Consider the following 288358-nt stretch of genomic DNA (forward strand, 5'->3'; position numbering starts at 1 on the left):
CTAGTTAGAGAATCTCTATTCTGCCCCTTATTTTATTGTGTTTTACCAGATATTTGGGAAATTATTGTTCTTAAAAGTATATTTCAATAAATGTTTATATCCATGGACATGCCTGGAAATGTTTCATTGAAATTCAAGTTAATGCTTGGGACATTCTGAAACCCACAAAAGACAGTCCTAAAGGACCAGGTGTTCTGTTAAATAATGATTTCCCCTGGAAGATTTTGAAAACTATAGAGATGTGTGATTTTAGATAAGTTACTCACCTTCTCTGCCCATCAGTTACCTCTTCGGTCAAATTCAAGGCTCTAGTTCTATGTCATGAGGATATAAAGAAGTGAATGTATAAAATAAAGAAGGAATATAAAACTCTTAGCCTAGTGCCTGGTACATGGAAAACACTCAATCATCACCATCGTCCTTGCCTATCACCATTAGAAACGCTCCCATCAAGAGCATTTCTTACTTTTAACAAATAAGTCAACATCTATAGAAAGAATCCTGCTGAAACCGGTTTGGCTCAGTGGATAGAGCATCGGCCTGCGGACTGAAAGGTCCTGGGTTTGATTCCGGTCAAGGGCATGTACCTGGGTTGCGGGCACATCCCCAGTGGGAGATGTGCAGGAGGCAGCTGATCGATGTTTCTCTCTCATCGATGTTTCTAACTCTCTATCTCTCTCCCTTCCTCTCTGTAAAAAAAATCAATAAAATATATTAAAAAAAAAAAAAGAAGAAGAAAGAATCCTGTTTCCGGAAACTAAGTAATAGTCTCAAGGTTAAAAGTGATTCAGTAAACCAATTTCATGGCTTATAATCTGCAGACCCACTAATTAGGTTAGGCTTAATTAACATAGTATTTTTTTTTTTTTTAATGAATTTGAGCCACAACTTTTCAGGTACCCACAGCTCACTGCTATCTTGATAGGAAGTAGCTACACAATGCCATGTTATCATTCTGGCCCTGAAGGCATTTGAGTATCTGACCTCTTGTCTGAATTTGTGATGCTAGGTTTTACTATTACAACCCTGGCTTCTCCTGCCATGATCTCATTGCCATCAATATATCTGGAGGAAGAGTCCTTATCTTTTCAAAAACATATGGCCAGTTCCCAGAACTAATGTCTTCCAAGGCTGCCAACAAATGATGTAATGAGACAGGTTAACTACAAAATGAGATGTTTCCTTCCTTCCCTGCTTGTAGCTGCCAGACCTCACATATAAAAACTGTTTGAGACTGTTGCGCGCGCGCTTGCACACACACACACAGAGAGAGAGAGAGAGAGAGAGAGAGAGAGAGAGAGAGAGAGAGAGAGAGAGAGAGAGAGAGAGAGAGAGAGAGAAATTTGTTCCTTTAAAAGTATTCATTTATTTTGAAAGTTATTGCTAATATCTAGGACCACGGGGTTTTTGAGGACATACTCACAGGAGATTATCAGAGGAAACAATCATTGTGGGGTAACCTGACTTTGGCAATGGCTCAGGTGGGACCTGAGGTTTTCTCTCCCATGATCAGGGTCAGACAAAGAGGCAAATGGCAGAGGTCCAGGGTGCATGTTCCCATTGTATGATTTTCTGTGCATTCCTCCTAAAATTGCCTTAAGGTGAGCAGATGGTGCAGCCATTCTGAGCCCACCATCACAGCAAGCAGGACGAGGCCCTGGCTGATACTTGCTCAGGTCTTCTTGGCCCTGTACCTTTCAGCTGGTGAGTACTCGGTGGGTGCTGGCGTCCTGGAGGCCACACACTGGTCATTTGATGAATTCACTCCATACAAACAGCAGAGTCTAGAGAATAGTAACATTGGTAATTATAGTCTTAATGTGAGCAAGGAATAATAAGCAATATTTTTAGAATGTAAATTAGATCGTATCACTTTCCTGCTCTGAAATCTCCAATGTTTTCCTGTTTGCCTGAAATAAAACCAAACTCTCTGTGAAGTCTAAAGGACCCTACAGGATCAGGCTGGCCCTTCCCTGCCCACCTCTCCAGTCTCACACCCCCCAACCCCCATAACAGTCTTATTGAGATGTAATTCATATCCCACCCAATTGATCCATTTAAAGTACACAACTCAATCGTTTTTAATATGTTCCCACAGTTATTTAACCATCATCACAATCAATTTTTGAACATTTCCAGCATGCTAAAAATAACCCCATACCTACCCAGCCACTTCTCCTTCTCCTAACCTCATAGCCCTGACGACCACTGATCTTCTTTCTGTCTTTATAGATTCATCAATTGTGGATATTTCATATAAATGAACAATATATGGTCCTGTGTGACTGCTTCCTTTCATTTAGCACAATGTTTTCACGGTTCATCTACATTGAAAACTTCATTTCTTATTATGGCTGAATAATATGTCACCATAGAAATACATCATGTTTTGTTTATCCATTCATCAGTGGATGACATTTGGGGTGTTTGTACTTTTTGATATTATGACTACTGTGGTGGTGGACATTTGTAAATAACTTTTTGTGTGGCTATTCTCTTGGATATGTATGTACCTAGGAGTACTACTGCTGGGTCATATGGTAATTCGGTGTTTAACCTTTTCATTGATTTGGGGAAATTTTCAGCCATCATATCTTCATATATTCTTCCTGCCCTTTTTTTCTCTCTTCCAATATGCATATGCATAAATAACCTGGATTTCATAAAAATTAAAAGTTTTGTCTTCAAAGGACTCCATCAAGAAAGTGATAAGAACTGTGTCCCAAGGTGGCTGCACCATTTTACATTCCCACCAGCAGTATCTGAGGATTCCAACGCTCCACATTCTCACCTTCACGAGTTACTACCCACCTCTGTGGTTAAAGCCATCCCCAACCTCTCCTAGGGCTGCCTCCCTCCTGGAAAAAATCTCTGAGTCCATTCCCCGGACCTGGTATCAGGGACAGTGATCCGTTTCTCTGAGTGACAGCCCTGCTTTAGGAGCAGGGTGCTGGGTGGGGTGGCATCTGATCCTTCCGGCCTGCCTCTCCTGGTGCGGAACCTCCGCTTACAAACAAGGTGGGTGAAGGTAATAGGCCCTGTGGGGGAACTCATTCAGAGATGCAATGCGTCTCCAGCAGCAAAGGCATCTGGGAAATGCTGGACTCTGTTTAACCTTCTGTGACTGTTTAACTCTCTGTAGCCTCAGGTTTGGCTGACTACCCAGAAAGCCAGAATGCCACCCAAGATAAATGTCAGGCCCCAGGAAGGAGGTTAATGAACCTATAGAGCAGCGGTTCTCAACCTGTGGGTCGCGACCCCTTTGGGGGTTGAACGACCCTTTCACAGGGGTCACCTAAGACCATCGGAAAACACATATATAATTACATGTTGTTTTTGTGATTAATCACTATGCTTTAATTATGTTCAATTTGTAACAATGAAAATACATCCTGCATATCAGATATTTACATGACGATTCATAACAGTAGCAAAATTACAGTTATGAAGTAGCAACGAAAATAATTTTATGGTTGGGGGTCAGCACAACATGAGGAACTGTATTAAAGGGTCACAGCATTAGGAAGGTTGAGAACCACTTCTGTAGTGTGTGGATAACTGCCTGACGTTATCTGTTAACTTAGAAATGCATTGTTCTTCCTGGTGGCCTACGTGACTCCCCACCATATAGTTTTACTATTAGCCCCCTAATAAGAAAAGAGCTTGTCCTGGGAGGAGGTGATGTCTGCCGGGCCGGCCAACACTGGTAGCAAGCAGTTGCTTTGCCAGTGTATCTACGTTTCTCCTATTAAAAGCCCTTATGAATTTGAATAGGCTACTTACTACCTCTCAGTTCTTCTGAATTGATCCTGAATTTAGACTTTTGGGTCTTTCCTCCAAAAGGCCCCCTATTCTCAGCCTCTACCCTATGAGTGGGAATTGGATGGAGGAAGGGAGCCCCAAGATCTTGGCAACACTCACCTGAATTTTAACCTCTGCAACATGAAGCTACGGGGGATGGGAGGGAGAGGATGAGTCCTGGTTCAAGTGCCATAGAAGCTCACTGTTCTTACCAAGATTTAACAGTGTTGCAAGCAATATATATATATAATATATATATATTAATTTCATTTTTACAACAACCCTGTGAGATAGGTACCATTATCATCTTCATTTTACAGAGCAAGAGAAGTGAAACACAGAGAGGTAAACAAACTTGCTTAAGGCACACAGCTAGTAAGAGGAAGAGCTAAAATTTGAACCCAGGCAGTTTGATTTTAAATTCTCAGCATTAATCACTCACTATGTTGACATATTCATTTACTTACTGGTTTTATTGTGTAAATTGCCCATCTCAGATCTGAGCCATGATAAATGCCTCCTGGACTCGAGAAAGAAATGTTTGTAGCTCTGTACACCTGTGGGTAATAGCAAATACCCCAAGTCATTAGAGAAATAGCAAGTAATCCAACTTATCTGTATAGCATGCACTATATTAACTGCTCTGTGTAAGCATTTTAAATTTTTCATGCATGCATTGCACATCCCCCTTTAGTGAGTTATAGGATTTGAGCTTCTTAAACTTGTTTGGAACAATTTGTTGTTGGTAAAAGTAGGTTCTGGGTGAGACACAAGAAGAGACTGAGAATTACCACAAGCAAAGGAAGGAGACTTGCTCTAATGAAGGCCACACAGTAATGCTGAACCCCTTAAACACTGCCATTCTTTCGTTCTTTGAATGATAATAAGTGAATGTCCTAGTCAATCTTGACTCTGAAATTGGAGGGAAACACACAACCATGTGCCCTGCTACATATGTTCAGGGAAAATGAGTAGGTCATGCACAGGTCTGTCGTACTCATTGGTAAAATAATGAGAACATAGAATAATGATCCCCAAAGATATCCCCGCCCTAATCCTTGGAACCTGTGATTAGGTTAGTCTACATGGCAAAGGGAATTGGGTTGCAGATGGAGTTAAAGTTGTGAACTGGTGGACCCTATGATCCTGCATCATGCAGCTGGGCTCAGTGCAATCAGAGTCCTTCCACGTGGACAACGGAGGCAGGAGAGCCAGTCAGTGAGAGGAAGACATCACTACGAAAGAAAAGCACGAGAGGTATGACCTTGCTGACTTTGAAGATGGGGAAGGAGCCACAAGCCAAGGAATGTGGGCAGCTTCTAGAAGCTGAAAAGAATAAGGAAATAGATTTTACCCCTGGAGCTTCCAGAAAGGAATGTAGCCCTGCCAACTTCTGGACTTCAGCCCAGTCCAGTGAGACCCATGTTGCACTATAAAACTGTGAGGAAATAAACTTATGTTCTTTTAAACCACTATGTTTGTGGTAATAGAAAACTAACATGGTCTGAGGCGTGGCAAGAGCTAAGAATGTCCTGCCAAGGGGAAGTTTATAATCTGCAAGGCTCTTCCTTCCTGGCTGAGTATGACCAGAGAGACCAGTTGTACGCTGATCTCGAGCATCCCTCCTGCCACTGGAGGACCTTTCACAGCTCAGTGCAAAATCAAAGGCACAAAATACATTTCCTGTCACAGGTTGAACCTTCTAAATTGTAAGGACAATTTAACACAAAAACAAAACAACAAAGCCCCCGTTTCTTATTCAAGGAGCTGGAGTTCCTGAGACCTAAATTCTCTTCCACTTTGCCTAATAGACAGCTTTTGGGAAACCCTACAGCAGTGGTTCTCAATCTTGGCTGCATATTAGAATCACCTGGGAATCTTTTTAAAATCCTGATTTCTGGGCCTCATCCTCTGGAAATTTTGTTTCTTTGTTATGGGGTGGGGCCATGACATTAGTAACAAAGAAACAGAATTTCCGGAGGATGAGGCCCTGCAATCAGGATTTAAAAAAGATTCCCAGGTGATTCTAATGTGCAGCCAAGGTGCAGAACCACTGCCCTACGGGAATAGCTCATGGCAGAATCCTTTCTCTCTCGTGTGTGTTCACTCTGGGGCCAGTGAGATTGGTGTGGGAGAGCAAAGACTTATCCATGAGGGAGGCTAGAGCCCACAGCTGACAACCATCCTGCTGGCTGGCTGCCCACAGAACACGTTCAGAGAATGTCTTTGATCAGGTGCTGTTTGCAGAGGAAGACAGACTTAATGGAGGGGAGAGGCTGCTGCCTTCTGACCTCGGCTGTGTGTTTTTCTCCGTCTCCTGTCGAGTTTAGTCCTAAGAGCAAACAATTGCGGATGAGCTGGTACATGAGAACACAAAGGACAGTCAGCAATGAGGGAACTCCCAGGTGAGGCTGAGTCGGGTCCTAGGAAATGTTCTCTCTTCTATCTACCCAGGGACAGGGGCCTGTTTCCAGAGACTTTAGGGCACATGCACGGACCGGGGTGTGGAGCCAGGCACCGGGGTGTGGAGCCAGGCACCAGGGTGTGGAGCCAGGCACTGCTGCGTGTTAGCTGTGTGATCCCAGGCAGGTCATTCAACCTCCAGGAGCCTGTTTCGTCTGTTCAGCCGACGTGGTTACACCTGGCCGATGAGTTATGATGGGTGCTCTGGGAAGGCACTGCAGCCAGCTCAGGTCAGGGAGGACGCTGGGAGTGATGCGAAGATACACACAGAGCCTCACAACACCGGAGCACGACTTCTGATGGGTTCTGGGTTCAGATTCTGGTTCATTCCAGAGCCCAACTACCTGGAGTCCATGAAACTTTTTTTTTTTAATCCTAATCTCTTAATGGATTTCTTCTCCCTTCCCTGTTTTTCTTTTATTTTCTCTTGTTTTCTTTCTTTCTTTTAACTGAGATATAAATGCTGTACAATAGAGTACCTAAGTCATAAGTGCTTGACTCAGTGAATTTCTACACACACCTTGTAACCACCACCCACATCCAGATACAGAGGAGAGGTCAGCAAACTCAGGCCTGTGGACCCAATCCACTCTGCCATGGTCCTTGCAAAAAGTTTGATCAGAATATAACCACACCATCATTTGCATCTTGTCTAAGGCTATCTGAATAATTGCCATAGAGGCCCTATGGCTTCAAAGCCAAAAATCTTTTTTCAAAAATAATTCCTTATTGTTGAAAGTATTACATATGTCCCCTCTCTCCCCATTGACCCCCTCCAGCCCGTTCCCACCCTAGGACTTCAGCACCCTATTCTGTGCCCATGGGCCATGAATATATGCACACAGGTCTTTGGTTGATTACCTCCCATCCACCCATCCACCCCTGCCTTCCCTCTGAGATTCTGCACTCTGTTCCATGCTTCCATGTCTCTGGGTCCACTCTGTTCATCAGTTTATTTTGTTACTTAGATTCCACATATGAGTAAAGCCAAAAAAAAAAAAAATTAACTAGCTGGTCCTTGAGGAAAAACAGGCCAACCCCTGAGATAGATCCACCGCACCTCATCTGTCCTGTCAGGGTCCCTCCAAGACAGCCACTCTTTTGACCTTTGTTACTGTAGATAGTTCTGCTTGTTCTAAACTTTATACAGTTTTAGTCAGTGTACACTGGATATGGGAACCTTCCACGGTGTGTGGCACTGTCACTCTAGAGCAGTGGTTCTCAACCTTGGCTTCACATTAGAATCACCTGGGAATCTTTTTAAAATCTTGATTTCTGGGCCTCATCCTCCGGAAATTCTGTTTCTTTGTTATGGGGTGGGGCCACAACATTAGTAACAAAGAAACAGAATTTCCGGAGGATGAGGCCCAGAAATCAGGATTTTAAAAAGATTCCCAGGTGATTCTAATGTGCAGCCAAGGTTGAGAACCACTGCTCTGGAGCATCTCCCCTCACGGGACTCAGTGACAGTCCAGGCCTCCTCCGCTCTGTCCCACAGGAGGGGCTGGCTCCTCCCACTGACAGAGGTGCTCCCTCCTGCTGCCTCCCATAGGCCCCTGGGCGCTCTGGACCTCTCTCTGCAGTGGTGCATCCTCTCTCTCTCATCTATTTCTGAACCATAAATAACACTGAAAAGCTGGTTAGAGCTAGGAACCCTGCTCTCAGATAAGTGTGGTTGGTGAAATGCTCAGCTAGATAGTATAACTTGTTGGTTTTTTCCTACCTGTGTCAGCGGGAGGGATGTCAGAAGCCCGGATTGACTGAGAAGCTTTGGCTCTATTAGAAAAGGAAGGGGTGGGAGAGAGATTACCTGCTGTCATTTAGCTTCACCTCAAGGGGCAGATGCAGGACATGCACTCCTGTGGTGGGGACAAAGGGCTGGGGCTGGATGCTTTGTATCGAGGGCCTGGTCCGAGGTCATGTGCTCTGGAACACATAAGGGCAGCGCACTGACCTGGCCCCCTCGTTGCCGCAGAGCCGGAAGCGTGAGCCTGGCTCAGGTCCCCCGCCAGGACACACAGGTGTCATTACAGCAGGAGGAGGATGGCCGGTGGCTGACGGCGGGGACCGGCTTCCGCCCAGTCTGCATGGCAGCAGGTCGGGCAGCAGCCACTGGTCGGTTCCCAGAGTTTTCCTGGCCTGCCAGCAGGAGCTGGACTCAGCCCTGTAAGACGGGGCACCTCAGGCTTGGTGGGTTACTCAGGGGTAAGGGAGATTTAAGAGGGTGCAGTAAAACTTCAATGAAGGAGGTAACAGAGCAGTTCATCAGTCAAGAAAAGATCAGATCATGCTTACAACTCAAATTAGTGAAGCTGTTCATACCATGTAACACACACAAACCCCAAATTTCACACAGAATCTAAATGGGTTTGTGGACTCCAGGCTGTCTCAGTTCCGGTCCGGTCCTCTCTGCCCCAGCTCCCACCGAGAGCCCGCAGAGCCCGGCTGTGCTTAGGTCAAGTTCCCAAGAGAACGTTACTGGCCACGTTAATGTCTTTAATTAGCCTCACAAATCAGTCTCTAGCCGCACCCTGGAGCGTTGTCCTTCCTTCAGGCTCTCAGCCCTGGTTTCACCAAGCGATGGGTGGAGAAGGGGTGAAGCAGTGGAGCTGGGGGTGGGCAGCTCCCCTTAGAAGCAGGGGTGAGCAGCACACCTGTGACCCTCACAGCCAGTCCGGGAGCCTTGGAGATGATTGATGGACTCTGCTGAGTGAATGCAATGCTGGAACCAAGTGTAGTCAATAAATGAACTCAGCTGTGAGGATGACGAGGAGGAGGAGGAGGAGGAGGAGGAAGATTATTACTCAAGATGTGAGTCGACCCCCAGAGTCACTTCCATCTGGAGGACTCTTTGCTGATGGTGTTGGCAGATGTCCAGAGTGGATGTTCAATGAACACAGTTGAGAGGCTTGTGAAATATGGGCATTTGGTGAGGGCCCCATTTAAAGAAATCAGAGGAGAAATTAAAAGAGCCCCTTAAGTCATTAAAATGCAGGTAGATTTGCGGGGTTTTAAAAAATGAATTGTTTTAATAAATACCTAACTGAAGACGAGGTAAAGAAATTGCAGAGCCATCGGAACAGAAATATTATCTAAATGATTATGAAAGTTGTTCCTTTCATCTCATAAATTTAAGTAATTAAACTAATGCTGCAGTTTCCTCTTGCATGGCGGCAACATGACAGCCCAGAACTTCTGCCCCACTGCTGGCTAATTAGATGGCGTGTGATTCTATTTCTTATTTTCTATGTTCTTTTGAGTTCTGTACTCAAAACTTCCCCCCCTTCCTCTTTCAAAACCTGATGTCTAAGTAGTTATAAATAGACCTCCTGAGTCAGAACTTGAAATGATTTCACTTTATTCTCTTTTCATCCCAAATAAGTTAGGCTTTAATAACAATTAAAAGAGAGTTCACAAAAGAAGACGGAACCTGATACTGGAGAGGGCACGGGAGGTCTGCTTCACGCAGGTCTCAACTAAGAGGGACCTAGACTGGTTCCATGATGAAAGAGAAGTCCAGGCATCTGGGGATTTTATTTGTATTCTCTTGCTTTGGGGAATTCCTTTTAGAGAAATACAATTTTCTTCCAAAGACGGCAAGATGTTGTAGAAGTTCAATGATCATCTCTACTTGAGCCCCCTGCTCATGTCATTTATCCCATCTCAGTCCTGGTTGGGATCTCTGGCGTGAAGGGCCTACACAGATCCATCCATCCATCCTCTGGTTCATTAGTCCTGCTAGCATTCCCTGAGTGCCTGGAGCATTCAGGCACCCATGAATAAAAGATAGTGTTTGGCTTCAAAGAACTCACTAGCCTTCCAGAGAATACTGCATAGAGGTTAAAAGCCCAGATTCTGGAATTAGATGGCCTAACCCAGCCCCCTCTTCTTGCAATCTGTGGACACCTAAATAAGTTCCTTTACCTCTCTAAACTGTTTCTTTATATTTAAAACTAGAGGCCTGGTGCACGTCATTCGTGCATGGGGGGGGGGGGGGCGGTCTAAGTCAGACATCCCCTGAGGGGTCCTTAAGCACTGCTGCAGAGGCACGAGAGGCTCCCGCCCCGCTGCACTCGCCGGCCTTGAACCCGGCTTCTGGCTGAGCAGTGCTCCCCCTGTGGGAGTGCACTGACCACCAGGGGCAGCTCCTGCATGGAGTGTCTGCTCCCTGGTGGTCAGTGCGCATCATATTGACTGGTTGTTGGGTCGATTTGAATATTAGCCTTTTATTATATAGGATAGGATTATACTAATATACTATCATAAGATAGCTGTAAAGGTTAAACAGAATGATAACTTATAAAACACATTGCCCAGCAGAACATCCATATTAGCTGCCCAACTGTTATTGGTAAATGTGTTTAAATTGATCCATCATAACTATGTAAGTAATGCTTGAGGAGCACTGGGAAGGGAGGCTTTCATTCTTTCTGGGATGGACAAAGGAGAGCTGGCGGAATTTCAGAGGAGGCGATACTGAGTTGGGTTTTGTAGGATGAGTAGGAGTTTATAACACAGAGAGGAAGATAGGATAGTGAGGGCAGAGAGGGCCAAATGTGAAAAGTAATACTTTAAGACTAAACCATTGGTACATACAGGAAACCACAGAGATAAATCTAGAAAGGAATTCAGAACTACTTTATAAGCAGCATATTAGTCAGAGGCTTTTAGTTGCTAATAACAGAAAACCCAGGTTAAACTGGCCCAAACAATAAAAATGGTTTAGTGTTTTTGGGCATAAGTCTGTGTATAGCTTTAAAAAATAAACGAATACCTGCATGGCCAGGTTTAACACTGGTGAAATCCCATGGCTCAGTCATGTTCCCAAGGAGCCGGTTTCTTTACCTTTCTACTCTTCACTCTTTTATCTCCTTCATCCTAATACTGTGCCTCCCACAGTCCCAGAGTAGCTGCCAACTGCCCAGATTACATGCTTCCCAAGAAACATCCAGGGAAGCAAGGAAGCCTGTTCCTGAGGCCATCGGACAAGAGTCCTGGGCTTTTTGGTGACCAGCCCACTCCTGAACCAATCTCTGGAGCTAGAGAAAGACATGGGCCAATTGAATTAGGTCTGGAACATCTCAGCCAATCAGTGACTAACAGGCACAGGGTTATCCTCTTGGCTTAGGCCAATCAGAGCCACCTTTGAAATTGGACAATCAATCTTTGTAACCCATGGGGATGTTTCAAAAATGAGAGAGGAATGGGATGGATGGAGAAAGGCTGGCCCCGTGGTTCACCCCAGAATACTGGTAGGCCATAGTTTAGGGTTTGGAATTTAAATTGTGGACAAGAAGATCCTTATAGGCAAGGAGCCACATCTAGAAATAACTCTGGAGGCAGTTTGGAGACAAATAGGGGCAAGGAGGCCACATCACACCTAGTTCATCTCTTAGGTTCCCTGTAGAGCAAATAACCTAACACCTGAGCACATGCCACGCTCCTCGGAAACCTTACTGCTCAGGTGGAGTTTCAACCCAGACTGTGTAACTGCTCACAGCTCCTAAGCTGCCCACAGTAAGGATCTCTGGTGATCAGGATGACATACTTTGTCACGCTCACAACAGTGAAGATTTGAGGACTATCCAGATCCTCTGAGGTCACGGGCAGAAGGCACATGGTCACAGATAGAGGCTACTGGCATTTATTCACTCCCTTGGTAAAGAAAACGATTCAGGGTTCCTCACTGCTCCCCTAATCTTGGAGTGACCCCAGAAGTCCTCTATTTGATTCTCACCAGCGTGCCATTTAACTAGTATTTCAACCATACGCAGAGAATGAGCTTGCTTTCTTAAGAAAAGCAAAACAACTTTGAGGACTTGGATTTTTCTACCCATTCTACTCAGGACTGAAATGATGTATTCAGGGTAACATGTTTCCAGAGAACTTGGACAAACTCACATTTTTAAAGTAGACCATTTTGCTACTGTGCTGTGCTCACAGCAGTGCTTCCTCGGTGTGTTTCAAATGATGGCCGTGCCACCACCACCCCCGCCTCCCCCAGAGCCCTGACGAGAAAGCCTGGGAGATGAATGAGCTCCATGCTCCACAGCACGGGGAGAGGGCTCCTCCCAGAGAAGGATGTTCGAGGGGGAGGGGGCTCACACATCATTTTTCCTCCGTGTACTAGCACCAGGGAGAAGATGGCTTAAAGTGCTATGATTTGTGATCAGGAAATGAATATGTATTTTATTGCCATATTCATTATATAGAGTACAACAAGTTTGCTTAAAGCAATCCCTATATCATTGGATATGAATGTTATATTGTATTTTGCAATGCACAACTTCTTGAAGAAACATTTTACAAAGAGATTAATAATAGGGAGTTTTAATGTATGCTTCCAGCGCTCATTGATGAAACCAGTCTATTTCCATCTTTCTGCCTGGAGCCAGTTTGACACTGGGATGACATGTTGATGACAGTGCTTCACAAATGAAGACTTTGTGCTCTGTTATAGCTCTACTCTGGCTGAAGTAAGGAGCCTACAATTGAATGAGAGAATGCAGGGAAAGCAGCGATAAGCTGAAGGCAACACTTTGTAGCAGGATAATGGAAGGGAAATGTGGATGCTAAAATGGCATTATCTTTAGAATGAAATGATTAAGTGAATTAGATGTACCCCAGGTAGGTGCAAATCAGGAAACACAGGAAATGAATTTTTCCACCAAAAATGTGTATGAGGCAACATCCAAAACTTTCCACTCAAATCTGTCCTGCCTCAACGCCCTTCTTTTGCTGAAACTACCCTGTCCACAGTCCCAGATAAGGTAAGCAGCACAGCCCCTGGGTACCGCTCTGAGAACAGAGGTGGACACTGGCCCAGGGCTGGCCAGAGACTGCCTAAGTGGCCCAGTATAGAGGGATCAGCCCATTAGCCGAAAGACTGTCTCTGTCCTCAACAGAAACAGAAGTTCCCAGAGGCCTGGAGAGGTAGGTGGTAAATGGAGGAGGAGCAGCTGGGCCCCTCAGCAGCGGAATGCCAGACTCATTGGCAGATGAGAGGAAGGTATCAAGGAGTCCAAGGTAAGAGAGTAAATAATGCCATCTAGACTAGGAGAGAGGGTCAGGACGGCTCCCTGGGATGAGGCATTTGAGTGAGGCTTGGAGATGATTGAAGTTCACTAGGCAGACAAAGGAGCAGGGTCAGATCCCTGGGAACAGCATTCCAGGCAGCACGTCAGACATGAGCAAAGCCCTGGAGGTGGCACAGGTTCTGCATCGCAATGGGAGGCCTGGGTCACTCCAGGAGAGGGTAGAGGATTGATGGGGTGACAAAGCTGAGCCACGAAGAGCATACAGCAAGGAAGGAACATATTCTGATCTGGGTTTCAGAGCATTATTTTGGCAGCTGGAGGGAGGGGCAGAGAATGGATACAGGGGACTTGGTGCTGAGGGCTGGGTGAACATCCTGGGGTGGGATAGTGGAGGGGGAAGGGCTGGGAGTGGGCAAGTCTGCAGCTTCCTGAGCAGGAGGAGCAGGAGCAGCTCTTGAGAGCTGACAGTGTGCATCTCTCCCAGCTCCAGTTCTGTGCTTTACGCTGGAAGCTTGAACTCGACCATGACGGGAGTATTTAAACCACAGAAGTTGAATAGCTTGCCCCTGTCACAGAGCCAGGTTTGGAGAATGATTTGAACTCAATCTGTATAGCCCCATGACCCACTCTTCTAGCTACTACAGAGTAAGGCTTTTACTCCAAACAAAGTAAAGTGGGGTTCTCAGAAATACATGTGAACACCCACTCTGGGCACACAGGCATGTGAAGAATCTAATCCAATAAGAGACAAACATGCAAATTTACTGTACCTTCGCTACACCTTAAGCCATGCCCACCAGCCAATCAGAGCAATTATATGCAAATTAACCCAACCAAGATGGCGACCGGCAGCCACGGAGCTGGGGCGAGCAGGAGACTTGGTTGCTCCAGTGATGGAGGAAGCCATGCTTCCCGCCTGCCATGGCCGGCTCTAAGCTCCACTGAAGGCAACAAAGTTTCAATTATAGAAGATAAATAAATCCCAGAATTAAAAAAAAAAAAAGAAAAAAAGGAAAGGCTAGGAGCTTCCGTTGCTGGGGGCGCTTGGCCAGCCTGAAAATGGCCCTCAGCCCCTCACCCAGACTGGCCAGGCACCCCAGTGGGGACTCCCCACCCTAAAGGGGGTGTGGCCAGCCTGAAAACAGCCATCAGCCCCTCACTCAGGCTGGCCAAACCTCCATGGAGTGAGGGTCTCCACTGGGGGGGGGTCTTGACCAGCCTGCAAACAGCCATCAGCCCCTCACCCAAGCTGGCCAGGCACCCCAGTGGGGACCTCCACCCTGAAGGGGGTATGACCAGCCTGAAAACACCCATCAGCCCCTCACCCAGGCTGGCCAGGCACCCCAGCAGGACCCCCACCCTGATCTTGGACACCCTTCAGGGCAACCCAGCTGGCCTCCACCCGTGCACCAGGCCTCTATCCTATATAATAAAAGGGTAATATGCAAACTGACCCTAACAGCAGAACGACTGGGAATGACTGGTCACTATGACACACACTGACCACCAGAGGGCAGATGCTCAATGCAGGAGCTGCCCCCTGGTGGTCAGTGTGCTCCCACAGGGGGAACTCTGCTCAGCCACAAGCCAGGCTGATGGCTACCAGTACAGCGGTGGTGGTGGGACCCTCTCCCGCCTCCTCAGCAGCACTAAGGATGTCAGACTGCAGCTTAGGCCTGCTCGTCGCTGGCAAGTGGACATCCTCCGAGGACTCCCGGGCTGCCAGAGGAATGTCTGATTGCCAGCTTAGGCCCAATCCCCCAGAGAGTGGGCCTAATCCAGCAGGTGGTCATCCCCCGAGGGGTCCCAGACTGCGAGAGGGCACAGGCCGTGCTGAGGGACCCCCCCCCCCCAAGTGCACAAATTTTTGTGCACCGGGCCTCTAGTCCTATATAATAAAAGAGAAACATGCAAATTAGCATCCCTCCGCTACGCTCAAGCCACACCCAATCCACACCCACCAGCCACGCCCACCGGCCAATGTGGAGTGGGTATGCAAATTAACCCAACAAAGATGGTAGATAATTTGCATACACAGAGCAGAGTGGGAGAGCCGGCAGCTTGGAGGAACGTGGCTCCCTTGGTTGAGCCCTCGGTCTCTCCCTTGGGGGGGATGTGGCTCCCTCAGCTGGAAAAAAAAACAGAGCATGGGGAATACCAGGAATTCTGGGAATAGTAGTTTTGGTGGCAGCCCCAAGACCAGAAGCCCAGAGCATTGGGAGCACCAGGAATGCTGGTAATCGTAGTTCTGGTGGCAGATGGCTCTCCTAGACACTAGAGCAGTGGTTCTCAACCTTGGCTGCACATTAGAATCACCTGGGAATCTTCTTAAAATCCTGATTTCTGGGCCTCACCCTCTGGAAATTCTGTTTCTTTGTTACTAATGTTGTGGCCCCCATAACAAAGAAACAGAATTTATGGAGGATGAGGCCCAGAAATCAGGATTTTAAAAAGATTCCCAGGTGACCCTAATGTGCAGCCAAGGTTGAGAACCACTGTGCTAGAGCAAAGTGAGCCTGGAGCACTGTTACGGTTGGGGATAGAGGGAAAGCAAAGGTGAGAGACATAAGTAAAATCAGAGAGCCTAGGTAAAATTAAAGGGAAGATACCCTAAATCTTCCAGGAAATCTCTACCAATGGAGCAAAGAAAAAAAAATGCCTCTATTATTCTGTGAGCAACAAACCAAACTGGGTTGGGGGTCTCAGACAAATCGCTCATATGATTGCAAAGACAGACAGAAACTCCTGGATTGAGGAGGGCTCCCCTGAGGGCTCCCATATTGGAGAGGGTGCAGGTCGAATCTTTGTGCACCAGGCCCGTAGTCCAGAATAAGAGAGAACATCCGGTGCTCAGAAACTGGCCCTCGGTGCATCCACAGGCAAAATGAACAACAATGAGGGAGCTCAGGGACAACACCCAGCCCCGCTGATGGGAGCTCCTGGGATGGGGGACCCTGTCTGTCATCTCTGCATTGCGGTGCCTAGCTCAGAGCCTGGCTCAGCACGTCTGCACAGTGACAGCGTGGACTTGTACTGCAAGGCTGGACTGGATGCTTCTTGCCAGAGAGAAGTCTAAAAGTCCTTGCAGAGGGGACAACCACAGGGCCAAGGTTGTTCCCTGTGTGTGTGAGGAACAGAAACGTACCAGCTGGGTCCTTGTAGAACAGACCTCACTTTCTGGACAGACACATTTCCAAGTCAACTGAGCTTTTGTCACCAGGTGCCCTTTCCTTCAGCTCTAAAGTCCGGATGACAGTAATGACTCCATTACCAGTGAGTTACAAACCTTCTCAGGACTAAGGAACCCCTGATGGATTTAGAAGGTTATGGCCGAAGCTTGCTCAAGGGAAAAAACAAAGAAGGGAGAGCGAAGAGATACTTTTAAACCCCGATTCTTTGGTCAAATGGAGATAATAACTAACAGAATGACAAAAGTGGCTCTGGGGTGATTTTAAAACAAATATTCCTTTTCTTCGGGTTCTAAAGCTCAGAGATATCTTATACTCACTCTACTTCATTGTCTTCTCTATGCAACCAGCCACCAAGTCGTATGTGTTTGTAATGTTCTCACAGCCACCCTTTCCTTCTGCTCCCACTGCCCTGCACTGAAATAAAGCCTTTGCTGGAGTCCAGGGTATGGTTCAATGTGGGCTCTCTTGTCAGAGAGACGACAGCGAGGCCCAACGGTGGAGGACTTCCCTGAGATGACAGGTTAGGGCGGAGCTGGGGCCTCTACCCAGATTTCCACTCCCAGGTTGATTTTCAAATGTATCAGCCAGGGTTCTTGGCTGTAAGCAGGGAAGTGACTGATGATCTCACCGAGTGGAGATTTAGTGGAAGTCCATACAAATTGCAGGAGGTTGCGGGTCCGACTGAGAACAGGAAAGAGCCAGAGGGGACCTGACAGCCAGGGCCACAGTCACGCTGCCTGTCCATTCAGGGTGTGCTGCCCTGCACAGCTGCCCCTGCCACACTGCACAAGTGATGCTCTAACCTCCACTCCCCCCCTCTCCCCCCGGCACCGAATGCTTGAGTCCTAGGTCGATACCTGGTTCCCCCCACAGTGGGAAGGAGACAGTGGAGAGACCACAGCACCAGGCATCCAATGGTGAGCTGACCCCCCCCCCCCCCCCCACACACACACACCTTAGGGATCTGAGGACGAAGAGGGAGGCTGCGAGAAGGGAATGGATGCACGGATGCTGGCAGCCAGAATACCAGAAAATGTTGAAGACATCAAACACTGTCTGTCTGGGGGCTCTTCCCCAAATGATCCTCTGTCTCTGCACTTTGAACCCATCTATATACTGCTTTATACAACTTACAATATACGGCTCCAAAATCTTGAGTGCTATAGAGGTAAAACTCCATTAAGCACCATTCTAAACCTCCTTCATACCCGCCCGACTTTACCCTTATCCCCAGTAGGACCTCACCATAGCTGTTCTCACCTCGTATTCTCCACTTCAGTTAGGCTAGTCTGATAGTTAGCTATTCCTCTCACCTTCACCTCTTTCCTCATGCTGTTCTCTTTACGGGAATGCACTCCCTTTTCTCCCGGCATCATCCAAGTTCTACCTCTAATTCAAGGGACACCTTGAGATTTACTTTTTACAAGATCTTCCCAAACAGTCTAACCCAGTGGTTCTCAACCTTCTGGCCCTTTAAATACAGTTCCTCATGTTGTGACCCAACCGTAAAATTATTTTAGTTGCTACTTCACAACTGTAATGTTGCTACTGTTATGAATCATAATGTAAATATCTGATATGCAGGATGGTCTTAGGCGGCCCCTGTGAAAGGGTCGTTCGACCAATACAGATGTTACCTCTGAACTCTTACCTTTACCTCTCATGTTACAGTATATGCTCTCTCAAGCTCACTGCTGGCCCAGAGAAGGCACTGAGCACATATCTGTTGGATGAATGACTTGAATCTTACCCATTCTTCAAGGCCTATCTCAACTTTCCTTACATCTAAAAAGCTCTCCCTGATCCCCAAGCACAAGTTCCCTTCCTCTTTGGATTCCCACAGCATTTTCTCTATAGCTACACTATAATACTTATCATGTCTGCTAATAACTTGCTTGTCAGACTGTCCCTCCTCTAAACCATAAGCTCCCGATAAATAGAAATTAATCTTTTATCTATTGTGTCTGGCACATACTACACCTGTCTGTCCAGTATGGTTGCCAATAGTTACATCCTGCCATTCAAATTTCAACTGTAATTAGTTAACATGAAATGAAATGAAAGATCCAGTTCCTCGGTTGCACTAGCCACACTTTAAGTTCTCAATAGAGGCTAATAGATACAAATGTAGAACATTCCCATCACCACAGAACTCTAATGGACAGCATTGTACCAGGCATTCACTGTATAATAAAAACAGCCATCTTTGCAGAGTTCATTATGCATCATGCATTGTGCTGAGGGCTTTCTGTATATTATCTCATTTAATTCTGACAGCTACACTCAGAGGTCAATACTAGGATCATTCCCATTCCACAAATGAGAAAACTATGGCACAGAAAGGTTAATTTGGCCAAAGTCATACAACTAGTAGATGGCAGGGTCCAATTTTACTATTCTCATGGGCAAGTCTATGCCTATAACCACGGTGCTATGTCTCTTTTGTACAGTACAGAGTAAATACAATGGACTCAAGTCCAAATTCAAATCCCTCGTGTTAGCTATGAGACTTAAAAAGTTAATTATTTTCTTCCTAAAATAAAGATAATGATGGTTATTTCTTAGGGTCATTGTAAATATTGAATATGTAATATACATGGTGGACCACATATAGTGCCCAGCACATCATAGGTATCCAATGAATACTAGTATTAGCCATGTTCTCACTTAAACTTTTACCTTTCAGGGTGTCAAAAATGTCTTCGTTGAGTTATAAGTGCACAGTAAGGCTTTATAAGTATTATTTTAAGAGATGGATTCTGATTCTGAGATATTACCCTTTGCTCCTTCACAGTATTTTTTACTTTTACAAATCCTTTGATTGATTGCCCCCTAAATTTGTGTCCTGTTATTGCTATAACATGACGGGGCAGGAGGGTGAAAATAAATGCTGCCTGCCACAGCGAGGAAACAAGAGCTCTCTGGAAACAGAGGGAAGTGGCAGAGTTTTAAGAGGAGAATTTCAAGCATCAACCCCAGGATGGGTACAGGGCCACCCTTCCCAGCTGAATAACTTAGTGCCCTGGAGTCCTTGAAAGAAGGCAAACCTGATTCTTACTGACCTGAGAAGAGCTTGCAGTGAATAATAAAGGCCACAGTTTGATCAGGACATTACCATACCGCTGGAAGGTGAGAATGAATCAAATTACACAAAAGCAAGGAATAGGTCTGCCACAAGGGAGTAGGTGGTAAGAGGAAGGATGGTTTGGTTTCCTAAGGCAAGCATTTGGAAAAGGAAACTATCTCTCTAGGCTCATTGCATTGCTTTTCCCCAGTGTGCTATGTTTGTCCACATCTCCGGGCCTTTGTTCTTAATGTTCCAAGATAGTTCTGAATTGGGAGAGTTTCAGCTGCAAGTAACATAAAATCTACCTCAAACTTGTTTGAATAATGTCAAACTTGGCCAACATTACTGAATTCCAGAGGTCAGCTAGAACTTCAGGTTGATTTGATCTTGTGGCTCCAGTTTTCCTGGGGTCCTATCAGAGCCCCTGTCTTCTCTGTGTGTGTTGGCTTTATCTACAGGCTGAAAGGGAGGTGGGTTGCCATTCTTCGAGGTCTCACTTCCATGCATGTTCCTGTGCTAGATTAGAGTATTGCTCAGAAATATTCATCGCCCTCCTCATCACTCCCAGGAAGGGGCAGACTTCCTAATCCTTGGTTGTTGGTCTTGGCCATGTGATCTACTATGGTAACTTAGTGGGCATTCTTGATGCTAAGCTTGGTCATGTGACCCTCTTTCGCCAGTGAGGTGTTGGAAGATGTGGTGGAGCCCCGGCTTGCGATAAACTTGTGCATTTCCACTGGCGCTCTTACACCTTGGCCGTTGTTTGAGAAGAACATACATAGGCTAGCTCACTGGTTCCGGAAAGGAAAGGGAGACTTAGATGTAGAACATAAACTAGCTCAGCTGATCCCAGACTCATTAGTGAGCCCAGCCAACGTCAAGAGACCTGAATTACCCTAACTAGAGAGGCCTAGATAAACTAAATAAATGCTTATTGCTGCTCTATGGTGCTAAGATTTTGCTATGAGGCATCGCTTCTGAACATTTTCACATAAGCACAAAGTAAAATTGTTTCATAAGCTCCCCAGAAATCTTCTTCTTACATCTCATTGGCGCAAATTGAATCACATGCTCAGTTACTGGCAAGAGGGATAAGTTTATCCTTAGACAAATAAGGTCTTTCCTTAGAGGTCAGCCATCCCTAGCACATGGACCACTTGGGGAAGGGATGGATATAGGAATACAAATCAGGGATTTGTTTAAAGGAGAAAATGGATGGTAAGATGGTAACATCCTCCATCTCTTTCTTTCTCTGGCTCAATTCATCCTGACTCATCTATGAAAAATTCCAGACCCTCTAACCTACCTTATTGGCTTCTTCCTATAGATTCTTAACTAGACTGCTCTCTAGAAATAATATTCTCAGGTAGCATCCAGAGTTTGCTTTCAACCATTGAATTTTGGTTTCAATCCAAGTACAACAAAATGATTGAAATCTTGGATCTGTAGTCACATCTGGGCCCAAGTCTTGGCTTCACCATTTACCAGCGCTGTGACCTAAGGACAGTTATTTACACTCTCTATGCATCAGTTTCCTCATATGTAAAGTGGGCCAATACTAGTATTGGCATTACTGGTTGTTAGGTGACTGCATCAGTTAGTAAATATAGTGAGGCTTTTAATTTTTTTTCCTATTAGTAAAATTGGGATGATTTTTCCATGGCAGGCTATTCAACACTCACTCAGTTTGGGCTATATTAAAATTGTCTAGATGTTGATGAAATATTCTTTAAAAGTCAAGGAGACATGTCATCTAAAAAAAAAATAGAGACTTCCATAGTGAGTCCACAGGAATAGAAGACATGGCTGTGAGCTGACCAACTCTCCCCGTGCAGCCATTAGTTCTGTATTTGGTTAGGCCCCTTTGGGTGGCTGGCAATGAAAATCTACTTTAGCTAGGTTAGACAAAAAGAGAACAGCTACCACATAGGACATACACTGTCTCATGAAACTCCAGGGTGGAAATGCAGAGACTGGAACCAGAACTAGAGAATCATTGCAGTGGTTGCTTTTACTCTCAAATCTCTAAGAGCGTACCTGCTTCTTTCTACTTCCTCTGAAGACCATCTTTCTCTACTCTTTATCTTTATGTCACAATTTGATGCCTCCCTTTTTTCATGTCATACTTCTGGCCCCTCTCAGAGATTAACCTGTGTCTCTACGTTCATATCCAAATTCTAAGAAAAAGACTCTGCTTGGCTTTGTATGGGCCAGATGTCTGTCTATTCATGACGCTAGTGCCAACCTAGATGCCAGGAATCCACCTCTGAAGAATAGGTGCTTTCCCATTAGAAAGGGAAACCTGTTAGCTGAGTGTGCTCTTCATAAAGATCTCAATAATTTATTTATCCTGTTTGAGAATTGAAATGCCTGCCCAAGCTACAAGCCACTTTGCCGCTATAATTCTTATGCAGAAAGTCTGGAGAAGGATGTGCAATTTGCTATGTTTAGAAAGTTCTTCAGGTGAGTCTAATGATTAACAAATTTAAATAAACTTTTTTTGGTGAACATTCCATATGGCAAAAAAAGGGGGAAACTAGACTTATAAAAAATATTGCAACTGGATTTTTCAGCCTAGATAAAGTCAGACCAAGAATGTTTGAAGCATAGGGAAGACTCACCCAGAGATCACACCCAGCTGTTTTCTGTCTCCACAAAGAGCAGTACAAAAGCATGAGGTTAGATATAAAGAAACACTTCTTAATAGGAAAAGAATATTTTTTAAAAATAGAAGAGCTCTGTACCCTGGGGCCGTCTCAGTGTACCTGAGGGTATGTAAGCAGGATAGGTGACCTTTCAGACTATTATTCAGTTCAGACTCTATGATCCCAGGGCCAGGATCAGAATCAAACCAGGCTCAGAAATGGAAAACCAGCTCTTCCAGATGGGGCTCTAGTTACTCAGAGAAAGAAAGGAGTGGGAGAAACAGCTTATTCTAATCTCCTCTGACCCATCTACTAGGGTCAATCAAATTGCACACTCAACTCCTTTAAAGGACTGGAGACATACCTATGTGAGTTCACTCAGTAGTCAAAGAAGGGGGCTATGGCCCCGACCCTGTCTCCTCTCATCTCCTAGGCTTGGCGCAGGGAGGATGCTTTTATGGAGCAGGGGCAATTCCCCCTGTCAGACAGGAGCTGGTGATTGATGTGATGTTAGAGGTTACCATAGGGACATACTAGGGCCTCAGGTGCTTGCATGTGAAAGGGAAGCAAGGGGTGGAATCACGTCCCCACACATCATCCTATGAGCAGGGTCAAATCTGCTGACTCTTATTTTTCTCTTTGTTCATATCAGAGGCTTATCTGTACTATGATCTGCACGTTTGCGCCCCCCTTCCAATTCATATGCTGAGATTCTAATGCCCAATGTGATGGCATTAGGAGGCAGGGCCTTTGGGAGGTGATTAGGTCATGAGGGCAGAGCCTCAGAAATAAGATAAATGCCCTTATAAAAGAGGCCCTAGCTAGGTGGAAAAGGTAAAGGGATTAATCAAAACAAACAAACAGAAAAACCCTCATAAACACAGAGAACACTATGGTGATTACCAGAGGGAAAGGAGGAAAAAGGGGTGGGGTGAGGTAGAAGAGAATAAAGGGGCGATAAATGGTGATAGAAGGAGACTTGACTTGGAGTAGTGAATACACAATACAATATACAGATGATGTATTATAGAAGTGTACACTTGAAACCTGTACAATTTTCCTAATCAATGTACCCCAATAAATTCAATAATAAAAGAGGCCCTAGGAAGCTCCCCTTTTCCTTCCACCACATGAGGACACAGCAGTCTGTGACCTGGATGAGGGTTCCCACAGAACCTCACCATGCTGTCACCCTGATCTCAAACTTCAGCACCCAGAGCTGAGAGAAATGTTTGTTGTTTAAGCTAGCCAGTGTGTGGAATTGTGTTACTGCAGCCAGAATGAACTGAGACAATCTGCCTCTTAGTTCTTACATCAGATGGAGCGGGGCCTATTTCTTACAGGCTTGATGCTGACCTGCCAACCTTCCCTCTCTTGCTTTCCCAGCTCCTCCAGGCTCACAGCTGGTGACTACACTGAGCTGAGCATATTCTCCAGCCATCTTGCTCCCCTTCCCTTTCAATGTCGTCTTCTGGTGGCCGGACAGTAGTAACTGGGACTTAGGTCTGTGAAAGCAAAGGGACCAGAGGTCCCACTTAGATCTCGACTTTTACCAGAGCTCAACAGCCAAGTAAGTATGGTGATACCTTCAAACATGTTCTTTTTGTTTTTATGTTTTCTGTGTATTTTTATCTGAGGATAGTTTTTGCATTGATTTTTAGAGAGAGTGGAAGGGGGGAGGGAGGGAGGGGGAGAGAGAGAGAAAGAGAGAGAGAGAGAGAGAAACATTGATGTGAGACACATTGATTGATTGCCTCATGCATGCACTGTGACCAGGGCTGGGGATGAAAATTGCATCCCAGGTCCGTACCCTTGACCAGGAAAAGAACTTGTGACCCTTCAGTATGGGGCCAGCATTCTAACCACTGAGTAACACCGGCCAGGGCTTCAAGCATGTTCTTGTTCCTTAGGCATATAAAGTCTCCAGAACTTTGTCATGGAGAGCAGCGGAAGGTGATTGACAAGGCGTATTTTCAGCATCCTAATTCCCAGGGGACTATCATCCCATTCAAATCCCAGCAAAGTCAATGTTTGTGAACACTAGGATTCCACCACTCTGGCTGAGGTATTTGGGGGGAAATATATATTTCTGAATTGTACTTCCTTTTCACAATGTGGATAGAAATTGGGCATTTGTTTTCTGATCTTCACATTTGCAAGGGAAACAACATTAAAGATTTCAGACTTCAAAGAACACAAGCAAATTAACCTGATATTTTGGAGCTGTAACCTATGCTTCCTCCTGTGGAATCACTGTGGATTGTTCTCTGAACTTCAAAAAGGAAACAGGAAAGCAATGGTTTCCCAAAGTGCCAGCCCAGGTGCCAGACCACTGAGTACCTCAATAGGACCCCCACAGAAGCAATACAGGAATTCCCCCAAGCGGGTTCCAGAATACTGATCCCTTGAACTGTCCCTCAGAAAGACTTTCAACGTTCCATCAAGTTTGGGAAGTGTTCTGTCCCATGTTCTCAAAGCAGTCTAGCAAATTAAAAGCACTGAGATCCCCATACATCTTAACAAAAGGAAGATAAATGATCCAATAAAAAAAATGGGCAAAGAACCTAAATAGATACTTTTTAAAAATGGACATACAGAAGGCCAAGAGACATATAAAAACATGCTCAAAGTCACTAATCATCTGAGAGATGCAAATCAAAATGACAATGAGGTACCATCTCACACCTGTCAGAATGGCTATCATCAACAAATCAACAAATGGCAAGTGCGGGTGAGGATGTGGAGAAAAAAGGAATCCTCCTTCACTGCTGGTGGGAATGCAGACTGGTGCAGCCACTGTGGAAAACAATATGGAGTTTCCTCAAAAAATTAAAAATGGAACTCCCGTTTGGCCCAGTAATCCCACTTCTAGGAATATATCCCAAGAAATCAGAAACACCCATCAGAAAGGAGATACACACCCCTATGTTCATAGAAGCAGAATTCACCATAGCTAAGATTTGGAAACAGCCTAAGTGCCCAGCAGCAGATGAGTGGATTAAAAACGGTGGTACATCTACATGATGGAATACACTGCTGCAGTAAAAAAGAAAGAACTCTTCCATTTGCAACAGCATGGATGGACATGAGCATTATGCTAAGTGAAATAAGCCAGTTGGAGAAAGATAAATATCACATTATCTCACTAATTTGTGGAATATAATGAACAACATAAACTGATGGAAAAAAATAGACCCAGAGACAGAGAAGAATTGAACAGACCTTCAAACCTCAGAGGGAAGGCAGGGGTGGTGGGGGGGGCGGGGGGCAGGGTGGTAAGAGATCAACCAAAGGACTTGTATGCATGCATATAAGCATAACCAATGGACACAGACACTGGGGGGGGGGGGGGTAAGGGCATGTGCTGGGGGGTGGGAGTGGCCAGGGAGGGGTCAGGGAGGGAAAATGGAGACATATGTAATACTTTAAACAATAAAGAATTTTTTTTAAAAAGCACTGAGATCCCTACAATAAGATAACCCTTTGGCTTTGTTTAGCTCAGAGAATCTTAAGTTTATCTTACCACAAAGCCCTTCTTGTTTATTTTTAACACTAGAGGCCTGATTCATGACCTTCATGCACTGGAGGGAGAGGGGATCTCTCAGCCTGGCCTGCGCCCTTTAGCAGTCTGGAGTCCTTGGGGGATGTCTGACGGCTTAAGCCTGCTCCCCATGCTCCCTCGGACATCCTCAGCGCTGCCATGGAGGTGGGAGAGGCTCCCTCCACCGCTGCTGTGCTCGCCAGCGGTCAACAGGTCAGCCCCAGCTTGTGGCCCAGCAGCACTCCCACTGTGGGAGTGCACTGATCACCAGGGGGCAGCTCCTGCATTGAGCGTCTGCCCCATGGTGGTCAGTGCATGTCATAGCATGTCATTCTGCCCTTCAGTCAATTGCATATTACCCTTTTATTATATAGGATAATTCCTATTAAGATTCTGTGAAGCAAGCATGCTACCAAACACAACTTGGAAACACCAACTCACACCAATGCCTTCAGTTCAAATAAGAAGCATCCACCTTGCATGAATTTTCTGCATGTCACACCTCTCTTTAATTTGACATTTGTTGACATCACTATAATACTCGGAGTATAGATTTTGTAGTGTTTTATAAAGTGCTCTACACCAGCGGTCACCAACCTTTCAGACCTCATGGACCTCCAGTGGTCCGTGGACCACCGGTTGGCGACTGCTGTCTAAACTACCAGTTTTTCATGCCTCATTATTAGGGCATTGATGGCATCTCAGTCCGTCTACAGCCGGTCAGCTCTAGAGTTGGGGCATTTAAACAAGGCACCAAGAAACCTTTCATAAAAACATGCAGACTTTGAAAGTTAGGGCAACACACTCTTGGAAATCCATTTAGAACTACTTGTTGGCCTGGCCCATGTGGCTCAGTGGTTGAGGGTCCACCCATGAACAAAGAGTTCACCGGTTCGATTCCTGGTCAGGGCACCTGTATGGGTTTCAGGCTGAATCCCCAGTAGGGGGCGTGCAGGAGGCAATCGATCAATGATTCTCTCTCATCGTTGTTTCTATCTCTCACTCTCCCTTCCTTTCTCGCTAAAATCAATAAAAACATTTTTTTAAAAAAGAACTACTTGCTCTCTTATTTTACTACTTAGTTAAAATACTATGTCTGAAGGAAATATATGCAATTTTCATTGTCAGTGTTAAAAAAATAGCAGTAATTGTAACTTCCACAGTGGAACAATCTGTTATAGAAGAAATGTTAATACTCTTAAAAGTCTAAAGCCTTTAGAGTGGGCACAGCCCATAATTTGTCTCTGTGTTTGAATGCTTTCCTTTAAATTCACCATATTTATAACTCTATACACAGATGCAGACACCCTGTTTTTAATGTGTCTCCTGAAATTGAAATTTGGTGCCATTTATGGACAAGAGGTAATCATTTTTGACTAGTGACCTGTCACAGTCTCCCTAATAATGAGGGTGGCAGGGTGATTTTTCACAGCTTCTGCTCAATGTGGCTGTTACAGACACGTGGGCACTAACTGAGGGGTGAGCGCGTGCTCCCAGCTATGCATCACGTTTGGTTCTTTATAGTGTGAACATGTGCGGCGCATAGAGAAGCGACTGCAAACCACTCACCGACACAATGTTGGCAAGAGAAGACAATGGCGATGATGTGTCAGAGATGGGGGGACATCATGTCTGAAAATGGATGGTTGCTAAATGAAGGGGGGACCAGAAATTGGTATTTATGGCAGAGTTTGTCCCCAAGGATAGCTCTGACAAAGCGTTTCACAATTGTCCATTTTTTGTTTCTGTCAGCCTTCTTAGGGGTGCTGAAAGGAAGCCTGGTGATCCCCACAGAATCAAAATGTCCCACCAGGGGGGTGAGGGCATGAACGGGAGTGGGGGGGGAGGTAATGGGGGGATAAGGACACATATCTAATACCTAATCAATAAAGAAAAAATAAATTTAAAAAATGTCCCTCGAAACCGGCTAATAATGGGCTGAACTCACAGTACTTGGTCCCCTACACCGTGCCTTTCTGTCAGGATATAAGCTGCAGCAAGGAAAGTGGCTGTACCTGTGGCTCTTCCCAAGTCTGAACTTCATGGAGACATTCTCCAGGTCCCACACAGCATTGCTAGGAACACTGCTTCCTTTATCTTTTTTTAAAATATATTTTTATTGATTTTTTTACAGAGAGGAAGGGAGAGGGATAGAAAGTTAGAAACATCGATGAGAGAGAAACATCGATCAGCTGCCTCCTGCACACCCCCTACTGGGGATGTGTCCACAACCAAGGTACATGCCCTTGACCGGAATCGAACCTGGGACCCTTCAGTCCGCAGGCCGACGCTCTATCCACTGAGCCAAACCGGTTAGGGCTGCTTCCTTTATCTTAACCCTCACCCTATCCCCATCCCCATCCCCATCCCCATCCTCACCCCTAAGGGACACCTCAAGCCTTTCCTCCCAGCATGGAACATATTGTCAGAATAACAGAAGGGAGAATTGAGGGCTGTCTTGGGTCTCCTCAGAGGCTGATGCAGTGAGTGAGCGCAGCTTGGAGGAATTTGTAGATGAATGGGGCAGGGAGGGGCGCCTGGGCTCCTACAGACAGAATAGAGGGGAAACTGCCATGCGATCTGGGTAAAGCGGAACCACCTTGAGGCCCAGCCCAATCTGGACTTAAAGTCAAAGGGTCTACAATTGAACACCACCCCTGCCCTAAGTAACTGAAAGCTGTTTAAATTTCCAGAAAGCACTAAAAAGAGATTACATTCATGTTTGCATAGCAAAGGTTCACAAATCTTTCCCAGAGGCAAGACCAGCTTCATAACTTGGCCAGTATAAAATGACAATGTAGGGCCCCCTGTTCAAAAACAAAGAATATCTAGAAGACATTAGCAGAGCTTTAAACCCAAGCCTGGGGCCCTGTGTGACCTCACAGATAACTGGCCCAGGAAGCTGGTAAGCTGGTGCTGCCCTAAGGGGGTCTCTCTCTCTCTCTCTCTCTCTCTCTCTCTCTCTCTCTCACACACACACACACACAAGGGCTATCTCCAAGTCTTTGTCTTCTCCCTTGTCAAGGTTTCCCCAGGATCTTTCTGAATCCAGGTCTGCAGCTCCCACCCCTTTCCACGCTTGTCATGCAGCCCCACTTACCCTCTTGCTTCCTTCATTTCCCTCCACCAGGTCCACACTTAGTGCTGCGAAGGATGCTGTTCCTGAGGATAACCTGCTACAGCTTTCCTTCCGACAGAGCAAGTCTTCCTCACAGGGACAGATTTGAGACATTTAACTTTTAGTATTTTTATTAGTATTGGATGTATTTGTACTTATTAATTATTGACACATGTCACTGGTTAACAGGTAACATAGGCTGTGTGTCATCCATAAAATACAACTGTCTCTGACCTGTAAGAATTTCTATTCTAAAACTGGCAATGAGGATGATGATGATGATGATGATAATGATGAAAGAAAGCAACTCTTGTGCTAGGAAATATGCTGGATCTTTTATTCTCATTATCTTCTGTAGTCCTCACAGCCATGTGAGGTTATTATTATTACTAGAGGCCCGATGCATGAAATTGATGCAAGGGGCTTGCCCCGCCCTCCCCTCCCCTGCCCCTGCCCCCGCAGCTTTGTCCAGAAGGTCGTCCGGCCTAATTAGCATATTACACTTTTATTATTATAGATGATGATGATGATGATGATGATGGTGATGATTATTATTACCAGGTACAGATGAGGACCTGGAGCTTAGAGAGGTGTCTGTGCACCCTCCTCATTTGGCTCTCTAGCCTGGGTTCTTGCTACTACCAAGCTGAGCTACACAAACGAAAGGAAACAGTAGCTTTTCCCTCCACATTGCCTCTCTGCTGGGCATACAATTAAATCCTTAGTTGACATTTCCTGAACAACTTAGTGTGTTGGTGATTAGGTAAAGAAAGGAGATGAAAGATTTTTTTAAATGGAAAAGAATTGGCCAAGTCTGGTCAGAGAGTCTGAATACGATTTGCAATATTGCCTTAATCCTAAAGTTTATGGAGCTTTAAGCAGCAATTGCTGAATAGTCACTTAGCTTTGGGGGGCAGAGGCCTGGTCCAGTTCATTGCTATATTGCCAGCGGACCTACCGTGGGACCAAGTAGTTGCTCAACAAATGTTCCTTGAATTGAATTAATTTGAATGGAATGGAATTAAATCAGAACATTTTTGTAAGAGCCTGGCTTTAAGCCGAGAGAGCTGTAAATGGAAATTAAACACACTCAATTGTTCTTTAAAAGTGCACAAAGTAACCATGGACAAAGCCCAAACAACCACAGATACCGAGCCTCAGCCTGAGGGAGCCGGAGGTCCTGTGTTCCCCATCCCAGCCTGCAGCCTGCTCATTTCCAGCTGTGATGAAGGAATTAAATGAAGTCTTTAAACCGCTGCCATGCTCTCATGGGTGGGCATTAAATAACATTCCTTTAAGCTACTGAAACTGCTGCGTGGGGATTCTGCCTGGTCTTTATGGATGCCTTGTCATAATTTCTAGAATTATAGAAGCCATCCATGACTCCATAGATCGCAAGGAAACATTATGTGGAGTTTTTCTTCCCTCTCAGCTTGGAGCACGTAAAATGATTTTTAACTACCCTGAATCAGAGCAGATGAATTTAAATACATTTGCCACATACAGTTCTGAATTGGGCTTAAGAGAGGAGCTCACCCATCTGGCAGGTCTCAACTCCTGAGAAAAATCATGAAGCCTGGGATAGATGTCCCACACACGGAGGCCGACATATCCCTCACAGCACATATTGTCTCATCTCTCTCCCTGAACAGCACAAGGAGAGGGGAGGCAAAGCTATTCTCATCACCTAGTAGTTGGAGCCATCCCTCCCCGCTTCCCGCCCTCCACACCCAGTCCTCCGGTGCCCTGCCCTTCATTTTTTCTCAGCAGGAATTTACAAAGCAAGATCCAACCCAGGTTCTAACTCAGTCCTGTGAGGTGGGAGCATCACTTGTTCTGATCGCTCTTACCCTCCACATCCAAACATGCTGTCCCAGTGCAGAAAGCAAAGCTCAGCCCAGTGAAGTGGTCTCACACCCAGGCAACAGCAAAGGTGGGGCTCCCACCAGCTTTGGACATGTGTCTCTATTTCTGTAAGTTGGGGTTTTTCCCCAATCTGAACCTTAGATTCAAGTCCCAAAATCCCACAGGACCAAACTTAGTAAAGCTAATAGACATACACTCCACCATTGTCTCTCCCAATTATTGAGAGTTTACTGTGTGTGAGAAGAAATAATATGCTCAAGGTCAAATAGGTAGCAGAAGGTCACATAGGTAGCATATAGTGGAAAAGGAACTCAATTCCAGGTCTGTTTGATGCCAAGGCTGTGAAGGTAACCACTCAGATACATTGCCCTCTGCAGAGACACTGACCTTTCCCAAGATAGCTACTGAGTGCTTGTATGTGAAACTCTGATCTTGGAGGAGAAAGAGTAGGACAATCACTTACAAAGTAAAAAACTCATCAGCTGGTTCATCTCTCCTGTGGGCTCTGCTCACCTCCCAACTTCCATGATGGGGCGATACAAGTACCTGTTGGCTTCCCTCCTTCCTTCAACCAGGCCAACACACATACATACATATACACACACATATATATACACACATACACACAAATAGACATGTACACACCAGAACCCCAAAGAGTGTTTCCATAACTCCTTTATTTCAACCTCTACTGAATTCAAAGGACGGCAAGGCTCTGAGAGTGGTGCCCAGGCTCGGTAATTGTCCCCTTGCATTTTGTAGATGGTTCTTAGCCTCACGAGAGATTTGTAGGGCATCCTCACAGGACCAACACTTGAGCTATAGGCCCTTTCCACATTTTACTCCATCTCATAACCTCCCTCTTTACTTTCACTCCTCCTTTTCCTCCACCCTGATACCACCTCCTATTTGTGAGTTGGCAGCCATTCTTTTTTTCTATCAGTTCCACTCCTAAGAAGAAGGGAGCTTTCCATCAGGAGGATGAAAGTAGGGATGGTGGGTGGAGAAAACAGCATTATAGTGGCTGGACTCTAGGTGGATTGTTTTAAAGAAACAAGTTGACCTCTTGTCCTGTAAAGGTTAATTTCCTGGTAGGCTATCTGGTATACCTCATTATCTGCATCCTTTCTTGGAGTTGTATTACATGCATTCCTTTCCATTGCTTTATCCATGAAAAGTGCCCAGCTCCAGTTAACATGGAGGACAGCAAAGAAAAAAAGAAATCCCATCTAGACATACTATGTATGTAAAACTAACTGAGATAGACATTTATTATTTTGTGGCAACCCAAGACCATTTTTTCTTCTTTTGGTAACAGTACCCTAATTTTCTTTTATTGCTTAGGAAAGACAGTAAGGGCTTCTGACACCATTTGAATCATGTTATGCCTGAAGCCATATCTACCAGGGAATATTTGGTTGTAAGAGCAATAAAATCCTCTGCTTTAGCTGCCCTGAGTTTGAAAAACAAGTCACTGATGAAATTATGCTTCCTTCAAATTGTAATACTGGCCAGATCTTTCTGATCAAGACTCTATGGATGTTTGCAAGGCTTTAACTGTGACATCATAGACTTGATCAGAAAAGCAAGGTTGGCTTTTCTGGTAGTTGCTAATGTGGGACCAGCAATGCCTGATCAGGAGAAAAGGGTCCTTGAGCCAGTGAGATGGTTCTGATCCTAATACCATTCTTCTCCTGCAGTAAACAATGAGCATCCACAGAATGCTCCTTGGGCTAAGAGCAGGCCCAAGATGGGATTCCCGCTCCAGCTTACAGCTGCAAAAAGATGAACCTGGGAAAGAAGGAACAAAATGAAAAGATTGCAGTGCAAGCTTCCCAGCACTCTTAGAATACACCCCCACTGTTCTGAGCAACAGAGAGCCTGGAGCACTTGTCAAGACCAAAGCCCCTAATTTAAAGGGAAAGGTCACTGTACCCATCCATTCTCTCTCTCTTCTTCCCACCGTTCTTTCTCTGTCAAGCCTCTCTACTCTCTGAAAAGGCCAGGTCTACCTCTAAGGGGATGATTTCCAGGATAAAGGGCCAGGTATCCAACTGTTTTTTATTTAGCCATCATACAAGCTTTCTCTTCCTTTACCTGAAAGCCTGGTTACCAGAAGGAACCAATGCAAATGCAAACAGTGAAGCAAGCCCCATGGGGCCTATTGCTTAGTGGGCTCAGATAGAATCAAACTGAGCTTGGAGACATGATTCAACTTGTTTGGCAGATAATTAAGTGCTCCTGGAGTCTTCTGGAAGGAAATACAACAGTGTCCCAAAGAAAAATCAGGGAAAGAGTAAGAATCTTTGTAAGAACCCCTGGATGAACTTTTTCTTTTATAGGGAGAGAATTAAAAAATCTATGCTTTGCCCTAACCGGTTTAGCTCAGTGGATAGAGCGTCGGCCTGCAGACTGAAAGGTCCCAGGTTTGATTTCGGTCAAGGGCATGTACCTTGGTTGTGGGCACATCCTCAGCAGGAGATGTGCAGGAGGCAGCTGATCGATGTTTCTAGCTCTCTATCCCTCTCCCTTCCTCTCTGTAAAAAAATCAATAAAATATATTTTAAAAATAAACAAAAAATAAATAATCTATGCTTGTGTATTTGTTCAAATAGCTTATTTTTTATGCTCAACCTGGTGACTAGAAGAAGTTTGAATTATTTGTTGGGGGAGGAAAATGGAAGTGAGGGGGAAAAATTTTTTAAAATAGCAGTAGAAGCCTTCAAAATATATTTTCAATCTAGATATGGGAGGATTACAGCTGGCATGGGACCAGATTATAACATACTAGAGGCCCAGTGCACAAATTTCTTGCACAGGTGGGGGGGAGTGTCCCTCAGCTCGGCCTGCACCCTCTCACAATCTGGGACCCCTCCGGGGATATCTGACTGCTGGTTTATGGGCCTAAACCAGCAGTCAGACATCCCTCTCACAATCCGGGACACTACATGCACCAGTGACCATACTTTTCATACAGGTGAAAGGTATCTTGCTGTTGTATGGGCAGCTACATTTTTTGGCCCTTCTTATAAAAAGTAGTACATAACTTGATCCTTCTGAGGCAGTAGTACCATTATTCCCATCTTGTGGGTGTAAAAACTGAAGCAGAGAGAAGTTAAGCAATTGGCTTTGTCACACAGTTACAAGTGTCAGAATCAGAGCTGACCACAAATTGTGCAAGCCAGAGTCCATGCATGTCATTGCTGAATCATCCTGTTTTTTCAGTGTTATAGTAGCCTTGCCAGGTTTTAATTTTTAAATCTAAGAGACTGTTCCCAATATATAGGGTAGGTCCCTAGGCCTGGCCGGCGATCAGGGCCAATCTGTGGGGTGACCGGCGGGACTATTGGGGGGGGCCCTACTAGCACCGGCCGGCACCGCCCCCCACTGCCACCACTGGTCGCCTCCCTCTGCCCTCTGGCACCTGCCTTGACTGGCCTGGTGCCGCCCGCTCGCTGGCCCCGCCCCCTGCTGACCAGTCTTTCCACAGGTCATTCCGCTGTTCAATTTGCATATTAGGGTTTTATATAGATAGATAAGCATTTGAGATTATTTTTATTGTCACCACATTCCTTTGCTTGGTCAGCATCTACCCCTCTTTCAGTTGTCAGATAAATGATCTTTTCTAAGAGAGGCCTCCCCTGGCCTTCCAGAAGGAACCAACTCTTCTTATTATTTTCATAATTCCTCTCAAAATTAGCTTTTTTTTAGCTCCTGTCACATTATAATTTTACATGTATTTCTGTAGTTATTTGACTAATGTCATTATTTACATCTGTTTCTATTTGCTATTGAGATCCTTGTGCCTAGTACAGTGGTTGACTCATAGTAGATATTCAACAAATGTTTGTTGGTTCAATAAGTAAATGAATAATAAAAAATGGATGGGTGGATTACATTGAACTTCATTCTCGAGCCTGTGCTGGAAGACTTACTCATATATTGCCACCTGAACCCACTGTGATCTGGGCAAGGCATGGTTTATTCTAGGTGGTCATCCTATATAATAAAAGTCTAATTTGAAAATCAACCAAATGGCAGAATTACTGGTTGCTATGATGTGCACTGATCACCAGGGAGCAGACACACAATGTAGGAGCTGCCCCCTGGTGGTCAGTGTACTCCCACAGTGGGAGCACCGCTCAGCCAGAAGCTAGGCTCACAGCTGACAAGTGCAGTGGCAGTGGTGGGCAGCGTTAAGCCATCAGTCCGACATCCCCTGAGGGCTCCTGGACTGCAAGAGGGTGCAGGCTGGGCTGAGGGACTCCCCCCAAGTGCAATAATTTTGTGCACTGGGCCTCTAGCATGATAATAAAAAGTTCTGTACTCAATTTGAGCATCAATAAAGTTAACAACAGTTTTTTTAATAAAATTATACATTCCAGTTATTTACTATAAAATAATAACCAAATACCACCATTTTGAAACTCTTGAGTAATTAGTTGGCCATGCAAATTATTTTTCCCCAATCAAAGCCATAACAACATTTAGGTCCCCAAGTCATGGCATCAGATGAAATCCATTTCTCCTCTCCTTGAACTTGGAGGATATTTATGGCTGCCTCGGAGAATGGAAATGAGTTTACCACCCACCTCCCATGCCCTGCTCAAACTCAAGGAAGCCTGAAATTCAGAAATGGGTACAGGGCACAGAGCAGTCTCCAGGAGATGCTCTCTAGTTCTGATATGAGAAGTAGGAAAGCCAGAAAAAGAGGGGGGAAGTCTCCCAGTTTTCCTTTTTGTCTTCCTCTCTCTTTTCTCCATTCTCTTGCACATGGGCTGCAGTGATCTGTAGTACCCAAAACTCTGAGAAAGAAAGTTTCTTCTCTAATCAAAGGAGCAGTGGTTTCCAAGACTTAGGGGCAAACCCTGGTGCTGGTGTTTGTTTTTGTCCTCTGTCTTTCTGCTGCAGGGCCCTGGACAACACATTCACGGGACATTGCAGGAGAGCAGGATAAGTAAAGCCTCCATTTTCTGAATAGAAGATGGAAAGAGGAACCTAGGGAACCAGAAAGTACTCAGGAGATCATGGGAAAAAGAGCTTGGGGAAATGAATCCATGAAGTTGCTTATGAATTCTAGACTTAGCCCAGGTGGCTCATCAGAGCTCTGAGCCTAAACGATGTACCATAGTTAACCACCCAGGTTCCAACCTGGCTTTCCATATGAACTTGGCATTGAAACCAGTCTCCAGCTGGCTGGTTGGAACTTGTGACTTGAACCTAACCAGTTTAAAGGTCTGCTAGAATTTAGCTATTAACATTCCTTATAGGATTTAAACAAGGACAAGAGTCTCATAACATTGCATTCAAAATGTCCAGGATATGATACAATATTACTCAACATTTATGAAGAATCCTAAAAATCTCAACTCAACAGAATACAGAAAATAGATCAACAAAAGTATGACCAGTTGATTTTTACAAAGGTGCACAGAGAAAGGTTAGTTTTCTCAACAACTGTAATTTTTTGGTAAATATTTACCATATTTATAATTGTGTTGGAATAATTGGACATCTCTTCGATCACTGGATCTAGGGAAAGCCAGCTGCCATGTCCTAAGGACACTGTGGAAAGGCTCACATAGAAAGGAACTGAGGCCTCCTGCTAAGAGCCAAGCGAGTGAGCTATCCTGGAAGTGGATCTTCCCATCCTAGCCACGCCTTCAGATCACTGCAGCCCTACTGACCTGCTACCCACAACCTCATTAGAGACCCTGAGCCAGAGCTACTTAGCTAAGTCATTCCTGATTCCAGAAGCTGGGAGATAATAAGTGTTAGTCAGCTAAGATTGGCGGTAACTTGTCATGCAGCAATACTAACTAATACAACAACCATGCTGATGTTAAACTCCTCTTTGATTTAGAAAGAAGAAGAAAGGAAGGAAAAGCAGGCATTGAGACCAGGATTTGGTTCAACATTTTTACCAAGCCAAGTAACACTCATGTTATCTGTACTTCTTTCCCTAATCGTACAAAGATACAGGGTATTTCCAAGAAATGATTTTTTAAATTAATCATCTTCCTACATAGACATCCTGAGGCTGATATCCTACTGGAGAGTTGAGGAAGATACACTGAACATCTCACCTACCTCCTACCAGGAATTTCCAAAGTACTATTTTATGAAGCAGTCTTTTAAATAGGATATGTTGTATAAATTGTCCCAAAATAGAGTCCAGCAAAGGGATATGCATAAGGTAGGCACTCAGTGATGTGTTTCGATGTTAGCAATGGACTGCTGTGCTTAGTCTTTTAATTAGCAGACACTGAGCTCATACCCAAGTCAAAAAGACCAAAACAAAACAAAACCCACAAAAAAGGTTAAAATCATACCTGTATTTCCCTGCAGTCATTAACTTTCTTTTCAAATATAGCCCTGCAGGTTAGCCTGTGCATGAAGCAGTTGCATGAGAAGTTACTCTAAGAGACAAGTCAGTGTTTGCGTCTTCTAACACTGAAAATCTGCCCAACAACTCACAAATCAGCGAACAGAAAACTATGCTTTGGCAGCACTGCTTGTCGTAGTCTTTTAAAGGAAAATTGAAAACATGAGATCACAAGGGTCAGATGGTTATTATTGGAAGCTGGCTCTTATAAAATGTAATACATCCCATTTCCTCCGTCTAAATTGCATTGTTCTGTCCAGGTCATCCGATGGGGCCCAGGATAAGGTGTTTTTCTGATGTAGATACTACCTCAGTTTCCAAAAGCCTGTCTGTTTAAAAGTGGGGACCTGAAAAACACCAACATTGACAGGAAAATAATATTTTTTTGTAACCTCAGCAACACAGAAAATGGTTTCACAAGAAATAGTTTACAAAAAAAAAAAAAAGAAAACTTTATTATTAAACACACAGAGTACTACTATTCAGCAAAGTCCACTGCTGATGGCAGCTTCCCAAACTAGGCCATTCAGAGAGTTTCACTCTGTTAGGATTTTAAGAACTCTGAACATTTTATCGATCAAGGTATCTTTATAACATTTTTTTTGTGAATGGATCTATATGTCAATAAGAGAAAAAATTTTAAAGTACCAAATAAATAGCAACTATAAAGGAGGCAGAGAAAGGAGGTGCAACAAAGAACAATCAAACTGAGCCACAATTTCACATAAAGCTGCACATGTGGTTTAACAGAATTTCTAAGGTCAGCTCATTACAAAACTCTGTAGGCCTAATAACTGGTCCAGGTAAGCTGTTAACCAGTGTCACCTGGATGCCCTGACTCTAAACACCTCTAAAGCCATCTTGGTGTGAGTATCCAGCTTCCAGCTTTAAAACGAAAACTGAGTCTAGACTTTAAAATGTGGTGGTATTATTGTGAAAACCTGGAAGGAGAAAAACTTTTAGTGCCTCCTGCTTGACCTCAAACAACATTCAGTTGTAGAAAATGAGGAGGGAACATCTTCCTCCAGGGGGCGCACAGGCTGCGCCTCCCCCTGCCCCACCCAACCATGAAGCCTGCTCTTGTTGCTTCAAGACTCCTGCCATTTGCCACTGATGACCTTCCTCCTCTTCCTTTTGAGGAAGACAACTGTAGCTGAGAGGTTCTTTGTTTTGTTTTTAAAAGGGGGTGATAGGAAGAGGGGACATCTTATATACATTAATGGTGTCCACAAATTTAAAGCAAACGAAAAAGATGCGTGTGGAGCCAACAAAAGCAAGTGTTTAGCAATCCATTTATTTCTAAGAGGCAATTGGAATTTCATATCTCTGAGAACAAAGGGAGAAGAGTTAATGCCCATTTGGAAGACAATGAAAGTTTCTGCTAATTAACCTGGGCAATGCTGTATGAAAGAACCTTTCTTCTCAAAGCAAAACCAGTCTACTTATTACCCTTCCACACAGTGGGAGATCCCACCCTCACCTCTCAGTGTCGCATATGCCTCTCACCTCCTCCCACATTGAAATCGAGGCCCAGCTTCCCCTTTCCTGACAACACCTGTTAGGATCACACCTTTGCCTGGATTCATGCAGCACGTTGGTGCTTCATCTTTCCAGAGTCAGGCACCAAGTGAATGCTTAATAAACACTGTGAAAGTGAAGGCACTGGACCCAGAGGTAATCAATGGCAATAAAGTCATGAAGTGCCATAGGAAATAAGCACATGAGCTAATTTCTATGTAAAATTCCCAGAAGCCACTCAGACAGACTTGAATTCTTCCTGAGCTGAAGGACTCACCATCCCTGAGGCAGTATATTCCACCCGTAGATAGCTTTAATTCTTAGAAAACACTTAACTACATTAAGCTGAAATTTTCCTCCCTGAGATTTCCTCCCATCAGGTTCTGTTTTGGCCCTGGGGCTCTAGGACAAATCGCATCGTATCTGTATCATACATCTGTCAACTGGAAGGCTGCTGTCCTGTCCCCCAGGAGTGGTCCTTTCCCAGATGATCATCACAGATCACCAGTGGTTCTTCTGGCAATATATCTTGAAATGTGGTCCAAAAACATTACCATCATCTAAGGAGCACATTAATCATGCACATTTCATGAACCCTCATTCAAACCCACTGAATTGGATTCTATGGAATGGGGCCCTAGAATCTGCCCAGATTTAGCAGTTGCCCAGATGATTTTTTTATTAACTCATCACTCACCTCTGGATGGGCCCCTTTGCATCAGTCAGGACATTTTCCAATAGTCGAGGTGTGGTCCAGGCATTGTGTTACAAACACTCTGTAGGCAGCTCAAAGGACTATGAGAGAAACAAAACTAGACGTTGGGAAAGGTCTGTACAGTTAGAGCTGTTATGAGCTCTGATGGCATTCACCCAGCGGACCAGGCAGTGTGGTGCAGTGTCTCCTATATGTCACGCGCTGAGCTGGATAACTGGATGAGTGCTGCCTACACAGTCTTCATGACTGCAAGATTCTGTTATGCTCATGTTACACAGATGAGAACACAGACGCTCTGAGGGGATGAGTGCTTTATTGTTCAGTATCAAAGAGCTGGGATATTAGAAGCCAGATCCGACTCCAAATTCTATATTTCTCCCCCATTGAGCCTCCATTCCCAACCTAAAAGTACTGAAAGAAACATTTATGATTTGTGCAATATTATTGTTGATATGGGCCCTTAAAGACCCTGCTAAATGTTTGAGCAGAGGACATTTAGGGAAGATTACATTAGTTTACGCTTTTGTTTCTGGCTCATTCACCAGATTCCTGAGTGACATATTTAAGATGCAGCTGACATCGCTACAGCATGATGGGCAATTACTTGCCATTCCCCAGCTCAGGACTCAACTCATCCAGGTGAAAGGGCTGAGATAAAGTGATGCATAACATGGAGCTTGAGGATGTCAGTGCGAGGTCCAAAAACATGTCCCACCACGGTGCACAGGATTGGAAACTTTCCCCTCTCACACCAGTTTTTCTACAAGGTTATTTTTAATCCCTTTATATGGCATCAGGGAAAAAATACTTAATAGGAGTAACTTTAGGTAGCAGTAGGTAAGAGATGAAATTTCTGTGTTAAAGGAGTACGTGCCTTAGAAACAAGATTTTCATTGGTTCATCTCCTGATGCCCCAGGCCAATAATTTGAGCATGCACAGAAGGCAAAGCTACCACCTACATAGGCTATCCCATTTAACCTCCTGCCCCATGAGGGAACACTCCAAGCAAGCAAAGACACCCATGCAAACAGCTCATGTCTTTATTTAGAAATGTCCAGTCCACTGTTGGGAAAAGTTCTGGATCAAGACAGCCAGTGGCTCAGTAGAGATGAAGCTGTCAAGTGGAAAGAGAAATCACACAATTAAGAGAGATGCAAGTCCCAGTTCCTAGGGGCTCTCACTCCTGTGGTGGGCATGAGGGGTTCTCCCCCCAGAACATCCATCTCATCAGATCTGCGAAGCTGAGCACTCTCAGCTCAGCCTGGGGCCATAAATGCCACATAAAGATGCTTGGGGACTCAAGACCCTACCAGCATTTCCTGACGATGTTAAGGATGTGAATTTTGTTTCCATCCTAAATTTGTTTTCCTGTCCTTCTGGGAATAGCAAGGTTACCAGAAGAATGCTAGGAGGTGTGACCATTACAAAGAAAGCGGAAAACAAATAACTCCTAGTGCTCCATTTATGTGAAGTAACAGCCATGCTACATTATAGTAAATGGACTTTGCCAGTCTCCATTCTGGCAGGGCCAAATTGGAAGTAAGAAGGAGTTGCAATGAAGAATCAGTGCAGCTATTTCTGGAGACAAAAGCAGGCCAAGAGCAGCAGAGGCCATGTTAAGACAAATGGTCCAACTCTGGAATGGCGTACCGGAACGTCACTACAATTAGATGGATTAGAGGTTGCAGTTCGCCATAGATAGCCATGGGATACCCACTGATAATCACACATTTTGTTCTACTGACAGATAACAGGAGTCCACAAATGAGATGAGCTTCCTCTGTGTACACACGTCTCATGAAATCAATACTTAATTACAACAGGGTCTCTTGTGTGTGATTGGTGGTTGATTCTGGTGAGGAGGCAGGTACAAAGCTGTTGTCCTAGGTGGAGAGTTAAGTTGAAAGAGGTTGGTGCACAATGGCAAGGTAGTACCATCCAACTGGCCATGCCTGAGGTCTAGATTTAAATGAATCACTGTTTGGACACTGGGCTTGGGTAGGAGAACAGAACCGAGACATGAAAAATTATGCCATTAGGGAAGGAGCAGATTCTGCTGTGAGGGCAGTTGCTAAAAAGCTACTACAGATCACATTTCTTTGTGGATGTGCAAGGCCCATGATACAGGAAGAAATGGACAACATCCGAGGAGGGCTCCCGGGAGAAGCTGTGTGGGCGAAGGGAAAGAGCAGAGAACAAACAATCAAGTGACCTGGGATGGATCCTAGCTCTCCTGCACCTAGCCAGTGGCACAGTGCCCTGCAGCTCAAGCTACTTATCCAAAAAAGGGAATGGCTTCTATTGTGTCTAAGCCAGAGGGCTACTATGCGGATGGAGAGAAACCAGAGAGGCAGAAAGTGCTTCGTAGACTTTGAGCCTCCAGACCATTGTAAGAAAAGGTCACTTTTAGAAAGTAATAAGAACTAGGGATGCAATGTCCTGAATGACCAAATAAAGAAGAGGTAATAGCTTCATTAATTAAGTTCTCAGTGCAATTTTAGTTGAGGTCACATTGGAGCCCACACACACAGCAAAAGCATGGAACCCCAGATATGGGCAGGGGAATCTAGAAAATGGTCCCATAATTCATCTATGCCTTGCTCACGTGACTCCACACTAGAGAGCATTCTATCTGAAAGCTGTATGTTCATCCGAGAATTCTCCTATTGTCCTTCCTTGGTTAATTTTAGTTTATTTCTATAACCACTTCTTTTTTAATTTACTAATTTCCTATACTTTATTCAAAGGCCTACAGGTTTGTTTGTTTTTTGTAATCATTCCTCAAAAAAGATTAAGTTTGTGGGTATAGCACTGAGAATTATTTTTAGAAAATAACATAAAAAGATATGGTAGGGAAAGAAAGTTGGAGAGAACACAAAAGGAGAGATTTCAGGAGTTACAAAATAGCTTAAAAGTCTTGCCTTCAAAGAAGGAAGTGGGTTGTTTCTGGATGAGAATTCCGCTCTGCAGCAGGCCCAGTCTCATCACTTCGCAGCTGTGTGCCTTTGGGCCTGTGAGTGGACTTCCAGGGACCTTCGTTGCCTCACCTGCTAAATGGCAAATGTGCACATGAGGATTTCAAAAGTTTACGGTGCGTGGCCCAAATTCTTACAAGTGGTTCTGCTGTTTTTCCCATCAGCCCTTTGGTGATGCCTACCTTAGTACAAAGCCTTCCTTGAAACTAACCAAGCAAATATCTCTTGATGGGACAAGGTCTACTTGCTGGATTTGTATCACTCACCCCTCAGCAAAAGCAGAGACGTCATTTCAACACTGAGAAACTGACCTGGCAATAGAAAGAAAAAACCCTCCGTTCAATTCACAAAGGTTGTCCTAGGTGAAAGCAAGACACTGTCATCAGACACAAGTGTCCAGGTATACTAAAACCAGAATTGCCATCGGTAGGTCAAGAGAAATGCACACTGAAGTGTCCTAGCTTTCCTGGGCTCCTGTCTCTGTATTTGCTAATTAGGGCACATTTGACAATGGCTGTGTTACTGGGTTACATCAAGTACTGCACTGGGGCATTCTAGTAGGTATAGACCAAGCATGTCAAACTCACGGCCAGCGGGCCTTATGTGGCCCACAGGGAATATTTTTGCAGCCCAGCCAATATAACGGTATGTAAGAAACATTTTAATAAAAATTTTCTAACTTAATTTTTACAATGTCCTGTTATAAAAATTATTAATAATGAACTACAACGTTCAGTAAGGACTGATTACTATAATCATGTTGCATTCATTTCCCTTATGCACCGGCACACCATTTCTCTCCACTAATACAAGCAGTGAATATTTTAGCAGCCGACTGCCACATCATTAGTCTTGTACTGACTTGTTTGGTGTGCGCAACAGGAAATATTTTGCTTTCAGAGAAAAAGGAAAATAGGTTTATTTGCATTATGCTTATTAATCTGTGCAGTTATTCAGTGTCTGGTAAGTTAATGTTCAAGAAAAAATATCAATTTTTATTAAAATATTCTATTATTTTATGTTAACGATTACTCATTTATTTCAGTCCTTTGTATTCAGCATGTCTCTATCGAAATAAACCTAAGTTTCTATGAAAATTTAAGCTTTTGTTTTTTTGCTGCCCACATAAACTTAAACCTTGTTTATTTGGCCCATGTTAGCCTTTGAGTCTGACATGCTTGGTACAGACATTAGAACGCTGGACCAAATTACAGAGCTACCACATCACATGCAGATTTGAATTTTGTGAGTTTATGTATCATAAAATACGTGCAAATTTTGAAATAATGCAACTCCAACCCCCAGTTAAAAGTGTGTCGACAATCACATAATTTAATCTCAGATCTGAAGGAGGCAAGTGAACTGTAGACTGAATCTATTCTGGGGAGCATGGGGCCGCTCATTTTCAGCTGGTAAACCAATCTCCCTTCTGTCTACTGTTGGAATTAGCCTCAAAATAGTGGAATTTTGAGTCATGCAAGGACTCCAGGAACATAATGCTCAAATAAAGTATGGCCTCCCTGTGTATGTTTTTCATTTATCATTTAAGAACCCCAAATCCAGACAGATGCCTGATGCCAGGAGTGCTGGAAAATTGTTCTATTTCTTAAAAATATGGTATTGATTTTAGAGAGAGAGAAAGGGAGAGGGAGAAATAGAAACATCAATGCATCTACATCAATCAGCTGCTTCCTGCCCACCCCTTGCTGGGGATCAAGCCCTCAACCCAGGCCTGTTCCCAGACTAGGAACTGAATTGGGGACCTCCTGGTATATGGGTTGATACTCAACCACTGAACCACACCAGCGGACTGGAATAGATTGTTCTAGACTGAAGATAATGAAAAGTTTGCTTTAAAAGGTATGGCCCAAGTCAGGTAGAAAGTAGACTTAATCTAAAATCATTAAATTTATATAATCTCTCAAGGCCACACATTCACACAGTGACACTGATCTTAGTATAGCAGCCCCCCCTTATCCACAGGGTTACATTCCATGATCCCAGTGGATACCTTGAACCTCAGAAATGTACTAAAACCTCTATCTACTATATTTTTTCCTATACATACATACCTACCTATTATCAAGTTTAGTTGATAAATGGGGCACAGTGAGAGATTAATAACAATAACTAATAATAAAATAAAGCAATTATAACAATATCTATATATAACTATATATATAAAACCTAAGTTACTGTTATGACCGAACGACCAGAACGACCGGTCGACCAGTCACTATGATGCATACTGACCACCAGGGGACAGGCACTCAATGCAGGAGCTGTCCCCTGGTGGTCAGTGCGCTCCCAAAGCCAACTTTCCCTGGTCCCTCCCCACTGCCGGCCAACCTCCCATGGTCTCTCCCCCCATCCCTATCCGCCCCCCCCACCCCACCCCCCCCGCCGGCTGGCAGGCCCCAATCAGCCTGGCCCTGAATGGGACTGGGCGAGACAGCCCTGATCAGCCCTGATCACCAGCCAGCCCTAGGGACCCCACCTGTGCATGAATTTGTGCACCAGGCCTCTAGTTCTATAATAACAGTTATGTGAAAGTGGTCTCTCTCTCAATATCTTATTATACTGCACTCCCCTTGTGCTTAAAGGACACACTTATGGCTTCTGTTTGTCATGTCTGAATTGCCAACATTACTGCTCTTGCACTTGGGACATTAGTAAGTATAGTAGGGGTGACCTGAACACAAGCACTGTGACACCGTGACAGTGGTAACTACTAAGTGACTAATAGGCAGGTGGCATATACAGTGGGTTTACGTGGACAAAGGGATAGCTCACATCCCAGAAAGGATGGAGAGGGACAGTGCAAGATTACATCATGCAATTCATAATGGCGCACAATTTGAAACTTACAATTTTTTTTGGTATTTTCTATTTAATATTTTCAGACTGTAGTTGATCTCCAGTAACTGAAACCACTGAAAGTAAAACCCAAATAAGGGGGACTATAGTGCCCAGGGTATTCAGGATCTCAAACACGCTCCCAGGCCTCTGTCTATTTGGCCTCCTGCAGTACCAACAGAGGATTTTCAAACTCACAGGAACATTCAGAAACCACTTTCCAGTTTTAGAAACTCCTTTCACATACATTAATGTACATTGTTCTTGCTGTCTGTAATAACTTTGTGACATAGGTATGATAAGGGAACTAGGTCACAAAGAGGATAAGAGAGTTGCAAAGTCACAAAACGAAGCAGTATGAAATTCAGATCTTCATACACCCATTCCAGGAGCCCATTCTATCACACCAAGCTGTGCTCCTCTTTGGAAACGGTCTAAGAAGAGATGGTCACTCAAGGTTAGGAACCTTTCTCCAAGGAGTGCCATTTATTCAGCTTCATGTCCTGGACTGTTTGCTTGCTGGGTCTGGCTGCCCAACATCTAACCCCCACCATTGGATACAGGCTAGTGGGATGGATATAGATGGAAGTGCTCTCTTCTCTTCTAAAGGTGAGCATGTGAGCACATAGGCCAATTCGATGCTTGCGCTCTTCTAGGAATCTCCCTTTCAACCAAGAAAGGCGCAGGATGAAATGGTTGGGGCTCATCCAGTGAGCTCCACTGCTGATGCTACAAAGTAATTCCTGAAAACCAGAGATGTCCTGGTTCATTCCATCTCCAGGCCTGCTTCTCAGCCTCCCACCAATTCTGTAAGCAGCCCCATCCCTTCCAATAAATTTCTGCTTGGTTAAATGAGTCAAAATTCATGTGGTTATTTGCAATCCAAAAAGTCTAGTGTAAAAGCCAACTAAGGCTACATTTGTGCATGTGCACTGATACCCAAAGACTAAGAGATGAGAGTTCCAGTGTATGCTTGTGCGTGTGCGTGTGCACACGTATTCTTACTCTCAAAAACTTAGAGTACATATCCAAAAATGCTTTGCAATTTTTATTTCTGTTACATGGTATCTTGTACAATTATTGCAAATAATATGGTAACTTTTGAATGAGCTAAATGGGGACTTAAGATTGCTCTTGTGAAATGAACAAGATGATTGTCTTAATCTGATGTCCATTTACTATTTGATTTATTGTTTTATTGTTCGCTTCCTCTCTTAAGATTTTTTCCCCACCAAAATCAAAGTAATTACACTTATGTAATAAATGGATTATTTTTTTTGCGATGACATATTGTTCCAAACTACCGTCAAAATTCTGATAACATATTACGTCTGCCTTTTTGTGTGTGTTGAGAAGCAACAACAATAAAAATGGGTAAAAATATTTCTCTGGCTTTGCAAAGGTTAAAGCAGCTACCTAGAAGTTGTGAATCACAAAACCACAAGCTTTCTGTCAAACTTAAATTGACTCCATCACCTTTCCCCACTCTACAGCTTACTCTCTCGATGGTGTGCTTTTCCCCATCATCCCAGTGATTCCAAAGCAATTACATTTCCAAGAAAAGAAATGCAATAAGCAAAGTAAATTCATAAAGTGAGGCTCTGAATGCATTCCTGCCATCTTTGGCTTAATGTCTGATCCTGGAAGATGTACCCTGAGCAGCAGGGAGATCATTTGTAATCTTTATTATGATGACAGCCACAACTGCTGCAAATGCCCTTCCACAACTGAAGATGCTTGCTGAATTCTTTGAAATTTTCCAAAAAATATTGTATTGGGTACCAATATATGCACAGCATGGCATCAACATATGCACAGCATATTCCCTTCAAGTTTATGACCATGTTCTTAGCAGGTTTAGGCTAGAAATGGGCTGAAGTACTTCAGTTCCTGTGGAGGTGAGCTTGTCAGCTGCTTCCCCAAGGTTGACACTGAACATTTCTGAATATAGAATAAACAAATTTATATTAGAGAAGAGAGGAAGGGAGGGAGGGAGGGAGGAAGGGAGAGAGGGAGGGAGGGAGGGAGGAAAAGAGAGGGAGGAAATTTCTTCTTTTCAAGTTATGACATATGAGCTAATGAGTTATTTACATATCTATTGTCACTGGAAAAATGACCACCCCAACCAGACTTCCCCATTCCTGCTATATTCTCTTCCCTGATTTACATCAGCCATGTTTTTCTTTCAGGAATCAAGCTCATGTTAATATTATCCCACGAACAGCATCACTAGAAAAGCAAATGCCAGGCATTGCCCAGGGCAGACTTGATCACACAGCTCAGTGGAGATGGGTTTCAAGCTTTGGTTCAGGGAATTACTTATGCTGTTTTTTCCTCTCATTAATGCAGACATTTAAAAATTAACTATATCTACAGAGTGCACTTTTGTAAAAGGGGCATGCAGAACTTAAGAATTTAGCTGTGATTGCTACTGTAAAAGAATTACTATTGTGTCTAATGTGAAAGGTTTCAATTTTCCCCATCTAGTTTATTCATTATTTAGGTAAAATTATGATAATCGGGTATTATATACCAGATTACATAAAAGAATGGTATAAATGTAAATTTTTAAAAATTATCATATACTCCAGTTTTTCATTCTACCAAATTTAGGTCATAAATATTTATGAGGCTTTATCATCATTTAAACCTGCCAACTAACTATAGACAATTATTTTGAAAATACAGCTCTGTATTCAAGCTACCTTGATACTGCCAGCAAGTCCCCAGCAAAGTGTAACCTTACTGCTTACAAATGCCACCCCATTACCCCCGTCTTGGCACAAAGAGGCTCTCTGCAACCGCCACTGCCTCTGGGAGCCTCCCCACCCTCCCTTGCCCTGGATTTGGGAGCCCTGATACAGCTCCCCTGGGGAGCCATCCTTCCTCCCCAAGAGCTCATCATAGGGTGGAGAACGTCTCTTTCTGCCGGTGGGCTGTGCACTCAGCGTACAGTGGCCAAGTTGCCTCCCTGCTGTGCCCTATGCAATGAATAAAATAGTGCTCAGTACACCAGTGCTCGGAGAGTGGCTCTGGTCAGTGTTTGCTCCTCCGCATGCCAGAGGAGTTAGATGTATTCCTCTCAGCTCTACTCATCACCTGCAATAGCAACCTGCCATTCACTCCTGGCTCCTGCAGTCTGTTCTCCACACCACAGCCAGAATATCCTTTAGAGAAGTATGTGGGTATCAGAGAACCCCACTGACTCAAAACGCCACACTTGGGAAGTCCTAGCACACCCTGAGGGCTCGCTGAGCACGCCAGTCTCACTCCCAGGCCTCACCTCCCATTGCCCCCGCTCTCACAAACACTGGCCTTGCCACTCCGTTCTCAGAGCAGGTTCACCACGCCTCCAGCTCAGACTCCCTCTGCTGATTACACTCCAGGCTTTCCTACGCTTGGCTTCAGCCTCTGCTCAAATGTCTTTCCTCAAGAAAACCTTTCCCTTGAAACCTCATCAGAAATAGTCTCTACCGCCCTTCCTCTGCTTGCTGGCTGCATTTTTCTTCAAATTACCTACATTCTGTGTTTATTTGTTTACTAGAGGCTGGAAGAACAAAATTCATGCAAGACTAGGCCTTCCTTCCTCTGGCACCCGGGACCCGGGCTTCCCTCGAAGCCCCGGCTTCGTTGGAAGGTTGTTTGGAAGGATGTCTGGAAGGACATCCAGCCTAATTAGCATATCATGCTTTTATTATTATAGATTGTCTATGTCACCTCTTAGAATGTAGATTCTATTAGTGAAAGCACTTGATCTCTGTACCTTAGGGCCTACAACAGTGCCTGGTCCATAGTAGATACTCTCTCATATATACAGTAAAATGGATACATGCTCTGCATGCCAAGGTCTCGACCTGGTTAGCCTTCAGAGTATCACTTCCTCCTGATTTCCCAGGACTGTGTTCTCCACATCAATTCAATCGCCATGATGAACTACTGCTTGCCACACCTGCACATGTGGCACCTGAGCACTTGAACTCTGGCTAGTCCTGAGATGTATTGTAGGTGCAAAGTACACATCAGATTTTGAAAACTTAGTATGAAGAAAAGAATGTAAAATATCTCATTGAGAATTTTTTATTGATTGCATGTTAAAATGCTATTTTCTACATATTAGGCAAAATAATTATTATTAAAATTTGTTTCAACTGTTTTTTATTTTTAAGTGTGGGAACTAGGAAATTTAAAGTGACACAAGGGCTCATATCTGCAGCTCGCCTTATATTTCTGTTGGCGAATGCAGCTCGAGACCAGGACCATGCTCTAATCAGGAGCTGCCAGGTAAAGTATAAGGGTGCAGGCTTTACGTCAGATAGACAGGCTGGGATTCTGGCCTTTTGGGCCTAGGCTCATGGCCATGAGCAGGATGCTTAAATTCTCTGAGGCCCAGTCGCTTATCTGCTCAGTGTGTGTAATGGAAGTTACTTCAAAGGGCAGTTATAAGAAGTAATAAAGGAGCCCTAACTGGTTTGGCTCAGTGGATAGAGCATTGGCCTGCGGACTGAAGGGTCCCCGGTTTGATTCCGGTCAAGGGCATGTACCTTGGTTGCGGGCACATCCCCAGCGGGGGGTGTGCAGGAGGCAGCTGATCGATGTTTCTCTCTCATCGATGTTTCCAACTCTGTATTCCTCTTCCTTCCTCTCTGTAGAAAACGAATAAAAAAAATTTTTTTTTTTTAAAAAAGAAGTAATAAAGGAAATAATAATGACTCATGAAAAGGCCTTATGGGTCCCAAGGCATTCAGAACATACTGCTCCTTTCCCTTCTTCCATGAGCTCCAGATCCCCACCATCCGGACAAGAAACCTTTTCAGTCAATTCCCCAAGCTCTTCCCCTTACCAGCACCTAATGGCCAGACTGAATTTTGTGCTGTGGCAAGTATGAAGCATCTATGTGGCCATTTCACAAACATGTTGGAGTACCAATGCTGTATGAGAAATTCGACTAGAAGCAGTGGGGGTGGGGTAAGCTTTGAAAATAAACCCAGGGGCTCTGAATGTCCTTGTTTGTAGTGAGGTGGTAGAGCTGACCGTGTGTGCTGTGCACTGGCCACCCTCCTCCGAGCACCAGCTCGAGGCTCCCCTGTGATGCCCTGGCCCTCCCTTCACTGGTAGCCCATCACCAGGCATGGCTCACTCCTCTGGGACTGTGGCCTGCCTCTCAAGGACTGTAACTCACAAATTTCAGGAGCGCTAAGTATACGAAAAAGCAAAGGCCAGGGTTTCCCAGACTCCTACCTGGAGGTGTTAGGGTAAAACCCAGGAGTCTGCATTTTTTTAAACTCCACAGGAGATATGATGTATACACTCAGAATGAATGAGTATTCCAGGAAGGGTGCTCACAAATCAGGCATTAGCATTTGCATGACCTCCCACAAAAGGAGCTCCTTTGGGCAAAGTGCAGAGCCTCCTCACCTTCAGATTCCTTCTCTGTAAATTGACACCTATGAAGGCGGGAGCTATCAGGATCAAGTGACATGTGTATGGGAAGCCCTTCCGTACCCAATGGACTACATGACTGGCAGCCATGCTATACTGCTGTTAAGAAGCCAAAGACGGAACAATGGCACCACGAGGAACAAGAGCTCTACCATCATCGCCTCTTTTCTCTGGCATTTTTGACTTCCCTCCAAATTTCAAGCTCTCCGTTTTTTGTCAGTTACTCTAAAGTATTTGGGACAGGTGTTTTAAGTACTGGCCTAGCTGGACATTTCATATTGGTCCAGCAAAGCAATTACCACTAATATGCAATTGAAATGTCAATATTTTAGTCAAGATTAATGAAGACATTTCTCCTGTGGACACGGTTCTTTGTTTCACGCTGTGCATGGTTTCAATTCTGCAGTTGAGATGTGACTCCCTCTCCCCAAGGAAACCTTCATGCACCTTCCCAAATAAATGCACATGGGCTGGCACTGAATTTCTCCACCAGGCATAAGAGAAACGGGTTGCAGAGTGGTCAGAAGCTACCCTGCAATGGTTAATTCAGAATTGTTTGTGCAGTAGACAGCCTGAAGTTTTTTAACTTCCCTGGAGATTGCAGACAGGAGTTTCAGCCTGCCTGGCATTTGCTTCATCTTGAGAGTGAGCCTCGAGCGAGCTTCTCCCCCAGCTCCCGGTCCTGGGGCTTGGCCAGGAACCCATAGAGCTTAAGAGAGAAGAGGGGAAATTACAGAATGCCTCTGAGATTTATGCAGCTCTCAGAAATGTCAGAAGAATTCCTGGAGAATCAGGTGCCATTTCCATCCAATTATTCCTTTATGATTTTAAATCACAGAGAAGTTGCTTAACCATGTTTACAGCAATTTCTTGAAACGTCTCCTCTCCCTGTTCTCTCATGAATTTTTTCCACATAGTCCAGGTGTCAAAGAAAACCAAGTGCTTTGTTTCCTTCCTAGGTCCATTGTCTAGCTAATTATTGGGTAACTACGTGGCCTGGTAAAGGAAAATAAACAAACAACCATGAAACCATCTCGTTTTTATGCTGAAAAATATAGAGGTGAGAAATCACAATTGTATTATTTTCCCTGGGATGCTAATACAGATGTAACAAATGTGACATGAGTAAAAGTCTATATTTATAAAATATATATAAAAGGCTACATGCTAAGTGTCCCTCCCACCGTCCAACCGGTCACTATGATGCTCACTCACCACCAGGGGGCAGATGCTCAACACAGAAGCTGCCGAGCTGCAGTGATTTGGCAGCGGTGGTTCTTGGGTGTCGCACCCCGAAACCAGAGAGGAGGGAGCCCGATTCCTCACGGGGCCTCACAATTCCACCTTCGGCCGTGGGTTATGTTGTTGCTGGGGCACCGTCGCCCCGAATCTGGTTTACTGCTCACTTGCGTTAGTGTTCCACACCCTCTATGATAGCAACTTTGCAGAGTGCCCTCTCACACTCCGGGACCCTTCAGGGGATGTTGGAGAGCCAATTTTGGCCCGATCCCTGCAGGCCAGGCTAAGGGACCCCACCTGCCGAAGGGACCCCGCTCACTCTGCTGCAGCGCCACCCAGGTGCAGCCGGCTGGGGAGAAACCGCTGGGGGTTGGCTCCAGGGCATGTCCTGGCCCATCTTGCCCAGTTCTGCTTCACTGGCCACCCTCTAATTAATTTCCTTTCAATGTGCATGAATCTGTGCACCAGGTCACTAGTCAATACTATAACCACTGGAGCAGCCAATCAAATACTTCTTCCAGAACACAAATATCCTGTATTGTGATGGTGACAAGTGCCTGTCAGAAGACTTAAATGCCAATCAAAGCTCTCTGCAGAACAAGCAGCATGAGGCAACTTGACAGCAGGCACACCACCTGGCTGGCACAGGTTTTAAGTAGCTGGGAAAGCCATCGAGGCTCCTCAATGTTCCCTTGCCTGAAGCTTGGGCTCAACATTCTGATTTCCTTGGTTCAATGTCCTTAGGTGACTAGTTTTCGTGAACATTCTCTCTATTTCATGATATTATTTCTCTTGCTGTTTCATTTTCTTCTATTACTTTGGTAGAGTGAAGGAGATTTTCTAGAGCTTCAATTTTTTTTATTTAATTTATGTTTCTTAGTGGAAAGAGTCCATTTTGACAGGAGACCTCAAGGACTGAGGTGAGTTCCAAGGCTAGATTAGGAAAGCCGGCTAGATTTCATTTAATAAGAGCTCAATACCTGAGCCCCACTTCTGTGGCCACTCAAGGGCAATTAAAATGGATTTTAAATGTTGGGCCCATTTTTAGCACTCTGACTTTTGCTTGAAGTTTAAGCAGCTGACATTGATCCAATGAAAAGTGTTTAATATTTTAAAAGAGTCAATATTTCTTGGGCCTTAAAGGACAGAGTGGTATACATATGATGAACTAGATGGATACTTAGTTCATTTCCATATAGCTCTACAGCACATAGAATCTAACAACATATTAGTGTTGGAAATCACATCGAAGAGAAAACTGTGCACACTCTAATGTCACTTTTTAAAATAATTTCATGCCAAAACCGGTTTGGCTCAGTGGATAAAGCGTCGGCCTGCGGACTGAGGGATCCCAGGTTCGATTCTGGTCAAGGGCATGTACCTGGGTTGCGGGCACATCCCCAGTGGGAGATGTGCAGGAGGCAGCTGATCGATGTTTCTCTCTCATCGATGTTTCTGACTCTCTATCTCTCTCCCTTCCTCTCTGTAAAAAATCAATAAAAATATATTAAAAAAATAAATAAAATAATTTCATTTGGATTGAGATATAATTATGATCTTTAAGAGAAAAGGTGAAAAAAAAGAGAAAAGGTGATCCTTTTTAGGAATTTTTTTTAGTAGGTTGAAGAGTAAGCACAAGGAATAAGTAATGTAGAATTGAGGACCCTCCTATGTCCATTCCCTCTCTAATTGGGTAAAAAAAAAAAAAAAATTCATAGGGCTGGGTATTAAATTAAGTATGTAAAATACATAGCAAAGGGTTGTGTCTATCCTCACCTGTCTGGCCACACATGGTAAGGGAGTTAAGTACAGCATTCCCTAGTCCAGTGATGGCGAACCTATGACACGTGTGTCAGAGGTGACACGCGAACTCATTTTTTTGGTTGATTTCTCTTTGTTAAATGGCATTTAAATATATAAAATAAATATCAAAAATATAAGTCTTTGTTTTACTATGGTTGCAAATATCAAAAATTTTCTATATGTGACACGGCACCAGAGTTAAGTTAGGGTTTTTCAAAATGTTAACATGCCGAGCTCAAAAGGTTCGCCATCACTGCTAGTCAGAAGGCATTGATCTCAAATGGCTTCATGTTAGAACTGATAGGTGACACCCAAAAGTAGATAAGCATTGGGATGATTGGACATGGACAATCTGGAAGCCCCTAGGCCAAAAGAGGAAGGAATTAGAATTAAGATAAAACAAACTAATAATAAGAGTAAATGTCTATTAAGTTTTTTCTTTCATTCTTGCTTTGATCAATTATCTACTTTTTTCAAACCTTCTTACAGAATGTACTTATCAATGCTTTTATTTGTGTTTTAATAAATGATTTAGTCAAGAAAATACAAAATTTCTGCTGACTCAGCCTTCAGTTCTTGAGGAGAGAGAGTGAACCAACTTATCTACTTCCATGACCTATTATCACCTTCTACTGAGGTGGGGATCAACACTTCCTGAGTACCTACACTATGCTAAGAAATTTAAAGACATGAATTCATTTAACCCTCAAAACTATCCTGTAACATAGGCTGCCATCTCCATTTTGAAAGTGAACTGGAGCTGAAGGAGGATGGGCAGTTTGCTCAAGATCAGGCAACTGGTAAACGGCAGAAATGGGATTTAAGCCAGATCTTTCATAACTCCAAAGGTATGTTTTTACTACACCAAACTATAGTCACAAGTCCTTAAAATTCTAAAAAGCCTCTGAAAAAAATATGTCCTATAGAGCTGACCACATAGAGTGACATACATCTTACAGTAATACTATCTGATCCTATGTTGGAAATATTTCTCATTTTCCTAATGTTACAGAAATCTCATCCTTGTACTCCAGACCAAAAAGATCCTATATTCAAGGAAGGAGTAATTCTTTTAAGTCAGCAGAAGCAAGTGCAGTGCTTGTTGTACTTTTCTAAATTTACTGTTTCTGCTAATTTTCTTTGACTTTTTTTTTTTTTTAACAAAAGAGGCATAATGAGCTCTACCAAAATCTGAATTCAAAATCATCTCTTTGTTTCTTGTTGATTGCAACTTTTCAAAAATGAACTCATCCTTTTTTTCACTGTAGGAACATATTTGCAAAACCAACTTTAACATTCAATGACCATATAAACACTGCCTGAGGAAGATTCAGTTTCTTTTTTATTTATCCTTTGAGACCCATCAAATCCAATATACTGACCTCCATTACAGATCAACACATCTGACATTATCATTGCCATAAAGATTCCTGGATTATAGACAAAAGGCTACCTGAATACCCACAAGACAACAATTTTTTTAAAATTTATGAGATAATTTCTAGGATCTCCCTTGGTATTCATTTGTGTTGTATTTCACACTGGACATCACAATATTAAAATTCAATAAGATACTATTTAACATTCAAGCAATGTCATAGAAGAATGTTTAATAACATCTAAAAGTAATTCTATATTGATAAAGGAAAATAAGTCTCAAAAAAGTCTTAAAGGTATTAAAGACTATAAATCTCATTGAAAGGATCTGGAAGGATATGAAGTAAGCTATTACTAGTGATTGTCTCTGTTCAAGAAAAATTAGTGGGTTTCTTTTTTCTTTTCTGATTTTTTTTATTTAAAGAACATGTAGGGCTCTCAAAATAAGAAATAATAATTATTTATGAAATATATATAATAAATTATATTCCTTGTACCAAGGAAAATATCGTCTTCTTTGGCTGTGAGATAGGCAAAATGGGTGTTAGCAACTCCTTGAACATGTGGAGAAATGGATATTAAGCAATTTTCTACTAGCTCCCAAGTGGAAGAGGACAAAGTGAAAGTTAGGCCTGGTGTTATTTCCATAACTTCTCCATATGTTGATGTGCTTACAATTTTAGGACAGTTGGTTTTCATTACAACTATATGCACCCATTTATTCCAACTTTCTACCAACATGGGAACATTAGATACGACATGACATAAAATTTCTACCTTTCTATCAATTCTGGTACAGTGGTAATGGGAGACATCACTAATCAATCACAGCGCTCCATCCTACTGGCACAGACACAATGTCAGAATCCTTCTCAACTTACTTTCCCAGGTAGACACCTGTTGGTTGGGGTTGGCACATGAGAAGCATTTCACCACATGCACCAGTAGGACCATGAGGGCCTTCATGGCAGAAATTTGCCATCCCAGTGTATCAAATAATGCATCAACAGCAGTCATATATACATGCACTACTGCCTTCAAATCCATTCATCTAGCTGCCTGATGTGTGTCAGACACTGAGGAAAAGTGAGCATAAATCTTACCTTCAAGTGCCTACATTGTATCAGGGAAGAAGACTCCGGCTCTAAAAGCCTGCACTGCAGAGGGGAGAATCTAGGCACCAGACAGCCTCTGCTCAGAGAAAGCTAAAGGAATCTGGAGAAAGGCAAGGCTGCCTCCAGCTAGAGGGTGCACAGATAAAGCATTTGAGCTGGGTGCCAAGGTAAGGAGTTTGGGATTTATCTCATGGGCAATGAGGAGTTAATGATGGCTCTGAGAAGACGGGCACCAGGATGAAAGCTGCGCAACAGAACACACCTGGTAGTATCACAGCGTGTCCTGAGTGGAAACAGGCCGGGAGGCAAAGGACATCACAAAAGGAGAACGGCACCTCCCAAGCCCAGGTTTGAGGACGCTGGTGCCTTTTTAGACAGCACAGCTGCAGGAGAAATAACCACCTCTGACCACTGTTAATACCTGATTCTCTCTCCTGCATTCAGACTCTGCATTGACCTGGCCTGGAGGGATCTGGCTGCCACTTAAGGGAAGATAAAATATGGCCAGCTCGGTAATGGAAGCCAGGCGCTCCAACGCAGCTTGCTTCCTTGGCTGCAGGCCAAATACATCAAGGATTCTCTCTGCTTTACCTGAGCGGGAGCCCAACTTATCTGCCAGCTGGCTCAGGGCTTCCCCATCCCTACAGAACTGGAAAGGAGGAGGAGGAAGAGGAGAAACCAGAGGAGAAGGAAGTCAGGGCAAGTCTGAGTGCTCCACTATAGAGATCTCGGGAAGAGATGGCAGATTCCAGAGAACTGGCAACTAGCGTTTACTGAACACTTTCTGTGGATTAGCACTTTATAGGTGCTATCTCAATCCTCAAAACAACACTGTGGGGAGCATACCTTATACCTACATTACAAGTAAAGAAACCCAAACTCAGAATCAGTCCCACGGACCAGAACCAGCTGAAAATTTCTCGATGAGCAGAGGTGAGAAGCTGTTTGCCCGCGATACTAAATCCAAGGGGCAAGTGGGTGAGCTGGGTCTTATCTTAGGTCTGCCATGTTTCCCCGCTGCACAGCTCAGCCTGTCAACACCAAACATCTGCACTTGCTGGGGTTAAGGTTACCATCAGGAGAGAGGGCAGGGGTGGGCACCATCCCTCATTAACTTGTTTTCACTCATTCCCTTAGCCCGTCTCTCTATAATGATTTGGATTTTTTGGCCTTTCTGAACAATGTATTTATTTCCAAAGAGTTTCCCAGCGCAGCGTCAAAATGACTTGTCAATTGTCAAGCTCCGCTCCCCTGTCAGCTGCTTGACACAGCAGAGCAGCCCTGCTCTCCCCTGGAAGGTCTTTTCAGGCGGCTGATGCTTACCTCTCTCATCCAGATTTCTGACACGAGTGTGACAGCTGTGTGCACCACTCGATTTCTTTTCCGTGCTTTACTTTCCACTCCACCAAACCAAGTTTCATGAATCTACTTCTTGGTCTGCGCAGTAAAGCCCTCCAAGGAAGCTCTGGCAGCACAGGCCTATCACTGTTATTTATTGCTTGTCTCCTCCATCCTGCATATGGTAAGGGATATACCGCCATTGCTGGAATGTTAATGCTGCATCCCAGGACTCTGAGGAAGCAGCGGACAATGGGCAGGGGAATGGTAATGCAAGCTAGGGAAATAAATAAGTCAGGGATGGGCCAACGGCAGACCCAGAAGCCCAGACCACAGGCCATCAACCATCCCATGCAGACAGCACTGGCTTTTTGTTGTTACCCTGGTTAATTCCATCCTATCCTAGTTGCCTCTAACCTTGGGGATCACAGTGCTCCCGCCCGGCAACTCTTACATTTGCTCGAGTAGGAAGATAATCCCTGTAAGGCCTGCAATGGGAACATTTTGATGAAAGGCTATCAGGTCAGAATCAAAGGGCATTTCATGCTTAACCACAGGGTGCCTTGTTAGTGGCTGGGATCCTCAATCCCATAATGCAACAAGGACCACAGAGACCTGTCTTTTTGTTTTTCTCCAAAATGGAATTATCTTCATTGATTTTTGTACTAACTTAGCAAAGTAATTCAAGCCCATTATAAAAATTGCAGAATTATATACATCCTCTCGATTTCATAAAATGACTTCAGTTATCACTGAGATAAGTACTCTTAGTAATATGTTATGAATATAAAGTATATTTTTAACTCAAAGTATTGTATTTTGTTTTCATGTGTTGGACTCTATATCAAGGTTATAGCTCCATGTCAAAACAGTGGTCTTTCAGTTAGAGATAACAAAGTGAAGACATTTTGATTCCACTTTTCTCCCTCTAAACCCATCCAAAACAACTTTAAAAAATGAAAATGGAAGGGAAGTATAGCCCTACAGTAATGATAGAGATAAATATACAAAATTCAAAACCACAGGCCATGAACCACAAACCACAAACTCTAGGATATGCTTTGAAACATGGCCCCAAATGTGAAAAGCCATGAGCGCTACACATAACCTCCAGAGAAATTAGGCAGGAGAGAGAACTCCCTCAATATGCTAATGACCCAGGTCTGAAAGGTCAATGCAAGAATTCACAGATAGAAACAATGAGATCTAGGGACACAGGCAGGCCACAGAAGTGGGGGCAGTCCCGGAAGAGTCCCATCCTTCTATAGAGAAGGAGGGCTCAGCAGGTAGAGCTCAAGAAGGTATATGACATTTTTATTGTTGACAACCCAGGCTTAGAAACAAGGTGGTTTGAGGACCTGGTATGTTCACTTTGTACCTACTATCCCAGTTCAGTTACAAATAGCACCTCCTTTCACTATGGAGTGAATGGTCATTTGAACAATAAATTCCATGGCCTCTCTACTTACTGCTGAGAGAACTGCTGGAGATGATGTGAGGTAAACAGGGGAGAAATAACATTAGCCACTGGATTACAAACAAAGGATTTTGTACTCTGAGCCCCAGTAATACTAAAAACAGAGAAACCCAAAGAGGGACATCATCACTGGGCAGAGGAAACTTAGTGGTGAACCCCGAATCAAAGGGGCTGCAATTATCCATCTCCATTCATTACCACACATTCTTATATATAAGCAAATACTTGGTTTTATATGAATTTCTAATTTACTCAATTACTTTGTTGAATTATTTGATTATTAGTAATAACTGGAAAGGATTCAACATGAAACAAATCCTATATAATAAAAGCCTAATATGTTAAGTGTCCAGTCATCTGGTTAGCCATTCAACTAATCAAAGCATAATATGCTAATAATATGCTAAGGCTGCTTAACAGCTCGCTATGACATGCACTGACCACCAGGGGACAGACCCTCCAACCAGTAGGTTAGCTTGCTGCTGGGGTCCAGCTGATCGGGGCTGAGCGAGACGAGCCGAACATGCCCTGGAGACCTCCCGCAATCCCTCCCCGGCTGGCCAATCTTCCCTGTCCCTCCCCGGCCCCAATCGTGCCCAATGGGGTCCCTCTGCCTGGCCTGCGCCCTCTCACAATCCAGGACACCTCAGGGGATGTCGGAGAGCCGGTTTCGGCCTAACAGCAGAACTGGTTGCTATGATGTGCACTGACCACCAGGGGGCAGACGCTCAATGCAGGAGCTGCCCCCTGGTGGTTAGTGCACTCCCACAGGGGGAGCGCTGCTCGGCCAGAAGCCGGGTACATGGCTGGCAAGAGCAGCGGTGTTGGTGGGAATCTCTCCCGCCTCTGCAGCAGCGTTAAGGATATCCGACTGATGGCTTAGGCCCGCTCCCTGCAAGCCTGAGCCAGCAGTTGGACATCTCCTGAGGGCTCCTGGACTGCAAGAAGGTGCAGGCCAGGCTGAGGGACCCCCCAACCCCCCGAATGCATGAATTTCATGCACCGGGCCTCTAGTGTATAAATAACTGGTGGGGAGGTTGTGAAGAGGATGAAGGAAAAAAATATATACACCAAGAAATATATATTAGGAGGAATTGGCCTCCCAAAGACATTTCCAACAACATGATGGCTACTCAAAGAAGAAAGTTAAGATGCTTCAATTATCTATTGGTGTATAACAAAGTACCTTGAAAGTTAGTGACTTAAAATGTATTTTCTCACAAATCTGCAATTTGGACAGGACTTGGGGAAGACTGTTAATCTATATCCCACATAACATCAGCGGGAAGGCTCAACTAATGCTGGTGAATCCACTGACAAGATAAGTTCTCAGATGCTGAGGTGCTGAGAGCTCAGCTGGAGTTGTTTCCTGGGCCCATGGTTCTCTTCCATGCGGTATCTCTCAGGCTAGTTTGAGTTTCCTTACAGCATGGCAGACAGTCGTACGGCAGTTGGACTTCTAAGAGTACACAAGTGGAAGCTGCCCAGAACTGACACAATGTAACTTCCAATGTATTTTACTGGTTAAACTGAGTGACGCAATCAGCCAAAATCACAGAGAAGACACTACACTAGGGCACAACTACTGGAAGGCATGACTCATGAAGAGACACTTAAGTAACAGTCTATCGCCGTGAGCAATATTCATTACAGCATCGGTCTAGATTTAAAGTCCGGGATATTGTCATTTAAATCAGTTCCAGATGTGGATGAGGCGCCTCAAGTGCAGCTATTAATCTGAAGGTGCATGAGCTAAAGAGACAAATTATATAATGGTGATATAATTCCTATGAAAAAAACTTTGTGGAATTCCTAGCCATCAAAGTAAAACTCATTCCATTAGACAAGAGCAACATCCACAAAATTGCTCTCTACTTTGGGATGAGTCCGAGTGCTGTAAGACTCAAGAGTTTTAAAAAAATCCTGTTGTCTGCCCTGGCCGGTATGGCTCAGTGGATAGGGCATCGGCCTGCAGACTGAAAGGTCCCAGGTTCGATTCCAGTCAAGGGCACATGGCCAGGTTGCGGGCTTGATTCCCAGTGGGGTTTGGGGGGGGGGGGTGCGGGAGGCAGCCAATCAATGATTCTCTCTCATCATTGATGTTTCTAACTCTCTCCCTGTCCCTTCCTCTCTGAAATCAATAAAAATATATTCAAAAAAAGAATCCTGTTGTCCAGGTGGAGGGTCTACAAGTCACACTCAGAAAAATACTGAGTCTTTTTTTTTTCTCCTTGAAGAGAAGGGTCTACAAGGTACTACCTTTTGTCTTTCTAATGTCTTAACAATGAATCTCATAGATTCTTGACCACAAAGCCACATTTCACAGGCAATAGTCTGTATTTTATATTAGTCCCGAGAACATTTTGTATTTTGAGAAATTTTCCCTGGCTAAGAATATTAAAATAAAATAAAAAGTTTTCTTGTTTAAATGAGCAAATTCTGGGTTGAACATACTTCCTCTAATTCTGTTATAAAATGAAACAGTCCCTTTAGTTCTTCTCTCTGTAACTGTACTTTATCATCTATATTATAAAAGGCCCGTGGCCCTAACGCCATAATGATCAAAGACCGGCCGCGGGTGGGGCACGGCCGCACGCACAGGTCGGCGGGGCTGCGCGTTTTCACGCTGGGCTTCCAGTATTTAATTAAAAGGATAAATTGGCACTTTTAAAATTCTATCTGAAAATACCCTTAGACAAATACGTAAGTTAACTAGGTACATTTTCTATTTTCTATTTATTACAGGCAATAGCCTGATCAGTTTTCCTAATGGAACATGCGGCCCCCTTCTGTGAAGCTTCCAAGTGTATTCCTTTCTTCCTTTGAAGACTCCAATGACAGTCTCCCAAGACCTTCTGATCTCTGCCCACCACCAGGTTCCAAGAAGTCTTTTGAAAGAAATTCCAAGGGGACAATTTCTACTGGGCAAGAATATTTTCCTGAAATAAAGGTTTGAATCTACAGTCAAAAGAACACACTATAACTCAGGAAAAAGTAATACAAAAAAAAACATAGCAAGAAATACCCCGATAAAGCTATCAAACTTCACAGATATACATAAATGATCCTATGGATATATAGGCCAAAAAGTAGTTCATGTACAAAAGGGAAATACTAGACTTTGTTTCAGATTTCTCCATAGTAACTTTAGATGATAAAAGGCAATCGAGTGATGTGTAGAAAGTTTACATCCAGCCAAATTTCCTGCAAGTACAAGGCTAAAGACAGAAACTCACAAGGCTTAAGGACTCAGAATACTCAGCTCTGAGTCTTTAGTGGGGAAAGAAAGATTGGTGATACATCTAGCCAAAGAAATGATAACTTAAAATGAACTCAAAAAATAGACATGTTGTGATAAAATACCAGTGAGAATCAAGTCCAATTCAACATAGGCCTAAGATATATCAATATCATGAACTGTGGTTACAGAGCAGAAAGCAATGTCATACACTTTAATGATGTATAAGTAAAAATATAAAACGATCAGTGGAGGAGCAAGACAGAAAGAAGTAGATATTCCCAACTTCCCCATCTTTCAGGCTAGAGATTCTATAAATGATAGGTTTGATATATATAATGAAGAGCTAATTACTTCAAACTCTTAAGCTTTTTCATATTTTTAAAACTTAGAGTTATCATTTACAAATTGCAGCTGTTTTTACCCAAAGTTACACAACATCTTTGATTTTTCATCTGTTAAATTCAACTTTATATACCATAATAAAAGGGGACTTATTCTAGGGATGCAAGGATAATTCAACATCCACAAATAAGTTAATGTGATATAAAATGAAGGAGAAAAATCATACAATCCCAATATTTACAGGAAAAGCATTTGACAAAATTAAACATCCATTTATGATAAAAACTCTCAACAAAGTGGGTATAGATGAACATACCTCAACATAATAAAAGGCTATATATGACAACTCCACAGCTAACATCATGCTCAATAATGAAAATCTGAAAGAATTTGCCCTAACATCATGAAAAGATAAGGATTCCACTCACACCACTTTTATTCCACATAGTATTAGAAGTCCCAGACAGAGCAATTAGACAAGAAAAAGAAATAAAAGAAAATCAACTTAGAAAGGAAGAAATACAACTGTCACTATTTGCAGGTGACATAATAATATATATAGAAATGTCTAAAAACTCCACCCCAAACAAACTGTTAGAACTAGTAAACTAATTCAGTAAAGTTGCAGGATACAAAATCAATATATAAAAGTCTGTTGCATTCCTAGACACTAATAACCAACTGTTAGAAAGAGAAATTAAGAAAATCTCATTTACAATTGCATCAAGAAGAATAAAATACCAAGGAGGTGAAATGTTTGTGCACTGAAAACTATACAACATTAATTAAAGAAGACACACATAAATGGAAAGATATTTCATGAGTATGGATTTAAATAATTAATGTTATTTAAATGTCCATAGGATACAAAGCAATCTACAGATTAAATGCAATCCCCATCAAAATTCCAATGGCATTTTCCACAGACATAGGACAAACAACCTTAAAATTTGTATGGAACCCCAAAAGACCCTGGATAGCCAACACAATCTTGAGGAATCAAAGTAGGAGCATCACTACAGATTCCATGAAAATTAAAAGGATAGGAGAATATTATACATAAACAATTTTATGCCAACCAATTCAATGGACAAAATCCTCAAAAGATGCAAATTACCAATGCAAAGACAAGAAGAAATTAAAAATTGAATAACCCTAAATCTATAAAGGAAATTGATTCCATCATTTAAAATTGTCAAAGAAAAGTAAAGGCCCAAATAGCTTCACTGAAATATTCTAACAGCTTACTAAGTTAAGCTCTTCTAATGAACTCAAACCTGAAGTGCAGGCATGACCAGTCAAAGAAGGAAGAATTCCCTGCTACAGTCGAAAGACCAGGAAGAGCCTGGGAGTGAGAGGACATGAGTAAGTGCCAGTGCGGCCTCTCACTTGCTGTTTGAGCTGGCAAGACAGTTCCAGCCCCTTCTCTGGGCCTCAATATTGTCTCAAACTCAGTACTTTATGTCCCATCTTCATGGTATTTATCATGTCCATATATTATTTTTCTCTATTTCAACTACATCAGCAAATTTCCTTTACTTAGCCTTGTCCTGTACAATAATATCTATTATATAATAGTATTGGTACACGAATTATATTTGTTCTATTATACATCATAGTAAGTATACACATACCTATTAAAATATCACCTATAGTTATTATAACTCCTTAAAGGTTTGTATAAAACTTGGCAGTAAAGAGGAATAATTGGAAAATCCCTAAAAAGAAAGTATACCACCCACCAGAAAGCCAGTCCTGACCCTCTTGCCTGTTTTCCCACTGTGAAGACTGTACTGGACCCAGGGTGAGGTCAGCAGCTTTCCTTCAGAGAAATCAACTCATTTAGAGGGTGTGGAGTCACCTTGACCCTGAGCTTTTTGCTGTCCCTTATATCAGGTCTTGTGTTTTGGCCCTCACAAACACTCACTGATACGTTATCTGGCTGAATTACTATACGGAAAGTCATGGGACTCCAGGCAACTTCAAGCCATTATTAAAGCAATATTTTTGATAGCATTACCAAGCCTAACGCTATGTTGAATCTGCAGTTATGGAGTTCATTCCAAAGCACTTGATTGTGCCCAGAAGAGAAATAGTCTCACAAGTAATTTTCTAACGCATGCTTGAAAAGAGGGTAGTGCATGGCTCAGTAAATACAACAGCCTAGACAGTTATGAGCTACCAAACTAGGCTGAATTGACTTACTGACATAACCTGCAATGAATGTGTTCTTGCTATGGGAAGCTCTCTGGAAGGCTACAGAGCCTATTATTTTATGGATGTGCTTATCAGCTTATCAATACATAGAAAGACTGATGTCTGATATCTGAGGAGAGACTATAGGAACTATACGACTTTCAGTTTAATTTTCATGATTAACTATTTAGTACCATTAAAATTACTTAACTTTTAATATCATTATTTGTTTACATAGTGATTAGCTGTTCTCTTTATTTAAGATGTAACTGATAGAAGAAAAAAAAAAGATGTACCTGCTAGTAGATTAGGGGGAGAAGAGGGTGTTTTGCAGAAACCCTTTCATGTTCTTTTACTTGTTATGGTCACATGCCACCCATTATGTAACCCAGAAGTCTCAAACTACTCCGCACGTCAAAGTGTGTCCCAAACAGTGATTGAACTGGATCTCTGAGTGCTTTCTTAAGGGGGTCACTTCCCTGCAGCCACATACCTTACAGAGAAAGTTGAATTTCTTAGTAAAAGACATTGGGATCCTGTGTCAATCATTTTGCCACTCACTTATCTGAGTTGAGTTCTGCATCATCCTTGCCAATTTATAAGTCATCACTGAGTGCTAGAAAGTTCAATGCAATAATGTATTCACATTATCTCATTTTATCCTCACATGAGTGATCTGAGGAAAGCCTGGATACCATCTTTCTCTAACAGTTGAAGTTCAGGGAGGTTGAGTAGTTTGTTCTGCAGTCACACACCATTGTGATTTGGGCCAGGGTTATTGGATTCCATAGACAAAAGGTATTAACTAGGCCAGTGGTCGGCAAACTCATTAGTCAACAGAGCCAAATATCAACAGTACACCGATTGAAATTTCTTTTGAGAGCCAAATTTTTTAAACTTAAACTATATAGGTAGGTACATTGTTATTAACTTAATTGGGATACTCCTAAACTGGCCTTTGCTAAAAAAATCCTCAATCTGATTGAGGTACCTTCGCTGAGGTCGACCCCTTCCAACTCTCCCATCCACACTCGTCTTGTATACTTGTTTTGTCTGTCTCCTTTCGTTCATCCTCTCTGTATGTCCAAACCATCTCAACATACCTTTCTCAATCCTCGACACTACATCTTCTTTCACTTCACAACGTTCCCTAAAATTAACTTAATAAACTTTACTTAAAGTTTTAAGTCAACTTCGCACTGTACATGCGTGCCCGCACGTGGTATTTTGTGGAAGAGCCACACTCAAGGGGCCAAAGAGCCGCATGTGGCTAGCGAGCTGAGGTTTGCCGACCACTGAACTAGGCTAAACCACACTGGCTCAGCTACTCCTTCAGCAATTCCTCAGTCTCATGGGGTTTCACCAGAGGCAGGCCTTACTCAGCCTCACATACCAACAAGAGTGACTCCAGACTGAAACATGTCCCTGGGTGGGGTTGCAAGACAGGTGAACACGAAGAAGAGTTTAAGGGAATCAGTTTCTAGATCCTCAACTCATTACTAAAATTAATCTAAGTAGGCACCTGAGGCTAGGGTTCTCCTTTCCCAACCAACCTCTCCCACAATCTAGATGGAGATCTCCAAACCTTCTTGAAGAGAAGCTTTCTTTCACCTCCATAAGTGAGACTGTTGTTAGGCAAGGGACAGGCCCTGCCCCTTCTGACCCCCAAATTCTTTGCTGAAGAACCTGTTCTCTGAAGAGAAGCCATGGAGTGGCAACCACCTTCACCTTGGGGAACTGAACTACCTGTGTATGTTAGAGGTGAAACTGGCAAAACGCTGTCTGATGGAATTAACATCTCTATTTCTGTATTTAGCAGGTCAATGCTATCTCATTTGAGTGTAGGTCACAGACAAATGCATCCGGTGTACCAATTTTATTTTCTGCCCAGAGTGATCATTTCCTAGGATTTAGTTACCATATGTATATTATATTCCTTTATAAATGTTTTCATGTGAATAAGAAACACCTACATCAGTGCTATTCTCTTTTAAAATTAGCCTCTTTAGTTTGGGGTTTCCAGGATTAAAATACCAATAGGCCACACAAAGCTAATTTAAGTCGTTTATTTTCATTCTCCAGGCAGCTGATAGATTTTCTATCACTTCCTCCAATTAAGAACTTAAACTTCTTATCTTAGAATCATTATCCAAATCTTAACATTTATTAAAAGGGTTATTTTTTGCCCTTTGTCTTTTGCCTTTTCACCTTAAGTAATGGTGGAAATGGACAATTTAAATAAAGAATATTGTTCACTTTTTTCAGTTTTGGTTTTTTTAAAAAAACTTTCAACTATTTCTTAACACAGAAAGAAAACTAAGGTATATTAAGACTGGTTCCTATCCTTCATTTAGGAAACAGATACAATTAGCAGAAGCTGAGTTAATTATTGTCCAGGTTAACACCACTAACTTCCTATAGAATGAGGCCGTCAGTCATGGTTAATTAAAATTGCAGATCGCCAATTACAGTGACCCAGTTGATTAACAGCCACTACCAATTTGCAGTTAAGTCTAAAGTTTGGCCCTGTGCAAAAGACTGAGAAGGCAGCTACAGGCTGCTGAAGCATTCCACCGGGTCAAGGTGAGCTCCTTGTGGTCCTAAGGGGCTGGCCACTTTTGAGCTCTCCTGAGAAGTGTTCGCTGGTGTGGTGTCTGTCTCACAGGCATCCTTTGCAAGCTGGAAGCATGCGCCATCAGGAAGGGCTCTGGATAAGAGCAGCAGAAATTATTCTCACCCATGGGGAGGGCTGAGGTCTCCAAGGACTGGATTTGGTTTGTTAGAGTTGCTCTTCTCTTGAGTTGTTTTGTTGGCCATCTTAGTAAAGAGAGTAGAAAAGGGCAGAAGAACCAGGATATGGAGCTGGGGATTCAAGAGCTTCTTCTCCCTAAACAGTGTCCCTTCTACTAGACTCCGTCTGTTGGGAGACCTTGTGAGTCAAACAGGCTTGACTTTGAGTTCCAACTCTGCTGAGTGACCTTGCAAAAGTTACCCTCTCTGACCCTCAGTTTGCTCATATGAAAAATTATGATAATAACAGCATTCGTTCCTTAAAGTGCTGTAAAGAACAAATGCAATCATACACATAAAGTGCTTAAAACAGTGCCTGGCATGATGTGAGGATTCAGAAAAGGAGTAGCGCCCTAACCGGTTTGGCTCAGTGGATAGAGCATCAGCCTACGGACTGGAGGGTCCCAGGTTCGATTCCGGCAAGGGCACATGCCTGGGTTGTGGGCTCGATCCCCAGTAGGGGGCGTGCAGGAGACAATCAATGATTCTCTCTCATCATTGATGTTTCTCTCTCTCTCTCCCTCTCCCTTCCTCTCTGAAATCAATAAATATATATTATTTTAAAAAAAAAGAAAAAAGAAAAGAAAAGGAGTAGCTATTATGTTGTTTCTGACATATGCCTCTAGGCCACCATCCTGACCAAGAATAGTGCATTCCAATGCTTTTTCTTGATTTGTCTGGACCTCCTCAGAAACCATTAATACACGCATTTCCTAGCTGGCCTAGAATGCTCATAGAGGCCTGCCAATCTCCTTATTACACACATTTACCTTTTTTCCTAACTAACCTTTGTTATTCCTGTTCATGAGGCCAACAATGTGCTTAGTTATACATTCCACAAAGCATTGTTGGGCACCAGGATGGGCCACACATTAGGATAAGCCCAATGGTGAGCAAAGCAGACAGAGCCTCAATTCTTTAGGAAATTAAAGTTTAGCAGGAAGCACAGAACAGTCAACAGAAATAATAATCAAGTCAGGAAATAGCAGCTGCTATGGGACCACACAGTAGGGCCACCTATCCTAGTCTTGGGTGGGATGGGTGAGGAGTTAAGGGAGCTTAGCTTTGCTTTTTCCATCACAAAGTCTTTCAGCTTTCTCCAAAGCATAATCCTCTGATTATCAAAAGGATAATCAAGTGGGAGATGTGCTAATATATGTACATTTCTTGTGTAGTTGGCAGCACCTTCTTGGATACAAAGCACAGGGTATTAATATGATTATGTCTGAAGAATAGTCAGTTATTCCTTATTAGCAAATACATTTTCAACTTCACAGCTTAAATATGAGTCCTGATAGGAATGCCCTGGGTGATCTCATGATTTCTAATACATAAATTTAATATGTTTAGACTTTTAATCCAATATTTCTATAAATAATGGAAAATAGGGACTTTTTTCTTCCCAGATAGTCAATATTCCCACATCACTTGGTGAATAATCAGCCCATCTTTTCCATATCTGTTGTAAATGCCAACTTTCTCATACACAATATTTCCATTTATTTATTGGTATATTTCTGGATGCTCTGTTCTGGTCCATTTGTCAATGCTATACTTTTCCAACTGCTATAGCTCTAGAATGTGTTTTCCTACATGATAGGGGAAGTTCCTTCTTTGTTCTTTAAATTTGTCTTGGATGTTCTTTGAGATCCATATTAATTGTCTTTGAAAAGAGGCTGAGTCTCAAAGTCTATTGTTTTACATATTTCTTAATGTCAACCTCTAATTTATAGATTATGAACTGCTTTTCATTATTTACTATTTCTAGCATTATCCTATGCTATTCATCTCAGATTCTTTCTGCTTGTGTAATAAAAGTGCTTTGGTGAAAACACTAGCTTAGTAATCAGAGGATCTGGACTTCAGATGAGTCTCTGCTATTGGCCATGTACAACCTGGAGAACATTATTTTTGAAGCCTCAGTTCCTACATTTATAAAATGTAGGCATTGTTTGGATTACATAATAAAAGGCAATAAATATTTTAGCAAACTTCCTGGCACATACTCACAGAGATGCTTACTGGAAGCTTCAGATGTGAAAAACAGGCTGTGACTTTTAAAATGCAATGGAGTATTCAATGTCATTATTGGAGAAACTGGCTTGAATATCTCACAATTGAATCAAAGCTTGTCCTGGAACTTGGAGTCTTTGTAGTCTTTGGTTTTCAGGCAATGGAAATTTTGATGGCCTCATCTTTTTGTGAGTCTTCTATTTTTCAAATGGTGGAGTAATAGGCCACATCTCTAAATCCATGACTCTTAGCTACAAGCTGCAAAGGAAACCCCTAGATTTCAACCTGTGTATCTGCCAAACTCAGTTGGGCAGTGGTTCTACCTAGGGTGTCATGTGAAATTAAGACAATACATAATGCAATATGTGAGCAGAATAAACCAAGGGGGCCAGAGTCTTCATCTCAGGAAAATTGACTTATTAATTGATTATCAGGAAACCAATCATCTTGGTCTATAAATAACTCCACGTACAGTAATGTGGTTGTCACTTTGTGTTTGTTCCTGCTCAACTAGAAGAAAAGGAAAATGCAGAAGTGTGAAAATGAGTTCATAAATATCTCCAAAGAGACTACTGTAAATTTAATTACCTGAGCAATTGAGTCTGACTTCTTTAAATTTATATCTGAACTATGAAAGGTTCCTCCGGAGCTTTGTTCTTGTTTGAATAGGGCACGGCTGAGTAGGGTGGGAGAGAAAAAACACACAAAACAAAACAAAAAGCTCCACTAAATTTTAGCTCAGTGATGTTTCATCATTAAGAAGGGACTAAAAGGACAAATCGGCCGAAACCGGTTTGGCTCAGTGGATAGAGCGTCGGCCTGCGGACTGAAAGGTCCCAGGTTCGATTCCGGTCAAGGGCATGTACCTGGGTTGCGGGCACATCCCCAGTAGAAGATGTGCAGGAGGCGGCTGATCGATGTTTCTCTCCCATTGATGTTTCTAACCATCTATCTCTCTCCTTTCCTCTCTGTAAAAAATCAATAAAATATATGTTTTAAAAAAGGACAAGTCGTTATGTCCCCTATAACCCAATAGAGTATGAATTTTAATGGGTCCAATAGAGTACACATTCTAATGGGTCTATTTCTTCCAAGAAATAGGACAGTTCTCAGTAAACAATTTTACTACATTAAACAAACATCATGATCCCTACTAAGTATAAAGCACTAAGCACTGTGGTAATAATATGATGCCTAACACATGGTGCAAAGTCTAGAGAAAGATACAGATGTGCTGCTGTATGTGGGTCATTGGTTCATAGGGCTCAGTCCCCCTGGTAAAGGCACAGGTCCCATGGAGAGAAGAGGATAGAGATGAGGAGAGGATCTTCAATCATCATTACAGAAGTGGACCTTCATTCCCAACATAGTACACCCCCCTGCAACCTCTTGCTCCACACAATAGCAAGTTGGGCCACCCACACCCACTGAGAGATAATGGGTGGGGGTGGGAGAAGCTTATATTATCTTCCTGAGGCAGCAGGTTGGATATGTGACCTTGAAGTTGGCAATGTAAGTTCAGGTCTTCTCCCCCTCTCTCCCTTCCCCTCCTCTTCCTTTCTACTTTTCCTTTTTCCTTCCCTTTGTTCTGTCTTTACTTCCTTCTAATTTTTCAGGAGTCAAAAATAATTAAAAATCTAAGGCATCTTTAATTAATTCCTGTGTTGCCTGAAATCACTCTATAAATTCTGCATCTTTGAGTCCTATACTTATGTCAGGTGAGAAGACTCAGAAACAGTGCTAAGAACATATTTATTCCCGGATGAGTTGGGTCAATGTTGCCATAGTGATACTTGATATCATGACAAAATCTGGATAATTCACAAAGAAGTACCTACCACCTGGGTCTGAGAGTTCTCAGGACATTTCTAAATTGAATATTTTGAGCATCTGCTTTAAGCATCTCAGTGATGCCTATGTCATCCTTCTCAGGCCTCTGGGAAATGGTACATTTCTTTGGGGCCTATGGTCCTAGTTTAGGACAGTTGGCAAGAGCTTGTCAATAGCATTTGGCGATCGAGTGTGTGTGACCAGGAAGAGGGGCACTTGCAGAGCTCTGACCATGTGCTGGGCACTGGTTTTATGTTTCATCCTTACGAGATCCCTGGAAGCTAGGTACTGCTAATGGGCTCCCATTACAAGCCAGGAAACAAGGGACATATCGATTATTAATCACTCAGTCAACTGACTTAAGGCACAATGCCAAGTCCATGAGGACAGAGATCTTTGTTCTTTTCCTTGTTTCCCTAGCACCTGCACAGTACCTGGCACATAGTAAATGCTCAGTAAATACTCTGTGGGTGAATGAAGTGGCAAGACTGTGATAGAAACCTAGCAGTCTGGTTCCAGTGTCTGTGCCCTTGTGTTGAAGGAGATCAGAATATGCCACACCAAAATATGACACTTTGACATGAGGATTATTTTGGATGAAAGGTAATCTATATACATAAAAGTCTGTGTCCATCCATCCAACCCGTAGCTATGATGCGCACTGGCCATTTAAAAATAAATGACACCGTGGACCTGGCATTGACAAACCAACACTCAGCTTCCCCCAAGTGGGACACAGGCCCCACCACCAGAGTGACATCCCACCAAATCGCAGCCAACACTGCCAAGACCCCCTGGCGCAAAATGCAGCCCACAGCCCAGCCCAGCCCAGAAACGGTGGCTGTGAGCGCCGGGTAATGACTTCACGTAGCAATGCCTGGCTTTCTCTCCCGAGCAACTAGCCTCCTTGGAGTTTCTTCAGCCGAGGAACCCGACTTGCTTTATAGTCAGGTGCAAACATTTTACAGTTTAAACAAATGTTTGTGAAGTGTCTTCCCATCCCTCATCTCATTTGATCCGCACAAAAGTCCTGGAGTAGGTAGGTAGGAGACTCGGTAGAATCCTATTTTCTTTGCATTAGCAAGATGCAAATAGTGATATTAAAATATTTCTTCTAATTAACTTACTTTCAATGTGCATGAATTCGTGCACTGGGACACTAGTTAAGAAATAACAGATGCAGAAAGCTCTCCCTTTCCATATAAAAACAGGGTATTCATTTTCCTTTCCTTTGTGTCCTCTCCCCTCTTCCGTACCAGGAGGAAGAGACAACTCATGTTACTGGAGACAGCATTAACTTGATTCTGCATAAACAAATTTTACTGAATTCTTATCTTCCATTACTTTCCTCCCTGTATTTTACTTTCTAACAATTTACTGCCCCTAGAAGCCCAAACTCTTTTCCTTTGTTCTGTCACTTCCCACAAATGTGTGGCTCTTTGTTAAAATGGTATGTAAGCTCACAGACCTATCTGCTTCTTTGGATTTTCACTTCTTTTTCTGTGAGACCCCCAAATTAAATATTAATATCAAGCAAAGTCTGTAAGCATTAATGTACATAGCCCCAGGTTCTGAACCTAAGATGACAGAAAAAAATATTGTTCCTCCCCATAGGGCACAATGCCATTTCTTGCTTCTCTATTATCCTCTGCATTTCCCCATCCTCTCCCTAGACCTGGGGGTTCTCAAACCTTAGCTGACATTGGAATTACCCAGGTGCTTCTTACAGTATAGATTGCTGGGCCATCCCAGGGTTTCTAATCAGTAGGGCCCGGTAATTTACATTTCTAACAAGCTTCCTGCTGCTGCTGCTGCTGCTGCTGGTCTGGGGACCACACTTTTGAGAATCTGTGCCCTAGGCCAGTGGTCGGCAAACCGCAGCTTGCGAGCCACATGTGGCTCTTTGGCCCCTTGAGTGTGGCTCTTCCACAAAATACCACGTGCGGGCGCGCACATACAGTGCAAAGTTGACTTAAAACTTTAAGTAAAGTTTATTAAGTTAATTTTAGGGAACGTTGTGGAGTGAAAGAAGATGTAGTGTCGAGGATTGAGAAAGGTATGTTGAGATGGTTTGGACATATAGAGAGGATGAACAAAAGGAGATAAACGAAACAAGTATACAAGACGAGTGTGGATGGGAGAGTTGGAAGGGGTCGACCGCAGCGAATGTACCTCAATCAGATTGAGGACGTTTTTAGCAAAGGCCAGTTTAGGAGTACCCTAATTAAGTTAATAACAATGTACCTACCTATATAGTTTAAGTTTAAAAAATTTGGCTCTCAAAAGAAATTTCAATCGTTGTACTGTTGATATTTGGCTCTGTTGACTAATGAGTTTGCCGACCACTGCCCTAGGCCATAAAAATCCCCTTTAAACACCACATTTTTGTACAAACACCCTTTTCCTTTTCCACTACAAGAAGGAAAACTTATCCTAGTCACAATATTGAAGGAATGAAAGAATAACTGAAAATTGCTCCATCTCCATTTCAACAGAAGTAAATCCCAGAAGGAGATATTGCTGTAGTAATAGAGAACAGCCAGAATTAACAATTATAACACCTGGAGTCAGGTTCTAGCTCCTCCTTGCTCTAGCAGCATGGCCCTTGGCAAGTCGGTTGATCTTTCTGCTCCTCATTCTATAAAAGGAGCAGGTGGGCAACCCCTGCTTTTTCTATATCTCAGGGCTCTTGTGAGAAGAAAAGGATAAAACAAGGACAGCACTTTGCAGACTCTAAAGGACAATGGGACGGGTGCCAGTTAGTCAGCTCATGAAGTCACAATGTTGGTCTTGAAGCTAAAATGAATGCTTGTGGGTGATGGGTGAGTTCAGAAAGAAGCTGGGTTCTCTTTATATACTGTACAGCTGAAACAAAATGAAACAGCAAGATGTTTCAAAGTAGAACATGAAAATTAAAGCTATACACTTCCAGATGAAATATACTTCATTATCACAGGCTAACCATAAAGTAAATAGGGCAGAAATACAGCTATCTGTTCCCATAAAGAACAGAGAGGAAATTTGGGGAACAATTCCTGAGTAACTTTAAATGCCTCTTCTATCTTTTTACTGCAGAGCCAAGAAGGGCAGAAAATTATGACAAACTAATTATTATGATGGATGGGGAGCCAGTCCCTTCCTTTAGCTACACTGCTGGAGCAAAGAGCAGCTCTCCAGCCCACATACTTCAATAGGCAAGGCACTCTAGATGATAATGGGCAATACAGATTAACAACATTATGTTAAACAGGATAATTACTCTTTTTCATTTCCTACTTCTTCCCCAGGAGCCTGGTCCTGCCTCCCATTTTTCTGTTTCTTATTTCCAAGGCGTTATCTGTGTATATCAGGCAGGCTCCTCTCCTGCTAATTAAAGGTGATGTGGTGCTTGCCTTTCCTGCAGTTTCCAACAGCAGGAGTCCAGGGACCAGAGATTGATGGAACCACTGCCGGGGAACCGCCCTTTCCAAAAGCAGGAGGAGGTCACAGGAGCGGGGATACAAAGCAAACAAGCTCTGCAGAAACAAGTTCTGTTTCTTTTTTTAAAGTGCTTTTTAAAGAATTTTAACAATGCATTAAGCAATCTGGAGTGAGGGTAATGAGCTTAGAATTAGGAGGTGGTCTTTTTACTTCAGCGGGAGATAAATTCCAAACAGCATCACATAATTGACCTATGCAAAGTAATAAACCCATTTCTTCATTCATTCAGGTAACCAGTCAGTCATAACCAGTATCTGTTAGGTACCTATCATGTGCTAAGCACTGAGGACACAACAGTGAACAATAGAGACATGAGCTCTACTATTCTAAAGAGGCAGACAAAACAAAAATAGGCAAATGTGCAGTGGATTGCAACTTGTAACTGAATGCAATAAATGGAAGAAATGGGAGCTGAGATGGAGATTGACAGAGGGGCTACTTTAGGTAGAGCACTCAGGAGGACACGTCTGAGGAGGTGGGGAATTAACTGAGACTTGAAGAACTAAAAAGAGCTAAGAATTCAGAGGGGAGGAGAACTGTCCAGGCAAACAGCAGCATTTGCAAGGCATGCTTGAGGCCTTGACGGTCAATGACGCTGGGGAAGAAGGGCTGAGATATTCAGGGACCGGTTTTGGCAAGACCTTGAGGATTGTCCTAGGTGTGTCGAGTCTGGCACTTATTCTCAGTTTAAGGGGAACAGGTGGGAGCTTTTTAACAGAAGAGTAATGTGATCTGTCTTCTGGGCGGGCACTGTGGAAAATGATCAAAGGGTGCACAGTGGAAGCTGGGAGCCACTAGGGGGCAGTAGTCCAAGTAAGGGCTGGTGGGTGGTAGTGAAGAATGGAGGAGCCAGAAAGACTGAAGATAGAATGTGGAGGTGTGCTTGATGGGACTTAATGATGGATTGGGTAGAGGTGGGACTCAGGAAAGAGGAGACTCGGGATAACCTGGCTGCTGGCTTGAGTCACTGGGTGAATGGCAGCTCCTTTTACTGAGGTTGGCTAGAAACAGATTGCGGGGGAAAGAAAATCAAGTTCTAGAGTAGAAATCTCTACTGCTTTTGGAATCCACAGAAAATGTCAGTATTCTGACAGTACGTGTTGTGTTCACATAGACATTAGGCCACTCTCATTCCACATAAAATTGTATATGGTTGTTGGCTGGTCCTAGGAGAGCATTTCATTCTCACTCATGAGGCCCCTCTACCAGCAGCAAATAAAGCAGCCACATTTCACGTAGATGACACCCCCAATGGTGGCAGAGTGTTTTGAGCCCAACAGCCTGGCAAAAACGTGAGAAACAGACACAAAATGCTGGACGTCTTTCCACAACAGTAACTATATTAATGACAGTTTCTAATCTTTGTATCTCACTTTATAATTTACAATGTATTTTAAGACAGTTCTTCTAAAATTTTAGCATACCTACAAATTACCTGGGCATTTTATTAAAACACAGATTCTGATTCAGTAAGGCGGGGGGGGGGGGGGGTTGCATTTCTAGAATGCTCCTGAGTGATGCTGAGGCTACCAGTCTGCAGATGACACTTTGAAAAGCAGGATTAGAATGTATCTTGTTTCATTTGATCAGGAAAGTTTAACCGTCTCTATCATAATGATGAAAAAATAAGACTTAGAGAGTTTTAAATTTATCCTGCCTAAACAAAATACAGTCACTAGGCCTAGGAATAAACCACAGTTCACCAATACCAGTTACAATGAGAAAGTCTGTGAGAATATGCAAGTTTTCCTTCTTTTTTAAAAAATATTTTTATTAATTTCAGAGAGGAAGGGAGAGGAAGAGAGAGATAGAAACATCAATGATGAGAGAATCATTATCGGCAGCCTCCTGCATGCCCCCCACTGGGGATGGAGCCTGCAACCCAGGCATGTGCTCTTGACTGGAATTGAACCTGGGACCCTTCAGTCCATAAGCCGACGCTCTATCCACTGAGCCAAACCAGCTAGGGCATGGTTTTCCTTCTTATTTAATCAAATTGTCATTTGACAAATAGGTCAAAAAAAGAAATATTTAAACCAGAAATGGTCAGTATATTTGCATGACAGTAAATTCAGAAAAATAACAATGTTTGAATCTAACTATATTTAACAGATATCTGTGAGTATATGCAATTGTATTCATTTTTTAATTGAGGTATAATTTACATATATTAAAGTGCACAAATCTGAAGTGTTCAGTTTCATTCATTTTTTACAAATATATTTTTATTGATTTCAGAGAGGAAAGGAGAGTGAGAGTCAGAAACATCAATGATGAAAATCATTGATCTGCTGCCTCCTGCATGCCCTCTACTGGGGATCAAGCCCGCAACCCAGGCTTGTGCCCTTGACTGGAATCGAACCCGGAATCCTTCAGTTCGCAGGCCCGAGGGTCTATCCACTGAGCCAAACCAGGTAGGGCTTATTCATTTTTAATTGAGGTAAGTTTGCATACATTAAAATACATGGATCTAAAGTGTAACCACCACCCAAAACAAAGTATAGAGCACTGCCATCATCCCAGAAAGTTTCATCATGTCGTTTTCCAGTTATTCCTTAATTGCTATCTGCAGTAACCAATTTTGCCTCTTCCTGAACTTCATATAATTTATCATATAATACAGGAGTCCTCAAACTTTTTAAACAGGTGGCCAGTTCACTGTCCATCATACCATTGGAGGGCCGGACTATAGTTTAAAAAAAAAACTATGAAAAAATTCCTATGCACACTGCACATATCTTATTTTGAAGTAAAAGAACAAAACGGGAACAAATACAATATTTGTATTTGCATGTGGCCCCCTGATATAATATGTACTGTGAGGCCATGGCCAGTGTGGCCTGGGTTCAAAGACCGGGAGAAAGGGCTGATGCACAAATTAATCCACAAGACAAGAAATATAAATTTGGAAATTATGGGGGAAGCCAGTTGTGAATTTGGTTCAAGGGACCAGGTTCCACTGAGTCTCCATTTCCATCTGCTTTTTATTTACTAGAATACACAATTGCCTTTTAGGAATGCAAACAGACATATCAAAGGTGATGTTTTGTAAACACTAAAGAGATCACCAGGTTTGGGGGATTGCCTTCGGCTATTGAGTCAGCAGTAGCTAATGACAATGCAGACATTCAGCCTTCTGAATATCAAAAGCCCCACTCAGCCTTCTGACCAGACTTCTCACATTTATATTAATTATTGTTGATCTTGGCTCCTGGCAATGTACTTCTCTCACACAACATTTTGAGGTTCATAACCAGTATTTTTATCAAGAAATATCCTCTCTCTCACTGTATAATATCTGCAGTTTTTCTTCACCATGATTTTATGATTCTCCCGCAATTAGAGGTTTCCCATTTAGGAGTGAAATTATAGAAATTACACACCTAGCAACTACTGAGAATTTGATTGCAATAATAAAGTTTGGCTAAACTTTATTGGTGAGTAAAAAACACTTTTGAAGCTAGTTTACTTTGCCTTTTGCTGACTGACCTTGAGTATATTGTGGATTTTTCACAGTGCCTCTTAATATTGAATCCTCTAAAATAAGACATTTTCTCAAGTAAATATGAACAGGAATAGCAGCAACATTTTAAGACAAAGAAGTATTATTCAGTCTACTTGCATTCAAGCATGCACTTTTCCCCAACTACCTTTTTTTATTGTTGGCAGTAGCCCTAGCAAAGGTAGAAATTGTATTGAGAACACACACACACACACACACACACACACACACACACACACACACACATAGTGATTAGTATATGCAGAGTTGGCAGAGCCCCTGGCATTTAACCCCTCCCATTTACCTGAAACAAACCCTGGATCTCTATCTTGCTGACTGACCACCACCATCCATGTCAGGGTCTATTACTTTTGCATTTGTTTTTGTGTGTGTCCCTAAGGGTAGGTTGTAAAGCATATTTCTCCATTTACCATGTAAATGTAGGGATAAACTGCTGTAGGAACTAGTCCTATAGTGCTGAATAATTTTAGGGGCTAGCAAATTTTAAGTTGTCTGTTTGTCACTAGAAAGTTTTCTCTCAGAAGCATGTAGCAGCATTTCCAAGAGGATACACATTTTGTCCTATTTGTCTTTGTACTCCTGCCACCTACCCAGGACTGGACATGGAGTAATCTACATTAATAAAAGACAACATGCAAATTGACCGTACCTTCGCTATGCCTTAAGCCACGCCCACCAGCCAATCAGAGCGATTATATGCAAATTAACCCAACCAAGATGGCGGCTGACAGCCACGAAGCTGGAGCAAGCAGGAGGTTTGGTTGCCCCAGTGATGAAGGAAGCCAAGCTTCCTGCCTGCCATGGCAGGCTCTGAGCTCCACTCAAGACAACAAAGTTTCAATTATAGAAGATAAACCCCAGATACCTGCTTTCAGCCAGCTGTGGCCACAGAGCTGGAGCGAGCAGGAAGCTTGGGTTGCCCCTGGCGATGGAGGAAGCCAAGTTTCCCGCCCGCCCTGGCCGGCTCTGAGCTCCACTCAAGGCTACAAAGTTTCAATTATAGAAGGTAAATAAATCCCAGAATAAAAAAGAAAAAGAAAAAAAGGAGAGGCTGGGAGCTTCTGTCGCCCGGGGGCTTGGTCAGCCTGAAAACAGCCCTCAGCCCCTCACCCAGACTGGCCAGGCATCCCAGTGGGGACCCCCCACCCTAAAGGGGGTGTGGCCAGCCTGAAAACAGCCCCTCACCCAGGCTGGCCAGGCACCCCAGTGGGGAACCCTACCCTGATCTGAGGCACCCTTCAGGGCAAACCAGCAGGCCCCCACCCATGCACCAGTCCTCTATCATATATAATAAAAGGGCAATATGCAAATTGACCCTAATAGCAGAGTGACTGGGAATCACTGGTCACTATGACACACACTGACCACCAGGGGGCAGACGCTCAATGCAGGAGCTGCCCCCTGGTGGTCAGTGTGCTCCCACAGGGGGAGCTCTGCTCAGCCACAAGCCAGGCTGACAGCTGCCAGTACAGCGGTGGTGGTGGGAGCCTATCTCGCCTACTCAGCAGTGCTAAGGATGTCCAACTGCAGCTAGGCCTGCTCCTCGCTGACAAGTGGATATCCCCCGAGGGCTCATGGGCTGCCAGAGGGATGTCTGATTGCCAGCTTAGGCCCAATTCCCCGGGGAGCGGGCCTAAGCCAGCAGGTGGACATCCTCCGAGGGGTCCCAAACTGCAAGAGGGCATAGGCTGGGCTGAGGGACCTCCCAAATGCACAAATTTTTGTGCACCGGGCCTCTAGTACTCAATAAATATGTGTGGAATCAATGGCATTTTATAAACCTAAAGTAAAGTAAAATAGCACAAATGTTTAAAAGGTGTGGTCAAGCAAACAATCCCTTCCCTGACGAAGTATAGAATAATTATGGAAGAAGCAGCAAGACAATAAAAATAGACTTAGGGGAAAATCTTATATCAAGAAATTGTCTTTCAATTCAACCTAATGCTTTGTAAGACAAAAAAAATCAAGCTATAATTTTTATACTTTGTTCCCATTTTCAAATTTAAATATTCATAGCACATCATTTCACTGTAGATAATTGCTGAGTAATAGTCACATACACGTATATTCAGTCAAAATTCAATATATACACATATATTTAGTCAAAATTGGCTCCCACTGCTCATGCTACTATATTAGAATCACACGTTGGTATTATATTCTTAATCAAGAAATGACTACCCTTCTCATCAATACTGGTTTTGATGGCACAAATAGTAAAAGATGTGAAGAAATACTATTTTGAACGGTATGCTGCATTTCTCATTAAAGAACTGACATTTTATCTGCCATATTTTATTAACTTTGCTTGATTTGGTCCTCTGTTTTCTCACAGAGCCACTGGACCAACTGAGGCAGGGAATGGCGGAGAAGGGAGAGAGAGAGAAGCACAAGGCCTCCTCGCTATGTCTCCAACACGGCAAGCAAGCCCTCACCTGCTTCTGGGCCCTTGTATTTGCTTTCTCCTCTCCCTGAAATGTCCCTCACACTTCATGGGACCAGTTCATTCTCATCCTTCTGGTTTTTGCTCTAATGTTCTCTTTAGAGAGGCCATCCCTGACTGCTCAATCCACAATAGCGGACCCTCTACCTCATCATATTCAGCTCCAGGGGTGGGGAACCTTTTTTCTGCCAAGGGCCATCTGGATATTGATAACATCATTCGAGGGCCATACAAAATTATCAACTTAAAAATTAGCCTACTATATTTGGTCAAACATTTAACTAACTCACCCCTAATGCCTTGGCAGGGCCAGACCAAATAATTTCATGGGCCTTATGACATTCTTGATGTCTATGCAGTTGTCTTATCTATCATCTATTGACTTGTTACTTGTCTGTTTTCCTCATTAGAATGGAGGCTCTGTGAGGTCAGGGCTTAGGTCTATCTTGTTCACCTGTGCTTCCCAAGTTCCTAGCCCAGTTCCAGGCAGCCAATAAACATTTGAAGAAGGAATAAATAAAGGTATGAACCCACCATTTCTATTTACAGAGCACTTTAACTTGAAGAATCAACATAAGGCAATGTATAAACATAAAGCTTAATGAATGTGGGAGGCAATTAGCTGCAACCTTTCAGGTTCATCGGCTATTTCTTAGCATCCCTGTGGTGACAGGACAATTACACAATAGAGAGCTGCTCAGATGGCATGGGTTTGGCTCATATAGAACTTGGGTGGGAATCAAAGTGCTGCTTCTCTGCCATTTCTGGGGGATTTACATGGGTATCGTGCCATAAATCATAGCAACTGCAGTCAACTCTGTGGACAGCTCAGAGGTTGGCAAACCAGATGTGCTGATAGGAGGTTAGAGTGGGTGGCAATGGCATCTGCCTTTATTTAAAGTGTCTAGAGTGTCTAAATGCATTCACAGTATTTTTTTAGTTACATTAATTATCAGAATAATTCATGCTCATTATATAAACTGAAACCCCAAAGCATTAAGATGATTATAACATGTTTCAGTAATATAACATGGCTTGGCAATGAGACTACTTAGATTCTAATACCACCGTGGCCACTATTGATGCTGTGAGTACTAGATTACAAATGGCCACAAGTTCCACCCATCTCTATATGCATGTCCTCTTGCAATGTGACTATGCCACTCTGCCAATCCAGAGGGACATCCATTTCTCCACCCCTTGCATTAAGATTTGGCCTGATCTAGATTATTTTGACCAATGGGACATAAGGGAACTTGACACCAGCAGAGGCTTGAAAAGTGCTTAGCTGTTTGAGAGTTTAGCCTCTCTTGCCGTTGGGAACTCCTCCACTACCATGCGAACAAGCCTGGGTAGCCCTGGAGGATAAGTGACCACATGGAGAAAGGCCCAGCTGTGCTATCATCCCACGAAGGCCCAGAGATGGAAGTGAAGCCATCCTGACCATCCAGTCCCAACCACATAGTCCTGGTCCAGAAGACTTGCAGCCAAGCCACAAGATTATGGCAAATAATAAATATGTCTTTTTAAATGCTATATGTATTTTATTAGCAGGAACTAACTGACACAGTGATTCTAGGCAAATTGCCTGATCCCTTTAAGCCTCAGTTTCCTAATCTGCAGAATAAAGTTACTATCACCTTTCCTATAGGCTTTGCTTCGAGCACTAAATGAGATAATGTGTGGGAAGGACTAGCATCATGCCCAGCATACATAAGTGCTATATACATTTTTACTGATTTCCTCCAGGCTTCTTAGAAAATGAAGAGTGTGCTCTATTATTTTCTTCTCTGCTTTGTTGACATAATATTATACTACCTAACATATAACTGTAACACAAAATCATCTCCTCATTGTTTATAGTGTAGGTTGTTTCCAACTTCTTAAGGGTCTCCTAGAAACACTCCTTCTGCCATACTGCACGGGAAGATAGTTTTTCCAGAGCATTCAAGAACGTCCATGAAACTACTTCAAGGAGAAATAAGGAAGAGTCTTCCCGTGGAGCAAACAGGAAGATTCTGGTGTATCCTGTTAGGTTGGAGAGAGCCCAGGATCGGATACATGCAGACATGTGATGAGACTGGACTTCCCCTGGAATTTCTCACAGGTCAATGTGCCAGACACAGATACCAGCTTCTTCTCCCTTAATCCACATACCTCCACACAGATACTGACTTCTTTCTGAATACCCCCGCCCATCCCCTGCGGCAGAGAATTCCTCAGCTCATGTCCCTGCCCCTCACCCAACCGCAGTATAAAAAAAGCGCCCCCCCTCCCTGTCCTGGGGGTACTTGAGTCTCTCAGGGACGCAGAAATAAACCTTTTCCTTTCCTTTCTTTTCTGATTCACTGGACTCTCTATTTCTTGTGCCGCCTCCTGAGCCACCTAACCTAACATATCCCATATAACAGCTATTTTTAAGCAATCGGCTGGGAAAGGCAGGGGTCCTCAGGGTCTGAAAGCAATGTTTTGGGAAGATCTGTGCTCCAGGTGGCACAGAAAAAAAAATCCCTTCTTGTTCTGCATCATGTGCATTTGTTTTAGACTAAGAAGCTCCTGCGGGCTTGGCTTGTAGCAACCATAGAATGAAGGAGCGATTCCCCAAATTAGAAGAGACAGCTCTATAGACATTTGGAAAGCTCCTGCCTGGGATGAGATACCTGTACCAGCTGCCAGAATGTTTGCAGATCCCTGTTGGTCAGCAGTGCAGAGGATGAAAGGCTGGGGCTAAAGGCCGAGGCCACAGCTAGCTGCACACCAACTTTCTGTGGTGACTCTAGTGACCCACATTTCCTAGGGTCCTGAAGGAAGCCACGCTCCTCTGGTGCAGGTTGCAGGCTAAGAGGATCCCAGAAGGTGCACTTCAGCTCCGACGTCTCATAAAAGTGCTCCCTGAGGTTTGAAGCAGCAGGAAACAATCAGCTATTGTCCAGAAAAGAAGAAAAGGTGAGGACCCCGCAAGGAAGGGAAAACTGTGAGCTTCATGACAAAAACCAAAAGAGCTGGAGATTATTTCTGGTGTGTGTCTCTATCCTTAGGATTAATGATAACAGAGATGATGATACAAAACTAAACATTCCATGCACTCATGAATTGGTAAGCTGGTTCTTCACATAGTCTTCACTAAATCATTTTAGCTCCTACTTCTTAGGCGCTTGTTATGCATTCCAGAAAAGCTATCTGCTTTGACCTACTTTTCTTACTTTGTAAGAGGGCAAAATCTCTGCAGGAACTAGACTCAATCAATATCCAAGTTCCAACCAATTATCTAGTCTGCCAAACCACAGTTTCTGCCTCCAATTTTTGCAGCAGACCTTCAAGAAAAATACCTCTTATTCTTTGGATTTATATCGGGTTGTCATAATTTGTGGAATTTTGCTGGTAAACCCAGTACAATGGAAACAGACAATAGTGGGTTTACTCAGCAACTGCTATTCTTAGTTCTCCTTAGACAGTAGCTTCTCCAAAAATACTGGGTCTCAAAGCCAATGACACAACTGTTATTGTCAATCATATTGCACTTACATGCAACAGACACACTTGCTGAATATTTTCTTTGATGTATTTATTTTATTTGAAAATTATTTCCTGCTGATTTAAAAAATATCTGAGGCAGCCTACTGTAAGAGATGTATAAGATAATGGAAAAAACAAACAATAGAAAGGGGATATCAAAAACCTTCCTGAGAGAGTGGAAATAGAAATATTACAGCTTTATCTTTGACAGAACAGGAAATATTGTGATCTTTTGAAACGGTCAAAAGATTTAGATTCAGACAGACAGGGTTTGAATTCCAGGAACTTCACTTGAAGTGAGAACTCAGGCATGTAGTAACTCTTCCTGGGTTCCCTTTTTTCTATTCCCAAGGCTTATAAAATACATGTCATAGATTGTTGTGAGGAGTAAATAATAATACATATGGAATAAATATAAATACATGGGTGATAACTATGTGCCAGACACTATTCTAACCAGTTTACATATAGTAACACTGCATTTAATTTTGACAAGGGTTATATGATCCTAAACTACCAGTTCACTTTTAGTAATTTGAAAACTGAGGCAGAGAAGGGGTATGACATGCCTGAGGCTACAAACCAGTAGCAGTGATGCCAGTGTTTGATGCTGTGGTCTGTTTCTAGAGTCCATACTCCTAACCACTCTGCTATTAATTTAAATGAGACAGCATCAAAATAAAAAGTGACTAGGTGGTATCCCATTACTCTTATCAGATTCCTGGCAGCCAAAGCAAAGAAGGAAATATTTCATATGCAATATATACATTATTCTATAAACACATGTGTAATAAAATAAAATACTTTTAGGCAATACCCCACTCTCCATACTAGGATTAAATTACTATTCCCTGAGATGCTTGCTCGCCAAAGTCCTGGCCCCCAGCCCTGACCTGGTAAAGCCGTATCTTGGGGCAGAGGGTGGAGGGATGATGCCCCTGGTGATCAGGATATTAACAGGTTCCACGGGACATTCTTGGGGATGTGAACAACTCAACCACCAAGCTCTGCCTTTTGCCAGCATTTGGTGTGTTGGTGAGTTGGAATGCGAGTGGACTAATCCACATCCACAACTTCACTCGCTGAAAAATAGCTTCCTAGACTTCCTCATGCCACAGTACTCCCCACAAGATGCCCTTATCTATGGAGGCTCGTCAAACAATGTTTTGGTGAAATTTTACCATTGTTTAAGTGACATGGAGGCATAAAATGAGGGAGTTTGGGAAGAAGGAAATTTGACAACTTCTGCCATGTGTTAAACAGGAATCCCTCTTACCAGCAAGAGGATAACTCAGCTCGGCACCACCTTTGGTCACCACAAGCCACGCTGTGGACGTAGTACAGAGACAGCTTGGCACCACCAGGATGAGTTTAAGCATTTCTTCTGGACCAGAAGTCTGTACTATGCACTTGAGGGTTTTCTAAAGAACTGAAGGTAAGAGCAATTCATTTGCCCACTCTCTCCAAACTTACAAAATTTTGGATTTCAGCATATCTGTGTCTAAAGGATTATTGCTGGAAGAAACTGAGTCAGCTCTTTCTCTTAGGAAATTATTCAAGGAGAAAGGAAACAGCTGTACTTGATGCTGCTCTGGACAGTGTGGTCCCCAGTGACACTGCTAAGCAGCATGCCTAATAAACACTTCCAGTTCAAAGAAGGAACTGACATTTTTTAAATCTATTCCAACCCCACCCCAATACACACTCACACACTGATTATTATGCTCAATTTAAGCTTTAAAGTATTAAGAGAACACAGAAAGGTTCAAAGTCCTTGCACATTTTGAATTTACTGCAATAAAAAGAGTTATTTAAAAAGTCATCAGCAAGTATGGGTCACCCATTAAGATCTGCTTGGCACCTTAAATGTGAATATAGCCCAACCCTAACCCAGTAGTTGGCCTATTAGGCAATTAGTAATTATTGTTGAATAAATGAATGGGTGAACAAATGAATTAGCGGATACCACTTTTTTGTTGGGCAAATGCCGAAGGCTAAGACCAATGAGCAGTTAACATATAAATGCAAGAAGTCCATTAGAAGACTGATGGACTGTGATATTCAGCAGGGCTGAAAATCAGCATAATATTGCTGTTGGCCGAATTGCTGAAGGCAATCCCCTAACCCGGTGGCCGGCAAACTCATTAGTCAACAGAGCCAAATATCAACAGTACAATGATTGAAATTTCTTTTGAGAGCCAAATTTTTTAAACTTAAACTATATAGGTAGGTACATTGTTATTAACTTAATTAGGATACTCCTATGGCTTAGGAAGAGCCACACTCAAGGGGCCAAAGAGCCACGTGTGGCTTGTGAGCCACAGTTTGCCGACCGCAGCCCTAACTTGATAATCCTTTTACTGTTTACCAAACTTTACTTTTGATACACCTGTTTGCTTTGCTAAAGGGCAAATGTATATTCTAGTAAATAAAAGCAAAAGGGACAGAGAAGTCAGAGAGCCTGGCTCCCCATGCCTTCTAAATTTATATTTCTTGTCTAGTATATCCATTTGTGCACGGCCCCTTCTCCAGACCTCGAATGCTAGCTGCAAATGGATGCAGTGTTCACAGTCAAAATTTTAACATATAAATAAAAGACAAAATTGAGAAATTTATATAATCTCTAGGAAGAGGACGCTGGTTCTTAGAGTGGTAAGAAAAATAATTTGGTTTAGCTGCTTCCCCTATTATGCTGGGCATGGAGTTATATTATGGGTATAATTATGTAGACTATAAAGCTTTAAAAATATGTAGAAAATACAAGAAAATGCCTTCACCATAAAACATCACTGGAAGAATTGGAAATTCAAAATACAGTAGAAAATTTGCAAAAAAAGAAAACACCCTCTAACACTGGATTCTCAAAACCATATTCTTTAAATGTTAAGATGGAGCTATTTGCTGTTTTTTCAATAGTTTGATTTAATCCTGTGACTATTCCTTCCTTCTAATAGTTTTCTGTCTTTTCTCTACATTCCACTCCCTGCCAGTTGTATGACATTAAAGAGAATTAAAATAAGAGTTTACATCAAAACTGTGTGAGACACAACCATAAGGGAAATTTCTATAACATATCCAAGTTGTCTTACACTCTCTTTATACTCAATGACATTCATTCATTCACCTCATCTTCTTTATACTTCATGGGTATCTCAACAAATGTTTACTGAGCCCCCACCAAGTGACAGGCCCTGTGTGAGGCACTAGAGATGGGACAGAGCACTCCTTCCCCACTAGATTACAGAGATCATAGGCAGATTAACATGAAGTGATCACACAATTAATTAGTTCATTGAGATTGTGAAGTCAAGTACAGATTGAGTCCTTTAAATAATAATGTCACTTGATGAAGGACCATGACCTTGATCCTAGAGTTATGGGCAACCACTAAAGGGTTTTCAACTGAAAGTGACATGATAGGATCTACTTTTATAAAAGGCCACTCTGGCCATGCTAAGAAGAAAGGATTTACACTGGGGCAAAGGCCAATGCTGAGTGACCAATGAGGAGTCTATTGCAGTATTAACATCCAACAAATACCGTATTCCAGGTGATAGATGATTGTGGCATGGTCTAGAGTGGCACTGAAGATGGTGAGAGTAACTATTATAATGATGACAGTATCCAAGGCTGCCATTTGCTGTGTCACTGTGCTTATGCATTCTCAATGACTGGCTTATTTAATCTTCAATCTTATAAATGAGGTACTAATATCATCCCAATTATATTATCAAGGAAATTGAGCACAAAGAGATTCAATGAACTGTCTATGGTCATACTTCTAGCACCTAGCAGGGACAAGAACTCAGAGTCAGTCTGCAGAGTTCAAGCTCTTAACCATTCCATTAGCTTGCTAAACTGAATTAGATCTTCTGGATGCTCAGACAGCTACCTGGTTTTCCATTGCACTGGCAATTTATTCATTTCCTGCCTGGTCCTTCCACTGTAATTCAACACATTAAATATTTTCTCAGGTCAGTTCAAAAGAGCACCTTCAGTGGGAATTCTCTCTGCCTTGTTCTTTATTTCCTATGCTCTTCCTAGTCTCAAAAACGAATGTCTCGAAATTGTATGCATTGACCTGTTCTGAAAATAGGCCTTGGAACTTCTTTATATGAAATTCTTTTCTGCACCACAACTATAGGTCATAGAATAGAGCCCAGTTGTGAATTCTTATGCCTCTATTTGAAGCAATCTCTTAATGTTGAGAATAAATACAACTCAACTATCTTGGGTAGTGGATGTTGGCTGGAGAAAATTGTTAATTTATAGGGTCACTTCACTATGGGAGCCTGAATAGAAATGTCAGTTTAAAAGTTGTGACTCTATTACTGAATTGACTATTTTAGACTGTGTCCCATTAGAATGGACTTGATGGACAGAGGCTGGGCTAACTGTTAGTCAGGTCAGAATTTTGCAGATATAGGGGTCAAAGAGACTCATAGAGCCTGCCAGGTACCTGAAATGCTCCTGATGGAGTCAGAAGGGTCTGCTGTTCAGGGAGGGGTGGAGAGGAGATGGGATAGGATAGGAGGGGAGGGGAGGGGAGGGGAGGGGAGGGGAGGGGAGGGGAGGGAAGGGAAGGGGAGAGAAAAGTTGAGGTGTCAGGCAGTCAGAGATATCCAGGAACCTGTCACTGAGCTTCACTTACTGAAGGGGGCCTAGGCAGGAAGATGGTTCAGACCTGGGCAGGAACTGGATCTTGAAGAAGAGAGTGTGCCAGACAGTTTCATGATAGGACTGAAACACGTGAATGAAACACACCCCTGCTTTAGTAGCTGCAGTAAAAACTGGAACTCGGTTACATTAAGCATAATCATTCACGCAATTAGCATTGTCATGTGCCAGAAACCACGCATAGGTTTTGAGGTTCAGAAATGAACCAAGACACCATTTCTGCCTGGGAGAAAGTCACTAGGCTAAGTCGGGGAGAGGGCTCCTTTCTGAGAATTGAGGCACATCATCAAGGCAGGACTAACAGTAAAACGGGCCTGATTCAGCACCACCTCCTGCCCATCTTAGGTCAGGATAAAGCTTACTCGGTGCCTAAGTGGCCCTTGCTCAGGTTCTAGATTCAAACATTTCCCAGTCTTTTGGACAACGCCTTTGCTATGAAATGGAGTCAGACCAGGAACACGAAGCACTCTCACTATAGATGAAACGCTGTGGAGAGACCGTGATTCTTACCGGCTCCCTGTTCTTGGCCACTGGGGTGACCCTACCTCAGTCTCAGCTCCTCTGAGCCTGTCTCCACCTCTGAGAGTCCTAGACTTGACAAAGGGGACAATATATGTGCCTCCTCTGACATGGTTTTCCTCCTAATAGCCCGGCTCTTAAAGTTCATGGGTTCCCCCTACTCCTCCGCCTTTTCTGCCACCTGGCTCTGGGGCTAACTAGTGGGTGGGTTCTCTGGCCATGCTCCATAGCCCTCATCTGCTTCCCACCCTGGCTCTCTGCTGCCCCCGCTTGCCTCAGAGGCATCACAACCGACCTACTAAAATCACCAGCAGAGCTCTGATCCCTCATGTTCCAAAGCTGGGCAGGAAGTGCATCCTTGGGAAAATTTCTTGAGGTCCAGAGAATAGACTTTTTAAGTTATTGGAACTGGTAGCAAACAAATGGTCCAATATTCTGAAGCCCAAGGTTAGGAGAGAACATAAGGCAGAATTAGTCTAGTCCAGACCTCTCCCCACAGGCCCTGCTCTGTCAAGGAAAATTCTTGGTAGTAGTTCTGACAATCCCAGTAATAAGCCCCCTGTTCTGAGGCCATCTTACACTCCCTGCTCTCATTTCTCCTCCCCATCGAGTCCGTTTTCCACCTGAAAGCCAGAATGATCTTCAAAGACCCATCAGATCACCAGTCAATCACCTGCTCAAAACTCACCATAAAGCCCAGATTCATGACCAGGGCCTACCTGAGCTGCACCCCGCAACCCGCCCGGATCTTCCTACAGTATCTCCTGCCACTGTCCCGTCTCGCCGTGCAGCAGCCACAGGACGTTGCTTTCTCTCTAGTCCTCAAATACACTAAGCTGACCCCCACCTCAGGGTTGGGAACACCCTCTGCAGCCTCCCGGACCCCACCTTTCGCAGTTACTCGCTTCACTTTTCCACAGAACTGGGCACCAGCTAAGCTGGTTTTATGCATAGATTTTTGTTTGTCTTACCCTCCTACCAGGTGTGCCCCACAGGGCTGGAATCGGGTCTCACCAGCACTGTGACCCAGCACTGAGCAGTGCCTAGCCTAGCAGGCGCTTAAATAAATACTTGCTGAATAAATGAAAGAATCACAAAATGACCACAGGCTCCTCCTCTGGAATGAATGTTATAATAAGGTTTCATATGGAGTCAGAATGGAGTCAGTTTACAAGTTCTGGAAATAGACCATATAAAGAACAGAAACAAGTTGGGGGGGGAAGCAATTTGTCCATGTAGTTGTTTTAATAAGAACTAAAATATGCAGTTACTAAGCCCCATCTTGTACATGATATTTTAACTCCATACTCTATAAAAAGAAAATTGTTGCTGCCAAAATTACAAAAATGTGGTTTTGATTTATAATAATGTAGAAACAATTCTAATAAGTTGTTAAATCTTGTTTATTTCTGGGACTTCACTGAATTTTCCTTTTCATGAAATTATTACTTAAAGTTCTAGTTAGTGAATTAATGTCAATAATTCAAATGAATCTCTTTATATGCAATTATCTTGGACTGGGAGGCAATAAAACAGTTGGAAGTACTTTTAACAAACTGCACATTCGTTCCCTTCATGTACTCTACTGTTAACAGTAGAGGAAGTTACTACTGCAATTTCATATTTAAAGTGGAAGTATTTGGTTTAGAGGGAAGTACGGAGGAAAAATATCCACATGCTCCTCACATTCACCTTAAAAAAATAAAAACATCAAGAGTTCAGACTTTCCTAATAACTGGCATTCAATCACGCTCTATGTATTTGGATTTTGTTTTAAAGAAATTAGATTGGGGAGAAAGCATCCCAGAGAGAAAAGCTGAACTTTAAGAAGATAAATAAATTAATGCTTAATACATTTTAAAATTCATGAATAGTGAATCAGTTTCTTAACCTGTAGACGTACTGGGCATTTTTCCGTGGGAGAGGTGGGGTTTATTTTTTCCTGGGAGGATGGGTTTACTTAGTGTCTGGAATGTTAAGACAGTTATGGGAAAGAGTTAATGATTAAAGGAGAAGAAAGTAGATTTCTGCCTCTCAAAAACTCACACGTGAAATTTCTAATTTTAACCAGTGAATGATTTAGTCAAACTGGAGATGATATTAAAATGTTATAGACAACAGCTGAGAAGTTGATGTACCATTAGGCTGAAAATCATGTTCCAGAAACAGAAAAAATTAATGATGACAAAGTCAATGAGCAAATGCAAAGAAAAAGACTTGAGAAACTGATTTATCTTCTTTGAAAAAGTAGAGTAGACAATTTATTTACTTATTTTGAGGGTATTGACATTGATTTTTTGGAATTCAGAATCAAATTATAGTAAAACAAACCCTGAATATGAAACAGGACAGCAAAATTGATTTTTTTTTAATGGGGCTCTGGTTTGGGTACCCAGCACATTACAGCTTTTGGTGAACACAGATTTTTTCTGTTAATAACCATTCCTACCACTAAATTACCAGGGGCACATCCTACTCTGCCCACCCACAAGATGAAAGCCACGAGAACAGAATAATGTAACAGATTAATGAAAGCAGCACAGATAACAGGATAATGTAAAGGACAATGGATGCCATTTGGATGCACTCCATCTGGAGCCAAAATTAGCCTAATTCCTGAATCAACCTCTTCATATCATTTAGCATGAATCATATTAACTCAAAACCACAAAATATACATGTACCTCTCAACACAAAATCTTGCAGGGGCATACAAACATCAGCCCAAAGCAAATAAATCCAATCCTGAATCTACTTGGATTAGCAATGAGATCTAAAATTGCTTAACCACACGACCCTGTGGAGTAGACACCAATATTACCCCCAATTTGCAGAGAGTAAAACAAGACACAGGGAGTTCAGGAACTTTCGCCAAGAACAGAGCTGATACCTGGCAAAGCCGTATTTGCACCCAGGCAGACTCCATACTTCATACTCCTAACCATGATGCAATATGCCATCCAGAAGGAGACTTTGTAGTTGTTTAATAATTATCATTTTTACATGAATAAAGTTAGATTTTTATGGGAAGCATGGAACGCTGGTGCACAGGCCCAGGCAAGGGAGTTGGAGCACTTTGCTCAGCTAGAAGTTCTGCATACCCACCCAAGTTCTTCTCAGCAAAGCACTTAGCGGACCTTCCCCCTGCAGAGCACTGCTCTCAAATATTCATTAATAATTAAAGTATTTTCATTGAATTTTCAATTTTCAAAAAAAAAATTTTGGCCAAAGATGTTTATTTCACGCACATGCACTGAATTTGCACCTGAAACTTAGAGACTGATTTGATACCATTTTTATGCAGGCAATTAAAGATCTTAAGAATTCAGTTATTATTTCAACAAATATAGCCAATGTCGCTATATTTTTGTTTTTTTAAAAAAGTGACCTGAAAGTCACAGTGTGACTCACATAGTGGCACCACAGATGAAATGATCAATTCCCAATATGTCCAAAGAATCTAGACAGCCTTTAGGGTCTGTTGTAATGATACGGAAGCTATGTTTAGTGAAAATGTTTGAAATGTCCTTGAGTTGCATTTGACCAATACAACTCAACATTTTTCAACAATATAAATTAAATAGGCCTCTGAAACTAATGTGGGTGTTGATTAAAATGGAACTGCCTAATGTGTGGCATTCAGTATACCTTTAAAAATATTATTTCAATTATTCCTGGAGGAGGGAGGAGAACAAAAAGCTCTTTCAAGGAGGTGCACACAAAAGGAGCGCCTCTGCTTGAGGTCTTTCTTAAAAGCACTGGCTGCACGGGTCTCTCCCAGCTCCTGTGCTCAGGCATCTCTGTAATTCTGGGAGAACAGAGCGCATATGCACCATAGCTACTGAGTTTGATGAATCACCTGGGCTCTAGGGAATGCAAAGGATATTGTAAGGAGAAATGCAATACTGTCTGTGATAATACTTTGAGGTCTCCAGAGAAAGGCACATATTTAAATATGGCAAGAGCCTAGTAGTGAGAATATCAGAATGGTTAGGGTCTAGTTTCAGCTCTACCAAGTGGCAGGTAGTGGAGATAGTGGCCTATCTGCATCCATGCTTCTGAAAACTGACCACATGCAGACCCATGCATGCATTTGGCCTGTAGATCGTCATCCGGCTAATCTTCTCTAAAGGGCTTGTTTGTTTTACCATTTGTTTTAACACTAAAACCATAGAGATGGATTTATGTGTACCAGTTTGTACTTACAGTAGCATGTAGCCAATTCCATCTTCTTGTCTTGGTTATGAACTCTTCTATACGTTAATGAGGTTGGAGAAAGAATGTTGCACTAAGTGTCAAAATATCAATTCAGGGCCTAACTCATCCACTAATTAACTGTATGGCCTTAAACCTGACCTCTCTAAGGCCAATAACCTCTGCTTCATCTGCCTTTCTGGGGGATACAATGATCTAATGAACTAATAATGTACTAAAAGTATTTTAAAAAGGTAAAGTGGAATTTTTCAGTATTAATGCTGCTATTGAAAAAAATACTGATTAAACATAAAAAACTAACCTAAAATATGTCCCATATATAACTTTACACATTAATACACATGCACACATGTAACTGAAATATAAGTTTTCAATGTAGTCTCTCCATATGCACTCATATGTCCTGAACATGTTCTGAGCTCCAGGTCCTGTATATCCTGTGCATGTATAACCATGCCCAGCCCAGGCTATTATGGAAAATTTTATTTTCAGAGTGATTAACAGTCATTTAACTGAGCTAGAGATCATCTTCTCAGAGGAAAAAAAAAAATCCTTAAAAACTATTCATTATGTTCAAAAATAGCCACAGTCCACTTTAGAACTGAGTTAATGATAGATTTTCCTGAGCAGAATTCCCTCTTTAGTAATTTAGTAGCAAAATGTTTACTTCTGGAAAATGCCTGTTTCCCAGGGATTATTAATCATACTTTATTGGGAAGTAATCAGTTACATAGTTTGTTTTCCCAACCCTTTTAGAATTTTTAAATGCTGAGCTACTCATTTTTGCTATGAAAATCTACCCAGTAATTACCATATTTACTTTTCATTTATGGGGGAATAATCTGTTTTAATTAAGCCTAACTGAAGAACTTTTATCAGATGTAATTATCCCTTTCGATAAATATGTCTCCACTAATTACATTTAACCATGGGATTTATAGCTCTTAAGTCATTTAGTAGGAAACATAATAAATCTTTAGTAATACATGCTAAATTACTATAAATTAATTCAGATCATTAACATAATAAACAAATTAGGATAATTTTGCTTAATTAGTTTGGCTGGTTAACTCAAAATCCCATGTAAGCTTCATGGTAATTTTGATTTTCACCATTATTTCTGGAATGACAAAGTTTGAAACAAATCTATTTTAATATTTAAATATAAAGCAGATCCTTTCTCTTGTCTTAATCCTTTGATGACTGATTATTTTCCAAGAAAAAATACAATTGACTGTTGTTTAGGTTTTGAACTTTATAAAAAATTTGAATAAAACTTTACAGCCTAAATGTAATTCAAGTAAAACTATTTTCTATTTCCTCCTTAAGAAAGCTGATATTTTTCTTTTTCTGCTTCAATAAATGTATTCCAATAAATATATACAAATTCGTCAGTGTGTATAAATGTACAATAATATATTTGAGATACTTCTCCAGGAAGCTTGGGCCTCAATTTAGGTTAAAGAAGGAAAAGTAGCAACAGGAAGGGAATATTAAACTAGGAAGCACTTAAAGACATTTAAAACAAATAAACAGAAATACGTCTTTCATAATGAATGGAAACTTTATCAAAATCTATTATCCCAAGAGGTGGTGAGACGAAAAATGCAAAATAGCTCAGCTAAATTCAGAGATGCTGGCATTCATAGATGTCCAGTTCAGTACAAGTAATTAGAGAGGCAATATGCCATGTTTTTTCACGTTTCTGCCAAGCATTCCCTCTGGTCTTTGCACCTATTTTCACCCAGGCAACTCCTAGGACACTAAGATTCAGCTCGGGTGCCACCTTCTCTAAGCAATGTTAGAGAACCATCTACTATGTGGCTTTTCACAGCGCTCCCACATTTGTTCTGCATTTTCTCCAACACTGGATGATGACCTGCAGATACAAGTGGTCCTTCCAGACACAATATCTCACACTACAATGAAGAGAGGGGAACAGGATGAATTTGCAATGACTCAGCATGCCTGCTCTTGGCTCCTTTGCTCCAATTCTCCTCTTCGATGTAGAGAACTGTCTGGGTGCCCTCCTCTGGCTTGCATCCCTCCCCCTCCTCCTCTGATTTCAGAAGGGTCCACCACTTTAGATAAGAGACCCTTCCTCTACCTTTACCTACTCATGCCCACTCCATCTTCATGAATCTCTGCCCAGGGTTGCCCTCCTGACTCCCGTAAGAGGAGAGGGGACTCAGGCAGCATCTTAGTAACTTAAGTACACAATAGTTTCTCAATATATATCCTGAATTAACAGGAATCTCAGGATTGACATCTGAGAGAGCCACCCTACCTTAATGCGGCCTAAGTATGGTGCCTAGGCATTTAGGTGTGTTTTAGGTACCCCAAACATATGTGTGTGTGTGTTTCATTATTTCATTCAATCATTTATTTTAGGAAACATTTATTTGGTAGGCACTGCTTTTTATCTCTTCCTCTTAAATGATTTTTAGATTCTCAGTGATCTCTCAGCTTGATGTTGGGGGAATAATATGTAGACGTAGTTCTTACCCTTAATGAGCTTGTCATCAGCTAGACTTCCCATACAGGCCTACCTGAAAAAAGGCTTCCCCTGGCTCTGAGAAGAGGATGGGGCCTTTGATTTTTAGAACATCCAACACTCTATCCACTTCCTTTGATCCATTCATGATATTTGATTAATGTCTTTCTCCCCACTCTACTGCCTGAGAGCTGCAGGAGAGCAGGGACCACATCTGTTCATTGTGCTGTCCCCAGTGCCTGACACAGGTTCTTCTCATAGTAAGCACTCAATGAATGAACAGTCTGGGGTAAGAAGAATCAAGGAGCCCTAACCGGTTTGGCTCAGTGGATAGAGCGTCGGCCTGCGGACTGAAGGGTGCTGGGTTCGATTCCAGTCAAGGGCATATACCTTCGTTGCGGGCACATTGCCAGGAGGGGGTGTGCAAGAGGCAGCTGATCGATGTTTCTCTCTCATCGATGTTTCTAACTTTCTATCCCTCTTCCTTCCTCACTGTAAAAAAAAAAAAATCAATAAAATACATTTTTTTAAAAAAAAGAAGAATCAAGGAGGGAAACTGAGTTAGGTTATATCATTATTACATATTGTAGCTAATATTATGGCTTTTTAAGGTACTCTTTCAAGCACTTTACATATACAAATTCTTTTCATCTTCATATTCACTCCATAATATTAGTTTTTACAGAGAAAAAATTCTCATGAATCTGGTGACTTAATACTATTTCTATTTTATAAATGAAAAAATAAAGAGAGATAATGAGCTTGTAAATATGACATAGTAACAGGCAGGTTTGTAGTTCCAAACCATGCTCTTAGTCACTACATGCATTGTCTATATGCATTCTCCATCCCACTAGCCACAGCAGAGTGGGCTGGAAATCAAGACTATGTCTGATTTTGAAAGCTTACCAGGTTTTTCAAGTATTACCATATTGCATATCTGAGTAAAGAGAAGAGAGCTGGACCCTTACCTTACAACATAGACAGAAAAATCAATTCAAGATAAATCATATATATAGACTTAAAAACCAGAGTTATTAGAAGAAGTAAGGGAATATCTCTGTGACCTTGAGGTGAGCAACATTTCATAAAGGAGAAAAAGAAAGCATAAACCATAAAAGAAAAGCTTGGTAACTTGGATTTAATTCAAATTAAAAGCCTCTGATTATCAAAAGCACTATAAAGAAAATGAACAGACAAACCATAGGCTAAGAAAAAAATATTCAAATGCATGTATCTGACAAAAGATTTTGTATACAGAATCCTATATAATAAAGATGTAATATGCAAATGGTCATTACACCGTGGAGCATAACGACCAACCTCGTAACTACTGGATCACGGATCAGCAGGAGGGTGGGGCAGCAAGCTACAAGCAGGCAGCAGAGAGCTATAGGAGGGGCAGGGCAGCAAGCTATGAGGGGGCGGGGGGAGGGGGGCGGAGGGAGCTACAGGAGGGCGGGGCAGCAGGATGAGAGCTACTGGAGGGCAGCAACGAACTACTGGCGAGCTACTGGTGCACAGATTCGTGCGCAGGGCTACTAGTGTATAAATAACTCTCGCAACTCAATAATAAAAAGACAACCTAATAAAAATCAAGCAAAAATATTTGTACACTTTATAAAAGATATACAAATAGACAATAAGCAGGTGAAAATATACTTAACATTATTGATCACCAGTGCAATACAAATTAAAGCCATAAGATACCAAAATCCACCCATCATAAAATAAAAAGACTAATAATATCAAATATTAGAATGGATATGGAGCAACTGGAACTTTCACACATTTCTGGTGAGAGTATAAAATATACAACTTTGGAAAACTGTCAATTTCTATGTTTTAATATATTTTTATTGTTGATAGTATTACAGACATCTTACATTCCCCCCCTTACCCCTTTCCAAAATTTAGATATACAATACCCTATAACACAGCAATTCCATTTTTATCCAAGAGAAATTACAATATTTGTCCACAATAAGCCTTGTACACAAATATTTATAGCAGCTTTATTCATCATAGCCCAAAGCTGGACACAACCAAATGTGCATTATCAGGATATTGGGCACATAAATTGTGATATAATCATACAATTTTATTAAGCAATAAAAATGAATAATCTACAGGCCCATGTAACCACATGGATCAATCTCAAAAATATTATGCTGAGTGAAAGAAACCAAACAAACAAAAGAACATTTTGAATGATTTCATTTATAAGAAATTCTAAAATAGGCAAAACGAACTTTTAGCGAAAAAAAAATAGATTAGTGGTGGCTTCTACTAAGGGAGGGAAGGAAGAAGGAAGGGGAAAGGTCATGAGGGAACTTTCTAGGGTGGCATAAATGTTCTATGCCTTGATATACATTCATTAAAACTGATTGAATGATATACTTCAGATCCAAGGACTCCACTGTTTTTTTTTTTAAACAGGAAAAAGCAGCTAGAAAATCTATGATGATTTTAATAACCAGATACAGCTTCGCACAGATAACACCAGTTTTAAAAATGAGGAGGTGAAAGGATAGAAATAAATAGCCATTAGCTTATGAGGAAAGAATGCTGGGGTTGTTCTGAATGTAGAGGCAATTTTTATTTATATCTTAACCCAGATGCTTATATTAACATCCTTTTGACATTTTATGATGAAATATTGTTAATTGCTTGGCCTCCAGCTAAGAGGAAATATTTCACCCTGAAAAGAGATGGATTCTGGGATGAGGTGTCTCCCCTGGCTTTCTCGGGGTGATAGATACTCTCAAGGACCCGAACCAGAGCCGCTATTTATTTCTGAAGATCACAGAAAGTGAAGTCATGGAGGCAGTCCCAATTTTACACACAGCAGAAGTTACAAAGTCTGGCTTGAAAGGACCTACATTCCTTACTACCTGCCTTCAGGTCTAGTGTTCCCACCATCATGCATGGAGGCTCACTTGTTATCCATGTGGTGGAAGCATTTGTCACCTATAACTCAGGGTCATCGATGCCATCACCCAGCTGTAAGTGGAGACATCAATCTATTCCCTCCTTTGTTCTAGCTTCCAGAACTCTTGCTTTGCTAAATCAAATACTTAATTTTCCAGCTTTCCTTATAGTTTAGGGATTTATGGGGAAGTCTTCACTTCACTAATAAAAAGAAAACAGATGCTGCTGGCACCACCTTTTCCCTCATTTCCATTTTGAATGTGCATGGGATGTTTGGAGCTTTAGTAACTGTATTATCACCATGAAGCAACAGCCAATAAGCCAAGGAGGAGGAAGCAGGGTCTAAGATAGCTTTGATCTTACCTGGGAAGCTAATGGGCTGAGGGAAATGCAGGGAGTGTAAACATGATCAAAACAGGTGAAACGCACAAGAACTGTAACTATGGTAACCACTGCATTGTTTAACTGAGACTATAAAAGGTCGGTGGGGACTGAGCAGGGTGGAAGTCCTTCCTCTTGAGTTGGACTTACCCGCCTGGTCTAAAATAGGTTTTGCCTATTTTAGAATTTCTTATAAATGAAATCACTCAAAATGTTCTTTTGTTTGTTGGTTTCTTTCACTCAGCATAATATTTTTGAGATTGATCCATGTGGTTACATGGGTCTGTAGTTTATTCATTTTTATTGCTTAATAAAATTGTATGATTATATCACAATTTATGTGCCCAATATCCTGATAATGCACATTTGGTTGTGTCCAGCTTTGGGCTATGATGAATAAAGCTGCTATAAATATTTGTGTACAAGGCTTATTGTGGACAAATATTTTTTGTCCCGCCTGGACAAATACCCCAATATTTCCAAATTATCTCTTGTCTTTCTATTTCATTTGTGTGCGGCTCCTCTTCCAGATATTGAACCCTGAACCATGAGGGATGTGGAGGGAAACATTTACGACATCTGCACCAACTCTAAACTGCATACTTCTAGAGTTCTTTTTCTGATGGCTGGGAATGCTAGTTGGGAAAGTTCGAGGGTATAGCATGCTCCTAGAAAAGAAGTAGACACATAGGAAAGATTTCCCAAAAGAATGTAGGAAAACACAAAATGGAAGTGGATAGCTCCAAAGATTAACTTTGTCCTGAGCAGGCCCTATAACCCAAGGCTCAAAGGATTAGTAGCTGAAATCAATGAGGAAGTCTAAAATGTTTTGTTGCCTAGAATTTAAGAAAGTATTATGTTTGTTTCCCAACATGATAAATACCTGACTTTTCCCCTTTTAGAGCATGTGTATATATGTATGTTTTAAAAAGAGAGAGAGAGACTATGGTTTTGAATACTCTGTGCTTCTTTTCTAAATTTCTGAGCTTCCTTTACTACATTGTGCTTTGCTGTACTCCATCCAAGGGGCATCATTAATCATCTTTCCATTCTTGGCAGTAATAATGTAGACAATGCATCATGTCAAAGATGTTCCTGTTAATAATTAATGATAATTTCCATAATGGTAGTGACATTGCATTATGCCCGAGCTCAAGATGATTGGACCTGCCGTCCACTCTTGTTCTGACCTATGTGATGAGCATGGCAGAGTGGGCCTAATGTGGAATAGAATTGGAGGGGCGGGACACAGAAACAATGATTTCACCCAGCAGCTGGAGAAAGCCACAAAAGCCATCCTGACTCCAGGAATCCACAGGATCTCCCAAACAAGGGAAATTGTGATATTTTAAAAAATGAAGGTGTTTACAATTACCTCTGAAATAAGAAGCTAATTTATTCCATAGAGAGGTGCTTGAAGGACGCTTTCAGAAAACAGTGGTCTGCACATGCTGTCCCGTTAATCTGTCATGAGGTAAATGGTAGCATAGAGGCATTCTTTTAAGCATTGAGGAGGAACAGGAAGCCCTACTCAGCCCATTCCTTGTTGTCTACAGACCAGCTGTCCTACAATGCTAGCTTTCATTAGAATGAGAAGCACCACCAGCCTCGCTGCTTTCTCCTTCCCCACACCTTCTCAATGGAAATATCTTGGAGTGACAGACATTGATATACATGTATAAGTAGAATGCCAAGTGCCCCTTCTCTCTTGCTAACCTAATCCAGTTTTGTGCAGTGTTAGTGTGCCTAGCTAAATATTTTATTCTCCAAGTTCCCTTGCAGCTAAGGGTGGCCAGCTGACACATTTCTGGACAATGAAAATAAGGGTAAGTCTCTGGTGAGAGCTCCTAAGAAAGCATTTGCATTCTTGATTAAAAATAAAGCTTCTGGCACCAAACTTCTCACTTCTTCTCACAAAATTATTTAAATGTGGACACTGAAGTCTGGAGCCAAGCCACTATCTTGTAGCCTTAAGGATAGCATAGTAGAGAACCATGAAGAACCTGGGGCTTTGATGACACAGCTGAGCACCTTCTCTGTGGTACAAGTCGCTGTACAGGCTTTATGTGAAGAAAGTCAGCCCCTATTTGCTTCAGCCACTTCTACTTGGTTACTTTCTTACTGGAAACCAAATGTATTTCTAAGTGACATAGGTAGGTCTGAGAACCTGTAGTTTAAAAAAAACTGCACAGGTGACTAGATGTCTAATAAGTGTTTTCAACTTAACGTATTTAAAATAGAATACTTGATTCCCACCTGCTATCCTGTCCCCTAGACCCCCACTCTCGCCTTCCTTAATCTCAGTAATAGGCAACACACCCTTTACCCTGTTGCTGAAGAGTTATCCTTGACTTCTCTCACCTGACATCTACTTCATCAATAGGAGTTATTAACTTTATACCTAAAGTATGTTCTCTTATAAAGAACTCAGACAACCTAACATCAGAAAAAAAACCCAACCCCATTAAAAAGTGGACAGAAGCCCTGAATAGACACTTCTCTAAAGAGTACATACAGATGGCCAATAAACATGAAAAGATGCTCATCATCACTAACATCAAAGAAATGCAAATCAAAACCACAATGAGATACCACTTCACACCCGTCAGAATGATTATCATCAATAAATTCAAAAACAAATGTTGGTGAGGATGTAGAGCAGTGGTTCTCAACCTTGGCTGCACATTAGAATCACTTGGGAATCTTTTTAAAATCCTGATTTCTGTGCCTCATCATTAGTAACAAAGAAATAGAATTTCTGGAGGATGAGGCCCAGAAATCAGGATTTTAAAAGATTCCCAGGTGATTCTAATGTGCAGCCAAGGTTGAGAACCACTGATGTAGAGAAAAGGGAACCCTAGTACAGTGGGGCCTTGACTTATGAGTTTAATTCGTTCCGTGACAGAGCTTGTAACTCAAATTACTCATATGTCAAATCAAAAGTGAATGAGTGAGACACGTGATGCTGGGCTGATGTTGTGGCGTTCACTGTGACGTTCGCTGCGCCAACTAGCGATGGGGTATCTGAAGCTGGCTCGTAACCCGAATTTTAGCTCACAACTCAAAGCAAAAAATCGGCCGAGAGACGGCTCTTATCTTGAAAAACTCGTTAGTCTGGACACTCGTAAGTCAAGGCCCCACTGTACACTGTTGGTTGGAATGTAGATTGGTGCAGCCACTATGGAAAACAGTGTGCAGTTTCCTCAAAAAATTAAAATAAAACTGCCTTGTGACCCAGCAATTCCACTTGTTTGAATATACCCAAAGAAACCCAAAACACAATTCAAGAGAATATATGCACCACTATGTTCACTGCAGCATTATTTACAATAACCAAGATATGGAAACAACCCAAATAATCATCAATAGACAAGTGGATAAAAAAGCTTTGGTACATATACACAATGAAATAATATTCTGCCATAAAAAAGAATGAAATCTTACCCTTTGCAACAGCATGGATGAACCTAGAGTGTATTGATCTAAGTGAAATAAGTCAGACAAGGAAAGACAAATACGATATGATTTCACTTATATGTGGGATCTAAATAACAAGCAAAATAGAAACAGACTCTAGATACAGAAAACAGACTGACAGTTGACTGAGGGAGGGGGTTTGGGAACTGGGTGAAAAAGCTGAAGAGATTAAGACATACAAATTGGTAGTTACAGAACAATCACTGAAATGTAAATTACAGCATAGGGAACATTGTCAATCCTATCTAATAAAGATGGAATATGCAAATTGACTGTCACTCCATAAAAAGATGGTGGCGCCCACAGCCAAGGAGGGAATATGCAAATTGACATGACAAAGATGGCGGCGGCCAGGCCAGGATGCTTGTCGTGTTGCCATGGTGACAACACAGGTGTTCTGCCCCATCCTGGCTGCTCCAGGACTCTTGGCAGCGCACGAAGGCAGCCAGGGAAGGAAAGCCTATTCTTGCACAAATCTTCATGCATCAGACCTCTAGTAATATCATAATAACTATGTATGGGGCCAGGTGGGGACCACTCTGGAAAATACATGATTATCTAACCACTATGTTGTATGTCTAAAACTAATACTAATATTAAATGTAACCTGTAATTAATAAATTAAAAAATAATAAACATTTTTAAAACTCAAGCATGTTCTGAATCTACCCACTGAGTCTCCATTTCCACCCACTACTTCAGTCCAGGCTGTCACCATGGCCTCTTAACTAGTTCTTCCCTAGCAACCAGTCTTTAAATATTCATGTCAGATCATGCCATCCTCTGATCAAGACCCACTAACAGCCTCCCATTTATTACACGTGAGCTAAATCCTTAATAAATGGCCAGGAATGCCTTACAGTACCTGCTCTTGCTGCCCTTGAGATCTCAGCTTACACCACTACCACTCACACACCGGACTTCAACTCTCTGGCCCTTCTGCTATAGCCTGCTCATTCACCTCCTCAGACCTGCTTTCCATGACATCTCTATCTAAAACAGTCCCCACTATTTTAGATGCTCTTTATGACATCTTCTTTTTGCTTCACAACATTTATTGCAATATGATATTTATTGTTTATTCATATGTCAATTGAATTATTTTTTGATCCTTCTCATTAGAATGTAGGCTCCTATAGAGCAAGGATTTTGTCTAATTCTTTGGTGAATCTCCAGCATGTAGAATGATGCCTAAGACATAATAAGTTCTTATAGAATGCTTAAGCACATTTATTGAATGTATGATTTTATATCCACATGGTAGAACCACTTAGATAAAATATCCAGATTATTTATTTTATTTCTTCTTTTACATAGGATGTCTTCATCACAAGAAATGCACTCCTCATTGAGTGAATTAGGAATGTTAATTTCAGTCATGGCAAATGTTCATGATTTCACTGACCTCTGGTAATATGGACCTGGCTCTGATGGTATCTCACTCTTTCAAGAACAAGAAAGGACATTTTGCCATGTATTCTGCAAAGGAAAAATTTTTCTCTCCCACTGAATGCATTCTGAATCTTCCTCTGTGTTACTTATTAGTAAAGCCCCTAGATATAGTTTCATAAAACACTCAGAGGCCAAAGGTCCTGAATTTGCAGAGTGATAACTTCCCAGGGCTCATTCTGAAGTCTGCCATTCCACCTGCCAATAGCTATAAAAATAAAAATCTAACAGAGGAGCTTGGGGATAAGTAGAGTATTTAGTTTGAAAGATAAATTCAAGCAATAATGAACATTACCACAGGCTGAAGACTCACCAACCTGCTTTAGTTCAACTTTGTTACCAAATTACTCATCTTAATTACCGCGTTCTTCTTTCTCTTATCTCATTTTTCCCTAGTCATATTAACAGTCACATAATAATATTAGACAATGTTCACTAAGCTTAACTCTAAAAATAATGGCTGTCTTAAATCAGAGTTAATTAGTATGTCAAGAAGTTCAGGTAATTATGGGACCATGTGATTTTTTTAAAAAAAGGCATTGGGGAAAAAGTTACTTTACCAAATGCTACATTCATGATTCTATAAAGTATTTTTAATCTTTTTTCTAATATTGTCACTGAAAATTGAATAATGTGATTCTTCAGTGATCATTTGAGTGAGCTCTCCCTAATCCTGCCATCACTCTGGAAAATATATTTAACATTAATTTATGAATCTTGGTGTCCTTCCTCTTCCAGGTTTAATAGAGAATCATGGTTTATGCTATTTTTATTTCATCATACATAAGGAAGGTTGTCAGGAGCAAAAGATCAGAGTAACATAACTCTCCTCTCCTGCACCCTCGTCAGCAGCTCCTGGATAGTTTTGTGGTTTGAGGGGAGTTAGAAGACATACTGTCTTTGGATGTATGCAGAAAACATTCTGGGACTTGAAGGGGAAGGAGCCAGGGTACTAAGGGACGTCTCTGAGAACTGCATGCATATGAAATAAGCACCATAAATAAAAGACTTGCTATCTTGAGTATCATGGCATAAAAACTTGCCCATCTGTGGGTCCTGTGAGGGTACCATGACCTCCCTCTCAATCCTTCACAAAATAATCAGAATATCAGTGCAGTCGAGAAGAAACAGAACGAATAGTTTGCCTTTGTTTCTCTGGTTCCTGAAATATACATGTCAGCATGAGAAATAAGGCCTAGCACCTTAAAATCAACACTAGCAAAGAAGACAACAATGAAAACAAAGAGAAGTGGGCAACAAAGTAAACAGGGTCCCTCAGTACATGGACAGACTCTCAAGCATATTGAGCTTTGAGTCCTTGGGGTAAGCTGTTATTAGGGCAGTCACACCTGGGATAGGCCTGGTGAGGGCAGTGCTGCGGACGCTGAATGAGGAGCAGGGAGATGTCCATCAGTCTCCATGACCTAATCTCTGATGGAGCCTGACCTCAAGTCAAGAGACACCATCCAAAACCTTTTCAATTGTACCAAGTTTCCAACAGGATAATATTAAAAACATTGAAAATCGATTAATATTTATGGTAAATATTAATATTTACTAAATCTAAGCCATAAAGATGCCTGAGCTTCTGTGGTCCCCTTCCTGTCCCCTGTAATAACATGCCACACTGATCATCGGTGATTAACTGTCCATCTTCCACACCGGACTGCCAACTTGGGGACTGGGACCATGTTTATCCTGACCCCACTACTTCTCCAGTGCTTAACACCTATTAGGTGCTCAAAACTGTGTTTGAATAAGTGGCTAGAAACTCTGTTTCAATAAATGGCTAGAAGCTCATAAATTAGTTTCATAGATAAGGTATAAACACTTGAAAAGTTAATAACACAAGAATATGTGTCACAAGACAGGACATGATGAGTTCCTGAAAGAAAAGTAAGACAAGTGCTATAGAGGAGGGAGCACCGCAGGCTGCAGCAGGGACTTCCTCGGGCTGTCAGAGGAGCCCTGGCACTGAGTGTGCTCATGCTTTCCCAGCACAGAGGCAGACACACCTATCTAATGAGGGAGGATAGCAGGAGACAAAGGGTGACAAAGGGAAGAGGTGTTCTATCATTGGGGTCTCAATTATCACTATGTTTCTATTTGTCCATATTTTAAGTATTTCATGTATTAATTACATTGGTGTAGCCATAAGACCCTGGGCTACAATCATTTTGAGGAAGGATTGAGAACTGATATTCATTTGTCATTAATAAACTAATACAGGCAGGGTGTCCCCAAAAAATGTGTACAAACTTGGAATAACTATAAAGGCAGTGTTTATTAAAATACATTTCATTTTCAAATGTAATGAAATCTACAGGCATTAGGTGTATACATTTTGGGGGACATCCTGTATATTTTTAAAGTTGAGGTGAAAGAAATTGATGGCCATTGATGATAGTAAAATAGCATTTTTAGACCAAGTGGTAAATCACTAAATGAGGACTATCAGATGTAGGTGATAGGGGAGATAATTTTAGCAGGTGTTTGTTGGCAAGACTGAAATCACATCATGGAGGTTTCCTCATGTCTTGAATAAATGTAGTTTGATTTCAGCTTACCATTTATGAGACTTTTAGTCAACATGTTGGGTTTAACAGGAATAGCATCTAACTATGTCATTTCTTGGGGTGAAATGGAAGGCTACGTTTGGAAGTCAACTGTTCTGGATTGTGGCTGTCTATTTCAGATAACAACTCTGAGGCTTGGTATTCTCAGCCATAAAGTGGGGATATGACACCCTCTGTAGATTGTCCTGTGGATTAAATGGTAGCATGAAGGTAAGCACTTGGTCCTTAATTACAGGGTGTCTCAAAAAAATGTACACACACTTTGAATATAATTATAAAGGCAGTGTTTATTAAAATACATTTTATTTTCATTTAACAGCTATCATACATTTTTGGGGACTCCTTGTATATTATGTGCTGTTCAGTTTTGTCTCCCACATACCCAATTAGTTGGAATAGACAGAATAAATAGTCCAACAGCCATTCAAGGCACCCATATTTAGCATCTCTGGGTATATGGTATTGGTAGGCATTCACATGTCCTTTTGGCTAGCACCCAGGATAGTTGGATGTCAGGCCAAGACAATTCATAGTGATAAGGGCAGTGTTATACAAGCGAAAGAGCTCATTAGTGTTCAGTTGACATCATTTTATTAACCTATATTGACTGCTTTTTAAATGCAAATTGAATGCCTTAGTGAAAAATAAATTGAAATATTACATTGGCACTAGTCTTGAAAAAGCACATTACAGATTGATGCTGGAACCATCACCTGCGCAGCTATAAATTACTAGTGCATCAAAAGCCAACTTGATTATTGTCCCTCAGTTAAACAAAGACAATTTAATGTTTCAGCGAAACCAATAATTCATTAAGAGACAGTGAGCAACTCTATAAATAAAAGAGCTCAGGAGTAAAATGTGATACTCATTCTGTAGAATAAATTAACACAAATATATCAATCGAGCATTCTTAGAATTACCACCCAATTTTATTTGAATAGCTAATTAGCAAAGAGGTCAGAACCACCTGGGATGTGGAAAGATGATAAAGTCTCTTTTAGAATGTATGATAATTCTAGTCATCATATGGGGAAGATGTGGATAAAGATATCAGATAGTATATATTTTGGATAAACCCATTTTGCACTAACATTCAACATATGTTACAATTATTAAACAATACAGCCCATCTAACCTCCAAGCAAACTGATAAATCTCATGTGATCCCACTGTCCTTGACTCCAAGGAGAAAGCAAAGCTCCCAGTGGAAATAAACCAAGAAATATGTACATGTGTGTGCGTTATTATTATTGATGTAATTGCTTCAAGTGATGCACTCTCTCTAGGTTAAAAAAAAAATCCATAGGGAAGTCCTGATTTATCTCATCACTGCAAGGTGTCCTCCATACTTGAGCAGAATATTTATCTGTTTGTTAAAAAGGAAGTACTAATTGGCCAATCTAGTTAAATCCCTGGAGGGAGAAGAGATGAATGGAAGGTTGTTAGAGGTGTAAACAGATCAAAAAAGGAAAACCAAACTGTAAATCAAAACCCCCGGATAATTGTTAGAGAAAGAAAAGAGAAAGTAATTTATGGAGCAGAAAATGCCCTAAACTACCTGTGTGCTAATACTAACAGTGACTAGGTTGGGGAAATTATCCAATCCCTGATTGGCCAAGGATCTAATTGCAGACAAGGTTCAGTAATTATACTCTATGGAATGGAACTGAACTAGGCCATAGGCCCTGAGGATTAACTCCTTCACTGAACCAACTAGAAATATTTGCGTGTCTACTATAGCAACACACTGGGCCAGGTAGTGTGAAGATGAAAAAATGAATCACAAATAAATCCTAACCGCAAGGGGTCTGAGAAGAAAATATAACAGGAGTAAAGAGAGCAGTGATTTTCAAAATTTTTAGCAAAAGCAATCTCACACAGAACTCCACCAGGTAAAACAAACAAAAATGTAGCTCTTCTGGTTCAAGTAGAAGACCAAATATGTGGATTGCAGCTGATTTAGTGACTCCTGCTCCAGCACTGTGGGACCCTGAGTCATGCCCAGGGACCCCTTGAGCTCTACATATCAGCATTTGAAAACAATCACTCTGATATAACCAATCAAGATAGAAGGTAACAAGTTCCATAAAGGAACAAAGAAGGTTCTGTGAACAGTCAGAAAAAGTTGAGAGTATATTCATCTGGAATGTTTGGAATAGCACAATCCTAAAAGAAACATTATTTTTCAAAAGAATTCATGTAATATGAGTTCGAGCTTTTACCTTTGAGGTCTTTAGTTCCTTCTTTCTAACAATAGGGAATTGCCATCAATTTGTCTAACACACAAAGGACATAACTTTCAAGATAACTACTCAAAGTTTCACTAATTGGCATCAAGTAGAGCAAAAACAAAGAACAAGAACTATAACCATCAGTCCAGGAGTAAGAGACTTTAGGCCTGAAGTAGGGAATATTAAGGACATTTGCCTTCTGATCTATGACAACTCCATGGGTCCATGGGTTCCCAACCATTTACTACCATACACGTACAGGATAACCTGGAACAAATCATACAAACTCACCATACTTTGAATCTTTGTTATACATAAACATAGAATCAAACATATATACGTTTTTAATCCTCATCTGAGGACATGTTTTTATTGATTTTAGAGAGAGAGTTAGGAGGAGAGAGAGAAACATTGATGTGAGACAGTAACATCCATCCATTTTCTTCCATACACACCCTGACAGGGGATTGAACCCACAATCAAGTAATGTGTCCTGACAAGGAATTGAACCCACAATTTTTTGGTATATGGGACAACACTCCAATCAACTGAGCCACCCAGCCAGGCTTGAATCAACCATATTTTTCAGTCAAATCATTTCCACCCACAACGATCAGTATCTTATACTAGAGGCCCAGTGCACGAAATTGTGTACTAATAAGGTCCCTAGTGGCTGCCCACCAGGTACTCCCTCCCTTCCCTCAGCTGCCTGCTGCCACCGCCAGCCAGAGCCTCCTTCCCTTCCCCTGGCTGGCCCCGCCCCCTGGTCAAACTCCCGGGAAACTCCCAGTCGAGGGGACAATTTGTTTACTACACTTTTATTATCTTATATGATTCAAGTTCAGCCAATCTGATTTGGCTGAGATTTATTTGTGAAAGATGAACAAACCATAAATGATGTGCATCACCAAAAAGTTATGAAAGAAAACTAAGAACTTTTAGCTAGTTGTTCCCTTGTCTTGCAGTTGTCCCTACCCTGAAGTCCTTAACCAATACAAGCCTGATTCTCAGGTTGATCAAGTTCAACTAACAAGGAAGAGAACAAGAAAATATTTGTGCCAAAACTCGTTTGGCTCAGTGGATAGAGCGTCGGCCTGCGGACTGAAGCGTCCCAGGTTCGATTCCGGTCAAGGGCATGTACCTGGGTTGCGGGCACATCCCCAGTAGGAGATGTGCAGGAGGCAGCTGATCGATGTTTCTCTCTCATCAGTGTTTCTGACTCTCTATCTCTCTCCCTTCCTCTCTGTAAAAAATCAATAAAATATATTTTTTTAAAAAAAGAAAATATTTGTGAATCAATAAAATCCCATTGAACCAAACTGTCAAGGTCTCAATGATAATAGAAATGTCCATTTAGAGTTTACTCTACAGCAGTCTTTGGTATCAAGCACTTTGTAACTCTTTTTTTTTTTTTCCCATTCTCACAACCCCATGAGGCATGGACTATCATTATTCCCATCTAACAAGTAAAGGAACTGAGGCTTAGGGAGGAAAAGCTGAACCCTGGCAAGTCTGACTCCAAATTTAGCCACTGCATTATTTGTTGTTTGATTGTAAGACCACTTTCAGCCTCTGCTTTCAGTAGAGAAAACAAAATATAGCGTTTGTTGAGTATTTACTGCTATTTTACTTTCTTTCACTCACTCATTAAACAAACATCTATTGGTGGCTACTCTTCCCCAGCACTGTTCAATGATGATGAAGGCAAGCCCCTGGCCCCCTAGAATATGTTCTAGTGGACTGACACAAATAAAAATAAACCATCAAATAAGCACACAAAGAAATAACTTAGGATAGTGTTAAGTGCTGTAGTTTAAAAAAATAATAAAATAAATATATAGTAAATATTTTTTAGACATTCCAATATAGTAATTATTTTAATAGTAATTTTTTTACAAAGGTGGAGGGTGTCCTGGCCAGTTGGTTGAGCATCTCCATGTGCATGAAAGTGTCGCTGGCTGATTCCTGGTCAGGGCACCTACCTAGGTTGTGGGTTCAATCTCCTGTTGGGACACATACAGGAGGCAACTGATAGATGTTTTTTTCTCACATCAATGTTTCTTTCTCTCTCTCTCCCCCTTCCTCTCTCTCTAAAGAAAAAAAAATCAATTAAAAAAAAAAGGTAGAGAGCAATAATATGATAGAGAGTGACTGGGACAGGGATCTACTTTAAATAGGGAGCTCAAAGGCCTCCCTGACGTGGGTCATAGGTTGAGCTTTTCATTTAGATTCTAAAATCCAAAGGATGAGAGAAAATATTGTATCCCAGGGAGCAGCATGGTCAAAAGCTCAGAGATGGCCAGTGAGATAGGTATGGGGGAAACAAGAGCAGAAGCAGTAAGAGATACATTCAGCCATGCAAGGAGTTTGTTTGGATTCGAGTCTAGGTGCTCAGGAAGACATTGGAAGATCTTTTTTGTTTTTAATATATATTTTTATTGATTTCAGAGAGGAAGGGAGAGGGAGAGGGTTTCAGAAAGGGAGGGAGAGGGAGAGCTAGATAGAAACATCAATGATGAGAGAATCATTGATCAGCTGCCTCCTGCATGCTCCCTACTGGGGATCAAGCAGGCAACCCAGCATGTGCCCTTGGCCGGAATCAAACCTGGGACCCTTCAATCCACAGGCTGCCGCTCTATCCACTGAAACAAACCAGCTAGGGTGCCACTAGAAGATCTTAAGCACTAGAGTTACATGACACGATTTCCATTTCTGAAAGGTCACGTTAGCTATAATGTGGGGACAGCTGTAGTGGGCATGTGTAAAAAAGCAGAGGCTGCTGCCGTGCCCAGTTAGGGACCACATTATTTGAAAGCATAAATGGAGACCAGTGGACAGATTCATAAAGTATTTTGGAGGCAGATCCAAGAGACAGTGGGTTGAACTGGAGGGTGGGGAGTATAATGGGAAAAAAGAGGAATGAAGGTTACACTTAAGTATTGCCCTGAACAACCAAGGTGTGGATGGGGTACCCTTTGTTGAAATGAGAAAAGATTCTTAGCTCATTGTTTTATTTATCTTTAGGACAACCTTACAAAGTTATTCCCATTTTTCACATGAAGAAATTGAAATTCAGGCAAGTTAAATAACGTGCCCAAGGACACTCAGCAAGGAAGTGCCAGGGCTGGGATTTGAGCTGAGGTGTCTGATTCTAGAGCCCACCTATGCAGTTACTGTGTACCACACCTCCCAGTGCAGAAAGACTGTGGTTTGGGTACTGGTTCTGTCTCAATGAGCTCCTCTTTCCATATTTTTAAAACGAGGCAAATACTAGTAATACTCATTGCATAAGAGTGGTAAGGGGCAGGTGATTAAGCAGGGAATTCTCCCTGCAGTGCACAGTCCTTCATAAGAATAGGACGTTACCTCTCCAGACATCGAATCCTGGCAGACATTCTTGATTCTGTTAACTATGAGTGCTCTGGTTTGACCATGGCCACACCCTAGCCTGGTAGACTCCTGCTGCCTTATTTAGCTTCCAGTCAAAGAGCTTTCCAGGTCCCAGGAGTGGCACTCTGAGATTCTACCCCAAGTGTGGGATAGTGCCTCCTCTCAATATCACTAGAGAACTTTGGGATTCTCCCTTCCTCCAGGCTGCTTTTTATGATTTACCTTCAAGAAATGATGTGTCATGCTGAGTCTGGGGCTGTTGTCAGGGACACAGTTGCAGGGACCCGTGTCCTCTGCAGGCGGCTTTCTCATGACACTTTACAAACTCTGTGGAAGATGCTCTAAGCCTGCAGCTGAGAGAGTCCCGGCCACTGCCCAGCCTCTGTCCCTTTGAGCTAGAAAGTGAGAGGAAGGGGGCGGGGGGAAAGGGAAGAGACCACCACCCACTGTGAGCTCTACTGAGTCCTGGGTCCCTTGGGAGGTATTTTTTATTCATATTATCTTCTTTACCCCCCTAACAATCTTAAGTGGTAAAACAATTAGTATGCTCACTTAACAGAGATCCTAAAGCTCAGAGTGTTCACTTAACTTGCCAAAGTTTACACAGCAGACTAGAAGCAGAGTCAATATTTTGCCCTACATATATTCAATTCTAAAATGCAATCTTTTGTTTGGCGTGGTTTTTTCCCCCCCCACTAGGCCAGTGATGATGAACCTATGACACGCTAACTCATTTTTTTGGTTGATTTTTCTTTGTTAAATGGCATTTAAATATATAAAATAAATATAAAAAATGTAAATCTTTGTTTACTATGGTTGCAAATATCAAAAAGTTTCTATATGTGACACGGCACCAGAGTTAAGGTTTTCAAAATGCTGACACACCGAGCTCAAAATGTTCGCCATCACTGCAGTAGGCCATAGTGCCACAGTACAGAATCATGCAAGAAAGGAGGCAGACAGCAGGACCAAAGTGTCTTCTTAGAATGGGCAGAATCCTACTGAAAATATGAAGTCATGAGACTAGAGTAACTAAAAATTAATCTGAATTTCAGCTCAGACATGTCAGAAAAGAAACCTAGGCTTGGTTTTTGTTATACATGTAAAATATAAGTTATCAAACTATAATGGAAAACATCACCATATTTAACCAGTCAGATTTTTAGCTCCCAAGGCCATGATAAGGAAGATGACTGAAATTTAGTTTGCATAATTGTAAAGAAACCATGTTAACAAAAGGAGAAGAAGGAGCTTATCCCATTTCTAGGAGAATCAATTCTTCCGTCCAAATGAAAATGCCAAGTGGGAAACGGGGATTTACACGGCTGCCTTTCGTGCGGATGATTTGATTTATGTAAGTAAATTCTGTACCTTTCCAGCTCTGAGCCCAGAGTGGTGGGTTAAGCTGATGCATATCAGAGCCGACTCACTTTCTCATTCCAAGTTGATAATTTAAATGCTTACATTAAAGTTTCTATGTTAACTTTCAGGGTTTTAAAAATGAAGTAAGTTCCTGTTCTCCATCAGACCCGGGAGCAATGGGAATTAATGTGATAATGTCTTCAATGAAACGTGGTGGGGACGTGTGATGCATGTTGGTTCCCGATCCTTTCCTTCACTTTAAAACGCCATAAAATGAAAAATACAACAGCTGTTTCATGTTAAAGAGAAATGCAAATGCACATTAATGCAGCTCAAGAAATATTTTATATGTTCTGAGAATTTATTATTTATATGAATGGAATCAATCTACATTTCCCCCATTTAATAAAATGGCACTTACTGGAATGGCTTTCTCAGCTATTTAAGCCAAGTGCACAAAGAAGAATGGTAGGACCTAAGTCAAAGGCATATTTACTTCCTCTAAAAGTACAGAATAAACAAAACAAAACAAAAATCTGATACTGTTTGCCCACCAAAGACATAAAAGCACTACATTCTCCTTATACCTTGGTTAGTAGATTTACTAGTTTCAGTTGCATATTAAACAATGTCATCAGAAAAGACAGTTGTTTAAGTTTAGCTCTTTCATAGGATAAACTGTGTTCAAACCCAACCTTCTTGTGCTAGTAAATTGTTTTTGGAAAGGCCTCCTGATGAGCAGTAATGCTTCCTCATTATCATACACCTTCTATTACCTACTTTGGATGCAGATATAAATTATTCAAAACAGGAGAGATTTCCCCTGCTAATTAGTGGCAGGCTGACTGACCACCTCCCATCAATGCCTAAGGCTTCATTCTATACACAGTTCTCCAACCAGCGTAATAGCCCACTTCCATGGTGTGGCTGGGTAATTTTAATCAGTCTTTGTGTGTACCACCGAAACCCAACAGCTGTGCACTTGGATGACCTTATTATCATTAGCAGCAAATTGGCTGTTGAGCAGGGAATTTTTCATCAGGAAAGACCACATGATTTCATAAACTTGGGAATGGCCAGGTTCTATTTCTTTTTTCTGACTATAATTTACAACTTCGGAAATGAGCACATTTGGAGTGAAATTCAGACTTTAATGAAGAGGGATATATCTGAAATTTCCTTCTAACACATTTTCCATATTCCTTTATTCTCTTCCAGGGAATAAGAGAATTGTCATCATTTAGAAAATGTCCCAATGAATGAAGGAGTAGTTTTCCATGAGTTTTACTTTTGGCTTTGAAAGTATCAAAGTTGCCTCCTGGTGGCTATGGAATCAACAATTCTTTGGGGTTTTAGGGAAATAACTCAAATAATTGCCCCTAAAAGGAGATCTTTAGATCCCTATTGTGGAAGATGCAAATTTTTGGTGCTAAGAAAAAGTAAAATAACCTGCTGGAGACACGATCAGTCACAAGAGTACGTTCCAAGCAGGTGAGTGGATGTTAATTTTAAACCCCTGGTGCAGCCCAGATGGTACTTTTTTATATAAGGCATCCCAGTACTCCATATATTAGAACAGACCTACCATTGTTTTAGCCTCTCAGACTTCTAAATTTTCCTATATTACCTTTAATTTAATATGTAACCAAGCTCTTCTCTTTTTTTAAAAAAAATACACCTAATGGAAGAATTCACTCGTTTTCTTCTGTAAGGGTAACTTCTCTAAAGGAAGCAGTAGTTTTATCATAATTAGTCCCTTGATTATTTGGTAATTACCAAAAGCTCATTCTCCTCGTTATTAGCATCCACGTGGTATGTAGATCAATTTCTTTGTGCTACAGTAGTGCTGCCAAATGGGATGATGACCTTGTAGGCATTAAAGATGATGTGTAGATGTGCAGTTGACCATAGAGAGAATGGCATAGAATGCACAAAGGTCTTTCCCTTCCCGCATGGCCTTGAGGTGATTTCCACATTTGTTATACCAGCCTCAGTTCCCTGTGATGTTTATGGCCTTAACCTCTTGTGAGTGTCCCTGGGCAAAGCTGTAAAGGATGTAAAATAAGACTACAGCCTTCTCCTATGGTCCCTGTCTGGTTCTCTTTCTCTTTTTCACCCCCATCTGCCCTACAGTACTGCACTCTATAGCAGCGGTGGCCAACCGGTGGTTCATGGACTGCTGGTGGTCCGTGAGGTCTGAAAGGTTGGTGACCGCTGCTTTAAAGGAACTAGGGCCACCTGAATGGTTCTAAGAGCAGACCTTTGAAGGCGGGTACAGTGGATACTGTGGTGCCCCAGGGCTGCTCTCCAAGGCCAACACCCTCTCTCTCATTTGCTGGGGAAGCCAGCTAAGGAAGGCTTCCAGCAGCATCTCTCACTGCGATAGGCCCTCAGCCTTAGGAAACTACTTCACCTAAGTTTATGCAACTTCCGGGAGCAGCCAGCAATCAATGACTAGCTAATGCTGGGATACAAAGACCCAGCTCCTGGCCGCCACTGAAACTCCAAAGGGCCATCCCAGCTCTAGAGTCCACATAGGTTGGCTGAAACCTCATCTGCAACCTCACTGCACGTCAGCTTCTTTCTCTGCTAAATCCTGATGTCCTTGCCTCTTTACGAGTGTATTTCTTGAGAGCACCCCCAATTCAAAGTAAAATAAAATGAGGTTTAAGAGACAGGTAGAATCAAGTGTTTTAGAACAAATTCCAAGAGCAGAGGGAATTTTCAAACAGTTTCAACATTGGAATCTGCCATATATGCTTAAATGAGCTGGTTCCCCAGGGCATCTTCTGGCTGTTCAGAACACTCACCCATGTTTGCTTTAATAAACCTCCACTCTGAGGCCCTACAGCCCAAGCACGCTGGTCATTACTAGTTCTATAGAATGGCATCCTGCAAACACGCTACTGCCCACCATCCCGCTTCAGACTTCCATCTGAAATTCCAAGGCTGATTAGCTCAACTGTACCTTATTGCTACATCCCAACCCTCTGCATCTCTTGTCACTGTTTTCCATAATCCAAGCCATGACTCAAATCCTTTGGACAGCTGTCAATTCCCTGAGCACTCTGGAAGCTCAGTCCATTGCCAAGAAGTTACCTTAGATTCTCAACTATGCTTGTTGTACATAAAGGTGAAGGGGTGTGTGTTTTTTCTTACAAGTTTGCTTTAAATACAGATATATATTTCTCCCAAGCACTTGTTTCCTGCCCTCACCAGGAAGGAGAGTCAATATTCTCCTGCCTCCTTCCCATTTTATAGATGAGGAAACAGAAGCACAGAGAAGTGAGCAACCTTCTGAGGGCCAGACCATCAGAGTGGTAAAGCCAGGATTCAAACTTGGCCAGTGCTCTCAACCAATAGCCCTTTGGCCTTGCCCCATTCCCAGCATCCACCAACATACACTCTGAATGCTGCTGTAACCCAATAATGGAATACCAATACCTCCAACTAATGACCATACATCTGAATTAAAGACCCAAATATGCAACAACTTAATCTCTATTTGAATGGCTGAGAGGAACCTCAAATTCACAGTATTAAAAACGGAGCTTATCTTTGTCCCTACAAATGCTCTTTCTCCTTCTAAACCTCAATAACTAGTGTTATTATCCATTTGAATGAGCAAGCTAGAAACCTCATTGTCATTCTTGATTTTGCCCCAAGCAACTTCTATACCCAGCCAACATTTATTTATTGATAATGTCTACTTTCTTTTACCTCTTTAATCTTATTTTACTTCAATAGCCTCTATTTAGTCTCAGCCAACAGTGAGAATCCATATCTGAGCTGAAAAAGACTCTGAGGCCATGACCAAGCAATGGAATTAATGTTGTGGTTGATTAGTGATGTTTGCCAGGGGAACAACGGGCAAGTGATGGCACTAGTACTAGGACTTATCAGCTTTACTTAGCATCCTAACTTGATACTTAGTACATGGAGGGCACATAATAAATGATGCCAGCAAAAATCATCGACAATATATTACCATACTGAATTAAACAATACTTTAAAAGGATTACACAGCATGATCAAGTGAATTTATTCCAGGGATGCAAGGATAGTTTAATATCTGCAAATCAATCAGTGTGATATACTACATCAACAAAATGAAGAATAAAAATTATATGATCATCTCAATAGCTGCAGAAAAAGCATTTGACAAAATTTAATATCTATTCATGATAAAATCTCAAACAAAGTTGGTATAGGGGGAAACATACCTCAACATAATAAGGGCCATATATAACAATCCCGCAACCAACATCATATTCAATGGTTAAAAGCTGAAAGCTTTTCCTCTAAGATCAAGCACCGGACAAGGATAACCACTCTTGACACTTTTATTTAACATGGTATTGGAAGTCCTAGCCAGAGCCATTAGGTAAGAGAAATAAATAAAAGGAATCCAGATTAGAAAAGAAGTAAAATTATCACTATTTTCAGATGGCATATTATATATAGAAATCCTAATAAGTCCCTCCCACAAAGAAAACCTGTTAAAACTAATAAATGAATTTAGCAGTTATAGGATATGAAATCAGTATACAAAAATCTGTTGCATTTCTACACACTAATAACAAACCATAAGAAAGATAAAGAAAACAATCCCATCTACAATTGTATAAAAACATAATAAAATATATCAGAATAAATTTAACCAGCAAGGTGAAAGATCTATACACTGAAAACTATAAGACAATGATAAAAGAAATCAAAGAAGGCACAAATAAATGGAAACTTACTCTATGCTTAACGATTGGAAGAATTAATGTTATTTAAATGTCCATACTACCCAAGGCAATCTACAGATTCATTGTAATCCTTATTGAATTCCATTTTTCACAAATATAGAACAATCTTAAAATTTGTATACAGCCACAAAAGACTCCAAATAACCAAAGCAATCTTGAGGAAGAAAAACAAAGCTAGAGACACAATGCTCAGATTTCAAACTATATCCCAAAGTTATAGTAATCAAAAGAGTATGGTTGGGCATTAAAAACAGACACATAGAGCAATGGAACAGTATAGAGAATGTAGAAATAAACCCTCGTATATATCATCAATTAATTTATGACAAAACAGCCTGGAATGTGCAATGGGAAAAGTAAAATCTCTTCAATAAACAGTATTGAGAAAAATTGGACATCCACATGTAAAAGAATGAAACTAGACCACTATTTTAAATGATACACAAAAATTAACTCAAAATGGATTAAATACTTAAATGTGAGATCTAACACCATAAAAGTCCTAGAAGAAAACATTGGCAGTGAACTTTTTGACAGTGGTCTTGGTGATGATATTTTGGATTTTATACCAAAAGCAAAGACAACACAAGGAAAAATAAACAAGTGGGACTACATCCAATTGAAACCTTTTGCACAGCAAAGGCAACCATCAACAAAAGGCAACTTACTGAAGAAGAAAACATATTTGCAAATCATATATTTGATAAAAAATTAATATAAAAAGAAACCACATACAACTCAATAGCAAAAAAACAACACAACACAAACAATTCAATTTTTAAAAAATGGGTAAATGATTTGAAATAGACATTTTTCCAAGAAGACATATAGATAGATGGCCAAAAACTACATTAAAAGGTCTCAACAGCCCTGGCCAGTATAGTTCAGTAATTTTGAGTATTGTCTTGTACAGCAAAATATGGCGGTTCAATTTCCAGTCAGAACACATATCCGGGTTTGGGATTCGATCCCAGCAGGAGGCAACTGATCAGCATTGATATTTCTCCCTCAAATATGTCTCTCTCTCTCTCTCTCTCTCTCTCTCTCTCTCTCTCTCTCTCTCTCTCAAATCAATGAAAGCATGACCTTGGGTGAGGATTAAAAATAAAGGTGTCAACATTACTTATCATCTGGGAAATGTAAATCAAAACCATAATGAGATATCAGTTCATACTTGTTAGCATGGCTATTATCAAAAAGACAAAAAATAACAAAAGTTGGCAAGAACGTGAAGAAAAGAGAACCCTTTTGCACTGTTGATGGGACTGTCAGTGGTGCAGCCACTATGGAAAACAGTATGGAGGTCACTCAAAAACTTTAAAAATAAAACTACCATATGATTTAGCAATTCTACTTCTGGTTATTTATCCAAAGAAAATGAAAACATTAATTTTAAAATATGTATTTGTATATATTTATAAATATGTAAATATTTTTATATTTTATATGTTCATTGCAGCATTACTTACAATAGCCAAGACATAGAAACAACATAAATGTCCATTAATGGATGAATATATAGAGAAAATATGATATATATTATTTTACTTCTCAGGCAAAGTAAGTTTTTATACATTAAACTAGAGGCCCAGTGCACAAATTTGTGCACCAGTGGGGTTCCTCGGCCAGGCCTGCGGGATCAGGCCAAAATCAGCTCTCCAACATCCCCTGAGGGCTCCTGGATTGCGAGAGAGCACAGGCCAGGCTGAGGGACCCCACCAGTGCAAGATTGAGGCTAGGGAGGGACGCAGGAGGTTGGCCAGCTGGGGAGGGACTGCGGGAGGGCTCCAGGGCATGTTCAGCCCATCTTGCTCAGTCCCGATTGGCCAGACCCCAGCAGCAAGCAAGCTAACCTACCAGTCAGAGTGTCTGCCCCCTGGTGATCAGTGCATGTCATAGTGAGCAGTTGAGTGGTCTTAGCATATCATTAGCATATTACCCTTTGATTGGTTGAACGGTCGCCTGGATGACCAGACACTTAGCATATTAGCCTTTTATTATATAGGATTGTTTGGTGGATATAAAAGGGGTGTTATTTTTATTCTACATCCTTCTTCTCAGTACAATCACTAACTCTCATTTAATTTATAACGGTTGCAATGGTTTGTTGGGCTGCCTCCCTCAAGATTCAAGTAGCTTACTAATAATAACACAGAGCTGCTGAACCTTAGCATCTATTGGTCTGTAAAACTAAAGACATCTTAACATTTGCAAGACTCCCATCTGCTGCAATTAATTCTGATCTCATGCCCATAGTCCAGGGTTATTTGCAGGAGAGAGTCAAAAAGTGCTGGCCATTTTGAAGGTGAATCTTTGTTAATGCACTTTGTTGTAGCCAAATAATTAGGAATTAACTTTCACATTTATATAAAAGATTGTGAATGGATAGGGAAATGTGTTTCAGCATTTAGTCAATATTTTGCTAATATAATTCATATATGTCAAATAACATTAAATGTCCTCAAGTTGTAACTAACTCAGTTGGCAGGAAGGGAGCCCGTCAGATATTACCCGTCAGATATTAGAAAGAGAACACATAAGTGAAGAATTGAATGTATCTAAATCTCTCGCACACCAGAACATGAGTATCATGACTCACATCAGAAATGAAGTTATGGGATCCTAGGTTTCAGACAGGATCTTCTACTGAAGTTTCTAGGGCAGTAGCACCAAAAACACTAGGGATGTGGAGCCCAAGGACCATAGGCAAAGGACAAGCAAGGAAGGCATTGAATAGTGTCAGGCCAATGAATATCTATAATAATAAAAGGATAATATGCTAATTAGACTGGACATCCTCCCAGACAAAGCCAGGGTTGTGAGGGAAGCCTGGGTCCTGGGTGCCTGTGGGTGGCCTGGGTCCCGGGTGCAAGAGGGAAGCTGGAGCCAGCAGCCAGGGGAAGGAAGGCCTATTCTTGCATGAATTTTGTGCATCAGGCCTCTAGTCTATACTAATAAAAGGGTAATGTGCTAATTAGAGGGGATGTCTTCGGGACGAGCTTCCAGACGTCCTTCTGCACAAAGCTGCAGTGGCTGCAAAGGGCCCAGGCTCAGGCCAGCAGTGGCAGCAGCAGCGGGGTAATGGGGGTGGCACCTTCCCCTGACCCGCCAGGTCGCCTTCTGCAGAGGGAGGACAGACTGCAGCTTAGGCCAGGGGCCAAGGCAGAGGTGGTTAGGGGCGATCAGGAAAGCAGGGGGGCAAGTTAGGGACGGTCAGGCTGGCAGGCAGAGGCAGTTAGGGGCAATCAGGCAGGCAGGCAGAGGGGTTAGGGGCGATCAGGCAGGCAGGCAGGCAGTGGGGTTAGGAGTGATCAGGCAGGCAGAGGTGGTTAGGGATGATGGATCAGGTTGGCAGGCAGGTGAGCGGTTAGGAGCCAGCAGTCCTGGATTGCGAGTGGGATGTCCAATCAGCAGTTGGACATCCCCTGAGGGGTCCCAGATTGGAGAGGTGCAGGTCAGGCTGAGGGATGCCCCTCCCCCCCACTTGCATGAATCCTGTGCACCGGCCTCTAGTCGCTAGGTAGAGGAAGCCAAGCGTTGCTACATGATGTCATTACCCGGCACCCACAGCAACCATTTCCAGGCTGGGCTGGGCTGTGGGCTGCATTTTGCACCATGGGGTCTTGGCAGTATCAGGTGCGATTTGATAGGCTGCCCTGGGGTGGTGGTGGGGCTTGTGTCCCACTTGGGGGAAGCTGAGTGTTGTTTTGTGAGCACCAGGTCTGCACTGCCATTTCTCTGTAAATGGCCAGTGAGTGTCATGGCAGCTCCTGAGTTGAGCATCTGCCCCCTGGGGGTCTGTGCACGTCATAGTGACTGGTCAGAAGGTGGGAGGGACACTTAGCATACTAGCCTTTTATAGAGAGAGATAATGGTTTGGGGAGTAGGCATTCATGGGTAGGCAGCAAGAGTAGCAGTAGAATCACTGTATGAAGAGTATGACTTGTAATGAAATAAAAATATCAATGAATCACCATTAGCAGTGAACAGGCAGGAGAAACCCATTTAAATTAAATGATATTTCAAAATATCCAGTCTATCTCAGTAAATGTGAATTCCATTTGCACAGGCCAAAAATCTTGGTATTGTTTTTGGCTCCTCTTCTTCCCACATCTCATGCCCAAACCGTCAGCAAATCCTATTGGTTCTAACTTCAAATATGCTCAGAATTAATCCACTGCTTACTGTCTCCCTCAGTACCCACCTCCTTCAAACACTGTTGTCTCTCCTCCAGTCCAGATTCTGCAGTGGCCTCCACACTGGTCTCCCTGCTTCTTCCCTTTCCTCCTATTATCTGTTTTCAATGCAGCAATGACCAGAGTCCTTCTAAAATGTTAGCTCACATTCCCCACTGCTCAAAATCCTCCAAAGGTGCTCCTGTCTCACACAGAGCAAAGCTCTGGATCCTTAAGATGCCCACAAGGTCCTTTGTCCACATTCCCCCCAACTCTCCCCAGTATAATCAGTTCCTGCCATGCTGACCTTGATGATCCTCAGCCACGCCAGCCGCTCCTGCCTGGGTCCTCTGTATTCACCGTGTGTGTTCGTTTGTGCCCTCTAAGAAGCAGATACCAAGGGATTACAAGAGCAAGAAATATATTGAGGGGAAATGTGGTGAAGGATTAATGGGATGGAGGGGAAGATGGAAAGGCCTTGGGCCACAATGCTGATCTGACACGCGTGAGGAAGAGGGGCAGGAAGCTTTCAGGCTGCAGTGCACTCCTAAGGATGCTTCCAGCAAGCAAAGAGGGTGTTTTTGAGCCACAGGTGCTTGCAGGGGTGTCCCCACCTCATGGAATAGTCCTGAATTACCACCTTACCCTGCTTTATTTTTCTCCAGAGAGTTTCTCTCCAACACATATTATAGAATAACCTTTTTTGTTATCTCTCCTCCCACTAGAATGTAAGCTTTATGAAGACAGAGATTTATCTGTGTGTGTTTTTGTACTGCCATATTCCCAGCTTTTAGAATAATATTAATAATACACAACACATAGAACTTGCTCAATATATAAATGGTGAATAAATGAATCTTAAAAGATATAGGTTAATTTCATCATTGCACATGCATTTAAATTCCCTGCTGATTTTAAAACCTGAACTCCCCATATAATCTTGTTTAATCTTCCTAGCAATAATAACAAGAAAATCAATTAAAATGCATTCAAATTATAGAGGCTTAATATTAAAACATATATGTATATATATGTGTGTGTATATATCCTAACTAATAAAAGAGAAACATGGTAATTAGCGTACGACCGCTACCCTTCCCATTGGCTAATCAGGGCAATATGCAAATTAACTGCCAGCCAAGATGGCGGCCGGCAGCCAGGCAGCTTGAAACTAACATGAGGCTTGCTTGCTTCAGTGACGGAGGACTCCAACGTTCCCCGCCTGCATTGCCGGCCTCTGAGCCTGCAGTTTAAGAAACATTGTAACAAATATAGAAGCTAAACAAAACCCCAGAAACCAGCTTTCAGCTAGCCGGGGATCTCAGAGCTGGAGTTGATACAGAGTTTCGATTATAGAACCGAAACAAACCAGATACCGGCTTTCAGGAGTGGAGGCCTAAGAGCTGGAGCCTCAGAGCTAAAGCCAGCCCAGAATAAAAAAAAAAGAAAAAAGAAAAAAAGGAGCAGTTGAGAGCTTCAGTCCCAGCCTGAAAACAGCCCTCAGCCCCTCACCCAGACTGGCCAGGCACCCCAGTGGGGACGCCCACCCTGAAGGGTGTGTGACCAGCTGCCAACAGCCATCATTCCCTCATCCAGGCTGGCCAGGCACCCCAGTGGGGACCCTCACCCTGATCCAGGACACCCTTCAGGGCAAACCAGCCAGCCCCCACCCATGCACCAGGCCTCTATTCTATATAGTAAAAGGGTAATATGCCTCCCAGCACCGGGATCAGCGGAGCCGCGAGGCCTCCCGGCACCGGGATCAGCGTGACAGGGGGCAGTGCCCAAACCCCCTGATCACCCTGCAGCTCTGTGTGTGACAGGGTGCGGCGCCTCAACCCCCTGATCGGCCCTGCTCTGTGTGTGACAGGGTGCGGCGCCCCAACCCCCCCACCCCCCATGGGCCCTGCTCTGTGTGTGATGGGGTAGAGCCATAACCTTGCCATTGGCCCTGCCCTGAGTGTGAGAGTGGTGGCGCCCCAACCACCTGATTGGCCCTGCTCTGTGGGTGATAGAGGGAGGCGCCCCAACCCCCTGATCCGCCCTGCCCTGAGTGTGACAGGGGGCGGTGCCCCAAGTCCCCTATCGGCCCTACTCTGTGAGTGACAGGGGGGAGCTCCTCAACCCCTGATCGGCCCTGCTCTGTGCATGACAGGGGGGAGCTCCCCAACCCCCCAATTGGCCCTACCCTGAGCGTGACTGAGGGTGGCATTGCAACCTCCCAATCTGCCCTGCTCTGTGCATAACAGGGGAAGGCACCCCAACTCCCCAATCGGCCCTGCTCTGAGCCTGACCAGGGGCTGCACCTAGGGATTGGGCCTGCCCTCTGCCGCCCGGGAGCAGGCCTAAGCCAGCAGGTCGTTATCTCCCGAGGGGTCCCAGACTGTGAGAGGGCACAGGCCGGGCTGAGGGATGCCCCCTTCCCCCGAGTGCACAAATTTTTGTGCACCAGGCCTCTAGTATATATATATGTCTAATATGCAAAGTGTCCCCTGGAGAGTTCTACCTATCGAAATTCGATCGCTATGACATGTGCTGACCACTAGGGGGCGGCACGAAATAAAGGCAGGCCCCAGCTGGCAGCTGGCAGTAGCTAGGGACCCTACCTGTGCACGAATTTCGTGCACTGGGCCTCTAGTAATGAAATAAACCACGCAGTCCAGCAGAACCCTTTAAATTCTCCATGCATCTCCATTTACTGTCTGAGATTTGCAAACTATCTTAAGGATCCAGACATCTTCATATAGAGTCTTATTTTACTCCTTGATTGGTATATTTTAGTGGTTTCCAAAATTTGGTGTGAAAAACTACTTTTTAGGGTTGTACATATGTCATGTGGTTTGTACTTTTGGGAAATATTATGGATTTTTTTCAAAGATTATTTTGACATCTTCCATGCAATCTGTAGGGTTGGTTCCTCAGAAGCAGACCCTGAGATGATAATTTATGAGAATTTATGTGAAAATAATGTATTAGATTGTTTTCCCTAGGAAAAAATGAGTAGGGTCAGAGGAAGTAGGACTGTGAAGAAAAGAAGGCCAAGCAGAGATTGGATATGAAGCAAACTCCCACAGAGGGCAACTTTGGCCTAATCCTGCAGGGGGTCTGGAATAGTGGAGGTTGGTCCTCAGCGTTGTCCTTAGAGCAGCCAGCCATTGCTGAGGGGCTGTGCCCAAGGCAGCGGTTCTCAACCTGTGGGTCGCGACCCCTTTGGCGGTCGAACGACCCTTTCACGGGGGTCGCCTAAGACCATCCCGCATATCAGATATTTACATTATGATTCATAACAGTAGCAACATGACAGTTATGAAGTAGCAATGAAAATAATTTTATGGTTGGGTCACAACATGAGGAACTGTATTTAAAGGGCCAGAAGGTTGAGAACCACTGGCCCAAGGGAATGTACATTCCCAGGCACTTTCGCTCCAGGAGCACAGCAGCAAAGTAGGCAGCAGCAGCCTGGGGAAGCCTAGAAAAAGCTGCTGCTGCTGGGTTTTGGAAGTAAAAACAGGGGAGCCAGAGTGCATGAGATGGAGCAAGGGCCGGGGATGATGCAGTAATGGAGCAAGGACATATGGGAAGAACACAGGCATTGCCCGCTGCACATGCTGACTACATATGTGTCTCACTGAGTACAGTCCCAGAAGAAGAAGCAAAAAGATATGTTACAATAAAACAAATCAGCAATCAACTTGGAATATGCTTTTCAAGTTCTTCATTTCCCTTGTTATCCATGAGCATTTATTTATATGTGCAACCGAACTTCTTTAAATCCCCGTAGAATGATCCGAATGTTATGCTTGAGACAACATCTTGTTGCCCTCTTAAGTAGAGCTGTGTTGCAAGCCATGGAGCTACACTAACTGGTATGCTTCCTTTCCCCTACTCAGTTGTAGTTAAATACTACATCCTCCCATCATTGCGTATGGTAAGTAACTTCTAAGATCTCAGCCAACCACTTGAGACTATGAAAACTTTTGAACAACTGCTCAACTCTGAGCCAGATGGCAGGGTCAAACATGTTAGCCAGGTCAGGTCAAATTGTGGTGCCATTCTCTGTGCTTAGAATTCTGTTTACAACAGCTTCCTTATGGTAGATGAGAGGATAAACCTGTACTGAACTCAGTAGACCATGAAACAAACTTAGAGGGGGAACAGAATTTAGCAAATGACCTCAGGCATAATAATTACAAAAGGCTTCAGTATTCTTTTTTTTTTTTTTGTAACTGAGCTAATGAGATTTTCTTGAAATTTCCATTCTGCAATAAAAGCCTATTATTCAACAATTCAGTGAGACATGCCCCAATTCTCTGCTCAATAACTGTGTAGATTACCTCATAATAGCCTATGTTTGGGGGAATACCCGTGGTCTTCTCTAGGCCTATGATAATTTTGCCACTGTTTAACATTACACCACAGAGAAATGAAAACTCACAGTTGTTAAATGCTAAGTACATGTGGTAGTAACTCATTTAATCTCCACAATACTATTGTATTAGATATGTTTATTATAGGTGATGAACCTAAGGTTCAAGAAATGCAATAATTTGTACAGAGTCACATAAGCTAGCAAATACAGAGTCGGGATTCATACCCAGGGAGGCCCGATTCTTTCCATTGTGCTGATAAAATGGGAAGAATACCTAGAGCAGGAATTATTCCTAGAAAACAGCACTGCATCCCATCAAGGAATATCCCCCGTCTTAGTCAGTTCAGGCAGCTATAACAAACTACCCTAGATTGGGTGGCTTATAAACAACAGAAATTTAGTTCTTACAGTTTTGGAGGCTTAAAGTCAGAGATCAGAGTGCCAGCATGGTGAGGTCAGGCCCTCCTCTGGGATGATTGCTTGACAGTCCCCATGTGGCAGAAGGGGTGAGGGAGCTCTCTGGGGTCTCTTCTATAGAGGAACTAATCCCATTCCTAAGGATCTATCCTTATGACCTAGTCACCTCCTGCCAATGCCACCACTTTGGGGTTTAGTACTTCAACTTATTAATTTTGGAGGAGCCCAAAAATTTATTCCACAACATTCCCTGTTCCCAGGAAAGAGAATTGATGGCATGTACCTGTCTGGATTTCAAAGCTGCTATGGATGACTGACTGCTACATGACCCCCATTCTTCTCCTTTTGGGATGGAAGTGTCTATTGGTGCTACACTATGCCTTTCTCGCCATTGTATGTTAAGTGTGTGAAGGTATAAATAGTTTGCTTCTGTAGTTCGTGGGTCTTCAGATCAAGAAGAATCTGTACTCAAGTAGATGAGCTCAAAGATTCATATCCAAGGAGACTCATCCACACCCAGACCGGGTTTCACTAAAGAGATTCTTGACAGACAATGCAGCAATAGGATGTCATTTGAGAGGGGAAGTCCTTGGAAAAGAGTGAGTATACATATCTTTCATGTGGGAAATATGTAAATAATTTGTGGCCATAAGGTGAATTGTAGTAGATAAATGTTGCCATAAATTTTTGCTGCTACCCTATTGAGTAGTAATCTTCATAACCTTGAATCTGAATGAGCATTAGTGGCTTTCTTAACCAAATAAATGCATCAGAAGTGGCATTCTGGGTATTCTAAGACTCAGTTATAAGAAGCCTTGCAGCTTTGACCTCTTAGAATGTTTACCCTGGATAAAGGCAATCATCAAACAAGCAATCTGACAATTCTGACACTGTCTTATTGGTCAAGTTTGAATATAGAAAAGAGTTGAGGGGCTTTTGGAGAGAGAGAGGGAGAGAGAAAGAGAGAGAAGGAGAGAGAGAGAGAGAGAGAGAGAGAGAGAGAGAAAGAGAGAGAGAGAGAGAGAGAGGCCTGGCTAACCTCCTAGCTGTCTTAGCCCAGCGCCCAGGCACTAGATACGTGACTGAAGAAGCCCTCTTGAACATTCCAGCTCCACTAGACACATCATGTAGAAGAATCAAGGAACCCAGCCTTCAGCTAGAAACAAGGCCCTGGGCATATGACCCCAGCTGAGCTATCTCAATCACCTCCTGCCATTCGAGTACCCCAGCTGAGACCCAGCTGTCAAGAGGCAGAGGTAAGCCACCTTCACTATGTCCAGGCCAAATTCATGATCAACAAAATCTTGAACATAATAAAACAGTTGTTTTCTGCCACTAAGTTGTGGGGTGGTTTGTCAGACAACAATGTATAAGTGGAACAATACTGCTAAGGACTCCCTAAGGAAAGTGATTGAGTTGCCCATCAGTAACTAGTTGTTTGCAATGGTCATCTTATGAAAAATAGTAGTATGTTCATTATCATTTATTATTAGTTTGATCATTAAAGTAATACAGGTTTATAAGAAAATATATAAATACATAAAAAAATAAAATTAAAATAATCATAATCTCACCACCAAGAGATACATTTTCCTTTTTAAAGTGTGTATGTATATATTAGAATGACATTATATATAACTATTATCTATTGCTGCATAAAAGCATACCCAAATTAAAGACTTTCAATAACAACAATTTTATTATTGTTCATAAGTCTGTGGACCCAACTGAGTGATTTTACAGATAGCTGGTGAGTCAACTGGAGCTGGACATCCCAGGTGACCTCGCTCACCTGAATAGGCTGTGGGCAGGCTGGTTGCTTTATGGAGCCAAAGCTGGAATGTCTCTTCTCCACATGGTCTTTCATCCTCAAGGAGCCTAGCCTAGCCTTTTTCACATGGATATCTCAGGAGAGCAAAAGTGTGAGGCTAACTTCAAGATCTCCTGGAGCTTAGACTAGAAATCTTATGACATCACTTCTGCCACATCCTACAAGTCTAAGAAAGCCGCAAGGCAAGTCAGATTCAAGTGGGAGAGACAGTGACTCCAACTCTTGACAGGAGGAGCAATAGTAAATCAACTTTGCAAAGGTGCATTAGTAGGGGTGGGAGGAATCTGTGGCTATTATTATTAGTGTTGTTGTTGTTATCTACAATACTGTACTTGAACTTTTCTACCCACATTTTAAAAACTGTTATGCTTGGACAATGTAATCAAAACAGTTTGGGTAAATAAATTCTGTTTGTCACCCTCTAAGAAAGATGATTACTATGTCTCAGGTAGATGAGTTCTTATCTCCATATTGAGAATAGAGTTTGTTTTCTCGAAAGGAAAAAACTTCTTGCAGGAACCAGCAGCAGTCTTCTGAGTGAACAGATCAATTCAATTTCCATTTTTCCTGCCCTGAACTGATGGGTAGTTTAACTGCCCTGAGTTAATGCTGCTAAACATCTCTTGGAGGCCCCTGGTCACCACCTTCAGGGCTCTCCCATCCTCTAATCAGATAACTGAGTGATGTAATGAAAGAACAGGGCCCCTGGGCCTGGGGATGACCTTCATTGCCATGTTCTGATTGAGTGTTTATCTCAAAGACTTGTAAGTACTCTAACCTGCAATACAGCGGTCCCCAAGATTTATTTCTGAGGGAAATGGTTGTCTCCATCCTGCTTTGGGCAAAAACATTCCATGAGTTGAGGTTATACACCCTGAATAAGTTAAATCCCAGGAATACATAAAGGTTAAATGAAAAAGTCAAAAATAAGTGGGCGATCCAAGTAAGTAGACCAGTTTGAGAAATACCTGGGAAGTGAGGGTGAGAGCTGCATCCCTGTCCTCAGCCATAATGCGGACTTCTGCTCTCCACAGACACAGCTATTAATCAAATAGGTTATTTTTAGAATATCTTAGAAATGAAAGTGCCCTTCTGGATTGCTATTGTCCTCTCTTAGGTCAATGGTACATGACAAGTGTATTATGAAAAAAAAAAAATCTCCCATGTTTTTGGGTCTTGAAGCACAGAAACTTCTCCCCAGCTAAGATCCATACTCCATCACCACTCTTTCAGCAAACTTCTTTAAAAAATATACATTTTTATTGATTTCAGAGAGGAAGGGAGAGGAAGAGAGAGACAGAAACATCAATGATGAGAGGGAACCACCAACCGGCCGCCCCCTGCCCATCCCCCACCGGGGATCAAGCAAACTTCTCGATCAAATGGTTTATTTAAACAGTTTGCATTGTACCCATTTCAATGTGACATGGTCAGATAGCCTTGGTATTAAATGGCAACCAGAGAGAGAAGCAGTTGAGAAAAGGGATTATAGGTATGGTGCCTGGCAGGGACTGATTTGGTTTCAAGCTCAGGCTCAGCTACTTACCACGCACTGTGTGAGCTAGAGCAAGTTAATTCGCCTTTGAGCTTTGTTCCCCATCTGTGGCAGGGCGATAAGTTTGCTAGAGAACTGATTGGGGCAATGCAAGTAAAGCATCTGGCACAGTGTCCGGCACACAGTGAGTACTGAACAACTGTAAGCAGTGGCTGTTGTTAAAGTCAGCCCAATTTGGTGTCACGGGCCTCTTTATCACAGGATGTCAGTGGGACAGATGACTGTAGCAGAGGCTTTCTACACTGTCAGGAGAGGAGTGTGCTGTACCTCATTACGCCCAAATAGGACGTGACATGATACACAGTGGAACGGGATCCACGCAGTAGGGAGGTATACTATAATGAGTTGAACTAAATGTGTGAAATGCTAAGCCTCTGTAACTATTGAAATTTTATCCTTCTCTCTGGATGCATATAATACAACTTGAAAACAGCGAAATCGAACAAACCCCAATGCCACTTATTAAAATTCAGAAAAACAAACCAAATGTAGGTATTGTTATGGCTCTGAGGAATTTAGTTAACATCAGAAGTTATTTTTCCTGACCTCAAAATATCCACTTTCCCTCCCAGGCAGAGGAATGCTGTGCTTGCTGCTACTTACCAATGGAGGCTTCAAGCACAGATGTCCACAGGCCAAGTTCCCCCTCCCTTCCTCCCCAACCAACCACAAAAGAAAGATAAACTCACTAATCCAGGGTAATTAATAATTCATGTTTACCTACACCCAAAACAGTGTGCTGAAAAGTAAACATGGTTTTCCATAATTTGGAGGTGCTTGTTATTTAATGAATTCTAACTCATTTGTCCTTGCTTCATTCATAACATCTTATGAATATGCACAGCTCTGATCTGGGAAATGTTTCTAGTCAATTATAACTGTGTCTCTTAGGGATAATTCTCCTGTATTGCTCCTTGATTTTAAAAATGATAATATCTTCTAGGCCCATATCCCTACCCACTGAGATTCCCAACATCCATCATCTCATTACAACTATGATGTTTTGGAAATTTGAACTGGTGTTTGATATCATGGTCCAGTTTGGCTAAATGATATAAATACTCAAATTAAAGGAGAAAGAGGAGATTAGAAGCATGGAAATAGCATAATGAGATTGCTAGTGTGGATGGAAATCCTATAGTACAAGGAGTACAGAGGAGATTTCCAACGTCAGGGAGAAGCCCTGATGCGGCAAAATTGCATAGAAGAAAATAAAGGCACTAAAGGTGAACGACTATCTCCTGCAGGCATTCGGAAAGATGGTGCTTGCAGGAATTCACATGAAACTGCAGCGGAGGCCCCCTCAAGTGCCTCCTCACCAAGCATTTAGTGGATTTCTTTTCAGAGTACCCATCTCTAATTTTATACAATAAATCAATGGGGAAATGGGATTTACTTCACACAATGTACTTCACTAGCAGCTCCCTGGCACATATCTATTCCATAAAAGTAAAGGATGGCCGCCCTCCCTCTGATCCAAACTTCAAGAGGGATGTGGGTCAAACTCCATGAGTTACAATATGGTCAGAAGGTTTAACACTCCTAGAAAACAATCTAGCGCCTTAATGATGACAAATACTTCATCTTGTTTCTCATAAATGCTGAGGCTGGAAATGCTGTCAACCAGCGTGGCAACCCCTAGATAGGGTGCAGAAGCAGGCCTCGTGGTACATGCTTCCAGCACACATTTCATCAACGATGTCCAGCCTACTCAGCAAGTCATTTCTTTGCTCACTGATCTGTATCCTATTTGCCATGTAGACCCAGCAAAACAAACATTTTCAGTGACATGATTGCAAATGTTTCTGTCACGTAGACCCAGTGCAAACAATCTCCAGTTTGGATTTATTTTGGGCAGGCAGGAGTCTGTTCCAGAAGCCCACGAGGATTTCCCTGACTGTCCACACTCAGAGGGTGTCTCTCCTAGAAAACACAGGAGGTTTCTGCAACAGCAAAAAACAGCGGCACAGGAGCCTCCCGAGAACCAACGTCACACCTAAAATATTCATGGCTCAGATTCCCAAAGGCTAGTAAAGCAGTGCCTCAGCTAATGACATTCCCCCTGGTACACAATCAAAACCATGGGATCCCAGGGATATGGTAAGAATGCTTCACTCTTTTGCAATGTTATTAATATTCAGTGTTTCCCTGTTACTGAGATATATCTTTTAATAAAAACATATAAAACCATGGGAAAAAGTCATTCCAGCTCATTTTATGGACTGACCTGATCCCACTCCTCATAAATTATGAATGGTTACATCCTGTGGCATTTTAGTTCTGTTCACTTTATAATTGAGTCTGACATTTGGATAGCCCTGGCCCTTCTGCAGTAAGGAATTTTGAATCGCTTAATTATAACCATTATATCTTGAGAGAAAATGTGTACCTGTGATAACTTGCCACTATTAACTGGCCAATCTAAGACGGTGAAAGTAAGTTTTTTATTCAAAAAAAGAAGAATCACCCTACTTGAAAAGAATCATCTGAAGTTAAAGTACTTTGGGTGGCAAATTACAGAAACCTATTCAGACTGGTTTGAGCAAAATAATGGAAACTAACTGGGAGCATGAAATGGTGTGTCCTGGAGCCCAGACGCAGCAATTAGGCCCCGGCTTAGGGAAGTGGAACCCAGCATTTGCAAGCCAGTGGGAACCGGAATAATCAACCTGGTCATCGCTCGATTTCTCTCTTTCCCACTCTCAGATCATGTGCATTCTTATTTCTGCATCCTACTGTGCATCTGCTTCAATTTTTTCCCTTGCCAATCAGTGTTTTCAGTTTCCCCGCTCACAACATGGAAATGACCATCCAGCTCCAGAAAGACCAGTTTCAAATTCAAAAAGAGAGGACCTGGCTGAGCCAGCTTAGACGGGTGTTCACCTCTCTCCTAATCCCTGGGGCTGTTCACCAAGGAAACACGCAAAGTTTAAGTCCAGTTCATTATTAATCCTGGAGTTACTTCAAAGAAAAAGGTCTATGTTTAAGGATAAAGCATGAGGCACATACATACCTGATGAATGGAGTGGCAGAATCTTGAGGCCTGAAAGGACGGAGATCAGTCTATGGGTACTGTGGCTGGTGCACAAACACCCTAACAGCTCAGCTTTCCTGATGCAAGGCTACTCAAGCGTCCTTGTCTTGAATACTTCCTGTGACTGGATGCCCGCTTTTTAGCAGAGGCTCATTCTACTAGTGGGCAGATTTCATCTTCAGGCAGGACTGACTTCTACACAGAAACTGCCTCCCACAATGTCCATCCACATGCTCAGGTCTGCTTTCTAGAGTTCACAGAAGAGTTCAATTCTAGCTTCCATGTGGCAAACACTGGAAGATGGCTGCCCCATCAAATCTGCTCTTCTCAAGCTCATTTTCACGTTCCCCCGAATATCCCTTTACATGACATCCTGTTAGCCCTTTTCTGCATGCTGTATGGTTTGTCAAGAACCCTTTATGTATGGATATAATCATATAAAATTTGTGGAATATCCAAGAAGATGTTGGCTAAGACTCTTACTAATTCTCACCTAGATGCAATATTTATATTGACGTGGCTAAAAGCTGTGTTAGCTTTTTAAACAATGCACTGTGATGTAGTGTTCAAGAGCCCAGGTTTCCTGGGCCCATATGCTGTCTCCTCCCTGTACTAGGCTTTAGGCAAATATCTCTTTGTGACTCAGTTTCTTTACCTGTAAAGGGAGACTATACATAGTGCCTATTCTAAACAGTTGCTGTGGGAATTATATGATAATATATGTAAAGAGCTAAAAATAGCACCTGGCTCAGTCCATGTCAGGCATTAGTTTGGAATGAACTAAATACCATCGTCCTTTATATAACTTTATCAAGTATTTAAATTTCATCTTAATGACTTGATCTCTGAGTTCAGTCTACAGATGCCAATGTTGTGTCCTGGTTACCTCACCCAACAAATGATCCTTCTTAGGCTTGTGTTATCCACAAACCTAATTCATTTTAATATGTATGTAATAAAAACTTGATAATTATGGCCCACATGTCTTCAAGATAATGAAAATGTTGAGTAAGACAGAACCAAGGAGAGAATTTGAGGTATACACAGAGAGTCTTTAAATTACAAAATGCTTTCCTCTCATCTCCTTTGAGGCACTTAATAGCCCTATTTTTCAGATGAAGCTATTAAGATCCAAAATTGTGACGTTGGGGACACAAAAGAATAAGTGATTAAACCAAAACTGAAACCTAGCACTCCTACTACCTCACTATTCTTCATGTACAGTTGATCAAACAGCTAAAAATTCATATTAATTTTACTTCCCACATTTAAAAAGGTCTTCTTTGTAGAGAATAAAAGATACTGAGTAAAAATGTCAACCTAGGTCTGAAACAGATCTGTTTTTAAATCTCAGTTCCACTGCTGAATCACCAAAATGACTTTGAACATGTGACTTACTTTCTCTAAGCCTTGGTTTTCTCATCTGTAAAATGGGTATAATAGTACCTACCCTATAGACTTGCTATGAGATTGAAATAAAGTAGTGTGCATGGAATGCTCACTAGAGTACCTTTGCATCCACTATATGGTAACTATAATAATTCTCATTCTTAATAATATTATCCATGATGGACCTGGGGAGCATTATGCTTAGTGAAATAAGAGAATGGTAAGTATCACGTGATCTCACTCATATGTGGAATCTACTGAACAAAATAAACTGATGAACAACACAGATCCAGAGACACAGAAGCATGGAACCTCAGAGGGAAGGTGGGGGAGAGTGAGTAGGTGAGAAGAGATCAACCAAAGAACTTGTATCCATACATGCATAATCCATAGACACAGATGATAGGGTGGTAAAGGCCTGGGGCACGGGGCAGGGGCAGTCTAGAAGAGGTCAATAGGGGGAAAGGGGGACATATGTAATACTTTAAACAATAAAGATTTTAAAAATGATAATAATAATATTATCCATGAAAGATTGCCAAATAGCTTACTAAAGGCAAGAAGTACCACTTCTTTTAGCATTATCCTGATTAAATTACTTGCTTTAAATAGGAAAAAACAAACAAACCTTGAAAGTCAACTCTTAGAGAAACCTAGGTTTTGGACTATAATACTGAAATTTCCGAAGTTATATCACTAGATTCTCCCAAAATTAAAGAGTAGTGTTCATTCTTAGGGATAGAAGCCTGCTTGCAATTTGTTAATTATATTTCTCCTCACCATTTCTACAATCATGACTTCAAACTAATAAGGCCTAGTCACCACAATTATTCCTATTCCTATTATAAACTGTAGCACAATATGAAAGAATAGTGTGATGGCCAGATTAGGTCATAGTTTTAGACACAAGACTGTTCCATGACCAAGGCTGTACTCTACCTTTAGTCAACCCATGTAAGAGCAACTAATAAAAAATGTATGGATGCTGCAGTTACCATTCCCACAACTTAACTATAACCCCCAAAGTCATGTTCTGACCAACTGTGGGTCTTTGGGACTAACTGGACACCCCCAAACGGCAGATGACAAAGGACCCACTGCTCCAGTCTGTCTGGGTCTCAAGAAATGGAAAAATTTCATTAACAGAAACAGCTCACCTGGATACACTGTGAGAACCAAGGATTTCATATTCATCTCCTCAATATTTATTACATAGATTGTGTGTGAGAAAGGACTAAGTCCAGAGTAACATCTTTGGGAGACAATCAAGAGAAAAATAACTACTTTTATTTGCCTATGTGCTCTTATTTCTGCCTTATGTCTGAAAAGTGAATTATCACTTGACAGAAATAAAATTGTAATAACACAAATATAAATTTAATGTGAGGTTCAAACACAACTTTAATATTTATTTTGTCAAGGGATAAATAGTAGCAGCGCATCTGAATAGAAGATGTATTATAAACCAAGCCAAGGACTCACGAACTAATCCCATTCTAAAGATATTTATTCAGTGTGGCAGAGAATGAAGCAGTGCCAACAACTGGGCAGGGCGGGCTTCCCTTGCAGGAGGGGAAAGGAGGTCATTGAGAATGTCATTATTCTACCTCTAGGTATAGCCGGTGCCCCAGGGGATCCTTGGGGAAAAGAAAGCTGATTCTAGGGGACTCAGCTCTGATGGTGGCTGGGCACAGAGAAATACCAAGAAGGAGGAGGGATTTTATAATTCCAGAGTCTTTTTCAGGTGGCTGCTCTCTGTGGTCAGAATTGAAAGGCAGTCAATCAGTGAGCAGATGGAGACATGGGAAACCTCAGGCATGCAGACTACCAATAGCTAAGGAAGATAGCAGGTGGATGTGGCAAGGGGGTCAGTTCCATAGGAAGCACATTATACCAATGTCCTTGTGTCATAGGCAGGATAAGCATTTAACTATAACAAATGAAACAGCAAGATGAGAGAAATAGGATCCTGCCCTGGCTATCGAGAATGAGTGCCTTGGACTGCGTTGGCGTCTACCAGAGCCTCTTGCAACAACCAGGTTCCATCGCTGCAAACCAGTCTCTATAAGATGTGAAAGCGCCATTCTTTATCTTGGCTTCATGTCTGTTTCTTTCCTGGGAAACAACTTGTTATCTTGTGTGATTTCCTTTCATTTCTCTTTTTTTCATTTCCCCTACTCGGTTCCCCCAAATTGCCTGTTTTCTTCACCATTACATCCCTAGACTCTACAAGAGTGCCTGGCACCCAGCAAGTAAGTGTCCATTAACTATTTGTCAAAGGAATGAGCAAATTCTCTACCCATGGTTCCTATAAAGTAACACCTTGCACCAAGGATGACGTCGTTGCTTCATTTAATGTGTCAGGTTTGTTCAGCACCAGCAGCTCCCGAAGGTGAATCTATGCTCAATGAAAGCATGCTGCTTGGCTCTGCAGCCCAGAGTGGGACCAGCAGGCCCCTGGTACTCTTATCTTCCACCCCTGTTAAAGCTCCTACCATGAGTGCAACTCTGGTCACACACTAAATTGGAATGGTGGGGAGGGTGGTGGGGGGAAAGCACCTATAATTTTTAATTGCAGATCTGCTTTTGTGTGATTCTGATGGGCAGCCAGGGTTGAGAACCACTGAGCTACCAGCTTCTTGGGAATTGGATTAGCCAGTCCCAGCAGCAGATCCTGTTTGAAATGGAAAGAATGACTGAAAGGGGAGGGAATCTCTAGACCAGTGGTTCCCAACCTTCCTAATGCCGCGACCCTTTAATACAGTTCCTCATGTTGTGGTGCTCCCCAACCATAAAATGACTTTCGTTGCTGCTTCATAACTGTAATTTTGCTACTGTTATGAATCATAATGTAAATATCTGATATGCAGGATGTATTTAGGCGACGCCTGTGAAAGGGTCGTTCGACCCCCAAAGGGGTCGCGACCCACAGGTTGAGAATCGCTGCTCTAGACCATACCCTGCCCTGAGACCCAGACCAGTCCATCTGGGTTACCATAGAACCAGGGGCTGTCTGTATCCCCAGCAGTAATAGAATCCTCTGCTCTGCCTCTGTACCGCACATGTGCCCTCTGTTCTCCACAATAATCACTAATTCCTAATTGCAAAGCTGTGGATTTCTTATTGCAAACTGGGAATAAGAAAAGAGCATTTATTCAGAAATTCTTGACTTGTGGTAAACCAGATGTAAACCTCAAGAAGAATTAATCTCATGTGTGCAGTGAAAATTTTTATACAATCCCACAAAATGTCCAAGAAAAGTAAATAATGAGTGTCTAATTTCCCTCTGTATAATTTGGCTAATTATACAACTCTCAGACTACAACAGTGCTTGGATAAACATAATGATATCTTATTTGCCATGAATTCCCTTAGTTTAGTTAACCAATTACTTTTCTAATTCTTCAGGTATCATTAAAGCCATTATAATTTAAGAATAAGCAGATGTGTATCATAACAGAGCTCTAAATTTAACCCCAGATACCTAATAAATGTATAAAAGGGAAAAAATTACCTATTCCTAATATGCTATTTAGATACAAGGTTTGAGGAAGAAATAATAGATGCTAATGATGAAGTTAAAGGCTTCAGATCTAATTTGATTACATTCTGTGAACAGTGGTTATAACTTGGCTTGCAGCTCAATTTATCACGATGACGTTCCCATTCACATGGGGCTAAAAGCAATTTTCGAGCAAGAGGCTAGAGTCATGGTGGATTGTTAGTGTGGGATAACTTTCATCAAACAGCATCTCATGCTCTGGATCTGTTAGCTGGTAACAAGCATATACCAAGCTAAGATGATGCCCATAAACGTGTCATTAGCTGCTTGTGTATTAGACAAAGGTGTCTAAGGGACCAACGTCACACTCTTTTCCTCAGCTCCAGGGCTTATTTTACAATGGGTTATTATGCTAATAGATTGTAAAATGGTACACAACAACTCGGCTTTAATGTATTTACCCCTGTAGACAAGGAGGGGGAAAATGCTTTGCAAGCAATTATCGTGAATTATTGCACTATCTAAAAAACAATTACTGTAGACTCGTGTGTTTCAGTTTTCCAAGTTTATTACCATTAGCATACACACAGTGAAAATAATTGAGCAAGCTACTCAAATCTGCGTTTGCAAACATAATTCCCTGAGTAAGGGGATGTGAGTGTATGTGCATCGACCCTTCCTGCCCCCCACTGTTCCCCACTCCGGGAAAGACTTTTCTTCATGAGGGCACCAAGTACTTCTAAGAAAGGGATTGAGCCCTGGCTGCAATTTACAGTGCAATTAGGTGAGCCACTTTTCCCTTCTTTACCTCCAATTACCCACAGCAACCTGCACACCACTAGCACCACCTCCTCCTCTGGGTCCCAGCTGTTCCTGAATATCAGATCGGCGCGCTGTAACTCAGCCAGAGAAGCCAAGTCTAAGAGAGGTCCCAGAGGAATCTGGCTAAACTGAAGCTCTTCTCCCCTCTCCTGCCTTGCTGACAGCATCTGTTAGACCGGTTCCCTGGGGCCTTATGCATCTTCATCGAAAACTCTCCACAGACTTGGAATTCACGATAACTGGTCCAGCCAATGCTCTTCCCTGGCAGTTCTCAAAAATGTGTGCTTAGTGAAAGAGAATTGGCTCTGTGAACGCAGACTAAATGAAGAGGGTCTTTTCAAAAGACAAGTCTGACCATGCCCCCATCCTCCACCCCCTTTAAAACCTCTCCTTAGGCGCTGCAAACCCTGCATGCTCAGGTCTGCTCACCTCTAGCCTTTTCTTACACCAAGTTGCTTGATCTCTTGCACCACCAGGCCTTTGTACATGCTGTTTCTACTGCTCAGGAAACTCTTCACTCATCCGCTCAGTGTAATTAACATTGAACAAAACTTCAGATTTCAACTCAAGTTTCCCTTCCTCTGATCTCCCTATCAGTTTAATTCTTTGCTCCACCTTCCCTGCCCTGCCCATGTTATTCTCTCAGGATTCATGTTCCTCTCCTCCAAACCGCTTACCACGGTCATATATTTGACTCTTATTTGTGTGGTCATTTGTTTAACACTAGTTTTCCACACCAGACTTCAAACACCGTGATGGCTGTAATCCATCTGCTTTACTTACCATTGTACCCCCACTAGTACAGTGTCCATTACACATAGTTGGTGCTCAGAGACTATTTCTGAATGAATATCTCTCTATATAAAACCCTAATATGCAAATAGACCGAATGCCGGAACAACGGAACAACCAGTGGCTATGATGTGCGCTGATCACCAGGGGGCGCGTGCGGAACATGGCAGGCATCGGCCATGGCGGGATGATGGAGAAGGTGAGTAGGGGCACCAGACCAAGGCTGGGTGCCGGTCGCTGTCAATGGGGTGAGCCTCTGGTGGTTACTGAAAATTCTTTGCTCTTATCGCCACAGTCCCACCAGGCACTTGCACCTGCTGCCGGCGCCCGGGGCCAGTCCCGATCACTCAGTGCCATCAGCAGGTGCAAGTGGAGGCTGCTGGCCCTGATTGCCCTGAGGGCTTCTCCACCTCCCCCTGCTCCTGAAGAGTGATCGGGGCAGCAGCTGCCACTTGCACCCACTGCTGGCGCTGGCCCCAATTGCTTCGCACTGACAATGGGTGCAAGCAGGGCTGTCCCCACCAGCATGTGGGAGTAGCAGCAGCAAGAGTGGGGCTGCTGGCAGACAGGGGATGGGGCTACAGTGGGAGGGGCCAGACGGGGGCACAGAGGATGGGCAGAGATCTGCCCCTGTGCCCACTGCTGCCTCGGGACCCACAGTACCTTTCAAGGTGCACAAATTCATGCACTGAGCCCCTAGTCTACACTAATAAAAGAGAAAGATGCAAATTGACATACCTTCATGACACCCAACAGCCAATCAGGAGTGAGTATGCAAATTAACCCAACAAAGATGGCAGGTTAATTTGTATATGCAGGTTCCAAGCAGCTGGGGGTGGGGCAGGATGCTGACGACGCAGGCATTCTGCACAGCCCCAGCTGCTCCAGGCCTCTGGGCAGCATAGGAAGGCAGAAAGGCAGCTCCGGCCCAGAGTGAAGGCAGTGTTGGCAGCCAGGGGAAGGAAGGCCCATTCTTGCATGAATCTTCATGCATCAGGCTAAGTCAGAAAGATAAAAATAAGCATCCCGCCTACAGGAACCAATGAGTTACATGGGGTGAATGTATTGGTGCCTGGTGAGGTAGAATGGTGTAGCTAGCATAAAAACGTAGCCGACTGGTGGCTCCTATCCCCCCAATCACCAAGGGAACTAGTAGCAGCTAAATAGGACAATTGTCCTTGACAATACAAGATAAATTATAACCATTTAGAAGGAAAAAGCAACAAAGATGAGTGTATGGAGGATTTTGAATACAGCCTAGAACAGCCGTGGGCAAACTACGGCCCGCGGGCCGGATCCAGCCCGTTTGAAATGAATACAACTATTGAAAAAAAAGACTTTACCCTTTTATGTAATGATGTTTACTTTGAATTTATATTAGTTCACACAAACACTCCATCCATGCTTTTGTTCCGGCCCTCCGGTCCAGTTTAAGAACCCATTGTGGCCCTCGAGTCAAAAAATTTGCCCACCCCTGGCCTAGAAATTAGGTGAAAATGACTTTTAAACGGTGTGTGTGTGTGTGTGTGTGTGTGTGTGTGTGTGTTGTGGGGGTATTCAACAGTCCAATGTAGTGTGAACCAAGAAGAATAGCTCAGGAAAGATCTTAGAGTTTGTCCATGAAAGTAGAGAGGGACTGCCTATAGTTTTAATGGAATAAGGGGGATAGGTGCCAGACTACAAGAACATAAGAGGACATAGGGTAGGGAAATGAACATATTTGCATATGAATGGAGAGACCAAAATCAATCAGTAATTACTGAGTCTTTTTACTGGAAAAGACTGGAAAGAGCTATCTGGCCAGGCAGCAGACAGGGATCGAGGTCTCTCGGAAACCACAGGATGCAGAAGGCTTACAGAAAGACTATCTGCGAGGAGAGGCAGAATGCCTCCCAGAAGCATACAAGGAAAGAAAAGAGGAGGCAGGAGCAAATGGGTGGCAAGAGGCACACAATGGGGCAGGTGGTGAAGAGCCCTCGTCTGTCCCTGGAAGTAAGAAGCAAGGACTTTGGGGAAAGGAAAGGGTTGCGTGTTCCAAGGATGTAAGCTTGGGGCATATGCCTTATGCTTTGTCCTGCAAAGAGAAGAGGGGAAACAACCTCTCCTACTCTAGCTATGAAGGCAAAGGCCTATTCTAAGCCACTGCAAAGGAAAAGAACTTTTATAAGTCGTGTGTTGGAAGCACCAGTGGCCACAGAAGTGCTGAGTTCCCCTGGAAGGTCACGCTCGGCCATCTGTTAGTGTTGGGGCTGAGCATCAGTAACATGGACAACAACCCAATTGCCTGAGGAGACCCAGCTCATCTCCACTGGCTTCAGGCACATTCGCCAGGACGTGTCAGTGCGGTAACCTCACTCTAATCAGATGATGGATGGCCAGCCTGTGAAGGAGAACCACGGTCCTCCGGCCCCGTCAGGCCCGGCCATCTGAACCGCACTTGGCACGGAGTGAGGCCTACACAGCTCTGCTCAGGTGGCAATGCCATCACCAGTGAATATGAGGGAAGGAGGGCACACATTTCAGAGTCACACACAAATGGGCAGCTTTGAAAAGGAGAGTCTGGAGGAAGAAGAATTAGCACTGACAGCCCCTGAGTTTTTTCCCAAACATACTTTTAATTGATGAGCCCATTATATACTTTCTAAAGGCATTTTTAAAACTTAATAAATGACTGCTTACTATGGAGCACAATACAATCCCTTACAAGTTAAGCTGTTCTCGTGAATCACTTGTAATTGCTGGGCACTTCCAGGCCCAGGGGATGTATAACTACATTATTGTATCCCTGTGATTTTATGAAGTCAAGACAAGGAAACAAATCACTGTAACTGGATTAATCTCTTCACCAAAGCTCATAATAATCAGCTGAAGACTTAAAAATCCCATAAACCAAAAACCCATCACTATTAAATCATCAGGTCTTTTTCTACCACTTGGTTTGTTTACTCTAAAAAAGGAAGGGTAAAGGAGGAGTGAGTGGGAAGGGGAGTGGGAAAAGGATGTCAGGAAGGGGCTGAGCAAGAGAGAAAGGGGAGTAGAGAGGAAAGAAAAGGAGGAAAAAAGAAGAGTGGAACAGAGAGAAGGTGTAAAGGAAGGAAGGAGGAAGGGAGGGAGGGAGGACATTACATCAGTTTCCTATTGCTGCTGTAACAAATTGCCACAAACATAGAGGTTTAAAACAACACAGATCTATTCTCTTACAGATCTGGAGGTCAGAAACCTAAATCAAAGTGTTGGCAGCTTTGTGTTCCTGCTGGAGGCTTCAGGGGAGAATCTGTTTCCTTGTGTTTTCCAGCTTCCAGCAGCCACCTGCGCTCCTTGGCTCATGGCCCTTTCCTCCACCTTCAGCGCATCACTCCAGTCTCGGCTTCCTTTGTCCCATCTCCTGCTTCTGCCTTTCACCTTCCTGCCTCCCTCTTATGAGAAACCTTGTGACTACTCTGGGCCACCCACATAATGCAAAATCACCTCCCCATCTCAAGATTATTAACTTAATCACATCTGTAAAAATCTCTATTGCTATGTAAGGTAACATATTCAAAGGTGTCAGGAATTAAGATGTAGACATCCCCAGTGGCATTGTTTGATCTGCCATAATCGTTTTTAAAAGGGGGGGGGGTCCTAACTAATGTGAACGGTCTGCCAACTGGAACCTCTAGAGTCTACACTGTTTTGATATGGAATGACCTTCAAGTCATGCTGTAGGAGTGGCCCTCTCTATAAGGATGCAGAATATGCCATGTTGCCTTTTAACCAATTTTTTCAAAACACAGTCACACCTATAATCTGATTTTCTCCTCTAAAGATATCTTGTCAAATAAGAAAAGCAGTTTGGCCAGGCCAGTGTGGCTCAGTGGTTGAGTGTTGACCTATGAACCAGGAGGTCACAGTTTGATTCCCAGTCAGGACACATGCCCGGGTTGTGGGCTCGATCCCCAGTGTGGGGTGTGCAGGAGGCAGCTGATCAATATTCATTCTCATCATTGATGTTTCTATCTCCCTCTCCCTTCCTCTCTGAAATCAACAAAAATATATTTTTTTAAAAATAAGAAAAGCAGTTTATCCGTGGTTGTAAATAAGAACACTGAAGGAGAAACGTAGCCGACTGGTGGCTCCTATTCCCCCAATCACCAAGGGAACTAGTAGCAGCTAAATAGGACCAGCTTGCCTGGAGACAAATCAAAGGCTCTTAGATTTTTCAAATCATTTGAAAAAGAGATCATATCGTTTATCCTTCCTGCCAAGCATTCTTGTCACCTGGGCTTGGTCACCATGAATAGATATTTATATAGACAAGGAGCTCATGTCTTTGAAAGTTAACCCACTCATAGACATTCCTGTCCAGGATCTATTTCCAAAGATAGCCCCACCCAGTTCTGGGGCCTGCACAAAGGTTGTCTCTTACCCAGAAGGGCTGGAGAAGAATGGCATGCAGGTGCAGCTCAGCATCAAAGGTCATTCTGTAGGAGAGTGGCCCATTAACAATGCCCTGAGCATGGAGTACAAAGCCCAGAGGCCTTTTCCTTTATATTCTTCTGCCACTGATTCATTGGCCGGTATTAGGTAAACCACCCTCCTTTTATATAGAGCTGGTCCAAGGCCAAGAGTCAGGAAACTCTCATGTGATGGTCAAGAGAAAAGAGCATAGAGCCAGCTTATCTACTAGTTATTTGATGTTGAGAAAATTCTTTAATCTCTCTGAACCTCGGTTTCCTCAGCTGTAAAAGTGGGACAAGTAACCTCACCTGCATCACAGAATCATTGAGAAGGCAAGGGATGTGTATGTCTTTGCAAATAAATGTTTTCATATTTTTGGGGTAGATATAGAAGAGGGGTTGTTGGATTATATGGTAACTTTATTTGTAACATTTTTAGGAACTTCCATACTGTTTTCCATTGTGGCTGTACCAGTTTACATTCCCACCAGCAGTGAATGAGTTTCTTTTTCTCCACAACCTCTCCAACCCTGTTATTACTTGTCTTGTTGATAATAGCCATTCTAACAGGTGTGAGGCTATATCGCATTGATGTACATTTTCCTAATAGTTAGTGAAGTTGAGCATCTTTTCATATGTCTGTTGTCCATTTGTATGTCTTCTTGGGAGAAGTGTCTGTTCAGGTCTCCTGGCCATTTTTAAAAATTGGATTGTTTGTTTAGTGTTGAATTGTATGAGCTTTTTATTTTTTAATGTATTTTGGATATTAATCCCTTGTCGGAGGTGTTTGCAAATATCTTCCCCCAGTCCATTGGTTGCCTTTTTGTTTTGTTTCTTTTGCTGTGCAGGAGCTTTTTAGTTTGATATAGTCCCATTCATTTATTTTTGCTTTTACTTCTTTTGCCTTTGAGGTCAAATTCATAAAATCCTCTCTAAAACCAAGATCCACAAGTTTAGTACCTATGTTCTCTTCTGTGTAATTATTTTTTTGGGTCTTATATTTAGGTCTTTGATCTATTTTGGATGGATCTTGAGAATATATGCTAAGTGAAATAAGCCAGACAGAAAAAGTAAAGAACAATATGATTTTATTCATACGTGGGATATAAAACTAAAAGCAACAAATGAACAAAGACAAATAAACAAAAATTCATAGACACAGATAATAGTGTGGTGGACACCAGAGGGAAAGAGTGGTATTGGGGGTAATAAAGGGCAAAGAGGGTCAAATATATTGTAACAGAAGGAGATTTGACTTTGGATGGTAAAAGCACAGTGCAATATACAGATGATGTATCATAGAATTGTGTACTTGAAACCAATATAATTTTATTAACCACTGTAACCCAATAAATTTAATTTTTTAAAAATAGGGCAAGGGAGATGATGTGTCCAAAGTGCTCAGAACAGTGTCTACAATAGTAGCTCTTACTCCAGGGACCCGGGCTCTCATTCCATCCAGCTTTTCCTCCTTCCCCTATGACATTATGACTGGGTATAACCTCCCTCAGCAAAATCCCTTTGCTCCAGATGCAACCTCTCATCTCACACACACACACACACACACACACACACACACCCCATAATTTCATAATTGCTATGCTTATCAATGTTCTCAGGATACTTCTAGTTCATTAAGCACTTCACTGTGGTAGGTGCAATGGGGCATACACACAAAATAAGAATCTTTCTCCTCTTAGGCAAGAAGAAGACCCATGGGCAAGTAACTATAATATGAGATAAAATGTTATGAGCTTCTCAGACTGGTTTGTATAGATAACGTGCTATGAAGCTTCAGAGGCCAGAGAGGCAGCATGGCTGGGAGGGGGAAAGAGGCAATCATAAAAGTCACATTTATTAGTCTCGACTCAAAACGCAAACATGATGGGAAGGGTGTCGTAAGCAATGGAGAGGCTCATAGGGAATGAACATGATTGACATATTTGTTGGAGCCCAAACTAGTCTTCCATTTTGCAGACCCAGAAAAACGATTTATTCAAAAGCCTGAGAGTGGAGCTGACACTCAGGATAAACTCATATTAACTGCACTTAGCCTGATGTATAACAACAGGTGGTCAATATATTGTTTCATATGAGCAGTAACTTGAATTAGAGTAATCACAGTAGAATGGCAACTATATAGTTTCCCTGAAAGCAAATAATAATAAAAGAAGTTGATGATTGAACATAAAAGCAGACCAAGGAGAGTTATCTAATGTGATTGATTTCTGACATGAGTCTAAGATGTCAGATGCACTGATATTTCCTCTGGTAAATACAGAGGACCAAGATGCCCTCTTCTCCTTTTTCTTTTCTTTGTAGCCACTAACCCACCTCTTTCTGATTGACCTGTTTTTGTTTTTATTCCTAAGTCAATCATTTCAATTACACCATGATCATCTAGCTAATGTGGGAACCAGCCCATCACTTCGAAAGTATTTGTGGATCTCCACTCAGGCTCAAAACTCTCAGTGGGAAATAGAGAGCAGTTCAAAGTGGTTCTGGGAAGTGGGACTATAAAGATCTGATGAGCCCAGACCCAGGAAAGGAACTGGACCTCACATGTGGGTGGTAAAGAGGGAGACTTTGTAACATCATACTAAAGCCACTGCTGGGCCACTCTGGTTATCCATCTGTTTCTTCCACAAGGGATTGCTCAGGGCCCAAGCCTTTTCCAGATGCAGGCTTCTGGGAGAAGTATTTTTGGGACAAATGTGACTTTAAGTGCTCCTAAATCAGACGACCGACTGATATACTGTATCTTGGTTCAAGATGTGCTCTTGGGAAAGGAGGTGGGGATGAGGGGATGTAGATATAGAATGGGAGAGGGAATAATCATAAAAATGGCACAATGTTCCTGTTCCCTGTGTCTCCTTGTCAAACTCCCCCTCTTAGTCCTCCTAAACACAGTCAGACATGACACTCTCTGGGAGCCTTCCTGACCCCTCAGAGTTAACCCTCTTTCTTCTGTGCTGGGAGTCAGCTGACATTGTCCAGATGGTATATCTTTTAGGATTTGTGGGCCATATGGTCTCTATCGCAACAACAATCAGTTTGTCTATACACTGGTCTCAAAAATGTAAATTTTTTTCATGCGATTAACATATTAATGAGCATTATGAGCATAACCCAAGTTTCACTTTTGTTTATGTGCAATTTTCTCCATGAGAAACACTAGGTGAAGGCAGAAAACTCCCTGCACCCAAAACAAAATGCAAACACATACATAGCTCAAGTATCCACCATCTATCTCAAGTCACACAGGTGCTGTGACCACACCATCCACCCAGGGCCATTGCTTCCCATCAGATTTCATCTAAGTCTTCTTCACCACTTCACAATAGCTCATAGGCTGACCTTCACCGCTTCACAATAGCTCATAAGCTGAAGGCCTTCTGGCAAACATTAGGTCTTTTTCAGGGCAAACTGCCATATTTATTGTAGCATTATATGTTTCTTCACCATTTAACATGTGTAAAATTGGATTGCCATCTATATCAGGTTTCCATCCATTTTTTATGTGTCACTGACCCGTTTTTTGAGTGTTGTTCCCGTGTCATTTTTCGCATATGCCCTGTGGAATTTATCGCACAGCCTTGCATAGCTGGTGATTTTTAGGAGCACGTACCATGTTAAAGCAGAACTGACTGTACTCATCGCTGCCATTTTAGGGTCACAGTGGCCACAGACAACAGGTAAACCACTGAGCATAGAAGTATCCCAATAAACTTCATCTATGAAAACAGAGCAGGCTGATTCAACCGTGATCCTTACTTACCTTGCTCTATGCTATCTCTCTACCTTGTACACGATTCAGTTGCTGCCCTTCACATCTGGATTGTGATGTATTTATTTAAATGTCCTTCTGCCCGACTAGACCATAAGCACTGTGGAAGCAGGGATTCTTTTGTTCATCGCCTTCCTCAGCACCCAGCACCATGCCTGGCTCTCAGCTCTTGAAGAGTGGGCTGCATGAGAGGTCTAAGTAATTCATCTCAGAGGAGAGGTCTTCTCCTCTCCCAGCACATATTTCAACTGCAAAGAGCTTTCCTCCTCTCCAATTCCAGCAACAGACTTTGACATTCAGATCCAGATGTAAGTAATATTTATTGAACCCTGTCTACTCAGCATATGGGAGTTAATTAAGAACATGATTTTATGTATTTTTAATGCCATTCCTCAAGAGAAATCTGAAAGATATGTATATTACCTCCATTTCATGGGTGAGGGAATTGAGTCTCAAGTAGTTAAGTAGCAGTGAAGCCACACAGAGCAGAGCATGGCTTGCTCACAGGATTGCTGCTCTGGGGAGAGAAGCTGGGGCCCATCTGGGGATGCCCTCAGGCTGACTTCCCTTTCCTCTCTCACCACAACAAATGTGCTATGGAGATGGCCCTTTAGGATTGCCTAACAAAAAGAAGTGCAAAAGGAGGAAACTACAGAAGCCGTTTCTTAAAATCTATTGATTATGTTATAGTAATCTAAACAAGAAAGCTTTAGAAACAAAATAGGTGAGATTCCTGCTAGCTAGGAAAAGCAAAAAGGAGGCAGCATTCAGCCCAAAACAGCTCTTAATTTTCAGAAGGCTCTAAAAGCTCTCTGGTTCTTACTCAGCTGGTTTGGTTTTATAGGATCACATTGGTTTTCACTTGGCCATAAGCAGTTCCTACACTCTGTTTACAGAATGACAGAGTTCTAGGTTCACTTGATTCTCTCTGACATACTACAGCAAGAAAGCCTGTGTCCTGCCTACTCTCCATTTATATGGCAATATAAGCAACTATGAACAGCATCTTGCCTGAACTGGCAAAATTATCATCTGGTGACTACAAATATGACTTAAAGGCAGTGGTTCACAACCTTCTGGCCCTTTAAATACAGTTCCTCATGTTGTGACCCAACCATAAAATTATTTTTGTTGTTACTTCATAACTGTAATGTTGCTACTGTTATGAATCATAATGTAAATATCTGATATGCAGGATGGTCTTAGGCGACCCCTGTGAAAGGGTCGTTCGACCACCAAAGGGGTTGCGACCCACAGGTTGAGAACCGCTGCTTAAAGGGCCCTCTGGGAAAAACAGAATGTTCAAAACCCACCTGGCTCCCATTATTGCTATGGAGCCTTGTTCAAAGGCCCTGGATCCAGCCAACTCCCCAAAGTCGGAGGTGTCAGTGGGGTGACCCAAGGCATTTCCTCGAAGACCACCCTGGCCGTGCCTGGCTCTTTGCAGAGCATGTCCTCTACAACCCAGGAGAGGGGAGGCTTTCTGCTCCGTGGTGTGCTTCTGCCCTGGCTGGGTGCCTGGAGTGCAATGTGTACACAATCCATTTCATGAGACAGATGGAAATTGAGTTATAGCAAATAAATCACACGGCACTTCTTTTAGTGAATGTCTTTCTACAGGGAATCTTCCTGTTGACTAAGTATGGCCTTATCCCTCCTTGATTAGGCACACAGATGTTTTGCTGATATTCGACTCCTATGAGAAGCATTTTACTTAAAAACTATAGCTTCCCAACATGTTGGGTTTTACCACTTAGATATTGTGAGGAGCTTTGTGAACTGATTATTATAGCCACATTCATTCTGCAGACACACACACCAACATAGCCACAGATATACAACAAAATCACCAGCACCCACAAACACCTCATACCTCACCCTACCCAAATGCGAAGGTTGGGGCTTGTGAAAAGCAGGTAATGACTTGGACATCGTCATTTAAGAATCTTTTACCATTTTCCAAATAGATGTCCTATCTAAATGCCAGAAAATGCTTACCAAAGAGCAACAGACTTTGGATCACACCGATCAGGGTTGGGATTCCAGCTTTACCAATTATCAGCTGTGTGTCCATGGACAACACAAGTCTGAGTCTGAAATCCAAATCTGTGAGGTTAGAATATTAACACTACCCGGCGAAGATTTTGTGAGACAAGCCCCTGCAGCACAGTGCACTGAGCACTTTGTAAGTGTGTATGCACATGTGTGTGTTTTGTTTTTGTTTCTTTTGGGGGCTACGGGCATTGACATGAATAAACACTACTTCCCTTCCCAGGTAACTTTAATGTTTAAGTACTGTCCACACGCTGGACGGCTTTGGACTGAATATACAGAGCCAAGAAAACTGCATTATTGAGTAGCCATACCTACTCATTGAGGGGAGAAGGTAACACAGGGAGATTTAGCGATGCCAATTAATAGATTTTGAAAAATAGAATAGCAAATCTAGGAAAACAGACTAACACAGGTTGAGTACCCATGATGTACCAGGCACTTAACATAAACTAATTCATTTAAAACTCCAACCAATGAGGAAACTGAGGCTCAGGGAGATTAAGTATTTTGGCTCAGACTGTGCAGCTCATGAGAGGAAGCCCTGTGACTTTAACAAGGCAGGTGGGACTTAGTTTTGCTCAGGTGCCTCTTGCCTGCTCAAAGCCAATTATCTATAATAATAAATCGATAATAATAAAAAGCATAATATGCTAATTAGACCAGACGTCCTTCCAGATGAAGCTGGGGCTGCGAGGGAAGCCTGGGTCCCGGGTGCCAGAGAGAAGCTGGTGCTGGCAGCTAGGGGAAGAAAGGCCTATTCTTGCACGAATTTCATTCATTGGGCCTCTAGTTTAAAATATAGGCAGTTACACAAGAGCAGTGCACATGAATAGAGATCAACAACATAGGGCTACAATTCAGAGGAGGCCCTTTGTGCAGCAGAAGCAAGGCATAAGTTGTCAAACGTGTGCAGTGGGTAAAAAATACCCATGAAGCAGCCCCCTGAATAGGCACAAGTGAGTCCAGAGAAGCCCTCTCAAGATTCAACAATGCTAATGTGCATCCAACAGAGAATTCCATCACTTTTCTGAGAGCAGAACATAAAAAGGAGCCAAACAGGTGGAGGCTGGGAGGTGTACAGAGCCCATTCCAGACAAGACATAAAGGACATACAGAATAGCCAAATCAAAACTTTAAAACAAAATGTGGAGCTTGACTTACTGAGGTCAACTCTTTTTGATGAATCAAAAAAGAAAAAAATGAGCCAACCTTGATTAACATTCTTCTGCATCATCAAAAGGTGGCAGATCAAGATAAGGTAACCATAAGGTAATAGATTCACACAGTGCTGTTAAAGGACTCATCTCCTGTTGGAAAGGGGCAGCTTTCTTCCCTGAGGGGTCATACCATAGATATGAGCATCTGCCATCCCATAATTCTGAATAAAAACCTTAATCCCTCTGCAGTGACTTTTAAACTCCCCTGATTTTCTCTAACAGACATGGAGGGACAGCAAAATAAAGTCATCATTCTTTTCTATTTTTTGAGCTTAATTGCTTCTTTTCTTGATTAGTGGCTAATTGCCTATTGTTTCATTCTCTGCCCAGGAGAGAGACTGCAGGGGCGAGCTCTCTGACTGCACATTACAATCACCTGGGGAGCTTTTGGAAAATAATGATTCCTGGCCCTGCTGGCAGACCCAATGACAGAATCCCTGGGAGGGGTGAGCCCAGGAACCTGTATTTTCAATAAGCTCCCAGGTGATTCTAATATGCAGGAGGGCAAAGAACACCACACAGTGCCACACATGGAGACTTTGTCATAAGAATTGGGTCAGTGGTTTGGGATTTGAATTCTGGCTTCACACTGACTGTGTGACAATGGACAAAACACTGACCTTTCTAATAGCTTCCTCTCCAATGAAATGCTCAGGCTGCAAGGGTCAAAAGACAGAGTGTGCAGACCTTTACAGGCTATGAAAAACACTAAGAAGAGAAAGCATTTCCATTATGTCTATCATATATGTTAGTTAAATAGAGTATGTTTTACAGATAAATGTAATCTGTAACACATTTAATTCCATGAGAGTTTTTGTATTTTGAGTCTCAAACAGCCAATATGGATGAATAAATCAAAAGAACCTGGATCTCCTTACACATTTAGTGATAAGAAAATACAAAGGCTCTTTCTCTGGAAGATGGAAGGAGACACTGCCTGAAGCTGATGAGTCATTCCCTTATCCTCAGGCTCACACTTTAAGGAGCTTCTCCTTCTAAGGAAAACATTTCCCAAATGTGTGCTCCAGTAATGGAGACACCCCATACTTAGTGCAAACTAGAAAGTGAGGACACTTAATTATTCCTGAACAGTCACTTATTGATCACTGGGCAGGAAGAGAAAACAGATGCTTTATCTAAATTACCTCTGATCAATTGACTTGAGAGGTGCTGAAGATTAAGTGGTAGTTAGGGGTCTGCATAACATTAGCAAAACAAAATAAGCTATATTCCTGAATGATCAGACAAAATCTCCTATGGGGGGAAAATCACAGATAGATTCAGGCCATGATGCATGTCCCATTAGAAGTATTGAAATCCAATACTCAACAATACTGGATGATGGTTTGGAATAAGAAAAGAAACAAGAGGCTTATGACCTGTTTGACTCAAATGCATCATGTGAAATCCAGACAGTAACTACCAACATTTGGGTGGCTGTGTGAAGTTTATAAAATGAGAGAACCAAAGATCCAGAGATGCTATTAGAAGCTTGTTAGGTGCCAGCAGGGGAACTCCAAGCCTGTCAATTTGCCTGCTCTAGTTGCAGTGTTATTCTATAGAATGGAAGAGAGAGAGCGTGAGAAACAGATGTACGTATATTCACATGACCAGAGTGTCAAAGGCTTTGATAAGGTAGGAGAGAACTTGGTATGTTAAAGGGACAGCAAAGAGTTAAAGAACAGAGTAAGCAAGAGGAAGTGACAGCTGGGGATCCAGTGAGGAACCTTACAAGTCGCCAGATCATGGCAGGCCATGTGGCATATACATGCCATATAGGATCCTTTAAGGTTTTCCTGAAGTGAGATGGGAAGTCATGGGAAGGTTTTGAATAAATGTATGATGTGATCTGTTTTTAGGTGAAAAGAGTCACTCTGGCCGCTGTGTTGAAAATGTGCTGGAAAGGGAGTAAAAGCAGGAGCACAGTTAGGAGTTATTGCAAGAAGTCTGGTCAGCGATTACATGCTTGGTATGAGGGCTGAGAAGGGTCAGATTTCGGGCGTATTTGCAGATGGAGCTGACATGGTTTGATGAAGGATGTAGAGTAGTAGAGAGATATGTCAAGAAGGTCTCCAAAGTTTGGGGAGTCACATGCTCCTGATCAGGCAGGTAGGAAAAAGACTGATCATTGGATGTGAGGAACCAGGTGGACTGGTAGAGAAATAAACATGACTGAGGAGGATTGAAGAGAGGATGGGAGAAGAGGACTGCAGATAGAGTGTAGACAAATCTTGAATGGATTTTCTAGATAAAAATGAGGTGGTATGAGATGTGGGCTTGAGCAAGTGATGTACATCAAAATGTTAATAGTGACTGGTTTTAGCTAGTAGGAGTTTAAAATATACTCCCCTTCCCCCACAGTTTGTGCATTGTTTGTATTTTTTAAGTTTTCCGAATGATTCTGCATTATATTTATAAGTAGAAAAAGAAAATATTTTAAGATAATACTAGGTCCTGAGAAATATGATTTCCTGTCTTATAGGAGATAAGACACACACACAAAAACAAAACTAGCTCAGAACTAAAACCAGGAAAAGAGGAAAAACAGGAGGATTCATAGCCCCTCTGTGAATCAAACCTATGCTAACATTTATGTAAATTGAAAATATATACTAGAAAATAACATTATAGCCCTAACCAGTTTGGCTCAGTGGATAGAGTGATGGCCTGAGGACTGAAGGGTCCCAGGTTCGATTCCAGTCAAGGGCATGTACCTTGGTTGTGGGCACATCCCCAGGAGGGGGTGTGCAGGAGGCAGCTGATCGATGCCTCATCTCTCTCATCGATATTTCTAACTCTCTATCCCTTTCCCTTCCTCTCTGTAAAAAATCAATAAAATATATTTTTTTAAAAGAAAATAACATTATATCTTTATATCGTGCACGTATGTGTGTGTGTGTGTGTGTGTGTGTGTGTAGCATAAAAAGTAAATTGGAAGGATTTATATATCTGTCAACATAAGAAACGTCCAAACCTAGCAAAGAATTATTATGAGTTTATTTGAATCAAACTTATGACAATCATTGGGAAGCAAAACCTCAATGGACTGAGAGAAAATGCTCCAGAGAATGGCAGTTTTGTGCCTTATTTTATACATCGAATCAAAAGAGGAGGCATAAAGGGGTTACATGAAATTCATTGGTGATAGATTAGGGAGGCAGGAGAAAGCCAAGCAGGGAAATCTCTGAGATTGGATAAAAAATAAAACGGTTAGACAATACTTCTTTTACATTGGTGGGCAAAGGATAGTTAACATTTACAGAACATGGAGATGGTATGCAGGAAAACAAGATAACAATGACAGAGACTATGCCTTGAGGGGCCTGGAAAAAGGGGATTACTCTGACATTCCAAAGGTATGCTATCATAGATGCAAAAAGACAACAGACAGGCTCAGTTAAGGTAAGATATAACCTTAGTTAGGGAAGATATCACATTGGCCTAGAACATGACTACCCACCATGACTCACTTTTAGTTAGGAAATTTTCATTTCAGACCATCCTATTATTATCATCGTGATGAGCTAGTTATTAACATTAATAACAGGAAGAAAGCAAAGGGGAAACCAGATATTATAAGCATGGTCATCTGGGCAGCTTCACCAGGAAGCTACACTCCTCAAGGCACCACAGGTTCATTCCCTGCAGATCACAGGGAGAAGGGATTGAACAAAGAGGGAGGTGGGCATATGCGTATTGAAGTTAGGATGACATAGTGAAGGTGGTTGCCTATCAGTGTAACCTGGGAAAAAGATCATTGGCTAGGAGGTGAACCCATCAGAAGCATGTGAAATTTTGGAGGAGTTAAATCCCTAAAGAGTTCCCTCTCTCTCGTGCATGTTTGCTCAATACTCTCTTGCTCTATGACCTGCACTTGCCCGGTGTGCTCACCTGCCATGTGGCCTTAAGCAACTGCATGGACCATGGCCATGTGGACCCAACATACAATGGACTGCAGCTGAGAACACAAGTTAAGCTAGCCTGATGCTGGACTGAATTGAACTGATACCATTATAATTAGCTAGTCTATATATATAAAGAGCCAGGGGCCATCACAACCGAAAGGACGACCAAACAGGCTGTGTGGGGTGACCAGGCTGGCAGGTGGGGCAGTTGGGGGTGACCAGGCCTGCAGGGGAGGTAGTAAGGGGCAACCATGTTGGTGGGGGGGCAGTTGGGGGCAACCAGGCCAGCAGACAGAGGCGATTAGGGGTGATCAGGCTGGCAGGGGGCCAGTAGGGGTGATCAGACAGGCAGGCAGGTGAGCAGCAAGGAGCCAGCAATCCCAGATTGTGAGAGGGATGTCCGACTGCCAGTTTAGGCCCAATTCTGAGGATCGGGAAAGCCAAGCAGGGAAATCTCTGAGATTGGATAAAAAGTAAAACAGTGACCCCTGAGGATCAGGCCTAAACTGGCAGTCGGACATCCCCTGAGGGGTCCTGGGTTGGACAGGGTGCAGGCTGGGTTGAGGGGACCACGCCCTGCACAAATCTCGTGCACTGGGCCTCTAGTTATTAATAATAGGAAAGGAGCAAAGAGGGAAGCCAAACTTACAGGATGTCATTTGGGCAGCTTCACAAGAAAGTTGTGATTTCAAACTCCCCAGGGAACTACCAGCCTATTTTCTGCAGAATCACTGGGAAAAGGGGTCCAACAAAGGGGAGACAGATGCATGTGAAGTTAAGTTCAGGTAACTAAGGAAGGTACTTGCCTGTCAGTCAAGCCTGGGGAACTATGGATTGGCCAGAATAGGAGGAACCCATGAAAATTTTGGAATACATAATCCCCTAAACAAAGAGGTTCTCTCTCTTGTTGCTCTGGTTGTTCTGTGACTTGGCTTGTTGCTTGCTCCTGGACTCCTTGCACTGGCTTGTATGGCCCACAGCTATGGGGACCCCACACCCAATGGACTAATGAACTACAACTGGAAAAACAGTTAGCCTGATGCTACACTTGACTTGGCTCCAACATGGAAAGGAAACTTTGGACACTGACTGATTCTAGTTCTGCTGAAGCCAAAACTACACTTCTTCTAAGGCATCAAAGCAATCTCCACTAAATTAAGATTTTAAAACAGCTTGTTAGCATTATTCACGTGTTCATTTATTCACAAAATATTAATTGTGTACCCATTGTACACAAGCAAGATATTCCGGTTGTTGCATGGTAATGATTAGGACAAACAAGTTCTAAACAGCAAATGCTATAGTCTATCAAGAGTTGAAAGTGAATTCAGGAAATTCTGCATAGCATACCAGATTTTGAAGAGCTATGACTTTTGATAACTCTTACATAGGCAGTAATTTAGAGTATGTATTAGCTGCTAACTCCAAATGCAAAGAAAAAAAGTTGTGTATACCTTGCTGACTTTTTTTTTTTTTTCAGGATTTCTTTCTTTCATTACCAAAGTAATTGCTTTGTTTCACAAAAAGAACAGAAAAATTATTTCTAGTGTGAATGACAGCAGCAGCCTTTATGGATAATCAAAGGAAGAGGAAAAACTGACCAGTGAAAATGTAGAAATGTTAAATTTGTCTTTTTTTTCTCCAAAACAAAAATTAGAAGCCTGTGAATTTCAGCAGGACTGGAATGGGAATATCTCTCCATTCCCAGAATTTTAATCACCTTCACTGACCGCACTGCAGAACCGAATTTTCACAGAAGCAAGCACACAAGGTTGTGACTGATGTTTTCAGAACAGCATGGAGCTCATCCAACAAGAGGATTTTCTGAAATAACATCCTACAACCTTTGGTAACAGAGGAGAAAACAAGGAAATAATAGATTTGAGGGTCAGACTACAGAGAAAGCTACAGCTAGGAGTGGGAGTCTATGTCTTCTCCAAACTATGAATACACTTAAATTTTATCTTTCCCAGGATAATTATGTAACTCAATAGCCAAACTCTTTAGCATAATTTAAGTCAGGTTTTCATATACTAGTACATATTTATAGTTTCTCATTCACTCATCACCCTCCCCCTCACTCTCACTTTATCTCCCTCTTGCTCTCTCCTTCCTAAATAATTGTTTTTCCTATCAAGTTCATAGTCACAGATTACTGAAAGGACAGTCTTGTAAAGTACCCCTCTAAGGAGATTTAGTGTATTTCACAAAGATGAAAAGGTTAAAACCTAAGTAGTATATGATTAACCCAGAAGAATATTCTTAATGAGAAACACTTCTACACTACCTGATTTTCCGCCATCACAGTCATATTCAAGACACAGTTGCTCACATGAATTCTAAGAAATTATAATTGGTTTTTCAATTGAAAAAATAGTTTTCGCCAGGCCAGTGTGGCTCAGTGGATAAGTGTTGACCCATGAATAAGGTCACCAGTTCAATTCCCTGTCAGGATACATGTCTGGGTTGCTGTCTCAATCCCCATTAGGGGTTGTGCAGGAGGCAGCTAATATATGATTACCTCTCAACATTGATGTTTCTATCTCTCTATCCCTCTCCCTTCCTTTCTCTCTAAAATCAATAAAAACATATTAAAGTCAATAAAAACATTTTTTAAAAGAAAGTAGTTTCCTTTTTAAAAAGGCATATTCTGGATTTCCCAGAAAACCATTTTCTAGTGAACTACTGATGTGCAAATTCAGAGCTGGTATTTTTACTGGGACCCAGTAGTAATATTTTCATTGTCTTAGGCAAATGGAAAAGGAATAGAAGCAAAATTAACAAGTATTCAAAATAGGCAAAAGCCTTTATGAACAAAGTTTGAAAGGGAAAAGAAGGAAGAATTGAGTCACCATACAACAGATAGTATAAGCCTGTTAAACTCAGAAGAAATTTAACCCCAAGAGTCAGCACTGTACTCAAATTTTCTCAGTAATTCCATTTTCAGTGAAATCACATCATCTGTCACATTAAATTAATGTACTTAATTTGAATTTTATTCTCTTTAGATTGTTTTTATTTAATTTATAAATTTGTATAAATATGAGGCATTTATAAGCAGTTTAATGTTTATACATATTTATATAAAAATTTAATAAACATATGTCAACACAGGGGGAGTCTATTAAATTTTAATCCTTTCCAAAAGGGGTCTATAATATTGCTCAGTTTTGAAAAACACTGAGCTAAAGAAGCATCTACACTGAATATTACTAGTAGCAGGGTAAATAAGGCTACCAAAAGATGTTCTCATCCCAACCCTGGAACCAATGAATATGTGAACAGCAGCAAAAGGGTATGATTAATTTACAGGTATTATCCTGGATTATCCAGGTGAGACTTACTGGTATACAATTACTAGGGGCCCAGTGCATGAATTCGTGCACATTGAAAGGAACTGTGGGCCACGAGGCTGCGGTGGGCACAGGGGCGAGTCTCGGCCCATCCTCTGTGCCCCCACCCAGCCCCTCCCGCCGTGGTCCCAGGTCTCCTGTTTGCCAGCAGCCCCGCTCCTGCGGCTGCCACTCCCATGCACTAATGGTGCCAGCCCCATTCGCACTCGCTGATGGCATGGAGTTATTGGGACCTGCACCAGCAGCAGGTGCAAGTGGCAGCTGCTGCCTGGATTGCCCCTCGGGAACAGGGGGAGGTGAAGAAGCCCTGAGGGGCAACTGGGACCGGCAGCCACCACTTGTACCCGCTGATGGTGCCAAGTGATCAGGGCCGGTGCTGAATGAGAGCGGAGGTCTGGCACCGGCAGTGAGTGTGAGCACCGGGTGGGACAGAGGTGTGCAGGAACAAAGAATTTTCAGTAACTACCAGAGGCTCGCCCCAATGACAGCACCTGGAACCCCGCCTTGGTCTGGCGCCCCCGTTCACCTGTTCCATCATCCCGCAGCAGCCGACGCCCGCCATGTTCCACACATGCCCCTTGGTGGTCAGCACACATCATAGCGACCTGTTGTTCGGTTGTTCCACCATTCGGTTTATTTGCATATTAGGGTTTTATATATATGTATTAAGTTCCCTGAAAGAGGAGACAGTAGATCAGAGTGGACAATAGGAGGTGTGAGGACAGAAAGAAGAGGCTGTAATTCCACAAGGAAGGGGTCCCGAATCAAGCAACACAGGCAGTTTCTAGAAGCTAAAAAGGGAAGGAAACGGATTCTCTCCTGAAGCCCCCAGAAGGATCCCAGCCCTGTCAACACCTTGATTTGGGATTTCTGACCTCCAGAATGCTGAGAATAGATCTGTATTGTTTCAAACCATTACGTTTCTGGGAATTTGTTACAGCAGCATAGGAAACTAATACACTACTTAATCCATTTGTATATAGCTATCTTAAGATCAATGGAGGCCACTGTGTTTTCCAGGGAGAAGATTCACGGTCCTTTGTGATCCCCAAATAGGCATTCAAATTTTGAGCAAAGCAAAGTCAGATTTCAAAGGAGGAAAGAGGAGGGAAATGTGGAAGTGCAGATAAGGCCAGGGGGGTGCCACTACTCCCCCGCACCCAAAGGCCCTTCGTTGGGAATGGAAAGTGGTTTTCATTAGTGAGTGGGAATTGGCAGGGAAGGAGAGAAAGTTGGGAGCCATAGACAGTCGACCACAGGAGAAGGGGACTGCACAGAAGGGCAGTACTGGAGACTGACTGCATGCCCACCTCTGCAGGTTAGCTTAGGCCTGATCCTTGCCGGCCGCTGAATCTTTAAATCTGCTCTCAGACTATTTCCCCAGCATTTGTTTCCAGGGGAAATGAGGCTCCCCAAAGATCTGCTCTAGGAAATAAAACAAATTCTAACAGCACTTGAGTCAAGGCAAATCGAAGCTCACCCCTACTGACTCAGGCCATGAGGCAGGGCCCCTGGCATGGGGGCAGAGAGGAAGGCCTCCTATTCCTGGTCCTGTCTGAGAGCTTGGGGAAGGAAATCAGGCCAAGGGCCAAACACAGCCTGGAATAATTATGCAGAAAGCAATAGAACTGAATACCAAAAGCCATTATTCTGTTATTTCATCCCTTAAGGAATGAGAAGAAGCAATTATTCCCTAGGGGTCTTAAACGATACAAGCAAAAACCAAACAAGATGTCACAGTGGCTGACAGGAGGACAATAGCAGCAGAGCATAAATGAAATGGTGACTAGTAAGAATGGCGTATCTTGCTGTCCCTGAATTCTCTTGTCCATATTGAGGTCATTTTCTCTACTTCAAGGGCCTCCTCCCTTCTGGAGGCCCCCGACTCTGGGAGGCAGGATTAAGTTGTTTTCAATTTTCAGTCTCTCATTCTCTTAGGTTTTAATCTCTTCCCAAGCACAGTCAGGCCAGGGCACACTAGTGTGCTGTGCAGGGAAGTGCATCACAGCTATTGGTTTGAATGAAAATAGAGTCAACAATGTTCTGTGTTGTCACTCAATGCTCTCTCATTGCATATCACTAGGGCTATCACTTAATAATCTAAGAATGATTTATTACCTAAAGGGTAAAGATTCCAATTCTGTTCTAGAGCTTGAAGTCAGCTCATATAAGGAGCCTATTTAAGTAATGGAAAAATCTAGTGACACTATAACTATTTTCTCACAACATAGAATATTTAGAATACAAATATTGCATAGGGAATTCTGAATCCATTCTAACGATGCTTTCTACCCTTTAAAATATGATCCTATTCTTCAAAAATTATTTAAAGTGTTGATAATTACTATCAACTTTACCATGATTTATTTTCTCATTTCAAAAAAGCAAATTCCTTAAATTTACTTACCTTAGAATTCATGATAAATTTAAATTCAACTAGAGAATCATAGTATTTACATCATAACATCTAAGAGGTAAAAGGTTGTGAAGAAGATCATAATAGTAGTCTGTGAAATATTTAGGAAAAAATGATTTTCCTTCAGAGTGTAGGCATTCGTTTGAATGATGCTAATTACAAATGTCTGACCTCTTAAAGAAATAAATCTAGTCATATAAAAGCATAGAACATTCAAAATGGAAAGGACCTAGAGTTAGCTGCTTCAATCATTCAGACATGAGTAAGTCTCCTCCACAGTAATTCAACTGATTGCCCAGACCTTCCCTGGACACCTCCACAGAAATGGATGCACTGTAATCTCTGACAGCTCATTATCCCTCATTCTGAGACAACAGTCTCCCTTAGTGTCCCTTCCTGTCACCCATGGGTCACACCTCTGCCCTCAGCAGCATGCACAGTAATTTCCCCCCTGTGAGGACTCCCCAAGTTATCTCTTTTGACCTTGTACAGGCAGTATGGTTTTGAACCTCTTACCATCCTTAAACTCTGGGTCACTACATTTCTTACTGATTCTCTTGTCATCTGGTATTCACAATCCAACCTGGTATCCCAGCAGAGGTTTGTTCTTCTACTTGGATCACTTGGTTGAGCATCAGAATTTCTGTAAAAAAGGATATAGTTACATTCATTAGATATGTTCTGTAAATCAGACTTGCCATTGAGAATGGTCTGCCTTCCAATGAGCCCAAAATTTGAGATTTTCTTTCTCTACTGTTGCTCAAGAGTCCAAATTGTCTTTCAAGTCATCCTGAGTGATAAAAAGTCAAAACAAAACTCAGATATGTTTACCAATACATCTCTTAGAGCAAAGGACACTATGGATAAGCAAATGGGACTATATCAAAATAAAAGGCTTCTGCACAGCAAAAGAAACCATCAACAAAATGAAAAGAAAGCCCACTGCACGGGAGAACATATTTGCCAATGATACATCTGATAGGGGATTAATTTCCAAAATGTATAAGGAACACATACAACTTAACAAAAGGAAGACAAACAATCCAATTCAAAAATGCGCAGCCCGGCCAACATGGCTCAATGGTTGAGTGTCGACCTATGAACCAGGAGATTATGGTTTGATTCCTGGTCAGAGCACATGCCTGGGCTGTGGGCTTGATCCCCAGTATGGGGCATGCAGGAGGAAGCCAATCAATGATTTTCTCTCATAACTGATGTTTCTCTCTCTCTTTTCTATGTGAAATCAATAAAAAAATGTATTTTTAAAAAATGGGCAAAGGACCTAAATAGACACTTCTCCAAAGTAGATATACAGAAGGCCAAGACACATATGAAAAAATGCTCAAAGTCACTAATCATCCAAGGGATTCAAATTAAAGCAACAATGAGGTATTACCTCACACCTGACAGAATGGCTATCATCAGCAAATCAACAAACGACAAACGTTGGCAAGGAGGTAGAGAAAAGGGAACCCTAGTACACTGCTGGTGGGAATACAGACTGGTGCAGCCTCTGTGGAAAACAGTGTGGAGTTTCCTCAAAAAATGGAACTGCCATTTGACCCAGTGATCCCACTTCTAGGAATATATCCTAAGAAACCCAAAACACCAATCAGAAAGAATATATGCAACCCTATAATCATAGCAGTGCAATGTACAATGACTAAGATCTGGAAACAGCCCAAGTGCCCATCAGCAGATGAGTGGATAAAAATGCTGTGATACATTTACTACATGGTGGTAAAAAAGAAGGAACCCGCCATTTGCAACAGCATGGATGGACCTGGAGAGAATTACGCTAAGTGAAATAAGCCAGTCAGAGAAATATAAGTACCACATGATCTCACTCATATGTGGAATCTAATGAACAAAATAAACTGATAAACAAAATAGATCCAGAGAGATAGAAGCATGGAACAGACTGACGAATTTCAGAGGTAAGACAAGGATAAAGGGGGTGGGTGGGGAAAGATTAACCTGGGAATTTATAAGCATATATGCATAGCCCATGGACACAGACAATAGTGTGATGAAGGCCTGGAAGGGGTAGGTACAGGGTGGAGGGGGTCAATGCCAAAAAATACAAAGGGAACATGTAATACTTTCAACAATAAAGTTAAATTAAAAAACATATCTGAGGCTGCCTAAGAATTATCCCCAGGAATACAGAAATAAACAGCCGAATGTGATCAGGTGTACTGCTTGCTCAATGCAAAAACTACTGAAAAAAGAAACTGGAAAAACAAGCTAGAAAAGTCTCCTAACTTGATCAAGTTCCTTTTATGAACATCCCTATCTGGGGAAAAATTGAAAGTAGAGTCATCCCTGTGATTGCAGCACAAAAAATAAAATAAAATTATTTTGTTAGTCCCTACTTTCAAAATGAAGCCCTACTTTAGCATTTGCTAGGCCAAGTTTCAAAACTGGTTTATCCTCTTGTTCTTATTGCTCAGAACTTGCTAGGGAAAGCAGTGAATTTTGAAAGTGGAATGTAGACGAGAGAGGAAGGGGACCCACGATATTGGGAGAGGCAGAGCCAGCTGCTGCTTGATGGTGAACACAGTGGTGAGATCCCAGCTTATTACGGGAGCCATGGGCAGCAGTTTGGCAGGAACCATGGTTCCTGAGTGGGCAGCCCACCATTGCTATAACACTACATTTTTGTAATAAAACAAAAGACAATTACCCCTTAGTGGCTGGGTGTTTTGGTTTCACACCTTCTCATTTGGGTGTTCTTTGCTTAGCCATCAAGAAGAACTGATTGAAAAAAAAACTCAGAGATTTCAATTACTGTTAATGTTGCCTAAGTGTTTTCACTGTCACAGTGTAGGACTTCAACTTTTTAATAAGTTTCTGGTAATTATTATAAGTTTTGGTCTAATTCCAGCTGAGGATTTAATGAACTCATTCTGACAAGATATAGAATATTGTCCCAATAGAGGTTCACTTGGAAATGGGCCACTTTCAATTTCAAGTGTGCAGAGCTGTGCAAGATTAAAAGCACTGGCAGTATAATTTCCACCTTGTGTCCCAGGCTCTGTGGATTTGTAGCTCATCCAGGCTGTCCATCTGGGGAGCAAACAGCATGTACTCCTTGATGAGAAAGTCTGGCCAGCCGACCAGCTGTGAAAAAAATAGATTACTCTTGTCATTTTTTCCTCCTAGGTAATTTTCTGGGAGTAAAAATATAATTTCTTAGAAGGTGTGTGGTTAAATTCTAGTGATGCATCTGATTTATATTTAAAACTTCACTACACTTTCATCTGTTAAATTTAATTTTCAACAATATCCTGGCTATTAAAATATTTACTAATTCACAGAAAATCAAAAGGTTGCTTTCTGGTATTTGTGTACTAAGCAGCACAGGAAGAGGAGAGTGGAGGAGAAAGAACACAGGAGGGCTCAGCTGGCAGGCTGAGCTGAGCACATAAAAATGCACCGTTGCTCTTCCTACAGGTAAAGGAGATATTATGATGAAATTAAATAACTGTTGGAAAAATAGAGCTTTCTGTTGCCCCCAGAAGCTAAAATGGCAAATGCATCTTTTTAAGCCTCTGACATATAGCTTCATCCTTGTGAAAATTCAGAAGATCTTTACTAGATAGATAATCAGGGCAATTCTAGATCAACTGAGCTGAAGAACTGAGAGAGGGACTGTTAACACCAGTCTGAACTGTGGTTTGATATATAATATCTAGAAGTGTAATGTGTTCATCATACTATGTGTTTTCAGCCAGTTCATAAGGAATGGAAGGATATGTGCCAAGTAAAACTAAACTTTTCAGTTTGTGCTCAGTGGAGAATCTATATAATAAAGAGCCAGAGTTGCAACCACCGAAGGCTTGACCAGACTGGAAGTCAGTGCTGGGTTGCCGTGGCGACCCAGTACTAACTGGGGCCACTGAGGGAGCCCGGCCCAGTACTGACTGCCTAGGGGGCTGCAGATCAGGCCTGGAAAGAGGCCTGCAGAGAGAGAGGCAGGGTCTGATCCATAGCCTCTGCTGCAGCCATTGATCAGAACTTGACTTTCTTTCTCTCTTGGCCTGGCCAACAGCCATGCCTCCATTTCTCTCCAGGCCTCCACCTGGGCTGCTGATCAGCCCTGCCTTTCTGACCAGGCCCCATTGATAGGCCCAGAGACACTGACTGGTATAGAAACTGACCAATCAGAACCAAATCTGAGTGAATGGAAGGAGCCAATGGCTACCTAGGAGGCAGAGCTTTTGATGCTGACTGGCACAGAAACTGACCAATCAGAACCAAATCTGGGTCAACTGTGAGGAGCCAATGGCTGCCTAGGAGGTGGAGCTTTTGATGCTGACTGGCATAGAAACTGACCAATCAGAACCAAATTGGCCGGCAGAGGAGGGCAATTGGGAGTGAGATCAGGCTGGCAAGGGAGGGCAGTTAGGGGCAAGATCAGGCCAGCAGGGGAGGGCCATTGGGGCAGATCAGGTTGGCAGGAGAAGACAGTTGGGGGTGAGATCAGGACGGCAGGGGAGGGCAGTTAGGGGTGATCAGCCTGCAGACTGAAGGGTCCTGGGTTTGATTCTGGTCAAGGGCACATTCCCAGGTTGTGGGCTTGGTCCCCAGTGTGTGTGTGGGGCAGGAGGAGGGGGAGAGGGGGTGTGTGCAGGAGGTAGCCAATCAATGATTCTCTCTCATCACTGATGTTTCTATTTCTCTATCCCTCTCCCTTCCTCTCTGAAATCAATAAAAAATATATAAAAACCTAAAGATAATAAAAAACTTGATTAAAAAAAAGAATAGCTATTTAAAAAAGAATGAATCTTAAAAGAGAAAGACAGTTAGTTACCTACAAGGCAGCTCTCATAAAACTGTCAGCTGAGTTCTTAACAGAAACATTTCAGACTGAAAGAGATCATCTTTAGTATTTAATAGTAACTTGGCAGCATGAGAAAATACTAGTACAATACCACAAGAAATTAAAATAGTAGGTATAAATATTGGAAAAGAGAAATAATATCGGTTTCACTGATTATCCTTTCTAATAAAAGAGAAACATGCAAATTGACCATACCCCCAAATGCTTCCCATTGGTTAATCAATGAGATATGCAAATTAACTGCCAACCAAGATGGCGGCAGGCAGCCAGGCAGCTGAAGCGAACAGGAGGCTTGCTTGCTCCAGTGATGGAGGAAGCCAAGGTTCCCCACCTACTGCAGCCGGCCTCTGAGCTGCAGTCTAAGCAACTATGTTGCAATTATAGAAGGTAAATAAACCCCAGAAACCTGCTTTCAGCCATCAGAGCTGGAGCGAGCAGGACTGCAACAGTGTCACAATTATAGAACCCAAACAAACCCAGAGACCTGCTTTCAACAGCCGAGGTCTCAGAGCTGGAGCCAAGCCTCAGAGCTAAAGCTGGCTCTCAGCTCCAGTGACAGCCATAGAAGGTAAATAAATCCCAGAATAAAAAAGAAAAAAAAGAAAAAAAAGAAAAAAAGGAGAGGTTGGGAGCTTCAGTCACCCGCCAGCCTGAAAATGGCCCTCAGCCCCTCATCCAGACTGGCCAGGCACCCCAGTGGGGACCCCCACTCTGAAGGGGGTGTGACCAGCTGCAAACAGCCATTATCCCCTCATCCAGGCTGGCCAGGCACCCAAGCGGGACCCCCACCCTGAAGGGGGTTTGACCAGCTGCAAACAGCCATCAACCCCTCATCCAGGCTGACCAGGCTCCCAAGAGGGACCCCCACCCTGATCCGGGACACCCTTCAGGGCAAACCAGCCAGCCCCACCCGTGCACCAGGCCTCTATCCTATATAGTAAAAGGGTAATATGCAAACTGACCCTAACAGCAGAAGGACTGGGAATGACTGGTCACTATGACACACACTGACCACCAGGGGGCAGACGCTCAATGCAGGAGCTGCCCCCTGGTGGTCAGGGCGCTCTCACATGGGAGGAGCTCTGTTCAGCCACAAGCCAGGCTGATGGCTGCCAGTACAGCGGTGGTGGTGGGAGCCTCTCCTGCCTCCTCAGCAGCACAAAGGATGTCCTACTACAGCTTAGGTCTGCTCCCTGATGGCAAGTGGGCATCCCCGAGGGCTGCCGGGCTGCCAGATGGATGTTTGATTGCCATCTTAGGCCCAATCCCCCGGGGAGCGGGCCTAAGCCAGCAGGTGGTCATCCCCTCAGGGGTCCCAGACTGCGAGAGGGCACAGGAAGGGCTGAGGGACCCTCCCTCCCCCCTGAGTGCACAAATTTTTGTGCACCGGGCCTCTAGTCCTATATAATAAAAGTCTAATATGTAAATTGTCCCCTTGACCAGGAATTTGACCAGGAGGCGGGGATAGCCGGCCAATTGCCCATGGCCCCTCCCCTCAGCCAGTCCTGCCTCCCATCGGCTTTCCCCCAATCACTCCCCCAACCCCGCTCAGGGCGGGCTGGCCGGACCCCGCTCATGCACAAATTCGTTCACTGGGCCTCTAGTATGATTATATGCCATGTAAACCCATGAGATGCTAGTAAGCTATTACTAAAATTAATAAAAGAATATAGCAAAAATATTGATACCATGTAAATATAAAAAGTCACACTTCTGCATAAATGGAATGAAATATGATGTTCTGGATTGGGAAGACTGAAAAATTACCAAAAGACTCCAAAAATTAATATGGAAATTTAATGCAATTAAAACTGAGGTGAGGGGCTTATAAGAATTAAATCTATTTTAAGATAAGTTTAGATCTAAGGTGAAAAAAAAAAGGAATTAAGAGTAATATAAAGCAAATACATGAAGAAAAAGCCCTAAAAGACCTAAGAAAAACATGAAGAAGAAGAGATAACAGGTCTTACCAGATATTAGAACTTATTTTAATTCTACTGTAATCAAAATAATATCATAATAACATTGAAATATTCTCTTGGAGATCAGTGTAATAAATAGAGAATCTACAACCAGATTTCTCTAAAAATGAGGATTAAATATATATCAGAAATTTTATTTCAATTCAGTTAAGAAATGATAGATGGTTTAAATAGTGCAGACCAAATTGGCTATTCATCTGAAAGACAATATAGGTGGGCCTCTTTCTCTTGCAACTTAAACAAAAATAAATCTCAAATAAAAACTAAAATATAAAAAGTAAAACAATAAATCGAGGAGGCCACATGTATAATCTAGAGGGTGTGGAATATCTTTATAACCAAGACCCAGAGATAACAAAAGAATAGATGAATTCACACTATAAATAACTGTTAAACATTGGTATGGAAAAAGATACCATAAATAAAAGCCACAAAATATAGATAGATTTAAGAATATATTTACAATAGAAATGAAAGATGGAGGGTTAATATCTATAATAAATAAATATCTTTTTTAAATTAATAGGAAATGTTAAATTTCCCAATAGAAAAATGGGCAAGAAATATGGGAGGATAGTTTATGAGCAAATCTAAATGGCCACAAACATATAGAAATATGCTCAACCTCGTTAAAAGGAAAAAACAATAATCAATAAAATAATATTTTCTAACTAATAGAAAGAAAAAGTTAAAGAATAGTAACATTTATTCCTTTGGGGATAAGAGAAAAATGAATGTATTTCTACACTTCTGGTAAAAAATATGAATTGGCATAGCCTTTTTGGAAACAGTCAGACAACATTTATTAAAACTAAAATACCTATAACCTTTTCCCTAGAAATCCTCTACCTTAGAATCTCACCTAATAAAAGCACTAATACACAAAAAAGTATTCCCAGGAATGTTTACAATATCACTATTTGAGGTAGCAAAATACTATAAGGTAAGTGTGCCCTTCAACGGTAAGAAGTTAAACTCTGGGCAGGTTACACTAGGAACTATTATGTCTCTATTCAAAAGAATAAATTGAAGCTAAACCAATACACTTAGAGAAATATCCACAAGTACTATTTAATTTTTAGAAGATACAGTAAGTATCATACAATATAATCCCATTTTTATCAAACAGTGATCTAGAAATCATGTTTGTTCATGACTACATGACTACTGAGGATAATGTAAGAGGATATATACCAAGCTGTTAATAGGGGTTCCTTGGGTGTGAAAGCATGGTGATGTTTGACAAGGGAGTTGGAGAGTGAGGAAAAAGAAGCCAAACAATATATATAATTTTAAAAGCCAACCATAAAATACTGTATTCTTAAAATATAGCATGTGATCCCATTTATGCATTTGCAGTGTGTGTGTGTGTGTGTGTGTGTGTGTGTGTGGTGTATTTGTGTGTGACAGGGAGAGAAAGAGAATGTGTGAGAGAAATAATTCACTAGGTTTTTATGGAAAACAATTTTTAAACTATCTTAAAATTATTTGGTTCTTTTTATGCTTAGATGAATTTTTCAAAATGTTCAGAGGATAAAAATAGATACAAATTATTTAAGAATTTTACAACCTTTCAGAAGCTTAAATTCACACTCCAGGAAAGAGGAAACATTTGTTTCCAGAAACTTTTTGTGTGACTGAAATGGTACTAACTTTATAAAGATAAAAATCACAGAACAATACACATACAACATAAGTCACTTGAGTCTAATTTTTTTTTAGGCTGTCCTTATTAGATTCTTTTATCAGAGTGAGAATTGTGAAAACAGTATTTTACTTTAAAAAGGACTAAGTCCTAGTTGGCTGCTAGGTGAGGATTTAAAAAATAAATAAATTAGGTAAAATACTCAGTGAGCATCAATTATGTACAAGTTTTGGTGCTAAGGCTATAAGGCTAGAGAGATGACTAAGATAACCATCTCACAGTCTTTGTGAAGTGAAGTAGGAAATAACCAAGTACAGTTTCTTTGCTTGCTATCTACTAAGGATAAGCTACGTACAGACAAATTATACAAAATATTTATTATAGATGAGGCAGCATAATACGTAACAGCAAGGGTTTCAATGGGGGCTCAGCAAGTGGCTGCTTTTTTTGATCCAAACACAGTCCACTGGAGAGTCTGCATGCCCATTCCACCCCCACCTCCCACAAAGAGATGGAGAGAAATACTGCAATAGAGGGAGAGTTTCACATTCCTCATATGTTAGAGCTAAAAAGTGAATAATTACTTTCCAGTTAAATAGACATATATTCATGAAATATTGGAGTTTCATAAGAAACACAATGTGGTACTATAGTAAAGACTATGATGCCTTTAAGGCACATTCCATCATTTTGAGTTTTTACCCCTTTGACTCAAATTCCATGGCTGTATTTCAACAGAACACAAATACCAGTCCCTGACTCATTGATGCATATAAAAGTCTTCAGAATATCCAAGTTATGCATATAAATCCATGTGCCAAATAACCTAAATAGAGCACGAGGAGTTACTTCTATGGAGCAAAATATATATTGAGGTCACAGCTAATTAAGTGACCCTTGGGAACCTTTGGGACTGTAACACCATAACTGTCTGTGTGCTCAATTGCCAACTGCTGTAAAAGTCACTTCCAGGTTAGATGAGTTGTTTGTATAAGCTAGTGTGGTATTTAAATAAAAGCACAAATTATTCACTAGAATATCTTCATGGGAAAGAAAAACACTTACAGATTAATAATTCTCAGTGTTATCCTAAAGTGGGGACTAGAATGAGACAAATGCCTCGCTCACCTCACCCTAGTCTCAAATGAGAACAGCCTCGTTAGTGGATCCACATGGGTGAAAAGACTTCTACCACCAACCTGGTGAAAACCATCCCAATAATAGGGGTTACTGCAGTCTAGCTGCAGAGGCTCAAATCTTCACTCACCCTACAAAATTAAGTCACAGAAATGGAAACAGAAGCAAGAGTGTTAAAGAGACTCTGGTGGGTCATTAATAGATTCAAATATTTTCAGTTACTTGAGTTGTGCTTACAGGATGCAAGGTCATCAGTTGATTGGGTTAATTTACTCCAAGAGCTGGCCAATCCTCAAAGGAAAAATAAAGAATGATAGCTATCCTATTGAATTATAGTCAGGTAGGTGCCAGCCCTTTAACTATGGTTACAGACTATTGAATACAGTTAGAGGCTATTATGAAAATGGTAACTCTACATATCAAATCAATATTCACATGTGCATAGGAAAGTACCCCCTAGAAATTGGGCATTGTTGGGTTTAAGCTGATTTTTAAATGTCAAATCCATAAATACCTATGACCATTTACATTTTAAAACTTTTGCCTTTGAGTGTTAAAATCTAGTATTTGTAACTGTTACAGAAAACCGGAAAAGAACCAAGCAACGATTAGAGAGGTGGAGTTATTTATTATTATTACATGCGGGCCCAGAGGAAAATGTCTCTCGAATTCTGGGCGAAATCACACAGGAAGTTTCCTGTATTTATACCTTTTTACCCTCTTTGTCTCCCAAATATGGGGTTCTGTTCCAGTCCCCTTTGCAAGTTCTTAAACAGCCCCTATGTGCTGGGGCTTTGAGACCTCGACCAAAGGTTTGGCCTGACGCCAGCACTGATAACTTCATCTGGAGAAGATTTAATGGCCTCTCTGAAATGGGAGTAGTCTTATTTTCCTTATTATTTAAGCCAGCAAGCATTACAGAAGCCAAAATGCAGGGTTAAAATTTCAAACAGTTTTTATATAAGATGGATGCTTCATAACAAGATGATGTTGGGAAGCTTCCTACTAAATTGCTTTGACTATTTCAGTTTGTACAGGACAAGTTACTTTTCTTCCTCGTTTTAAACTATACATGCCACATATGCTCATAGAGATAACTTGAACCCTACAGAAGCATCAAAACTAGGAAGAAACCTCCCATAATCCTACCACCCAAAGGCAACTACAGTGTTCATTTAGATATATTTTCTTCTCATCTTTTTCTTTACATTTTAAACACAGTAAGATTATGGGGCCATTCATACATTACCTCTGTGGCTTGATACTACCTTTTCCTTTGTGCTTACTTAAAAGGTAATATCTTCATATGCTCAGATGTCATTAAAAATAATGACAGTGTGTACTTGAAATATTCTTGGAAGAATTATGAGATAATGTTAACAAAGGACTAAAAATATACTGCCAGCAGTCTACTGTGCCAATTCCACACTTGAGAAATTTGACATCAACCGTGTATTTCCTTAGCTATGCAAATATGACCAAAAATTTATCTTGAAAGAAGTTTTGGAAAAAACTTTTCATGTATGTCTTGCTATATTTTGCATGGTCTAGCTAAATTAATTCATTAACATCGTTAGCAATAAGCTCTCAGAATAAAGGATTCTTTTTATTGCCATTGTGTTGTGTGTGGTTTTTTTTTAAATATATTTTATTGATTTTTTACAGAGAGGAAGGGAGAGGGATAGAGAGTTAGAAACATCAATGAGAGAGAAACATCGATCAGCTGCCTCCTGCACACCTGCCACTGGGGATGTGCCCACAACCAAGGTACATGCCCTTGACTGGAATTGAACCTGGGACCTTTCAGTCTGCAGGCCAACGCTCTATCCACTGAGCCAAACCAGTCACCACTGTGTTGTGTTTTTTAAAACCGTTGGTTAGGAAGGATAACACATCCCACATGTTCTCCTATCAAAGTCTAGTATCTCAACAGTACCAATTTGGGGACCTAAATGACATCTAGAGGATGACTAGGTCTTCATCCTCAGAAACAGGGAGTAATTACCCCCACCCACCCACCCACCCCAATAATAACCTTAGGCCAGGAAAGCAGGCAAGAAAGGTGGATATGAGCCAGCTGAACCCCAGATGTTAAGGTTGGGAACATTCCAGATCTCTGGAGGTGTCTATGCCAAAAAACCAGGAGAGGGAAAATATTGCCTGTGGGTGTTTAGCATGCTAGTACCATTCTTCTCTGTGAACTTTCTATTCATTCACTCACTGGAACCAAGAAAGGACTGAAAAGAACCTGGAAAGTCAAGAGTTATAACTAGAATGCTAATAAAATTAAAATGAAAAAGCAAGTTACAAGGATATATAAATTAAGTTGGTTGAAAAGAACACTGGTGTTTATTTTTTCCTCCCCCAAGAAATAAATAAGATACAACAGTGCACCCTTTTGGTCAAAATATAAAACTAACATTCAGATCAAACTCTAGTCACCGCCTCCTCTAGTTCTTTGGGTATAATCTCAAAAAGAGTTCCTGGTTTCCTCATCTTGTGAGAGGGTTTACAGCAATGACTTCACTTGCAGACTTTTTTAAAGTGACAAATGCAAGAGATTTTCAAACACGAAACTAATTTCTGTAAAGGGAGTTTTGTCAATCTGAATTAAGTAGACATGATAGCAAAGAAAATTGTAAAGACCTCCAGTGCTGCATTTATTTAGTATCCAAATGGGTATCTGTTGCTCATCCCCGACATTCTTGGAGCTTTCCTGTGAGGCCTGGAATCTGATAATACTTAGTAAATAGTTGTTGAATAAATTTATCAAGCAAATTTCTGAAACTCTGTCCTTCAGCTACATTCAAACACCAATTGTATTTTGTCACAAGTGCAATAGCTCTGGAAGCTTCAATGAAGGAAGCCCAAAGTATTGTAAAGCAGTATGAAAATGCTTAGCCCTTCTTGTTACAAAGTTGTACAGTTTCATTAACATCATCATAGAGTTTATGACCAATGAAATTTGATCTGTGTAGACCCAATTGCTGTCAAATGAAGGCCATCAGAAAGTTCTGCTTAAAAACTCCCTGCACACTTGCTTTGATGGGGCACCGAGTGAAAGGTAGTTCCTAAGCAGCTCTACATAAGAAAGGCTGCTTCCAGCCATCTTTCCACTTCCACAATCTATGGGCAGTGAGGGCACCAAGGGAAACCACTGAGCATCTCCTAAGATAAAAGAAAATGTTTCAGAAAGTCCTAATCCCGTTTTTGAAAATAACTATAGGTATGTTGCAACCTATTTTCAAAACATTAAAGGGCTTCAGGACACAAGTTCCTAGAGAGTAATTGACAAAGCAAAAGTCTACTATCTCCCAAACCCAAATACAAATATACCATGTAAGCTTTATTTCCCTTAGATATGCTCATAATAAAACTTGGTATGTTCAGAGCATGTCTTCACCTATTATCCTTTTTTATATATCTGAAAGTATCAAGAGACTCAAAATATCACATAAAGTCAGTAATATTCACAAAGCATTTATCCCAATATAACTAAGTTTCTCCCCTTTATAGAGGTATCCATGGTTACCTTACTGCCCTTAGTCACCTTGTGCAGCACTCTTACCTCTTTGAGAACTGTTTTCTGCCTCAACCACAGCCTGTTAGAATTAAGAAGGCTAAGAACTAATGTTTCAGTAAGTGGGAACTCTTTCTTCATCATTGGGTTGACATTATGCTGTATTTCTAAATACATATTTGCCACAAGCCATATCCCAATATATAGTGCATTACATAATCTGCCTAGGAAATGATTCATCTGTCAGACAACATCTTAAAAGCATCACAGAATGACTCAATGTTAGCAAAAATAAATTTTACACATTGACCCAAGTTTGGAGGCATTCCTATAAGGAGCCTCTTATACACTACTTACCAGACACCCCAGTTAAAAATCACTACATTGACCTTATACAGAGAGAAAGAGTCATTAGACATTCTAGAGCTAATAATAATCTCAAAGGTTCATGAATACTGATTTCCAAAAATAGGTGTTAGTCTGAAACTCTGCAAAAATCACCCCAGCCACAGGAAATCAATGAAAGCAGGAAAACACATCTCTCCTAAAATCTACACACACACACACACACACACACACACACACACACACACACACGTTTCCTAAGACACCTTTGGGATTCAATTTTTAGCAATAGATTATCTTGCCTATAAAGATTTCTTCCAGCAACTTAAAGCCAAGCAGATATCTGACGTTGGAATGCTAGCATAAAAATGTATCACAGTACAATGGTAAAAAGCAAAGTTCACCAACAAAAGATCCAGACTTTATAGGAATAGCAGCAGGATATAATCAGAAAAGAGGGAAGAGCAGAGACTTCCTGAAGAAATGAAAGCCTGTGCTCACTGGAATCGTCAGGGCAATAGAAGAAACATTTAAACGTGAAAAATGTAGCCCGGCTGGTGTGGCTCAGTAGCTGAGCATTAACCCATGAACCAGGAGGTCACAGTTTGATTTCCTGTCACAGCAAGAGGCAGCTGATCAATGAGTCTCTCTCATCATTGAAGTTTCTGTCTCTCCCTCTTTCTTCCTCTCTCTGAAATCAATAAAAACATTTTTTAAACTGAAAAATGTAGCCAAAGACAGCAACCGAGGGTTAAAGTGTCTTGAAATAGAGATGGAACTGAGAACCATAAAAAGCAAAGCAGGTTTCTGGGAGAGATAACCTGCATCCCCAAATCTTGAGAATGCAGGCAGTGAACGTACTCATTTTTATAACACACCTTGCCTATCACAGAAACACCTGGATGCATAGGCAATAAACTCAAAACGGTGTCCATGTCAAATGAAGGCTGAAAGAGAGCATCAGGAAAGAGCAGGCCAGCTTTATGGAGTTAGAGTGTTGTGATCAGGAAATGATATCGAATGAGGTACTTGAGGAGACTCCACAGGGAGCAGCCATGGACAAGGGGAGGGGATTTATCTGGAGGAGGTCTGGCTCAGTAAATATTTTGTAAAATTAACCTGCAGGCTTGTCAGAAGTTAAACAGACGATACAATAAGCTAAGACTTTTAAGACAGCCATTATATAGCACTGCATGAAAACTTAGTGGAAACATGTGTAAGTACAGAAATAATGGCAAAATCTGTAACAAGATGCAAAAGTTTGACAACACACAGAGTTCACTGTGGTGGGTATTGATGGCATGAGAAAGGATGATAAGGTACCGTCTTCGCCCTCCAGGAGCATAGGAACTAACAGTCCTAAAATGCTGTAATCTTTACAAAAATCCTGTGGGGTGTAGATATTATCACCTCTATTTTACAGATAAGGAAACGGAGGTTCAGAGAGGTTAAGTATCTTGCCAAGGATGCACAGCTAGAAACTTACTAAGTCAGAAATCTAAGCACATGGTCTTTTCACTAAATCAGATTTTCTAATAGATTGTAGAATAATGTATGGCATTTTTTAAAAGTAGCAACCAATACAAAATAGCTTATGGTATGTTAAAACTAAGAAAATGCGGTCAAGTATAGCACAGATATGTGTACAAATATGAGGGAGTACTAATCGTGTCTCCTGCACATCAATGCTGGAGCTGACAGAAAAGATGGGGATCGAAGAGGGCAGAGGTCATCAAGAAGAGCAGTGGAAGAGGGGGTAACTTCCTGGGAAGGGAACCTTGTATGCAGATAAGAAACAGCATGGCCGGTTCATGGAGCAGAGAGAACGGTCCTACCAGAGCTGGGTTAGGAGGGGACAGCACTGAGAAATGCAACATGGGCAGGCCACCCAGAACCTGGAGAACTGGGCAAGAAAGCTGAAATCTGGTGTGTTGGAGAGGAGCAGAAGGGGAAATTTCCACTGCTCTCTATGTTCTAAATGTCTCCTTATATTAGTTTTCTTCAGCTGCTGTAACAAATCACTACATGCTTAGCAGATTAAAACAATACAAATGTAGTATCTTATCATTCTGACATGACTCCACTGGGCTAAAATCAAAGGTGTCAGAGGCTGCAGTCCTCTCTGGAGGCGCTGGAAAAGAATCCCGCTCCAGGCCTTTCCCAGCTTTTAGAGGCTGTCCATCCCCGTTGGCACCTGCTTGCCCTCCTTGAGCTTCAAAGCCAGCAAAGGTTGCATCTCTGGTCATTCTTCCACAGTCACGTGGCCCTCTGACCACAGCCATGGAAGTTGTCTGCTTTGGGGGATTCATGTGATTAATTTGGGCCCAACTGGATAAACCCGGATATTCTTTCTGTGGTTAAGGTCCTTAACATTAATCACATCTATAAAGGCCCTTTGCCATGTAAGGTAACATGTGCACGGGTCTCGGGGCTAGGACATAGATATTCAGGGGGCTACTGGTTTGCCAAGCAGGCTCCTATCACCTGCCCACTCTCATAGGTCTAGCAGCCTGTGTTGATAATACATCTCGTTCTCCATTCCCTGATAACCAGTCCCCTCCTAAAAACCTCAGTGACAAAAACCGCCTCATGAATACCAAACTGCTTAGCTTGGCATCCCTGTCAAAGAGCTGAATGAAGGAATGTGTGTACAGCAGTGTGTAAGGGAGAAAGATGAGGGCAAGGCGGAGGCAACGGGCTGATGGATGGGAGGCAGTGAGCATGACCTGCAGTTGAGTTCATTGTGGCAGAGACCCCATCACTGGGAGCTGTGATAACAGAAAAGTTGTGTCTCTTTGAGCTCCAGTTACCTGGTCTATTAAAATGGAGATACTAACAATACCTTCTTCACTGTACTGTTGTGGGAGTAAGTTTAGTTCAGGATAATTGCTCTTCCCATGTGGTTAGAAGATGCCATATTGCTTCTTTTTATGACCTGTGACCATATTTCTATAGAGAACTAAAGAAAAATGTCATTAGCAATGAATACTTAATTGAAAAATTACAATCTACAGAAATAGATCCCAAACGAAAATGATAAGTGCAAAATGAAAGTTCTTAAACCTGTGTATATATGTGTGTATAATAACATCAGGAAAAGTCAAATGTATTCATAACAATTGAGCATTAGAAATTTTATTAATTATGCATGTATTAATTCATTGAAAATACTAATGCCTGCCATATGTCAGGTGCAGTACTAAACATCTGAGATACATTTTGCCCTCTTGGAACTTACATTCTAGAAGAGGGGAGACACTTATTATAATAACAATAATAAGTGAACTCTTGCTTCCCCAAGATTTTTTGTCATGGTCCCTTAGTAAATAAAACTTATATGCTGATCTAAATTATATTTTAACTTCATGATTTTTTTCATATTAACATAGGAAAAATCTTTTAAAATATTACACCAAGCTAAAACCTACTAATAAGGTAGGTTTAATTTAGTAATCAAGTATACCTAAGAATATGTGCATGCAGAGAAGTATGCTATTTTATGACCCTACATCATTTTTAAATGTTTATAAATAGCTAATATAAGTCCATATATGCAATGTAGAACAAAAGAAAGAGACGGGAGAAGAGAGCAAAATAAAGAGGGAGGGAGAAAGGAGAAAAAGAAGGGAGCAAGGAGGGAGGAAAAAAGGAAAGAATGAAAGAAAGAACAAAAGGAAGGAAGGAAGGAAGGAAGGAAGGAAGGAAGGAAGGAAGGAAGGAAGGAAGGAAGGAAGGAAGGAGAATCGAGGATGACTAAGTCAAACAACAGTAGGAAAACAAAATGAATGCTGGAACACGTTTTTCTTTTTTAGAAAGGTGCAGAACATTTGGCTCCAAGTTACTTAGGCAAAGCAAAGAAGGAACATATTGCTAACAATAACCACAGAATTCTAAAAATAAAGACAAGCATGTGCTTGGCCCTGGCCAGGTGGCCCAGTTGGTTGGAGCGTTGCTCCACACACCAAAAAGGTGTGGGTTCGGTTCCTGGTCAGGGCACATACCTAGGTTTCAGGTTAGAGCCCCAGTCGGTGTGTGTAGGGGAGGCAAACAATCAATGTTTCTCTCTCTCTTTCTCCCTTCCTATCTCTCTAAAAGTCAATAAAAACATATTCTCAGATGAGGATTTTAAAAAGTAGATATGTGCCTGAAGAGGATACTCTTACTTGTTCCAAGACTAAGAGGACCCTCTCCCACAGATTCTCACAGGACCTGTAACGCCATATCTTTAATAGCACTGGGAGTCAGCTCTTAGACATTTCACAACCAGCATGAGGAAGGGGGCGCTGATGTGAGGCAGTATGGTGTAAACACTTCAACCATGGCTGAGTTCAAGCTCCTACATCTGATAGAGTCTCTGAACCTGGAGCTGAGAAGAGGTAGACAATAGCAGCACATCTTCCATAGCTGTTCCTTCATACAGATTTAACAGAGGCATATCCTCAAGAGCACATAGAATTGTAAAATGTCAAATAATTACAAAGCAGTGAGTTTTAAATATTTTACTGTTCATTTCAATGTCATTCATTTCATTGTAACTTTTTGCAATGTAATTGTTAATAACGGCTGAACATCCCTAAACTACACAGTGAATTTCCCATGATTTTTGCTTTAACATTTCTCAACATAGGCATATAGTCCAATTCCAAAGAGTAATTCAGTGAGAGTAACTTGATGAAAAGCCAAATCAACATAGGCCTGCAGGACCAGAATCATCAAAGTATAAAATGGTAAGTGTAGGTGCAATGATTTTAATGCTGGTGTCTGCAGTACACTGGATGGCTGCCGTGAGTGGCAGAGAAAGGAGTGGAGTTCCAGCCAGCACTGCAGGACGGGTACCTCGGAGCTGTGCCGTAGACACACACACTGAGTACCCTCAGCAACACAAGTGTGTTGCACCATGAATCCTTTCCTCTGCTTGTGTCCGAGGAGAAAAACTGGAAGCTACAGATCTTGATAAACGGATGGAGCAAAGATCCTTTAAGACACTCTTAAGTGTAAATAAAATAGTTAGGATGCTGAGCGTGATCAGGACAGGACAAAGGGAATTTGAGAGTATGTCCTTTGCCAGAAGCCTGTAAGATAAATCCTCCAGTCAACTGGATGCAGGAGGTGAGAGCTGGCATCTTTTTATGAAATTCAAGAAACCTCCCAGAACACTTGCCTGACCAGAAGACCACTTTACTATGCACCGAGGCCAGCGAAGCTAATGCATCTGATCACTGTAGCACCTGTTGAGGACATAGCTATAGCCCGAATGTGTCTCTTGAACAAAACAGTACAATGTTCAAATGAATCATACATTTGAAGAAAATGGTCTCAAGATAATTTAATTCTGCTACCATAGTTTCATTGAGTTTATATTTTTCTTTACTTTTAAAAGATACTCAAAGCAATTAACCCTAGTGGATTTTGACATTTACTCTCCCTTTTAGAATACTATCAACATGAATTAGATTCTAGAAGTGAAGTAACAATATCTTATCAACAGGAAGACATTTTAAGGTTGGAAAAGTCAACATCAGACACGACCAAGTTTAAGAAACATTAAAAGTTGAATTTATAAAATAGATAAATTAGTGGAATAGAATTTAATTTCCAGAATTATTCTTGACTTCACAAAAGTATTCACTGCAGGGATGCTTTAAAAGGCAGATTCCTTTGGTGCATTTGAAATATTAACTAATTTATAAAAACTCAATTTTCAGGAATATTTATGGCATTAATCTAGGTACAGTGCCATCAACAAAGCTTAACTATTCTACATGTGAATTTTGTAATTAGAGGCAAGTTACTTCACTTCTCTGATATGTAGTTTCCACATTTCTACCTGCCCAGACCATCATTCAGAATTGTTAAGTATCCTATTCTTGAAAGTGTTTTGTAAACTTGAAAGTCCTTTTCAAATGTTTATTGTCATGCAGAAAGCAAGAAAGGGCTCAAATTCACATAGTGTCTACTGTTTACCACGTGCAGTCACATACATTATTTGATTTTCTCTACACATTGTTACTTGAGTCTCATCATCACTAAGTGCGGATGCGATGACTCAGAGAGCCTTAATCAGTGATAACCCCAGAAGGTTAAGCCTGGTCTTTCTGACTCCACACACAGTCACTGTTCAACCCACTACGTCACACAGGCTCAAGTACTTGTTCCGTCACCTACTAATAGTGTGACTTCAGCAAATAATGAACCTCTCTGAAATGAATCTTTCTTCTCTCAAAATTAAGGTGATAATAAGTCTGACCTCAGAGGGTTGCTGGGAGGACCGAATGAGTTGATACACTTGAAAACCTTGGCAGTGTGCCTGATCGACTAAGTACCCAACAGGCAAGGATTACATATTAGAAATTTTCAAGGCCCAACAAAAGCTAAAACACCTCTCATCACAAACAGGATTTAAATATCTATAGGTAGAAAAGAATGCTTCTTCTAAGCAAAATATGCAATATCAAAATGGTCTCAAGATAATTTAATTCTGCTACCATAGTTTCAAAAGAATATTATTTTCCCAGTGATCGGCAAACTGCGGCTCGGCAAACTGCAGCTCGCGAGCCACATGCGGCTCTTTGGCCCCTTCAGTGAGGCTCATCCACAAAAGACCGACTTCTGCTCATGGGCCACAAAATTTCAACCGCACTGTACGTGCGCGCCCGCACATGGTATTTTGTGGAGGAGCCACACTGAAGGGGCCAAAGAGCCACATGTGGCTCACAAGCCATGGTTTGCCGACCACGGCCCTAGCCAGTTTGGCTCAGTGGATAGAGCACTGGCCTGCAGACCCAAGGGTTCCCGGTTCAATTCCGGTCAAGGGTATGTACCTCAGTTTCAGACTTCTCCCTGGCCTGGGCCCTGTTTGGGGCATGTGCAGGAGGCAACCAATTGATGTGTTTCTTTCACATTGCTATTTCTCTCTGTCTTTCCTTCTCTCTTCCACTCTCTCTGAAAATCAATGGAAAAATATCCCCAGGTAAGGATTAAAAAAATGAATAAAGAAAGAATATCATTTTCAATATTTTACTGTAGTATTTCTATTGTGCATACCAGGTAAAGCACTAGATTCAGTACCAATATTCAGGAAACCTGGATTCTAATCTCAGCTAAGTCATTAACTAGGGATCTAGCTTAAAGCTAAATCTCTATATGTTTTAGTTTTCTTTAGTACTATTAATGGGAGGAGGCGGGGAATGGTCTTTGTCTCCCCCAGTTGCTTGTGGAAGTGGGATTCTTGGGGTTCTACTGGAATAAGAATTTCCAGAGGCCCCTTGGGAGGATGAAATATAGTTGAAAGCTTAAGGTTTTCAAAGTCCCATTTCCCTTAGTCCAATCACAGCAGTGTAGCTGGGGCTTTAGTAGAACTAAAATCAGAGTGCCCAGAGTTTCGTGTACCCATGGGGTCCCACAGCCTGGCCTACACCCTCTTGCAATCTGGGACACCTCGGGGGATGTCGGAGAGCCGGTTTCAGCCCGATCCCCACAGGCCAAGGGACCCCACTGGTGCACAAATCCATGCACTGGGCCTCTAGTTATTAATAACTGGCTAATTACAACAGTATCAGTATCAAAGAGAGATAAAAATATAAGAAAATAACAGAAGTGAAAAAAACATATAAATCCAAGTGGTACTGATTTTTCCCTTCCAAAAACTAATTTATTTGAAATGAATCTTACTGCCATAAACCACTGTAAAAGATAGAGAAAATTGCCTGGCCAGTGCGGCTCAGTGATTAAATGTCAGCCTATGAACCAGGAGGTCGAGGTTCAATTCCTGGTCAGGGCACATGCCTGGATTGTGGGCTCCATCCCCAGTGAGGGGCATGTAGGAGGCAACCGATCAATGATTCTGTCTCATCATTGATGTTTCTATCTTTCTCTCTCTGCCTTCCTCTCTGAAATCAATAAAAATATATTTTTAAAAAGAGATAGAAAAAATTAAAACAAACATCTATTTGAAGGCATCCGAAGTTACCAAGACAGTGAGGATTTGAAGGGCCAAGATCATAAACAGAAAAGAATCCAGAGAGGTGAGCTGGCACTTGGCACCACCTTTCCCATTGAAGCATTTGTGAAGTCTCAAGGAGCAACCGAGAGACAGAAAAACTGAACAGAAAATAGTGCGTGAAAGGCTGTAGAGCTGAAAGGAGTTTACCACAGCCTCACAAGGCTGGGGGGAAACTTGGGGTTCAGGGTTCACCCGGGAGGAGAGGCCCAGGAAACACTCTGGGATTTGAGCTGGTATCCTGAAGTGCTATAATTTAAGAGAATGAATTCTACAATCCTTTGTTAAGATAATTCCTAGGCATTTTGTTCATTTTGTTGCAAATGCGAAATGTATTTCTTTTATTTTTCTGAAATTTCATTGTTAGTATTTAGGAACACAGTGAATTTTTGTACATTGTTTTTGTACCCTACAATCTTACTGTATTTACATATTGATTCTAAGAGCTTTTGGTGGAGTTGTTAACTTTTTCTCTATAAAAACCAGGTTATCTGCCAAAGGTGACACTTTTACTTCTTCACTTCCAATTTGGATGCCTTTTATTTATTGATTGATTCCTCCTGCCAATTGCTCTGATTAGAACTTCTAGTACATGTGTAATAGCAGTGCTACGAGTGGGCATCCTTATCTTGTTCCTGATCTTGGAGGGAAATCTTTCAGTTTTCCACCACTGAGTATGTTATTATCTGAGGATTTGTCATATGTGGCCTATATTATATTGAAATACTTTACTTTTATAATAATTTTATTGAGTGTTTCAATCATAAATGGATGTTGTATCTTGTCAAATTCTTTTTTGGCATCTATTGATATGATCACGATTTTTCCTTTATTTTGTTAATGTGGTGTATTACATTGATCGATTTGCAGATGTTGAACCATCCTTGAGCCCCTAGAACAAACCCCATTTGATCGTGATGTATTTATTATCTTTTTAATGTATTGTTGTGTTCACTTTGCTAATATTTTGTTTAGGAGTTTTGCATCTGTATTTATCAGCAATATTGGTCTGCAGTTGTGTGTGTGCGATGTGTATGTGTGTGTGTGAGTGTGTGAGACAGTGTATGTGTGTGTTTTGGTATCAGGGTAATTAATGTTTGCCTCATAAAATGTATTAGGAAGTATTGATATTTCTTCAATTTTTTGGAAGATTTTGAGAAGGATAGGCATTAGATCTTTTTTGAATGTTTGGTGGAACTCACGAGTGAAGCCATCTGATCCTGGAATTTTACTGTTTGGGAGGTTTCCTTACTGTTTAGATTTTTCAGTTCTTCATGATTCAGTCTAGGAAGGTTATATACTTCTAAGAACTTGTCCATTTATTCTAGGTCATTGAATTTGGTGGCATAGTCTTTCATTGTATTTTTGTATGATACTTTGTATTTCTGGTATCCTACATAATAAAAGGCTAATAAGCAAATTGACTGAACAGCAGAACAACCGGTTGCTATGATGCGCACTGACAACCAGGGGAAAGATGCTCAATGCAGGAGCTGCCCCCTGGTGGTCAGTGCGCTCTCACGGGGGAGCGCCGCTCAGCCAGAAGCCAGGCTCATGGCTAGCGAGCACACTGGCGGTGGCAGGAGCCTCTCCCGCCTCCACAGCAGCACGAAGGATGTCCAAATGATGGCTTAGGCCCACTCCCCACCTAAGCCGGCTGTCGAACATCCTCTGAGGGTTTCCAGACTGCGAGAGGGCACAGGCCAGGCTGAGGGACCCCCTGAGTGCATGAATTTCGTGCATCGGGCCTCTAGTCCACTATAACTTCCATTTCATTCCTGATTTGTTTATTTGAGTCTTTTCTCTGTTTTTCTTTACTGAGTCTAGCCAGAGGTTTGTTAATTTTATTAATCATTTCAAAGAACAAGCTCTTTTTTGAATTAAGTTTTTCTATTGTCTTTTTGTGCTCTATTTCATTGAATTTTGCTCCAATTTTTATTATTTCATTCCTTCTGCTGACTCTCAGTTTCATTTGTTGTTTTTCTAGTTTTTTAAGATGTCATGTTGAGCTGTTAGTTTGGGATTTTTCTTATTTATTGACATAAGCATGTAATGATAAAAACTTCCTTTATTACCACTTTTGTAGCATCCCAAAAGTTTTCATATATCACATTGTCATTTGTCTCTATGTATCTTTTGATCTCTCCTTTTATTTCTTCTTTGACCCAGTCATTCTTTAGGAGCACATTGCTTAATCTGTACATATTTGTGGTTTTTCCCTGTTTCTTATTGCCACTGACTTCCAATTTCAAAGCATTGTGGTCGGAGAATATGCTTGGTACGATTTCAATCTGCTTAAATTTATTGAGGCTAGTTTTGTGTCCCAGTATATGTTTTATCCTTAAGAATGTTTCATGTGCCCTAGAGAAGAATGTACAATCTGGTGTTCTAGGATGAAAGGCTCTGTAAATGGAAAACAGTATGGAGGTTCCTCAAAAAATTAAGACTATATTTACCATATGACCCAGCAACCTCTCTTTTGGGTATCTCCCCCCAAATTGTGAAAACATTTATTCATAAAGATATATGTACCACTATGCTCATTGTAGTATTACCCCAAGACATGGAAACAACCAAAGTGTCCTTCATTATATGACTGGATAAAGAAATGTGCTACATACATACAAGGAAGTACTATTCAACAATAAGAAATAAGGAATACTGCCATTTGTGAAAACATGGATGGATCTTGAGAATATTATGCTAAGTGAAATATGTCAGACAGAGAAATTCAAGAACCATATGATTTTGCTCATAGGTGGGATATGAAATTGAAATCAACAAACAAACAAACAAGATAAACAAAAACTAAGAGACACAGACAATAGTATGGTGGTTACCAGAGGGAAAGGGGGGAGGGAGAAGAGAGTAAAGGGTTTCAAATACATGATGAAAGGAGACTTGACTTGGGGTGGTGAAATATACAAATGATTTATTATAGAGTTGTACACTTAAAACCTATATAATCTTATTAACCAATGTCACCCTGATAAATTTAATAAAATGTTTTTAAAATATTTAAAGAGTTTAAATTTTAAGTAGAAGAGCTTTCACAGAAACGGAAGCCCAGCTTTGAATCTGCTCCACTCATGAAAGGATTAAATTGATATGCTCCAGGGCTACCTTCATATTAGAAACAAAGTCCTCTCTGAAGCAAGCATGATCCAGAAACTCAAGTTATCTCCATAATTTTCATACACAATGGCCAGAATTCAACTATAAGTTTAATTTTTGTCAAAGTATGACAAAAATTAGCTAAAGATCAAAATTATAAAAGACAGTATAAATAGACCCATAAAAGATACAAATATTAGAATTCTAATAATAGGGATTTTAAAACAACTAAGTATTTGTTTAAAATAATAAATGGAAAAATGGAGAATTTTCAGCAAAGACCTAAAAACCATAAAGAAAAAGTCAAATAAAATTATAAAAACAAACAACAAAAACAATAAGTCAAACAATGAGTAGGTTAAAAGCAAAATAAACCCAGCTCAAAAAGATAACAAATCAACTAAGAGATAAATCCCTAGGAAATATATACAACAAAAGAACACAGAGAGGGCAAAATATGAAAAAGAGTACCATATGGAGATAAAGTTGAATATGTATAATGAGAGTCCCAAAGAAGAATAGAGACAGAATAAAGCAAAAGCAATCTTTGAAAAGATAATGTCTGAGAATTCTTTTTAAAAATGGGAGAAAATAATAAGCCATGAACTCAAAAGTGCTACAAACCTGAAATAGGATAAATACAGAGAAAATTACTCCTGGATACAATATGGTAAAACCGCTAAAAGCTAGTGACAGAGAAAAACTTAAAAACAAAGAGAGGAAAAAGTCATGTTACTTCTGGAGGATCGACAGTAAAACTAAAATAGGAACCAAAGATAATGGAATTATATCTTCAAAATGCCAGGGGGGAAAAGTTAGCACACTTAAAATTCTAATGCCACTGTTTTGAAAAAATGAAGTGAAATAAAGTATTAAATTTATAGACAACAACAAAAAAAAGCTGAGAGAATTTGTCAGGAGCAGATCTGCTCTAAAAGGCATTATCAGCTCAAGCTGGTTTGGTTAAGTGGATAGAGAATTGGCCTGTGGACTGAAGGGTCCGGGGTTTGATTCCAATCAAGGGCTCATGTCTGGGTTGCGGGCTTGATACCCAGTAGGGGGCATTCAGGAGGCAGAAGATCAATGATTCTCATCATTGATGTTTCTATCTCCCTCTCCCTCTCCCTTCCTCTCTGAAATCAATAAAACATATTTAAAATAAATAAATAAAATGCATTAGCAGAAGGAAAACAATCACATTTTGAAGCAAGAAGATAAAGGAAGAAATGAAGATTGGAAAGTAGTATATAGATAAATCTAAATAGTACCTGTATAAAATGATAACAAAAAAACCTATAAAGCTTTAACTGGTTTGGCTCAGTGGATAGAGCATCCGCCTGCGGACTGAAAGGTCTCAAGTTCTATTCCGGTCAAGGGCATGTGCCTTGGTTGCGGGCACATCCCCAGTAGAAGGTGTGCAGGAGGCAGCTGATCGATGTTTCTCTCTCATCAATGTTTCTAACTCTGTCCCTCTCCCTTCCTCTCTATAAAAAATCAATAAAATATATATATTTTAAAAAAACTATAGAAAAAAAGCATACCGTCTACGGCCATACCACCCTGAACACGCCCGATCTCGTCTGATCTCAGAAGCTAAGCAGGGTCGGGCCTGGTTAGTACTTGGATGGGAGAAAAAAACATACCTATAGGACTTATATATGTCCAGAATTAACATTAGCAAGAATCAAAGATGGGGTGGGCAAAACTAGGTTTACAGTAACGAGTATGTGAAAGTTTATTTTTGTATTATTATTTATTAATTATTGTACTGTTTTCATACGAACAACTATACCCACTTTTGTCCAGCCCTGTATATTAGCAATAATATTTTAAAAAGGCAGGAGGGGATAAATGATATTAAGACAACTAAAGTTACTGCATTGTCCAGGAAGTTACAAATATACTAAATTATATTAAATTTAAATGTCAAATATGCATATTTCAATTTCTAGGATAACTATTTAAAAATAGCAAGAAAGAGAGAATAGTGGAGAAAGTGAACATAAAAAATAACACAAAAGAAAAAAGTAATACAAAGAAAACAAGAAAGGAGAACAAAGGAGAAAATGAGTGGGACAAAGCAAAAACAAATAGTGAGATGGTAGATTTAAATTAAAATGTATCAGTAATTTCATCAATTATAAACAGCTATATATTCCAAATAAAAGACAAATATTTGCCCTAGCCGGTTTGGCTCAATAGATATAGGGTGTTGGCCTGTGGACCAAAGGGTCCCAGGTTCCATTCCAGTCAAGGGCACATACGTTGGTTGCAGGCTCCTCCATGGTCCGGGCCATGGTCTGGGCATGTGCAGGAGGCAATCAATCAGTGTGAATCTCTCACATCAATGTTTCTTCCTTTCCCCCTCTCTTCCACTCTCTAAGAAAATCAATGGAAAAATATCCTCAGGTGAGGATTAAAACAAAAACAAATATTTTCAGATTGATTTAAAACACCTTAATTATATGCTGCTTACATGAGACACATCTTAACTATAAAGACTCAGAAAGCCTGGAAAGTACAAGGACAGAAAAGGATGCACCATACAAAACCATATAAAGGCTAATTAAAACAAATTGGCTTCACTGTACTGATAACAGATAGAACCAACTTTAAGGTAAAATAACATTACTAGAAATGGGAAGGAATTCTTGTAATGATAAAAGGGAAAGTGCACCAGGAAAATATGGCAATTCTAAATAAGTAAGCACCTAATACCATTGCTTCATATTTGCAAATGTAGTAAGAACTAACAGAACTAAAAGCAGAAATAGACAAATTCACACGATACTGGAGATAAAAATATCTGTCTATATAACTGAGAGAACAACCAGACAAAAGATCAGACAATAATTAGATTATTTGGATTACAGACTTTATAAAATTGGTCCAATTGACTTTTATAGAAAACTATAATCAACAACCACAAATACTTATTCTTTTCAAGTACACATGGAACATTTACCAAAATTGGCCATATTCTGGTCCATAAAGCAAGTGTCAAAAAATTTTCAAGTGTTAAAATATTAAAAGCATATACTACATCTACAAAATGAAGCTGCAAACCAATGGCAACCATAAAAACAACAAAATGAACAAGTAATAACTTTACAAATCCACAAATGTGTGAAAGTTAATCAATGCTCCTTAATCAATTTCTGCTTATCAAGTGGCACCATTAAGACAGTAAGAAAGCAAACTACTGAGTGGGACTATTCTTTGGAATACATATATCCCATGAAAGCTGCAGAATAAAGAACTCCTATACTAGCAAGTCATTAAGAATAACAAGAAGATTCTTCACAAAACAGGATATCCTACTGGCCAGTGAACTTTTTAAAAGAAGATAAACATCATTAGCTATCAGGAAAATATCAGTTAATATAAAACCACAATGAGATCCATCATAAGCCAATGGCAAAGTGTTGGTAAGGATATGAAACAGCTGGAACTCCCATAGACTGTGTGGTCGGCATACCCGATGACCCAGCAGTTCCTCCCCGGATACACACTCACTAAAGTTATGTTCATGTGCCGCCAGCACAGACTTAGGAAAATGATTCATTTTCAAAATATATAGTTGCAAAATGGGCTTGCCCATTTGGGTGGTAGTGCAGAGAAATGTCCAGTGATGAATGGTACAGAATTAGCAGTTGATAAGTCATATTTTTGATAAAAGAGTATACCACTCACAAGACCTACACACTTGGAAATGATAAATTCCAGAATACATTTGAGGTAGGAGTTACTTCCGTGACAAATGTTACCATTTATTATATTCGGAGGCCCTTGTTATAAGGGCATTCAGGAAATAGCTAGGTGGGAGCCATAGTGTCATAAGCCTTGAATGAGCTTTCTGTCATTCAACCCATTTCAGAGTATGAGAATCTCTCCTCAGAAGACATCAATCTCACACTTCCAGGTCAACAGAATTTCAGCTCTGGACTTCTAGCAAGTCAAATGGTTCTCCGGCCTTTTTTCACACATTTCCCCAGCATGAACCCAGTAGCTATATGGCCCAGAGACAGAACTCTGTTGAAGACATTTTGGTAAAGACCACATGGACTTCTTTTGTTAACATGGTGAATGTGGATTTTGCTTCTGGCAGAAACTAAACAGGGCCAAAACTATCTTGATCCACCAATGTTAGTCATTCCCCGCAGTGAGAGGAAAGAATCAATTACTTTGTTAATACCCACTTTTGATCTTTCTTTGTGCTAACTCTTGTAATTGAAACTGAAAAAGGTGTAATTCTTTCCTTGCAGCCTTGGTTTTTCTCCTTTGTGGCAAATGCTTACCAAATAGGAATAAATAAATAAAAGTGTAAAGAAGCAGCACTGTGGAAAAGCTGAGGAAGTGAGGTCTTGTTGCCAGGCTGTGTCTGGGTGGTAAGTTCAAATTGGACATGGCAGAGTTGATTAACAGTGATTATTTAGACAACAGTACTAGGTTGAACTGTAATTCTTGTTTCCATTTGAAAACAGAATTGCCTAGCAATGCCCAGCACCTTTTTAAAGATAGGAATTTTTATGTGGTTTGTTAATCACTATATCCACAGAACCCAGATGTATAGTAGATACCAATAAATAGTTGTAAAATGAACGCCATTCTCACTTAGGAGGTCATGTTTACATCAAAATGGCCAATAAGTTCTTTTGGCTCATTTATTTAATTCAAGAAACTGACTATGTACTATTCTAAATAGCACCAGCTATGTGCTATTTACAAAGAGTTGATTAGTTAAAGAATTGAATAAGCCCTTAAAGAAGGAGCTTATAGCTGGGGTTAGCAAATTTTTTCTGTAATGGCCCACAGAGTAAATGTTTTAGGTTTTGTGGGTCACTGTGATCTCCATTGAAAATACTCAACTTTGCTACTGGAGCACAAAAGCAGTCATGGCAACATATAAACAAATAGGTATGGCTGTTTTCCAATAAAACTTTACTTACAAAACAGGAGGCAGACAATATTTGGTCTGAGAGCTATAATTTGAAAACCTCTGGCTTATATAGTATAGTAAGCAACTCACGTATATAAAACCTAATTATAACCCCCTTTACAATAATGACAGAAAGATGAAACACGAAGAATAAAGAATAAACTTCAAAAAAGAAATGGACAAACCATATGAACCCCCCCCAAAGCTAATTTCCTGAAGCTATTAAGAACTCTGAAAAATAAGTTAATACTAATAAGCCAACAGAAAATGAATAAAGCATATAATTAGACAGGCCAAGAAATACATATGTCTCTTAAACACAGAAAAGATGATCAAATGGTCAACCTTATTTATAACAGGAGAGACGTCATTTGAAACCACAGTGACTCTGTTGGCAGGAAGTGGGGGGACCAGTGAGTATGATGAATCGGTACCACCACTTTGGTGAGAAATTCAGAACATCAATCAAAATTACAATTTCTCCTTGACTCAGCAATTCTACCTCTAGGAATTTTCCTCCTGAAGATAAATAAACACTTGCTCATAAGTGAAATGACAAAACATACAAGGTTATCCACAAAAGTACTGTTTATAATAGTAAAAGATAGAAAGCCCAAGTCCATCATTACGGGACAGGTGAAATAAACTGTGATACAGGCCAATAATGGAATACTATGCATCCCTAAAAGAGAAATGAGGCCTTATTTGAGGTACAAATATGAAAGGTTCTCTAAAATATTTAATGAAAGATAAAGGTACAGAACTGTATATGTAGTTTGCTAAATTTGTGAAAAAGGAGAGGATGATAGATGATATGTATTAACATATATGTGTGTGTTATTATACAAACTAAAATATCTCTAGAAGGATACAAAGAAACTAAGAATATTGGTTTCTTAAGGCCTGTGGAATGGGTGCCTGGTGGACAATGGTAATGGAAGGAAGGCTTTTCACTGTATACCTTACCTTCTGAATTCTAAATCTATTCAAAACGATAAACTATATTAAAATAAATAATGATGAAACAATGCAGAATGTTATCGATTTTTTCATGTTTCTTCTAGCTTCTTCCATATGTTATCGATTTTTTCATCTGTTTCTTCTTGCTTCTTGCAGAGGTTGTCGATTTTTTCCTCCATCCGGTTTATGCACTCTAGGATCCTTATTCTGAATTCTTTATCTGTCATGTTGCATGCCTCTGTATTACTTAGCTGCTTTTCTGGAGAGTCCTCCTTCTCTTTCCTTTGGGGGTTTCTTTGTCTACCCATGTTTGATCTCACTGACATATCTAGACGTTGAGTTGTTCAGTGGTTGCTCCCTTGGTGGCAGTGACTCCTTGGTCTGTGGTTGCTCTTCGGGCGGTTGTGGTAGCAGCTGCTCTTCAGTTGGCAGCAGCTCCTCTGGTGGGTGCTGTTCACAGCTGTGGTGGCTCTTCCGGCTGGTGGGGCGAGGTTTCACGTACAGCTGCTGTTCCTCAGCAGAGGATGAGGTGCTCAGGAGGCTGCTGTTGCTTGGATCTGCTGCATTGATTTAAAGGCACAAAATACAACACAACAAGGCACCACGTACCAGGCACTATACACAAATATATTCACGATATTAATAACCCCAATTAAAGGTGACCACCTGAATTAAGAGAATTAGGGGATAAGGAAGAAGGAAGAGAAAAAGATAAAAGAGAAAAAGGAAAAGAAAAGTAGGGACCAAAAAAAGGGAGTGCAAAAATGAAATTGGGAAAAAGGAAGGGGGAAAATAAAAGCGAGAAAAGAAAAGAAAAAAAAAAAAAAAAAAAGAACAAAAAGAGAGAATGAAGTGGAAGAGGGAAGAGACTTTTTATATGAGGAGAATACTCCTATAGAACAGCCATTAATCCCAACAAATTCCAGCAACAGCTCCCTGGATATGAATGCAAACTAGAAACAACCAATAATATAACGATGAAAATAGAATGGTGAACACTAATCCCAAAATAAAATAAAGAAAAAATAAAATGGCACTTTAAAAAATGGTAAAATGGTAGCAGTAATAATACTGGTTTAAAATAAGAAGGTAGTAATTAAAAGGGTAAAATCAGGTGATGGAAAAAGAAGAAAAGAAAGAAAAAAAAATGAAAAAAAAATTGGTTTCTTAGTTAAAAAGTGAAAAAAGAAAAAAAATTGCAGTAGTGAAGGTCCTTCGTTTCTTCTATTCTTCAGTGTGGCTCGCCTTAGACCTTCCAGGTATTCAGGAGAGTGTTGAGTTTCCCTGCGATATACTGTTCCTCTGTGTTGTAAACCACAGTCCTTATTTTAAAGCATGCCGCATTTATTTCCCAGACTGCCTTATTTTGTGTTTAGCAAAGAGTCAGTTTGTGGGTCAGCCTCTGGGTGGCAGTGTTCTGGGGTTGGCCTCTGAGGCTATAGGGCCTCTCTGTCCAGTGGAAGTTCACTGCCCAGAGCTGACTGAGTAATAGTTAGTTACCGGCGCTATGTTGTTGCTGGGATTGAAAATCCCCCTATAGGCCAGACCCTGTTAACTCCCAGGGACTGATCAGGTTATCTTAATCCTTGATCTCGTACAGGGTGGAATCTGGGTGTGGCTGTGCTCCTTGCCTGGGGGCTGGGGGGAGGAGACTCCCTCTCAGGAGCGGGTGGCTGCCCCAGTCCCGGGCTCTGGGGTGTCTCAGCACTCAATTCACTACCACCTCTCCCGGCTCCCCCTCTTTCCCCAGTCTCTCCCCAGATTCCACTCCCCAGCACACTCTCCCTCTCTTCAGCACAGGTGAGTGTCTGTATCTGAAATGTCCCATGAACAGGATTCAGTGAAAACAAACAAACAAATGCCGGCCGCGGAAACGGGGAAGGCTTGGTTTCTGTAAGCTTCTTCTCTTACCGGGACTGCATGGTCAGGTCAGCTCTTCAGGCTGCCCCCTTTAGGCTCAGTCCTCCGTGATCACAGAACCCAGCTCTCAATTTCCCTGGCGGCGCCGGGAATCCCGCGGTTCTCCTTTCCCCCCCGTCAGGGGCTGTGCCTGTCCCAAGGGACGCGGCTGTCTGCCACGCGGTCTCCCTCCGACTCTCTGGGCTCAGAGGTCTGGCAAACTTTCCTGCCCAAATCCCTGGTTTTTTTTTTACCTTACCAGGGGAGTTCTGCTCTTCCCGGCTGTAAACCCTCTCACCAGCTGAGCAATTTCGCCAATTCGGTGTGAGTGTTACTAGCTTCAGCTGCTCGCTCCATTTGCTCCGGGACACGACCTGGGACACGTCTGCCTATATCGCCGCCATCTTGGTTCTCCGAAACAATGCAGAATGAAATAAATGTTAAATAAAGGTAGGAGAAGCATGACACACAAGCATAATAAAGTGAAGTTTAATTGGAGAGGATGAAGGGTTCTTCTGGGTCCAGCCTGTGGTCACAGATAGAATCCAAAGGAAGATGTGAACAAAATCAGAAGCCAGACTCTGTCCCTGGTCTGCCTTGCAAATACTCACTAACTCTATTTGGCTTAAAGTTCCTGTAATGATTAGCAGCTATAAAACCATCCAATAAATTTCTTCAACTCATCATCAAGGAAATAATGGACAACTTGGTCAAATGCCTTGCCAAAATAATCACCATACCTCATGTTAATATTTCAGAAAGAATTTTCACCAAAAAAATGTATTTAAGCAATGTTCATTGATTCAATGGGCATTTACTGAGTACTTATTGCTAGGGCATGTTTAAGATGTTAGGAAGGCAATGAAGGTCAAGACACATTATTTTCAACCTCAAAGAATTTGCATTCTAGTGGAAAAGGGGCCAGACAATAAACAAAATCATTATATTATAATTTTATAGATCAACCATTGTCTTGACAACAATAAGGTGACATTTTATGGCTATTACCTGATTAGCTGCTTTAGACCAGGAGTTTAGGAATTTCATTTCTGAAAAGTTGACCATCCACATGAAGCCCCAAATGATGAGGCTGTCTATGGAATTTCTTTAATCAACTAGTCTAATGAATAATCGAAAGAAAAAAATACTAATTTGGCTGAATTGAACAACTTATGTTAAGAATGAGTTATCACCCCCACCCCCCACCCCAATTACTCACAAATGGCATTTTGAATTACTTCAGATCCAAGCCAAGCTGATTACTCAACTGTTACTTTTTTATCCTCTCCTTTTGAAAATTGGAATACTAGCCCCTCTCCAGGATTCTGGAAGCTCTCCCACACTCCATGATTTCTCAAAGATTACCAACTACAACTAGTTCTTTGATCAGGGTCATAAAATAGGACTTTTGATGTAAGCTCTTATAAGGCCCAATTGCCCTACTACAAATCTCTCTTGGACTTTAATTATTTTTTACTGCCTTCTACTATAGTCCGTGTTTGAACATTCTCCTTCATGAAGAGGGGGGCGGGGAGCAAAAGCAAAGGTGGGAGACACTGCCTTTTCTCTTTTGCTTGTTAAACTATACATTAACTGTCTCAAGCAGGTCTGCCCCTGCTTTGTGCTGCAAATGAAGCTTGAAAAGTCCTTTTGCCTATTCTGAACAACCATATTCCTATCTCATACAAGTTGATAGTCTAAGAAATAAGATCTCATTTGTTTTTTTAATGAGTTTTATTTATTTAGCTTTTATCTTTTGAGGTAAATTTGCTCTCTTCACCTCCAATAATTTGCATAAACAGTTCACTGTCAGATCACTATTTATTATAATCACACACACACATGTACATACCAAACTTATTTCAAAAAATAAAATTCATCAATAAGAAAAGTCAATATACCTGTAGTTCTAGCCATTCCAGTGGCCTGGTATGGCTTTTCCCTAATTACAATGAAATGCCTGGTGGGCACAATATGCCTCCAGAAATATTTTTATTCTTTTTTTGAGCATTGGTTTTGTTAGTCGAAACAAAGCACTGTGATCTTTCTGTTTCTCTCTTGAGCTTTCTTTTTTTCTGGTTTGATACTTTATTAAGATAAAAGGTGAACAGACCTTCCTTCTTTCCTTCTTCTTACAGAGGTTCTCAAGAAGTACCCAAAAAAGATAACATATATTGCCTTAGGGAAGTGACCCAGCCTCAAGCATTTGCACCCTTTCTTGCTGGCTCAGTCTGGGTCATTGCAGATGGCTGCCTGAGTGCAGAAAAGGTATAAAAACTCACATGAAAACAGGCTTTTTAAAATCTAGCTAAAATTCACAGAAGGGACCATCTGAACAGACCAGCAGAAAAGATAAGGCTTTTTCTCATGATATCTCAGCTAGAAGAGGGAATTTAAGCAGAAAGAACAGGGCGACCTATTCCACCTCAGAGAATTTATCCCCCAAAGCCAGCTGTGGATGTACAGAATAGACCAAAGAGACCAAAGACTTACCCTCCCATTCTGCTTGTCGACCAGTTTGCCAATCAGCGAGGTTCATTCTATTTCTTTCTCTCCCTCTCCCCTTCCGTTCCCTTCTCTCTAATACAAGTAATTTTCAAGGCTCTAAACTATCCAGAGAAAAGAAAAATCTGTAAGCACTTTGATTCACCATATCAGAATCTGGCAAATGAAACCGCACAAAATTTAACTTATAAGTGAACAAATATTCAATACAAACTTCAAATCAGAATAACTAATGCTATTTATTAACATCCTTTCTCTGGTAGAAATATCTTATCAAAGAACGATGTTACTAGTAAAATAAATTGACCTTTTAGCTTGATTTCTTTGGGAAATAAATTTCTCTTTGCACATTTTCCTTTCATCAAGATCTTCTCTTTTTGTGTGGTTCCTTGCTTGTTTCTTCCTTTTGTGTTTCCACTTTGGTTTTTCTTGTTAGGGACAACCTAACCCACAATGATCAGGCACCACAGAAAGCAGTCACCCAGTTACCCAACTCGATACCCTGGCACCTTGCATTTCCTAATATGACCTTTGTTTTTTCTAATCCAGATTCCAATTCCACTAAAACACCTCTGTGTACTTTTTGGACGAGAACGTAAATGTAAAAGTTAAGGTCCCCAAGGAAACATAAAAAGAAACATTCTCAAATAAAAATGATCAAAAGTTTGAAGAAAAAAATAAATGACGGGTGAGAAAAGCTATTGCAAAGGACCCTAATTTAGAGAACACGAAAAAGAGCAGAGTCCGACCAAGCCTCACACTGTAAAATGAAACGCTGGGTCCACTAGAATTAGCTTTTAAATTATATTACAATGCACTTAAATAGTCTTGAAAGAACACAAATGCAGGCTTTTATTTACAGTTTAATAAAAAAAGTCATTAAAATTACACTTGATGCCCTGACCTGTTTGGCTCAGTGGATAGAGCGTCAGCCTGCGGACTGAAAGGTCCCGGGTTCGATTCCGGTCAAGGGCATGTACCTGGGTTGCGAGCACATCCCCAGTAGGGGGTGTGCAAGAGGCAGCTGATCGATGTTTCTAACTCTCTATCTCTCTCCCTTTCTCTCTGTAAAAAATCAATAAAATATATTTAAAAAAATTACACTTGATTATCAAACTTATTGCAGTTTCAGGATAATTTATATTGCACATAGTATATCTTTCTCTTATAATATTATATGTTGTGGATTTGGGACATATTTATTCCTCTTATTCATGCTAGCACCTGGCGAAGTATTTGGTAATACAGTAGAAAAATAGCAAATATTTAATTGGGTTGAAGTTGTGATACTTCTCCTACTTAAAGACTCTTCTCTCTAAATATAACCGGGCTGCTAGGTACTTTTAAATCTTTTAGCTTTGCGGATAGAAACTGGGGTGTGGGGTAGGAGTTGACCCTGTTCTTTAACCTTACACTTAAATGGCCCAAGCCCCCACTGCAGGTAGGGTGAACACCCAGCGCCTCTTCCCACTCTGATCTTCAGAACCTGGTGTTTTCGGGCTGAGTTCTGTCTCAGCCGGTGCTACTTGGACTCCATAGTACTCACGGTGAAACAGCCAGTTTTCTTGGATTTCCCCCCCAATACGGCTCACAATAGACAATGTGTATAACAAGCATACTGTTGTTCAAAGTAACAATGGAGGAGAGCTTTAGAGGGGGAAATGCTTCACTACATCACAGCAATGTCTGCACGCACTCCAGGCCTTTCCTCTGCGGGCTCCTTCTACTGCGCCGCTTCCCTTCGGATCCACTTTCCACACTCCCCTTACCAGTTCTCCCTTTTCCCAACCACCACCACCATCACCTTCCAGGATACTTTAAAGTCTTATACACATTTGAATGCAAAACAATTCACCTCATGCTTTTTCTAGCCTCTTCTTAACTTAGACCTGCAGCGTCCAGTACAGTAGCCATGCACCACAGGTGCCTCGCGACCACTCCTATTGCAGCTGGTCCAAGCTGAGGTGTAGTGCAAAGCACACACCAGATTTTGAAAATTAAGTATTTTTTAAACAACTTAAGAAGTAATAAGCTATCTCATTAATAATTTTATACTGACTATACATTGAAACAATAATATTATAGATATTGGGTTAAATTAAAAATATTATTAAAACATGTTGTTTTAAAACTTTTTAATGTGATTACTACAACAAGCCTTCAGTTCTTGTTAATTACATTTAAAACTTCTTGTCCGTTGACCTTTAGCAGAAAATAGCCTGATTCCTTCTTGAGGGTTTTTAACATTTCTCCTGGTTTGAGTCCTAGCCCAGAAACTAGGGGATATTACACCAATGGAGATTTCATGTAGTACTTCAGTTCAAATCATGCAACCTCAAGTAACCAAAAAGAAAAAAGGGGGAGGAGGGAGGAGGAAAAAATCTTCCTAAGAGTGTCCCAGGCGACACCTGTCGCATTCCATTCCACGTACAAAGTCTGTCACCTGAAACTCCAAACCTCAGAATTGCCTGCATTGTTGTTGACTGTTGTGCTTAAGTCCTGCTGTTCCTCTCCCATGTCACAGGCTGCTCTGACCCACTGTGCTTTCCATTGCCAGGGAATTTATTCCTCTTGCAGAAATGTCTCAATCTCTTAGGCGCAGAAGACGTTTCAATTGGTATATTTCAGTAAGTGTGGCTTTATTCCAATGTAGCCTGCCAAGTACTAGTTGGAGTCATCATCCTCTGTCATCACCTTCTATTTATGAGCCAGGGCAGGTCCTCTCTCTCCCCCTCCCCTATCCTGGCTGTAAGTTCCTTGCCACTCCATTTGCATGTGGGTTTTGCGCCTTTGTTCCTTGCCTTGTGATAACGTGATGTTTGCTCACTTATTTATTTACAAAGAGTAACTGCCAAGTAGAACCTAAGTTGAAAAATGTCCTTCATTAGTCACAAAAGAAGAAATCCATGTCATTTATTGCAGTAGCCCAGGAGTTTTAACTATTTTATACTCACTGTCATATGGGCATGGATGCTCACTACAAGAAAGATGGTAATGATGTCAAGAAAGAAGGAAGGGAAAAGAAACTAAAAGTGGGGAAGGAAAATGACATTTTGAATATTTATTTATTAATCCCTTTGATAGACACTGTATGTACATTATCTATTTCTGAATAAAGGACTTTGAGGGGAAACTAGACAGTTCCATAGAACAATTGGTTAGGGAATCTAAGTATCATATACTAGTAACTGAAGTAAAGGAGTGGAAAACAAGAACCATGTTTTCAGTGGTGTTGAAAGTTATGTGTGCCACACGGGATGCGAGGAAATAGAAACCTTTGTGCTCTGCTGATGGGAATATGAAATTGTGAAGCCACATTGAAAAACAGTTGGACAGGCTACAGGAAATGCACATTGAAGTCAGCTACAAGGATCCGCCTCTGGGAGTTCTGTGCTCTTTCGTCTGATGTAAGGGGAACAGCAGTCGAAGAAAGGATGAAAACGCGGATGACACCAGCTAAAGCAGAGCAGCCAGGCAATTCGGTTGAAAGTATTTTGACATTTAATTTAGCTGTAATTTCCCAAGCATTTGATGCTTTCTTCCTTCGGGGAGAACAGACGGATTCCATTGCCTTGACTGTTCTGTCCAGTAGAGTTTGTGAGTTCTTTCCAGCTTCACTTCAGAAAGCAGATACAGATGGCAGCGTTTCTTTTTTCCTTGTCTCCATCACCTTGCCAATAAATGCGGCTTCCTTTCCAAAGCATCCCTGTTGCACATGTCATGCTTTTTCCGCTCCTATCTCCTTTTATTAATTTTTCTGTTTGAGGCATATGGAGAAACATGTGTTGGTGCGGGCACAGTTTCCTGCGCCACTGCCAAATGTAAGTGCAGCTCTGAAGTGAAGCGAATTGATCTTAGACCTGTAAAACTGAGTAAGAGGCCAGAAGGAAATCTGAAATACTAAATAAGAAACAGCATGTGACCAAACTATAGCCTGCTAAAATCAGGAAATTAACTCAGGCCATATTGGCAAAGGCAACACATGTTCATCTATGTCACCCAGCATTAAACATATCACAAGGCGGGGAGGAGAGGGAGGTAAGAGAGCAACCAAAGGACTTGTATGTATGCATATAAGCACAACCCATGGACACAGACAGTAAGGGGTGAGGGCATGTGCTGGGGGGTGGGAACGACTGGGAGAGGTTAATGGGGGGAAAAGGAGACATATGTAATACTTTAAACAATAAGGAATTATAAATAAATAAATAAATAAATAAATAAATAAATAAATAAATGTCACAAGGCTGTTCACCTGACCAAAACAAGTGTCTATCAACACAAGACCCATTAAACGTATTTTGGAACATCCAAAACAGGCTACTGCCACCAGAGTCCTCCTGTGAGTTAGGAGCAGTGTCTGGTGGTAGACCTATTGCCAAAAGGCAGACTTCCTCCACTTCCTGTGTAAAACAATTAGCAAAGATATCCCTTCCCCAGCTCTCACAGCCCATGCCAGTGCTGCACAGGCTGGATTTCAGCCTCCAGGGTACAAATCTGCTTCCAACTGCAATGCATGGAGCCATAAAAGAAGAAAAATCTACAAGACACATTTCTAAGTAAAAATGAAGTCATAGAAGAAGAGTGTTTTTTATATACAAATAAATGCATGGATATTTCTAATAAAAATATCCAAGAAACTGGGAATCTGAATGGTAGAAACTCTGAGGTTTGGAGTTTCAGGTGAGAGGTGAGTGAGGCTTTATACATGGAGTGGACTGCCACATGTGCTGGCTGGAACAGTACTAGGCAGCGTTTTCCTCCTCCTCCTCCTCCTCTGCTTTCTTTTTGGTTACATAAGGTTATGTGTTTTGAATTGGAGTACATGGGATTTCATTCATGTAATTTTCTGCAGTTTCTGGGATAGGACTCAGACTAGGAGAAATACTAAAACCCTCTTGCTGAAAGGCAACTGACAAAAAGTTTTCACTTTAACAAGAGAGTAGGGCTTGTTCTGGTTCATAGCCTTATTATCTCTACAAACTAGAGGCCTGGTGCAAGAAATCCATGCACTCGGATGGGGGGGTCCCTTAGTCCAGCCTGCACCCTCTCTCAGTCTGGGAGCCCTTGGGGGATGTCCAACTGATGGCTTAGGCCAGCTCCCCATGGCTGGCCTAAGCTGGCAATTAGACATCTTTAGCGCTGCCGTGGAGGTGGGGGAGGCTCCTGCTACTACCACAGCACTCGCCAGCCATGAGCCCAGCTCAGGGCTTCTGGCTGAGCGGTGCTTCCCCGTGGGAGTGCACTGACCACCAGGGGGCAGCTCCTGCCTTGAGCATCTGCCCCCTGGTGGTCAGTGTGCATCATAGTGCCGGTTGTTCCTCCATTTGGTCAATTTGCATATTAGCTTTTTATTATATAGGATGTTGACTTAATTATTTATCTTTGGCTCAAAACCAATAACTTCCTTTGGAAGGGGTTGTTGTGAAGATAGGGCAAAGTAGGTCAAGTCTAAGGTTCCCTGTTTAAGTCTATCACTAACACTAAATGTATGTGTGTGTGTGTGTGTGTGTGTGTGTGTGTGTGTCTCCTGTTGGTTTGGTTACTTTGGAAAACCCTAATTTCCTTTATCAACATAGAGTTTTCTTTATTATTCATGTTGGTTTATTTTTTTTATACAAATTTATAATCAGTTTATCTAGTTAAAATTAAAAGCTGGTATTTGTTATTGAAATGCTATTAAATGTATAATTCTATAACACATTTTCAATGTACAAGTTGTACATTTAATTTAGAGAGAATTAAAATATTGAGTCTTCCTATGACCAAGGCTTATTTCATATCTTTCAGCAGTATTTAAATTATTTTTTCACTCATCCAAACATTTCTGTGTGTGTGTGTGTGTGTGTGTGTGTGTGTGTGTGTTAATCCTCATCTGAGGATATTTTTTCCATTGATTTTTACAGGGAGGGAGGAAAAAAGGGAGGGAGAAGGAGAGAGAGAAACACATCCATGTGATAGGGACACATCAATTGGTTGCCTCCTGCATGGCCCCCAGGATTGAACATGAAACCCAGGTATGTGCCCTTGACTGGGAATTAAACCTGCTACCCTTTGGTCCATGGGCCAATGCTTTAACCACATAGACACACTGGCCAGGATCAAACATTTCTTAAGATTATTTCTACACTAAAGGCCTGGTGCATGAAAATTCATGCACTGGAAGGGGGGGTCCCTCAGCCCGGCCTGCCCCCCTCACAGTCCGGGAGCCCTCAGGGGTGGGAGGCGACCCAGCGATCAGGGGAAGGCGACACTCCATCGCACCTCTGCTGCTGCCACTGCCTGCAGAGCAAGTCTTGGCCAGCCCTGGTTACCTGAGGCTCGGGTGGCCCTGGGCGGCTGGGGGGCTGAGAAGACTGGGGATCTCTGGAGGCAGGCACACAGAGTGGCCAGGCCCACCTCCAGGTGGACCCAGCTGCTCTGCGCCTGCTGTCCCGGCCGGGCTGAGGGGACTGGGCACCGCCATATTTGAGGGCGGGCCAGTCAATTAGTATATTCCCTCCTTATTGGCTGTGGGCGTCGCCATCTTTGAGGGCAGGGCAGTCAATTAGCATACTTCCTCCTTATTGGCTGTGGACTCTGCCATCTTTGCAATGGCGTGAGGGTCAATTAACATATTCCCTCTATATTAGATAGGATAGTATCTTTTTTTATATTGCCCAAAATACTATCTTTTGTCCATTATAAGTTCTTTTTGCTAATTGTTTGCACATAGGAAAGCTACTGATTTCTGAACAATTATTCCCCCCCCATGACTTTATGAAATTTATTATTTTATTGTGGTAGTTTTCTAGCTGATTTTCTGTATCTTCCAGTTATAGAATTCTATCATCTGAAAACATGGACAGTTTTGCCTCCTTCTTCTCTGATTTTATATTACTTATTACTTAGCTTTTAAAAAATACTTTGGTGGCTCAGTTGGTTGGAGTTTTGTCCTGTATGCCCCCAGCCCCTGTCAGGGCACATACCCAGGTTGTGGGTTATATCCTAAGTTAGGGCACATGTAGGAGGCAACTGATTGATGTTTCTCACATCAGTGTTTCTCTCTCTCTCCCTTCCTCTCTCTCTCTAAAATCAATAAAAACATATCATCAGATAACTATTAAAAATGTGCTTTGGTTTAGCCAAGTGTAATATTATATTAGTAGTGATATAATTGTCTTGCTTGTCTCTAACGTCAGTGAGAATACCTCTAGTAGTTTCCTTCTAAGCAAAATGAGAGCAAAATAAAGAAAGTTACAGACCAATATCCCTGATGAACATAGATGTCAAAATTCTCAACAAAATACTAGCAAAACAAATTCAACAATACATTAAAAGGTTCATACATCATGATCGAATAGGATTTATCTCAGGGATGCATAAATGATTCAACATCTATAAATCAATCAACATACTACACACCTCATTAACAGAAAAAGGATAAGGATCATATGATCATTTCAATAGATGCAGAAAAATCATTTGACAAAATAGAACATGCATTTATGATAAAAATTCTCAATAAAGTGGGAACACAGAAATCATATCTCAACATAATAAAGGCCATATATGACAAACCCACAGCTAACACTATACTCAATGGGAAAAAACTAAAAGCCTTTCCTCTAAAATCAGGAACATAACAAAGATGCCTTTATTCAACACAATTTTGGAAGTCCTAGTCCAGGGGTGGGCAAACTTTTTGACTCGAGGGCCACAATGGGTTCTTAAACTGGACCGGAGGGCCGGAACAAAAGCATGGATCGAGTGTTTGTGTGAACTAATATAAATTCAAAGTAAACATCATTACATAAAAGGGTACGGTCTTTTTTTTTTTTTTAGTTTTATTCATTTCAAACGGGCTGGATCCGGCCCGCGGGCCATAGTTTGCCCACAGCTGTCCTAGTCTCAGCAATTAGAACAGAAAAATAAATAAAAGGTATCCAAATTGGAAAAGAAGAAGTAAAACTGTCATGATTAACAGATGACATGACAGTATATATAGGAAATCCTAAAGACTCCACTGAAAAAATTATTGGAATAAATGAATTCATTAAAGTTGCAAAATGTAAAATTAAAAATAGAAATCAGTAGCATTTCTATAAACTAATAATGAACTATCAAAAAGAGAAATAAAAACATAATCCCATTTATAATTTCATTAAACAAAAACAACCCTAGGAATTAGCTTAATCAAGGAGACAAAAGATCTATACTCTGTAAACTGTAAAACAGTGATGAAAGAAACTGAAGATGACACAAATAACTGGAAGAATGTATCATGTTCATAGGTTGGAAGAATTAAATTAGTTAAAACATCCAGACTACCTAAATCAATCTACAGATTCAATGAAATCCCTATTAATATATCAATGGCATTTAGTAGAGAACTATAATAAATAATCCTAATATTTACATGGAACTGCAAAAGACCCCAAGTAGCTAAGAAAATCTGAGGAAGAAGAAAATGCTGAAGGTGCTCTGTGCCCTGATTTCCAACTATACCACAAAGCTATGGTAATCAAAATAGTATGGTACTGGCACATAAACAGACACATAGATCAAAGGAACAGAATAGAAAGCCCAGAAATATAGTCACACTTATAATCTATGAAAAAGGACACAGGAATATACAATGGGTAAATGATGTTGATAAAACTGGACAAATAAATGCAAAAAAAAATTGGACCAGTTTCTTACACAATATACAAAAATAAACTCAAAATGGACTAAAGACTTAAATGTAAGAGCTGAATCTATAAAACTCCCAGAAGAAAAAATAAGCAGTAAACTTTTTGACATCAGTCTTAACAATATTATCTTTTCACTATTTCTCCTCAGGTAATAACAAAAGCAAAAATAAACAAATGGGATTATGTCAAACTAAATAGCTTTTGCACAGGAGAGGAAACGATCAAGTAAGCAAAAGACAACCTAATGAATGAGAGAAAATATTTGCAAATGATATATCCAATAAAGCATCAATATCCAAAATATATCAAGAACTCATTTAACTCAACATCAAAAAATAAAAATATTCAATTAAAAAACGGGCAGAGGGACTGAATAGTTCCTCTCCAAAGACACACAGATTGCCAACAGACATATGAAAAGATGCTCAATATCATTAATCATCAGGGAAATGTAGATCAAAACCACAATGAGATATCAACTCAAATCTGTTAAATGGATACTATTCAAAAGTGAGCAAGCAATAAGTGTTGATGAGAATGTGGAGAAAAGGAAACCCTCATGCATCGTTGTGGAATTGTAAATTGCTGTGGCCACAATAAAAGATAGTATGTAGGTTTCTCAAAAAATCCAAAAACAATAAAAACATGAAAAGATATATGCACTCCTATGTTCATTGCAGCATTCTTTACAAAAGCCAAGATATGGAAGCAACCTAGATTTCCATCAATAGATGAATGAATAAAGAAGATGTGAGATATATATATATTTTTCCCAATGGAATAGTAGCCATAAAAAGAATGAAATATTGACATTGTGACAACATAAAATCCCTAGAGTGTATTATGTTAAATGAAATAAGTCAGACAGACAAAAACAAATATCATATTCTAACACTTACATGTGGAATCTAAAAAAAATAAATGAAAAAAATACAAACAGATTCATAGATACAGAGAAGAAACTGATAGTTGCCAGAGGGGAAAGGAGTGAGGAAATAGATGAAAGAGGTAAGGGGGAAAAAGAGGTACAAACTTCCAGTTATAAAATAAAATAAATCATGAGCATGTAAAGTACAGCATAGGGAAAATAGTCAATAATATCATAATAATTATGTAGGGTGACAGATGGTTACTAGACTTATTATGGGGATCACATTATAAAGCATATAAATTTTTACTACTATATTATACACCTGAAACTATATAGTATTCTATGTAAACTATAATAAAAATAAATTTTAAAAAGACTCTAACTTCATTTTTCTCATATAGATACTCAATTGTCACAGCACCCTCTACAGAAAAGATTGTCCTTTCTCTACTGTTCTGCAGTGCATCATTTGTCTATATCAAGTAACAATTCATATGTGCTCTTTATTCAATTCCATGGTTGATTTATTTTTTCTACACTGGCTTAATTACTTTAGCTCTTTAATCATTCTGAGGATGTCCTAGAGCAAGTCTACCACCTATTTTTCTTGAAAAGTGCTTCCTTAAAAAGTATATCTTGCTGATATTTTGTGTAATCATTATCTAAATTATTGACAAAGGTATATTAAAACTCTGATTGTTAAGTGGTTTTGTCTATTCTCCTTATAGCCCTGTCAGTTTTTCTTTATGTATTTTTAAATGCCATCATTAGGTCTATAAATGCTTATAATTTTATGTTCTCTTGATGATTTGACCCATTTATTATTATGACATGATTATCTTTATTCTTGAACATTGCTTGCTGTGAAATCTACTTTGATATTAATATGTCCATCCCAGCTTTCTTTTCATTAGTGACAGCATACTATGAATTTCTTCATACTTTTTCTTTTCATTTATTTATGCTTTTATATTTATAGCATCATTTCAGAGAAAAACTCTCAACAAACTAGACATAGAAGGGAACTTTCTCAATCTAATAAAGGGTGCCCATGACAAACCTACAGCTATCCTCATAGTTAGTGATGAGAGACTGAATGCTTTCACCCTAGAATCAAGAACAAGGCAAGGATGTTCACTTTAAAATTAGTATTCAACATTATACTGGAGATTTTAGCCAGTAAAATAAAACCATAAAAACCAATGTCACCCCAATGAATTTAATACAAATTTTTAAAAAGAAATAAAAGGCATTTAAGATTGGAAAGGAGAAAGTAAAATTGTCTTTATTCACAGATGACATGATCTACAGGAACAAAATACTACAGGAACAAATAAGTGAGTTTAGCAAGCTTAGAGGGCATAAATTTAATACACAAAAAACTAATTCTATTTTATATATTAGCAAGAGACAGTCAAAAATTAAAGTATTAAAGATATAATTTATAACATTATCAAAGATATGGAATACATGCCATAAATCTGAAAAAAAGCTATGCAAGACTTATACACTGAAAAATAAAAAAACACACACTAATGAAACTAAAGAATGCCTAAATAATGGAAAGACATTCCATGATCATTAATCAGAAGACTCAATACTGATAAGATGTCAATTCTCCCCAAATGGTCTATGCAGGGGTCCTCAAACTATGGCCCGCGGGCCACATGCAAATACAAATATTGCATTTGTTCCAGTTTTGTTTTTTTACTTCAAAATATGTTCAGTGTGCATAGGAATTTGTTCATAGTTTTTTTTTTAAACTATAGTCCGGCCCTCCAATGGTCTGAGGGACAGTGAACTGGACCCCTGTTTAAAAAGTTTGAGGACACCTGGTCTATAGGTTCAATGAAATCCCAATCAAAATCCCAGCAGGCTTTTTATTTTTTTAGAAATTGAAAAACTTATTCTGAAATTTATATAGAAATACAAAGGTTCTTGAATAATCTAAACAACATTGAAAAAGAACAAAGCGAGAGAATTAACATTACCTAATTTCAAGACTAACTGTAAAGCTAGATATCAGAACAATATAATTTCAATGTACATACAGGTAAACAGATCAATGGGATAGGATAGAAAGTCCAGAAATAGAATCACAAATATATGAACAACTCATTTTCAACAACAGTGCATAGACAATTCAGTGAATAAACAATTTTTCTGCCCTGGCCAGTTTTCTCAGTGATTAGAGTGTTGGCCCATGGACTGAAGGGTCACAGGTTCAATTTCCTGTCAAGGGCACATAACCCTGTTGCAGGTTTCCCAGCTCTGGTAGGGGCGCATGCAGGAGGCAACCAATGCATGTGTCTCTCTCATGTTGATGTTTCTCTCTCTCTCCCTTCCACTCCTTCCTTCCTTCCACTCTCTTTAAAAAAATAATAATAATTTTTCAACACATGGTGCTACAATTGAATGTCAAAGGAAAGAAAGGAGAACTCTGTCCCATACTTCACATCATATATAAAATTTAACTCAAAATGGATCATAGACCTAAATGTAAAACAGAAAACAAGACAATTTCTACAAAAAACAGAGAAGTAAATCTTCATTACCTTGAAGTACACAAAGAGTTCTTAGATATGACACCAAAAGAATGATCTATAAAAGAAAAAAATTGATAAATTAAACCTCATCAATATTAAAAACATATCTTAAAAAGACACTGGTAAGAGAATGAAAGAAGACCCAAATCATATATCTGATAAAGAAGTTGTACACATAGTACTTAAAAACTCTTAAAACTAAATAAGAAAATCATCAATAAAAATTGTTATATTGGCAAGGTATTTGAATAGACAATTCATCAGGATATATGAATGGAAAGGACATTCAGATGGACAATAAACATATAAAAAGATGCTCAATATCACCAATCATCAGAGAAATAAAAAATAAAACCACAATAAGCTATCACCTCACATCTGTCAGGATGACTATCATCAATAAATCAACAAACAAATATTGACGAGACTGTGGTGAAAAGGGAACCTTTGTGTACTGTTTGTGAGACTATAAATTGGTGCACTCACTATGGAAAACATCATAGAGGTTCTATAAAAAATTAAAAAATGGAACTGCCATATGACCTAGTAATTTCATTTCTGGGTATTTATCCAAAGAAATCCAAAACAGTATGGAAAGACATATGAACACCTATATTTATCACAGCCTTATTTACCATAGCCAAAATATGGAATAAACTTAAGTGATTATCAATAGACAAATGGATAAAGAAGAGGCAGTACATACTAGTATATACAATGGAATATTACTTATCCATAAAAAGAATGAAATCTTGCCATTTGCGACAACATGGATGAACCTAGAGGGCATTATGCTAAGTCAAATAAGTTAGACAGAGAAAGATAAATACCACATGATTTCACTTATCTGTGGAATCTAAAACAAGCAAATAAAAGGGAAACAAACTCAGAGATATAGAGACAAATTAATGGTTCCCAAATGGGAGGGGTGTTGGGAGGATAGGTAAAAAGGGGCTAGGGATTAAGATGTACTAATTGCCCGTTATAAAAACAGTCATAGGGATGTAAAGTATGTTATAGGAAAATAGAAAAAATAGTCAAATATATGTATATAAAAGCCTAAGTGACCGTCTGACAGTTCAACTGTCTGACCAGTAGCTATGATGTACAATGACCACCAGGGGGCAGACACTCTAACTGGTAGCTATGATGTGCACTGACCACCATGGGGCAGATGCTCAACTCAGGAGCTGCTGAGCTGTGGTGACTTGGCAGCTGCGGTTCTCGGGTGATGCACCCGGAACCAGAGAGGAGGGAGCCTGATTCTGGGGTGCTCACCCAAGAATCGCCCTCTTGCAACCCGGGACACCTCGGGGATGTCATAGAGCTGGTTTCGGCCTGATCCCCACAGGCCAGGCCGAAGGACCCCACTGGTGCACCAGCCTCTAGTATTATAATAATTATCTATGGAGTCAGATAGTTACTAGACTTATCATAGTGATCACTCTGTAAATAAATACATGTCTAATCACTAATATAATATTGAATGTCAATTGTAATTGAAAAATAAAGAAGATTGCCGAAACCAATTTGGCTTAGTGGATAGAGCGTCGGCTTGCGGACTGAAAGGTCCCAGGTTTGATTCCAGTCAAGGGCATGTACCTGGGTTGCAGGCACATCCCCAGTAGGAGATGTGCAGGAGGCAGCTGATCGATGTTTCTCTCTCATCGATGTTTCTAACTCTCTATCTCACTCCCTTCCTCTCTGTAAAAAATCAATAAAATATATTTTAAAAAAAGAAAAATAAAGAAGATAAACAAATGGTAAATAAGCACAACAATATTAAGTGTTGACAATAATACAAAATAACACCATTCCTTGTAGGAATGTAAAATAGTACAACCATACTGGAAAATAGCTTGGAAGTTTCTTAAAAAGTTAAGTATACAAATAATATATGATACAGCCATTTTAGTCCTAGGTATTTCCCCAAAGAAATTAAAGCATACATCCATACAAAGACTTTTTTACAAATGTTAACAACAATTTTACTTGCAAAAGCCAAAAACTGGAAAAGATGCAAATCTCTATGAATAGGTGAGTGGGTAAACAATTATAGCATGTCCATATGCAGCCATATACACACAATAATATGGATTAATCTCAAAATAACGATGCTAAGTAAAAAAGAAAGACCCCTGTACCCCCAAAACAAATAAATATTGTATGATTCCATTTATATATAACTAGAGGCCCAATACATGAAATTCGTGCAAGAGTAGGCCTTCCTTTCCCCGGCTGCCCACACCAGCTTCCCTCTGGCACCCGGGACTCAGGCTTCCCTCGCAGCCCCAGCTTCATCTGGCAGGGCGTCCAGAAGGATGTCTGGTCTAATTAGCATATTATGCTTTTATTATTATAGATTCTAGGAAACATGGATCTAAAGTGACAGAAATCAATCAATGATTCTCTGGGCATGGGGACAACAAAGGGACACAAGGAAACTTTGGGAAGTGATAAATATATTCATTATCTTGTTTGTGGTTATATTTCCATTGCTGTACACATATTATTCTTATATCACTACATATATAAAATTTATCAAATTGCATATTTTTAAAATGTGAAGTTTATTGTATGTCAATTACCCTTCAAACAATAACAATGACAACAGACAACCAGCATTTTTTTCTAACAAGTCTGAATTGATAAGTTCAATTAGATCAACTAGCAGTGGCCTAGCTGATCTAGGATGGACTCAGATGAGACAACTCAGATCAGTTCCATGGGTTCTCTCACCCTCCAGCAGTCTAGCCCAAGCTTTTCTCAGGGTCAAGGAGGAAGAGTGAAAAAATGCAATGACTCTTAAGGTCTAGGCTTGGAATCACTCTATTACATTAGCAAAGGTAAATCAAAAGGCCATCATAGACTCAAGGGATGAGAAATAAACTCTATGACTTACGGGGAGGAAGTTCAAACTCCTATTTCAAAGGACATGAATACAAAAAGGGGTTGTAAAATCACGGCCATTTTTTTGCAATTAAGCTACCACACCTACTAAGTAGAAGGCATTTTTATTTACTAAGAATTTCAAATATTACTTCATTTGATCCTTATTACAACTCAAATTAAGTAGAATCCTAATTTTGAAGATGAAGAAACTGAGGCCTAGAGAAGTTAGTAAACATGACCAAAGTTCCATAGCCCATATTTGCAGAGGTGGGATTAAGCTTTACTTTGACTTCAGAGCATCTGCCCTTGGTAGCTGTGTTTCATCACTTCCCTTTACTACTACAATCTTTATTCCAAAAGCCATTACCATCTGCCTAGGACTCTAGGCTTCCATCTCAATACCACTTCAGAAAAGGCATCAGAAATTATTTTATATGTGGCATAGATAAGAAAGGGTGGGGGGAGAGGGTCTATTCTTAATTCTATGAATCAAGCTCTACCCTGGATATTAAATTTGTTTAAGGATGAAATCTTTTAAGGAGTCTGAATTTCAATTCTAATCAAGAAAATCTTTCCTGTGTATCCAAAGAGTGTGTACTAAAACTCCAAAAGTCATTCACAATGCATGAGAAAGATTGTCCTATTTGAAAATGTTTGACTATTTGATCTACTGAAGGGCAATTATTAACATTACCTGTTCGTATAGGCAATTTCCAGATTGTTAATGGTTTGTGTTCCTAAAGTTCATATGTAAGTAAATGATTTAGAAATCATATTGTAATATTTCATAAAAATAATACAACAAATGCTTCCAGGGTAGCCTATCAAAGCCTATTGATTGCATAATGGCTGAAAAATAGTACAAAGAATAAAAGAATGTTTCCCTGCAGTTTTTTTAATAAAATGTTTCTGTGTATTTTAAAAATATATTTTTATTGATTTCAGAGAGAAGCATGGAGAGGGAGAGAGAAATAGAAACATCATTGATGAGAGAATCATTGACCAGCTGCCTCCTGCAAGCCCCACACTGGGGATTGAGCACACAACCTGGGCATGTGCCCTGACCAGGAATCAAACCATGACCTCCAGGTTCGTAGGTCAACCACTGAGCCACATCTGCTGGGCAAAATAAAATGTTTCTGAATAAAATATCTGACAAGTTCCAATTCAGTGTGCCATGAGTAGAATTCTTGTCCTACTTGCCCTCTGAAAATGAAAGAGCAATATAAAGATTTGATTCCCAACAAGCATGAATTTTGTCACTTTCTTTAGAAGGCAGAATCAACTATAACCTTGTTTGATTTTGCATAACAAGTGTTTTCATTTCACAATATTTATAAAGGATATCATACAACCTGTACATTTTTTAAAAGCACGGGAATTATTTTCCAATACAAAATATAGTTCAGACTTCTATACTAAAATTATAAATAAAAATTACTTCTAGATTTAACTCTTCTGCTCAAAATCCTCCAATGGCACTTGCCTTATTCAAAATAGAAGCCATTATCATTATATAACCTAAAAGGCCCCACATGCTCTACCCCATCCCCTTATCTCTCAAAGCTTACCTTTATTTCCCCCTCCTCTCTCAATCTGTTCCACCTGACCATGACATCCTTGCCTTTTCCCAAAATAGGATAAGCACACTCCTGCCACAGCGTCTTTGCTTTTGCTATTCCCTCGAACCGGAACACTCTTCCTCCCGCTACCTACATGGCTCTCTCATCCCCTTCAAGTCTTTGCTCAAATGTCATTATTCAACTGGGGCTTTCACCAACCATCCCATGTAATATAGCAACAACTATACCTCCTTCTCCCCACACTCCTTACTCTCATCATTCTTCCTTACTTAATTCTTCCCCATATAACTTTTCACTTTAAATATACAATGCAATTCTCTTATTTTTTGGTCATCTCACTACTACCACCGCTAACATGCCAACTCCGTAACAGTAGTCATTTTATATCTTCTGGTCCTTCCTGCAAGACCCAGCACCTCCATGTTCAAGAACTCTGTATAAACACTTTTCCAACTTATTTCATTATCTGTTTATTTATACACACATTTCTTTCACATGTATATTCTTACTTGACTTTCTTCTTTAAGTATTCTGCATAAAAGAAAAAGGTCATCTTCTATTTGGCCAAAGATTCAGCTGTAAATAACTAATGAGCAGACAGAAAATTCATTGTTGCAATGATTGGTGCTACAGCCTTTCAAATAATTCTTAGTCTTCAAGTCATTCTTGAAAAATTCATGCTTTCTATATTCTCATAGAGTGGAGTGGCATAAGTTTGGTCGACGCTATTCTCTAATCAATACTCATTTGTATTGTACAATTGTGTAATGTTTTAGCAGCCTGTAGAATTATAGAAGCTATCAATAAGATATCCATTCATGAATAGCATGCATTGTATTATTTAAACCTAATGTTGCATCTATTATGAAAAAGATCCAGTTCAATAAGTTTTTCCATTCTATTTCATTGAAATAAAATTTTACTACTTCCTTATATCTGCCTTTTATCAATTAATCTAGATAAAACCAACCCCCATCATTGTAATGAATAAATCTATATCATTGCAAGTAAATTTTAGTATAGCAACTCTGTTATTTGCTGGTGTGATTTTTGTAATGCAGCTCTGCCCATATGTTGCTATCTTAACACTCATTCACTCTGATTTTCAATTCATTGGATCTGGTTGGGCAAACACTGTGGCCTTTAATCAGGCTGCTAACAGTGCCAAATTGAGAAATGGTTTCATAAGGCTTATAAAATCAGATGTGGGAGATGAATTCAAATTTCTTTTTAACTTAGCTTGAGAGCTAAGAAAATAAATTGTGTTCTACCTATTTTCTCAACCAGTCATTCATATTTTATGCATTAGGTATTTAACATCAGTCCTCCCACCCCCTTCAAGTATGCATCACTCAGATTAAAACCATAAATTGAACATATTCTGAAGCATTTTCCTTTGAGGGTTCTGACGAATTCTGAAAACTAGAATACACATGTCATTTAAACTTCCTTTTAGTTAAATTTTGTATTGCAACTGACAGACTACTTTTGGTAATTATTTAAGATATATATTGAAAACAATTGAGCCCAGTCGGCATGGCTCAGTGGTTGAGCACTGACCTATGAACCAGCAGGTCACGGTTCAACTCCCAGTCAGGAAACATGTCCTGGTTGCGGACTTGATCCCCAGGGCATGCAGGAGGCAGCCGATTAATGATTCTCTCTCACCAATGATGTTTCTCTCTCTCTCTCCCTCTCCCTTCCTCTCTGAAATCAATAAAAATATATCTATATATACAAAAGCCTAAAGCTACCTTCCGACCATTCGACCACTGACCGGTAGCTATGATGTGCAATGACGACCAGGGGACACACAATCTGATCAATAGCTATGGCACGCACTGACCACCAGGGGGCAGATGCTCAATGCAGGAGCTGCCAAGCTGTGGTGACTTGGCAGCTGTGATTCTCAGGTGACACACCTGGAACAAGAAAGGAGGGAGCCCGATTCCAGTGTGCATCACCTGAGAACTGCCCTCTCACAATCCGGGACCCCTCTGGAGATGTCAGAGAGCTGTTTTTGGCCTGATTCCTGCAGGCCAGGCCGAGGGACCCCATCAGTGCACAAATCCATGCACCAGCCTCTAGTTTAAAAATAGAAGAAAATACATCGAATTGGTACTTCAGTCGCAATATCAAAATTACGTTGAGTAAGTTCCTGCCATGTACTCAGCCTCATAAGTAATAAAAATGAGTAAGACATAGACCTTGCCTCAAAGAAATTATAAGCTATCCATGTATTCAAAATAAGTACCCTACAAGAAAAAATATGATACCATTTTGTTGATGTTAATAAATAACATTTTGTTGATGTTAATAAATACTGAACAAATGATGAATAAATGAATGAATATTATAAAGTTTCCTATGATCATCACAACCCCCTTCCAAGAGATTCAACTCTTCCTTTAAATTGTTCCTCTTATTTTGTTTTATGAAAATTTGGAATATATGTTCAACTATATTAATTTACTCATCCTTATTAATAACTAAGAAGAAACATTTTAGTTCATTATCTCTTATGAGATAGGCATTCCTCATCACTTGATGTGTATTACCATTTATTGAGATACTAGAGGCCTGATACATGAAAATTTGTGTAAGAGTAGGCCTTCCTTCCCCTGGCTTCCGGCACCGGCTTCCCTCCGGCACCCAAAACCAAGGCTTCCCCCCTCCAGTCACTGGCAGACACCTGGTACCTGGGTTGGCTTCCCTCAGGCCCCAGCTTCATCAGGAAGGACATCCGGAATGACGTGTGGAAGACATCTAGTCTAATTAGCATATTACCCTTTTATTATTATCCTATATAACACAAGCCTAGGTGGCATCATGCAGGATGTCATCACAAGATGGCCGCCACAAGATGGCCAGCAGGGAGGGCAGTTGTGGGTGATCAGGCTGGCAGGGGAGCAGTTAGGCATCAAATCAGGCCAACAGGGGAGTGGTTAGGGGGCGATCAAGCTGGCAGGCAGGCGAGCGGTTAGGAGCCAGCAGTCCTGGATTGTGAGAGGGTGCAGGCCGGGAGAGGTGTCCCTCTCCCCCGTGCACGAATTTCATGCACTGGGCCTCTAGTAGATTATAAAAAGAATTTGAGCTCAAATTTTAGAAATAAGTCACCAGGCACCAGTTTTGGTTTCTCAGGATCCCTTTCCCCTCATGAAATCCTGGTCTATGGCCAGCTCTACTCACCATTCACCCAAACTTATATTCTACATTTGCTCAATATGAATTGATATATTTACATTCATACCACCACAGTGTATAAAGCAGTCTCTTGGTGATACCCAATTTACAACCAATTTTCCTTTATCATTACCCTTGAGGATGACATCTTTGATGAACCAGAAACTGTTTGCAGCAGTTATAGAGGCCAGTGTGGAAAGAGATAATGAAAATTAAAGGTCAAACACAGATTAAGAAATATAGAGATATACTATTATTCTTGATAACAGATTCTAATAACTTTTTCTTTTTTCTCGATAAATTTATAAAGCAATCTTTGACAATACCAGTGTTCTCTCTCCCATCAGTGTTCAGGTGATACATTTTTGAGGTCACTGATGGCTGAAGAAAGACATTTTTGTGCAGCTGAGTGGCAGGATATTTTGGCAAGGCTCTCCCTATAGTGCCATATCAATTGATGGGTCAGAATGTAAAAACATTAGTAAAAAATACAAATAATTCTTGCAATAATAGCCCTATCCATTACCTTGAGAGAGGTTCACTTCATCCTTCACCCTAACTTGCCCCTAATTATCACTCCATCCCTCATCCAACCCTGAGTGTCCAGCACCTCACTAAGAGATGAAGTAAAAGGTAAAGTCAGGTTTAGGGTTGAATGGAAAAAGGGATTAAATGAAACTTAAGGACAAAGTCGGACAGAGTGTGTGTTGTGGAGAGAGTGGGGTAAGGAATAAGTCAGAAGAATGGAGTAAAGATGTCTAATGCACACATGACTTTATAATTTGTAATTTCAACAGATGTCTAAATCCACACCCAACCCATTCACTTAAGAAAGCAGGGAAGCGTCCATAGAAATAGATTTTGGCTAATGCCTCTGTGACCTCTGTGATTCCTCTGAAGGTACACTACTAGGGGTCTGGCTGAGACTTGACTACCATTATGGGACCTACGGGGAATGGTATAAACTAGAACAGAAGCAGCTCGTCCATTCCCCGCCCTGGAAATGAACAGATCTTAAACACAAAGCTGTTGGATAGCTTTGCTGCTTAAATTGCCAATACTCATGAGTTCCCGGCTTTTTGGAACCCTTAAATCCCATTGTTACATATTTGATTTTACAGAATTCCTTTTACTCCTCTCAAAATAAGACTGTGCCATACAATGTTAAAATAAATAAAATTAAGTGGATTTGAGAGTCTTGCAAATTTTGCACTATGCACATAGATTCTAAATTGTTAGCTTGGGAATTCAGTTAGTTACAACAGATGAATCTGTAAGAACACAAGTATTATTCTTTGTCTTGGCCATTGCCTTATTGATATAGGCTAGAGGGGACAGAAATGAGCTGATCAGGAAATATGAAGGAATTAGAGAGCTAATAAAACAGATCCAATTGTTTTTGGGTTAGTCCAAGTCTAAAAGTCAACAGCCCAATGAACAGTGTCAAAAGAAGTCTGCTCAATTTGAACCTACTTCCTACAGATGTCATCTTCCAAGGAGGCCTACTTTTGTGAGATAGCTTAGATGAAGGGATGGAAAAAGACATGATACACAAATTTCAACTGGCTTCTATGAGCTTCATAATTATAAAGCATTCATATCTTGCAATCAAAGATCAGATGGAATTTATGAAAATTAAGCCAACCTTACATATATATTATTCTTGCAGATTCTAATAATTATTAATAAAATGTGAATTTAGTTACATATTCATAAAGTTTATTGCTAGGGTAATTAAATACCTAATTCTTCCAGTATCTTTTTTAAAATCCTCACTTGAGGACATGTTTTTATTGATTTTTAGAGAGAAGGGAAGAGAGAGGGAGAGAGAGAAACTTTGATGTAAGAGATCGTCTGCCTCCCGTATGTGCCCTGACCAGGGATTGAACCCACAACCTTTTGGTACATGTACGACACTCCAACCAACCAAGCCACTGGCCAGGGTAATTATTCCAGCATCTGAGTCCAATAATCAAACATTTGAATTGTCCACACTCAAGTGTTTTTAAAGATATAAACAAAGCCCAAAGTTTGTTGCAGGAACATAAATGGTACTATACCAACCTGAATAACATTGAAACAGCTAAAGATATGAGAAACTATGCGCTTTTAAATATGAAGGTGTTTTTGTATTCAGGTAAATATAATATGCAACAATGATCTAAATTTATTTCAGGGCTCACATATTTATTATAATAAAGTACATTTCATAATATGTCATATTATCCTATACCAGAGACCTAGTGCACGAAATTCGTGCACTCGGGGGGAGGAGGATCCCTCAGCCCAGATTGTGAGAGTGCGCAGGCCAGGCCGAGGGACCCCACCAGTGCACCATCAGGGCTGGGGAGGAATGTGGGAGGTTGGCCAGCCAGGGAGGGATTGCGGGAGGGCTCCAGGGCGTGTTCAGCCCGTCTCACTCAGTCCCAATAGGCCGGACCCCAGCAGCAAGCTAAACTACCAGTCATAGCGTCTGCCCCTGCTGGTCAGTGCACATCATAGCAACTGGCCAATGAGTCAACTGTCTGCCCCATGGTGGTCAGTGCATGTCATAGCGAGTGGTTCAGCGGCCTTAGCATATCATTAGCATATTATGCTTTGATTGGTTGAATGGATGACCAGACGGCCAGACACTTAGCATATTAGGCTTTTATTATCCTACTGGAGGACCAGTGCACAAAAATTTGTGCACTCGGGGGGGAGGGGGATCCCTCAGCCCGGCCTGTGCCCTCTCGCAGTCTGGGACCCCTTGGGAGATAACGACCTGCTGGCTTAGGCCTGCTCCCGGGTGGCAGAGGGCAGGCCCAATCCCTAGGTGCAGCCCCTGGTCGGGCTCAGAGCAGGGCCGATTGGGGAGTTGGGGTGCCATCCCCTGTCACACTCAAGGCAGGGTCGATGGGGAGGTTGTGGCGCTACCCCCTGTCATGCACAGAACAGGGCCAATAAGGGGGTTGGGGCACTGCCCCCTGTAATTTACAGAGCAGGGCCCATCAGGGGGGTTGGAGCTCTGTACCCTGTCACGCACAGAGCAGGGCCAATCAGGGGGTTGGGGCGCTGCCCCCAGTCACGCACAGAGCAGGGCCCATCAGGGGGTTGGGGCGCCGCCCTCTATCACCCACAGAGCAGGGCCGATCAGGGGGTTGGGGTGCCGCCACTCTCACACTCAGGCCAAGGCCGATGGGGAGGTTATGGCTCTACCCTGTCACACACAGAGCAGGGCCCGTGGGGGGAGGAGGGGTTGGGGCACCGCACCCTGTCACACACAGAGCAGGGCCGATCAGGGGGTTGGGGCGCCGCACCCTGTCACACACAAAGCCGCAGGGCGATCAGGGGGTTGGGGAGCTCCCCCCTATCAGGCACAGAGCAGGGCTGATCAGGGGGTTGGGGCACCTTCCCCTGTCACAAACAGAGCAGGGTGGATAGGGAGGTTGTGGTCCTGCCCCCTGTCACACACAGAGCCGCAGGGCGATCAGGGGGTTTGGGCGCTGCCCCGTCACGCTGATCCTGGTGCTGGGAGGCCTCGCAGCTCCGCTGATCCCGGTGCTGGGAGGCATATTACCCTTTTACTATATAGGGTAGAGGCCTAGTGCACAGGTGGGTGCCGGCTGGTTTGCCCTGAAGGGTGTCCTGGATCAGGGTGGGGGTCCCCACTGGGGTGCCTGGCCAGCCTGGATGAGGGGATGATGGCTGTTTGCAGCTGGTCACACATCCTTCAGGGTGGGGGTCCCCACTGGGGTGGCTGGCCAGGCTGGGTGAGGGGCTGAGGGATGTTTTCAGGCTGGGGGTGACTGAAGCTCCCAACTGCTCCTTTTTTTCTTTTTTTTTTTCTTTTTTTATTCTGGGCCAGCTTTAGCTTTGAGGCTTGGCTCCAGCTTTTAGGCCTCTGCTGCTGAAGGTAGGTTTCTGGCCTTTGCTTACAATGTTGCAATCCTGCTGGCTGAAGCCTGGCGGACTAAAGCAGGTTTCTGGGGTTTTGTTTAGCTTCTATATTTGTTACATAGTTGCTTAGAGTTGCAGCTCAGTGGCCTGCAGCAGCAGGCGGGGAACGTTGGAGTCCTCCGTCACTGAAGCAAGCAAGCCTCATGTTAGTTTCAAGCTGCATGGCTGCCGGCTGCCATCTTGGCTGGCAGTTAATTTGCATATTGCCCTGATTAGCCAATGGGAAGGGTAGCGGTCGTACACCAATTACCATGTTTCTCTTTTATTAGATAGGAATAGAGGCCTGATGCACAAAATTTGTGCAAGAGTAGGCCTTCCTTCCCCGGCTGCCGGCACTGACTGCCCTCTGGCACCCGGGACCCAAGCTTCTCTCTGGCACCTGGGACCTGGGCTTCCTTCCTGCCACCAGCAGGCACCCAGGACCCAGGCTTCCTCTGGCCACCAGCAAGCACTTGCTGGCTTCCCTTGCAGCCCTGGCTTCATCTGGAAGGTCATCCAGAAGAATGTCTGTTCTAATTAGCATATTACACTTTTATTATAGATATAATATGCAAATTGTCCCCTCGCCTGGGATTTTGACCAAGGGGTGGGGCCAGCTGGCCAACTGTAGGAAGGGAGGACCTGGTCAGCAGTCAGCAGCCACTAGGGACCCTTACCGGTGCATGAATTTTGTGCACTGGGCCTTTAGTGTATTATCTACACTAATAAAAGACAAAGATGCTAATTGACCATACCTTCGCTAAGCCCAAGGCATGCCCACCAGCCAATCAGAGCGACTATATGTAAATTAACTCAACCAAGATGGCGGCCGGCAGCCATGTGCTGGAGCAAGCAGGTGGCTTGGTTGTCCCGGCGATGGAGGAAGCTAAGCTTCCCTCCAAACCTGGCCGGCTGTGGCCTCTGCAAAAGGCAACAATGTTTCAATTATAAAAGCTAAATAAATCCCAGATACCTGCTTCCAGCCAGCCTCCACTGGCAGCTTGGGTGGCTGGGGGCCGTGGCCAGCCTGCTAACCGCCAAGAGCCCCTCACCCAGGATGGCTACACCCTCATGGGGTAAGGGTCCCTGCTGGGGGACTTGGCCAGCCTGCAAACAGCCATCAGCCCCTCACCCAGGCTGGCCAGGCACCCCAGTGGGGACTCCTACCCTGAAAGGGGTGTGGCCAGCCTGCAAACAGCCATCAACCCCTCACCCAGGATGGCCACACCTTCATTGGGTAAGGGTCCCTGCTGGGAGGCTTGGCCAGCCTGAAAACAGCCATCAGCCCCTCACTCAGACTGGCCAGGGACCCCAGAAGGACCCTCCACCCTGAAGGGGGTGTGGCCATCCTGCAAACAGCCCTCAGCCCCTCGCTCAGACTGGCCAGGGACCCCAACAGGAACCCCTACCCTGAAGGGGCTGTGGCCAGCCTGCAAACAGCCATCAGCTCCTCACCCAGGATGGCCACACCCTCATGGGGTGAGGGTCCTCGCTGGGGGGCTTGACCACTCTACAAACAGCCATCAGCCCTCACCCAGGCTGGCCAGGCACCCCAGCGGGAACCCCTACCCTGAAGGGGCTGTGGCCAGCCTGCAAACAGCCATCAGCTCCTCACCCAGGATGGCCACACCCTCATGGGGTGAGGGTCCTCGCTGGGGGGCTTGACCACTCTACAAACAGCCATCTGCCCCTCACCCAGGCTGGCCAGGCACTCCTATATAATAAAAGGGTAATATGCAAATTGACCCTAACAGCAGAACGACTGGGAATGACTGGTCACTATGACACACACTGACCACCAGGGGGCAGACGCTCTATGCAGGAGCTGCCCCCTGGTGGTCAGTGTGCTCCCACAGGGAGAGTTCTGCTCAGCCACAAGCCAGGCTGACAGCTGCCAGTACAGCGGTGGCGGTGGGAGCCTCTCCTGCTTCCTCAGCAGCTCTAAAGATGTCCGACTGCAGCTAGGCCTGCTCCCTGCTGGCAAGTAGACATCCCCTGAGGGCTCCCGGGCTGCCAGAGGGATGTCTGACTGCCAGCTTAGGCCCAATCCCCCGGGAACGAGCCTAAGCCAGCAGGTGGTCATTCCCTGAGGGATCCCAGACTGCGAGAGGGCACAGGCCGGGCTGAGGGACCCTCCTGAGTGCACAAATTTTTGTGCACTGGGCCTCTAATATGGACATATGCATCTATGTAATATAATATACATTACATGTAATATCTATATATATAAAAGCCTAAGTGACCATCTGAACGTTTGACCATCCAACTGGTAGCTATGATGTGCAATGACCACCAAGAGACAGACACTCCAATCAGTAGCTATGATGCACACTGACCACCAGGGGGCAGATGCTCAATGCAAGAGCTGCCGAGTGACAGCAACTTTGCAGAGTACCCTCTCACACTCTGGGACCCATCGGGGGATGTAGGACTGCTGGTTTTGGCCTGATCCCCGCAGGCCAGGCCAAGGGACCCCACCTGTCAGAGGGACCACGCTCACTCCACAGTGCCCGTTGAGCCCCAGCACCGTCCCAGGTACAGCTGGCCAGGGACGGATTGTGGGAGGTTGGCTCCAGGGCATGTCCAGCCATCTCACCCAGTCCTGCCCCACCAGCCACCTTCTCAATAATTTCCTTTCAATGTGCATGAATCCATGCACCAGGCTTCTAGTATATTACAGAATATAGATTACAATCATATGATAACACAAATTATAGCTTATGGTGGTTTATACGTGTTTTTCTATTTGTTTACTCCTGTGGAGTTTTCTCTTCTTGTTCCCAGTCATCCTTTCTTCATAGATGTTTCTCTTCAGTGTTATTTTTTGAGTCTTCATGTATCTGATCTTTCCTTTAATCTTTGGTTAGCCTTTCTTTTTTTTTTTTTTTTTTTACATTTTCTTAGAAGCTTTCAGGGTTAAGCATTATATAGTTCTTATAGCTTATAAATCTTTGATTACATAAGTAAACACTGAAAATACCGAAAATTCTTTCAGTAAAAAATTTTCATAAACACTTAATTCTTAAAAGCATGCTTAGACATTGTCTTAACTTCAAAATATATGACATATATTACATTTTAAGTTTACTATTCAGAAATTTATACAATTTTTAAAGCAGTCACTACCTACTTCTCACCCTTTGATGTCAACATTTTTAAGTTATTAGATATGGCTTTTATAAATTATTGAAGGCTCATTCTAGTAATATTATCTTAATAAAAACCACTGTTACAAACAAAAAACCAGCACAGTTAAATCTTGGTTTTTGTTGCTGCTGTTTGTCTTTTGTCTTAATTAAAAGATAATATCCACCTCCAGGAATAGGGGTCTGTCAAAGAGAGTATCAGAGTTCCAGTGGGGACCAGAGAACTTGGCAGGGCTATGAAAGTGAGTACCAAGTTGTATGACCTTGTCTAACATCCTGAGCGCCTCCTTAGGTGCAACGATAAACAATTCTGTGGTAACACAACCAAATTCAGATAAATTAACCAGAGGGTTCAGGTGTAGAATATTCCTCCTAACTTCATCAGAACTGGCTCAGAATCTGAGCCTCCAGGAAAAAGGTATCAGAAACTATAGTAGACAAACTGGGGAAAAGTAAACTTGGATAGAAAGCAAAATAAGCATGCCTAGAGAAAGATTTGTTGATAATTAATATTAAAAATTTGCCTCTCAGAAATGAAGTACTGACCCACTCACCCATGAGATCCTTGCAAATTTCAATGATAAGACTTGTCTGACCCAACTCTCCTCTCCTCCACTGCACCCTGTGTCACCTTCCTTGCCCCAGAGTTCTATAGGAAAGATTCAGCTTTGGGGCTAAAACATTGTCTTAGTACGTTTAATCCTACTGCTTAATCCTAATGTTTTATGAGAATAGTACATCCCGCTCGTCTGCAATAAGATTTGTTTTCTCCATTAGTTCATCTCATGGGTGTGTTCATTTTATAAAATTATAAATCAAACCCATTGAAATATTGATGATGTGAAACTCTATGTGTATTCATGATGGTTATATATATGAGGGACTGTCAGATCCCAACTCCAATTATGTGCACTTACTAAAAACATATTCACAAATGAGTAGAACTCAATATCATAAGTTCTATTAATTTTAATGCTCCCAAGATGAGTCAGAATTTTTAAAGAAAATGGCTCGTTTGCTTGGATCCTTAGCTCTGAAAGTTGTTTTAAATTAATGAAATTGGTTGTCCTGAAATGTTTAGATTGACATAGAATTTTCTTCCCACTTTTGAGGATTCTTCCCAGTTATTAAAGAGGTTTTATATTTTAATATTAAACAAAATTTTGCCCTCAATAACTTTTAATATTTTAAGAGAATATGTATGCTTTGCCTAATGTGAGTCAGTTCAAAATGATGTATAAACTATGATAGATTGAATTTCATTAGTGTTCTAATTTCTCTTTGAGCTGCTGTGTTATTTCCCCAGTGCTCTAATCTAAAATATTATGTGACAATAAATATTTAAGAGGATGAATTCCTCAGCAGTTTTGGTTAATAGAATTCACCATAACTAAGAAAAATATTACAATATATATGTATTAAGATCCATTTACCAAATCCCAGAATATTAAACATTCACAAACGCTCTAAAATTTAAATAAAATATTCTTATGGAATATAAGTTTGTAAAATTTGTCATCCAGAGAAATAATGCAAGGAAAAATGTGAGTTGGTTTAGAGCTACTTAGAGAAGTTTCATAATAACTAATATTTAACTTTATCCTCACAGTTAAGTTCAGATAGATGTGACTCTGTAAATATATATCTACTAGAGGCCCAGTGCACAAAAACCCATACACTTGGAGGGGTCTCTCAGCCTGGCCTGCGCCCTCTCACAGTCTGGGACCCCTCTGGGGATGTCCACCTGCCGGAAGCCCTTGGGAGATGTCCACCTTCTGGCTTAGGCCTGCTCCCCGCTAGCAGCCCAGGAGCCCTCGGGGGATGTCTGGCAGCCGGTAGCCCTCAGCCACAGTCTGCCTTAGTGCTGCCAAGGAGGTGGGAGAGGCTCCCGCCACCACTACTGCGCTGGCAGCTGGCAGCCTGGCTTGTGGCTGAGTGGAGCTCCCCCTGTGGGAGCGCATTGACCACTAGGGGGCAGCTCATGCACTGAGCATCTGCCCCCTGATGGTCAGTGCGCGTCATAGCGACCAGTTGTTCCACTGTTAGGGTTAATTTGCATATTACCCTTTTATTAGATAGGATTTTGATGTTAAGAGAATTGTGATATAACTTGGCATGACATTTTGCTGGTCTCCTTTTACTCATATAACAACATAATCATTCCATAAATAAATATATACTTCTATATATAATATATATTTAGTAATAATTTTGTATTTATCCTGAATATATATTTAGTAATAATTTTATATCAATTGATGTTGAAATGATAATACTTTGGATGTATTGAGTTAAATAAAGTATATATCAATTTCACATGTTTCTTTTCATTTTTTTACTATGGATACTAGAAAATTTTAATGGGTCTCATTATTGGATAATGTTGATCTAAAGGAAACTGACAATAAGCAGGTAAATGAAAAAATATATACAATTTACTTCATATAATGAAAGTCTTTTGAATCTGATAATCAGAAAGCCATTATAGAGTATGCAGTAGATTGAATAAAGGCCAGTCAGGTACTAGTGTATCAATCCTAATGCCTGGAACGTCTAAATGTTATCTTATTTGGGGAAAAGATTTTTATAGATGGGATTAAAAAAATATTGAGTTAAGGAGATTACCCTGGATTCTCAGGGTGTTAAATGTCATCACAAGTCTGTTTAAGAAAGAATGGAAAAGGAGAGAATAGAGACAGCAGAGAAGGGGCAATGTGACTATGGAGAAAGAGGTTGCAGTGATGTGGCTGAGGAATGCAGAGAGCAACCAGAAACTGTAAGAGGCAAACAGCAGATTCCTCCCTGAAGCCTCCAGGAGTATGGCTTGGCCAACACCTTGATTCTGGACCTACAGCCTTCAGAATTGTGAGAGAATAAATTTATGTTGTCTTAAGCCATCTAATTTGTGGTAATTCGTTATAACAGCACAGGAAGCTAATACAGAGCATAAACATGGGAAGAGGTGATTTATAATGGATCTTAAAGTAAATTGAGAGAAGAAAATCCTTGAATAAAATGATCAGGGAACACCAATCCGAGACAGCTACATTTCAGTGATATGTAAAGAACAAGAAGGTGCTAACCATGTGAAGAGACTGAAGACAGCATCCCATCACAGGGAACAAGACACAGGCAAGCTCTGTGACAAAAAAAAAACTTCATCTCTTCTAGAAAAACAAGAGGCTCCAATTCGTGAAACGGTGAGCAAAGGGGAGCATGACTCTAGAGGAAAATGAAGAGGTAAGCAGAATAGAAGAGGAAAGGTCCTGCAGGTAACAGAGAACCACATTTGCCAAGATGACTATAGATTTTACTTTAATTATAACAAATGAAACATGGTAGACTTATGTTTAAAGAAAAAAATTATAGCTGAAACCGGTTTGGCTCGGTGGATAGAGCGTCAGCCTGCGGACTGAAGGGTCACAGGTTCGATTCCGGTCGGGGGCATGTACCTGGGTTGCGGGCACATGCAACCCAGTGGGAGATGTGCAGGAGGCAGCTGATCGATGTTTCTCTCTCATCGATGTTTCTAGCTCTCTATCTCTCTCCCTTCCTCTCTGTACAAAAATCAATAAAATATATTTAAAAAAAGAAAAAAAGAAAAAAATTATGTGGCTTATTTGTAGAGCTTGTATTGAGAGGGAACAAGTTTAAAACCCTAAAATCAATTAGGAGGATGTGTGGTAGATTTCCTGATGGGTACCTGGAATCTGAAGGAGGAAGCATGAGCTAAGTATGCCCTGGGTAGAAATGAGTCTAAGACATGAGATCACTGGGTTATTGAGGACGGTGTGCTTTCAGTGGATTTATTCCAGTGATTTCTATGCATTAGCAGTCAGGATTGTTGAAGAATAAATTTTTGGTTAATCCAAGCAAGGCACTTCTCATTTGTTTATTTCCATTTTATCTCAATCCCCATTTTCATAGGCAACCATTACAGTATCATTCAGAATGGTTTCACAGCCCTAAATATCCCCTACGCTCCACCTACTTATCCCATCAGACTGGCAACCACTGATCTTTTCATTGTCTCTATAGCTTGCCTTTTAGCCCAGAACTTTATTTCTTTAGGACCAGACTTGAAAAGAAATTGACCTTATTTTCCTTTCAGTTGGTGCTCCAGTAACTCTTGACATAGGGGACAACTGAGACCTTTACACTAAATTCCTGGGATGTTGGAGCCAAGAGTCAGAAAGAAAGAACATTAAACTATAAAATTGGGAGTAATATAGAAATTTAAATACACAGTTTGGTAAGTTATTGATACTGGAATATTTATAATGCAATATATGTAAAGGCAATATTTATAATGGAAAATCAAAGCTAGTAAACAAAGACCCTGGCTCGGTGACTCAGTTGGTTGGAGCATCATCCCAGACACCAAAAGGCTGGAGGTCTGATTCCTAGTCAGGGTACATACCTAGGTTGTGGGTTTGATCCCCAGTTGGGGCACATAGGGAGGCAACCAGTGTTTTTTACATTGATGTTTCTGTCTCTCTTTTCCTTCTTTTCTCTCTAAAATCAATATACATATCCTCAAGTGAGAATTTAAAAAAAAAAAAGCTAGTAAACAAAGACAAACTATAACTCAAAGCAAGGGAAAAGTACATTAATGAACTACCATTTTAAGTAATATTTAATAAGTGGTAAACATGTCATTATACATTTATCAAAACCCATAGAATATGCAACACAAATTCTAATGTAGACTATGAAGTTAATTAATAATAATGAGTCAATATTGGCTCATCAATTGTGACAAATGTACCACACTAATGCAAGATAATAACAATAGAAAACATTGTATGTGCAAAGGGGGACTTGTGGAGAAAGGATATATATGAAAATTCGCTGCACTTTCTGCTCAGTTTTTCTATATATTTAAAACTAAAAAACGCCTATTAGTTTTTAAAAGTTTTGGGTCCTCAATATTTCAAAGATAGAAAACACTTAGATTCTTACATCTAGATGCTTAAATAAACTCCCAAATTATTAGTAGTCAATAACAATAAAAAGGAGACTAAAAACAAATACAACCTATTGGGATTTTTATCTATAGTCATGTCTTTTAATGCCATTATTTTTCTGAGCCCTAATGTCATTACCTTTTCTCTCTGGATCATTAAGTGTTGAACTCTAATTTCTTTATGGTCTTTGGATGACTATAACTCTTTTTTACCTTAGAATATAGTAGTTTAACTCTTCAAACCCAATTAGAACATAACCAAATCATGGCCAAGAAACATCAGACATTTAAAATTTATGGAAGAAGGTAGAAATGAGACTTCCTACTACACCTGTTTTTTATTATTTTGATTGGTTTTAAAATAATATTAAATCAGTTTCACAATAAATAAACTTCTTCTCCAAACTCTATCCACCAGGCCTAGACATTTTGCATAATTCTCAGTCATTTCTCGTGTTTCTGGTAATAAATTGCTTTTATAGGTTCGGGTCCATACCCATGCCTTCATTTTCTGTGACCTCCTCTACTTCCTAATCAGCACCAGGAAACAAAATGCAGTTTGCCTGTTTGCATCAGACTTCCAACCTTCTGGTAAAAGCCTGCTCTATGTCATAACCACAGTCATCACTAAGTCATAGATACATTGATTTTAGGTATCCCCTTTATTTTTTTGAGTTTTAAGGAAAATATGTTTGGCTAACTGGATTTCTTTGGGAATACCAAATGACCTAGCCAAGATAGCTTCAGTCAAGACAAACAATCCTTGACTGCAGCATCTAATATTTTCAATCCTTACTAACACCAATTATTCTGCTACCTTGCTGAGAAATTCTAATGTTGAGAATAAAAAATCTAGAGTAGAAAACAAGATAATAATGCTTTGATGCATTACAGTAGGAAGGCTATTCATTTTTTTCACGGATTATTTGTTTCTCCTAGGTGAGCAGAAGATGGAATAATGGTGAGGGTGCTTTTAGTTTGTATTCCGTTTTGGTGTTAAAACTTCTCTCTGCTCAAAGAATCTAGAGAGATAATTACTACTGTGATAAGTTCATTATATTCCAAACTTGACACATTATAAGGTTTGCTGACGATGTTTGTACAGACTCCAAATCCTGCTTTCTTTCCTCTGTTAGGGGAAAAGTTTCTTTTAAAAGACTTGAGAATCTGGATGAACTGCATAACGCTGCTTTTTTTTTTTCCCGGCTCAGATAATTCAGGAAATGAAAATGTAAGCTATTCAAGTCTAAAATGAACATGTACTATAACTGGAGATCCAGGAAAAATACTAACCTAGTTAAAACACATTTCTGGCTTCATTTTCAGAAATGCTGGTACCAAAATTTGAAGATCTTGTAATACACCAATTTAGAAGAAAATAGAGTTCTGACAATTTCAGGGACTTTTCCATAGGCCCTTTACTTCCAGGCATGCCGTCTCCTGCCTAGCACCAAGACAAAACGCAGCTTGACTGACCTGACAGACCTAAGTCCTGAAGAGTCAGTCCTGAAACTCAGGCCCTTTATTTCCAGTTGAAATGAATGTAAATGAGAGGTATATATGGCATAGAAACTATTTTCACATCTGTAAGTGTATCAGTCTTCCCCTTTAGGGAAAAGCAGCCTCTTTCTCTTCCAGTGCACTTGTATAATGTGGAGCAAGAATTCATTAACCAGGAGTACGTGGTACCTTAAGAGAGACACTATCCACATGTATTTTCTCATTTCCTCACTATTCACTTGTAGCAAGTAGCTTCCAAATGTGCAGTTCTTGCTCCTATGTTTGTCTTTGGTGAGAGTCATTTGTACACTCATCTTATCCCCATGCCCACGATCTTGTTTTTCCCTCCTGCACTGGACAGTTTTTCCTAATGCTTGGAACACTAGCTCCTCATCAGACATGCCAGTTTCATCTTATTCAGGTTTCAATGAGAGAGTCCTTCCCTTCTTGCCACCTGACCTTATATTATCTTCGTGCGGCAGTTACAGTGTGTGAAGTTCTTGTTTACGTATTTAATCATATGTTGCTTTCTGTTTCTTTCCAACTAGAACTTAGTTCATCAAGGCCAGGACATCAGTCTTGTTTACCTTTATTGCCTGTGCTTAAAACAGCACCTGGTCCATTACAGACAAAGGATTATACACTCCTGGACAACAAGAATAGTCTTCTATCAGAAATGCTATGGTTATAGTAAGCAACCAAAAGTTATTAATTCTCAAAGGATTCCAGCACTATCCTCAAATATGAACAAGTGAAATTAATTACTCAAACCCAGTTTAAAGCTCAGAAATATTTTAAAAAACACTACGTCCCGCCCCGATTGGTGTGGTTCAGTTGACAGGAGTATTGTCTCATACAGTGAAAGGTCTCAGTTCACTTCCCAGTCAGGGCACTTACCTAGGTTGTGGATTCAATCCCCAGTCAAGGCTCTCTCTCTCTCTCTCTCTCTCTCTCTCTCTCTCTCTCTCTCTCTCTTTCCCCCTCTCTCTGTCCCTTCCTCCCTTCTCTCTAAAAATCAATGAAAAATGTCCTTGGGTGAGGATTAAAACAAAAAATAAAAAACACTAAGTCCTTAGGTCCAGCTTCAAAGTGTCTAAGAAAGTGAAAGACTCAAAAAAAATTCTTGAAACTATCTGACCCTAATTTGCTAACTGAATGCCATAAAATCTGAATTTAAGTCCATAATAAACTGTGCAGTTGAACCATAGGTCATATTATCAAAGTCTGAATACATGCTTGAATAAGGTCATGGGAGAGAGAGATTTTAACTCTTTCAGAAAGTACTATGATGATGTCGTTTAACAGCTATTAACTTACTACATATTTAACAGAAAGAATTGAAGTATCTTTAAAAAATGGGGAAAATGAGCTATTGTCAGGAAAAGTGACAAAATAGAAAATAACAAACTGAAATACATAAGAACCTGATTTTAAAGGTTAACTTTTAGTTATATTAGATAAAACAGGTATATTAGGTTTTAAGAATAGTAGGTATACAACAGCTGTTTTGTAGGTAAAAAGCCATTGAAATGAATAATTAATTACATGTGGTTCAACTTTCCATGCACTGAAGATTTCCTAAATGCCAAACACCTACTGGTAATTGGCACACTGTATCATTTAATGCTCCCAACAAATCTATGAGCATTATCCTTATTTTACAATTGAAGCAACATAGGCTGAGAGAAATTAATCAGCCTCTCCAAGGTCAAAGAGCTAGCCAGTATCAAAGCAGGCATTCCAACCTAAATCTCTCAGTCACCACAACCCATTGTATTTCCACTATATTACCGACACTCTGTAAGCATCTGCTTTTTTATTAATTACCAACATCTTTGCCCAAAAGTTCCTATTTTCATTCTGGCTGGAGCTTCATGGTTGATGCTTAAAACTTAGCATTATAGTTAATCCTTTTTATATTACCATTAGCAAATAAAATAGGAAAAGGAAAGTGCCTCTTTAGATACATCAGGCAATAGCCAAGGCATTTCTCCGACCAATATTTATATCTCCAAGAGGCCAAGAGCAAGCTTTGTTTTCATCTTTAAAAGTTTATTTACTTTTTTCTGCTATTAATTTGGAGGATGCATAGAAAGCAAGTTTACAGGTCACATTAAATTGTGAAAAGCAAGACACAATGAGAAGTAATGTACTTGGATTCAGATGAATCATTCAGGCTTTGGGACTAATGTGCAGCAAATTGACCTCACCCAGAGAAAATGTACATAAAATGAGTTTAGGAGCAAATAATAGGATGTGGAAATACATTTAAATGGAACAATGCTTCAGTTGAATAGTTAAGAAACCGTGTTAAGAATTAAGGGAGAAAAAGTCTCATAGAATTTACTAGTCTATACAACAGCCAGAGCAAAACAAGCTGATATGGTGGGTAAGGTGATGGCTATGCTGTTAGAGACATATAGATGAAATTTTAAAAAAATGATATTCACAATTTTTGGATATGGTTAAAGGAATGCCAAATGCCTTTCAGTGTGGGTTTCCTAGCTCCCCTTAAACATTTTCAACATTATCAGATTAAGTGCTCTCTAAGGCATGAGTAAGATTCTTCCTTTATTAGCTTTAAAATGGAGGGAAAGCATCAACTTCTCTAAGCATCCTGATCAACTACAACAGAGTTCATAGTAACATGTCACAAAGTTTTTAAGAATAAATGAGATAGTGTATGTGAGGAGAGTTTGTTATCTATAAAGAATTATAAAAATTAAAATTAATGATGATGATGATGATGATAAAAGTTAAAATAAAATGAAAAAGGTAATCTCCCACAGGAAGTGTTATGATTTCACTTATATAAAATTAAAATATTTGTGTTGATAAATGCATAAAAATGAGAAAGATAATATTAGTACTATAACTAGTGACTTGCAAAGAAATCCATGATGTTAACCGAAAAGAGCAAATAGCATACAGAATGATTCTATTTAAATAACAAAAAATGCATCTGTGCTATACCTTGGACAATACACACACACATGTGCACACATAACTGTGTATCATTTGCCATCTTAACCATAAGTCATATTATATTTGTAATTGAGAAAAAAAGAGAATTTTTGAAAGCAATATTAGTAATATAAACCCTGAAAGCAATATTGATAACAAAAAAGCCAGCAAGGTGTGCAGCAACATCCATACTTTCAGAGTCATGTCTTATTAGCAGTGCTCTAGCTGATTACACATATACTTCAACTTGCCTTGAACTGCAATCTAAACCATCAAAGTGAGGCATTCACATTCCACTGAAACCATCCCCATAACGTCAAAGAAGAGAGTACACTATAGTGTCTGAAACTAGCCTAAGGATCCAGGAGCCATGGGGTATATGACACTCTGGTGGAATGATTCAGAGGGGGTGAGAGGTTGTTAAAGACCTCAATACAATGGTGTGACCACTGTGGAAAACAGTATGGGATTTCCTCAAAATATTAAAAATGGAACTGCTGTTTTTCCCAGTGATCCCACTTCTGGGCATATGTCTTAAGAATCCTGAAACACCAATCAGAAAGAATATATGCACCCCTATGTTCACAGCAGCCTCCTTTACAATAGCCAACATCTGGGCCATGGGAAATGAAAAGCTCTGCTGCTCCATAGAAAACCAGCAATGGTCCTTTGAACATGAAATGTTGTCTGGAGGCTGTACAGAATAGGTTGGATTCTGTTCTAACAATGATTATTGGGCCAGTAGGCCTGGAGTCCTCAGGATGAAGAAGGCTCAGTTTGGAGACACTTAAACAAACACATTTCAAACCAGTCTTGTCCAGTCAGTGTGGCTCAATGGTTGAGCATCAACTCATGAACCAAGAAGTCACTGGTTCGATTCTCGGTCAGGGCACATGCTTGGGGTTGTGGGCTTGATCCCCAGTAGGGACAGTCAGGGGGCAGCCTATCGATGTCACTGACATTTCTTGTCATTGATGTTTTTACCTCTTCATCCTTATCCCTTCCTAAAATCAATAAACGTTAAAAAGAAAAAAAACAACCTTTCCTTCACCTTCCATGTACAAGAACAATACCAGTAAGTCACAGGATTGTACTCAGAAAACCTAAAAGTTACATGAAAGAAAAATTCCACAGGGAGCAAGTCTCCAAAGGTGGGCAAAGAAGAGAAAATAAATGAAGACAGTAGAGGAGTGGCCAATTTCAACCCTTTGAATAAATCTAACTCCATGTCTCAGTAGCATCAGCACTGGGAACGCTGGCTCCCCCAGGCCTTGTGCTCGCTGTTTCTAATGAGATACTGAGGACGGTTAGCATCTTCCATAGACTTAGGACAGGAAAAAGAAGTTCTAACAGAAACAAAGTTGGCAACAAATAAAAATTTTAATAAAATTGAAATACAAACACATTCTATTTAAAGTGTGGTCATCCTTTTATTGATTGTTTAAAAAAGTCTACTGAGAAAATTAGATTTAAAGAAGCTTTCTGGGTCTCAAAGAATGGGTTTTTACCGAAAATTCAAAGGAGCTTTAGAAAACCTTAAGATGTGTTCAAAAATGATGAAATGTAGCTAGATGAGTTTTGAGAGGTTTGACAAGTTCAAATGTTGAAGCAGTAATGAGCTTAAGAGGATGCCAGGAGATAAAAGAAACTCTATGGCATTTTGGGGGGAAGAAACAGTGATTTTTCTTATTACCTAATACACAGCGTCCTTTTATATAGTTTACAAAGGAAAAAGTTCTTTAGTTCCTGGAGTAAAAGCTTGATATAAAACCTAGTTGGCTCTCTCTTTGAAAAGCAAGAATTATATCTGGTGTAATTAAGATAATTATAAGAGAAATGGGTACAAATTCTTAGCCATGCTATAACTTTAAAATGCCATTTTCAGGAAAAATCTGGAAAATCTAAAACATTCACAAATACATATTTAGACAATTTAGACACACAACTTTTATTTTACAAAAGTTAATTTAAATGCAGCAAGATGCTAAGGTTTAAACAGCATCACCAATACATTTTACAGTGATGGATCAAAACCTGAGAGAATGAAGCCTTGAATCAGGGTTAGTGTGTGGTTTATCTCTTGTATGAGAAGGAGCCACTCAGAACCCCACTGAAGTGCAGAGAGGGGCTCCTGGAGAGCTGGGCAGAGGGAGGGAAGCTGGCGTGGCAGTTACTTGTGCTGTCAAGTTAACAATGCTGCTTCAGTGCAACTATATTTCTAAACAAGCCTTTCCAACCATGAAAAGCCACTCCTAAGAATAAATAAGTTTTCCTATCATCTATTGAGTAACACTATGGATTACTAATTTATTTCACACACATTACGAAGAAACTTGGAAAAGAAAAGTGCATGCGCCATTACTATTGACTGTACAGATAGCTTGATTGTCGTTGCCCATCAGATCTCTTTGTGAGGCTGGAATGGCGATTGCCTTGTGAGAACCTACAAGGCATTTTTTATTACAGACATGTTTCTAGTGAGGTAAGCGGCTATGAAAGGTTCACCGTGGAATAAATACTGCAAAGAACTCTGGCAGGTCATATGTGACATAGCCAGCTTCTCTGTCCCTGTACCTACTGTTTCTTCCTCAGCCACCCTCTTGGGGTGAGGGTAGGGGGGAGGTGTCTTTTTTTACATAGTTACATCAAAGTTGTGCTACTAACACCAGAGAGTCTGGTTTTATACAACAGATCCACTCCAAAGATCTAAAAAGTTTAAGCCAAATTCCATGGAGGGCTGTGAGATTCCATCTTAGATTCCTTATTGCCTTCCAGAATGGACCCAGGGACAGTGGTTTCCACAGTTTTTGACCACATGGGGAGGGTGAGGAGTCAAAAAAGGAAAGAGGACATGACAATGACTAGGGGAGAGGGGCCTAAAGCTGACTGATAAGCTAAAAGTGCACAATGAGAGCAGTTTGAAAATGTTTAGCATCATACTCTGTACTCTGAGAATGTTTGCAGTCAGCTACTCATAGATTGCACTTGTTTCTAGCAGTGGGCTGTATACACGCCTGCCTCTCCAGTTACACAGTGTAACAGAGGGTTACATGAAGAATGTGAAATAAACTGCTCAGTGTTCAGAAAATAAAATCTATTTTACACATGGCAGTATTCTTGCTTCATTACAATGTGGACTGTTTGGGATTATTTAAATCAGGGGTCCCCAAACTTTTTAAACAGGGGGCCAGTTCACTGTCCCTCAGACTGTTGGAGGGCCGGACTACAGTTTTAAAAAAAACTATGAACAAATTCCTATGCACACTGCACATACCTTATTTTGAAGTAAAAAAACAAAATGGGAACAAATGCAATATTTGTATTTGCATGTGGCCCACAGGCCATAGTTTGAGGACCCCTGATTTAAATGATTAGTAACAGCAAGATGACTTCAAACACTTCTTCCCTCTAAATGGAGACTGGGACCCCAGTATCCATTTATTAAAAATAGTTTAAATGACATAATAGTAATCAAAGTGAGAAAGCCAAATGAAGCCAGCTATAAGATACTGATTTTATTTCTGTGTATGGTAGGAGATATTGTGTATAGACAGAGACTCTTTACGAAGCATTTATGACTTGAAACTGCTCTTGTGAAGACTGCATGATGGCTATATTGTGTATTATGCTGTGCTAGCTGCTCTTACAGCATGATTCATAAATCAGGAGAGGGTGGGTTCTTCTGAATTCTATTTTAACTAGTTAAATCCTATGGAAAGAACTATCCTTGCTGGGAGACAGTCTTCCATAGATCTTTTACATTTCTGCCCATTTGATAAGGGAAAACAGAAAACTTTTGTTTTTCACTATCTTTTCAAGGAGGATTTTGTAGCAAACAGACTTAGAAGATAGTGATAGAGTCCCCTCTAAAATAAAAGGCAGGTTTGTTTATCATCCAATATAGTAAAAATAGTGTCACTGTGCAAAAGAGAGCAAAAGTTAGGCATTTGCTTATAATCCATGAGAGGCCTGGTGCTCAGCCTGGCCTGCGGGGATTGGGCCAAAACCAGCTCTCCGTCATCCCCCAGAGGGGCCCTAGATTGCGAGAGGACATAAGCCAGGCCCAGGGACCCCACTGGTGCACAATTGGGACCAGGGAGGGACCACGGGAGGGCTCCAGGGTGTGTCCAGCCCGTCTTGCCCAGTCCTGATTGGCCAGGCCCCAGCAGCAAGCTAACCTACCAGTCGGAGCATCTGTCCCCTGGTGGTCAGTGTGCATCATAGGGACTGGTTGAACAGTCAAACTAACGGTCGGACACTTAGCATATTAGGCTTTTATTATATCCTATATAAAAGTTTATTATATCCTATATAATAAAAGGCTAATATGCAAATAGACCCAACAGTGAAACAACCAAACAACGGGTTGCTATGATGTGCGCTGACGACCAGGGGACATGCACAGAACATGGTGGGTATCGGCAGCAGGCGGCAGAGCGCGGAACTTGGTGGGTGTCAACCATGGTGGGATGGTGAAACAGGTGAGCAGGGATGCCAGACCAAGGCAGGGCATTGGTTGCTGTCATTGGGGCAAGGCTCTGGTGGTTACTGAAAATTCTTTGCTCCCGCATGCCGTGGTCCCACCCAGCGCTCACACCCGCTGCTGGCACCTGGTGCCGACCCCGATCACGCCTGAGGGCTTCTCCACCTTTTCTGGCTCCTGAGGGGCAATCAGGGCAGCAGCCATCACTCGTATCCACTGATGGCACCAGCCCCGCTTGCACCTGCTGCTGGCGCCAGCCCCAATCGCTGTCAGTGGGTACAAGGGGGGCCAGCGCTGTCAGCATGTGGGAGCAGTGGCAGCAGGTGCAGAGCTGCTGGCAGACAGGGGTCTGGGGGCCACAGTGGGAGGGAATGGGTGGGAGCAAGGAGGATGGGCCAAGACCCACCCCTGAGCCCACTGCAGCCTCATGGCCCACAGCTCCTTTCAAGGTGCATGAAATCGTGCACTGGGCCCTAGTAAGATTATAAAAGATAGGTGTTTCCTAAGTTGGGGTCCCTTGGCTGTGACACAAACTCACTGTGTGCAGTGTCCACTTGGGCCACTCTGCATTACCCTATGAGACTTGAGGAACAAGGGGGATAAGCCAAACGCGAAGGTCATGCTGACTGCTATGTTATGAGAAAGAAAGTGTTTTGTCTCTGATTCATAAGTCTCAGATTTTCTGCCAGCATGCAAGAAACTAGCTAATTTGATAACTTGCAAGTAAGTAATAGGATAAAATATCATGCCTCACAGTTCTTCATAGTCCTCCACTCCTATCCTGCTTATCTCTCACTGCAGTAGCCTCCTACTAGGTCTCCTGCCTCCACCCTGGTTCTCCTAGACTTTCCTTCAATGGGCAGCCAGAATAAACAATCCATTGGAAAATAAGTCAGATGGAACAGCATCTCTACTTAAAACACTCCAGAGGTTTCCTGTCTTGACAATGTCCTACAAACCCCAAGTCTCTGGCTCCCTGCTGTCTTTATCTCCTGTTGCTCCACTCTCCCCATTGCTGCATGAGCTCCAGCCAGGCTGGTCTCCTTGCTGTTCTTCTAGGCATGCTTTCCTCTCAAGGCGTACAGACTTACTGTTCTCTCTGCCTGGAATTTGGACAATTCCCTTAACTCCTTCAGGTCTCTGCTCAAACATTGCTTCCTCAGCCAGGTCATCCCTGATCATCCTATTCAAAATTGCAATCCCCCCTTCCTTACTCTGCATTGTTAACCAGCCCCCTTTTTCTGCTTATTTTTTTTTTCTAAAGCAGTTTTCCGTCTCCAATACATCATTTGCCATTTATTTTTATCTCCTCACACAAGACTATAAGCTCCATGAGGGTAAGGTCTTTGTTTTACTCATTTCGGTATCCCTATGCTAGAACAATTCTTGGTACAAAGTTGGTGCTTAATAAATTATTGTTACATGACTATGAATGAACTTCTAATCAATATCAATCTCTTATTAAGCATAGCCTCTCTGAGGCTTAGTTTCCTTTCTGCAAAAAGAGAATCATCTTCCTCATATGATTATTAAATGGGTTGGACCAGGTACACTTGAAAAGCACTTACTAGGTATTTAATTAATGATATGTTCCTTACTAAGATCTCAATGAAATTTATATTAATTCTATACATTTTAGTATCACCAGGGAAAACTTGAGATATCTTATATTTGCTAAGCATATCTTTTCATCTTTACACCCTTAACATACAGCCCAATTTCTAATAAACATCAGTCTTTCAAAAAGGGTATGCTTATTTGTTTTGCTCTCATAAAAATATTATTTTAAAATTGGAAAATATGGAGAAGAAACAAATTACCTATAGTCCTACTACATTAACATGACTGTCATTTCTACTTTATTGTATTTTCTTCTGGAAATTTTTCTTATGACATTTTTAATTGCAATTATGATGTGCACACATTTTTATAGCATGTTTTTCTCAGTTTTTTTATATAAACACTAGTGTCCTGGTACATGGATTCGTGCACATTGAAAGCAAATTAGTTAGAAGAAATATTTTAATATCACTATTCGCCCTATCTCTACAATAGAAGTGTCAACCAAATTCAAGATTGACAATGACAGATCGAAGCACACGCATGTAACTGGCGCCAAGATCTTTATAGTAACGCGCATGCGCAAGTCAACTTAGCCTTTTATGCCAAAACCGGTTTGGCTCAGTGGATAGAGCGTCGGCCTGAGGACTGAAGGGTCCCGGGTTCGATTCCGGTCAAGGGCATGTACCTGGGTTGCGGGCATATCCCCAGTAGGAGATGTGCAGGAGGCAGCTGATTGATGTTTCTCTCTCATCGATGTTTCTAACTCTCTGTCTCTCTCCCTTCCTCTCTGTAAAAAATCAATAAAATACATTAAAAAAAAAAAAAAAACTTAGCCTTTTATATATATAAACTTAATTAGACCTGCTTTCTGATTTAGCTAAACTTTTTCCAGCCCAGTGAAAGCACCCCAATTTATCTTTCAGGTAATTGTCAACAATACAGCAGTATATATCAATACAAAGCAGATTATTATTGTAGATCACATGGGAAGAACAAAGGGTAAAATATTTAACTATAGCAGTCTTTGACTATATTCTGCACAGTGAGAAAACCTGAAGTCATTTTCAAGGTCCACCATTTCTTACTTCTTTTCAGTCAGGTCAAGTTTCTAAGCTTTCTAAATCTCTGTTTTCTGGCTAATGAAAAGAAAATAGGATTCCACCAAGTCTCCTATCTACCTACTCCAGGACGTTTGTGAGGATCAAACGCTTCACAAACATTTGGTTGAACTGTAAAATGTTTGCACCTGGCTGTAAAGCAAGTCAGGTTCCTGGGCTGAAGAAACTCCAAGGAGGCTAGTCACTAAGGAGAGGAAGCTGGGTGTTGCTACATGACATCATTACCCAGTGCCCACGGTGACCATTTCCAGGCTGGGCTGGGCTGTGGGCCACATTTTGTGCTATGAGGTCTTGGCAGCGTTGGCTGCGATTTGGTGGGGTGTTGCTCTGGGGTGGTGGTGGGACCCGTGTTCCATGTGGGGGAAGGCAAATGTTGGTTTGTCCATGCCAGGTCTGTAGTGCCATTTATTTTAAAATGGCCAGTGCGTGTCATGGCAGCTGCCCCCTGGTGGTCATTGCGCATCACAGTTACCGGTTGAAGGGAAAGACAGACACTTAGCCTTTTATATGTATAGATAGATTTTTCCATATAGCTGTGTTGTCTTCCCAACCATTAGTTTATTTATGGATGCATCATTTGTCAAATGTCAAATAGATACATTATGGTTTACTTGTGCATATTTTCATTGTTGGTTATTTGGATAATTTTTAACTGTTCACTTTGATAAATGTATAAGGATTAAAAAGGAAAAGAAAGAATCTACTTTTCTCGCTCTTCAAAATTAAGCATGTCTGACCCTTTTGGGGAAAAGGAAATGAATTCCTCTACTCTGCATTTGCAAGAGAACACTTCTGAATAATTCATGGATACACAGAGATGGAAAAGATATACATCATCTAGCTGATTATTAACATAATACAGCCAAATGAAACATTACCCTAAAAAGTCACTTACTTGCAGCTGTGGAAATGAGACTTTGAACATTTTAAAAGAAGTCATATTTGAGATGTAAATAAATACATTTCAAAATTATTTTAAGGCAATGCCTAGCACAAATTCTTCTCTGTAAATGTGGTTATTGGTTTTTTCCACATAAAAATAGGAAATCAGTCCTTGCAATTTACTAAGTTAGTGAATAATCTTGAGAATAATGTAATAAACTTCTGAAGTATCTATTTTTTAAAAGCTAACAAAATCACTTAGATTTCTGCATGTAAATGTTAGCTTTCATTACACTTCAGTTAGGTCACATGAGAAATTACTCAAATGATAATAACAAAACTATGTGCTAATTACCTCAATTACTGATAATGTTTGATTACATCATTCCAAAAAGAAAGATATACTTCTTATACTGAAAATGAAAACTATAAACAGATGAAAATATAAGTATAAAAATATTTATTTTATAAAGGGCCAAGCATAGTAAAAAGAAAATGGAAGAATGAAGCTCCAGGAACAGAGTCTTTGAAGGTGACTGAATGCACACATATTTCAAAACCTCAGAAGACCTGAGTTCTAATGGCTTTCTCTTCACTCCCTGTCCCTTAGTTCCTGTGTTTCAGCCTGTGTCAGCAGCACTGTAGGCCTAATTATGTCCTGGTTGTGTAATCCCATGCTGACTTTCCTTTTGCAATTCCTCTGTATTCAAAACTGTTTCCTGTATTCAATTTCTTTCTATTCTTGTTTTTCCCCCTATTTTGGTTAAAGTACATCCTCTAGTTCAGCGGTTCTCAACCTGTGGGTCGCGACCCCTTCGACGGTTGAACGACCCTTTCACAGGGGTCGCTTAAGACCATCCTGCATATCAGATATTTACATTATGTTTCATAACAGTAGCAACATTACAGTTATGAAGTAGCAACGAAAGTAATTTTATGGTTGGGTCACAACATGAGGAACTGTATTTAAAGGGCCAGAAGGTTGAGAACCGCTGCGAGTTGCTTGCTAAGAAGGTGAGTGTTTGGGGTACTTGCATATCTGAAAAATATCTTTGTTCTACCATTTAACCTACATTATTAAGCTCTTAATAGATTAAGAGGCTAAACACATACTCTTAAAATTTTGAAAGCATTGCTCCAATGTTTTTTAGCACCAATTCTTGGATTTGATAAGTCAGTGCTACTTAGACACAAGGTTGGAGGCAGAGGGTCTGAAGGAATATATCTGGCTGCCAGACTGCTGCGATGTGAGGAGGGGGGAGAGATTACTGAGAGTCCCATTGCTCAGTAAATTGACTCACTTACCCTGTTCTAGTCCTTGCCTTGGTGATTCCCCTGCTCTGCTTAATGTCACTGACTTCGAGCCGCCTCCAGTTAAAATCCTCTAGAGAACCAACCTGTTGCTCCTTAAAGGCAGGAGAGTGGTGTCCAACCACTTACGTAACTTTCCTCTTTATCCCTGCAGATATTTCACCCCCGCCTTCTGTAACCCTTGGTGCTTCCAAGAGCTGAGCCTCCAAAGGGTATCCAGAGTGAATCAACATACTTCTAGTCTAACCAGTCCTAACTCCTAATCTGTTTAGTCTTCCCAGAATTTTTCATCCATTCCTATTCCCCTCTCTGTGCACACTGTCCTTGTGAAAGAAACACTGTTTTATTCCTTTGTTGTCTTTTTCTAACATTTCTGAAGGGAGAGAGCATCTTCATGCTTTAAGTGATGCTCACATTACTTCCTTTCTGAGGTTTCCCTACTCCAGATTCCTCTGGTCCACTGTTCTATTCCTCCCTCTAAATCCTCAGAGTGCTGGGAACAGATCTCTAGTAGTTACTTTCCATTCTTTATTGGTCTCTTCGAAAAAAAATTGTACTTTTACTCTAAATCATACACTTGAGCACATTATATCTTGGTTTGCCTTTATTTCATATATCGGTAGGAATCTCATTGTGGGACAAAGACTGACATTCATTATATAGCCCCACGATGCCCGAACTAGGCAATTTCAGACTTCATGTGCTAAGGATCACTTAGCGACTGTACTGAAAATGAAGATTCCAAGACTTCACCTCAGAGAGGTGGACTGTGACTGCTGTACAGTCCTGGGGTCTGGATATCCAACAGGCACACCCACATGATCTGACACAGGTAGTTGTGGAACATACTGTGAGATAAAGTGTCTAAGGACACTCAACAAAGGAGCTGGTCACATTGGTGGTTTTGTTCTTCCTCCCCACTTTACCTTTAAAAGGTTGGAATTCTGGTTTCCCTTAATATGTCATCATGAATCTGACATTCATAAATGTATCTCTTTTTCTTTAGACATTTTTTCTTTAATATGACAAATTTCACAAGTTTATAGTCAGCCATATAAAGCTTGGTTCTGTTAATTTATTGCCCCCTTGATCCACTTCTTACAAGGTTCACAGATATTCTAGTTATAAAATTCCTGGATTTGGCAAATGTTTTGGTAGCTCAGGCTGCCATAACAAAATATCATAGGCTACACGGCTTAAACACCAGAAATTTATTTCCTCACAGTTCTGGAGGCTGGCAACTGGATCTCAAGGTGCAGGTATGGTGGGGTTGCAGTGAGCACCCTCTCCAAGCCTGCAGACTTCCCGGCTTGCTTCCCTCTCACTGTGTGCACACATGACTTCTCCTCAGTGTGAGCATGTGGAGAGGTAGAGAGGTCACTTTCTCTTTTTATAAAGCCGCCAGTCCTATCAGGTTAGAAGCCCACCCTTCTGACTTCTTTTCACTTTAATTACCACCTAAAAGCCCTACCTCCAAATAGTGTGACATTGGAGGTTAGTGCTTCAACATACTGATTTTGGGGGAATACAGTTCAATCCAGAGCAGCAAACTAACACACAAAATACAGGTACAGCTACAGCTACACTACACATGTGCACCCAGGTCTTGGTATAGTACCTTGAATGTGATAGGTGCTCAATAGCATTTTTTGATGAATGAAATTGCCAACATTTAGAAAACAAAGCTAGTGATAGCTAAGAAAAGAAGATCTGGTGTGCTCTGTTTTTTAGTCAATTTATAAAAATGTGGAAATATGCATAGTGATATATTTGATACAAAAAAAAAAAAGAATTCCCTAACACTTCCTTTGGGCATGTGAAGCATTTAAAAATTCCTTATACCTGTCTTCTTTTTGAAAAAACTTTGCTAAGTAAATTGAGGTACATATATAAATGGATAATAAATTCAGGTGAAGTTAATAAAAGGAACAAGTAATCATACTGACAACTTGGGTGCTTTATCTTTAAAGGTTTCTAGAAGACATGGTTTTCAATAGTCTAAAGAAGAGGGAGGTGGCAATTGAAGCCTGGATATTAAATACATTCACCACACTTCACTGGCCAAAGTCAACTCCCATGACCGCATGTGACTTTAAGAGTGGAGAGAGCATAATTCTCCCTTGTATAGGAGAAGTGAACTAGTCAATTAATAGTAGTACAGCCAACCACAGTGACTGTTAGAGCTATTATGGTGAAAAGTCAACTGTATTCTCCAAGGTATATGCTAAAACATTTTATTTTTACTTCTTTGAATGTTAGCAACAATTCCTACCACACAGAAAAACGAAAGCAAGAGATGGCTTAGAGTACCACAGCCCCTGGCAGATGCGCAGCAATTTCTTTTCCACACCTCTCTTTGATGTCTGAGAGGATCTGAAGAGACAATTTTGGTCTTTGAGGCTTCAGAACTGAAGTGAAACAAGTAGGGTCTCTTGCTTTCCTGAAAAAGCCAGAACCTGAAAGACGCCCCCAAGGAAAGAGGAGCATTTAAGCACAACACGCTCCAGAGGAGAGAAATGCTGGCTCTTACACATCTGCAGAAAGCCTCCCTCAACAGATCTCTTCTCATCTTTGCCTCCTCCGAGAGCTGAGCAGCAAGTTCAATGAAGAGAAACAGAAATCTAATCCAGCCATCCAGCACGCCATTTATAAGAAAGAGATACCCAGCTTCCCGAGGACAGTATTCTCAGGACTCAGGAAGCAGAAACTTTCTTCTCTTGGAAGTAATGGTGAGGCAGGAAAACCCACATTCCCTCTCAGAAAACTCAGGGGCAGGGTGGTGGGAGCTGTAACTTTCCAACCCACTTCAACAGAGCCAGAGCTTCACTGCAGGCAGAACTCAGCCACAATCCAGTGCCACTCACATTCTGAGGTTCACAGTTCCATCCCACACTTAGCAGAAACACAATTTCTAAATGAAGAGCTTCAAATTACTGGGGGACATAGGATAAAAGGAAAGAACAGGGATTTAAATATGCCCTTTTTAAAATCTTCACCCAAGGACATGCTTTTTTACTGATTTTTTGAGAGAGGAATGGTGTGGGGAAAGAGAGAGAATGAGAGAGAGCGACAAAGAGACAGAGACAGAGACACAGAGAAACATTCATCAGTTGTGCCCCGACCTTGGAACAAAACTCCAATCCGGCCAGAGCTGCCCTTTTGACTGTTACAAAGTCTGACACCATTTTATTTAGCTTGATATGGGGGGGGGGGGGGAAGGCCTTTGTCTTTTTAAATATGGTAAAAATATTTATTTTGTTTTTGCTATACAAAAGTTCATTTTATCATTTTGAAGACTCTTTTCCCTTCTGAATTTCATGAGGATTTCTCCTACTACTCATATTTCTTTTTTAAAACATTTAAATCTTTAATCTATTTGAAATTTATCTTAAAATTCAATATGAGGGCCCTGACTAGTATGGTTCATGGATGGAGCGTCGGCCTGTGGACTGAAGGGTCCCAGGTTTGATTCCAGTCAAGGGCATGTACCTTGGTTGCGGGCACATCCCCAGTGGGGGATGTGCAGGAGGCAGCTGATCGATGTTTCTCTCTCATCGATGTTTCTAACTCTCTATCCCTCTCCCTTCCTCTCTGTAAAAAACCAATAAAATATTTTTTTAAAAAAAAATTCAATATGAGGAATATATTCAATTTTATATATTTCCATATGACTATTCAGTTTATCCCAATATTAAACATTCATAATTTCCCACCGATTTGGATGTTCCCTTTATAATGTATATGACAACATACAATGTTCCCAAATGCAATTAGGTCTACTTGTGGGGTTTCTTCTCTGTTTTGTTAGTGTGTCTGTCTATTCAGGCACCATGATTACACTGTTATAATTATGTTTTAATACACAGTAGGTCTATCTCACCCCCATTGCTCTTTTTGACAGTGACTTCCTATAATGGTTATTTATTTACTTAAATAAACTTTATAATCAACTTTTCTATCTTTAGGATAAAAATCCAATAGTTTTATAAGGATTATGTTAAATTTACAAATTAATTTAGGGAAAAATTGACATCTTTTTTATGTTTCCTGATTCTAAGTACATGGGTACATTTTTCCATATAGTCAGGTTAATTTTTGTGTCTTTTGGGACTGTTTTATAGTTTTCCTTAATATATGTTTTAGATATTTCTCCTTAACTTTGTGCCTAGTTATTTTGGCTATAATTTAAAAAGCCCGCTCTTCCACTGCATCTTCTAAACAGTTTTTTTCTCTACATAATAAGACTATTGTTTGGAATACTGATTTATAACCTACTACTTTATTAAGTTCTCTTATGACTTGTATTAGTTTTTCCACCGATTCTTACTTGGACTCTCTGGATATAAAATAACATCATCTAAAAATAAAGATAATATTTTTTAAAATTCTTATGCTTCTAATTGTTTTTATTTGTCTAAGTACATTGATTAGTATTTCAACAAAATGTAATAGAATGGTGTCATACCCTAGCTGGTTTGGCTCACTGGAGAGAGCATTGGCCCAAGGGGTTAGATTCCGGTCAAGGGCATGTACCTTGGTTGCAGGCTCGATCCCCAGTGGGGGTTGTGCAGGAGGCAGCTAATCGATGTTTCTCTCGCATTGATGTTTCTAATTCTCTATTCCTCTCCCATCCTCTCTGTAAAAATCAATAAAGTATATTGTTAAAAAAAGAATGGTATCGTAAGGGTTGCCAGATAAAATATAAGATGCTAGATTAAATTTTAATTTCAGATAATAATTCATTTTATAGTGTAAATATGTCCCAAATATTGCCTTCTTATGTATGAGAATGTTATCCTGCTCAGTATAGTGGGGGTTTTTTTATCTTGTACTAACTGCAAACCTTTTTGGTACTCATATTTGGTGAAATGAGTTTTCCTACACTCAGCGAAAGGAGTGGGTCAGGATATTAACATACAATTGGAAAGTAAAATTTAAGAAACAATACTAATAACCAAAGCATCAAAAAGCATTAAAAAGTAGGGGTAAAATTAATAAAATAGCCGAAACCGGTTTGGCTCAGTGGATAGAGCGTTGGCCTGCGGAAGGGTCCCGGGTTCGATTCCGGTCAAGGGCATGTACCTGGGTTGCAGGCACATCCCCAGTGGGAGATGTGCAGGAGGCAGCTGATCAATGTTTCTCTCTCAGCGATGTTTCTAACTCTCTATCCCTCTCCCTTCCTCTCTGTAAAAAATCAATAAAATATATTTTAAAAAATTAATAAAATATGTGCAAGATTTGCACTTTGAAAACTACAAATAATGCTTTAGAAAATAACAGAAAAGGGGTTTATAGACATATATGCTTTGTTCATGGATTGATTCAATATTAATAGGTGTCAATTCTCCCCAAACTTATCTACAGAGTGAGCTCAATCACATCAAAATCCCAGTAGACTTTTAAAAGAAATTGATGAACTTATTTTAAAATTTATATGATCAATAACAGAAATAAATCGAAAATTCAAAAATATGTGATTAAACAACACACTTCCTTTCAAACAACACACTTCTCAATAACACACAGGTAAAGAAGAAATCTCAAGAGAAATTTTAAAATATTTTTATCTAATTGAAAATGAAGGGGAGAGAAACTAAGATGGCGGCATAGGGAAACACTGAAATTGCTGCAACAACTTCAAAACACAATAAAAAGACAAAACGGACATCATCCAGAACTTATAGGAAGGCTGGCGGAGTGGAAATTCTACAACTAGAAGGAAAGAGAAAAGCACATTGAGGGTCAGGAGCTATGGAAGTAAAGTGCAAAGGTAAGGAGGCTCAAGAGTGCGCAGAAAGGGGCTGGTACCTGAGGACGCGGCTGTCTTTTTGAATCAGGAGGGAGTCACAAGCTCCCGACTGCTCTGAACTCCGGTTCCGGGAAGTCTCTGGGGACCCAGGACTCATACGGGAAGAAACTGGACTGTCTGGCAGCGGGCAGAACTCGGAACTCGAGGGCGGCTTTCCCTCAGAGGTGCTTGCAGCAATTAAATTATCAGGACACTGAGATGCGCGCGGCCCCTTAGGGCAGGGCTGAGAATCCGCCATAGTTCCTTGCTCTGCCCTTTGATTCCCTGAGACCCTGCCCCACCCAGGCTGCGGCAGAGGCTTTTGCATATGAATGCCCTGGCCCTTTGCAACCTGAAAATTACCTAACAAACTGCAGCTGGGCCACAGACCCAGAACTTCCAAGAGAAGGCCCAAGGCCCCACAGCAGCTTGCATTGCTTCACAGCTGGGCCTCATCAGGGCACCTCCAAACTCCAAAAAAGGAAGGGGAATCTGCAGTTCTCTTCATAGCTCCTGCTGGGTAACCTCCAAGAGCCAGTGTACCCAGTGGTCAGAGGGGGACCATCCGGATTACAACTCCTCAGACTCATAAGGGACACACCCAGGGGGCAGACTCAGTGAGCACCGAAGCCCCACTGAAGCAAGTCTTGCCCCAGAAGGGTGTCTTCAGCACAGAAGTTCTCCCACTGCAGACACAGCCAATTCTCACTGACAATTGGCCTGGAGGTCAATTCCTCCCAGTGATCCTACAACAATCAAGGCATAACTACAACAAGACTGTGCACAAAGCCCACAAGGTGGTGCACCAAGAGTGTCCATCTCAGGTAACAGGGGAGGCTGAGCCACTGGGCCCTACAGGACACCTAGCACACAAAACCACTCTACCAACACAGGGAAGCATAAAAAAATGCGGAGACAAAGAAACAGGTCACAAATGACAGAAATGGAGGAAAGCAAACGACTGGATATAGAGTTCAAAACCACGTTTATAAGGTTTTTCAAGAATTTTATGGAAACCGCCGATAAATTTAGTGAGACCCTCAAGAAATCTAGTGAGACCCTCGAGGATATGAAAAAGGACCAACTAGAAATTAAGCATACACTGACTGAAATAAAGAATAATATACAGAGATCCAACAGCAGACAAGAGGATCCCAAGAATCAAGTCAAAGATTTGAAATATGAAGAAACAAAAAATACCCAACCGAAAAAGAAAAAAGAAAAAAGATTCCAAAAATATGAAGATAGTGTAAGAAGCCTCTGGGACAACTTCAAGCGTACCAACATCAGAATTATAGGGATACCAGAAGAAGAGAGAGGGCAAGATATTGAAAACCTATTTGAAGAAATAATGACAGAAAACTTCCCCTACCTGGTGACAAAAATAGACTTACAAGTCCAGGAAGCGCAGAGAACCCCAAACAAAAGGAACCCAAAGAGGACCACACCAAGACACATCATAATTAAAATGCCAAGAGCAAAAAACAAAGAGAGACTCTTAAAAGCAGCAAGAGAAAGAAGGTCAGTTACCTACAAGGGAGTACCCATACGACTGTCAGCTGATTTCTCAACAGAAACCATGCAGGCCAGAAGAGAGTGGCAAGAAATATTCAAAGTGATGAATAGCAAGAACCTACAACCAAGATTACTTTATCCAGCAAAGCTATCATTCAGAATAGAAGGTCAGATAAAGAGCTTCACAGATAAGAAAAAGCTAAAGGAGTTCATTACCACCAAACCAGCATTATATGAAATGCTGAAAGGGATTCTTTAAGAAGAGGAAGAAGAAAAAGGAACTCTTACCATTTGCCACAGCATGGGTGGAACTGGAGAGCGGATAAATACCACATGATCTCACTCATTTGTGGAATATAATGAACAACATAAACTGATGAACAAGGACTGATCCAGAGACGGAGAGGCATTGATTGGACTGTCGGGCCTTGGAGGGAAGGTAGGGGAGGGTGGGGGTAAGGGGGAAAGATCAACCAAAGGACTTATATGCAAGCATATAGGCCTAACCAATGGACAGGGACAATGGGGGGGGGGAGGGCATGAACGGGGGCGGGGGAGGGTAGGGGGTAACGTGGGGATAAGGACACATATGCAATATCTTAATCAATAAAAAATATATTTAAAAAAAAGAAAATGAAAATGCAACTCATCAAAATTTATGTGATGCAGCAAAAGCAATGCTTAGAGAGAAATTTATAGCATTGAATGCATATTTAGAAAAAGGGATAGTCTAAAATTAATTATCTAAACTTCGACACTAGGAAACTAGAAAAAGAAGAGTAAATTAAATCCAAAGTAAGCTTAAGAAAAGAAATAAGGATTAGAACAGAAATTAGTGAAATTTAAAATGGGAAATCAATAGAATCAATGAAACCAAAACTTGGTTCTTTGAAAAGATTGATTAATTGATAAACCTCTAAACAGACTAAGGAAAAAAAAGGACACAAATTATTAATGTCAAAAATGACCTATATATATAAAAGCCTAAGCAACCATCGCAACTGAACAGATGACCAAACAGGCTGCATGGGGCGACCAGGCCAGCAGGGGGGTTAGTGAGGGGCAACCAAACAACTGAGCAGCAGGTTGCGTGGGGCAACCAGGCCAGCAGAGGGGGCAGTTAGGGGCAACCAGGCCAGTGGCGGGGGGGGGGGGGGGGCGGGGGGGGGGAGAGCAGGTGCAGTAAGAGGTGGCCAGGCCAGCAGGGGCCAGTTAGGAGCAACCAGGCTGGCGAGGTAGGCAGTTGGGGGCGACCAGGCCAGCAAGGGGGACAGTAAGGGGCGACCATGCATCCCCCGAGGGGTCTCGGACTAGAGAGGGTGCAGGCTGGGCTGAGGGGACCCTCCCCCCCCCATGCACGAATTTGGTGCACCGGACCTCTAGTAAAATAATAAATAAATAGGAAAGACTGGCTAAGCTAGACTTGAATATAATAACTTAGGTACCAAGTTGTTATTCTTAGTTTCTCGGGCTTATTTAGAAGTAACTCTCCCTTGGATACAGGTTCAGTGTGTCACGGAATAAACAAACATAATTTGGATTGACCAAATGTTGTAGGTGACAACTAAATGTAATGCAGTATCCTGAATGGGACTCTGGAACAGATAAAAGATAAGGAAATCTGAGTAAAGTATGAGATCTTGTTATTAATAATATGTCAATATTAGTCTATTAATTGTAATAAACATACCATACTAATGTAAGATGTTAATAATAGACGAACAGGATACATGGTACATGGGAATTCTCTGAACTATCTTTGTCATGTTTCTGCAAATCTAAAACTATTTTGAAAAATAAGGTTTATTAAAAAATATTTGGATAAATGAAAAATATATGGACAGATTGGCAATTTGGCAATTAGAAGACCCTTGCTGGCTAAGCCTCCTTATTGTGTGGTATATGAAACAGGCTATCTGAAAGCCACAGTTATGAATTCCAAATTGAATAATCTAGAAAAAAAAGGGTGTTAAAAGGACATATACCTAAATATCAAAAGTAATTTTCTCTAGGGGAAGACCTTTCTGAGGTTTTCTGTGTTTCCCAAGTTATCTGCAATGACCATGCATTACCCATACAGGTCAAAAGGGAAATAATAATAATAAAAGAAGTGTTCCTTTGGTAAAACCTGTAATTAAATAACTTAAATAAGGTCATGTGCTGCAGAAGGCACCTGACAGGAATAGAAAGACCGTTTATTCTACCAATACTAGATGCCAGTCACTGGCCTGGGCACATAACATATATTATTTCATTTAATTGTTTAAAATAAGAATGTTTTTGCATTGAATCACATTTGAAGAATAATTTTATGTTTATGGAACCATTGGAAATTTAAAGCAAAAATGCTAATGAATGCTTTTTAAAATTCTAGCCAGGCATTTTTTGCTCTTATGCTAAAGCACAATTAGTTACCCACTACCTAACATGTCATCGGTATTTTTTTCTTGTCACACATTCTCATTTGATCCACATGTCTGAAGAGAAGCCAATACACCATGTCCTGCCTATATATGACTCTCTTAAACTAATTTTATGCTTCATTGTAAAATAATTGACTTGTGAATCACAGGACATTAATTAACTCAGATAAACTTTAATAGTAAGTAAATAATGAAGTTTAGAAAATCATAGCAAGTAATTGTGTTTAAAAGCAATCTTTCCACAGTTTGTTTCTGTGTTATGCCTTGTTTTATGCCTTGCTTTTTATATAAAGTAAAGAAAAAAATTTTAAACACGTTGCTCACAGATGTTAAGATCACAAATTGCATATACATGTCAATATCTTTACATAGGGCCTATTTTCTGTGAAAGCATTATCTCAAAATCAAAACCACAATCAATAATCAGCATATATTGTTCTTGCAAGTGATTGCAGAAAGTGTATGTTCAGTAAATTGTGTATTTATGGATTGTTTTCTCTAAAGAATTCCAACCAAAATAGAAAACTGTTTTTCCCCGACACCATTTTTTGGAGGTGATTGTTAAATTCCAGAGAGTGACAATATTGTAATGATTGAATGTTGACTCAGCATTTTGTCAAACATATCTAATTTAATCCCTATAATAATCTGTGATGTAGGTACTATTATCCCCAATTTACAGAAACTTGTCTAAAGTCACAAAGCTGTAGGTAGAAGAGCTGTGTTTCCAATCCACTTATGTCTGATTCCAAAGCTTGAAGTCTTAACTACTCAACTGTACTGCTTCTTAGTGTCAGTGTCTGTCTTTGCGCCTGTCTTTGAGGCTTCCACACCTCCTCAGCTCCCCCAGAGCAGTTGAACTTACCCTAGTTCTGTACCACTATGTCCAAACCACCCTCATCTCTCACCTAGACTGCTGCAGTAGCCTCCTATCTGGGGAGCTTCAGGTCTTCCTAATCCTCCTGTCTGTTCTTTCCCTCTATCTCCACTCCCAACCTCAACCCACTCTCCACACTCTAAACACAATGATTTTTCTCAAACCATGTGGTCTACAAGCCATTATCTGCTACATGCTCTCAGCCTTCATCATACACAATGCTATCCCTCACACTCTGGGCTTCTGTCACACTAGTCTTTTTTACATACTCCTTCCTACCACAGGGTCACTATTTATGCTCTTCCCCCCTACTAGATTCCTCTTTGCCTAGTTAACTCCCACTCACCCTTCACATAACAACTCATAACCATACTACCAGGAAGCCTTCCTTGACCTCCATACCAAGATATAACTTTTCCTATTATAAGTACTCTGGCAGCATGCATCTCTGTTCCATTACATGCTGCCATTACAATGTTATGTTTCCATGATTAGTTAATTAACATCTGATTTAAGCCTCTATGCCCTATTGTGCACCAGATTGCAAATTCAGTGAGGGCAAGAATTCAGTTTGCTTTTGCTCACTATGTTATGGTTTTGCATGCAGTAATTTTTCAACAAATGCCTATAGATGAGTAAACTGTTCCCACTCTCTATGCATCATAATCTAAAGACTACTATCTTCCTAAAAGAAGATTGTTCTCTGCCCTTCCACAGGTCAAAGCTGGGGTAAAATAGGGTAAGGGGAGAGACAAATATAATGGAGGCAGTGGCTATAGAAAAAACTTACTAGGATCCATAAACAAGAATTTCAATAGCTTACTTTAAATTCTGGATGTTCATTTCAAATGTATATCTGCAGCCTTCAAATTTCTATATATGTCTATTCAACATCTCTACTTGAATTTCTAATAGGCATTTCAAATTTAACATGTCCTAATCTGAACTATTTTTATTTGCCCTCTAAATTCATTCCTCTTTAGTTTTCACCAGTTTAAGAAATGGCATCACCATGTATCCAATAGCTCAGGCCAAAAACCAATGGATCATGCCTGATTTTCCTCTTTCTCATACACCCTACACTTAAATTCAAATCTGTCCCTTGTTCAAAATGATCCAATGGCTCCCCATTATTCTTAGAATAAAATCCAAAATCTTTATTTGACCTTAAGACTCTTCATGATGTGGCCCTTCATTCCTTCTTTGACCTCATTTCCTCTATTGTTCCCTTCCTCATGGGAGTTCAGCATCATTGGCTTCCTTATTGTTCCTCCAAGATGCACATGACCTCCTCAGAATATTTGTGCTTACTTCTCTGTGCCTGAAAGGGTCTTCCCCCAGATATTTGCCCAGCTCACTCCTCACTCCCTTCAGGACATTTGTTCACACCTTCCCTTACAGAGCCTTTCCTAATATCTACATAGCCTCCACTGTTGCTCTATAGCAGTTTATCTCTTTCCCTTTTCTAAACAGCACTTTATCACTACTGGTGTTAATTATATATTTATTTATGTGTTTATTAATTTATGCCTCCACCACTTTATTGTAAACCTCTCAAGTGTTATCTATTTTGTTAAGCATAGGAGCTTAATAATTACCCCATGAGTGAGTGAACATGATTGCCAATATCCAACTACTTTGAATTATCTAACAGCTTGAATTTTTCATGTCACCTGGATTTAGAATAGGAAATAAATGAACTATTTAATAACTAATATAAAAAGGGATAGCAATTAAAAATGTAGTCTTTTAATGATTAGCTAAGAATGATTACAATTCTGTACAAACCAATTGCAAAACAAATAAAAGTTTTATTATTGTGGTTTCTTAATTGGTTTCTTAGGAAAGTTCAGGGTCAGACTAGTTATTTCCTTTATTGTTTTCCCTTAGCCTTCCTCTGCAAAGTCTGTCATCAACCTCTACTCATGACAGTATTATGGCAATAATACTGTGTCAGTGCAAAGATTGTATAATTTATAAGAAAAGAAGATAATGATGCTCAAAGCAGTAAAATTGTTCAGTGACTCACCCTGATTATTCAGTAAGTAAAGCTTAAGAAATATGAACAGAAGTTCACAGCTTATTTTTTTCATTATGTTATCCAATCATTAGCACCAAAGAATTACAAATTTCTTATTCTAGCAAAAAGAAAACATGATGGGCAAATTAACATTGTAAATTCTACTGTAGATGATGGATACTTCACTCTGAGATTTTCAGCATGCCAGAGGATCCACTTAATTAGGCAAGTTAGAAAAGCTGGGAGTCAGCCTGGACTCTCCTGCTCATGCTCCTGTCACTCTCCCTCACCATGCAATTGGTGCCCACGTCCGAGCAGATTTATAGACTAAATATGTCTCAAAGTCATCAGTTTAGGGCAGCTGTGGGCAAACTACGGCCCGCGGGCCAGATCCGGCCCATTCGGCTGTTCTATCCGGCCCGCGGAGCCGAAAGAGCGGAGGGTTCTCTTGCTCTCCCCTCCGCTCCTTCACCAGCAGCAGTGTTAACATGTATTAGTTCACACAAACACTCCATGCTTTTGTTCCGGCCCTCCGGTCCAGTTTAAGAACCCATTGTGGCCCTCAAGTCAAAAAGTTTGCCCACCCCTGGTTTAGGGCCTTAGGTAGCCACTCCCTTAATCCTCTTACTTGGGTTACAAAACAGCCTCCTGAGATTTCTGCCCACATTCGCCCTTTTTCCTTCAACTCCACTCTCCAATCTACAGCAGAGTGATATTCTAATACACAAATCCAATAACGTCCCTCTGTTAATCAAAGACATACAGTGGCTTCTCTTTGTTCTTGGAGAATTCTGGTCCCTAATGTCACCTAACGGCCTGTTTTGTGCTATAATTACATATTTAATTTACTTATTTAATATTTCTGGAACCACTATTATATCCCAACACTTAAGATAAACCCTAGTATATAAGAAATTCAGTAACTATTGCATAATAACAGCATTGATGTTAGAAACATCCAAACCTGTACAGAATTTTTACAAAAATTTATTTAGGCCAAACAGAGAATATGCCTGGAGGCAAGATCAACGCTCAACGGACTGCCCTAACCGGTTTGGCTCTATGGATAGAGCGTTGGCCTGCGGAGTGAAAGGTCCCAGGTTCGATTCTGGTCAAGGGCATGTACCTTGGTTGCGGGCACATCCCCAATAGGGGGTGTGTAGGAGGAAGCTTATCGATGTTTCTCTCTCATTGATGTTTCTAACTCTCTATTCCTCTCCCTGCCTCTCTGTAAAAAATCAATAAAATATATTAAAAGATCTCAACCAACTGAAATGCTTCAGAGAATACCAATTTGCAGTTTCCTCTTTACATTTGAGATTAGGGAGGGGTTACATGCAGGTGGGAGAAAGCAAGGCAGGGATCCGATTACAGGATGATTAGGATTATGTGCTCTCTTAAGTGTGGTCACACTTTAGAAAGGGGGGTGTGAAACGGGTCATTTCAAAAGTGTGCTAACCTAGATGCTCAGAAACAATGGAGAGGGCTTGTTTCAGGCAAAGATAAGCCTTCTACAAAAAAAGTTACAGGCCTGGGGAGTGACTACCCTCCATGACCTGCCCAGTTAGTAATTTATGATCACCCTGTGAGGTTACTCTAAATAGAACCTTTTTCATCCACACAGTGTAAGATGAGAATGGTCAAATGCTGACTTAGGTAATTTGGGCTACATTTAAAAGCATTTTTGAGCACCATAGAACATGGGAATGGATGGGGTCCCCACAACATATTGAAGAATCATCTTCTGTGAAGACTCTTAAAATCTAAATATGAGAAAGTGAGTGAGAAAGAGAGCTGCAATGCCCAATATGTTTGCCACTAGTCCCATGTGGCTATTGAGTTCTTGCAATGTGACTAGTCCTGGCTTAGATGTGCCACAAGTATTAAATACACAACAGATTTTGTATACTGTAAGAAGTCATGAAGAATCTCTTGTTAATAATGTGTTTCTTCCTCCCACTTCCACCCCTCCCCAATTAGCTGTGCCTTCACCACACATCCAAGTATTTGTTCAATGTATCGTCCCACTTGCTCAATCTTTACAAACTGAATGTCAAAGCACCTCCTCACGCTATTATTTAATCAGTATCCTAACAACTGACATAAAGTTTGCAAAGTTCCGCTTTCTTACTTTGCTGAATTCTAAATGGCCAGTTTGTTGAAGCAGTGAGTGCTTGGGACAGTTTGGCACTATGAGTCAGTTCTATCCAAGGTAACCAGGAGGCAAACACTGCAAGCAGCAGCTCTGTTTAGAGAAGTAGGCACAGGGTTTCTTTTCACACCTCTGAAAGCTTCACCTCTCCAGGGAGTTTTCTCTGTATTCCCACAGCTGGTTGCCCATGTTATTTTTACATGCTGTCTTCCTCTTAAGATCCCCAGGCAAGTGATGTATAGATTTACCTTGGTCTCCCTAGCATCTAACTCAGCACCAGTGCCTGGCACAAAACAGGCACTCAATAAGTCTTTTCTAGAATTTTTTAAACAAATGAACTTTTCCTCATTTTGACCACTCCTTGACTCTAACTAACCTCAACACCTACTACAGATTCAATTTATGGGCTTATAGTTAACTAGGGGCCCGGTGCACGAAATTCGTGCACTGGGTGGTGGGGGGGGAGTGTCCCTCAGCCCAGCCTGCCCCCTCTCACATACTGGGAGCCCTCAGGCGTTGACCCCCATCACCCTCCAATCGCAGGATCGGCCCCTTGCCCAGGCCTGACACCTCTGGCCTAGGGGTCCGGCCCGGGCAGCGGGGACCTGCAGTGGCAGCGGGGGGGGGGGGGGGGGGTGTCGCGATCGTGCGGACTCCGCCCCTGCCCCTGCAGGACGCCTCTGGCTGAGGCGTCCGGCCCGGGCAGCGGGGACCCGCAGCTGCAGCGGCCCCGTGATCGTGGGCTTCGCTTTAGGCCCAGGCAAGGGACCCCTAGCTCCTGGGACTGCCAGCTTCGACCATGCCCAGCTCCCATCGCTGGCTCCACCCCTGCTTCCTGCTATCACTGGCCAGGGCGGAAAAGGCACCTGATTCTCCGATCATGGCTCGGGGGCAGGGCAAAGGCGGCCCTAGGGCCGCCTTTGCCCTGCCCCCCAGCTCTTAGCTCCCCCCTGGGTTCCCGATCACTGTCAGTGGCAGGGGGCTTCTTCCTGCTTTCCCTTTCGCCTCCCTGCATTGTGCCTACATATGCAAATTAACCACCATCTTGTTGGCAGTTAACTGCCAATCTTAGTTGGCAGTTAATTTGCATATAGCCCTGATTAGCCAATGAAAAGGGTAGCTCGTACGCCAATTACCATTTTTCTCTTTTATTAGTGTTGATAAACCATTGCCCCGGGATTCCTTTAGGGTCATTTTGTGAGTGTGTGTTTGGCATGGCTAAATCAAATTTTAGAGTCTTATATCTCCCTATAATGCCTAGGGCCATGCAAAGCATTTCATAGGTTCATTATACACTAACTGAATAACAAATTGTAATCCTTAGACCAAACACTATTCCCACATAAGGTAAAGGACCTGACCAGCAACTGTGCTTCGTGTACCCCACTTTCTGGGCAGCACTTTCTCTAAGCTTATTTATAAAATTATTATTTACACAACTTAGTGAGTGTACCTCCAAAATGTAAGCTACAGTTTAGGATAAGCTGCTATATAACTGAAATATGAAGCTCAAATGATTCCTTTTTAACATAAATTCCACAGAACATAAAGATATTGAAAACTACATCAAGAGTGTGTACTGAGAAATGTATCTTAGGCAATTAAGTCTAGGTAAGTGGAGCAACAAAGCAGCTGTGTGTACATGATGGACTAATATATAGAAACGTCACGTCTGACCAGCCACACCCAAGCTCTTGCTTCTGCACAAGGACACGGAGGTGCAGCAGCATGGCTGTTGGCTGCCAGAATTCAACACAAGGAGACAGATAACCTTGCATTGGCAGCCTGAGAGAGTTGCTTTGTTTCAGCAAAAGCCTCAGGCAGCCTAAGTAGGGAAGGACAAAGCAGAAAATATCCATAGTTTTATAAATTTTTGCTAATCTGAGGTCAGTCCGAGTGTACTCTTGGGCTGAGTCCAATACCTGAATGAAATGTGAACATTAACCACTCAGGTATAAGTAAATTTGAAATTCAGTTTTGGGAATTTCAACTGGATGATTCACATTTAGGAATCACAATTTCCAGGCAGAAGGGATTTTGCATCTCAGCAGGTTTTGCTTCCACAATATAGCCCCGGCAACAATAGTATCACAGGATAGTTTTAATTGCAAATGGTGTGTGTGTGTAGATTCCTCCAAATTTTGTAAACCTAAATAATCAACACTTACACATATACATGAGATAAATGGCTGATCTGGCCTATGTCCAGGCCATTACTACTTTTAGCCATGGTGGCCATTGACTGACTACCTTAGCAATGGTCTAGAGAAAATGAGTATGAAGAAATTGCAATCCCATTTCAGTAATTGATAGATAGTGGGTCACAGGCATTGTGGCAGTCACAACCTCTAGCCATTTCATTTTTTCATAAAGAAAAGAATAATCTATTGATGTAGATTCAACTAGGGGCATAAACATTATTTGTGCCAACATATTCTCTTCTTGCTAAGAACTGTAATTTGCCATTTCCCAGACAATCAATGTTGCAAAGAGGTCCCATACAAACTCATAGAAGCCTATTTAACCCATTGTTTGGCTGAGATACCATGGAAGAAGAAAATGGAAAGTAAATAGGGAAGGGGCAGGAAGGAAAAATGGGATTCCATCGAGCAATGGTCGGACATGGGAAAATTGCTAGGGGAATTATAAGAATTATAAGTTGACTTGAGCCATATTATGAATTAGTTAAGATATTAGATTATCTGAGAACCCAACAACCTTTGTAATAATGTTTCCATGGGGAATGTATCTGAAATAATTTTCTGAAATGAAACCTGTTCTATATCACTTTTTGCCTAGAAAAATATTAAAATTAAGAGCAGTAAAAGGGTAGTTATGGCTAATTTTTAAAAATTAAAAAAATTCATTCATTCACCCCTCCTTAATGGAGATATAGGCAAGTAAACAAAGTATTTGGAGTGCTAAATGCTTTTACTAAATGCAGGATGACCTGGAGCACAAAGCAGGGGAATCTACTAAATTAAATGAGGATAGAGAGGTGGTTAAGAAAGGTGTGGGGAATTAGTTCAGAGAACGGAAAAAAGGTACAATGCAGACAAAATTATTCTAGACAAAAATAAAAAACAAAATAATACTTCTGGAGCCGAAACCGGTTTGGCTCAGTGGATAGAGCGTCGGCCTGCGGACTGAAAGGTCCCAGGTTCGATTCTGGTCAAGGGCATGTACCTGGGTTGCGGGCACATCCCCAGTAGGAGATGTGCAGGAGGCAGCTGATCGATGTTTCTCTCTCATCGATGTTTCTAACTCTCTATCCCTCTCCCTTCCTCTCTGTAAAAAATCAATAAAATATATTAAAAAAATAATAATAATACTTCTGGAGACAAGAGAAATAATAGAGTAAAAAAATGGCTCCCAGGATTCCAGTCTTAGCTGCAGGGACAAGTAGTACCATTCATCCAGAGAGGAAACAAAGAGGAGGTCCAGCTTGAGGAGGAAGATGTGAATTTAGTTTTAGATGTGTCAGTCTGAAATACCTAAGGAACACACAAGTTGCGGGATCTCAGGATCAGATCTATATCTGGAGTTGAGGCTCATGAGAGACTTGTGGCCTGGAGACACGGATTTTTCAGTCATAGAGATAATAACTGTAGGTTTTGCAGAAAACAAAACTCTTCACTCCCTCCCACACACAGGAGATGCAAGCTTGATCCCCAGCCCTGGTCAGAGCACGTGCCGGAGGCAACCAATAGATGTGTCTCTCTCACATCAATGTTTCTCTCTGTGTTGTCTCCTCCTCCACTCTCTCTAAAAATCAATGGAGCCCGGCCAGCATGGCTCAGTGCTTGAGCATTGATCTATGAATCAGGAGGTCACGGTTCTATTCCCAGTCAGGGCACATACCTGGGTTGTGGGCTCGATCCCCAGTGTGGGGCATGCAGGAGGCAGCCGATCCATGATTCCCTCTCATCATGGATGTTTCTATCTCTCTCTCCCTTCCTCTCTGAATCAATAAAAATATATATTTTAAAAAGCCAAGGAAGTTATAAAGAATGGAAAGAATGGTATTCAGAGCCCAAAGTGAAGGGAGGATTGCATCTTTCATTAGAGTATCAAAAAAGAAAAGGAAAAAAAAAGGGAAGAGTAGGATAATTTTGATGGCTGAAGTTAAGGGTGTTCTTTCTGATTATTTCTACTGTCTCTGTGGAGCAACAAATAAGCTCATCAGTTGAGGAGAGGTGGGAGTAAAAAAGGTGTAGAGTGACTCCTTTGAGAGTAGGAGAGTAGGAGAGAGGGCTGATTCTTCACACAAAAAACTTGCCAAAAAACACGGCCAAGAGCCTAATAAGGTTGTGTGGTTTCACCGTCACCTGGCTGAAGTGCTGGCTAAACTCTAAGATTTATGGACTGGGAGAAAATGGTAAAGTGAAGAGAGTGGAAGCTCTTATGAGGTGAAAGAATATTTGTTGAGAGAAAATACTCAGAGACCTGAAATAATGACACACATTTAATATTTAAAGTAGAGCAATTCCAGATGATGGTATGATTCATGGCTTGACCACTGGAGTAGGTGGCTGAAGTTGGTAGTGACAAGGATCGTGGGAGTTGATAGGTCACCGAAGTGAGCAGAAAATTTCTGATGAATGCCCAAAGTGAAGGGTTTAAAAAGAAAATAAACAGAAGGGGGATGTCATAAGGACATAAAAACCAACCTGAAAATTTTCCAATGGCCAAAGCTTTTTGAGCACCAAAAACAAAAAATAGTATTAGATTATACCACAAAAATAAAATAAATTTCCATGAGTTTATACAGATATAAATGAGTGATTAAATAAATAGGGAAGAAGGGACAAATATTGCATATAGAATGATTTTAAATAATAAATGTAGAAATATGGAAAACAGAAAATCATCACAGTGATCACATTGAGGAGAAACACAATACTTACATAGCCTCAAATTATATTCCCCAACATATTTATTTATTACTGTGGTGCTTTTAATGTATGTCCAAAATTTTTTCAGTATTCCTGCCTCCAAGAGGTGGAGCTTAATTCTCTTTCCCTTAAGTGTGGGCTAGATTTAGTGACTCACCTTTAACCAAAAGAGTATGAAAGGGGAAAATAATAGTAAGTTTACAGTAGAGAAATCCATCAAGTACCACCTTAACCAAGTGATAAAGATGTACATTATCAGCATGAAATCATGATGACATCATTATCCTCTTATGTGATGTGATGGTGTTGGGGCATTAGGACCAGGTACCAGGTATTAGGCCAGTGGGGTCAGACCCAATATGGGATCAGCAACCTTGGTACTTGAGTTCTGGCTAGGAACGAATTCAGAGCCAAAACTCAAACTATAAGAAAACATTTATTTACAACATCACAGACGTAGAAGTAATTCATGGAAGAAATGGGCTGAAGAAAAAAATTATACTGGCAAAGGAAGGGTCCTTGGAGCTTAGAAGTGAGGAAGGTAAAGGTGATGTGCCTGGGGAAGAGGGCAGTGGGAAGAGAAAGGGGCAGGTGTGCTCCTGGGAAGGAGAGCGCACTGGGTTCCTCTGTCCTCGGGGTTTTAAAGGTTGAGATTTTAGGGGAGCTCCCAGGGGGAGGTCTTAACAGAATATTCATGAGCTTTCTAGATGTGTCCTTTCAGGGTCTAGGTCTCCACTGACTGGTCAACACCCAGACAAGGGGTTTATATTATACAATGCAGCTGGTCCTGAGATCAGCAGTGGTGTCACTTGTCTGGTTTTGCTGCTTTTCTGGGCCTGGAACTGAAATACAACTGAGGCCCAGATATTCTCTCTAAGGAGGAAAGGTCAGGGGGTCCAAACCTCCTGACCAGTGATATGCTAGGGGAGGAAAGGTCACCCTGGGGATGAATCCCCCCCCCCAACCCCGCCACAACTGTCTTTTGCTAAGTATCAGGGCTTTCCGCTCTGCTGACCTCCTGTACCTGTCCCTTCATCCTTCCTCTGCTCATGTCCCTCTAACTGTTTACCACAATGGGAAGGGCTCTTCACTTCTGTGGTAATCTCCCTCAAACCCATAACTGCAGTTTAATCATGAGAAACACCACACAAACACAAATTGAGGGACCTTCTACAAAACATCCAACCAGTAATCTTCAAAAGTGTCAAAGTCATGAAAAACAAGAAAGACTGAAACAAGGAGAAATAGATTGGAGTAGACTAAGGGGACATGACAACTAAACGCAATGTAGTACTGGATTGGATCTTAGAGGGGGGAAAAAAACATTAGTGGAGAAACTGGTAAAGTCCAAATAAAATCTGTTGTTTAGTTAATTGTGTTGTTCCAATGCTAATTTTCCAGTCTGGATAAATGTGCCAAGGTTAGATAAGAGGTAAACATCAGGGGAGCTGGCTGAAGGGTATATGGGAACTCTATATACTTTATTACAATAGTTTATAATTATGAATTCTTTCAAAATAAAAAATTTAAGAGAAAAGCTGGAATGCGTAAGAATGAGTAGCTAAGAGATTAGTATGTTATTAAAAGATAGCAGATGTAATGAGAGTCAGAGCTGGACAGCATGAGGATCCACAGAGAAGGAGGTTTTACAGAAAGGTGAAGAAGTCATTTGGCACAACATTGTAGAGTAAGGTTATCATCTCTGCCTTAGAACCTAACATTTATTTGACTTGATGCTGTCTGAAGGTCAAATAAGAATTAAAAAGTGTTCACTGCATTTGGTAATTATCTGATCCAACTATTCTGTGGACCACTGGTCCTGATTAGAAAAGCCATCATCCTTGAAATCTGTCAGCAGTATCATCAACTCCATTCCATTATCCATGTCAGATCTAAGCTATTTCCCACTTCAGAGTTTCCAGCTCCCACAAACAGGTTTACAAATGATCTGAGGAAAGCTACAAGTGCTAAGCTGCTTTGCACAATAGAAATGACTGACATGTTTGGAACCTAGTGAATGATCAAGCTCTCTGCTCATCTTTCCAATTTTTCCCACCCCCTATCAAGAGGGAAGTTTTTCTACAAAGTACTCTAAACATTAGGTCAAAACAGGGTGTGTGTGTGTGGGGGGGGGAATTAACAAGGGAAAGGAATTTTTTTAAAAACTAAAGTTTGTTAAGTGGGTGTAAAGTGTTCAAACTTTCAATAGGTGTTTTTACATAAATTATCTCAATTAGATCATTTAGAAAAAAGTCACTATGATAATTCGAAAAAAATAATAATGTATACCACTTTAAATTTAAGATATAGGAAAAATGAGGGTCAAAAGAATGGGACGGAAAAATTTTTAAAGTACTGACAAGTGGACTCTTATATAATAGCTTTAAATATTGTTTAATTCAATCCATGCTTTATTTATTGTGGTTAAGTGCCAGCTCACAACCATGGCAGAATGAATCACAACTGCAAACAGAGAGCCATACAACGAAGGAGAATGGCAGAGGCACACAGAGTAGACAGCATTCATCACAACCAGGAAAACAACTCAACTCTGCATTAATATTCATCACAGAGATTTTTAAAAAGAAAGTTTAACTTTACAAGTATCTCACTGCATTGATAAGTCTGTCAAACACAATTAAAATTAAAGTGTTTGATGATACATAAGTGAAAGACAGATAGTAGGTCAGATATACAGACAGACAGACAGACAGATAGATATAAAATGATGATAAATGTGTTCCAGGTACCAACTCTTAAACTTTAGTGAATGATATTCATTACATTAAAAAGAATGGGGAAAAAACTTCTTCTAAGACTGGCAAAATTTGAGTGCTTAAATAAACAAGTGAAGAAAAACCACAATAAAACACCATTATACTTTTTTTAGTGTTTGACCTTTAAAAAGCTTAAAGTGCTTTATATCTAACTAGAGGCCTAGTGCACAAAAATTTGTGCACTCAGGGGAGGGGGGTCCCTCAGCCCGGCCTGTGCCCTCTTGCAGTCTGGGACCCCTCGGGAGATAACAACCTGCTGGCTTAGGCCTGCTCCCGGGTGGCAGAGGGCAGGCCCAATCCCTAGGTGCAGCCCCTGGATGGGCTCAGAGCAGGGCCGATTGGGGAGTTAGGGCGCCTTCCCCTGTCATGCACAGAGCAGGGAAGAGTGGAAGGTTGCGATGCCACCCTCAGTCATGCTCAGGGTAGGGCTGATTGGGGGGTTGGGGCACCGCCCCCTGTCACACTCAAGGCAGGGTCGATGGGGAGGTTGCGGCACCACCCCCTGTCACACACAGAGCAGGGCCCATAGGGGGGTTGGGGCTCCGTACCCTGTCATGCACAGAGCAGGGCCAATCAGGGGGTTGGGGCGCTGCCCCCTGTCACTCACAGAGCAGGGCCCATCAGGGGGGTTGGGGCTCCGTACCCTGTCACGCAGAGCAGGGTCAATCAGGGGGTTGGGGAGCTCCCCTCTGTCATGCACAAAGCAGGTCCAATCAGGGGGTTGAGGAGCTCCCCCCTGTCACTCACAGAGTAGGGCCGATAAGGGAGTTGGGGCACCGCCCCCTGTCACACTCAGGGCAGGGTGGATCAGGGGGTTGGGGCGCTGCCCTCTATCATCCACAGACCAGGGCCAATCAGGGGGTTGGGGCGTCGCCACTCTCACACTTAGGGCAGGGCCTATGGGGAGGTTATGGCTCTACCCCATCACACACAGAGCAGGGCCCGTGGGGGGGGGGGGGCGGGGTTGGGGCACCACACCCTGTCACACACAGAGCCGCAGGGCGATCAGGGGGTTTGGGCGCTGCCCCCTGTCATGCTGATCCCGGTGCCGGGAGGCCTCTCGGCTCCGCTGATCCTGGTGCTGGGAGGCATATTACCCTTTTACTATATAGGATAGAAGCCTGGTACATGGGTGGGGCTGGCTGGTTTGCTCTGACGGGTGTCCTGGATCAGGGTGGGGGTCCCCACTGTAGTGGCTGGCCAGCCTGTGTGAGGGGATGATGGCTGTTTGCAGCTGGTCACACACCATTCAGGGTGGGGGTCCCCACTGTAGTGGCTGGCCAGTCTGGGTGAGGAGCTGAGGGCTGTTTTCAGGCCGGATGAAGAGCCCAACTGCTCCTTTTTTTCTTTTTTTTTTTATTCTGGGCCAGCTTTAGCTCTGAGACTCCAGCTCTTAGGCCTCTGCTGCTGAAAGAAGGTATCTGGTTTGTTTCGGTTCTATAATCGAAACAATGTATAACTCCAGCTCTGAGATCCTGGCTCGCTGAAAGCAGGTTTCTGGGGTTTTGTTTAGCTTCTATATTTGTTACTATGTTTCTTAAACTGCAGGCTCAGAGGCTGGCAAGGCAGGCAGGGAATGTTGGAGTCCTCCGTCACTGAAGCAAGCAAGCCTCATGTTAGTTTCAAGCTGCCTGGCTGCCATCCGCCACCTTGGCTGGCAGTTAATTTGCATATCGCCCTGATTAGCCAATGGGAAGGGTAGCAGTCGTACGCCAATTACCATGCTTCTCTTTTATTAGATAGGATGTCAGTTCCATTCCCAGAGAATTATGTTGGAATCAGCATCATGAATAAGTAAACTAATCTGTTAAAAAGCAAAATTAATGGGGCCAAATCAAATCTTGGAAGAGTGTTCTATGCAGCATAGACACCAATCTCAGATAGATTCTCTCATGGTAGTCTCAAGACAGCTCCCTGGAGGTCACAGGGCTATATCTTTCCTCATTCATATCCAGTAGAAAAGAGTGAGAGTTCTTGTCCCAGCTTTCCCACCTAACCAAAGATTCATGTGTTCTGATGTTGCCAATGATCCAATGATCACATGACCTTCTCTGAACAAGTCATTATAACCAGAAAATGTGATACACTAATTGGCTCAGACATAGGTACTTCTCAAACCTAGATGGGTGTCAAAACAATACTACCTTATATGCATAAAGAAAAATGGGAATACAGATATCAGGAGAAGGGAAAATAAGTATTGTGAATCTAAAATATTTCCACAACCCCCATTAGTAACCCTGTCAAGCACTGAGAGTTAGAGAACCTGGTTAATCTTTAAAGACTTCCACAAAAGGTGACCAGCCCCATATCAGTATCACTCTCTTATCACAAAGGTAGGGAGTCTTTCTCAGCAGTGCCCACAAATCACTTTTAAGTAAAAGGAAGCTTGATTTGTTTGAAATGTTTTCTTTCACAGGATAGATTAATTAATCTGTGAAGAACTGTACTGACATGATTAATACATAAAGCACTAACTCCTATGATTTCAAAGAGGGCACCCATGGAAGTCAGAGCTGTGATCTTGAAAAGATTTGGCTGCTCATTAAAAAGCTATGAAATGCTTCTGTTGTGGGCTTAAGGAGAAATAAAAGGAGAACTCATACAGAGATAAAGACTCCAGAAAAGTAATACAACAGAACACATTCAGTAACATTGTTTATATTAAAATAAACCTACTGGCTAATGCTTCCTGAGCTAGGTATGGAAGCCTAATGAGTTCAGGAAGCCAACCAAAAGAACACATTCTGAAACTTAACAAAGGCTAGAATGGCAAACATTCAGCAGGGGGTTTCTTCAAAGGGTAAACAGAAAACAGTGGGGCCAGAGGCTAATCATATGGTTGTGAAAAATGCTAGTTTCTTCTTAGGGCCTATTCAGAAAACAGGCACGTTTTTAACAATCATGCTAAATGTGTAGTGTTATAAATTAATGAATGATCACAATAATATGCAGTAATCAAACAGCGATAGCTTATAATAGCAATGGGTTAAATTTCTTTCACTGTTTATGGAACTCTCTCTGAAATTCCTTATCTATTAGATCAACAATGGCATTATTCTTTTATTATATGTATTGAATAAATAGATGCATGCAAGCATGAATGAAGTGAATTAACTAGTAATTGAACTTTGGAAGTTTTCACACAGAGTTAATTTTCTGTTATGAACTTGTGTGATCAAAAGTTGGAGTGTTTGCTTATTCCTGCAAAAAAGATTTTGCTATGTAAGCTAATTTCTGATTGCATTAGCATGCCATTGTTTAGTATGGTTATAATGCCTATGTCAGAGCCATACTAGCCCACACAGAGTTTTTGGACAAGTTAGAGAAGGTGTCCTTCAAGGATGGATGTAGCTCCTTGGCATATGACTTGGTGAAAAGGTAGAACTATGGTATAAAGATAAAAGGTGCCCCATTCTCTGGAATACTTGCGGGGGGGAGGGTGACAAGGAGCTGGGTTGAGTTTCCACCCCCATATCCTCATCTTTGTTGAAAGCCTAAGTGGTACAAACCTGGCTCAATCCATGAAAATGCAGAATAATCATAAAGGAAGGAGCAAAAATCAGAAATTCTTGCTATTTTGTTTTGTGGAATCATTTCTCAAAGACCAGATTCTAATAAATTATATAATCAATAGTTTTAAAAAACACCTAATAAAATATATTTAAATGTTAAAAATTCAAATTTCCCTCAAAGTATTTTTCAACCTATTCTTTCTTATTGACAAGATTTTTCCTGAAGGCCAGGTGAAATCAAATCATTAAAAGGGTTGTACTGTACTGTACTATACATGGTCACAAAGACTTTCTAGTCTAATCTTATGAAAATGTTTCAAATTAAAATGTTAATGCTACCCCAAGGTTATTTTGTTTTACTTCTTCTTTTGCATCAGTGAAAGTTATTTTTATTTCTTTCTATGACTTCCCAATGGCTATTGTGATCAACTAAGTTCCCCCAATCTAATTCTAAGAGATGGGATATACTCAGAGCAGGGAAAATGGAGAAACAGTGATGGAGAATGGTAATGGAATCTATTTTATCCTGAAGCAATAACAAAATAAATTCAATTTGCACAAAAGGCTTCTGATTTGCAGCCAAAGGACTAAAAAGGTCCTTCTGTTTACTCTTCATTAGGAAGGTGTACATGCCACAGTCTTTTCTGTCTATTTATAGCCATGAAATGAGCCTGTCCCTCCCAGGTGTTAGGCTTTGCAAACTGAGGGTTGTTCTGCATGATGAAATAGAAATGTGCAGATCCAGTTTTGAATTTTAGCTTTTCAATAATAGTCCTGCTGGCAAATCACTGAGTCTCTTCGTTTCATCAGCTGTATGATGGAGGTTGGGCTAAAGAGGTGATTATATTGATAATAACGGCCATCATTTACTGACAGAATACTACGTACAATGTACCTAGCACTGAAGTGAGCCCTTGCAGTTGCATTATCTCATCTAATTCTTAAAAGTCCCTAAAAGCTAATGATTTTACAGGAGAGAAGCTGAAGCTTGGATGGATCAAATAACCTACCAGAATCCTAGAGCTGTAGCTGTTGGAGCCAGGATAGAACTAGAGGTCTCAATTAAAAGGCCATCTGGAGAGCATTATGCTAAGCGAAATAAGCCAGTCAGAGAAAGATAAATATCACATGATCCCACTCATTTATGGAATATAATGAACAACATAAACTGAAGAATAAAAACAGATCCAGAGACAGAGAAGCATCAATCAGACCATCAAACCTCAGAGGGAAGGTAGGGGAGGGTGGAGGTAAGGGGGAGAGATCAACCAAAGGACTTGTATGCATACATACAAGCCTAACCAATGAACACAGACACAGGGGAGGGGGGGAGGGCATGAGTGGGGGGGGGGGCAATGGGGCGATAAGGACACATATGTAATACCTTAATCAATAAAAAAAATAAAAAATAAAGAAAAGAAATATCTGAGAAGGGCAATAAAACAAGGTATGCCTACAAAAAAAAAAAAAAGGCTATCTGGGATTGCTTCTTGCATATTTACAGGCTAACAAAAAGCAATCTACAAAGTGAATCTCAGACAAGCGTTATTTGCAGGTTTCCTTTTTTTCACTTTTCTAAGTATTTTAGCTTCAGAAGCATACACGGAGTTTTCCAAAATGCTACTGAAAAAAATAACATGTCTGCTCTCTTAGTGAACATGCTAAGGGTGGCTCTCTGTAGACTTGGGAGATTTAAATTTTAACGCCAAATCCACTGCTCTTTCATATCATCAGGTATTTATGTCTCATAGTACAGATTCAGATTTCATTTTACACAACTCATTTTTTTTTTAAGAATTGATATGATGCAAAGAAAATGCCACAGGCTATAAAGAAGAATTCGAAAAGAAGAATTCTAGAAACATTTTTAAAAATAGTTCCATCATGAAACAACTGGGTAGTTTCTGAAATGGCTGCTCTGGCTAAAAGAGGTCTTTCAAATTTTATCACATGACTTCAAAGACACATGGATATATGGTAAGTACTTATTTTTACACCATTTACTTCACATAATGTATTGAGTACTTATTGTTCTGTACACTGACTAGAGATACAACCAAGATGGTCTTCATGAAACATGAAGAGACATAAAATAAACAAATAAATAAATATTCAAAATAACCACAGATTGGGATAATTACTGCAACAAAAATAGGATGTTCTTCTAGGAAAAAAATGGAGGAGGCAGTCCATTTTAGCTGGGATCGTTAGGAAAGGCTTTTTTGAAATTTAAAGAATGAGAAGAAGCCAAACATAAGAAAGAACCAGGCTTACAAAGGCCATGAGGTGGAAAAGTTTGGGAAGTTCTGGAAACTGTGGGTGATTGGTGCATAAGAAATTGGGGGTTGAAATCCATAGCTAACATCACACTTAATGTTGAAATACTATTTTTTGTACCTATATGAAGTGATGGATGTGAACTAAACTTATTGTAGTGGTCATTTTACAATATAGGAGTCACATTATTATTCTATATACCTATGCAGTGCTGTATGCTAATTATATCTCAATAAAACTGAGGGTAAACTTCCACTAAAAAAAAAGGTAAAAAACTGAAAGCTTTCCCCTTAAAACCTGGAGCAAGACCAGGATATTGGTTCTTACCACTTTCATCCAACATAGATTTTTAGGCAAGAAAAACACTAAATAGCATCCAGATTGAAAAAGTCAAGAAGTAAAGTGATCTCTATATGAAGATGACATAATCTTGTACATGAAAATCCTAACGTGTCCACAAAAAATCATAAAAATCATCCCAAAACACCATGAGAGCTAATAAATGGGTACAGGAAAGCTGCAGAATATAAAATCAACATGCAAAAATTAATTGTATTTCTATATACTTTCAATAAGCAATCTGAAAATAAAATTAATAAAATATTCATTTCTAAAAGCATCAAAATAAATAAGCTTTAGGAATAAATTTAACAAAAAAGTACAAAACTTGTATACGAAAGCCTAAAAAATATTATTGAAAAAATTAAAAATATATAAATAAAAGGGAAGATATCACACGTTACAATACTTATTAGAAGACTTAATATTGTTAAGAATTTATGGACAGATACAAGGCAATTTCTATTAAAATCTTAGCTGCCATTTTTTTCAGATATTGACAAATTGATCTCACAATTCTTATGGAAATGCAAGGGAACCAGAACACTCAAACAATCTTGAGAAAGAACAAAGTAGGGGGACTAACACTTTCCAATTTAAAAAGTTTCTACAATGACTAGTAATCAAGATAATGTAGTAATGACATAAGAATATGCTTACAGATTAATGGAAAAGATTTGAGAGTCCAGAAATAAATCTATGTTTCTATGATCAACTGCTTTTAACAAGGGCGCTAAGACCATTGAATGGGGAAATAGTAGTCTTTTCAAGAAATGGTGCTGGGATAACTGGATATCCACATGCAAAAGAATGAAGTTGAACCTCTTCCTCAGAGCATATGCAAATTTTAACTCTTAATGGATCAAACACCTAAATGGAAGAGCTAAAGAATAAAACTCTTAGAAGAAAATATAGGCTTAAATCTTCACAATCTTGTATTGGACAATCATTTTTGAGATATGATACCAAAAGCACAAGCCAAAATGAATAGATAGATAGATAGATAGATAGATAGATAGACAGATCTTTACCAAAATTATGAATATTCTTTCCTCAAGAAAGGAAAAAGACAATCCACAGAATGGGAGAAAATATTTGCAAATTTTATCTGGTAAGGAATTGTATCTAGAACATATAAAGAATTTTTAAGATTCATTAATAAAAAGACAATCCAATTTTTTAAATGGGCAAAGATTCTGAATTGACATTTCTTCTACAAAGATATGCAAATGGACAATAAGCACATGAAAATATGTTCAACAATATTAGCCATCAGAGAAATACAAATTAAACCCACAATAAGGAAGCATTTCCCACTAAAATGGCTATAATAAAAAAGACAGGTAGTGACAATGTTGGCAAGGATGTGGAGAAATTGGAACCCATATACAGATGGTTGGAATATAAAATGGTGCAGCTGCTTTGGAAAACAATTTGGCAATTCCTCGAAAGATTAACTGTAGAATTGCCATAGGGCCCAGTAATTCTAATCCTAGATATACATAGAAGAGAAATGAAAATACTACATATGTCCACACAAATAGTTGTACATGAATACTTTCAGCAGCATTATCCATAATAGCCAAAAAGTAGAGACAACTCAAATATCTAACAACTGGTGAATGGATTCATAACATGTGACACATCTACACAATGGAATTTTATTCAGCAATAAAGAGGAATGAAGTACTGAAATATGCTATAATATGGATAAATCTTGGAAACATTATGCTAAGTGAGAGAAGTCAGTCACAAAAATTATATATTGGTCATTCAATTCCACTTATATAAAAGATCCAGAAGAGGCAAATCTGTGGAGATAGAAAGTTGATTAGTGATTTCTTAGGGCTGAGAGTGTTGGGGAAAATTGAAGGTGATTGCTAAAGGGTATAGAGTTTCCTTTTGGAGTGATGAAAATTTTCTAAAATTGGTTGTAGTGAAGGGTGCATAATTCTCTGAATATAATAAAGCCCATTGAATTGTATACTTTAGAGGACTGAATTGTATGAGATGTAAATTATAACTCAATATTGTAACCAGAAAAAATGCAGAGAGGAAAAAAGGGATGAGGGATAGAGAGGAAGTTGGAGATGTAGGCACATGTGAGAAGTTGAAGGGCTTTGTGGGCCAAATTATACAACTAGGATTTTGTACTAAGGGCAGAGAGAAGCCACAGAAGGAGTTTAAGGAGAGGGATGATATATGATTGACAGTTTTAAAAGTTCCTTCTGTCTGCTGTCTAGAGAATGGCTTGAAGGGGCAAAAGTGGAAGCAGGGAGAGCAGTAGACATTACAGCAGAAGCCCAGGTGAGACAGGACAGGTATTTGAATTAGGAGATATTGAAAGAAAGATGCAGAAAACAGATGGATTTGAAAGATATTTTAGAGCTAGAACATTCATAAATATGGGGTGTCCCCCAAAAAAGTATACACACACTTTGAATAATTATAAAGACAGTGTTTGTTAAAATACATTTCATTTTCAAAATTGTGCTATCAGCTGTTAAAATGCGTATATTTTTTGGGGAAACACTATATATATACAAAAGAGAAAGCAAGAGAGCAAGCATTTTGATATCACACCATCAAACATCTAGTAAATATATATAATTTAAATGAAATAAAAAATTGTAAGTATTTTATGAAAAAGTTGTTTTTGTTTAAAAATACAGTGTTTGGTACTTAACTAGGAATCTGTAATGGACTAATTTGGTGGAACTTTCAATTGACTTGACTCTATTCTTTTAATAAAGGCAATTTCTAAAAGGAATAATTATATTACTAAAATTTTATCAAGTTTTAAAAACTTGATATGGAATTAAAGTCACAAAATATAAAAAGTGTTTGTTAAATTATGAGTTCTAATTTGGTAACTCTAACTGTACATCATAGATGCTCACAGAATTTCAAGATTTGAAGGAGCTTAAAAGTCACTCATTTAGTCCAATGAATCTGCTATCCAATGATGAGATTTTTTTCTACAACATTCTTATCTAGCAGTCAGAAAGATCTGATATCCTATCAGTGCTTAATATTTATTAATCAGGAGATACTGGAATTTTGACATCTCCGAAGATTTACTTTGGATAGTAAAAGTTTTAGTGGATACTTAAAATATAAGCATTTTGAAGCTATATTATATGAAAATACTATGAATAAATTAATATTTAAATAGATTATAGTTATTTTTACAAATAATTTTGTCAAATGTTTCTTAATTCATTTTTATCTTTACATGTAAAGAAAGTAAATTATCTCAATGAAGTCAGAAATCAATTTTTTCTCTATTAGATGAACTGACCATCCATGAAAAGTTTATACTAGTATATGGCTACTAGCAAAAATTTACTACTGAATTTAGACCAAAATGAATGAATCAGGTATCTAGCAACTACAGCAACAACAGATTTATCTGGCAATGTTGAGGAATGAATTTTACCATGTAAATAAATTTTACAAATAACCTGCTGTTATAATCAATTCATGGAGATGTATCTTGGAACGTTTCTCACTAAAATCTCTCTAAATCTGTCTAAGGTGTTACAGACTTCACTAGCATAGCCAATAGGTAAACATAATTTAAGAGCTGTTGATGAATCAGGAACATCATTTTTAAAATTCCATATAATGATGCTAGTGAAGTAAATAAAAGTTAGTTTGCCAACCCATTAAATGTTTCCACGGACAACAGGGTTGATGGACTTGAATGCCACAATAGGTGGCCTATGGAAGTGGACTCATTTCCTTTTAGAAGGCCTCATGGGAAAGCTTTTTGTGCCCCAATTATTTCAAAACTCTTTGTCCTGACTTACTCCTTAGGTATACACTCTTCAGGTTCACTGCAAAACTATGCTATCTACAAAAAGGGCATCTTCCTTGTACTAGGGGTTCCCCTTTGAGTCAGTCAGGGCTTTGAGTTGCAAGTAACAGTAACTAACTTTAGCCAATTAATCCAAAGAAACAGTTCATTAAAGTGATATTCAGAGGCTCATAGAATTGCTAGGAGGACTAATGATTAGGACTAGGAGGACTAGGTTTAAACTAATTCCAGGATAAAGGACTTAAACCACTTTGTAAAACTGTCAAGATGAAAAATTGCCACTGATGCTTGCTGCCCTATAACTCACTCAGAAACCCCAATATTCCCATACTTTCCCTCCATAGCAGGGTCTTTTGTATTTCAATATCAGCAGCAAACATATAGTAAATATTCAGTATATTTTATTCATTCAATAAATATATATTGGACATTTATTATGCTTCTTGAATTGAATTAAAAAACCCTCTAGTATCCTTATGTATATGAAGAGATTCTACTTTTTTACCAATGTATACTACAGTTAAAGCATAAAGTATTGTACTAAAACAAATGCTATAGGTTCTCACATTCCTTATGAACTAAAGAACTAAATTGAATTTGACAACAAGTAATCCAGCCTGAAATCAATGTATATCTGAACTGCATGCATTAGCTGTAGCTCAAAATTAATTGCCTAAGGGAGTGGGAAAAACTACAATGTGGATTACTACAAAGCCTAATTTAAACTAATGGCATAATCGTTGTAAGTACCCTACACCTGGTATGCACGAGTAGTTGCACTCAAATGGGAAAAGGTTGGTGCATTGCTACATTTTATGCTTGTCTGATTAATGCAAAACTGTTCTGGATAAAAATGAATGTACAAGTGTTGATAGAGACTCATTCATTTCTTTTCACCTTGGACTTGAGCTGTTAATTTCAAAGTCCTATTATTTTGCAAACAACAAAGGCTTAAGATCTTCATACATATAAATCACTCAGGTGCAAGTTAGAAAATTAAATGGATTCAGATATGAGCCACTTGGAGGTCTGTACAGAGAATGAGTACCTAGGTGAGAACCCCTGAGCACAGGAGCTCAGATAAAATTTGCTGCTGCTAAGGCAGAAAAAAAACAGTCATTATCCTGCCCCATTGGTGCCCTTGTCCTCTGGCTACAGGTTTCTGATCAACAATTCCTGATCGTGCTGTACAACATAGGGGGACACTTTTTCCCTTCTGCCTCAGGTCTAATAAGGCTTGGCACAACACTGTCTGGTTCATCATACTCTCAAGCTCAACGTGCAACAAAACTGTAAGTTGAACCACATGAAATTAATGTTTTTGTAGATCCAAAAGGACCAATTATCAGTAATTTCATATGATTCAATCTAACATTTATACTTCAGATCCATTTGATTTAATCAATGCTACTATTTCATAAAATTTTTATTTTTGTGCCTGACACTGGGTCATCCACCTGTACTTTTCATAATGTGAAAAAATGAGGCCCAGCCCTAACCGGTTTGGCTTAGTGGATAGAGCGTCAGCCTGCAGACTGAAAGGTCCCAGGTTCAATTCAGGTCAAGGGCATGTACCTTGGTTGTGGGCACATCCCCAGTAGGAGGTGTGCAGGAGGCAGCTGATAAATGTTTCTCTCTCATTGATGTTTCTAACTCTCTATCCCTCTCCCTTCCTCTCTATAAAAAAATCAATAAAATATATTTTTAAAAAATTAGGCCCAGGAAAATTAAAGGAAGTGTCATGTGGTTAGGTCAAAACTAAGACTAGAACCAAAGTCTTCTGATAGCCACTTCCACAAGCTCTCTACTAGTGTGATACTAGGATGCTTTTATGGTAGAACTCCTAATACTTTGTTTGGCCAATATATTTTTTAATTTTTTGAATAATTAGCCAACATATTTAAAATGTGAGATTCACATAAAAATCTGGATTCTCAGCTTCTCTTTAAAAAGAGGATTGGGGTGAGGCAAAGGAGGTACTCTGCAGTCACAACATATGAAGGGGTGTCAGAAAAAACACACAGTAATCAAGAGAGATAATATTGTAATGCAATCTTTAAAAAGAATCAAAATTAATGCTAAAAGATCCATGATGAAGAAAGTAATCAAATGTGAAGTGAAGACAGGCTGTTTTTTGTTTATTTATAGCCCTCTGTTATTGTGCAATGGGAATAGTCATTTCCAAGCAGTCCTCTGTTCCGGGTCACTTGCCCATCTAATCTTCCCACTAGGCAGATTTATGACTTGACAATTATATTCAAACTAACTAAGCAGCATGAGGCTTTATATATAGTCAAGTTTTATACTGTAGGTCTTTTAATACATTTTCCACTTAGTTCAAAATATAGGAAGCTATTTTGTTACACATGGAGATACACACTTTTCCTTTTGCCTCAGGCTCCAATATGGCCTTGCATGGTGGTGCCTGCAATAAACAGGTGGTGCCCAGTAACAACAGAGTCTTCGGTCAGAGATAGCCTCCATTCAGCCCTCTTCACTAGGCCTCCTTTCTTTCCTCTGCTATCTATTAAAGGTTGGCAATCCCCAGAATTCAAAGCTGAGCTCTTTTCTCTTCCCTAGGTAATCTCATCCAGGGATTAAAATTGTGGATTTAAATGCCATCTATATGCCAGTAACCCTCAGATATTTATGTCCAATCATGTGATCTTTCCTCTGAGCTCCAGATTTAAATATACAACTGCTTACTATGATGATGAAGAGTATCACAAATCTGACCCATTCGAAACAGAAAAACTTTTGATTTCCCCCACAAGCTTGTTTCTCCTCCAGTCTTCTCCATCTCAGTAAATGATACAGCCATTCTTCTAGTTCTTCAGATCAAACATTTACAGTCTGCTTTACCTTATTTCTCTATCCCATACCTTTAACTCATTAAAAAGCGCTACTAACTCTTAAAAAACACTCAAATCTACTCACTTTTTCCATTTCTATGGCTACTATCACAGTCCAAGATATCACACCATTTCTCTTCCTGACTGTTGCAAAAGCCTTTCAGTTGGTCTTTCTGCCTTAACTGTACATCTATCTCCATCTCCAATGCATTTCCCACTTAATAGCCAAACTTACCTGTATAAAATATAAATCACACTATGTTACCACCCTACTTAAAAACCTTAGTGTCTTTCTGCTACAATTAGACTAAAATGCATACTCCTTACTATGACCTATATAATAAAAGCCTAATATGCTGAGTGTCCATTCAACCAAAGCGTAATATGCTAATGATATGCTAAGGTTGCGCAACTGCTCGCTATGATGTGCACTGACCACCAGGAGGCAGACACTCTGACTGGTAGGTTAGTTTGCTGCTGGGGTCCGGCCAATCGGGACTGAGCAAGATGGGCTGGACATGCCCGTGAGCCCTCCCACAGTCCCTCACTGGCTGGCCAACCTCCCATGTCCCTCCCCAGCCCACAGTGGGGTCCCTCGGCCTGGTCTGTGCCCTCTCGCAATCTGGGACCCCTCAGGGGATGTCGGAGAGCTGGTTTTGACCCAATTTCGCGGGCCAGTCCAAGGGGCCCCAAGGGTGCATGAATTCGTGCACCAGGCCTCTAGTAAAATCCTGTATAATAAAGAGGTAATATGCAAATTGACCATCACTCCAATACACAAGATGGCCACCACAAGATGGCCAGCAGGGAGGGCAGTTGTGGGCAATCAGGCCAGCAAGGGAAGGCAGTTGGGATGGACTAGGCCTGCAGGGGAGGGCAGTCAGGGGTGACCAGGCCTACAGGGGAGGGCAGTTAGGGGTGACCAGGCTGGCAGGGGAGGGCAGTTAGGGGTGACTGGGCCAGCAGGGGAGGGCAGTTAGGAGCAACCAGGCCGGCAGGGGAGAACAGTTAGGGGCAACCAGACCTGCAGGGGAAGGCAGTTAGGGTGACCAGGCTGGCAGGGGAGCAGTTAGATGTTGATCAGGCTGGCGGGGGAGTGGTTAGGGGGTTATCAGGCTGGCAGGCAGAAGCAGTTAGGGGCAATCAGGCAAGCAGGCAGGCGAGCAGTTTGGAGCCAGCAACCCTGGATTGTGAGAGGGATGTCCGCCTGCCCGTTTAGGCCCAATCCCACCGGGCAGTCAGACATCCCTTAAGGTGTCCCAGATTGGAGAGGGTGCAAGATGGGCTGAGTGACACCCCTCCCCCCGCCCCCATGCATGAATTTCGTGCACCAGGCCTCAAGTCTAATCTAATAATAGACAAACATGGTACTTGACCGTACCTTCGCTACACCTCCCATCGGCTAATCATTGTGATATGCAAATTAACCACCAACAAAGATGGCGGCTAATTAGCATACTGCAGGCAGATCACGCTGCGCTGCCCCAGTGCGGGATCCGGGCCTGCCGTGTCTTGGGCAGGGTGGGCGGGGCAGGCAAGGCGGTTGGCAGCACGATCTGAGCGTCCGCTAGACCCAGCACAGGATCCGGGCCTGCAGTGTCTTGGGCGGGGTGGGCGGGGCGGGCAGCAGCAATATTCCCAGCCACTGCTCTCCAGTGTGGGATCCGGGTCTGCCATCTGCAACCAGGGGAGACGGGGCACACATTGCGGGATTGGGCGTGCCATCTGCCACCCGGGGAGCAGCCCTAAGCCAGCAGGTGGTTATCTCCCGAGGGGTTCCAGACTGTGAGAGGGCACAGGTTGGGCTGAGGGACCCCCCTCCCCTGCCAGTGCACAAATTTTTGTGCACGGGGCTTCTAGTATATAATGTGCATCATCACATTCCAAACACACTGGCTTCTATATTCTCCAAAACACTGAGGGCACAATCCCTCCTAGAGGTCTTTCATATTCTCTGGGCCTGAAATGCTCTTTCCACAGGTCTTACATGGCTATTTTCTTCTCATCTTTCAGATATTAGCTCACCTATCACCTCTTCAGAAAGGCTTCTCTGACTGGACTGTCTACTAGATCCTTTGGCTACTTTTACTCATACCGCCCCAATCCTGTGAAATTACCCTGTTTGTTTCCCTGTTTATTACATTCTTTCCTCATGTGGAGTTCACTGATATATTCTTAGCATCTAGCTTAGTGCTAGGTAAGAACGCATGCTCAATAAATATTTGCTGAATGCATGCCTAGGTCCGTGAATAAGTAAATGAGACCAAGCAGACCTTAATAGGAGTATTAGCTATTATAAACTATCTGATGAATCATCCAAATTAACACATTGTTTGCGGGTAGTTTTTATCGCGCGCTAACAGGTGGCGCGGGCCATCTTTGCTAATTTTTTGCTCAAATGGCAACGTTCAGTAAAATTACAATAACTTTAGTTTACGTACTCATACGTTACCCGCATTCTACCGCCAGTCTATAAAAAACATATCCCGTGTCTATAAAATATGTGTCCCGCGCTCTACTAACAGTCAACGTAAAATGTATAAATACGTTTCCCGCATACAATGTGTTAATTTTCTCTTGGGATGATGAATAGTATCACAATGCTTGGTTTTTTTCTGTGTGTTTTTTGTTTGTTTTAATTTCTGTGAATGTCTTTGAGTTTATTTGAGTTTGATTTCTGTGAATGTCTTTGAGTTTATTTGCCTGTAACCCTGTTCTTATCCTCTTGTCATTTATCACATATTTTTTGAATTTTTAAAAAATTAAGGTATAATTGACAGAAAGCATATTAGTTTCAAGTAAACTAGTACAACATAATAATTCAATATATATACTAATATACTTTAAGAAATAATCACCACACCCCGTCAGTGTGGCTTGGTTGGATGAGCCTCATCCCATGCACCAGGAGTTCACTAGATAGATTCCCAGTCAGGGTAAATGCAGGGGTTACCAGATGGATCCCCAGTAGGGGGCATGCAGGAGGCAGCTGATTGATGTTTCGCTCTCATTGATGTTTCTATCTCTCTTTCCCTCTCCCGTCCTCTCTCTAAAATCAATTTTAAAAATTATATATATACTAGGGGCCCGGTGCACGAAATTCGTGCACTGGGTGTGTGTGTGGGGGGGGAGTGTCCCTCAGCCCAGCCTGCCCCCTCTCACATACTGGGAGCCCTCAGGCGTTGACCCCCATCACCCTCCGATCACCTGATCGGCCCCTTGCCCAGGCCTGACGCCTCCGCCAGAGGTGTCAGGCTTGGACAGGGAACCCCCATCTCCCCCCGATCACTGGCTCTGGCCCCCGCCCAGGCCTGAGGCCTCTGGCCCAAGAATCATGCCTAGGCAGGGGACCCCCATCTCCCTCTGATCGCTTGCTCCACCCCCCGCCCAAGCCTGACGCCTCTGACCCAGGCTTCAGGCCTGGGCAAGGGGACCATCATATCCCCCCAATCCCCGGCTCCGCCCCCCACCCAGGCCTGATGCCTCGGCCAGAGGAGTTGACCCTCATCACCCTCCTATCACCAATCACCGGATCGGCCCCTTGACCAGGCCTGAGGCCTCTGGCAGAGGTGTCAGGCCTGGGCAGGGGACCCCCAGCTCCCCGTGGTTGCAGGCTCCGCCCCTGCCCAGGCCTAACACCTCTGGCCTAGGCGTCCGGCCCGGGCAGCGGGGACCCGCAGCTGCAGTGGCCCCGCGATCGTGGGCTTCGCTTTAGGCCCAGGCAAGGGACCCCTAGCTCCCGGGACTGCCAGCTTCGACCGTGCCCAGCTCCCATCGCTGGCTCCACCCCTACTTCCTGCTATCACCGGCCAGGGCGGAAAAGGCACCTGATCTCCGATCATGGCTGGGGGGCAGGGCAAAGGTGGCCCCAGGGCCACCTTTGCCCTGCCCCCCAGCTCTTAGCTCCCCCCTGGGTTTCCGATCACTGTCAGTGTCAGGGGGCTTCTTCCTGCTTTCCCTTTCGCCTCCCTGCATTGTGCCTACATATGCAAATTAACCGCCATCTTGTTGGCAGTTAACTGCCAATCTTAGTTGGCAGTTAATTTGCATATAGCCCTGATTAGCCAATGAAAAGGGTATCGTCGTACACCAATTACCATTTTTCTCTTTTATTAGATAGGATATGTATATATATCTATATATATGAAATAATCACCACAAAAAGTTTTGTTAACATCTATCAGCTTATAGTTACAAAAACATCTGTTGTTTTCTTTTGCGATGAGAACTTTTAAGACCTACTCTTAACAACTTTTAAATATGAAATAGAGTATTATTAATCTTACCACTACAATGCTTTGTTTAAAAAATATTTATCTGCATAAGCTTACTTCAGAGAAAAATATTTCATTTCAGAGAACACACAAATCCTAGCTGTGGGCAGTATCTGGATTCTGGAAAATGATCTTAGAGACAATTTAGAGTCAACAACAACCACATGAAATTATGTGCATTATAAAGGAATTCACAAAATGAAGACCTAAAGAGACAGAAAATGGTAGCAGCTCATGAAACTTTTGGAAGATAAAGATTCCCTTGTACATTTTTTTCTGTGACGTTCATTTTTTAATAAATTTAGACAACATCAGTCTCTGTGCATATTTAGGTTCCTAAATGACAGAGGCTCTAGTCACTATGAAATCTGGCTACAAAAGACAGAAATATCCCTGGCCGGTGTGCTCAGTGTATCTAGAGCGTCAGCCTGCGCACCAAAGGATCACGGGTTCTGGATGTGTGTGGGAGGCAACCAATCTATGTGTCTTTCTCACATTGATGTTTCTCTCCTCCCCCCAGCTCCCTTCCACTCTCTCTAAAAATTAATGGGAAAAATATCCTCCTATGAGGACTGGAAAAAAAAAAGACAGAAATAAAACATCAATAGAGAAATTATTTTTAGTCAGTTTGGTTTCATCTTATTGTTGTGATCCTTCCACTAGTAAATGGGCAGCAAAATCCAAGATACTACTTTCCATCATTGTCTTCATCTTGTTGCTGTGTTTAGACACATCATGTGTTTTAAAAAAATCAGCCTTATTGATACATGTAAACTCTATCATAAAATTCACCCATTTTAGGTGTAAAATTTAAATGATTATTATCAAATTTAACAAGTGGTGCAAACAGGCATACTGGTAAATCAATTTAGAACATTTTGAGTTCCCTAGTAAGATCTCTCATACCTATTTACAGTTAATCCAGATTTCCCCTCCCAGACCCAGGCAATCATTAATCTATTTTCTATCTCTGTAAGTTTGCCTTTTCAGGACATATTATAAAAAGGAAATCATACAATATGTATTCACAAATGTACAATATGCACTTTTTTAACTTTGCATTATGTTTCTGAGGTTTCCATGATATAGGACATGCAAATGCATAGTATATTATTTTTATTGCTGAATAATATTCAATTATATGGATATATCATATTTTGTCTATGTATTAAATAATTAATGGACTTTTGAGTTGTTCCCAATTCTTGGCTATTATAAATAACTAGAGGCCCGGTGCACAAAAATTTGTGCACTCGGGGTGGGGGGAAGGGGGGGTCCCTCAGCCCGGCCTGTGCCCTCTCGCAGTCTGGGACCCCTCAGGAAATAACACCCTGCTGGCTTAGGCCTGCTCCTGGGTGGCAGAGGGCAGGCCCAATCCCTAGGTGCAGCCCCTGGTCGGGCTCAGAGCAGGGCTGATTGGGGAGTTGGGGCACCGCCCCCTGTCATGCACAGAGCAGGGCGGATCGGGAGGTTGCGATGCCACCCTCAGTCACGCTCAGGGTAGGGCCGATTGGGGGGTTGGGGCACCGCGCCCTGTCACACTCAAAGCAGGGTCGATAGGGAGGTTGCGGCACCACCCCCTGTCATGCACAGAGCAGGGCCAATCAGGGGTTTGGGGCGCTGCCCCCTGTCACTCACAGAGCAGGGCCCATCAGGGGGGTTGGGGCTCCGTACCCTGTCACGCACAAAGCAGGGCCAATCAGGGGTTTGGGGCACCTCCCCTGTCACAAACAGAGCAGGACGGATAGGGAGGTTGTGGCCCTGCCCCGTCACACACAGAGCCTCAGGGCGATCAGGGGGTTTGGGCGCTGCCCTGTCATGCTGATCCCTGTGCCGGGAGGCCTTGCGGCTCCGCTGATCCCGGTGCTGGGAGGCATATTACCCTTTTACTATATAGGACAGAGGCCTGGTGCATGGGTGGGGGCTGGCTGGTTTGCCCTGAAGGGTGTCCTGGATCAGGGTGGGGGTCCCCATTGGGGTGCCTGGCCAGCCTGGGTGAGGGGATGATGGCTGTTTGCAGCTGGTCACACAACCTTCAGGGTGGGGGTCCCCACTGGGGTGCCTGGCCAGCCTGGATAAGGGGATTATGGCTGTTTGCAGCTGATCACACACCCTTCAGGGTGGGGGTCCCCACTGGGGTGCCTGGCCAGTCTGGGTGAGGGGCTGAGGGCTGTTTTTAGGCTGGTGGGTGACTGAAGCTCCCAACCACTCCTTTTTTTTCTTCTTTTTTTTTTAACTCCTTTTTTTCTTCTTTTTTTTTTTAATTGTGGGCCAGCTTTAGCTCTGGCTCCAGCTCTGAGGCCTCTGCTGCTGAAAGCAGGTGTCTGGTTTGTTTGGGTTCTATAATCGAGACGCTGTATCAACTCCAGCTCTGAGATCCCGGCCGGCCGGCTGAAAACGGGTTTCTGGGGTTTTGTTTAGCTTCTATATTTGTTACAATGTTTCAAACTGCAAGCTCAGAGGCTGGCAGTGGCAGGCGGGGAATGTTGGAGTCCTGCGTCACTGAAGCAAGCAAGCCTCATGTTCGCTTTAAGCTGCCTGGCTGCCGGTCGCCATCTTGGCTGGCAGTTAATGTGCATATTGCCCTGATTAGCCAATGGGAAGGGTAGCGGTCGTACGCTAATTACCATGTTTCTCTTTTATTAGATAGGATGCTGCCATGAACACTCACATACAAGTTTTTGTGTGGATTTATGTTTTCATTTCTCTTAAGTAGATATCTAGGAGTGGATCTGCTGGTTTATATGATAATTTCATGTTTAACTTTAAAAAAACAACTTTCAAACTGTTTTTTTAAAGGGCTACAGCATGTTGTGTTCCCCCAAGCAACATAAAATGAGTGTCCCCATTTCTCTACATCCTCAGAAATATTTGTTATTATTTTACTTATTATAGCCATTCTAGTGGCTACAAAACTATGGTATCTCATGCAGTTTTAATTTGCATTTCCTTAATGGCTATTGCATTTCCTCAATAGTAATTCCTATATATTCTTTAGTGAAATGTCTGTTCATATCTATAGCTCATTTTGATTTTTTCTATTACTATTGAGTTTTAAGGGTTCTTAGTAAATTCTAGATGAAAGACCTTGACCAGATATGTTTACTCCAAGACTATTGCTTATATTTTCATTTTCTTAATGGCAACTTTGAAATGCAAAAGTTTTAAATTTTGCTGAAGTTCAATTTATCAATTTTTTTTCTTTTATGGGTTTTGCTTTTGGTATAGCTAAGAAATAGTTACGAAACCTTTGTCTAACCCAATGTCTCAAGATTTTCTCCTTTCTTCTTTCACATATCATTATTCTATGAGTTTTATTTTCTTAGCTTATATTTAAGACTATGATTTTTATGTATGGCATGAAATAAGAAAGTTCATATTTTTGCATGTGGGTATGTAATTGTTCCAATACCATTTGTTGAAAAGATTATACTTTTCACAATGAATTTCCTTGGCATATTGTAAAATAGCAATCAACAATAAATGTAAAGATTTCTTCCTAGACTCTCAATTGTGTTCCATTTATCTATGTCTATCCTTATGCCATAACACAGTCTTGATAACTATATATTTATAGTAAACTCTGATATGGAAAAGTAAAAGTCCTCCAACTTGTCTTTTTCAAAATTGTTTTGGCTATTGTAGATGTTATGCATTTCCATATAAATTTAGGGTAAGCTTTTCAATTTATGCAAAAAAAAAATATCACGCAGAATTTTGATAGGACTTGCATTGAATCTATATAGCTCAATTAGTGGAGAATTTCCAACATACTAATATTGAATCTTCCAATCTACAAACATGGAATGCCCCTCTATTTACTTAGATCCTCTTTAATTGCTATCAACAAAGTTTCTAAATATTCAGTGTCTTATACTTCTTTTGTTAAACTTATTCCAAAAATATTTTAACCATTTTGATGCTTTTTGAATAGAAAAATATTTTGTTTGCTGATTTGTCAATGCATAGAAATACAACTGAATTTTTTTCAGCTCATATACACAGTTTTGCATTTTTTTGTTTAATAGGTATGTAATTCATATATCATAAAATCTACCTTTTAAAATATATAATCCAGTGGTTTTCAGTAGATTCAAAGAATTGTGCAACCATTACCACTATCTAATTCCAGAATATTTTCTTCATCTTCCAAAGGAAACCAGGTGCACATTAGCAGTCATTCCTCATTTCCCTTTATCCCCAGTACCCCCAGGCCATGGTAATCAATAACATAAATTTTGTCTCTACAGATTTGCATACCTTAGAAATCATATAATATGTGGTCTTTTGTGTCTGGCTTCTTTCACATAGCATAATATCTTTTAGGTTCATCCATGTTGTAGCATGTGTCAATAATTCTTTCCTTTTTATGACCGAACTAGAGGCCCAATGCAAGAAATTTGTGCACTGGGGGGTGGGGGGTGGTGGTTGTCCCTCAGCCCAGCCTGCACCCTCTCCAATTTGGGACATCCCTCTCACAATCTGGGACTGCTGGCTCCCAACTGTTTCGCCTGCCTGCCTGATTGCCCCTAACCACTTCTGCCTGCCACCCTGATCACCCCCTTAACCACTCCCCTGACAGCCTGATCGATGCATAACTGCTCCCCTGAGGGCCCAATTGCTCCCAACTACCCTCCCTGCTGGCCTGATCTCGCCTCCAATGCCCTCCCCTGCCGGCCTGGTTGCCCCCAACTACCCTCCCCTGCCGGCCTGATCGCCCCTAATGGCTTCTGCCTCGGCCCCCACCACCATGGCTTTGTCTGAAAGTAAGTCAGGCGTCCAGAACATGGCCAGTCGACCTGGTCTAATTAGCATATTATCCTTTTATTAGTGTAGATAGATTATATAGGATAGGATTGCTTAAATGGGGGGCGGGAAAAGCCTTTTTCAGCAGGAGGAGATGCTCTTGGCAGACAAAAACACATAATCCCTATATCTGGACTGATAGCCAGCCATATGCACTATACTGCCAAAGCGGTCATTAAAAAATTGAACCGTTTTCTTACACCTTACACCCTTAAAACCCCTCCTCAGCCCCCAACTTAGGTTCTGCCTTCGCAGTTCACCCAGATTTGGTTCTGATTGGTCAGTTTCGATGCCAGTCAGAGTCAAAAGCTCTGCCTTCTAGGCAGCCATTGGCTCCTGGCACTTCACCCAGATTAGGTTCTGATTGGTCGGTTTCTATGCCAGTCAGTGTCTACAGGCCTATCTCTGGGCCTGATCAAAGAGGCAGGGCTGATTAATAGCCCCTGCGGAGGCCCGGAGAGAAACAGAGGTGCAGCTGCTGGGGAAGCCCAGAGAGGGAGAGGCAACAGCTGATCAACAGCTGCCAAAGACGCTGTGGCTCATACCCTGCCTCTCTCTCTATAGGCCTCTCTCCGGGCCTCATCCGCAGCACCCTCGGCAGTCAGTGCTGGGTCGCTGCACCAGCACCAGCTGCAGTCAGTGCTAGGTCAACACTAAATATAGATGTATCATATTTATCCTTTAACCAATTGTTGGAAATTTATTTACACTTTTTGGTTATAAGAATAATGTTGCTTTGAACACTCATGTACAAGTTTTTGTGTGGACATACTCTTTCATTTCTCTTGGGAGTATACCTAGGAGTGGTCCTATTTAATCTCTAGAGGAACTGACAAACTATTTTTCAAAATTGCCACATTATTTTACATTTCCACCAGCTATGTATGAAAGTTCCAATCTATGTCCTCACCAACATTTATCCTTTTTATTATAGCCATCTCAGTGGGTGTGAAATAGTCTATCACTATAGGTTTGATTTTTCTCTGATGGCTAATGAAGTTGAACTTCTTTTCATATGCATATTGGACATGTGTATATCTTATTCAAGACATGTCTATTCTGATCTTTTGCTCCCTTTCAAATTGGGCTGTCTTTTATTATTGATTCATAATCGTATTATATATATTCTTGACATAAGCACCTTATCATATAAATGACTTGCAAATATTTTCCCCACTCTTTGGTCTTTTCATTTTCTTGATTATGCCCTTTGAAGCACTTTTTTCTTTTCGTTTGATGGTCTAATTATGTACTTTTTTACTTTGTGGATGTGCTTTTAGTGATATGGCTAACTAACCATTGTTTAATCCAAGGTCATGATGACTTACACATATGATTTCTTCTCAAAATTTTGTAGTTTTAGCTATTAAATTTAGGTCTTTGATCCACTGTAAGTTAATCTTTGAATGAACTACAAAAAATAATGTGAGATAAGGGTGCACCTTCATTCTTTTGCATGTGGATATCCAGTCGTCCCAGCACCATTTGTTTAAAAGATTATTCTTCCCTATTGAGTGATCTTTGCACCATCATAATATCATGAGTCTTAAATAATAAAATACCAGGTTATGATATTATAATGGTAATACTATATCCATTTGTTTCTGATGGTTAAGTCTTTTAATAATCTTTTCATATTTAGAACAATACTTGAAAAGAATTTCAGAAGCAATTTTCATTT

This window comes from Myotis daubentonii, chromosome 14 (genome assembly GCF_963259705.1).
Source record: "Myotis daubentonii chromosome 14, mMyoDau2.1, whole genome shotgun sequence".
Lineage (NCBI taxonomy): Eukaryota > Metazoa > Chordata > Mammalia > Chiroptera > Vespertilionidae > Myotis > Myotis daubentonii.